At 38.1% G+C, this 207,657-nt stretch overlaps 1 protein-coding gene across 1 annotated transcript; it reads left to right on the top strand.

The window, feature by feature from the left end:
- The first annotated feature begins 11,270 nt into the window (after positions 1–11,270).
- LOC105498683 (RAR related orphan receptor B) lies at positions 11,271–205,337 on the top strand. Its single transcript, XM_011770940.3, has 10 exons — positions 11,271–11,962; positions 145,335–145,420; positions 149,667–149,808; positions 157,557–157,958; positions 176,185–176,306; positions 177,707–177,839; positions 180,663–180,770; positions 182,766–182,876; positions 186,786–186,898; positions 200,495–205,337. Exons 1-10 carry the CDS (start codon positions 11,956–11,958, stop codon positions 200,648–200,650), a joined length of 1,380 nt encoding a protein of 459 aa, XP_011769242.1. The 5' UTR covers positions 11,271–11,955; the 3' UTR covers positions 200,651–205,337.
- The last annotated feature ends 2,320 nt before the right edge of the window (positions 205,338–207,657 follow it).

Below are 207,657 nucleotides of genomic sequence, written 5' to 3'. Positions count from 1 at the left end.
TGCATGTTGGACATAAACTAAACCCGAGCAGAAAAGCCCATCACTCCCTTTTCCCAGAGTAGACCATGGTTGATAAAGATAGGGATTGGTAGTTTACAGAGGCCATTAGAGAAGACCCTTGAGACCTAATTGCAAAAATTTCAAACAAACAACAAAAACGCCAGAACTACTCCTCAGAAAAACAGACAATCAATTCGGTCCTAAGTGATCAACTCCCCTTCACATAAGCCAATAAACAAAGTAAAAGTTGCCCCTGTCCTTTGTCCTCTTCTCTTTTTCCTTTGTAACCCTCTTCTTCCTTTTCTGCTCACCATCCTTAGGCATCACCCCTGCTCTTTCTCATTTATTATAGTCAGTCTATAATATGTCATTCTATAATATAGTCATTCTATAATATAAAATTATAGCCATTCTATAATTCTAATATACGAAATATACAGTGCACTTTAGCTACCATTCTGTTAAAGACATATGTATGCCCTCCCTGTCTCTCTCAAGGCCTTTTTAATCCCTTAATTCTCATTCCTTTCCTTATTCTTTATTCCTACCATTCATCTAATGCTCATTTTTTGTTTGTTTGTTTGCTTTTTTGTTTTGTTTTGTTTTTTGTTGTTGTTTTTTTCTCTCTCCTTCTTCTAAGTCCTGGCTGTCGAGTTAACAGAATTTGCATTCAAATAAAACATTTTTTCCACATTTTGATATAAACTGACTGAGGTTGTAGCCATCCCACTAGGGAGTTCAGGTAGACTTGCTTAGAATTTTTTTTAAAAAAGCATGCTGATTTCATTCCTTTACTCCCAGTGTCCCTTCAAATAGGAAAAGGGACTACTCTAAAATTGGTTTACATTGATAAAGTATTTTGCTCTCATTTAAAGAGCTCATCTTCCCTCAACCTCTCTTCTCATTTACTAAACAGATTCTGCAGCTCTCCTCATCTGAGAAAATTGGCCTCCCTTATCTGCTTTGATCCAGAAAATTATGCTTTTATTAACACGAACATTTCCTGATCTCTGCCAATGCATTTAAAATTTTTCAAATTATGTATGTGCATCATTTATCAAAATGCCATCAGGTCCCAGGAATGCCAAGCATTCAAACTGAGCAACCTATGGCCTGTATGTGGATGCATTCTAAGGGAGGGACATGGTAATTATAATCTTAGTCCCTAAGGTAGCTGCAGTTAGCTGCACAGTTTTTATTTCAAGGAAAGAAATGTGGCAATAAACTCCAAGGATGAGCTTTCACCAAATTGTAGAATCTCAAGGGAAAACACAGATTCCCATTCACTCCTTTAAGCAATAGAGAAGATAAAAACATTTTGCACTTAAGAAATGATCTGATTTTGGTGAGTGTGTTGAAAAGACCACAGTAATTTTAGTGATATTATAAACATGCAGCTATATACCAGTAACAATTTTGATGCTTGCAAAGAGGAAACACATAGTAAGTTCTTTAATCTTCATGGAAAATACCCTGAGTCAAGTTTGGCCTATGTACATGCTTTTCAGCAAAATTTTTTTCAAATTCAAATCTTCAAAATTGTCTTGACTTGTGTTTTCTCTGTTCATTCCAATCTTCTCTGGAACAGAGAAAGAAAGCAGTACCATAAAAAGCAGCATTTTGATCACCCAGAGATTCTTTAATTTTTATAAACTATGCCCAGAATTTCAATTTAAAAATTCTAGAGAATAAATTAACAATATATCAAATGAACAGACGACCTAGATATTGGAATTATCTGACATGGGCTTTAAAGTAACTGTGTATTCACATGTTCAAGAAAATAAAGGACAAGATGGAGGATTTTATCAGATAACTGAAATCTATAAACAAGAACAAAATGGAAATATAAGACTGAAAACAGTAACTGAAATAAATGCCTCAGTAGATAGGTCTGACAACAGACCTGAAGATGGGACATAGCTGAGGAAAGGATTAATAAACTAGAAATCAGGTAAGTATAAAATATACTGATGGAAATCTAAAGAACACAAAAGACGGAAACTACGTATAAAACTGAAAGGGACGTGTGGGACATGGTGACACGGTGAAAGGTTCTAGCATGCATGCAACACCATCTCCCTCCAGAAGGGAAAACAGTGAGAACGAGGTGAGAACTACATTTATGAGTAAATATCAAGACCATTCCAAATGCTAAAAGATACCCAGCCACAGATCCAAGAATTGCTTCAAAATCTAGAGAGAGCAATTAAAAAGAAAACCCACACCTAAGCACATTGCAATAAAACAGCTGAAAACCAAAGACAAAGACATTGCAAAAGGATCCAAAAAATAAGACACTTGATTTTCAAAGGAGCAACCATAAGACTGATAGCTGACTCTTCAGCAGAGAAGATGTAAGACAGAAGACAATGGAATTACATGAATAAGGGCCATCCATTTAAAAGTCCCACTAAACTGCTAAAGATAGTTAAGTAAAATAATCTCAAAGGGAAACACAAAAAATTCAAGAAAACTAGATAGGCTGAGTATGGGGGAAAACTGAAGAAATTCTGACCAGACAAAATAATAACAATAATAGCAATAGCAATTAATATTATCTTAAGGAATAATATTATCTTAAGAAGGTTAAAATATATGTAGAGTTAACATTGCATGACAACAGTAACACAGCATTCAGGAGGTGAGGAAAGATTATTGGAGTTAAATGTTGAAGGTCTCAGCATTGACTGGAATCTAGTAAGAGTACTAGTTTATATTAATTATAATAACCCAAAGACACATGTTAATCTCTAGACAAATTACTAGTAGAATAGTGAAAGAATGTATAGCCAGCATGCAAACAGAAGGAAAGTAAGTGAAGTAACCCAAAACTGATCAATCTAAAATATAATAAGGAAGGAAAAAAAGGGCAGTCATAAATCAGTTGGGAAAAATCAAATTGAAAATACCTGATAATAGGGTAAATATTAAATTAGTTTATACTCTGTACATTTTTTGAGCACTTAACAGTAGCTGTACAGTATGATGAACAAGCAAAGTCTAACTGACCTGAACTGAAAATTTTGCTATTACCAATACATGAAACAGATTTTCCCAATAAAACAATAAAATTTTTCAATAGTTAATGATTTTTGTTTGATTGTGATGTTCTGAGCATTATACTAGTACATCTCATTTCATCCTTTTAAGTGTATTAGCCTTATTTTACATATATATATGCACAGTACATACATGTAAAAAACTGTGTGTGTATTCTATGTGTGTGTGTGTATATATGCACACACAAAAAAAACTACATATATATATATGTAGGTGACTGCCTCCTGCAGCTAATAATAATTATATATATATATGTACATATATATATATGTACACTGAGTTTCAGGCAGTGCCTTAGTCAACTTAGGCTGCTATAACAAAATACCATAGACTGGGTGGCTTAAACAACACTTATTTCTCACAGTTCTGGAGGCTGAGAAGTTCAAAATCAAGGTGCTGCCAGATTTGGTGTCTGGTGAGAGGCCTCTTCAGAGCTTGCAGACAGCTCACTTTCTTGCTGTACTCTCACATAGCAGAGAGAGAGGAAATTCTGGTGTTTCTTCCTCTCCTTATAAGGGCACTAATCCCATCATAGAGGGGGCTCCATCCTCACTGCCCATCTAAACCTATTTACCTCCCAAAGGCCCTACCTCTTTAGACCATCCAATGGGGGTTGGGTTGGAGCTTCAACATATGAATTTAGAGAGGACACAAACATGCAGTCCATAACCAGTAGGTTCACAACCAGCTAGAAGTTACATTGCAAATAGCAGATCTGGGGACAAAATCAGTTTTTGTTTGTTTTTGTTATCCTGTTTTATTTACTCACAAACCAATACATTTAATCATCACTATATGTCAGTTGCTTTGAAAGGAAAAACAATATTGCATGCATTTTTTTAAATGTGGCCACAATGAGATCTGGAGACATCTTAGCAAATATGTGAACAAAGTTTTCAAAAAGAAAAGGAATTATTACTTATATCATTTTATTTGTGGCAATTAGTCAAAGTTATCGATTCACTGAACAAACTTACTAAGCATGTACTAACTGTCAGGCATCATACCAGGCACTGATAATACAATACAAAATACAAGAAATGGTGACTGCCTCCTGCAGCTAATAATAATATTAATTGTAAATTAATTGAATTCTTTCATTAGATAATAAAAGAAACAATCATAAATTCTGATATATATGATAAAGAAAACAGATTTTTTATAAAGAACTATAAACGAGTTCTCTCTTAGGTGGTTTTATGAGGGACGATTTCTCTGAGACTGTCATATTTAAGCCAGCAGAGCTTTATTATCATCAGGATAATTCTATTATGCATTGCCCAAACAGGAACACATTCAAAAACGAAAGGGGCACTTTTAATAATTATGCAGAGTTAAAGGGCAAACTATAATATATATGCACCCTACTTCTAAGCCACGGGAAGGAGTATGGGTTATTTTCTAAATGCAATAGGAAGACACTAATGTGTTTTAGCAGGGGAATGTTTATTATCTGATTTTAAAAGTTCTAACTGCCAGTTGGGAAATTAATGGGGTGAGAGGCAAGAATGGAGACAGAGAAAATATTTTAAGAATATTATACCCATCTAGGCAGGAGAGGAACTTAGAATGGTAAGAAATGATCTGATTTTGGTGAGTGTTTGATAAAGCAATGAAGGTACAGAAATGTAGCCAATTCAAGATAAATTTTAAAGACTATCAGTAAGAACAGTGAAGTTATACAAAATATTATTTTTGCATTTTAACTCATATTTTCAATAAATATACTAGAAATTATCCTAAAGCCCTGTCAGTTGATCTGGAAAGGAACTTCTCAACCTTATTCACAGAGCCGTAAACATGAAGAAGAAACTATTCACCTGTATCAACAACCATAAAGTAAAAAAAAAAAAAAAAAAGACATTATCTTCCCTTTCTTCTCTACCCACCTCAGCTTTAGGGTTTTTTTAAACCTAATGTTTATCAATTTGGAAGTTTGCATACATTCGTTATGAAGGCTACTAATCTTTCATCTGTCACATCGGCAGTAAATATTTTCTCCAGCCTATTGATTTTGTTTTGGGGTCTTTGCCATTTAAAATATTTACTTTGTGTATAGGAAAACATATCTAACCTTATGGTGTCTGGGTTTCCTGATGTAGACAAGTTTGACCCTATTTAAAATATCATATAAATATACACAAAAATGTAATTCTAGGCTGGGCGTGGTGGCTCACGCCTGTAATCCCAGCACTTTGGGAGGCCGAGGCGGGTGGATCACGAGGTCAGGAGATGGAGACCATCCTGGCTAACAAGGTGAAACCCCGTCTCTACTAAAAATAAAAAAAAAAAAAAAATTAGCCGGGCGTGGTGGCAGGCGCCTGTGGTCCCAGCTACTCTGGAGGCTGGGGCAGGAGAATGGCGGGACGCTGAGCTTGCAGTGAGCGGAGATCGCGCCACTGCACTCCAGCCTGGGCGACAGAGCGAGACTCTGTCTCAAAAAAAAAATGTAATTCTATTATTTTCTATTATTTTATGTACTTATTTGTTCACATTTAAATCTAATATTGTCTCTATTCTCCTTGGTGTTTCTAAATGTCATAAATTTTTTGAGATGGAGTGTCCCTCGGTCACCTGGAGTCCAGTGGTGCAATCTCGGCTCACTGCAACCTCCACCTCAGCCTCCCAAGTAGTGGGGATTACAGATGCCCACCACCACACCTGGCTAATTTTTGTATTTTTGGTAGAGACGGGATTTCACCACACTGGCCAGGCTGGTCTCGAACTCCTGACCTCAAGTGATCTGCCCGCCTCAGCCTCCCAATGTGCCGCATTACAGGCGACAGCCAATACTCCTGGCCTGAATGTCATAAATCTTTACTTTCATCTCTAACCAATTCCCAAATCTCCAGTTCTGTCTATAGCCAACTATCTGCTGTACATTGTCACTGATATGCACAATTGAAAATTAATGTCAATATTTCCCCCTATTTAAACAAGAATCTGCTCTTCCTTCCTTATATATTGATTAGATTAGTGGGATATTCGTTCCAGAAGCCTCCTACTGGTGAAGCTTTGGTTTGACTTCTCTCTCCCTTTACCCAACACTCTGCCCGTGAGCACCACTGGTCTAATCATGCCTTAGATATCATAGCTTCTGCCTGCAAAATGTGTCATGCATCCAACCTTTTCCTTTTCCCCCTTTTTCCTGGTGCCCATTTAATTCAGGCTTACATTATTTACAACCTGAAATATTTATTGCAGAAGTATTTTCCTAAACTCCATGATGGACCAAATCAGGCCATCATTGTTCCATAAATTTTTCAGAGTGACCTTTTATTTTTAAAGTCAAAATTCACTGTTCTTTATTTAATGTCATTTAGTGATGAGAATGTACATATGCACTACTGTGTAGTGGACGAGGATTCAAATGTCTGTTTATTTATTCACAAGTGTATTTTAAACATCTACTATTTATCAGGCAAGAGACTCTAGATTCTGTGGATTCAACATTGAAAAAATAACATAAAATGAAGACAGTTCCTGCACTCATGAAACACATTTTAGTGGCTACTTCTGGGTTTGAATCTTGGATCCAGCATTTTAAGATTTGTGATCTCAGATAAGTTAACTTTTTTAAGCTTCCGGTTTTTTAGCCATAAAATAATTTTTAAAAGGTGGGGAGGAGGAAGAAATATAATGTATAACATGTAGACTCTTGTAAGAAATAGAAATTAGATAGATCGAGAGATCATGTGATTCATCCAATACATGTTAGCTCTTGTTTTCCTGACCTGTATGTTTTGTCCTTGTCCGAAAGCTAGACTTACCTCTCCCACATACTGGGGTTAATTCATGCTTTGGCCCTTATCACCTTTTCCAATTTATTACAAAAGTGCATGCTCTATTTTAATATTTGCTTTTCCTATTATTTTGAAAACTTGTTGAACTTGCATCTATACTTTAAAATGAAGCAGAACTTAAATAACTTAAAGATTATGAAGAAGACTCAGTACCTGGGAATAAAATTGCGAATAGGGATGGGCACAGTTGCTCACGTCTGTCATCTCAGCACTGTGGGAGGCTGAGGCAGGAGGATCAATTGAGTAAGGAGTTTGAGACCAGTGTGGCCACCATGGTGAAACCACGTCTCACTAAAATACAAAAATTAGCTGAGCATGGTGGCGGACACCTGTAATCCCAGCTACTCAGGAGGCTGAGGCAGGAGAATCACTTGAACCCAAGAGGTAGAGGCTGCAGTGAGCTGAGACTGCGCCACTGCACTCCAGCCTCCAATGAGACTCCTTCTCAAAAAATTAATTAATTGAATTAGGAATAGTAATAAATATGAAAATAACTAAATTTTAGCTTTCTTTTATAACTACATAACCAATCTCAACCACTATTTTTTGCTTCCCCAAATTAGGAGAGTTTAAAATGCAGATTTTCCCCACCCTCATCTTTCCATTCAACAGAAACTAAGAAAGAAGGATCTTATTCAGGTCTTCACTCCATTTGTGGTTCACATCCAGTGTCTGAAAGATTAGAAAGCATTCATTCCACCAATAATTATCAAGCACCTATAAAGTACCAGGACCTCTTACAAACTCTAGGGAAATCCTGGCTCCTGCTGTCATGAATTTTGCATTCTCAGGTAGGAAATATGGCTCTGATGCCTGCTGGGGCAGTGGTAGAAACCTTTACTCCATGTGAATACAGGCATCCCTTGGTATGCGTGGGGGATTGGTTCCAGGACCTGCCACCAGTACCAAAACCCACAGATATTCAAGTTTCTGATATAAAATGATGTGTAGTATTTGCATATAACCTATGCACATCTTCCTATATACTTTGCATCATCTCTAGATTACTTACAATGCCAATGTAAACGCTATATAAATAATTATTGTATTGTATTGTTTAGGGAATGGTGACAAGAAAAACATCTGTACATGTTCAATACAGACACAATTTATTTTTACTCTGCTCTTGGTTGAATCCACAGATGCAGAACCCATGGACACAGAAGCCAACTGTACACTTAGAGCTACAGAGGATCTTGGAAGTAATCTAGACAATTTCCAACCTAGAATAGAAATCTGTATACTAGAGCATCTCTACCAGAACCTTTCATTCAACCCTTTTTTGGATGCCTTCAGCAACAGGGAGCTCAGTACTTCACCCTTCCCACTTGTAAAATGTTTGAATGTTAAAAGTTCTTACATTTTTCTGGCTTTTCCAATATTTAATAGCAGCTTTATATCTCTTTCCCAATTTTCACAACCACACAGCTCCCTAAATAGAGTTAAACATAACCAATCTTTCAGTCATTCCTAAATGTAACATTGTGATCAGTCATTCCTAAATGTAACATTGTTATCAGTATTGCTAATGTCCCTTCAAGATTCTTAATTATTTAAAATATTCCCTGCCCAGGGAATATTCTGACTTACCAGCTCAGAATATCATGAACTATGACTTCCTGTTTAAGCATTTTAGGATTGAAATAATCCAAAATACCACGGTCACCCTACCTGGCTGGCTTACATTAAAACTTTGCCTCTTTCAGGATATTTGTTGTCATTAATATTCCGTGGTACAGCTCAACATGAGGGGTGCTAATGTGTCAGAAAAACAAGTAAGCAGGCAAGCCTAACTGGAATCTTATGTCAATTCTTGAGATTGAGGACAGTGCTATGTGACTGATTGTCATTTAAATTAATCAAAATGTAACTATCAACTTAGAAAATCCTTCAGGCCCACAGCAAAAAGCAGTTTCAAGCTTATAGGAAACCAAACATAATCATTCAAATAAAATTACTGATACTGTACTTCATATGAGCAAGGACATTATAGTAACATATTATTATGCCACTTGAAATATGATTATTTGCTGGCAGATAGGTTACAAAACCATCAGATTATATATATGTGTTTTGTGAGTTCTTAGAAAATATTTCTTTCATTCAAAGTCTTAATATTTATTTTACATAAATGGGCTCCATTCATTTGAAATAAATGTGAAAATTATTAGAAACACTTAACAAACCAGTTTTTAAATTTTTAGAAAGATCCAAAATGTCCCAGGCCTCCACAGTTTAACCAATGATCAGCGTTTAAAGAGAAAATACATACTTTTGCATCACCATATATATAGATTATATACATAGTTTTGAAAAATGAAATAGCATAGAGTCTTCTAATTAATAATTTCTTCAAAAATACTCAGAAGCAATTAAGAAATATGTTCTAAGAAAATTATGCCTTGTTGAAACTACAAAACAAAGATAATATAAAAATGTATGGAGGGGTAAATACTTTTTATACATCTGTTGACTACCTTTTTCAAGGATTACAGATATTGCAGAATTAAAAAAAAATTCAGAATTCAATAAATGTTTGGAAAGTTAAAATTACTGAAGTGTTTAAATTTTTGAATTTTGAAATTCCTGTTTACCCTAAAGAGAAATAGAAATCTAAAATGATAACAACAACAATAATAATTACACAATGTTTACAAAGCCTTTGGAATTTTCAATATTCCTGTGTCTCTGCATGAAGCAGCAAAATTAAAATGATATAGTCACAATTTGTTTCTTGACTATTTTATATTCAGTAATTTTTAATGAAGCGACTAAATTAGGCATAACTTTGTACAGCTTTAACGGGGTTATGATGAATATATTTTACTTGATTAAAAATGATAAAACCAGGGAGCCTTAAATATTATCTTAAAAGATTAACTACTGTGTCAATTACAATTCTAGGAGAAAGGTATTTATAAAGGAATAACTATTCTGAACAGTAACTTCCTTTTGTTCATTTCATTTAATTAATGACTCAATCAACTTTCACTCTTAATACTAAAATTTTCCTAAATCACACATTGGTTTGCAAATGGGATGGCATATAGCAGGGCTACGTCAATTTACACACTGGTGAAAATTCAGCAGATAATTCATTTTTTATTTAATCAGGAAGGAAAAAACTACTCAGCAGTGTAGAGTGACCTAATTAACTAAATAACTGCCAATTCTACATTGTACTTTGTGTTATATGACATATCATGAATAAATACCAGGGAAAAATCAAATTATTTGGATACTTAAGTAATGATGAGGCCTGCTGTGCCAACAGGTATGCTAATGAGTAGACATCTCCCAGCCTCAAGACCGAGTGAATGAGGCAAAAGTTTTCACCTCCCAATCTTTTAGGGTGTTCAATTAACACAAGTATTTAAGAAGTTCCCTACTATTGGGAAGGAAGTAGATGTAATCATTTATATGCTTATTTTGTCAACTAAGGAGGAAAAACTTGCAAAGGAAGTTTTGATATATGTATTAGATTTTTATCAGAATACAAATAAATGGTCATAGATGACAATTTTCACCTAAAGAATACAAATAAGTTGATCTATGTTCAGTTACCAATCTAACTAGGGTAAATGTCTTCTGATAGCAACTAAAGTTAACAATGTCTTCCTTTTAAAACCTTTCTAAGAGCGCCCTGCAATCACACCTTCTAGCAACAGCCATTTCTCTTGAATTAGTAAGGTGGCTACACCGCCAGTTTGAGCTATTTTCCTTCAGTCCTGTAGTCCATCTCTCCATGGGATTCTCCAAATGCTAATAAAAATCAATTTCCCTGACAAAAGAACACATACACGAATTTTTTTTTTTTTTTTTTTTTTTTTTTTTTTAAGAAGAGGGTCAGGGAGCATCTGACAGACGTTTTTAAAGGAAGGAGATAGCTACTTGCATGGGACTGCATTTTAGTTATGCTAAAAGTGATGGAAGTTGGTTTGTATTATTCTACCACCAACACCCAAACCACCTGCCCACGGAAACCCCTGCCGGAGACCGAAGTTTACCCAAACAGCGCTCGGCAAAGCTCTGCCATAAATTCAAAACTAACTCTGCTGGGCCCGTGGGGGTTGCGAGAGAGGGACCGAACGTGAAACCCGGGGAGCCCCGCGTCTCTTGCCTCCGAAGGTTTTCCGTGATCAGTGTCCCCTTCTCTGCTGCAATCGGAAGTGCCTGTCACCTGCGGATCTGCCCGACTTTCCCAGTCGGCCCTTCTCCTCTGCCCAGTTCGGACAGTCTCCAATTCCCCGTCGCAGCCCCGGCCGCCTCGGAATCCCTCATCCCCAGCCCCCGCCCCACCCCCCGCCTCCACCGCATCCCCTCCCCGCGGTCCCAGCCTCTCCAGGCGCTGCTGGGCGCTGATTGGCGGCTGCGCTGACAGCAGGCGGGGCCTGGAAGTCGCGGCCAAGCCCGCCCTCGCGTATAAGCCCCTCTCAGCGCTCTCTCTCCATCTCTCCCCTCTCTTTCTCTCTCGCTGCTCCCTTCCTCCCTGTAACTGAACAGTGAAAATTCACATTGTGGATCCGCTAACAGGCACAGATGTCATGTGAAAACGCACATGCTCTGCCATCCACACCGCCTTTCTTTCTTTTCTTTCTGTTTCCTTTTTTCCCCCTTGCTCCTTCTCCCTCTTCTTTGTAACTAACAAAACCACCACCAACTCCTCCTCCTGCTGCTGCCCTTCCTCCTCCTCCTCAGTCCAAGTGATCACAAAAGAAATCTTCTGAGCCGGAGGCGGTGGCATTTTTAAAAAGCAAGCACATTGGAGAGAAAGAAAAAGAAAAACAAAACCAAAACAAAACCCAGGCACCAGACAGCCAGAACATTTTTTTTCACCCTTCCTGAAAACAAACAAACAAACAAACAATCATCAAAACAGTCACCACCAACATCAAAACTGTTAACATAGCGGCGGCGACGGCAAACGTCACCCTGCGGCCACGGCGTCCGCCTAAAGGGATGGTTTTCTCGGCAGCGCAGCTCTTCGCCGACCACCTTCTTCACTCGTGCTGAGCGGGATTTTTGGGCTCTCCAGGGTTCGGGCTGGGAGCAGCTTCATGACTACGCGGAGCGGGAGAGCGGCCACACCATGCGAGGTAAGCGAGTCTGCAGGCACCGAGGCTCCCCGAGTCCGGCCAACTCCAGCCAGACGGGGAGATGGGGGAGGGGAGGGCACCCAGTCTAAGGGGAAAGAGGTTGTCCAGGCGCAGCTTCCCGAATTCGCTTTCGCAGGTGGGGCTGCAAATGGCCTGGGCGTAGAAAGTTGTGGGAAGGTGTTGATGCCTTTCGGGAGTTCTGGAGGGACGCGGGAGGGCGCTTTTTTGGAGAGGGGAGACAGGCTACTTGGTTCCTACCAGTCCTTGAGTTGCACTGCATCATTTTTGCTTGTCGCTCTCGGGTGCGGAAGCGGACGCGGGATGGAGAAAGCCGAGAGAGGGATGCCTCTGGACAGGAGCAGTTTGGAAGTGCCCCGCGCGCAGTGGTCGCCGGCCGGGGTTGGGCGCGCGGGGCGCACCGGCCGGGGGCAGGGTGGACACGCGCGGGCACACACTCGCCAGATTACGAGGCCCACTAGCGTCCTGGCCAGCAGGCATGTCCCTTCGCAGGAATAGCAAGCAGAAGAGCAGTGCTGCGAGGCTGGATGCGGCTGAGGGAACAGTTCTCTGGCGCGCGCCTTCGTGCCTGCGCTGCGCCCTGGCCAGGTCCTCGTGCCCGAGCCCGCGCGGCCCAGGGAGTAGTGCGACCCTGGAAAAGTTGTAATGAGAAAGTTCTGGAGGCTTGGAAAGGCCACACTACTCACGGCCAGAGAGCCATGGGCTCCGGCTCTTTTGTCAGATAAAGGGCCAGTAGTGGAAGGAGGTGCTGGTGCACCCTCGGGCCAGGACCCTCGCAGTCGCAGGCGTTGGCGGCGGCGGGACCCCCGGGCGAGCTGGGGTCTGTGGGGATGCGCGCCAGGGACTGTAGCGTTCCACCTGCTCCGGCTGAACTCTGGGCCTCTCGAAGGGCTGGCGGGTGGGTTTCGGGGAGTCACTTGGTCTCCTCTCCTGCCTTGCTGGAGACCTCAGGTTTCCTTCGCGCTGTGCTCGGCCTTTCTTCACTCTTTTACTGAAGAGCCAGGCAGGTGTCCGCCTGACATGGGGATCTGTGCAAGCTCTGGGCACCCACCCCCACCCCCAGTCTCTCTTCCTGGCCACACCGCTGTTCATCGGGGGTTCTTCTCTATCCTTCTCAAGTACCCCTGGGTCTTGACAACAGAAAGTTAGTAACGGCCAGCTCCAGACCTTCCTGCATCCCAGACTCGGAGAGAGGTGGTCTAGGCAGGGAGCACTTGGGAGAGTTGGGATACAATCACTGGTCTCCTCCTTCCACTGACTGTGATCCTTTCCCACCCACTCCCCCTGTTCCCCTCGAGGAGCACCCCAGGAGGCAGCGGGTCTCACTCCCACTCCCTCCTGCACGCGGTAAGCCCCGAGCCTGAACTCAAGGGTTTGCTGACTGGACGCTGAGATGTGTCAGGAAAGGGAAGGAGAAGAAGGAACGGAGAGAGATTGTCCATGGGGGAGGGGGTTGACTGTAGATAAGAAACAAGGACGTCCTGATGGGATGGTCTTGATTGGCCGGCTCGCTGGGAGTGGGGCACCCGTGTGTGTGCGCGCTGGCTCCAGCTGATTGTACCGGTTGGGGGTTGGTTACATGCTCCACTGTCTAAATTCTTTCAAGAAACTATACTTGGGCAATTGGCGAGCCGAGAACCTTGGCTTAGTAAGAGACGCCCAGTCTTTTGTTTTTCTTTTCTAGCCCATCTCACCATCCCATCCATTCTTTCGGTTTCACCCGTCCCAGTCTGGAGCTGCCAGTTCGTACCTCCACTTCTTCCCTTCTAACTTTCCCCCTGTGGCTGGGTTCATACTTTCTTGGAAACCATGCTCCATCTCAATTCGGACCCGGCACTAGGACCTAGGGCATAAAAGCCGCTCACTCCTTACATGGTAGAATGGAGTGCGGCGCGGGGTGGGGGTGGGTTGTAGCTTGATCTAGCCTCTCCTGAAGGAGCAGTTTGCAGATGATTGTCCCAGTTCGCCACGGCGGTCTCTTTGAGGACTCCAGAAGCTGGAAGGATTGAAAGCCAGGCGCTGGTCCTCATGCTTACCTTGAGAAAACCAGTTTAAGCCCACAGACCTATCCCAGAGAGCGCCAGCCTAGCCAGGCGTCCGAGGACCCCTTACAACTTCTAATTTGAGGCAGCTCTCAGGCGGCCTTAGGGGAACGCGCTGGAGAAAATGTAAGCTTAAAAGATGGCCAGGTCGCTCTATCGCCCTTCCTGGTTGCCCTTTCCTGACCCCTAGTGTCTTTCTTTACTACCTCTTCATATTATCTCCGGACAGTGCCCTTCCGCAGTATGAGAGGCTGTTCCATAAGAATGGGATTCAGAAAAGATCCAGGCTACTCTGACGTCTTGTGGAGTTGGGGGTTGAACTTGAGAGTGAACTTGAGAAGTGAAAGCGGGAAAAGAATCAGCTTTCGCTCGTGCGGGGCTCCTAAGCACCCTCTGTCGGGAGAGGGACGGTTTTAGACCTGGGCTTTACCGTGGGCCCACTCCATTTCCCTCATCCACACGCGCGCGCTTTCCATTCCCAGGTGGTCCTAGTTAGCGCCTGGGCTCCACAGTTTGCAGCTGACAACTGTCCTGAATCAGGGCGCTTTGCGCGATGGAAAGGTGATCTGGGATTCAGTGGTCTCCTTCGGGGCCAATCCAGCAAACCTATTCCCACCCCCATACTCCTCCCCCGCCTAGGGCATTTAAGAGACTTTATCCCCAGGGAAGCTACGGGGAAAGAAAGGGGTTAAGAGTCCCTGATCTTTGACGTCCTTGTCCTGCCCCACGGCTGAACTGAGTCCCGGACACAGCGCGGTGGCTTACTCTGGCCTGGGGCGGAGGAGGTTGTATTTGGTGGCGCACAAAGCCTTTCATCCTTTGTCTGTGAGAGGGTACCACAGAAGTTCAGACAGGCTTCTCCGTAGATTTCACTACTGAAAGGAATAACTTCTGAAGGCAGAAGGGAGGACCTTTAATTGGGCCCATCACTAGGTGAGAAAGAAGTGAGCTGAGGTGTGGGTTTCAAGGGTCCTTCTTGAAAGATCTGTGGGCTGTTTATTACACAGGGGCGCGGAAATGGAGTTTTCAGTCCTGCCTCCACGGAAAACCCCGCTTCCAAAAACAGGGGCACAGATGTCGTCGCAATCAATAGGTGATTGTCGCTAGGGCGGATTAGAAATCTGGTTTTATGCTTGCTATAAACAAGGATTGGGTCTGGCTTTTTGAAAGTCTAGTATTCCTCTCTTATTTGCAGGTAGTTAATTTTTACTAAGTGCTAAACTTTAGAAAAGAGGCGGCTTGCTTTTAGAGGTATGGCAGCCCTTCAGAAGTATGGAGCTCTGAATGTCCTGCTGGCAGAGCCTTTAGATTTCCTAAACAAGTTGTCTCTCTTAATTTCCTCCACAAGTTCCAATTAAATATTTCTAACCAACATTCCACCTCCCGCAATTAAAAAAACATTGCTGGAAGGACATCTCTGTTAGTAGTCCATTAATAATTGCTCATTAAGTAATCATCAGTACTCTGTCTTCATTCCAAGAAACGTAATTATTCAAACAGTTTAAAAGGAAATTCTGAAGCTGTATTTCAAGTATTGATGAAATAATATATAGCCATAAAAATAAAATATTTTCTTAAATGGTACCTTCTAGTGACTCTGTCCTCCTTCCTCCCCCAGCATCATGGGTGAGTTTGTAACAAGTATTATGACACAGGAGTGCTTGACATACTGGACTTCTGGGATAGGTATTGTTACCACCAAGGCTTTTACTTTTCAATATTTTCTAACAATCAGAAATTGGGAAACCAGGAGGAAAATGTAGATGAAGAAATTGAGCAGCAAACTTTATAAACCTGAGGGACACACGATTAAAACTCCTTTGTTGACATTTACTTAAAACTTACTAATCTTTGGATTTTCTGTCAACCACAATATAGCATTTGCTCATTAGAGAATCCCTAAAAGATGAGTTTTTGCATCATTATTAAAGTGGTTTATGTGATCATTTAACATACATAAAAACATTATTTTATACTCTTAACCAAATATGAATGTTAACATTTACTTATTCTGGCAGCAATTTGATAACACCGAACTATGATCAGCCATAAAAACAACTATTCAGGAGTGTATTTGCATAGATTATATTTTAAACGAAGTGTTTCCAAGCCATGAAACCTAATTTTACAGGAACAAAAATTTTATTACACCAAAAATTTACAAAGTTTTTGGGTTGGTCTTCATGAAAATGACATTTAAATCTCATAATACCTACTTTTTCCCCCAAAAGTAGTGTATACACAATTGTCAATAGGGATTTAATATGATTTGATACACAAAGCTTTTCTACATAAAAAGATAAGTAAATTGCTTTTTCAGCTATGACATCACCTTTTATAAAACTGTATTCACCTTTTAGAAATACAAGACGGCCTATATGGTTTTTAGACCTCTCATTACAGTAGTTCTAAGATATAAAAGTATAAATCACAGCACATTACTAGATTATTCCATTGCAATTAATAATATACCTCTAATTGAAAGTACATATTATAGCATTCAATTAATAGTTTAACATTATAACTTTAAAAATCATTAGTTAAAAAATTATATATGTATGGGTCTGCTGGGATTCTGCAAATCTGTATATAAAGTGAGGCTTAAAATTGTGAACAATAATATCAGTGCCACTGTGCATTGGTGAAATTTAAGCCTTACAAGTAAACATATTAGGAAATAAGAATTAATTCCAAAGTGAAGACTGTCAAATTCTGGCCAAATTGAAACACGTCAAAGGTTCATGAGCACATACGTTGTGAGTGCAAAAGTTATTAGTGATTGAGGTGACATTGTAATAATATGAGAGGATAATTTCTTTAGACTAAACTATTTCTGTGTTTATTCTACAAAGATAAAAAAAAGTAAAGGCTTCATTTATATTGGCATTAGTTTAATTAACATTAACAAAACATTTATTGTGATGTTAAAATATATAGAAAAGTAAATATTAGAAATGGAAATTGTGCTTAATAGTTAATGTATGTTTTTTATTCTAGATGTAGTTCTGTTATTCTATCTATTCTTATCTAAAGGATAGAAATCAAGCCGACTAATGAAATAAATCTTTTGTGATATAATGAATGATGACCTTTGATGAAATAAGCACTCTAAACAAAAAGTATTATTCCTGTAATTTTTTAATCATCTTCCAATTACAGCTTTTTGCAAATATTTATCTTACTTTGAATAGAATCTCTGACTTAACAGAATCCCCAGCAGATAATAGCAGTCTTTGGAGGCGTCTGTTGATACACACTGATACGCAATATGTATATGTATGTGCCTATAACCACCCACTCAGACAAGAAGAATGAATATTTGAGAGAGAAAATCATTCTTATCTTTGCTTTCACAATCCAGACTTCCAAACTCAAACATATTTAGAGAAACAGAAGCAACTTTCCAGAGCATTCAAAGGGAAGATATGAATACACGTGGTACTAGAGTCTCATAAAAAAAGAAACTGTTAATAACATCTATTTATAAATAATCTACACAAAACTCCATTATACTACCTAATGATAATTAGAGGGAAAGGGAATCAAAGAATTCAGGACTGCCAAGTAAATAAAATATTCCCTCTCAAATTAAGCAACAAATTCATAGATAACAAGGTTTATGCCATGAATTTGAAGGATGTTTCCTTTGTAGCACAAGACAAAGGAAGCATAGAGGAATAAATATTGATTGAACTAATCATCTGATGAATAGAAATGAGATTTACCAGTGCACCAATATAATAGGCTGTGTTAACTAGTTCTTTCATAGCGCATATGCTGCCCTTTCAACCCCTGACCCCATGCATTCAATTCTTAATGAGGGAAACCACAGGTGTTATAACGGCATTTATAGTGAATCAAGCTACATATAATAACCATGTGGTTAACTAATGGCACTGGGGGTAGATTCTTATGAAAGGAAATATTATGATCATAATGTGACAAAATTATTGTATATTTCAAACCACCTAGATTTTTGGCTTGCTCAGGTAACCTCTAAAATATATCTATGTGGTCATTAATATCTCAAGTCCCAGATTTGGTGGCTCTGTAATAAGTGCAAATTTATTAGTGCATATCTGAGGAGCGAGAATTATTCAATAATATTCTGCCCACGTTGTTGTACACCTTGCATAGTAAGCATTTAAAACATTAAAAAATAACACTTAGAAGGTACAGTATTTTATACTCAATATGTCATGCATGCTGCTTGGTTAGTAGTTATTTTATAAATTTTGTAAATAGATTACAACTTTATAGTAATAATTAAATGATACATTTTGTGTTAAATTTACATTAGGATATTCTTGATACAGGCAAGTTTTTACAAAACCCAAACCGAACATCTTGCCTCTGCCAAAATATGAGGCTAAAATCTTACTCAAAAATATGCTCTTATAAAAGAACAAAAGTAATTTGCTTTGACTTAAGCATGTTCACCTCTGCGTAGTAAATATTTTATTAACTGGCTGGGTATGCTGTCATTAAAATTACTAGAATGGGTATTTATTAATGTCATTTTTTGTGTGATTAGTTATGATATCATGTGGTCCTGGCTTATATTTCTCCAATTTAGGAAAATCACGGACATCAGTAAAGAAAGATCAAATTAATCTGGTTGTTTACTAAATTATGCTTTTCTTACTACCCTACTTATTACTTTGTGCTCATATGAACCAAATATCTTGGCACTGTAGAGTATATGAAAAACTTGGGACACTTAAAGAAAACTCTTACATAGTTTACCTCATAGTAAAGCTTTTTTCAATAAATATTGCAATAAATTAATTTTAAATTGTGTATTTAAAAAATTCTCACTCAATTGCTCAATATAGAATTCTTCTTTTAAAGACTGCTACACCATTAACTGAATTTCACTAGATTATGTTGTAATCATGTGACAACCAGAGATATACAATATTTTAGGACTGAATTAGATGTACAAATGGTATTCTGAATTTAAGCACAAAATTATCCTTAAAAAAGAAACAGCAAGAGCTTTTTAAAAAGGCCTTGGCATTTATAACCAGAACTTGGCATGAAATAAATGAGTATTATTAGCTGCAAAAAATGTAGATTTATTTAATTTTAATTTTCTGACCAGCTTTATTTTGTTTTGTTTTGTTTTAATATTTTCAAATACAAATGTCTCTCCTTATCTGAAACCAACTAAGCTTGATTCTCATCTGTTCTGAAAACTTTGTCAAACTCATTGATCAACTCATTTTTAGGAGCCCAAATTAAGTTATACTCTCAAGTACAAGAATGATACCATCTTCCCCAAAATATTTCAGTTTTAATTTTAAAAGGAATAAGCTCAAAGATGATGTCATCTTTTACAGTCATATATATAAAAAGAAATGTATGTGACTCACATATTTATTTACTAAAGACTTATTGGATACATCCACCCAAAGTAAGGTACAGGCCTGAACCCCAGGGATGCTCAGGTTGATAAAGCACAGTCATCTGTATAGTCGAAGCTAGGATCAAAGAGAAAGCACAATGGAACATGGCAAGGACGCTACCAGAAAGTCGGACTAGCTCTCAAAGGGGAAGTGATGTTTGAGATAGGCCTCTAAAGATAAGTAAAGTAGAACTCCCTCTTTGGGTTAATTTGTTCATCGTAAATGAGGTCTATTAAATTACTGTTAGTTGTACTCCCCAGTTGCCTTATATAGTTGGTGTTATGTGAAATTGAGTTTATAGTAGAACTATCCCAAAAAGAACATAATCTGATGTAGCACAAATAATAGTACTCCTCTCAAAACTTTTAGTAGTAAAATTATTCTCAAGTGACAATTGAAAAAAAAAGTCCTTTAAGGTAATTTTTTAAATTACAAAAAGAAAATATATTGAAGGTGAGATGAATATCAGTGTAAGGAAGAGGGTATAGTTTGTTTTTTTAAAAGTATCACCAAGAAAAAGAAAACGTAAAAATACTTTATAATATCCATATACATTTGTTTTTATAAGGAAATTTCTTATTTATTTTTTAAAAAGGGAAATGGCGGATATATATTGAGTTTCATTTTCTTTAATGTTCAAGCTATGATCTGAAAGTAGTGGTATCTGCTCTGGAGAGTATCTTAGATTACTAGATACCAAGTAGAATAAAATCCACTGAAGTAATAGAGCACGTAGGCCATATCTGAGGGCCACAGTGATGTTCTTTAAACTCTCCCATTCCACATACTTGGATATAACACTGTACCCTGAAAATTAAGTTATAAAGTCAACACATAGTGTTCTTGCTGACTTTTGAGCTATTCTCTTTCTTCAGCATATTTAAAGAAGGAAAATTCTGGAGACTCTTAGTAATAAAAACCTGAGTGTGAGAGGCAAATATTAGCCGGTTCCACCCCAGCACTGTGAGTGAGTTGCTGATCAGGCTGGGAAAAGTGTCCACTACAGTCCTCAGTTAAAGCTCTGTCATTTCGAAAGGATAGTTTGTCATTCTGGTCTTAGACATTGGCTCTTGTGAACTGAGTTAACATGGGTCCTCATACTAATGTCTGATCTACTGTGAAACGCTGGTAAAATCAAATGTCTGAGACCACAAGCTGAAAAAGAGGCTCTGAGCTGGGATAAACTCACATAAGCAAATGCCTCCATTTGAAACTTGCAAGCAGCCAAATTGTCACTCTTGGCCATAACCCCCTGCATTAGCATGAATCTCATCTTCAAATTTCCACATAGTGGGCAAGACCACACAGTCATACCTTTTAAGTCTTGAAACATAAATAATTGTTTTAAATGCTGAGTATTCATAGAATATATTAGACGAAGGAATTGTGCCCTTCTGTTGTAACGATATCCATATAACATAGTGGCTGTGGTACTTCCAGTTTTTTTCTTGCAAATAGAAGAATTCAAGAACTGCATGAATGATTCCATTTCCTGAGGTTTTTCCAAAAAGGCTTGGAAGGCCCCTGTAACTTTTACTAGCCTCGATTACACAGCTATTTAATAAGACAACCAGTTTTCTGGACACTCATTCCCCCACCCCTTACTGCAATTTGTCTCTGGTGTTCCTAGGTTGTGTGACAATGGACACATACAACCACTTCATGTTATGCCTGGGCCAGTGTACTATTCTGGTTGGTGAATGGAGGCTAAACCCTTGGAGAATAGTCGTTTTACTTAAAGTGTTACATATAACGTGAGTCTAGTGTTTTTACTCTAGCTTTTATGTAAATATGCGTCATACTTAGTAAACAGTAAACCACTATTTTGGTTTTTCCATTAAAAAGCAATTTAAAGACAATCTTATTAAATAGGATCTAAATGTGCTGTTGCCGGTAATTAGCTCTGAGAACATGAAACGCAGACATACTATTTTTATTTGCCTAGTGTAATGAAAATAAGTAAAACCAGTTGTATTTGACAGGCTACATTTAAAAAGTGTCATTTTACCTGTCCAAGGAAAGGACCACATAGGGCTTCATGTGGGTTTGTAATTTGCATTAGTATGAAAACTCATATTCTAAGTGTCCAAAGTAAAAATTTTATCATATAGCTTGAATCAGAATAAACACTCAAATCATATTTAACCATCCAGCAGCTGCTGAATTCCAGAGTCCAGAACTAAACAATAACACACAAGTTTCAAGAACTTAGACATACTGAATTCCTAATGAATAACTGGCTTTCATTATCATTGTCAGGACAAATAATAAAATTATTACACAGAACATTTCCTGTTAACTTGTATATAAATTGTGCCTGGCACATGCAAAGGAATTAAAGACTTTTAAAGAAAGGAGAAGAAACCTTGTTCCAAATTTCCACAGTTGTTGAGTATGAGCAAATGCCACACAGTCTGGTAGAATAGAGGAACATTTGTTCAGGAAAAACACATCATATCGTTAAGGTACATGCTTCTTGGCAATAGTTTGTTTTTGACAAAAATAAAATATTTTAAATAAATTATTTAGAATTTTTTAAGATCCCAACTTATTAATCTGTTTGCTCTAAAATTAAATTTAAAACAAACAGTTCAATATGCTGACTTTTTTTCCCACTTAAATGCTGACTACTTTTTAATAAGCTTAATTCTAAGCACTTTTATCCTTGCATATATACTTTCATTTTTGTGATTAAAAAAAAAGTTAAGAACCAAAGGAAAAGAGCTTTTGGAGTAAATTATCCCAAGGACAACTCAGAAATATCCCAGTCAGAGAGCATTAATACCCTTCCAGTTGTGTTTTTACTTTGTTTACTAATATTACCAAAGATAAGTTCTGGCTGTCGCTCATGTCAGAATAAATTAAAATTTATGTGATTGGTTTTAGAAAGTGTTCTTTTGTAATAAAATAAATTGATTTGGAATTTTTTCCACCAAAATTGTACTGTATCCTTATGTTCATTAATGATTTTTGAAAGATTATCTAACATGGTTGATTTGTGTACTGATTAAGAGTAAAAAACATACTTTTAAAAAATAAAATAATGCTTTAAAAGTAAAGGGAAATATCTGACAGAGTTGTAGGTGACCCCTTCTATAGTGAAGAAGGTTTAAATGCAACTCAGCGAATCTTAACTATTGAACACTTATGATGTCTAAGAAGCAATACCCTCCAAGGCAACAGTCTCAAGCACAACAAAACTACATTTCTTATAAAAGTCTTAAGGAATTCCTTAGATAACATTTGTTTCATTTGAATTTCTCAAATGTTCAATATTAATTATGTCCCGTTTTCTTAAATGAGAAAAATCGATGACATTTGTTGAAAGAGTCTAATACCAAAATTTGACTGGAAACAAGGGTTCCTGCCTCCAAATCCAGTTCTATTTTTATTAATCTATGCTCTCTCTCTCTCTTGCCATACTATTTTTTGCCACCCCTGTATTGATAGTAGATATCCCTAATCAATCATGGCATTAATACTTGCTAAGTCCAAATGCAACCTCTGCTACCATTTGGCCAGCACTGGCCCTTAAGATAAAACTTGTTACCACAACTCTCACCAGTGTTTTGACCACATAAAGAATAGAGAATAATACAGTAAAACTATTATTTAATCACAAGATCCCCTTGGGTAAACCATAGCACTCCACAGCTTTCACTCCCAAAATAATGATAATGGCGTTTACCAATCTGAGGAGAAACTAAAATAAAATAAGTATTATGGAAACATCTATAGATTCTAAACTGGATCTGTCTAGTCAAAATAATAACAAATTCAATGTATAAGTGGTAAATTTTTTATCTTTCCGTAATTATTCCCTTGAAAGTTCCAAATATTTAATTTTATAAACAAACAGATCTTCTTTTATATGGATTTCAAAATTTTGAAAAAATTGGATATTTATAGATTTTTTTCCTCACTAAGAATCTGTATCCACTTTAAGGCAGCAATTTTGTCAGAAATAGCTATGAAGACAATAAAAAAATTTATCTTCCTTCAATAGCCAACATACACTTTTAGTTTGTGATGTGAATGCACTCATTTGACCCTCAGCTTGTCAATTCTTTCCTCTAGTTTTTACGCCTGTTAAGAGGAAGGTTCTCTATCTTCAGCTATAAGCATTTCAATGAAAAAACTATGTTAATAGCCTAGTATACCACCATTTATCCACCTGAGTTTAATTAATTTTGTCTGATTGACTGAGACTGGAACTCTCATCAACACACTATTTATATCAAAGGCCTATTATCATCCTTCTATGTCATGTACAAGCATAAGATGTTTTCTTAAGGAAAGAACCTTGACAACATTAAGAAGGTGCCATGTCTAATTGCGCCCAGCATTATAAAGAAAAAAAAATTAAATTTGACATTAATTCTAAAGAAATGCAGAGTTCTGCTCCTCCTTAACAATATTGCAATTTAATTTGTTTTGCATTTTGGCTGAAACATAATATTCCTTACATCAAGCTATCATTTATGTGGTTAATTTTTATGCTTTCAAATGAAGTTTATTTGCAACTCTTTAAAGCACAGTTATTAGTCTACTGTTAGTGATTTTTCAGGCCTCTTTAATGTAAACTGTACTATAAAAAACATAGCTTGAAATACCAACCCTACCCTGTCATTTATTCTGCAGGACTCCAACTGATCGTATTATAGAATGGTCCTGACACCCACAACTTGACTCAATTTGACCACAGATGCTATTAGAAAGAAAATGAGCCACATTGGCTTTTCTTCATCTTATACTTAGTATCTACTGTGTTTAACAATATCAGGTTGAAAAGACTTCACACTTATCTCAGGTGATCCTCTTTGTTTCACGGCATGTAAAATATCTTCTTTGCTTGCTCTGTTTTAGATATAGTGGTATGTTTCTTCATATTCACTAATTCTGTCAGTCTGTGTTCTGCAGCTGCTCTTGAGGAAAATTCTGAAAACATTTAAGAGAGGAACTATGTAAACCTGAGAGGAGCCGACAGACGCAGTCTCATCTCTACAAATGTAATAGCAGTTAAAATTTATAATAATCTCTTGCCTGTGTTTCGTACTTCATAGTTCTCAATAAGCTTATGTAGCCACTGTCTAAATGACACACACAGCAATCTTTTGAGATACTCAGGACAGGTATGAATAGGAATGTGCCCAGAGTAGCCAGACTAAAGAAAACTCTAAAATATAAAAGAGCGCTTTTTAAACAGTTTTAAAATGCAGTTTCCACACTTCAAAAAATTGTACCAAATCAAAAATATAAATATTTGATTTATAAAAGGAGGAAATATAAGTGGTTAATAAACATTTGAAAAAAAGAGCTCAACTTCACTTATTAAAGAATGCAAACAGAATGAGTAGCATCTTCACCTGTCAAACAATAGCAGTTGTGATGACACCCTCATATTCTGTAGCAGGAATTTATAGTGATACAGTCTTGTAACTTAAACCCTTAAAAATAGCATACTCTTTAGCCCAGTAATTCACCTTCTGGGATCTTTCCAAAGAACTAAACTAAAGCACAGAAAAGACTTTATAACTAAAGACCTGTTCCTAAAAACGTATTGCAGCCTCACCATGATGTTTTCAATATACAGGAAAACCTTAGTTGTAATATTCTTTACCACATACTTTCATGTAAGGTGTATTCACTGTGTATACTATTATATACTCGTGATGTATTCAATGTACTTCACTAGCATTAAATATCTACATGTACTTAATCATTTATTTTAGGTACTGAGGATAAAATGGTGGGCAAAAAGGACATTATCCTGACCACTAAGCATAAAGACTAACAAAAAATAAGTAAAATGCAAAATTGTTTGTACTATATGACTTAAATTATATAAAAATCCATAAAAGAGCAATTGAAGAAAACATAAAACTGTTAAAAATCAACCCTTGATATTAACATTTTAGAAACTATTTTCTTCTTCTTCTTCTTTTTTCTATCCTTTCAAATTTTCCCACAGAGTCTCTGTAGATCAGTTGTAAGTGTCAAAGTGTGGGAGGCACAGTGGCCCAGGCCTGTGGTTCTGGTGCGTAAGAAGTCTAGGCCAGGAGTTCAAGACCAGCCTCATCTATATAGCAAAAGAAAATTTTTTTTAAAAGTGTCAAAGTGAATGAATGCTCAATTACTCTGGCATAGTAATAAGGCTATGCTTTATCTTTCACTCATTGTGTTTTAGCTCTTCCGTTTGCCTGAGGTCATCTAGTATGATGATAAGGTTAAAGTTGAAAGTTTGATGGCAATTAACTGATTTGATATTGGCACAACTACTCTTTCCTTCATCATCCAACATTCATCAAGGATCTATTATGCACCAGACACTATCTTAAGTTTTGAAGATACACAGGTGAATAGAATTCCATGCCATACTCTCAAGGCCTTAGAGTCTGGTCTTTTTGAGAATCATATATTACAATTCACAATAGGTACTAGAAATAGCAATAATACAAGTGATAATAATAATAAGAAGAAGATGAATTTAAAAAAACATTTTCCATCATTGAGAAAAGAAGAATTCTGCCTTGTTAAATTCTTTAACAGTGGGTTAATATTGCTCTTTTTGTCTCTAAAGGCTCATAATTGGGGAAATTTATTTTAAATGTTAGAGGAAAGATCAGGATACTCATACAGAAAAATTAGTCCACTTGCCTTCAATTTGTGTCTATTAAACTAGCTTGTATCTATCCCCTGACAAAGCTGCAAGACTGCAATTCCTAAGGATGTTAAAGAATACAAACACATACATACCAGTTCACAAAATATAAGATGAATGATGAATGGATTCCCACTGGCAGAGTTGTGGGAATGCTTTAAATATTCCTACACTCTGTGGTAAATGAAGAATCTCAATTTGCTCATAAGACTGTTACAAACTCATTGCTATTTAATAGGGCAGAATTCATTATGATGTTCACTGCTAAAGTAGTCTTCATACATTAGTACTAACACCCCTAATGCAGTTATTCAAAACAGGCAGTGATTTTGCCCTGCAGGAGATACATGACAATATCTAGAAAAATGTGGAGTTGTCACAACTAAGAAGATGCGACTAACGTCCCATAGGTAGAGGTCAGGAATGCTGTTAAACATCCTGCAATATACAGGACAGCCCACAAAGCAAAGAACCATCCTGTCCAAAATGCCCGTAATGTTGAGATTGAGAAATGTTGCCCGAGGACTATATGAACGTTTTCTGAATAGAATCATTTTAGGATCCTTAGTTTTTTGTGTGTATTCTCTGAGAAAGCTGCTTCCTCTTTTCTGCCTCCCCCTTTACAATAATCTCACTTCCACTCCACGAAAGAAAGATTGAACTCTCTCACTCATTTCAAATCTTATTATGTACATGGTTCCCAACATGGAAAACTTCCACTGCAGTAAAAAACAGACAATTTGAAATATTGATTTTGACGTTGAGAAAATGAGTGATTTTAATGAATGGGCAAAATCGTCTTTTGCAAGTCAGGTAGTTTACTTTCAATGAAATTGAAGGAAGATGTATTCAAATTCTCAGTTATTGGTCATTAAAAATAGTTTTTGATAATAGAATGCTATGTGAATGCTATGTGATTTGACGCATATATCTCAGAATGAGTTTAAAGAAGTGAGTTCAATTGCTATGGCAAAATTAGTTCCACTTTGCATATTTATGTGAATAAGTTTTTCAACACTTGCATTCCTAAAAACAAAACATAAATAGAATCGATGTGAAACCCCATTACATTCTAGTAGTAAATAATAGTCAAGCAAAAGTAGCAGAATTAAGTGAAAGAAAAAAACCTTGCTCTGGTCCATTAAAAGGTAAATTTTATTTTAATATTTACTATTATATTTAGTATTAGGTTGATGCAAAAGTTATTGCAGTTGTTGCCATTACTTCAGCAAAAACTACCATAACTTTTGCACTGACCTAATAAATATAAAATTTGTAATATATGTATGTGATTTTTATCAATTGTGTTCTAGTGATAATGACAATAATTCAATCTAGAAGGAATTTTAACTCAGAACTTGTGTTCACAGAAGAAAAAAATGGTTAAATCTATAATATATACTTTTCTTGGAGAGAGGTATAACCTAGTAACTAATAAAAGATTTTCAAACATGAGAATTCAGACATTAGAATAAAATCATGTGCAGGAAGTGAAAGCATGAATTCAAGGAGAAAAGTAGATATTGTACAATCCCTGTAGAAAAGTTTGTTTATGCATTTTCTTTACAAATGTATGATATGGCTATTAAAACATTTTGAGATTTAGATTCTATGGGTATATTTAAATAGAAACTCATTAGTTCTATTTTAATATATAAAATCTAAAATGCTTCAAAAATTACATTCTTTGCAGTGGTATTGTATATACTATGTAATCTGCTTTTACAATAGTTCTGAAATAAAAAAGAATGCCGTGGGTCCCACGATTCCTGTTCCACAGTGTTCAGCCATGGTTTTTCTGGTCCATATTAACACGGTATTCTTATTACTTAGAAACTGCATTAGTCAAGTACTTGGGCAATGACTATTTCAAACTCTTTAAAGAACCCAGAATGATAATTCATTCTTCATTAACTTTTCTTAGATGACCTGGCACAATCATATCTGAGAAGCTTTGGACAACAGCTACTGCTTATTTCACTCAAGTTTTTTAAAGTGCCAGTTTTCTGCAGAAATTGTGAATAACTACCAACCTCAGAATTAGCAACCCTGAAATCAAAACAGTATCCTCCTCAAAGAGACGCTTCAGTACATTCCGCTAGACCACATATCTGCAAACCTTTATGTAAAACCCCAAATAGTAAATATTCTAGACTTTGTGGCCCATGTGGTCTCTTTTCTCTGACTTTGTAGCATAAAATGTCAGAGTAGCACAAACATAGCCACAGTCAATGTGTAAATGAACAATCATGGCAATGTTCCAATAAAACTTTATTTACAAAAACAGGTGGCAGGCTTAATTGGAGTGGGCAGTAGTTTGCTGACCCCAACACTTGACTATCAAGTCCCTAAAGACAGGTTATATGTCTTATTGAACTTAGTATTCCCATCACCTAGCACAAAACCTGAAACTCAATAAATGTTGAATAAATGAGTAGAAGCATTTAAGCCTTAAGAGGATAACAGTATATTTAAAATATGCTAAATGATATTTATGTAATATATATTTAATAATATATATAATTATATATATGTAAAATGAATGATAGAGGAGAATAAGACAATTGTAAACCTCATTGAGCTTAGATATTGGCCAAGGAGCTCTATTTCTAGAAGTACTAGGCAGCTTGACCACAGTTACTAGAATGAAGCTATAGTATTCAATTATTTCAATATAATTTTGTATATAATTCAATACAGTTATTTCAATATAATATTGACTAATAATTATTAAACATAATATTGAATAATTAATTAACCCTGAAGTATAACTTCTCATATATTTGTATTTTATATTTTTGAACCCCTTGAGGTCAGACAGCCTTGAATCCTCAACTCCAACTCTATATCTTCTCCATAATAGGTCATTGAAAATTCAAATTCATTATGCATGAGGAAAGGTAAATAAAAACCTGGCCAATTAATAAATCAACAAACATCTGTTGTACCTAGTATGCTGTAAGCATTACATAGTTGTTGAAAAAGATCCAATGAAGAAAATTTATTTATTCAACAAACTAACACCATTAAAGCACTTACGTGTCATGTTTGCATCTAACTTCTAATAAATATTAACTCAGTTAATCCTCACAGCAAATTTGTGATTAAACAGTGTTTATTATTAGGCCCATTTGATAGACAAAGAGGCTAAGGTACAGGAAGGTTAAGTAATTTGTCCAAAGTCACACATCTAGTAAATGGCAAAACTGGAATTCAGACCCAGGCACTCTATCTCCTGAGTCTGTGTTCTCACCATTCCAAAATGCCATCACTTTTCTTGCAAAGTGAACCTATAATGTTGCAAAATGACAGATGCAAATTGTTAAGTAAGAGTACAACATACTATGGCATTGCCAAATGACACCTGTAACTGGTAAAAGCTAGATGACTTAAAAAGAAGATCAATATCCCAGTGATTAGGCAGAACTCTATGAGAAGTCACTTGAGCCAAGCCTTCAAATTGTGTAGAATTTCATTGGCAAAGAATCACAGAGAAACTTTTCAGGTGGAAGGACAGAGGGAACAAAATCTTGGCAGCAGAAATCATGTGTGTGCACCACCCCAAATGAAACAAAGCATAAGCTAGAGAAGTAACACTGACTCTACCCTATGTGTCAGATACTGTGTTTGGTCCTTGACCTCCTAGAGGGGCTAGTTACAATCTCAGGCATGGAAGTAAAGCAGTCCAGGTGCCAGTGCCACCTCTACTGCTTACCATGCTACTTAATTTCTCTAAGCCTCATTTTTTTTGTAAAGTGAAGATAAATAATACCTTCATCATAGGCTCATTGTAAGAATTAAATCAAATTAGATAACATCACAACATGCTTAGCATTGCACCTGATATTTAGCCCTCACTAAGTGGCTTAACATTGTTCTTGAATTTTTATTGTCACACACAAAAAAAGTGAAGTATTGTTATCTCTACATTGCAAATGAGAAAGCTGAGGCTCAGACAGTCTTAGACTAACATCTATAATATATGTATAATTACCCCAGTACAATAGGCCTCCAAGGGAGTTCTCACTGGGAAGTAGAGATCTGGTTATTAGAAGAAAGAATTGAGAGATGCTGAAATGTCAAAATAGGAGTTTTGTTGTACTGTGATAAATTAAAAATGTTGGGGGCCTAGCTTTTGAACTTTTGAAAAAAGGAAATCTGTGACTGTTCCTGTGTTTAAAACTTGCCTCTTAATGATTTAGGGGTCACTGAATAAAAAGAGGAGTCAAGCATGAAGCAGAGAGGCGGTCTGGGGACTTGGTTTGGCATTCAGTGACAGCAATGTCAGCTTAACTGACATATCAGTTACCTCCCTAAAACCTGTCTCATAGTAAGTGTCCTCCCTCCCACCTAACAGTTCCCAACATACCTGGTACACTTGATTTGAGTCTGGTGTTTTTTCCTTATATTTATTTACATTTGTTTAGCACAATCTGGTTGAAAAAATTTATAGACACAACATTTACCAAATATAAATTGCAATGTTTCCTCACATACCATCTCACTGAATATTATTATACCCATTGTGGTTTTTACATAGCTGTGGAAGGGGATTTGTTCTTTCAGGGGAGTATTTTATGAAGGAGTTCACCCCTTTTTCAATGGGAGCTAATTATTATTTTTTTTCTCATATTTTACACATAACTTTTGAAGATTCTTCCAAGAATCTGAAATAGCTGAGCCTTTCCTCTCCCTCCCACTAAAAAATGTGCTTTCCATTAGAAAAACTCAAAATTTCATCTGAGTCTACTTTCAAATACACACCTGCAAAATGCACGTGTCATCTTTTAAAAAAACTGAAATTCTCTCATTTTTTTCTTCAAATGAATCAATGTTTTTCTTCATCATTTCATTTTGAAGATTCCCTTTATTCCCATGATTCCGATGGTGTTTCTGCTGTAACGAAAGGTACTGACATCAGGAGATCTAAATTGTGAAACTTATGTAACTTGCACTATACTCGGTCCAACATCTTGTGGTCTAATTAAATACAAGCCAAGTCAGTTGGCAGAAAGGTACGGCGTGGTGGTGTGGATATTAGCACCTTGTTAGCAGTCAAAAACCTGCTTTCTCAGGCAGAACCTATTTCCGAATACAAAGTTTTATATAGATTAATGCTGTAATGTTTAAAAGGCATTTGATAAACAAACTTATATTTGAATCCAGAAACAGAAATATTATCTTACCAGACATTTTAATCTAATTGTATTTTTTTAAAAAGGCTAGCCCCATACTCTAGTGGGCATTGCCCTAAAACCGTTGTTTTACCTTTTAGTGTTTAATTTCCAGAAAAAGAAAAAACTATATTTAAAATGTCACTATGAGAGAAATGATCTTGGAAAAAATATTACAAATGTGTAATATAAATAAAAATAAGTTATAAGGTTCACATTCCCTGGCATTAGTCTAAATCTTCTTCATCATCCTAGGTAATTCTTGTTGAACACTCACTATGTGAAAGGTACTGTGGTGAATTACCTCAGTTAATCATCAAAATAAACCCTTGAGATTAGCAGTAGTTTTATGCCTATGTCACAGGTGAAGAAAATGAAGCACAGAGAGGTTAAGTCATCTGTCCAGTTACCCAGATAGTATTTGAAGGAACTGGGATTCTAATTCAGATTTTTAACAGCTCTGCCCTCCCCATTACTGACGTATGGCTGCAAGATGCTTCCAGCTGACCTGCTCCTCTGGGTCTGTCTCATTTGTCTCAGAGGTCCTTTCTAGGGTACACCTCCCTTACTCTAGTCAAGCCAAAGCTAAGTGAGTGGTCTAGGGAAATGCACTCATTTATCTTCTTCTTTAAGTCATCCATAAGATGAAAGCTTCCCTCCGTGGCACCGTAAATTGAACGTGTGAAATGAGAGGATGATCGTTGAAAAACATCGGAAAGCATGTCTTTCTACCGAATGGGCATTTAAAAAATTGCCATCAATGACCACACACTGCAACTGACCCTAAGACAACCTGAACTAATTTGAGAACATGTGGCTCACACCCAAGTGCAAGGAGTATCCATCATAGTGGTACTTTGCTATCTCACCAAAGACAGACTGTCTTCTGGGGGTTCCGTGGAAAGACTTCTAGAATTTAAATCAAGAGGCGTGTTGTTACCCTTAACTGTGGAGCCTGTGCAAGTCACCTCTTGGCCCCCCGATCCTCCTCATTTCTGAATGAGAATGTGGGCTGTGGTTGTCTCCAGAGTACTTTCCAGCTTTCAAAGTCTGTAAGTTCATGCCCTCCAGTATCAAATTTTTCTTACATTGTTACAAGGATTGGTTTTCAGTTATTTTAGTTTTTGAGGGAGCAGGGGCTGTTATAGACTAGGTAACCCGTCCAAAATCAAACAGATATAAGATGTGCCATTGGGATTCTACCTCAGAACCATGTAATTGCAAAATCCTGAACTACAGTGTCCTTTGTGATCTTAAAGTCTCGTAGACCTGTCCCCTAAAATATGCTTTTTCCCCAACTTGTTAGAATTACAGTTAATTTTTACATAATCTCATTATCTTACAATACACCAAGAATACAATATTCATTAGAACTGTAGTAAGGTAAGGGTCACATATATCAAAAAAAGAGTATGGCTGTTCTTGAATGCTATGATAAAGTATATTTTATAGAGAAATTCAGCCTAGATTTTATTTATACTCCAGTAAATGAGTTTACCGAATCCTTTCCTAAGAACATATTTTCATAGGGATATGAGGAAAAAGCTCAAAGGCCTGAAAACTTGAAAGATAGTTCCATCCCCTCTTGACAAAGTCGAGATGGGGCCAGAAAGGTTGTGCTGATTTCAGATAAATATCCTACCTACTGCACAATTTTGCTGAGGGCTAGTTGGAGTGTGTAGACGCATGCACGCGGGAAGTATTTAGAGAAGTCAGGGTGGATAGGTTGTGTGGGAGACAGGAGAATTCAATGAAGGGAGATTCTTTAGCCTTCCCTTCAAGTACATCTTTCTCCTGAGTACATTTACTTCCATCACAATGGACTAGAAGAGATCCTTGCTTAGTGGTGCAGAACCCTTGAGACCTAATTTAGCTTTTATAGGAAATTCAAAAAGAGAGAGACGGCACAAGAGCAAGAGAATAGAACAAAGATATGAGTTTGTACAGAGAATATTGATACTTGTGGACTGCTTCTGTAACTCTTTTAAAAGAAATTTTCTAAGTAAATGCTGACGTAGACTTTTCTGTTAGTGGAAGGCTGGGCTCCTCCCGCCAAACAATGCACTGCCCAAATCATCTTTACAATTCCCGACAGTCTGTCGTCTCTGAAGCTCGGGTTCACTGGGCTTTTATTCTGTGAAGGTCAGGAAACGTTTTGGAAAAATAAATTTTCCTTTTTAATTTCTTAAATTAAATGTGTCTTCCCAAGGATGCCCAGAAATAGGAAAGTTACATAAATGCTAATTAAAAACATGCCTGACAAGCTGTGCCCACTAGTCCCGTTGATCATTTTTTAATTCACATTTCACAGCAATTTCTAAGAACATCACCACGTCCTTCATTAACTACATATCAATTAAAATACCTCTGAGAGGCAGGTACGATAATGCACTATATATTACCCTTGAAAACCGAAAAGCCCGCTTTGCTAACAGCACATAGAGACTTAGAGAGAGAAGTAAAAAAAAAATAAAGTCTGCCCTTAAGGATTTCGCAGACGATGAAGAAAGACATTTTTTCCAAAGCTGTACAAAAAGAAAAGAAAGGAAAAAAAAATCAGCGGCTTAACCAGACAATCAGTGGGAGGGATAAGACCAGACCTAGACATTCTTATTCTTTCTCATCTAATGCAGCCACAAAATCTAAACAGTCATTCATAAGCAATTTTGCCACACAAATATAACGTTGTTAATGTAAAGAGCCCATATTATATTTGTGGATGGCTGTAGCAGTGTAGTAGTAAAAGGCAGACTGACTGAAAGCAAAAAACAACTTTGAAAACCTTGAATTCTGAAAATAAGTGTCTTTCTGTCCTACTTATGTTCGGCGTCGGCTAGGATCGTTTACCCACTCCTCTTCATCTGTTTCCTCACCTGTCCAATATGATACCAATGACAGCTACATCACTGAATAGGTGTAAGAATTAAATAAGGCAATAAATACCAAATCTACCAGGTTCTTTTTAAAAATCATTTTTTGTTTATCAAATTCAGATGATAGTGAGATAAATTGCCAGATTCTTAACTGGTTGTGTTATTATTTGATAGATAGCAATAATATACAATAGTTCAACTTTTAAAAGTTGGCTTCAAACAGCTACCAAGAATTTAATATACCTTTTATATTTCTGGGCCTGGCATTTTTTTCTGCACATTGTGAACCTGCCTGTGGTTCTGTTGATCTTGCATCTTGCCTGATAACAACCTAACCATTATGACTAACCCTAGAGTCTTATGTATTCTATAGTCTATTTCCTATCTATAGCTCCACACTATTGCAGGTCTGTTAGACATGAAAATAAATGGTAACATTCTGTGATTTGACAGATTAATTAACCAGGTCAAGGTGTTAAATTGAGTCAATCGTCTTCATGTGGCTAACCCTGTATTTAGTTTATTAGGCAACCAGAAGCCAATCGGCATTCCCTACCAGCTAGAAAAATACATGAACGTAGCGTCTTCCTGGTCTCTAAATCCTGCTATTAACTAAAACTTCATTGTACCACTGCATTAATCACCAAGCTTGAGCTGAAACTCTTGTTTTCCCTCTGGAAAGATAATTTATTCCAAATAATGTTTCACTTGAGGGTCTAATCATAAGCCCAGGATGATTCAGATGGTGAAGTCCAGCTGTAACAACAACAGTATCATCCAGAAAAATAACCACATGTATATTGAATCCCTTGAAAGTTTTCCATAACAGATCTGGGGGTGATAAATCATGCAAACTCATTCTATAATTAACTAAAGTGTTTCTTTTCCTTCACCATAATCCAAAAGGATTAGCCCACGACCTTTTAGTTGGATAAATCAGGGGGCCATAATTTACTCCGCTGTACAAAATTAAATTCAGATTTCAAAATCTAGAAACAAAAAAGTCAAACACACACCAAAGTGAACCTTTTCCGAAACTTTAAAAGAAGTCTTCACAGTAAATAAAAGTTTGAACAATGAACAATATCTCTATAGTAAATAGCACAGCTTTCAATAATATATTTCAGAACTTTTCCATAGGATTCTCCTGCAATGTCGTGATTATGTCATCTGGAAAAGTTACTGAGCAAGTGACATGGATAAACTAAGAGAGCCAGGCTTCTACAGTTTACTCCTGATCTTGGATTGTCACAGGCTAATTTTTCATCGTTTTATCCCTATTGCTGAATACAGTACCTGTCACGAGTGTCTGTTACATGAAAACACCAAGAAAATTGAACCATACCTTGTTTCCTAATCTGTAATAGTATGAAAGTACGGTTAGCCTCTTTAGATGGTTTACTATAAAATTATAAGGACTAGTGAAGCAACATTGCTGCAGACCTTTGACATTTTATAAATATGCTCCTCGTGTATTTTATCCTATACTAATTCCTGCTCTTGTCTGCAACAGGCCTTGGTTCTGTTCTGATTTGGCTTTTGTTTTCTGTTGTCACACCATTGATACATTCAATGAAAATGTATTGAGCAGTCACTTAAGCCTTTTTTGCAACAAAGTAGAAGATGGATAGATTAATAGAAAGATAACTTTCTCTAGAAAACATTTATAATTACTGAATGTTAGCAGTAAACTTAGTAAAATTACTGCATTTTAGCATTCCTTCAATTTGTTTTACATTTTCAGCCCTCTAAAATATTGACTGTCTTTGGAGAATTGCATTGTGTTGAACTTATTGATTTCCACTGAGCATGCTGAAAATCCATTATTTAATGCATCATTAATATAATAATAGAAATCAAGCAGTTTTAGATCCAAAGTAACTGACATCAAAATCTTACAAGCATTAGAAAAATAGAAAGTGGAATTCACCTTCTCTCCAGGAACAACTAAGCAAAATTATTCTATACAGTGATTTTTATTGCATTATTGTCTGAGTTACCTGTATGTAGGTCAAATAAAGGCTGAGAAATTGAGTTCACATTATTAACCCAATAACTGATCACAAACTGGTAATACAGCAGTGGATGGGTGTTTGCCTCAATAAGGGTAAATCCTAATTCTTTGATTTTGCTAAAATAAATTATTTACAATGTAGTACATTGTCTGTCACTTGCTTCCCTAGAGGATAGCGTTGATATTCAGTTTTTTAAAAGTGGTTACCAAAAAGAGGACAACATAAATCAGAATCCGTGTAGGTTATTCTTCACAAGGAACAACCTGTAAGCCAAAGTCATTGTTTTGGTGCTCCACTGTACCCAGATAATCAACTAAAGAATGGAAGGAAGTGCTTTGATGAATAGGGGCGTCACTGCAAATCACTACTGGCCTAAAAAAAGAAGCAGAATGTAAAATGCACGTGAGCTCCTCTTTTCTTACTTCTAGCTCTACCTAATTCTTATTAACCTAGCACATCACACTGATTTATAGGGTAGGGATGGTGCCACTTGAGTTTAAGTGCGTAACAAGCAATAAACATTGGGTAGATATTTCTTGAGGTTTGACTCTGATTGTTATCTGTTGATTCTCTCAAATTCCTCCTCTTTTAATTTAAAAATTAAAATTTAAATGTGGTCTTTTACTTTGCTATAGTCTTATGTTTTTCCCTTACCTTTTTTTACAAGTCTATTTTTTTGTGTCATTTCTCAGTTTTTCCATTATCTCATAGTTCTCTCCCTTAAGACTGATTCATTTTCTCTCTTCTTTTGTTATCCTTTCATCTTTTCTTCTTTTTTCCCTCTTTTTCATTGATTTTATCTCAGTAGTCTTCTAATTTTTTTCCAATTTATTTTCAAAGCATTTGTTTGGCCTGCATCTTCCTCTTCCTGTCTTGCAACTGCCCATTTTCATGCTTTCCTTTAAAGAGCTCCACCTTTAGCAAAACTTTATCACAACTGCCATTGGATTCAGGAAAAAAAGATTGCAAAATCTTGTTCTTGTATCTTCGTTAACTGGGAGAGATGCAAAATATAAATCTGTGTTTACAGGCCATGGATCTGATTTAAAAGTATGATTGTCCCATATCTGTGTTATTGTACATATATAAACAATTCACAACTAAAGGACTCAAGCCAGAGCTTTCAAAATAAAATTCTTGGCCTGATTGTCAGTGCCCTATAATCAGAACATTAAAAGGAAAAAAATCACCTGTTATGCTTTTTCCAAACTAGCTTTAACTAAACTCTTTGTCTAGAAGATGGTTAATCCAAACACTTTTTAAACTTGATTCTTTTAATAAGGATAAGTAATCTTTTGTTTCCTGTTGAATCTTCCTTCTTGAATCAATATTAAGTGTGGCCTGACTTTTGATGAACTGATACATGCACCTGAGGCTGTTTGGGTTCATAGTCAGTCTTTAATTCCTGAGCTGTGAAATGCTCTTGAGAATGAGTCAATGGCACACACACCAGAGTTTGAAATTTGCGACATGAAAATTATTGCCATGACTTTATTCACTGAATCAACAACACATTTTTTTTTTTTTAACCAAATAGTATGTACCAAAACCTGTGCTAATATGAAGGGAGTAAAGAGGAACCAGGTAAATATCTCACCATCTACAGAAAGCCGGAGACATAACCAACCAGTAATTCCAGTACAGTGGGATATACCACGGTGGGGTTTTACGTGAGGTGCTAGGAAGTCACAGGAGAGGAGACTTCGTTTGTCATGGATGGCAAGTGAAGAGAAGACTGTGGAAAGGCTTGAAGAAAAGTGGGGTTCCAGAGGAAGGAACAGTTAAGGTCAGTCAGAGCAAGAGCAATATCCAGAAAGTGATTCACTTTTACTAGATGTTATGGATAATGAAATTGGGAAAAAACTTGCCTTGAATGATTGATACTACAGCAGAGTCATTATAATCTCTTACATGCTAAGTCTTAAGAGATCTTGAAGGAAATCCAAAGGTCTTGACTTCTGCTGAAAAGCTAATTACCTTTATTTTTTGCTGACCTTTTCGTTTCCTCTCTACAAGATGAGCTGTTGATTTAAATGCATGCATAAAATGTTCCACTAATTTATAGCAGAATGTAATGTTTAAATACCTATCCTATTGTTTGTTCAAAATATGCCTGTGGTGTCTTCTCTATTTGCATAATGTAAATACTTTTTTTCAACCACTATTGATTCTTCCCTTGTCTGGTAATCAAAGCTTAGATCAACCATTATAATTCAAATATGAAAAACCACATTCAAAAAACTATATTTGTCTTTTTTTATGTTCAACAATGAAAGAGAAAAATAGAAGTATTATATAGCCTGCAAAGATCACATCTGGAAACCTGATTTTTCTTTAAATTTGTTAAAAAATTTCTTGAAAAATATGTCTTTGATTCTAATTTCCTAATACCTAACATTTCAAAATTCTAATAATCTAATAAGGAAAATCTTTAGAAAGGGAAATTATTATTTTCACCTGGAATCTGCCATAGCAGAGAGCTAAGAATATACAAAGTACCCAATAATTACTCATCAAATTATATTTAATCTTACTTAAAACTAAGTCCACTTAGTGACTTACATTCTTAATGCTGGTAAATAAACACAAAAGATTAACTCAAAGCTATATAATCTTTAGATCAAGAATGACAATATGGACTCTTGATTTTCAAAAAACGAGCAATACTTCATTTTGTCAACTGAATGGAGAAAGAAGTGTGTTTTATGTGCCGTAATCACTACTGTGACTTAATAATTCCTTTGTAAGAAAAATGGAGAAGTTATAAAGAGTTGGAGGTTATATTGATTTTTCATTACTAGCTAAAGGCTTTCATGCCATATAAAATGCATTCTAAAGTCAAGGTGGGAGAAGTCATGTTCCCAAGATCCTTTTTTAGAAACCAATGGGAAACCAAACAGCTATATAGTCTAGTTAATAAAGTTAGGCAGTAGGGTGGTAAAACTGTATTGTTACTCTTTCACAGAGAAAGCTAGAGGTTTATCTTTATACATAATTGATCAAATGATCTTCCATTTCCCATCTTACATTTCGCATTTTATTAAACCAGCCAGATTTTCTTCCTGGTCCCTCTTAAAAGGACAAGAGGATGTCATGCCCACACAGAATTTTCACTCTATGAACAGCAAGTAGGCAGGTATGTGGGAAACCGGATTTAAGTTCAGATGTTCCCATGGGAAGATGAATAAATTAAAGAGCATACATTTTCAGTTTTTGTAATAAGTATAGAATTCTACTGTTTTTTGCTTTCCATCGCCATTCTAACAGAACCTCGATGAAATTCAGGAACCCTTTGCGTCCTGAAATTCCCAACCAAATGAATCTGTTTTAAAGATTCCGGTGATTTTCACATAGAGCCAAGGCTGAGAGACATTGAGAAAGCAAATGCAAATGTACTAGAGTTAATTACTAAATTTTTTAAAGTATAGGGGGGAAAATTGCAAAATGACTAGTTAGAAAATACAAGGATGGAATACAGTCACTTTAAGAAAAAGTTGTTTGTGTCGATGAATCTAATTTACAGCTTCTTCACACACGGTCTCTTTCACAATAAGAAACCAAAATGGACTATCAAAAACTCTTCTAATTTGGAATCACTCAAGCTGTAGTAGGCACTCCTGGCTTGCATCAGACTCACAAGGGAATTTATTTGAAATGCAGATTACTGAATCAAAATTTGTAACAGGGACCCAATAATGCAACAAACACTCACTTTCACTTTAACAAAACTCCCCAACATAATTCTGAAGCTAAAGCTTGAGATTCATTACTCCAGTTAACTCTCACACACTTTCCCCTTAGAAAATAAAAGGTTTACATTTAACCTGGCGGCTTGAGCAGCCAATGAGAAAACCCTAAAAGACTTATCCAGCCCCAACAGGGCAGTCAGCAACAGTGATCCCAGCATGGAGCTCGCCTTTCTTCCCCTGCTCAGTGCCTCCTCCATCACACTTTCTCCTTTCTCATCTTCGAAGCTGCTCTGCCACAATAGAATAGGTCTATTTTCATCAAATGCCTACTTCTCAGAATTTTCCATGACTTCTTCTAGCTAATGAGGATGCATCTGTAAGACATCCAACACAAACTTCCTGTCAACTACCAAAAACTCACATTTGTGCCAGAAACTTGAGGAAGGTGTATTTTCTTAGATGCCCAATATACTGTGATCTGTGGTATTGCTGCAGTGGTATCTGGTTTTTAAAATTGTGTAGTTATAACCAATTTCAGAATGCATCACATCTGCAATAAAAGAGACACTTAGGGCAAAGATGGGAGATGCTCATGGCTGATCAGAAGAAAAAAGGGGGCCAATATACCTTTTAGAAATTGATGTTTTAAGAAACAAAAAGCAAGCAAAGGCCACAAAGAGAGTTGCATCAGGCTCTATCACTGGACTTATGATTAGAGAGAGCTTGGAGGGGTTGCATTTCAGGGAGGTTTACAAACATAAGCCTCCCTGAATGGAACGTTGGGATTAAAGAGCTAAATTCCATCAAATGCTAATATTATATGTTGATAGATTTACAGCTACTCTCAAAAGACAACTTGTGAAAGACATCCTTATTAATTAAAGCTAGCCAAAAGACTCATGAGAATTTAGAAACCATAAGCATGAGTAATCGACCATTATCTGTTACTGTAATAGTAATACATTTTTCAGCGTGAAAGGACGTTGTTATTCAGATTTCGCATTAGAAATTTATTCTCAAGCATTTTTTAGATAGGATGTGAGGAGTAGGTTTAGTTACCATACTCTACCGTGGAAAACAAGATGCTAAATTATGAACAGTTATGAATCATTCATTCTGAAGTATTTACTGAACACCTATTATGTGCCAGTCGCTGTTCCAAAATCTGGGAATCAAGCTGTGACAAAAGAGACCAAAACCCCCTACCCTAATGAAACCTACTTTCCAGAAGGGAAGGACAGACAATAATTTTAAAACAAGTGAAACTGAAAGTATTTGTGATGATAGTAAGTTCTACAAAGAATAATAAAGCAAGGAAGAGGTTTAGAGACTGTCAGAAGGATGCATTGCAGGGAATTATTTTTTATATGACAAAATTTAAACAACATACATTATTACCAAAAATGATTTCAGATTTTACAGACTCGGTATCATTTAGCTCAACCCCCTGTTTTTACAGAAGAGAGAACACAACCGTCCGCGATTCATGTTTCGTCGAAGATTTCCAAGTCTGATCACATGAAGGCCAGTGCTCTTTGCACCGTTTCCTGTGCCTGTCTTGGGAGTTTAGGAGCTGTCCCTTCAAATCCATTTTGTCACTACAAACGAGCCCAGGCTTTGACTAAGAATGTTTTCACTCTTCCAAAATATTTCTCTCTGTGTATCTCACCAGCAGCGTGTTTATAGGGTAGCAGGTTGACTTCATGCACTTGAAGATAGATGGCTGCTAACACCATGCTGTGAGTGGTGACGTAATTTCACATGATTCCAAATGGGGTTTCGGAGCTACTCTTCCAAGACAGAGATCTATATAGACGATCAACAGATGACCATAAATATAGTTTGCTATAATTTATTTTTAAACTATCTATGTGTTTTTAAAAGAAACTCCAAATCTGTCACTTTCTTTTCCCTAAACCTCAGTGGCATAAAACCAGAGATCTTTTTTTTTTTTTTTTACCAGGGCAAGGACCAGAGAGACCTCAAAGGAAGAGGAGAAAGAAATTACCCAACTTGAGTGAAACTGTAATCTACATAAAGGGACTGAGGGGTTCTTAGAGTCCAAGTGTTGAAACACTTTTAAAGTGCAGTTATTACTAGAAGTAACTGTGAAAATACTACTCTCCTAGCGCAGCTGCTCCCTGCATATTTGCTTTACTGAAAAAAGAAAAATGTTTATTCTGGTTAGTACTGCAAGCCTCAGGCATCAATGTCTCAAGTGTCTCCTAATCTCTCCTCGCACAGCCGTCCGTCTGGCGATGGGAAAAGCAGCAGCTCTGGATGTTTGAATCCAGGATTGAGTATGCCAGGCCAAAGTCTTGTTACCCTTTCCACTTGTAAACTGTGAACAAATGAGAGAAAGACAGAGACAGACTGTGGATATACCTAAAGTAGTTTTTACACTCTAGCTGTGAGCATAATTGGGTTTTCAATACCGTTTAGGATAACCTGAAAATTATTTCTTCTGGATCTAACATCTTCTTTTGTAATATTACTGAAATTATTTTCTTCTTCTTTTGTAATGTTGTGCTAGCATTTATTGAAGAGCTACTAGGTGCTATTCTATGTCCTATGCTTTAGGTTCTGTTGCACGGGCCAGAAGAGTGACCAACATTTGTTTTGTGCTTACTCTGTCCCAGGCACTGGATAGGCAATGCCATGAAGTGGATATTACTATTAATGCCATATTTTCCATGAGGAAATGAGATTAAGGTAGGTTAAATAACATTCCTAAGCTTACATACTCACTCAGTGAGTGTTGGAGCTAAGATTTCAGACCAGCAAGATTCAAATTTTTGAAGCTTCTTTCAAAAAATGGTTTACTGAACTCTCTTTATTTGACAGCCATTTTAAGGAGAAGTGCCCTATTCATTATCTAGGAAGATAGTTAAAGAGTAGGGAAAATATTATTGCAAGCACCAAATATTTCATAATAAAGAAGAATTCCTCCTGCTATTACAGAATTTCCAAGCATGGACTTTTAGATGATAAGTAACATTTATTTTTCTTGATACAGGGGAGAGATATTAAAACCCAAGGACTTCTAAAGGTTGATTTGTTGTAGAAAAATTAAGAAAGAAAGAAGGATAGTTTGTCATGGAAACAGGACTGAACAGAAGAATGAAGAAGATAAATAAGAAATTTATAATCTAAGAATAGTTAATGCAAAGCTAGAAAAAAAAGTAACACTGATATCAGATTTAATAATTTAGTTCTTAACCATAAAAAATGTCTCCAGGCCAGGTGCGGTGGCTCACGCCTGTAATCCCAGCACTTTGGGAGGCCGAGGCGGGTGGATCACGAGGTCAGGAGATCGAGACCATCCTGGCTAACATGGTGAAACCCCATCTCTACTAAAAATACAAAAAAACATTAGCTGGGCGTGGTGGCGGGCACCTGTAGTCCCAGCTACTCGGGAGGCTGAGACAGGAGAATGGCGTGAACCCGGCAGTGAGATGGCGCCACTGCACTCCAGCCCGGGCGACAGAGCGAGACTCCACCTCAAAAAAAAAAAAAAAAAAATGTCTCCATAGTTTCTGCTCCTTGTAGGATCACTGCATATTTCTCCAATATTTAAATCTTTGAAAATTGAGGTTTTCTTTGTCTCAACTTCTCATCTTTAAAATGGGCATAACAGTAGTACTTGGCTCAATGACTTTTCAGAATTAAAATAGTAAAATTTACTAATAATAACTAGTAAATTTGTGTTTATTTTAAAATATAAACAGTATGTTTAAAAGAGCTAATATAAAGTACCTTAAAAGTGCTTTAAACAGTGGCTAGTACATAACAGCAGGCAATAGATGTTGGATACTGTCATTTTTATTATTACGTATCTTTGTATAAAAGCATGATACCTAGGGAAATGAAAACTAGCTCCCTGGTTTCTTTCCTAAATTATAGATTTTTAAAGTTAAATTGGTATATTAGGGTGATGGGTGCACCAAAATCTCAGAAATCACCGCTGAAGGACTTATTCATGTAACCTAACACCACACGTTCCCTAAAAACCTATTAAAATAAATTAATTAAAAATAATAAATTTGCATATTAATTTAGCAACACTTCACAGCTATGTCAAAAAAAAAAAAAGTGCATCAGACTGATGGTGTGCCCACTCAAGATTCTGTAGTATAAATATCCTGTCTCTCATCCCAAATGTATAAACACTTCATGTTTCTTCTGAAAATTGATCCTCCCTTTCTGTTTCTACAAATCTCTGAGATAAATCCAAATTCCACTCCAAGTAGGATGAAAGGTCACATTAGCAAAATATTTTCCAAGTAGAAGTAAAATTGTATTCCCTATTAGATTTTGGTGGTTGAGGAAGAAAACATAATTCTATTCATTTCTTTTGGGTGTTGACTGAAAATTCTCCACCTTTTCTTTAGGTTTAGCAAAGTCAAATCTATCATAGTTGGTATACCCTGAATTTGAAGCCAAATACAGCCCCAAGATTAAAGTGAAGCCAGTATCTGTAAAGGTGACACTGGTCGTGTTATGGATGCTGCTGTGAAAACTTCGCATTGCTTTCTGCAAGTAGAATTGGCCATATGGCCACCTAGAGAGGAAATTTGGTCTTTCTTGTCATGTAGATCGAGGGACGATGGACCAAGTAGAAGAAAAATTGTCACTCTGACATTTATGCTGATAACCAAAAGGAACTGGTCTGTAAATCAGACCAACACCTATGGCTTGTGGTTTGAAATTACTCATTTTCCTTTGTGTCCTTCCTGGTAGGTATGAATTAAGAACATCGATACTTCCACGCTGGCCTCAAGGTGGCGTTGTTTCTAATGTAGGCTAATTGTTTATTTCCCAATGACTGAGATATGTAAATTTTTTTTTCTTTTTTATCATCTTCTTTGTTAAACGTTATTCTTATCCCAGAAGTGAATTTATTTATAACTCTTTATTTTTCCTTGTTTCGTAAGGCACTAGGCTATAATATCGTTAATGATACTATCCTGCAATATAGTACTCCCCTAATGATGCTATTTGTATCATGAAAAAAACCTTCAGTACCTGAGAAAATTTTGTTAAGGAGGCAGTTTACTTTGAAATAGTTATCAGTCAGTATGAGTGAGCTCACATCTTTGTAAAGATGTAAACTGATGGCCTAAACACTGGGATTTCACTGATTATTGTATCAAAGTGACAATGATTGATCAAAGTCAATTTTTCTGCTTTTTAAAATGCATCCATTACCCAAAAGCTGCCTACCCACAATGGGTGCAAGATGCCACCTTCAGACTAGGTCCATATGCACAACCAAATCAAAAGTGGCCCCAAAGCTTCCAGTTTTCTATGTATTATCTCCAAGATAAACTGAAGATCTGGAAATACTGAGAAGCTGAATTTCCCCTCCTGAATGAATGGCATTCCCACTTCAGAAATACCAAGCTTGGGGTTTTATACCATTTTATCCCTCTGTGAAATGCAATTCTATTACGAGATCCGTTTAGAGACTCAGACATCTTAGGTTCAGACATCTGAGCTTAGGATATGTATAACCACTGCATAATTGCCTTCTTTAAATAGAATGACAATCAAGTTTTATTGTTATTTGGCTCCTTTAATATACAAGAGAAAAAAATAAGCCCTACATTTTTTAATGATATCTTCTTTTGAAAGAAACATAAGTACAAATGAACTCAGAATAGCTTTTCTCTATCCACCCTCCCCTGGTAAATTTTGAGTGTAAACATACTAAACTTTACATGAGAAATTTTGTATAAAGACTGCTGTCTTCTTGCAGATGGGGTGCAGTTTATCTGGAGGGGTGATGAATTCCTAGTCTTGAAATTCACAGTGTCAAAATCATTGCCATTTAAAGTCATATCTTGAAAATTTTTCATCAGAATTAATGCTATGTGATGTCTGAAGCCCGTGAAAAACCTCCAGTGTTTCTTTTTATCTAAGCTGACACACTGTCACTGTGAATAAAAATAAAAGAACATATAATGCTGTGGAATCATTTGCAATCAGAAATTTTGTTTCAAGTTTACCTATCCTTGATCAGCTATCTATGATCTCTAGAGTCAATATTAGTTTCTAAGAAGTAAACGACTAATATTTATATAATTATTTCCTATGCTATTCTATACATAAGGGAAGTGGCTAAATGTAAATGTAATCCTATTTCAACAACAATCCTGTTTCAACAGTCTCATCACATAGATGTGTATATCTTTGAAGATCATTCAAATCTAACAGATTCTCCAGCTCTCCCCACTTTTGCTTAGTGATCAGTTCTGATACCCAGCTCCAAAGTACCACTCTAAGTTTAGTTTCTATTTTTCCCTTCCCACTCTCCTTCACTTTTCCTGATCTTTATTCCTCAAAAGCCTATTTTAGTCTTATTACTGCTGCTAATCAGAGTGAAGAATCCAGCACCATACTGTACATTGTTACTTTCCTTATTGGTTCAGCTATACATCATACTCTTTAGGAGTAAAATTCTTGTCTTCAACATAGCCAACAAATCTTTCAGATCATAAGTAGTGATCTTTATGTTCGGGAGACCCTTAGTAAATGTGGATAGTGTGGTAGCATGTTCCAAGAGCTAAAAATGGCAGCTGGTGTGATGAATTCCATATATGTGTGTGTATACATATATAAAATACATATATGTATAACATATATATTATACATATATGTTTATATACATATGCATGTTTTTTCTATACACACACACAAATATATATATATATGTATTTGTTATTTTTGGGGGGGCTCATTTTGAATAAGTGACCTTCATTTTAAAATCAGGAAATTTGCAAAAATTCAGATTTCCAGTTTCTCTTTTAAAAAGTTAGGAGATTTGGGCCCCCACTCCCATAAGGCAGCATATCTGGAGCTCAGAAGAGGCTTCCATGTTGAAACGGGCATCACTTTCTCTGTATTTCCATCGCCCACTGAACTTGCTTTACTCATTACACTACCTGCCTGGATTCTCTAGGCATTTGTGTTTGCTACCTCTGCTCCACACAAATGTTGTTCAAAGACTTTCTAATCCATTTTATGGAATTTTCTCACAAATGTAACTTCCCCATGAGGAAAATGATAGATGCCTCCCCACGAGAGGATCCGGTCAGTGTCAAAATGTTTTTCCTGGGGCTTTCCTCATATTTATGCAAAATTTTGCAGGACTTCATAGTTCCACAGGAGCCCTCATTCAGCTGCTCCCATTCTGGGAATTGATGAGATCTACACTTTTGAAATGTTCTGTAAAATGTCCTGAAAAATGACTCACAGTGGCAGTGACAGCAACATCCCCAACCTGGAGAAGTACGAATGATGATAAAATAGAAGCGGAGTCCCTTCGACATGTATGTTTTTCATCACAACGTGGTTCTCCAAGAGCTAACCAGCTCTAACGCATATTATTTTATTGTCTTTTAAAAATCTACCCCCCAACACACACTCTTTTGAGAAATTAGTTTAATCTGGTTGGACCTGGTCAAGCTTATTTAAATTTATTGCAGGGCTGAGCATCAGTCCAGAGAGGCAACGGTGTCAGTTCTCATGTGTTTGGCTTTGTTATTATACCCATCAGCTATAGTAGTTATGATTCCTTAATTAGGAGGAACCTAGAGAAATGTCTAATTCCTTTTTACTAAATATATTCATGCTGAAATTTCAGACTTTTAAGAATATTGAACTTGTTCTCTTACTGAAAAGTTAAAAAGTTAATGACATTCTTGAAGAAAACTTGTGCATTAGGGGTTGGTAAAGGGGTCATTAAAGAAGGACACTGTACTATTGACTTGTTTCTTTAATCTTGAATTGGGGAGAAAATCTCTCCAAATAGTGGATGGCTACTGTGGTGTCAGGATAGCTGTTCTGTTGACTAAATTATTTATATCTCTACTCGGTGTTCTTCAGGACTGAGCCCACGTTTGGGTTTTCTGAAGCCGTTCCTTCTACTATTTCATAATTATCTTTTCCTTCCCTGTTTGATACTTTCTTCCTATGGTTAAAATGGCAAGGTTCATATAGGGATAAAAATAAACTAAATGCCTTTTAGCACTCCCTTAAGGAGCTAAGAGGGTTCTGAGAGAGAAGTTTCTCTCAGATATGGAATCGTGAATGGAGGTTGGTAGTTAAAGGGCACTGGTTAAATATGATTGATAATGGCCTGATATTATTTCTTTGATCTTATTTCTTCTCCCCTCTTTAATCCACATGAATAGTAATGAACACAGCTGAGTGAATGAACACAAAAGCAGATAAGCCACTGTGTGCATTTTATACCCTCCAATCTAATGAGTGCATTGTCTTCAGCATCATTAATGAGTTTTGCAAAATCTGTAATATTTTCATAGAACACCATTGCAGCTTGTTTAAGGGTCATTTGACCCTATTTTGCCCCTGGCACCAGAGTGATAGCTTCATTTTTAATGACAGATGCTAATTCTAATTAGCAGTCTGGAAAAAGTCAGACTGAGTTCTGGGTGAGCCTGCCTGTCTACCCATGTACACACTGGATGCTAACTTGAACCCCAGTGCCACCATATATAAATTCCCTCTGCAATGCCCGAGAAAAGATGCTGACGTTGCTGCTGCACCCCCTACGGTGGATACAGAGGAAGGGAATATTTTGACATAATGATCACGATAATATTTTCATTCTGCAGCTAGTGTACCCCAAAGTGGCTATGTCAGGACATTACTTCGTCTTTTTCTGTTTTCTCAACCACAAAACCAGGCTCACAATTGGATTTGGCAGCTGCCAAGCTACCCTAATATAGCAGCAGACGAATCCAGGCAAAGAACAGATCTATCAGTGTATCTGACTGATCTTTCTGCTTATGCACAGTGACAAATTCTCACCTCTCCATATAGATCAGCGGGCTCTGTAACCAGTCAGTCACGCATAAGTTGTGACAGCGCATCACAAGATTGGCAATTTGAAGCCCTGGAGAACAAGGTGAAACATGCAGTTATTTTACACGAAAACTGCAGTCTTTCCCAGGGCAACATAGGGTTGTGTGTGTGTGTGTTGTGTGTGTGTATGTGTGTGTCTGTGTGTACAACATTTCACAAAAAGAAACAGATTGTTCTATTCACTATATTAAAATACACAGAAAAAGGAGATGAAAAAACAAATCTTTGTGTTACAGGAGAGGGATTTACATTGCCCATTGAATAAAGACCAGGCAGATCTTTGTCCCACCTGCTTCTAGGTTACTCAGAATGGCTAAATCAAGGGAACGCCCAGCTAATGAGAATATGTGTGTGTGTGTCTCTGGGATTCCAGGGCTGTGCCTAGGATGGCAGAATGGAAAAAAATCCTGGAATACATTTTCCAATCTTCCTCTCCCTAGTTCTAGTAAAACACAACCACGGGAGGCTTCTGTTTACCCTAGTAAAATCAGCGCCCCCGCAGACAATTTTATCTCTCAATTTAAGAACTCCGAGAAATGATTTTGATATTTGATATTTGCAAGGATTTTAGAGAAACTTCCTTTGCCATTTTATGGTAAGCATATTAACAAAAGAAGATGTCTGGCTGCTTCAGAAATGTTTCAGGGTATGAGGTGACAATAATTCCCATGAGCTATCCAAATTCAGAAAAAACTTCGGGGACTTGCTAAAAAAATCCAGCAATAATGCATGCGTGTTGGAATTTATAGGTTAGTAGTATACACATTAAATATAGTTTAACATTACTCATTTTTAAGAAGCCAAGTGTAAGAACAAATGACTGGAAAATAAAATGACATAGGATCCTAAGTGGTTGCTGTTGTTGATTATCTATAAATTATGGCTATAAGGGATAGTAGGTTCTGGTCTTAGGACATTCTTAGGTCATTGATTCAACAGATACCGCCAAATGGAAACAATAGAGTCATATCTAAAAAGTAAATTTATTACAAAGTCTCATATATAATGCATTTCTTTGCTTACAAGAAGTATTCTTCTGTTCAGTTACTTCCACCAAGAAAAGACAAGACTTTAGTCAGTTTATGGTTTATCATGATTTAGATAATTAAAATAACATCTTGTTTTTAAAAGGTTTAAAAAACAGAGGAGTCAGTTGCTATACTTACTGTGCTAAAAAAAAAAAAGCGGGGGGCTAAAATACTGCATTAAAACTGAGTAGGATTCTGATGATGCTGAAGAGGAGGAAGAGGGGATGGAAGAGGAGAAGGAGAACGAGGAAGAAAAGAGGTAGTAGAAGAGGAAGAGGAAATTAGCAAATTTATATTAACTCTGATGTATTTCTATAGGATAATAGAGAGGATCCTTGCTATGTTAACTAGTTCTTCAAGTTCATCTAAGTCTTTGGAAGTACATTAACTAAAATCCTTCACCTCTTTTTGGGGCATGACAGAGCCATTAGTTCAAATATTTGTTAAATTAATTATAAACAACTCTAAACTTCCCTTCTCTCACTTTCTAGGGCAAACTCAATTGACTATATTATTCCAAACCAATTGTTCACTCTGACTTTCCCGTCGCAATAAGATCAAGTCAGTAACTTCAAGGTTCCAGAAATGGACTGTGTATCTGGAGTCATTTGTTAAGTTGTTTCCATAGCAAGAAAAAAAACATTCTGAAAATGTAAGAACTCCAAAAAGAAAACATCAGCTTACTAGCCCACAGTCACCTGGTGAGACAGCAATAAAGACAGTAGTTTAATCTGTGCCATTCAAAAAGCTTTTAACTTGCAGAGAGAGAGAAAGAAAGAGAGAGACTTTCAAAACTTTTCTATAATGTTTTAACTATTCTCATGACCCACACAAGGGAGAATTCTCTCTTATATTAATGCTGCACTTTCATCCTTTGCTCATGCAGTTTACTTATTTCAATTTGAACTGATTCCTGCAACCACTTGGTCATATATATAAGGCAGTGATAAGACCCATTTTACAAATAAGGAAACTGAGCCCACGAGGTTAAGTGACTTATTCCAAGTTATGGAGCCAGTTAAGAGCCAAGCTGAAAATAGAATGCAGCTCTTTATTATCTGAATTTAATGTAGTTTTCTAGAATGTCATGGTGCCTCCTTCATCATTCATCATTGTCTCTTCCCCATGGTTCCTGGCACGAAAATCTGTTTTTGCTTGGGAACTTGAAGAATAAAGACGGTGTATCCTCTTATGTAGTAAGCAGAGGTGAATGAAGTAATAATGTATTAAGCATCTGAAAGCAAAGACTTTTTCTGGCTTTCTAGTTCTTAAAGTTTTTATTTTTTTTCTCTTACTCACTTTTGTTTATTCAAAAGAAAGTCCCCACAGCATCTCCTGAAACTTAAAAAGGCTAATTTGTTTCCCCCACGTGAAACCCTCAACTCTAGTTTTTTTTTAACAAGAGTTGAAAAAAATCATCAAACAGGTGTTTGTTTTCTTAAAAACACGAATAACATTTAATTTGATTCATTCTGCTTTAAAAATAAGCATTTTATTCATTAATCCAAAATTAAACATTTTCAAAGAGCTTTGTTGCGGACTAGTTGCATGCCATTTGAAGTTTTTTTGGTTTTTGTTTTTGTTTTTGTTTTTGTTTTTTTTTGAGACGGAGTCTCGCTCTGCCGCCCAGGCTGGAGTGCAGTGGCCGGATCTCAGCTCACTTGCAAGCTCCGCCTCCCGGGTTCACGCCATCCTCCTGCCTCAGCCTCCCGAGTAGCTGGGACTACAGGCGCCCGCCACCTCGCCCGGCTAGTTTTTGTATTTTTTAGTAGAGACGGGGTTTCACCGTGTTAGCCAGGATGGTCTCGATCTCCTGACCTCGTGATTCACCCGTCTCGGCCTCCCAAAGTGCTGGGATTACAGGCTTGAGCCACCGCGCCCGGCCTGCCATTTGAAGTTTTCAATGTCATTTGATGAGTTTTAGCAGTACAGACATAGAAATAACAAAAAGATGTATGTTAACTAATGAAATACATAATACAGTCATGTGCCACATAGCAACATTTTGGTCTGATGAGGGTACCATCAGACTTTTATTTGAATGAAAAATGGAGCTGAAAAATACCTATCTCCTAGTTATGTCATAGCAGTTGTAACATTGTAGCACAATTACTTTAAAATATGTATCTAGTGTAGCCTAAGTGTAAAGTGTTTAGGAAGTCTACGGTAGTGTACAGTAATGTCCTAGGCCTTCATTCACTCAGCTCTCACTCACTGACTCATCCAGAGCAACTTCCAGTCCTGCAAGCTCCACTCATGGTAAGTTTCCTACATAGGGATACCACTTTTATCTTTTATACTCTGTTTATGCTATACCTTTTCTATGTTTAGATATGTTCAGATGCACAACTGTTTACCATTATGTTACAACTGCCTACAGTATTTAGTTCAATCACATGCTATGCATGTTTGTAACCTAGGAGCAATAGTTAAACCATATAGCCTAGCTATATAGTAAGCTGTACGGTTTAGACTTGTGTAAGTACACTCTGTGGTGTTTACACAACAATGAAATCACCTAACATGCACGTCTCTGAACTTATCCCCCAAGTTAAGTGATGCACGATTGTATTCTTGTTCTCAAGAAGCACTCTTGGATAATTTTAAAATAGTAAAAGAAATGTTAACAATAAAGAAATTTATTTGGTTTTGTCCACTGTTCACCCCCTCAGTTAAAAAACTAAAGATAAATGAAAGAAATAACACTTTAGGATTTGAAAAGCAGGGAAAAATTTTCAAGAGATTATCTGTTTTGCATAATTTATTGTGAAAGTGCTTCCTCTGTTGGTATTTTGCTTCAGCAATACTATTATAAATGCTGTGTACCTCAATTATTATTATTTATTTGCAATTATTAATTAATCAACTAATATACAAATAAAATCAAAAAAATTTGGGAGACATTTATTTATATATGTATATGTATGTACAGATTATACCTGATCTACTTCACAAAGTAATTTTTAGTAGCTTACAGCAAAAGACAAAGATGCAAAAAAATAAATAAATAAACAGAATTAAAACGAAGGGTTAATTAGTAAAAGGGAAATAGTCCAGTCATAATTAAGAGCATAGTCTTTAGAGTCAGATAAAGCTGGCAGTTTGGCATTTCTAATCCAAGATTGTCTGGCTGTGTGGCCTTGGCCAATTCACTCAACTTCCCTGATCCCCAGCTCCTTAATTAGTCAAACACACATCGTAATGCCCACCTCAAAGAAGATGATGGTGGCGGCTGTTGTTTTCATTCCTGAAATGCTTTTGCTAATGAACTCTACACTAATTAAATACAAAAACAAAATTCTGACCTACACTCCCTGCCCCACTTATGATTATATAGAAATATATATTTAAAAAACTAAACTAAAGTTCATGTTCTACGAAGGTTAGAAACACCAAGTTAAATTTTACAACGCTGTAGAATGGTATTCAGGAGTACACCTCACACGTGGAGGAATACCTTATAGAAGTAAGCAATCAATTAAGAACCACAGCAGAAAATTGTAAGCAAACATTAGAGATAATGACATATATTTAGTTTTAAATTTATAGGCATGTTTTGCACTAAGATTTCATTTAGACGTTGCTGGTTTCTCTTTATAACACCCCTTGAAATGCAGTCTCTTTAGAGAGACTACTTCTATCATGCTGTAAAAATGAGTGCACAGCTTTCCAAGATTGGCTGTTGTTCGCATGAGAACAAACAAAAGAAACAAAATGTCATGTACAAAATTGCTCATTTCGAATATAAACTGGAACTTTCTATTCATAACTTTCATACATATTTACGGAAAGCAGGCCACATTTGAGACACTGTTTTAAAGTACTAGGCTACAGCATTAAGAAGCCGGACAAGGCTCTTGCCCTCACAGAGTGTTTTGTTCATTTGTGGTGAAGAAGATCATGAACACGACAAGAAAAAAAATGATACAAATGGCATCTATACATAAATGCCATGAAGAAAAATAAAGCTGGATAAGGGAATAAAGAAGAGCAGGGAAGCCAGGGGACAGTGAGATGGGGCTAGCTTTTACCATGAATTCCATGTGTAAGTAGAAGGAAATTATTTCAAGCCCAATCCAGAAAACCTTAAGTTTTGTGGTTAAAGTACCAAATCACCTACCCACCTTAATCTCTCCAAAAAAAATTTTTTTTTTCAAAGAAACAGAGTAATTTTGCTCCTTGCCTCAGCCCTAAGTCATCTCCCAGACAAAAAAGCAATCATCATTTTCAAATCTAAAAGGGAAAAGGAAAGACTTTCATTTGAATGAAAAGGTTTTTTTCAGTGTGATAGAGAGGGAAGACTGAAATAAACAAGATTTACAATCAACTTTCGCACCTTTGCACCTTCCTCTACTAGCAATATGGCAAACTAAATAACTTGCACTGAAAACAACTAAAAAGGCTGTATACTTTTTAAAATATATATATATATATTGTTTATGTCATTGATCCACGCAGTTTGAAGAAAAAATATAACAGGGAATATATTGAGGGCTTTTGCTCCCACCCCTGCCCGATCGGCTCGCTCTGTGCCCCGACCTGCTGCCTCTATCTTATCATTTGTGTTACTTTCTTTCGCATCCTTCCACATCACAGCTGGGTAACCTCAGTCATGTTACTTAACCCCTCTGTGCTTCAATTTCTGCATCTGCAAAAATTAAGAAAACAGTATCCACATCGAAGGGTCTCAATGAGTATTAAGTGGTTTAATATTCAGAAAACACATCGAAGAATGTGCAAGCTATCTGTTCATTAAGTAAATCAACGCACACAGCAAATAAGAAAATCTATTGGTAACTTCCTCCTCAGTTGTACAAAAGGTAGAATATAATACCCTCTAATTTGTGATTTACATTTTTTACTTAAAATATCTCATTATTGGTACAGAGATCTTTCTCATTCTTTTTTTTTTTAAGGTGCATCTTATTACACTGAATAGATGTACTGTATTTAATTTAAATGCTTCTCTGTTGATATTGGGGATGCTTCCAGTCTTTTGCTTTTAGAAACAAAGCTTCAGTGGAAAACCACATAAATATATCATCTTGTAGGTATGCAGGTAAATCTGTCAGACAAATTTTCAAAAGTGAGATTGCAGAGTCGAAGAGTTAAATACATCTGTTATTCTATATACATTTCCAAACTGCTCACTGTAGTGTTTGTATCATGTCGTCCCCCACCGGCATCTATGAAGGTGCCTGAGAAAACATCTTTTAAAAATACATTGTTGAGCCGAGCACAGTGCTGCATGCCTATAATTCCAGCACTTTAGGAAGCCAAGGCAGGTGGATCCCCAGACGTAAGGAGTTCGAGACTAGCCTGGCCAACATAGTGAAACCCTGTCTCTACTAAAAATATAAAAGTAGCTGGGTGTCGTGGTGCATGCCTGTAATCTCAGCTACTCAGGAGGCTGAGGCACGAAAATCACTTGAACCTTGGAAGTGGGGGTTGCAGTGAACAAAGATCGCGCCACTGCTCTCTATCCTGGGCAACAAAAAGAGACTCCATCTCAAAAAAAAAAAAAAAAAAAAAAAAAAGTAAAGGGTTTTGAGAAGCACCCAACCAAACAAACAAACAAAAAAACACATGACAAAGCTAGAATCAAGAGAAGTGGGCTCCATATTAAACAATTATATTTTAAAAGACAGATTTAAATGATAAAATAATTCTTGCCACAAAAACTTAGAGTGATGTGCATAGTGCAAAAGAACAGCCCTCCCCTGTAAACAGCCATCTTATCCTCCAGCCTCCCTTCATTTTCTTAAACTGACTCTATTTAACCTGTGATTGATTCTTTTCCTAAACTATGTTTTGAAGTTTTAGAGATGATGTAGTTCTGGGAACAGGGCTATTTATAAATTGACGTGTGTTTAAACTGTAAGAGATTTGCAAAGTTTCAACACAAAGATTTGGGTAGAAAAATAAGCTTCCCTTTAATAAACTTCCAAACATACCTAATCCAGAAAGGAGAAGGAGGGCATTTAGGTTTTTATTTCTGAGCTATCTACCAACCCTCATGAGCTTTCATGTCAATAGCTGCGGGGAGTACAAGAGACAGAATAGTAATCTTAGGAACTTCTCCTAATGGAGATTCTAATAGGAGACCTCCATGACGTTTGATCATTTTTGAGATTTAATGGCTACAAAAACATTCCTAAGAATTAATACTACAAAGTTGTCCTCCTGTGGATTTTCAGCCCAAATTAATACTACCTATGTGGGTGAGAGGGAGCCCAATCCAATATAAAAATTTACCTTAAATAAATGACAGTACCCTTCGATACCTACCTAGAAGCAAATGCAATCCTCTTAAAAAAAAAAAAAATGAAACTTCAATCCAGACTTCAAAGAATTCACACAAAGTTCTACACAATATAAATTAACAGTCAAAAATGACAAAAACACTAAAGTAAACAAAATACCCTAACTGAAACACAGACAGAAAATCTAGATTCCTTAAAACTCCAGATACCAGAATTACAGGATCCAAATATGAAATTAGTATGCTTCCTATGATTTAAGAAATAAAAAGTGATACATATTATGTAAGTAATAAGCAGGAGACAATGAATAACACCAAACATATTTGCAAAAAAGCAAAAACATTTACAGAAATGAAAAATATATTGATTGAAATCAAATTTCAGTGGACATTAAATTGCAAAGTAGGCACAACCGAAGAGGGACTTAGTGAAGACATTATCCTCAATGCAGCACAGAAAGGCAAGAAGCTAGAAAATATAAAAAACAAAGGAAGAGAAATAGAGATGAAGGTCTAATATAAAAGTAACTAGAATCACAGAAAGATAGGGAGAGAAAATGAGAGGCAATATTTAAGAAGATACTCTGCAGTTTTTCACAACTGATGAAAGATATTACTTCTCTCTTTCCTGCTTCTTATTCAGTATCTTTTTCCAAAAATTATGGCTAACTCTACTCAAGATGCTCATAATTCCAATATTAATTATCTAAGAATTCTTCCAAGGATCTCCCAAGAACATATTTCTCAATCTTGTTTCTCAGGGCCCACTTAAAAGGTAGTGGGGTATTGTGGAAAGCCTCTGGGAGTACAAGAATCTGGATCAAGGTCTGGTCTTTGCACAGCCTATCTTTGTAGTGCCAGGCAAGGTACTTAAGCCTTCTGAGCTTCAGCATTCTCATGCTGAAAATGGGAATAATGGAATCTACCTTAAAAGACAGGTTATGAAAATTAAATACTGTAGCATATATAAAATGCCCAGTATACTGCCTGGCATATTTTAGGTACTTAGCACATGTTCATTCCATTTGCACATCATTAATTCTCACAGTCCCTGATTGTGAGAGCCTTCAGACAGACGGGCCCATCAAAGCCCTTCTGTCAGGTACACTCATACCACTCAATCATTCACTGATTTTGATATTAATCACACCAATGAGCTTGGTAGGCACCAGCATGCTTCTTTCCACCATATATGGCAACCCATCCTCAAGTGAGAATATTTGTTTTCACCCCTAGCAGTATCTACAGGCTTCAGGTACAGGCAGATATATGAGCAACAGGACGGTGTGAAACACCCCTTTGAGGAAGAGCTGCATCACATGCCACTCATTCAACTCATGCATTGTGGGAAAACAACAGAGGCCCATTTGCTCTTTTAATTTCAAAGAATCCTCTTTGTTCATTCTTTATTATTTCATTCAACAAAGATTTGTTGAGCCCATTTTTGGTGTGTGCCAGACACTATTCTAGCCCTGACTTCAGGACCACATCAATCCCAGAAATCATGAGGCTGTTTTTAACAGACCACTCTAGGTAAATCCAGAAGTTCAACGAATTTGAGTTTAATTTTTTTTTTTAATCTTCAATTGATGGAGGAGGAAGCAAAGGAGTTGGAACTATTTTGAAATAATGCACGTATGTCCAAATGAAAGCAAATTGAGTCAGTAAATAATATCTCCCTAATCACTTCTATCAAAAACTAATATAATCCCCTTATCAATGATCTTTAAAAGAGAGTTGGGAGATATTTTTCTTTATAGTAATGCAAAGGAAATTAATATCACTTCATCAGAGCCTGGGAGGAAATTACTGTGAAACACAGTCTCAGCTAAATGCATATAATATGAAACGTAGTTTCATATATAGGTGTAAACTAGGCTGTGATGTGGATTTGCAATTAAATAGAACACCTTGAAGCTAGACTCAAGCTGCTAGAGGGTTTTGTTTCCAATCCCTTGACCTAGGGTTTAAATTGGATGAAATCTTTCAGGATATTGTACCAGTGACTCTCTTTGGTGGAGGAGAGCCAGTGAAATGTACTGTCAGCAGACACAATACCTTTTCAGTTTCTTATTTTGTCTTCATTACTCGGCCTCTGTTCCCGCCTCCTCCAAACACTCTCAGGCTTGCCGCTTGCCTCGGTGCCTCTGTTTGCTCCATTCTCTATCATTATCCTTCTGATTTGAGGACACAGCTATTGATGTTGATTGCTATCTGGTCACATGACGGAGGCTGAAAAGGCCCACACCGGTACAGCAAGCCCTCATTTCCTCACTCACACACACGCAAAGACTGTTCTTCAGGTTCCGGAGACCACAGGATGTCTCCGCGCAATTCAGTACCGTACACTGTTAAAGCCAAAGGTAGGGGGAAGGGATGTGCTCCAGTGATGGCTTATAATTTTCTCATTTGCATACAGTGGGGCTAAATTAATAAATAAACGTGCTCTGAGGCTGCAGGCCTGATACAGAGGCCTAGTTCTGTGCTAAATTGACATTCATCTTCAGAGCCTGAATGTCTTCACCTGCCTCCCCTCTTGCTTATTCTTCTCCCTCCAAACACAGCCTTACTGGGCTGTCATGCAATGCTGTAGCTCGTGGAAGTCCCTGACTAGGAAACTGCATCACGACCAGCCCTCCTCTATGCTTTTACCACACGTGTCCTGGCAGAAACAAGTGCACAGATACTTGTCTCCTCTGTGTGCACAGGATTCCTGAGGGGAAAACCTTTCCTCTATCTAGCCAGCTCAATCAGCTGAGTCCACCCCCACCTGCAGAAGGAAACAGATGTCACAGTCAGGTCCCCATCACATCTAGAGGAATAAACATAAACTTTGAAAGCAGATCTTTAGAATTTGCATTCAGCATGGCCACTGAGTGGTCGGGCACAAATGGAGAGGCCATTTAACTCCTTGGAGGCTCATTCGTCTCATCCTAAAATCGAGATTAGCAATATGGGATATTTCAGCACTTGAAAGTGGGAATGTATTGACAGTCCTATGGAAATTGCTATGTACTACAGAACTGCAAATTTGCTCTTCCCTTCTATTTCCACTGAGAGCAGGATTTTTTTTGCAGTGCTTATTGGGGTTGAGGGTTCTTCCTTCTGTTTTTGCAAAGTGATTGCTATCTAGTTAACTAGTATTAAGTTGCATGGAGTTCATGGCTTAATTTACTCACAGGCCCTCCCTTCCAATTTTGTGCCTCAAAAGAGATCTTCTGGTACAGTGTTTAACCCAAGGTTACTGCAGGCATGGGGATTCGGAGCACATTGGTAGTTCTAGTTGGAGTAAGATTGTGCTGCCTTTTATTAGGCATCAAATCATTCCATTATTTTACACAAACAACTAGCCCACAGGATTTTTTTTTTGAGATAACCCAAGTCATTTATAGTAAATATATCTAACATTATCATAGCTAACTCATTCTCTGTTTCAGAAATGAATGAATCCAATTTCCCAGTATAGGTAATCAGGAGAAGTGTTCGTAAAATAGGTAATGTCTGAGAAAAGCCTTTGAAAATCAGAGAAAGAAGCAGAGTACCCTCAAGAAGAAAAACAAGCAAGGGTGAAGACAGAGAGATGAGAAGGTTGGAGAGAGGTTGTAGAAAACTAATCTGATTAGGCTGGGGAAATTTCTCAGGAGAGAAAGAAGTTCCCAGGTCAATTACATTTAGAAACACTTCAGACACTCTTTTTGGAGACTTGCAGTGCTCCTTAGAATATTAACCTGCAATATGGAAATTATAATTGAGTAACTCTTATTTTACCTGAAAGTTTTTTTTTTTTTCCAGAGGACGTATACCTATTATCGTTGGCATAAGCCAATAATTGATGGACCTTTGGTAGAGTCTTTAAATCAGGGCAATGACACAGTCAACATTTTATTTCAAACATAGTCATCTAACAAAATGCAAAGGCATAAAAATAAAAGGAAACTAACTGGCAATAGAGAAATAAGTACAGGTTGTTGTATTAGTCCAGAAGAGTGATACTCATGAAAATTTTTATAGTTATAGACAAAAGGATAAATATAAAGACATGGAAGAAGGAAAATATGTGAGCTTTGGCATCTTATCAATGGGGATGATCTGGATAAAGCAATCTAAAAATGACGAAGATTTCAAACTGTCAGGATGGGAAGCAAAAATTGATTTGATTTTAGATAGAGGAGCTTGGAGGTTCCTGGGGGAAAATGGTGGAAATCTGGGTTTACCACTTGAAAGGAGAGATGTGCCAGGGTTTAGGGAATCATCTTCAGAAAAGTCATCATTGAAATTGCTGAAGCAGCTGTATCTCTCATAAATGATATAGTAAGAGAAGCGATCAGGGTTGACATGAGACCTTGGAGGACTGTCTGGCTTTAGGGGGCAGAAAGAGGAAGAGGTACTAACAAAGAATGCAGCAAAAAAAAAAAAAAAAAAAAAAGAAGAGTTAGTGTAGAACACTGCCACAGAAGCAAGTGAAAAAGGTTTTAGAAGATTTAGAAGAAGGACATAATCAATGGCATCATAAACTGATGAGAGTTTCGGGAAGAAGAAAACTAAGAAAAAGCCATTGGCTTTGATGCATAGAAGTTTAATCACAGACAGCTCAGAGGGAAAAGTTCTCAGAGAGAAGTGGCAGATAGACTGCTAAGAACTGAGACTGTGGTGCTAGGTAGGTCTAGACCCTGTTGTGCATTTGAATCACCTGTGGATTTGATTGCTGTTGTTGTTTGATGCATGTAATCAAAGCCCACCTAGAGATTCTGATGTAGTAGGTTTAGGATGGAGCCTGATTATCTCTTGTGAGTGAGTTTAGAGGTGATGCAAATAAAGGACTATGTTTTGATAATACTGACAATGGGAGTGAAGACAGAAGAATATTGGGATCAAAATTTAGGAGTTTGAGACCAGCCTGGCCAACGTGATGAAACCCTGTCTCTACTAAAAATACAAAAAATTAGCCAGGCTTGGTGGCACATGCCTGTAGTCCCAGCTACTCAGGAGGCTGAGGCAGGAGAATCTCTTGAACCCAGGAGGCAGAGGCTGCAGTGAGCCAAGGTCACGCCACTGCACTGCAGCCTAGGTGACAGAGAGAGACTCCATCTCAAAAAAAAAAAAAAAGTTGTTAGATTGTTTTGGTTCATTTTGTTTTCAGAGGAGAGACCCAAGTATGTGTGTAGGTTGGTGGAGAGAATTAAAACTAAAAGAAAATATGCATGAGAGAGATCATTGATGAAGCATGGCACAGAGCAAGAAAGGAAGAGATGGGATCTGAGGTATTAGGAACCTGGCTTTAAATAAGGAGGTGGTTTGAACTTGGAGGGAAGCAGGATGAAAAGAAGAAGGATGGTAAAGCCTACTAAGATTTAGAGCTGGCCGGGCGCGGTGGCTCAAGCCTGTAATCCCAGCACTTTGGGAGGCCGAGGCGGGCGGATCACAAGGTCAGGAGATCGAGACCACAGTGAAACCCCGTCTCTACTAAAAATACAAAAAATTAGCCGGGCGCGGTGGCGGGCGCCTGTAGTCCCAGCTACTCAGGAGGCTGAGGCAGGAGAATGGCGGGAACCCGGGAGGCGGAGCTTGCAGTGAGCCGAGATCGCGCCACTGCACTCCAGCCTGGGCAAGAGCTAGAGAGGAGGGAAAATAGGTGATGATTAAAAATCTGTCAGTTAACCAAGGACCAAAGACCTTCTGTCAATATTGAAGGAGATAGAGTTATGATTGGGGAACCAAGATGGGAGGTTTATCACAGACGATTTGGGAAATTCTAATAGTAAACCCAAGAGGCTTGCAATTTTAAATAGAGTTGTCAGGGAGGCCTCACCAAAATGATGATATTTGTACCCAGATCTGAAGTTGGTAAGGGAGTAAGGGATGTGGATATCTGCTCAGTAGCACCCCAAGCAGAAGGAATAGCCCATGCAAAGGCCCTGAGATGGGAGGGCACCTGATATGTTAAAAGAACAGCAGTGTGTGAGAAGATGAGGTCACACAATTAATGAGGGGAGGAGAGGTAGTGACTCCTTTGACCCATGGTTACATAAGACCTTGTACAACATTGTAAATAATTTATTTTTATGTTAAGTAAAATAGGAATGCATTCAAGGGTGGAATGGAGAGTGATATTATCTGACATGTTTTTTAAAAATCCTCCTGGCTGCAGAAAATAGGCTGAAAGGAGGCAAGTAAGAAACCGGAAAGACCAACTACCAGGCTACTGTAATAATCCAGGCTAGAAATAAGAGGGACTTAGACCAGAAATGTAGCTCTGAAAATGGTTTAAATTTTTTTTAATGTTGAGTTTTCAATATAGTTTTTGAAGAAAGAACAAATAGGTTGCTGATGGATTAAATATGGAGTATGAGAGAGCACTCAAAGATGACTCCCCATGTTTTTTAGCAAGAGCAGCCAGGTCATAATGTTACCCATAACGGCATGACCGTGTGGGGAGAGGGTAAGGACGGGGCAGATCAAGAGCTAATGAGTGTGAGCTAGCTGTTATTATTGCAGCTTGTCTTATGATCTCTTATCCTGGAAATTATCTTTTTTTCATTGAATAGTATTGCCTTCATTGAGATTATAAATTAGGTAATTTTTATATTTGGAAAGATTTTCACAACTTCAGCTTCTCTGAAGCAGCAGTTTCTGCTGGCTGAGAAGTATAAGAAAACTGTAACTTCAAAATAATGCATGGACAAACCCTACACTGGAAATGAGCTTTCTGGTTAGAAAATATTTTCTTTATCCCATGGAATTCACTACTTCTTGTCCAGATTAATTCTTTTTAGTGTTTCTTATTTTGCAATTTACTTTTTCAGAATAAGTGGATTTACAGCATAATCTGGGTTTGCTGCACAAACAGTACACTGCACAACTTCATTTATGTTGCGGCTTTCGCTCCCTGGAGTGGCTCAACGCAGCTACCCTGAGAGCAGCGTGAGCTTCAAAAGTAATAACTGGGCATTGCAGAGAATGTGGAAAATGCAGAAACATAAAGAAAAAATAAACATGTTAAAATATGTCAGTGAATTCTCTTCCAACCTTATTTTCTAAACATAATACCGTAAACAAATTTAGTATTCTACTCTTTTCATTTAAAATATTATAAGGAATTTTTTTATGGTTTTTGTTATTTTTCATGAACTTTCATGGTGATCCATAATATGGATAATGAATACCTCATATGTGTTTAATAGCTGCATCATTATTGGATGTTTGTGTTCTTTTAAATAAAATATATTAAAAATAATGCTCTTTCAATCTTTTATTTAAATTTTCAATCCTTTATTTAAATCTTTGACCACATGAAAATGCAATATTGCATCAAATGGTATCAGTATTTAAAGACTTTTGAAATATGCGTACTGCTCAGTTGCTTTCTGTGAAAAGGTGTACCTGTTTATATTCTCATCCACATTGCTTAAGACTGCTTGTCGACCAGCCGCAGTGGTTCACGCCTGTAATCCCAGCACTTTGGGAGGCTGAGGCGGGTGGATCACCTGAGGTCAGGAGTTCGAGACCAGCCTAGCTAACACGATGAAACCCTGTCTCTACTAAAAATACAAAAATTAGCTGGGCATGGGAGCAGGCGCCTGTAGTCCCAGCTACTCAGGAGGCTGAGGCAGGAGAATCACTTGAACCCGGGAGGCGGAGGTTACAGTGAGCCGAGATCGCATCACCACCACCGCGCTCCAGCCTGGGCGACAGAGCAAAATTCCGTCTCACAAAAAAAAAAAAAGAAAGAAAGAAAGGAAAGAAGAAAAGACTGCTTGTAGGATTATGCGTATTTTTTGACTGTTGCAGGATTATGTGTCTGTGTTTTTGAGACAGAATTTTTCTCTGTCACCCAGGCCGGAGTGCGGTGGCGCAATCTCGGCTCACTGCAACCCTCCGCCTCCTGGGTTCAAGCGATTCTCCTGCCTCAGCCTCCGGAGAAGTTGGGATTACAGGTGCGTGCCACTACGCCCGGCTAATCTTTTGCATTTTTAGTAGAGACGGGGTTTCACCATATTGGCCAGGCTGGTCGCAAACTCCTGACCTCAGGTGATCTGCCTGCCTCAGCCTCCCGAAGTAGGATTACAGGTGTGAGCCACTGCGCCCGGCCGACTATGTGTATTTCTAATTCCCTTTCTTCTGGCCACACTAAGCAATTGCATCAATTTAAAAACATGAATTCAAAATGTTCTTATCAATATTTTCTTAAGTATTGTAAAATATTTTATGTTGTCCCACTGTTAATTAATTTGATATTTTTAAAGTGGGATGTGTTTTTAATCTCTGGCATTTTTTCACTTAAAGAAGAAAAAACCAATCTATGTATGAAAATATAGATTGTTTAGTCACTTGCAAATACCCATCTAGATGACTTTAGAGAGCAGAACTCACTCTTTTGGGAAAGACACACTTTTTCAGCCCTAAATGACTATAATAAGTGGTTCTTAACTTTGGCCACAGATCAGGATAACCTGAACTCTATCTCCAGAAATTCTCATTTAGCAGACCAGGGTGGGGCTTGGGTAACAGTAAGCTTTGAAAGCTCTACAAGTGGTCCTATTGCCTAGCTAGGGTTGAGAAGTACTTTTCCATTAGTTTCCAATGTTAGAGAAGTAGTTTTTATTTTGAACTCTGTGCAAGTTTCTCTTAATTGGCCAGTACCAACTTTGGTCCCTTCCACCTTTCAATTACCACTTGACAGTACATTTGACAGAAAAGGATGTCACTTAAAACCGTTTGCTCTTTCCTTATACAGCTACTCTGGAAGAAAGCAATTGTCAGGTTGATGCTATATACTGGTAATCATAAATAGCAAACTCTAAAGGGCAGCCCGAAGAATAAATATCTGCCAGGCATTATCTCTTCTATGAGCATTTATAGCTGCATTGTCCAATATGGCACCACTAGCTGTTGGGCAGTTGAAATGTGGCCAGTCCAAATGGACATGTTCTATAAGTATAAAATGTACCATTGATCCTAAAGACTACCAAAAAACATTAACTATGTTATTAATAATTTTTATATTGCTTGCATGTAAAAACAATTTTTAGATATATTGGATTAACCAAAATACATTTTAAAATTTTATCTATTTCTTTTTACTTTTTTAAATGCAGCTACTAAAAAGTTTTAAATTGCATGTAACATTTGCATTCTATTCCATGGAACAGTGCCGATCTAGAGATAATGTATGCGCACTGACATAAATTAAATTTGTTGTTTTCATATTATGGTATTCCTCATTTATCTGAGGGGGGATATATTCTAAGAACATCAGTGGATTCCTGAAACTTTGGATAGTAGTGAACCCTATATACAGTATGATTTTTCCTTATTGTAAGTCAAACCTTTTACACTTTTCGCTTAAAGAAAGCGCTTTATGGCTTCTTTTGGCATATGTAAATCGCCAGCAAATGCACTGGGGCCATTTTTAAATGAAAGAAGGGTGACTTGAACACAAGCACTGTGATATCACAATAGTTGATATGATCACCAGGTCAGCTACTAAGTGACTAAGGGGCGGAGGGCATCAACAGCATGGATACAGTGGACAAAGAGATGGTTCATGTCCCAGACGAGACAGAGCGGGATGGCGAGAGATTTCAACACACTACTTAAACCTTATGAATTGTTCATTTATGGAATTTTTTATTTAATATTTTTGGACCAAGGTTGACCACCAGTAACTAAAACCACAGAAGGCACAGATTGGGGCAGACTACTATGCTGGAAATTAATTCAGGAATCCCAACTTATACAATATAATTAGAGACTTAACAGTAGGTAGTTTCGTTTAACTTAATCTTAGGTTTTTTCACAGTGTATATGGAAATCTCTCAGAGTAAACTGGAATGTAAAAGTTCATCCTGGGAAAAAAATTATAGTGGTCGCCATTCGTTTGATTTTCAAAAGTTTATTATAAAGTACTTTTTCACCCTTTTTTGTTGACTGGATCATACCAAAAATATGGTATCCAATGCGGGGACCAAATTTTTAAAGGATATACACTAGATGGAGCATGTTCAGGAAAGAGCAGCCAGTATAGTAAGAGAGCTAAGGTATCACTACACAAGAGGCCATTGAAAGAACAAGGGATGGTCAGTGGAGAAGGAAAGATTCAAGGAGGCAATGCTGAGTGGCTTGCAACTGCTGGGGGGCAGGTGGAAGAAAGGTTACAGTTGTTCTATAAGCCTCAAGGAGTGAAGCTGCACCTAAAGGGTGGCGGTAGCACTGGGAGAAATTTGGGGTCAGAAAAGGGAGAATTTCTCATCAGAGCTTTCACTGTAAGAAATGGGCTAATTCTGCCGGGCACGGTGGTTCACGCCTGTAATCCCAGCACTTTGGGAGGCCGAGGCGGGTGGATCACGAGGTCAGGAGATCGAGACCATCCTGGCTAACAAGGTGAAACCCCTTCTCTACTAAAAATACAAAAAACTAGCCAGGCGCAGTGGCGGGCACCTGTAGTCCCAGCTACTCAGGAGGCTGAGGCAGGAGAATGGCGTAAACCCGGGAGGCGGAGTTTGCAGTGAGCCGAGATTGCGCCACTGCACTCCAGCCTGGGCAACAGAGCGAGACTCTGTCTCAAAAAAAAAAAAAAAAGAAAGAAATGGGCTGATTCTAAGGTAATGAGAATCTCATCAGCAGAAGTGATCCAGTGTTATTGGGTAATCGTTTGGCAAGGATATGTTTTGTGGGGAGGATTTTCAGAATTTCATCTTATCATCTATAACATAATGATTAAGAGCACAGTCTCTGAAAACAGACAACCTAAGTTTGAATCTTGGCCATGTACTTCCTGGCTTTCTGACTTTGAGCAAGTCAAGTAACTTCTCTCCGCTTCCATTTCCTCCTTTGTAAAATGTGGAATATGATAATGGGACTACATCCTTAAGTATGTTATGAGAGTTAAATATTAATATATTAATAAACAGAGAACTTTAAAAATGCCTAGCATGTAATATGCACAGTATAAGTGTTTAGCTATTAATCGTTCGATGTAGGGTCATGTTTCTATACTGAGCAAAAGGGCTTCTTCCATATCATGTTTATAATATCACTTATTCATTCACTCATTCTTTCCATAAACTAATATATTGAGCACATATCCTGCACGGTGCACCCTTCTAGGCTCTCAGTATAAGGTGGTCAATGCAGAGAAGATTTCTGCCCTCACAGAGAGACAGGCAATAAAGATATAAAGACATAAAATAATAATAATGGTAAGTGCTATGCCGTTAAAACAGAGCAATGTAATGGAGAAAGATTGGCAGTCACGGAAGAACTGTCTGAAGATCTGAATCAAAGGGCAGACCTAAGCAAGAGAGCATTTCAGACAGGTGTTTTTGGTGGAAAGAACCATGAGGAGGAAATAAACTTGGAGTGTTCAAGGATCAGAAAGAAGGCCACCGTGGAGTTTAGGAAGCCACGGGAAGCTGACTTAGGATGGATGAGTTTGGAGAGGGGAAGGAGCCTTGATATAGAGTTTGGGTTTTATTCTGAGAGCAGGGAGAAGCTGTTGGAGGATTTTACACAGAGGGGTATGGAGCAGAAGTGGAAGCAGGAAGACCAATTTTGGGTAGTCCTGGTGAGAGCAGATGGGTTTTAACAATTATTTTTCTTCCTGAATCTGGAGCCACCAGATGAGACTTACGTAGTTTGCCTCTTTTTTCATTTGCATTTTGGTTCTGTTTCAGGAACCAAACATTTCATCTACTTACATATTTGAAAATTCAGAATCATAAATAAATATTAAGAATTCCGGGTAAGAATGCTCTTTTTATCCATAAGAATTTTGAGACCCGGAGTAGTAAAATTACTTCTCAAAGGCTATATTTTGTCAGTAACAGAACTATAACCAGAACTGGCATCACATACCTTACCAGTGACTAACAGGTTACCACTTATGTATCAGGCACTGAGGGTAGTATTCAACAGTGAGGTGAAGTTTATGTCAAAAATGTGATTTTTAAACGCAAGGAGCAAATGGATTCAAAGAGAAAGCACAAGTTCTATAAGCATGAACTTAAATGAATCACCAAACCTATCTTTGCAGGCCAATTTGTACAGCCACTAATTGATAGATCATTTACCTGTTTGAAAAAATTACTTTGCACTTTCAATTATTTTACACCCTCTGTTTTAAATATCAAGCAAATGACTTCAAAGAAAATTGGGATCTTATGATTTCCTACTAAAACCAGAGTAGGCTGAGCTGTGGGGCCAGTCTTTAGTTTTTTCGACCCAGGCGTAAACAATATGCAACCATCTAGAACTGACATGAAATGATCTGTAGCACTTTAGAACTTGAAGATCTCTTGGAAATCATCTAATTCAACAGTTCTCAATGAGTGACTCCCTGACCCACAGTGTCAGCATCACGTGGGAAATTGTTAATTTCCAATTAACAGTTGGAGCTCATGAATTCTCGGGCCCCACCTGCTGAATCAGACCTTAGAGATGGAGTCCAACAATTGGTGCTTTAACAAGCCCTTTTGTTAGGATCTCTCAATCCACACTTAAGTTTGATGACCTCTGATTTACTCCAAACTCTTGATTGCACAGGTAAGACAACTGAGAACCAGAAAAGTAAAGTAATTTGCTTGGGGTGATCCAGCTTAGCATCAAAATCAGGACCAGAACCTGGGCCTCCTGACTCCTAGTGCCATGTATTTGCATTTTGAACTGGACTCCCTTCCTTTCTCTGCCATTGCAACCTGAGAAGCCCAGGTTAGGTCCAATCATCATTGCTTTTTGTCTGTGCCCTCCTATCCTACATCAGGGAAAGTTATGCTTCACCGAAGCACCTGGGCTTTTCATTTCTTTTTGGACAGTTGCAGGAGTTTGTTATTTAAAAGCTGCATAAATAACAAGCAGACACAGCCAGCCCTGTTTAGCCACAGCTAAACCTTAGAAGGGAGTGTAGAACAACCGAAAGTCCAGCCTCCTCCAGATGTAATTTGAATAACTTAAAAAAAAAAACAGAATAGAAGTCCACTATCTATCTTCACAAGCATTTATCTGATCATAGCTTCAATACAAGCTTTCTGTTTGTTTGTTTATTGAGGACTGAATTAATACAAAGGTCTCAGTAAAAGTGGAAAGATAGTTGAAATACTAGCCTGAAAATTCAGATGACCAATGAATATTTGGTAGCACCAGGCCACAGCAGTGTGCCCCCTGCTTTCTCTGCTAGTAAGATGGCATTAAGAATTCAGTCCCCACTAAAAAGATATCTTGTCATCCTAGAACGTTGCCCAGCATCTCCTTTCTATAGTTGTGAATATAGCCAAATACGATACAGTTACCCAAATGGTTGGGTGGTGTTTCTCTCAATCAGAATGTGTCTGTGTACAGAAGAGGAGAGAAGGGGAAAAAAAAAAAAAAAAAAAAAAAAAGACCTAGAGAGAAACGTGGGCACAGAAGCAAAATCAACACTGGGAATTGGCTATCTGAGGAAATCAGTCATTAAAAGTAGGCACATGCTAATTGCATGGCCTGGCCCCCATTTTTCTCCCTCACAGCCCCCCTCTCAATTCAGTTTATTCTCCTAAGCACTGAGGCTACAGCCTGGCTGGCCTCTTATGTAAGTCTGAAATCAGATCTGGCATGCGGTTTGTTTTAGCCTGTCACAGACGCAGGGCACTGTGTTGCCCTCGACAAGGCTGTTCAGCATAGCATATGACTGTAAATCTTCTTTTTCATGCACCACAGTGGGGACCTTTGTCCTAGCAGTGATTTAGCAGCTTTTATTAGCCTGAGAAGCAGCCAGTAATCAGGAGACATTTAAAGTGGGAGCTTGCTCTTTTCGATGGAGAAGAATCCAGAAACCAACGGCTCTTTGAAAATTACTTTTGATGGGAGAGAAATAAAACCTTAATACATATAAGTATATGGTACGTTTCCATTTTAAATTTATTATTGCTCAAACAAATCTATACATAATTCAGCAAAGACTTGAAGTCACATATCTTTAAAACTCTGCATTCATCAAGTCATGAAGTTCAAGGGTTTATTTAACTTTGAGTTTTCAGAAGTATGCATTTTGAAAGAACGTGGGTCTTGGATGGCAGCTCCCTGTACGTTATTCAGATCCTGGAGTGTCCACTGCTTTTAAATTCACTGTAATTCCAATTAGAGCTTGGGCTCAGGGGTTGGCAGCAGCTGCAAATAAGAACTAATAATGTTTCATTCCACTGCTTATGTATTCTGCAAATGCGTTCTTGACATGGTAGTTTGCATATGATGTCAGCGTGGGAAAATAAGAAGGTATTAGCATCTGTAAGCCCAGCAGAAATTTCTCAGAGAAGTCACTTCTCAAGTTCATACAGCTGATTCCACAATTTAGGCAGTGTTCACATTTTTAAAATATATTTTGGTGATTTTTTAAAATTAATTGAGTCATAAAATATCAATGGTTCCTTTTTTGCATGTATTTGCAAAGTTTAAATTCACTTTTTCTGAGATCGAGTTTTCTATTGCAAATTGTTGACGTTGTTACTTTCTGCCTTTGTAATTTTGATGCTGATATAATATAATTATTGCTAGAAATTTAAACATTTATGTATAGCCATCAACGTGAAGGCTAGTGGTTGAAATAACTTCTGTAAGTCCCTGGAACTATTTGTGGGAAGACAGAGCATTATATGAATCCAGTTCGTTTATATACTTATTATTATACTTATTACTGAGATATGTTATTGTAGAAACATAAGGGCCTCTGCTGTAGGTCGTAGGACCCTCTGGGATGGTGAAAGAGTGTCATATGACACTAAAAGAGTAAAATGAGCCTTTCAAAAGGAACTCTTGCTTTTAAAATGTGGCATAAATGATCTTATCTCTACAGCAAGGAGTTTGATCCTGATTCACAAAGAACTGGAGTTATGCAGCCAAAGAAAAGTGGAGCCCTGTCCATTTATCTGAGGATTTGGGGACCATCCACAGCGACCAGGCAGATTGTTCAGGAAACAAAGCCCACCCTTCCCTGCATTATCTGATGGCATAGATGGTCTTATATTTCCCAGATAATTGCACCACACACTGTTTTACTTTGCTGGGTCATAGCAACTGGCTGATCTGCCATAAGATAAATGGCAACAACAAAAAAAATTCACCAGGAAAGTCATTCCTTTAAAAGTATTTACCTATATGCTGTAGTGGGTGCTTTGTGTGCTGGGGAGCAGGCAGCCAGGATGGGGGCGGTAGGAAATGAGTAATGATCTGATAATGGAGCTGAATGGGGCCATAGAAATATTTTCACACCATCCTGCTATTGCTACAATAGCTGAAACCCAGAAATTTTGTGGCTTTCTTCACAGTCAAATGATGTGTTAATGTCAATAGATTCTGGTTGTCTTGACTCATTTCTTGATAATTTTTTTTTTACTCTGACTATACTATCGTGTAGTAGATATGTCCTTGCCTATTTAGTGTTCATTTCTCCCTTTTTTCTACCCACTAGTGCCTCCCCTCCCAGCTGTTCTTCCAGGAGCAAACTCCCCATGTAGCTCATAAGATGCAGGTGAAGTTGATCCTATTCTCATCCCCATTATCAGATTGAATCAGTCTAAATGAATCAAGGTAACCTCTTCTCCTTTGCCTGGGATTGCTCTGGGAAACAGGCTTAAGCCAGTCATCACATGGCATTCTCTAACATCATTGTTGGCTCAAATAAATAGATGAGAAAACTACCCTTCTATACTTGAGACAGAGCTACTCCTGCCCCTCCACAGACATGAATGAGGAAGCAGGTAACCCCTGTTGCTGCTGGCAAACATCTGGAACCATGCAGAAAGCCAGCTTGAGGAACAAGCCTTACACACAGAGGAGAATAGTGCCAAGAGAACAATCTGAACCTTAATTGCACCTTGAGCTTTTCCTGTCTCTGGATATTTTAAGGGAATTAATACATTTTTTAATTGTTTCAGCCAATTTGAGTCAGGAGTTCTGTGACCTCTGGTTGAAACATCCAACCTCATGCGCACTAATGTATTCAGGTATGCAAATATACCAATACTTATGATTTGGACTAAGGAAATGATTTTGCTTTTACAGAAGATCCCACTATCATTGTTAACATGGTTTTCCACAACTTTGGCCTTAATTATGTAATGGCTGAGGATTCTTTATAATATCCCTCACAACTCAAGTAACCAGGACAAACTTATTAGGGCTTCAGCACAAAATTGCAACAAGCAGAAGCATAGAGACTAAAATTCTGTCTTGTTCCTTTTTTTGGTTTTGCTTTTGACTTCCTAACAAGGAGGAAACATCATGTTTGATTTCTTTCTGGTTGCTCATATGAGGCACATGTATTGGTTCATGGTGTATTTTTCTATAAGTTTTAAGTTTATACAACTTAAGATATGATAATCAATTACTGTGTAAAATTTAGAAAATATTTAAACAAGAAAATAAAAATGACCTGTCATAGTCTTATCCTCCAGAACAAACAATTATTAGCAGATATTTATATAGGCTTCATTGTGTACACATTTTCATTAATATTTACTTTATGTAAATATTGCTATTTTTAAAACTACTGTATTTTTCCCATACTGTGAACATCTTGATTAATGTTATATTCCATTTGAATTCTCACAACCCTCAGAGCTACCCTTCCTTTTGCGGCTGTTCCTCAAATAGCTACATCCAGCCTGTGTGCCTACGGATTGAAAGGATATTCAGTTGAGCTTGAGCAGGACGGGTGACTGTCAGAGCTGGGGACTGTTATTATTCATCATTCAGAATCTGTTGTCCTTGTGTGGGCACTTCTTTGAGATAGGCCTATTACTTCTGCCAGTTTTCCCTCTTTCACTACCTTTTTAACTTAGTTTGCCTTCCCATTTTAAGCCTATATTAAACAGATACATATGTTGACTTTAGAACTCAAATGAATGGAAGATTCACTTGTTATCAGAAACTGCATCCATTCATTCGCCTGTTCATCCAGCTCATATTTATTGAACACCCTTGTAGGGAGTGAGTGGATTATGGTACCTGACCTTCAGAATTTCCAGTGTATTTGGAGAGACAGAACTTTAAAAATATCACAGTAATGCAACGTAAGAAGAATAAGGACAAAGTGCTGCGAAGAGATAGAGGGAGAAACAATGAGAATCTGCAAGCCCTGCTTGTCTTCAGGAGCTTTGCAATCTGTATGATGTCATTTTACATAAGCCTTAAGCCTGGTTATTTGCCAGTTATCCTGGGACTTTTAGCTGTAGAAAGGATATAAGTACTTGAGTGCTATATTAAATATCCCTCTTGAAGAGAGTCTATTAAAATCAGACACATGTAAGTGGTCATTGCTAGCAACAAATATGAAAAGAAAATTCTAGGGAGAGTGTAACTGATCCATTTAATTAAGACTTCAGTCTCTTGGACTGGAGCATGGTTGTCCACTTTAAAATGTGGTATTTGGTAGCCATATTTTCCAAACTCTGTGCATATGATTTGATAACCACCATGGGCCCAGGGCAGGGGGCAAAATATATGAAACTACTACTGTTTCGAAAAATCCAAGGCACCAGATCTCTATAAACAATATTGCCCAATATTTCCTTGTATATTTGTGTCTTTTTAACAAATCATTTTCTTTACCGTATATACCAGAATGCCAGGCTTCTGACACCCTGGAAGAGGTGGAGTGAGTCATTAAACATTGCCTCCCAAGCTCCAAGGTACAGAAATTAACGGAAGGCAGACACGTTAGACCTAGCTGCTCCTGCCAGAATCTGAAAACGAGACTGGTATTGCGTGGAGTTACTGGATGACAACTCCCTCGACCCAGACCCATGAAACCCATTTCATATAACCTTAGCTGCCATGATTCCTTGCATGTTTTTAAACCTTGGTGAGTTGTTTTTCTTTTTAATATAGCTACGGTTTCACCTTTGACTTTGCACATTATTGACAGAGCTAAAAACCTGATGAAATTTAACAACAAATCCAGATATTTCAGACTGGATTTTTATACACAAAGACAGGACCTTTGGACTTTAAAGATCACTCAGGCTAGACAGGATAATAATAGTAATATTCTGGCTTTCTATGACATTTTCCTACCAAAGAGATGAATGCACCTTGATAGCAATATTGAAATATTCATAACCTTCTCATACAGTAGATGTAATACTGTTATCCTCCCTTGTTTATGAAAAAAACAAGGCCTGCTTTTTTTTAAAGGCATTGTTCAAGGTCATATAGAAAGTATTTAAGTTAGGACTCTCAGGATCTTTCCAGCAAGGACAGTAAGGAAACATCTAAGGATTCCACATAAATGTCATATGACCACATTGCAAATCATTTGCAAAATGTCATTTGAATGTATTAATATTGAATAGTCATATGGAATAAATCCTGCTTGAAATTCACATCTCAAAAAACTAAAGCAAAGGTATTCAGAAAATGCCAAGAGAATTGGAGCATTTGTTTCCTCTACAATTTACCCACTTCTATTCACTATTCTTCAGTGACATGTGAGAACCTCAAGGTTGTCATACAATATGTCGTTTAGGAGTAAGAAACCATCTCTAGAAGCATCGTTTGGGTGTTTACCTTACAGCTTAGTCTACAAAGTTCAAATTGCAAGTCACGACTTGAAGTGCAAAATGTTTTTAATTTGTTGTGTGCTTGTCAGTGTGGCTTAATGAAAGTACTCAGAATTCGAAGTAGGGTGGAGGGCTCAATGTGCCACATCCCTTAAATTCTCTAGCAATGTAAGAACGTCATCCACACCAAGTGTGTTAAAGAGCACTGTGTCTCCATCTGTGAACAATCACTTCTAACTCTAAACCAGGTTATTGAACTGAAAACATCAGGGAAAATGGCATGAGTAGGGTTGCTTTTTCATAGATCTAAGAAAATACATATATTCTCAGAAGTTTTTAGATTTGGTAGAAACATTTGATACCTTTCCAAAGAGAGACCAAAAGTGGTTGAGTTAAATTTTAAGGCAGATTCCAAAGATCTTAGTCATTCTTTTGAAATTTTTCTAATAAAGTTGTCTAATAATAATTTATATAATAAAATAATACATTTATATAATAATAAACCTAAACGTATTTCAGTATAGATAAATGGTATGTGCTTATCACAGTTTATTTGTAATTTCATAATTACTTGCCCTCACTAAAAATCAAAAGTAAAACACATAAATGGTTCTTTCATACGACAACATGGGTTTCTGTTTCTGTTCCACAGTCCAGTTAGAGCCATGGGAATATACACTGTTTGCCTTCATTCTATCTGAAAACACATTGGTTATCAGGATTAAACCCTGAAATCCAGCATGAGACTGTAGTCTTTGCTTTCATTCTATAGTGTGGGTAAGAAGCAGTTATTCCTCCCAGCTTCTGAGTCAAATGAAAGATGATGTTGCTGCCAATAGATTCAACTTCCCTTCTTCTGTAAGAAAGTAAGCCACACTCTTCTACATACTCCCAGAGAATTGAATGAGAAGAGGAAATATTAGAATCAAATTGTAGGAGTAGAAATCTCCAACTTCCTGAGAGGCCTTCACTGAGTCTCTCCCTGAGATGGGAGGAATGGACTATTTCAGCTCATTAAATAGTCATCGCTGCATTCTATGTTTCTCTCGTTCTTGTTCTAAATGTCAATCAAAAAGAGGAGTGAAATATCAGGAGAAATAGTTAATAAAGAAATACACTCCCTTGAAAGGTACTAAAGTAAATATCTTTTTTTTTTTTTATAAATAACATAAGCCTATACAATCATGTTTTGACATCTGTCTCTAAGTACCAACTACATGAAATAAACAATAGAAATAAAGCAAATCTTTTATTTCTAGTATAAAATAACATTTTAGGATTTAATGTGCCATGTTCATCCACAAAATTGGAAACATTCAAACTAGAATTGTGATAGTTTTATTAGGAAGAATGAGTCCTTAGTCATATTTTATTTTTTATTTTGAAATATCATAATTTTAGACTTACAGGAAAGTGCAAAAATAGTACGAGAGTTCACACACAGCCTTTACTCAACTTTCCCGGTTGTTAACAATTTATATAACCAGAATACTGTGATCAAAACCAGGAAATTAACATTGGTAAAATAATACTAATTAAATCACAAACATTTTTCAAATTTCACCAGTTTTTGCTCTAATGTCATTTTTCTCTTCCAGGATCCAATCCAGAATTCCGTGTGCATTTAGTTGATGATGTGTTTCTCTAATCTATGAGAATCTCTCGGTCTTTCTTGTCTCTCATGACCTTAGCACTTTTGATGAGTACTGGCCAGGTATTATGTAGAATGTCACTCCACTCAATGTGGGTTTGTCTGATATTTTCATGAGTAGATTGCTTATATGCATTTTTAGCCAGAATATCATAAAACATTGTATGCCTTTCAGTGTGCTATATCAGAGGGTGGTGCATGTTGTCAGTATGTCATATTGCTGATGGTGTTTACTTAGACCATTTTCTTAAGGTGGGGTCTTGCAAATCACTAGTAATCTTGACTCTGTTATCCTTGAACCCTTGAAAACTTCTATACCCAAATGCACTATATATTTCAGTCTACTGTCTTATTGTACACACAATTATGTGTCAGGTGTGACTCCATATCTTTCCTATAAGGATATGCTCAAATATTATTTTTGGTATCTCAAAGTTAGATCCAATGAAGTAGGAATTCAAGTAAAATACTTTATAATGTACTGTGATTCCTGTAATCTTCTCTGTGTGTATGTATGAATAAATTGTTGTATCTCTAATATATAATATTACTGCAATGCATTTTTATACCAAGGATATCAAGAAATTTATACATTTTCATTTGTTTGGGAATCCCATCTGAGACCAGAGGTGGAGCTCTGAATGCTTTGGAAGCACTCCAATCACTGTCTTGCTAGTTTGCCTCTTCTTAGACCGGATGTACTAGGAAGCTCTCTTATTTTTTTCTCCCTACTCTTTCACCATGACCCAGTGTTGGCTCATGTATCTCTGAAGCAATAAAGGAGTTGAATGGTGGGATCATTATTTCTTAACAAACATCAGTCAACATGGACATTGGAATCCATGTCAGTGAGGAACTTAGTAAGAATGAGACAGCACACAACTAGGATTTTTGAAAACTCTTTTTAAATGGTTTTTTATTTTGAAGTGCTGTCAAACTTACAGAAAAGTTGCAAGAATAGCAAAAATACTCCCATGTTCACCTCACCCAGATTTCCCAATTATTAACACTTTATCACTGTTGCTTTCTCATTCTTGCTCCCTTTCTCCCTCACCCCCATTTAAAAATCATTTTAAGGCAGGTGGAGACACATTCTTTTACTTCGCTAAATACTTCAATGTGCACTTCTTAAAATAAAAACATTATCTCATTTAATTACAGTACACTAATCAAAATCAAGAAATTAACAATGATATGTTGCCACTACCTAATGAACAGACCTTATTTATATTTCACCTACTTTCCCAATAATGTTGTTTTTAGCAAAAACTAAAAATCTTAAGTGGAGTCCAATCCAGGATCATGCGTGCCTTCAGTTGTCATGTCTCTTCAGTCTTTTTTTTTTTTTTTTTTTTTTTTTTTTTTGAGACAGAGTCTCGCTCTGTCACCAGGCTGGAGTGCAGTGGCACAATCTCGGCTCACTGCAACCTCCAACTCCCAGGTTCAAGCGATTCTTCTGCCTCAGCCTCCCGAGTAGCTGGGACTACAGGCACCCACTACCACGCCCGACTAATTTTTGTATTTTTAGTAGAGATAGGGTTTCACCATATTGGCCAGGCTAGTCTTGAACTCCTGACCTCATGATCCACCTGCCTCAACCACCCAAAGTGCTGGGATTACAGGCGTGAGCCACCACACCCAGACCTCAGTATCCTTTAATCAGAACTATTTCCTCAGTTCGTTTTCTTCTTTTATGACATTAACATTTTTTAAAGTGTAAAGGCCAGTTATTTCATTGATGTTTCCTCCGTATGGATGTGTTCAGTGTTCCTTTGTGATTAGATTGAAGTTGTGCATTTTTGACAGTCATGTGTCTTGAAGAGACTTGTAATGAAGGGACTACCTACACAGGTATGGGCAGGGCTAAGGGATGCTGAGGCACACAGAACTAACAACAGAGGAAGTGGCTACAACTCTAGGGGAGCCTGTTTCCAGGTAGAATCTTGGAGTGAGTGGGTTAGAGACTGAGGAAAGCAAGTCTTAGAGGGATGCAGACACTGCCACAGCTGTGCCAAAGACAGGAGCGGAAATAGATGCCCTCCAATGGTGACTATAACGCGAAGCCAGAAGGCAGGAAAGACTAGTGATGTCCGTCATAAGCACCAGCCTTCTGAGGCCCAAAGCAAGACAAACAATGGCAAGGGAATGCAGCTGTAGGTAAATGGAGAATAGCCACTGCAAAATTTAATATGCCTGTTTCTCATTTCTCTTTTTCGACACATATCATCAAGCTGTCATGTGCAATGTCCTACACAAGAAAATATATAAAGAATTCTAATCTATGAATTAGAAAACCTGGTCTTAGTTGCTGGTATCACCTGCTTTGGGCCATGTTACCTTAAAGGAGACACTTAGCCCCTCTGAGTCTCCGTAAAGATGGTATTCTAACATCTGTCCATCTCCCCCATGATGTAGCTGCAAAGATCATTATCATTGCTATATAATAGGCATAGAACTAGGAAGTTAATCACAATTCATTAACTTACAGAAAAAGCAAATGAAGCATAAGGATTTGTGTTTATGCCTCATGTTCAAAGTAATAATGCCTATGCCTCTGTATTTGAATTGTTTTCCAAGAAAACCATTTTCCAGTGTAGTTTTCCTTTCCTGCATCTACTTCCTTGTGAGTTATGTAACTGCAAATTACTGTAACTTGCAAGCCCACCATTTTCTCCCATTTGGGTAGATTGCTGAAAAGAATTGTACTTTTTTGGCTGCTGTATCTCTTGGTTGCTCTGTTTTCCTTCCCCCTTTGCTTTTCTGCAGTCATTACTTTGTATAGCCAACTCTGGTTCTTTGAGTAGTCAGTAAATATGCAGCTGGTGAAAGGTAGGTAGAGTTAATGTAAACATGGTTTTTATTTAAGTCTCCTTTTTAAAAAATACAGCATTCACTAGGATTCAAAAAAACTTAGAAATGAAAAAAGAAGATTTTAAAAAAGAAATAGACTAGGAGAAAGCACTGACAGGTTGAGATTTAATGGGATCTCAATTTCTCAGTTTTCGTTTTTTTTTTTTTTTTTTTTTTTTTTTTTTTTAAAGGTGTAAAGAGGCCAGAAGCTTAGGCTTGGGTTGGTGGCATTGAGAAAGTGTGGCTTTCTGATTGGCAGCAAACATTCAGAACATCTTTCTGCTTACAAGTTCTCAGCATGGGTTGAGTAAATATTGGTTCATTGGCATTTTTGAGCAGTGGCGACTATCACAAAGAAGGTCTCTTTACTGTAATGGGCACTTGTCAGACACAGAAAAAGAAAACAAGCATCTCTTTAAATTTCCTATTGTGTTGTTACATCTCTGTCAGTGGTGGTTCCTATTATGTGTTACTTGAATCTGGTATTCAGTAACTAATGACATGAATACCAGATATCAGGATAACTCTGAGCTACAAACACCCACTCTTTGCAAAGGCACACTCTTTGCAATATACTCACTCAGCAGAAAGGGCCCTGTGCAAAAATCCATTTGTTCACAAATGTATACAAATAAAATTACTATTTGAGAATTGCTAGGCAGAACCAACAGGTGGATTTCTGACTGTTTCTTCTTTGGTTGAACATCTAGTGACTTTGAGCAGAAGAACAATGAATTTTGAGACATAGTAACATCAAAATCAATATGTTGAGTAACGTCACATATATGATGTGTTTCGTCACTGTTCACTGCCAGCTCTCATTTTTGCTGGCAAATATCAGCATCAAACTTTTTTCGTAAGAGTTCTGTACCTTAGAGATCAAAGTGGTTTTGTTTATTTTTAGTTTGATAGGCAGACGCATGACCCCTCAGTAGTTAAATTTTTCAATTGTGAAGATGAAAATTATTTATCTTTACATTTATTCAAAAAGTGAAATGTAAAAACGTGTCTTAATATCTTAGACCATGCCTTTCCCTAAAAAGCATCTTTTTTTTCATATATTTTAATTTAAACTTTTCTGCTTGTGTGTTGGCAAAATAAATCTTTTTCAGGTTTTATGTGATTGTCCTATGGATACGCTGTTGAGTGAGATCTCCTAGTTTCATCGTCTGTACTTAGACTTAGGTCAGAGTCCCCTTCATGTCTCTTACATGAATATCAGAATTGCCGAATTCGAATAAAACTTCCCTGATTAATGACAAGTGCTCTTTGAAGATGTTCTGATGATCTCCAATCCTAAAATTCCTCGTTCAAAGGGTTGTGTAAAAATACTTCATACTTTCCAATGTTGCTCTTAGGCACTGACAAAGGGTTAATATAGGTGAAAAAGACCATAGTCATCAATGTATGTGCTACCTATTGAGGGCAATGGTAAATCTGCTTCCTTCCTCTGCTGTCCTTTACCAACCCCTGTCACCTCAAACGATGAAAGGAAGAGTGAGGAAATGATAAAATCCAAGACCCGGGAAATTCATTAGCCCAAATATGCTCTCCATTAATGCCTTTCATCAAAAGCTTTTACAGCAATTCATTTTTTTTCTGGCTCTGTGAAATCTAAACTTTTTAGGTTAGAATCTCAAAATCATTCTGCTTCATAGAGTTGTTGGGAAGATACTAGATAATGCATGTACATTTCTTCTCATGTCTTGAGAACACATTATTTATGTTATTTTCTATTATTTTGTTAGTTGTATTTGTTGTATTATTCTGTCTCTACTACTATCAACAGTATTGTGTTTCCACAGTGGTTCTTTATATCTTCTTCTCCAAATCTTCATCTTTTATAAAATAAGCCCTTCTGGCTGGGCACAGTGGCTCACACCTGTAATCCCAAGACTTTGGGAGGCCAAGGCGGGTGGATCACCTGTGGTCAGGGGTTCGAGACTAGCCTGGCCAACATGGTGAAACGTCGTCTCTACTGAAAACACAACAATTAGCTTGGCATGGTGGCCTGTAGGCTCAGGTACTTGCAAGACTGAGGCAAGAGAATCGCTTGAATCCAGGAAATAGAGATTGCAGTGAGCCGAGATGGTGCCACTGTACTCCAACCTGGAAACAGAGTGAGATTCCATCTCAAAAAAACAAATAAATAAAATAAAGAAGCAGGGTAAGATGCAAGGCTGATAGCCCCAAATAAATCAGAGATGTCATAAGTTTATCAGTTATTCAGCCATATTGACATTGTCATTTGTTTATGTGAGTGTTCTTTCTATGTAGGAACCTAAAGTAACCCAGAAGTTTCTGTAGGTCTTGGTTTTCCAAAAGCTGTTGTTTGCCTACCTCATTCGGGGCAACAAGTGCCCCCTGCCAACCCTTTTTTTTTCCTCTGAGACAGAGGCTCGATCTGTCGCCCAGGCTGGAGTACAATGGCATGATCTCGGCTCACTACAACCTCCGTCTCCTGGGTTCAAGGGGTTGCCGTGTCTCAACCTCCTGAGTACCTGGAAATACACGCACATGCCACCACACCCAGCTAACGTTTTGTATTTTTAGTAGAGATGAGGTTTCACCATGTTGCCCAGGCTGGTCTTGAACTCCTGTTCTCAAGTGATCCACCCACCTCGGCCTCACAAAGTGCTGGAATTATGAGTGTGAGCCACCGCGCCTGGCCGGAATGCCCTCTACTTAAGAGGACACTCTCTAGTGCTAGGAAAGCTGGATGGATTCCAAAGGAAGGAAACAGAGATTGACACAAGACAACATTGAATTGGACCTTCACATCTTCTTCTTGGTTACTGAGCTCACATAACCAAGATCGGGAAAGGGGTAGGAATTCAGAGTAGGTAATGGCGAGGACAGCGAAGTTGAGTTCTTCACAGCTCTCAGGAACAAGAACATGATAAATGTGGTGGGAAATGATGGTTTCCACAGAAAGCATAGTTTTAATAGATCCTGTGGTTTAATAGAAACCATAGTTTTAACAGGATCTGTTAAGTTGAATTGAATTCAGCACCACAGTCTCCCCTCATTCTGAGACTTCGTTCCCAGTCATAAGGAAAATGGTACCACTTACGACAGACAAAGATGGCAGCTCCATTTTCAAAACTCTGAAGTGTTCCTCTCTCTGAGCCAATGGTTCCTTTCATTCGAAGACATTGCATGTATGTGTGCTTTCTTTGGAATGGAAGTGCCATGAAAGAAAACACATTTTGACGAATTCCAGAGCAAGCGTCAAGAACTGCCAGGTGACTTGTCATAGAGCTTTTAAGCCTACTGTCATTTTACTTTTACAACCCAGGGTTTTAGCAACTCAGGAGGCTTTTATATGTGGTGTTCATTAACCACAAATCTGTAATTTAAATGGACAAATTATCCTGGTTAATAAGCTAACATATCATCCCCAATTCTTCCTGCTGTCAATATTCCAAACAGAATTCAATATTCCAAATGTTTATAACACCTTTCACATGTTAAGTGTGTGCAGTTTTGACACACAAAACAAAATAAAATAAAATTCAGTACTGGACAACACTCCCAAAAGTTGCTTGATTCAGGTGAAAAGTATTTTGCTTCCATATCAGCCTAGAGCATCTATTTATGTATTTTTTTTTTTGAAAATAGAAATTCAACAAAATTATCATGGTATGTTTTAGGTCATTTTATAAGGGATTGAGAGAGGTCACCTAAAATGATGAAAATTAGCACAGTAAATATGACTATGAGAGGAGCAATCAATTCTTTCCTTAAGAAAATTAAACTGGAGCCGGGCACGGTGGCTGACGTCTATAATCCCAGCACTTTGGGAGGCTGAGGTGGGTGGATAATGAGGTCAGCAGTTCAAGACCAGCCTGGTCAAGATGGTGAAACATTGTCTGTACTAAAAATACAAAAATTATCTGGGTGTGGTGGTGGGCGCCTATAATCCCAGCTACTCGGGAGACTAAGCCAGGGAATGGCTTGAGCCCGGGAGGCAGAGTTTGCAGTGAGCCAAGGTCGTGCCACTGCACTCCAGCCTGGGCAACAGAGAAAGACTCTGTCTCAGAAAAAAAAAAAAAAGAAAGAAAATTAACTGGAAGTTTGTCTTTAAAAATGTTACAATGGTTTGTACTAGCATTATCACTTAGAGTGAAATGAACATTTAAAATCTAAACCTAAAATCATAAGTATAAATATATATTAAAATATTTGCAGTTTCCTCAAGATATAGTGTCACAGTTACAAAGTTATGAAAATCTTTCATCTTTTATCAAATATTGACAATCATACACTCGAAAAAGCCCTTATTAGAAGAACTCTTCTAAGAAAACATAATGTGTTTAGCTAGACACATTAGTGTGAATGTACCAATGTTAAGGTTTTTGTTAGCTGAGCAGGTTGTTGCTAGGATAAATATAAACCATTGATATGTTATTGTGTAAATAACCATATATGAATCCACTTCAGTCACCAGATACAAGTGGAAAAATTCTTAATAGATCATTATAAAATGGAATAATTATTACTGTTATGCAAGTCCAAATTGGGAGGTCATTAATTAATACAACGGTATATCTGTCATTATTTCAAGCTTTATTTTATAAAGCTCGTGTTTATTTTTCTTAGTTTTTATGAATACATGAGATGCTTTTTTAACTTTGTTGTTAAAAAGACGGTACTCAAAGACATTAGGAATGTATATGTATATTAAAGTATATAGTGTATAGTGTAGCCATAGGCAGGTTTATTTATAAATGTCAATGGTATTTTTTTGTGAAAGTTCATTATGATGACAGTTTTAAAAGTAAGGTCAATTCAGGAGTGTTTATTACATACCAAAAAAAGTAAAAAATATTTACCTTGTATTTTTTGATGTCTGGGGATAAGATTAATTTGTAAATCTGACGTGTTGCATTGAAATAGCAAAAGTAAAAACCAATCACAAATCCTAGCCTTAAAGGTAAAATGTGTGCTGTTTTTATAAGCCCCTGCTCATCACTGAGACCAGGTGACTTTAAAAATAATCCACAAAATTAAAAAATTTGAAGTTTGGTTTATGATTTTAAAATACCTCAGGAAAATAATAAAAAGAAAATTACATACTCCATTTTTCACAGATCTATCTATCTGACAACTCTAATACAAATATACATTTCTCTTTCTTTGATTGTATATAAATAAGGCCAAATATCTAGCTTATTAAATTGAAGATTCACCTGCATGTTTTCTCCACTAAATATTTAGAAACCCTTGAAATTTTTATTCTGTTTTTTTAGATCTCATTAAAGTTTTTGATTAAGATCTTTTTTATTTTCTGCTCCCCTCCTATGTTACTTTAAAAATAACAGTATATCCATTTTAACAATATAAAACTTCAGTTGATATTTTTTAGAGCTAGTAAAACTGTCAATCTTGTAACACTAAAATTCTTCCTTCTTCAGAAATCTTCTTTGGAATGACATAGAGAATAATCCACACAATAAATTTAATTCCTTAGAAGTTTGTTGTTTTTAATGGAAGGATGTTTTCCATAAGCATTCTTCAAATAGCTTTGTTCCATACCTTCTCACTTTTTAATATTTGTATCATTACATGTATCAATTTATTTGTAAATTAATTGAATTCTGCATACAGGCATATATGTGCTGAATGTGTAAATGAATATGTATTTGTCATCTTTAATGTATTTGAATTTGGCTGATGCATCCATAAAAAAAGCCTCCAGCATATTTGCATAATTAAGCATAATATTATGATAAACCATTTCAAGGGAAAAAGTTGGTCTTACAATCACAATATGTTTTTTTTTTTAACCTTGCAAATTCAGAATACATTTGTAGGAAGAATTGGAGATAGAAAAGATTGTCTTTACCTTCATGGAAAGAGGTCAAATGTTACTTTAATTAATATTGTGCTGTGCCAAAAAGAATAATTATAGAACACAAAAATATTATGTGGTACAGTTTCAGGGCGGCAAGAGTCTTCTATTCTTTCTAGCTTTCACATAAGAAAAGAATTCTAGAAGAATTCTTGATTAGGACTCAAGTGTACTACAGCTTATGAATTTGTGTGTGCACACGTGTGTGTGTGTGTGTGTGTATGAATGTGTCTCACCACAGAGCCTGAAAAATAGTGTTCAATACATGCCCTTTGATTAATTCTTATTATACTTCTGAGTTATATCATCAGAACATATGTGAAGGTGACTAAGCAAATGGATCTTTTAAAAGGATATTACTTTTACATTTTATTATTAATATTTTTAAAAGTAAACCTCAAAAATTGTAAATTCTGGGAATCGCACTAGTGGTGTAAATTAATAATAAATAATATAAGTAATATTAAATGCTTGTTAGTTTTATAGATGGAAAAGTCATGAACAAAATAGAAAATAATTTAACCTATGGAGAAATGTGTGCATTAGTTTCTTCCCAAGGCTGTCGGTACTGCAGTTATTGGTGACATCGTGTGGTTGATGTTGGTATCGACAGCAAAGTCAGAGCGTTTCCTAAAAAATGGTTAAATTACTATAAGCAGAATTAAAGTCTTAAAATGCATGTTGTCTCGATTAAATTTGAAACAAAGAATGTCACCTAAACCATGAGTAAATCATTCATCCCTCAAATTCTAGACTTCGAATTTGGACGTTAGAGTTTAGAAGGCCTTCCCCAGGTAGAGAAAGAAAGTTCCCCAGCGGTCTCTGCATTATGCAATATCATGTTACGCAGAAACCAGGTAAGAGCCTCAGGAGGGCGGAGGGAGGTGCATTAATTAATATTAAATGCTTGTTAGTTTTATAGATAGAAAAGTCATAAACAAAATAGAAAATAATTTAACCTATGGAGAAATGTGTGCATTAAAGTTTCGTGGTATGCACGAAATATTGTGGTATGCAGACACATGAAAATTGATGCATTACAGTACTACACAGCACAGAGTACTCTGGAGCAGTATTTTTCACGACAGCATGTGCTACTTTCCTTTAAAAAAAACAGATAGTTTTAATTACTAGAGTTGGGGAACAGTTGTTCTCTCCAAACAAAAAAAGGATAGAATTCTCTATTCACTATCTCACATTTTTACTTGAAAAAGGTTACCGTTGTTAAAAGAATTTTAAAAACTAAATTTGTATCCTGTTTTTACTTAAATTACCTCTGATATTTTAACCAAATAATACCACTGCCGGAGAGCATCTAATATTACTCAACATTATTTTTTCATAATAGTAAAAGGTGAACTAATTTCTTTTAAATTTGAGGTTAATTTTTTAAATGAGAGTTCTGGTTTTTAATATGGTAACTTTGACCTCCACAATGTCATGCTCCTATAGTTTGATAAAATGAGAGGTTGCAGATGTTAAATATAGCCCTGTTCTCGTAAAGGAAAGGCAAGGCTGCAAGGCAGGATTTCCAGCACAGGTTGTAGTAAATGCTTTCTGAGCCATCTTCCTCACACAAAGCAGCAGTGATAATTCCTTCCGTGGACATTCCCAGTCGGTGCGCATCTCTGCACCTCCCTCCGCCCTCCTGAGGCTCTTACCTGGTTTCTACATAACATGATATTGCATAGTGCAGAGATCTCTGGGGAACTTTCTTTCTCTACCTGGGGAAGGCCTTCTAAACTCTAACATAATATCACCTGAGATATTAATTTTCGACTCTTGCTAGCTAATTCCCTAGAGTAACTATTATTGTACCATGCGATACTACATGAAAAGTTCCATCATTCTGTCTCTTTTTAAAATTCAGACTGCTAAATTCAACAGGATAGGGAAGCACAGATAACATTTATTAATATAGACACTTTTCACTGGTTTTAAAGGAAGATGGTTATGATAGGTACCGATAGGAAAAAAAAGTATTATGGTCAGTTATGTCTCAAGACCAGTCACAGGAAATATAATCCTTATTTGACTATGAACATGTCCCAAAGAAAGCACAGGTGTGAAGTCTTTTTCCTGAGCTTAGATGACTGAGGAAATCTGGGGTTACCTGGCACTGCATGCAGGCTGTTTTTGGAGAGAGCCAAGATCTGCTTCTCGTCAAGAAAGATGCCCCACCTTGATAGCTGGTTATTGAACTGGTAGCATTGACAATTGATGAGGTGATGGTATCACCCTTGAAGTGCGGGTCACAGGAGGGAAAAAGGGTGCTCTCGAGGGTAACAAGATACAAAACCAGCAGAATCACACTCCCATTGCCCAGAGCTAAATTAAAACTGGTAAGGAAAACCCCTTGGAATATTTTTTCTTTCTACACTTGATTCAGCCGCAATCCCTGTTTTCCTTAGTAGGTTGCACTTAATTACTTTATATGTTTCCTCATCCAGGTGTAACATGACAATATAAGTTAAAACAATTCCCGGTGCCACCTTGTGAAAGATACTCCCAATTTTCCCTTCACGTGTGGCACAAGGGGTAAGAATGTGAGGAAACTGCTTATCAAACAACTGTTTCAAAATTAGCAAATTGTAGCTGAATTTGAGAGGGTAATTTTTCACCCTTCAGAACCTTTTAATTGTAGATCACAAAAGTCGTATCTTCTTTGTATTAAACTATTTCGGTAATTTAGTCAGGTGCCCATTTTCCCAACCTATCAAGTATGTAACTTGAGGTAAAAGTAACAAAAGTTTTACACGTACCTCAATTACTGAAGACTAGAGAGTTTTTCAACGTGTTTTTTTTTTCTACATCTTAACTCCATGGACCTCACTTTTTTGAACAAAGTATGTGGTGCCATTTTGGACATTTCATTAACTGGTACATGTTGTAAAGAATTCAAGCATGATCTGTAACTGTTTTGAGGGGGTTGCACATCAGATATCAGTGAGGGACCACTCAGCCACTTGTGCATGTCCCTTGTACAAGTGTGTTTTCGCATTCAATTTTGGCTCCACTCTAAATGACAACGTCAGTGCTTGCATTTTTTCCATGGAAGGCCAGGAAGCACTGCATTCCCTGAGCTTGATGTGACAACCTTCAACCAAAGGCCGAGCTTTTGTTATTTAAAAAAAAAAAAAAACAAAACAAAAAACAACTGGACCTAATGATTGCAGCAAACAGCGTTGGGATTTTATTGATGCACTCTATGTGACTGTGACAGTGTTGACATGAAATCAAATTCAATTAGCAGGGGCTTGCTAATGACTTACACTGCTTCAAAAACTCACAAGGACAAAGCACTTGGCCAAAAATCTCCCGGTTACTTTCTGGTTTCCAACTCCTTTTGGTTGCTTTTCAGAGCAATAACCAACTGCCAGATTGTCTCCATAGATTAATGTTAAAGAACTTCACTAATGAAACTCTTGACAACATCTGTGTGTGATGAGAGGGAAAGGGTAGGGAAGGCAGAGGGAATTTCTGTCCTCAGGTGCTCTTGAAGCAGTTTCTAAAACCACTGTGGAGCACATCGAAAGAAACAGCAGCTGTGTCTCTGGAGGATAACTTGGCTGGACAGGGTATCAAAGCTGCAAGGGGAAATAAGGTCTGTGGTCAGGATAGGGTTTCAGTAAGGCTAGAGGCACCCTCTCGGAATGCGTGGGAGGCCAGGCCATTATCTGAGCAGTATTTTAAAGGAACAGAGGCGCCATTATGATGCCCGCATCAATCCAGCAAGATGAAGACGATGTCCATTCTAGATTTCCACAGCTTTTATTGACGGCCTCCTCATTGTGTCTTTCCCAATCATCTGGCAGTCTCATTATCATACCCACTCCTTCCCCTGAAAAGGAGCAGGAACAGCTTTGATTCACACATACAACCCCCACTACCCGATTAGCAAACAGACCCAGCCCTGAGTCGGTTGCAGGGGTCCTCCGTAAATACAATATCAAATAAATAAAGTGTGATCTTAATTAACAGAAAGTTTACGAGGGGAAATAAGCCAGTATTCTGCTGTGTTGTTATATCACTTTGATACTTCAAGAGGGTTTACTTCAATGTTTGTCCTCAAATTATCTTCTCCATTTTACCTCATAGATATTTTCCCTTAATATTTCTTTCTTTATCAATTTAAATATGTTGCTAACAACAATTGCATAAATAGTAGTGTTAAAGAGCTCTAAGAAATAAATAAGTAAAGCATGGAATCTGGTAGAAACATGACTGTTTGTGTGTCCTTAGGCCTTCACCACCAACCACATTATAATGCAACCAGATTGTTGTAAAACAACAAAACCTTGCAGTCAGAATTGGGCACAAACTCCAACCTTTTAGGATCTCCCGTAACTCATAGGTAAATTTACCGTGTAAACCTGCAACTTGAAAACGTCATTAAAAAGCCATAAACTAGCCATACGATTGAGAATCCAAGCCACTAGTGATATGATTTTCACAAGCAAGAAGAAATCTTAAAATTCTAGTGACTTCTGAGATTATAAAGAGGAAAAGACAGAAAGCAATGCCTCAGGAAGGAGTTTTAACACAAATGAGAGCCCCTTCCTACCATCAGTCCCAATCACACTGCTCAGTGCTGAGTGAAGCTTCTGTGAGACTGAAACTTAGCACTGATGGGAGCCAAAAGAGTATTGCATAGGAGGAATATGGAAGTAAATAACTATAAGAAATTGAAATTACTTCAAGTGTGTCCTAAACCCTTGAAAAATGGCTTGTGCCATGTTGACAATGAGTATGGACACCTTGAATACCTGGACTGATACAACAAAGGTAGACCGTGCTTCTCTCAATAACAACAACTGCAAGACTATAGTTTTTTGCCCAGACGTGTAACAAATCACATTGTTTACCCTTTAAAATGACCCTGGTAATTTTACATTACCAGATATTACTCTTCTCATTTTACAAACAAGGAAACTGAGTCTCAGCCTCCGTGATGGCTCCAGAATTGCTCAGGAAAATGTCCATTCGTTGGAGACAGTCCCAGGACAAAGGGAAGATGGAAGACCTGCAGGGCTTTGCATTCGCTTCGCAGTTACCTTCTTTTCACCCAAGTCGATTGTTCATTTGACACGGCTTAACACTGCCATTCTCTCCACCTGAGCGCTTGAGAAACTTTTCTGAAGCCCCCAGAGCAGTACAGGAAGTGGTAGAGCCAGAATGATTTGTATTCACCTGCCTGACAGGAAAGCCTGTGTTTTTATGGATTGCCTGCAAAATTTTCTAACTTTCATTTACCATTATTATCTTCCAGGACAAATGTATATGCCTGGACACTCACCAAGGAATAGGCTCATTATTTCAAAAGGCCCAATTGTTAAAAAATCTGACTACTAGAGCTCACAAGGCAGCTGACACAGAAAAATGTTGTGCAGTTTGCTGTATAAGTTAGAGATCTGCCTCCTAAAATCTTGCATAGATTAAAAGTCAAAAGAGGGAGGGATAAAAAGCAGTCTCCTTATAGAGGGGCACAGGGAATATTAGACTCCACAGAGTAGGAAGGACAAATCAGACACAATGTTATGAAGATCAAATGACATGATGCATGTAAAAGCACTTTGTAAATGAAAAAGCGCTGTGAAATGTGAGCTGGTGTTATTATTAACAGTGTCACGCAGGATTTCTTTGCCTCCTTCTTAATAAAATAATGGTCTTCTTCAAGGTCTCTCGAAGCCAAACCAAAGGAGCGTGTTTCCAGAGAAATGAAATGTAAAGGTAATTGTGGGTGTTCAATAAATATTAAACAGCCTCGCTATTTGTGGGAAGCTTCAAGTACATGATTAAGTTGCAGGTGATAGTAAAGGAAACCAGCATGATCTTTAATTATAAAATACTTGTTAGGTTTGATTCCAGTAAAATGCAATTACCTTGAGACTTCTGGTAATATCTCACAAGAGGCTATGTTCTCGAGATGAAAGCTTTTGTGGATGCATGTTAGACTCCATTGTTTGGGACCATGTACACCCATCCTGGCTCCTGTCTGTAACAGCTAATCACTATTAACTCGACGAGCCTTGCAGGAATTCCCAGTTGTATGCCAGCCATTCTGTGGCCTGCCTTGAAGTATGGAAACATCACAGAAGTGGGGATAAGGGCAACAGTGGCAGACCACAGCACTAGCTAGGCTTAGGGAGAAAGAGACTTGAAGGGAATTCAAGATTTCATAGGGGACAAAAGAGGGCTCAGTAGGAGGGAGAAAATGGAATTGTCCTTGTACATGTCACGATGATTATAATGCAAACAATTTTTTTAAGACTAGCGGGGAAACCTCTGGATTTCCTTTTGGAAAATTATCCATCAATCTTTATAGCTTCGTTTTAAAATGAAATTTTTAATCAGTGTATATTTTTTGAACCTGCCCGGGAAAGCAATTGGTGGGCTTAGACAATGTTATTTTGAAAGCCTTTTTTAGTTTCATGCTGGTAGGGTTCCAAAAGCCTTTTTTAAAGAACATTCTTATATAATAATAATAGCTAACACTTCACTAGTGGGTCCTACGTGCCATGTACCGGCAAGTGCTTTATATATGTTAACTCTGTCAATACTCATAATGAACCCATGGGGAAACCGTGGCAGTAATGCTCATTCATTTGTCTACAGTCGCACAGCCTATAAGAGGAGAATCCAGTTTTCATGTCCAGGCAGTCTGGATGCAGAAATAATGCTCTACCCCGCCAACACTGCCTCCAAGGCCAGTGCTCTAGAGGTTTCAAGTATATGCAGGTTGCAAGAAAGACTGCTTGTGTGTGTCTATGTATTCTGCTTAAGTGAGATGCTTAAGATGAAAATGTTTACCCATTAAAAACTATGTTTCTTATCTTCTTACACACTGAAGCAATTGAATTTTGCTGGGTTTTCTTTTTTCTCTCTATGTTCATCAGTTTCTTCTTGTACAATCAGTTCTATGAATTGGATTTAGTTTCTTCTGTAATGTCAAAATGGTTGTGTAAAAGAGTCCCATCCTCCTTTTAAGAATGATCTTAGTGTCTTTCCTTTGTCTTCCAAATTATTACTACCTCCAATTGTACTCAAGGGCTTTAATGCAAGTCAGTCTACTTTTAGGAATCTACTTAGTTTCCTTTGTGCTTCCTCACCCTAAATTTGCTCTAGGGAGCACTATCGGGCATCACAGTACATGACTCTTCAAATGGAAAATACCTGTCTATAGGCAAAGTAATGTGTATCTTTCTATTTGGAAGAAACTGTGAGCTATGGGCATGCAATTGCAAGGTGAATGATAGATGGCCTCCAAAAACAAGAGCAAAACACTTCCCGAGAGAAAGTTAGCAGAAGGCGACACCCATTACGGATGCAAAGTGAAATGGGGCAGAGACACCAAAACCAAATAAGCGGGTTTGCCCCAGCTCTTTTACTTCCCAGTTATTTAGCCTCACTGATCCCCAGATTCCCACCCTATAAAATGGAGGCAAAAACATTGGCTTTGTTGGTTTGTTATGAGAACTAAATGAAAACCTGTATAAAATGCCTGACACACTGACAGATTAGTTATGGTGCCAAGCAGTGATTGCTTTTGTTCAGTTTGGTTTCTTAACTAAAAGGAACCTTGGGACCCTCCTTGAGACTGTCTCCACAGCTCTCGGGTACCAACTCAAAGAATCCTAAGTAGCAGAACTGAAAGAAATCTGAAAATATTATGCAGCCTAACTGGATAAAGTATTAATCCCCACCCACCCTCCCATTTTACAGATCAGGAGACTGAGGACCTGAGAAGCTAAGTGGCTTGCTCAAGGTCATACAGGAGCAAATGAGGAAGATAAAATTGGGACTAAACACTCTGCCTCCTTATCAGGCATTTTTCACTAGGCTTGCTGTTTTTCTTTGTACTAAAAGTCTTAGGACAGTAGGGGTCATCCAAGAGCAATCCTCTCTAAATTTTTAGTGTTTCCAGTCACCAAGATCATATGATAAAAACAGCGGTCTAGGAAGGGGACAAGATAGTGATTATATTAGGTCGTTAATGGCTCATGTGAGAAAGAAAGCAATAAATGTTTATAGAGAGCATTAGGAAGATCCAAACTGAACATATTCCTAGAGATGGTCCTATTGCCACATTATTTGGTTGAGTGAAGTTTGTTTAGGTTTAGGGAATGAAAGACTTTGGGAAGACAGAGACAACCACATAAAAACACCGATGACACACAGTTTACCCATGTAACCAACCTGCACGTGTATCTTCTGAACCTAAAATAAAAGATGGAAGAAAAAAATTTTAATGAAATAAAAAAAGACAACCAAGTGATACAGTTGCCTTATCAAATGAATTCTTTAAATTGTGACATAAAATGCTGTAAAAGATATTTTATTTTGAATTTTAAGGTTTATTTGGAGTAGAAGATTCTTTTAAGCATAGCTTTTTAATACCATATACCACCAGTGTAGTTAAAATGGTACAAGACTTTGGTCTTTGGCACTGTTTCTATATGAAGTATATTCTGGTTAAATTGCTACTGGGGTTCTATCTTTCCACCCAAGTCATTTGCACGAGTTCTGATTACCAATCAGGTACTCTGCTGGTTGATGTGTTTCAGCATGTCCTCATCCCTCATCCTCTGCCTGCCCTGCTGTACTCCAGCTTGCCAATCAGCAATTATCTGCAAGTGAAAAGAGAGCACTCACCGACCTTGATTTTATGTATATGAATAGATGAATGTCTCTTCCCGACGAACCAGTGTTTATACTGTATTTTTTTTTTTTTTTTTTTTTTTTTTTTTTTTGAGACGGAGTCTCGCTCTGTCGCCCAGGCTGGAGTACAGTGGCCGGATCTCAGCTCACTGCAAGCTCCGCCTCCCGGGTTTAGCCATTCTCCTGCCTCAGCCTCCCTAGTAGCTGGGACTACAGGCGCCCGCCACTTCGCCCGGCTAGTTTTTTGTATTTTTTAGTAGAGACGGGGTTTCACCGTGTTAGCCAGGATGGTCTCGATCTCCCGACCTCGTGATTCACCCGTCTCGGCCTCCCAAAGTGCTGGGATTACAGGCTTGAGCCACCGCGCCCGGCGTTTATACCGTATTAATCCTATGTATGAAGATTTTTAGTTGATCATTATATTATATTTTTGAGATTTTCTAATGTTTACTCCATTGTTTCCTCATCTAGACTAATAAGCAACAATTTACATTTAGTAAGTAATACTTAGTCTTATAAGAAGCATCCCATTTCATAGGACTTTCAGCAAGTCAAGCAAATGAACATAGAACTTTAAACTAAATAGATATTAAGTGCTGGACAGTAGCAAAACTGCTGTTTTATTATTTATTAAACACATTAATTAATTAATTAAACACATTAATTAATGATTTACACATTGCAAAGTGTACTTTCACAGTTTTATATTTCTTTCTTTTTTTTCAGTTTGCCTGTTTTAAGTTGCTGGCAGCATCTTTGAGCATTTTAAACAGGCTGAACTTCCAAAGGCTTTCTTCCAGGACAACAGAATTAAATGAATTCTGAGGGGTGGGTCACTTTTTTTTTCTCCTGGTTTTGTTAAAAGCTACAATGTTGCAATACACAAAACTTGGATTGACACAAGATGAAAATATTGATGGTTAACAAAGCTTCTGGATAACCAGCTTATTTGCCTAAGAATGTAAATTGCAAACCTGAACTTGAGAAGCCCTTTCATTGACTTTTCCTATGGTATCACACTCACCACAACGGAACGGAGTAACATAGAAAGCCCCAGCAATACGAAATGGAAAATACCAGATTTTTATTTCAATTTGTACCACTCAGCCTTGGCTCTCATCTGTCAGTGGACAGAGTTTCTTTTGGGGAAGCCTTATCTGACCACAGAACATTGGGAGTGCAGGGGTGGCATTTTCAGAGAAGCCTTAAAGGGTTTTACAGTAGTGCCCTCTTATCCACGGTTTCGCCTTCAGCAGTTTCAATTATACGCAGTTAACTATCATCTGAATATATTAAGATATTTTGAGAGAGAGATAAACCACATTCATATGACCTTTTACAGTATGTTGTTATAATTGTTCTATTTTATTATTGTTGTTGTTAATATCTTATTGTGCCTAATTTGTAAATTAAACTACCATAGGTATGTATGTATAGGAAAAAACATGGTATTTAGAAGGTTTGGTGCTGTCTGTGGTTTCAGGCATCCGCTAGGGGTTTAAGAACATAACTGTTTGAATAAGTGGTGACAACCATATTTAGCAGGAGTAAAACCTGGAAATGGCACAGATATAATATACCTCAACAAGAGTGTAACTGGAAGGATGACGAAGTCATCAGCCAGTGTAAAATAAACTTCCCTGTGACACAAAGAATCTCCAAAATATGTATAAAATACAGTTGAATGTTTTTCTGCGGTAATTTGCTAACCCAGTGTTACCTTTTGCCAAGATTTGCATGGATACTTAAGAAAGTGAAATTATTCTAATATATCTTGTTCCTTGATTGGGATCCCGAATCATCTTTCTGCGAGATACTGCCTAGCAAACAGTGTAAGACCAAGAGTAAAGTATTGCTAGTACACTGATTGATGGTGGCTAATGGGAAGACTAGAGAGAGATTATCACTTCTTGTGTGTCACTGCAGTGCTCCAAAAATAATTCTATAATGATTTTTGAGGAATATACTATTTTTTCTGAAAAGAATTAAGGCCATCAAAATATGTCCATCAGGGATAGTAAATCAGTTAGTTGCATTTTCCTTAAACTGCTGATCCCAACCAATTCACAGAAATCAGCCCACACAGGTGACAAGAAAACTCAGCTAGCCAATGTTTTATAATGATGTCATCTTACCTTGGGGAAGAAACCGAAATAAACTGTGCCTCTGTTGCTTTTACTGCATGATGGGAACGTTTATAACAGCAAAAGTAGTAACAGGAAAATTTCTCTAGAAAGTCCACAAGTAAATAAGGGGAAGTCATAGCTCGCTCAGAATCCAATACTCCATTGAATCTCCAGATGTGAATGAAGCTTTGCCCCATCCCGCTGTGGGGAGGAGCCAGAAGTTCAGATGGGGATGCAGTCTAATTTCTTCCCTCTCAGGCTTATTCCTGAGTAGTCCCTGAACTTGGTTGCACAGAATCACAGACATCTTACATAATTTCTCTGTGTCCCTAAGTTGAAATAAGAATGTATTTCCCAAAACCACAGTGAGATACCATCTCACACCAGTTAGAATGGCAATCATTAAAAAATCAGGAAACAGCAGGTGCTGGAGAGGATGTGGAGAAATAGGATCACTTTTACACTGTTGGTGGGACTGTAAACTAGTTCAACCATTGTGGAAAACAGTATGGCGATTCCTCAAGGATCTAGAGCTAGAAATATCATTTGACCCAGCCATCCCATTACTGGGGATATACCCAAAGGATTATAAATCATGCTGCTATAACGACACATGCACACATATGTTTATTGCGGCACTATTCACAATAGCAAAGACTTGGAATCAACCCAAATGTCCATCAGTGACAGACTGGATTAAGAAAATGTGGCACATATACACCATGGAATACCATGCAGCCATAAAAAGGATGAGTTTGTGTCCTTTGTAGGGACATAGATGCAGCTGGAAACCATCATTCTCAGCAAACTATCGCAAGAACAGAAAATCAAACACCGCATGTTCTCACTCATAGGTGGGCATTGAACAATGAGATCACTTGGACACAGGAAGAGGATCATCACACACTGGGTCCTATTGTGGGGAGGGTGGGGAGGGATAGCATTAGGAGATATACCTAATGTCAATGGCGAGTTAATGGGTGCAGCACACCAACATGGCACATGTATACATATGTAACAAACCTGCATATTGTGCACATGTACCCTAGAACTTAAAGTATAATAATAATAATAATAAAGAGTGTTTTTCCTAGCTTCCTTCTTCCCTCATGAATATTCACCAGCCCCTTAAGAACCTCAACCCTTGAAACCTTCTTAAAGATCCTAAGCCCCAGAGAAAAGGCTCCATGCAATCTCAGAGACCAGAAAATGCACCCATGACATATACAACAGATAGTGGGAAAAGGTTAGGAAAAGGTCTACTCTTTCTTGAGCTGTAAACAAACATTCTCCATGTGCTCTGCTGCTACATCAGCTGACTGATAAACTAAGACTAGTTTCAGGGGGAAAACGGGGAAAAGATCATTTACTAAGGAAACCAGGTTTGTTTTGTTTTTCATCTCTTATCCCAGGAACTTAAGACCAAAGGAAGGCTTCTATTAACAAGTGAGGGTTGCCAGAAATGAATTGGTTGCCTTCACAACCTCACCACACATTTGGAAAGTGTCTCCACCTGCTTGAGCAGGAAGTCTGCAGACCTCAGACCAATATGCAAAGGAGCAAGAGACATTAACCATAAAATGTGACCCTAAATCTTCCTCTTTTAATCTTCTACTCTCCCTACAAAAGTCGGGAGATCTGCATCCATCTATTCAGAGGCTCTGGTCTGCAATGAAATTCTCTCTTAATAAACTGATTACCCCCTGAGAACCGAGCATCATTTGTTATTGAATTCATGAGTGCAAGTAGGCATGAGAACACAGGGCGTTCCTCTGATGGATTATTACATTATATATTTTATGCCACAGTTTCTATAGGGCTTCAGAAACTCAAAGGTGCCTGCTATGTACTTTATACATGTGTAGATTATTATTTTACGTTCTAAAAAATAGCATTGTTATTTTAGCTCTTAAAGTCTATACTCATGAAGTGAAATGAAGAATTTTCATCTGTATCAGTCAGTTCAAAGAAAAATCAGATTCCTTGGGTTTGTGGTGACAGTATAAATATTCTATCATCTATTCAATGTCTATTTATATCTCTTCTTGAAGTTACCAGCATGGATGAAATAGTGCATTCTGTCAGGAGAAATAACACTCAAAATAGCATTGTGCTTTAAGTGGAGTGGGAAAATTATAAGACTAAAAAGTTTATAACCATATTTAGTTGTTTAGGCCATGATATTAATCAGACCAAGATTTAGGGTTGAATTTATGAGCCAGTTAACCATTCTAGGGTAATTGACTTCCTACCTTTCTCGATTATGAATTTCCAGCTGGCTTTTCCTATGTGTACAATAAAGAACTAGTCAAGATGGCAAATGGGCCACTGGAAGATTTCCCCCATATTAGAAAAATGGCTCAGAGCTCATGCCCCATGAATGGCAGATAAGGAATGCCATTGTTACTCAAAAATGTGAGCAAATTATTAAATTGAAGAGAACCTTACAGAGGTTACAAACTGGCAGATTGCATGCCAAATACCCTTCACAGTGTTGTTTTTTTTTTTTTGTTTTTTTGTTTTTTTGTTTTTTTTTGACCCTTACAGTGTCCTTAAAACACTAGGATTAGTTACCAACAGTACAAGATTGGAAGATGTCTGAGTCTGCATACTTGCTTAGCAACAATCAGCTGGATCTGAGCAGCCACTGCTCCTTTGGACAGAGCAGGTACTTACTAGTTCACCTCAGCCCACACACCCTGTAGTCTTGTGCCCATCTCCCTTCAACTGTGTCTCAGAAGGCACTTTAGCTTGCAAATTCCTAAAGATCCTGTATGCATGAGACAAGCAGTAGTAGGATCTGAGCAGTGTATCTTGTAAAAAAGAAAAAAGATTCACTTTTTGGTAGGCGTCAAAATTTTCTTTGTAGGAGGGATAGAAAAGTGAGAGCTACTAAATGTTCAAGAGATGACCCATGAGCTTGGACCTGCTCAGGTGTCTGTATGGGATCATATGTCCTACTCATGAATAAGGCAGCAATGTGGCACATGGACCGGCCCCCATGTACACAAGGGGAAGGTTGGGGAATGCATACGTTGCTCCCTGTACCCACCCTCTTTCCCCCCAAAAGTCTGCAAGGCATACCACTTCAAGGACTGACGCAAACCTACTTTTTAATGTAGCGGTCATGTAAGTGTTTCTTTTTACCAACTTACTATTGCCTCAGTAGATGCTTATAAAGCGGCTGATAGACTAAAGAGGAACTGCCATGTACCCATGCAGACAACTCTCAAAGCTGCACATGCCCCCAAGCACCTTCCCCGAACACCCAAACAGTTCCTCCAGAAACAATGGATCCATTTTCTGTACACAGTCATGGTAATTCTGCAAAACAGATACTGCTTTACCTCTTTTTTCAGGATTGTTTCTATTTCCGAATATTTATGATATCCTTAATTTGGGTTACTAATTCTACAGGCAGTTATTTGTTTGCCAAATGATTGTTTTGTCCAGGGAGCATTTTCAGTCAAACAGATTTCCAAAAGTTACCCCCAGGTTGATGTTCTGTCAGTTGTAGAAGATGAACGGTTCGGACCAGAAACCAGCTCTATCCATCCTTAGAACTCAGGCTGGAGTGAGGATATTGGCATATGGCTGAAGTATAACATCTAAGGAGTAAATATTATTTAGCACTAACCCTCTCAACTTTTTTGAGATTCTCAAAGCTGAATCCAAATATGCTCAGTGTTAGTTCTGGTGGGCCGTCTACTAGTAAAAGATTTCTCTTCCCTCTATAAGGCAGAATTCAGCATTTGCCAGCCAGAAAATAAGCTCACTACGAGACAGACTGAGTACTTTGATGGTGTTGCTCAAGCTTATGCAAATGTTGTCTTTGTGTAGAACTGGTACAAAAATGCAACTTTTTCTGTGAGATAATGTTTCAGAGGACTTAGCTTGCGCTGTCTCTCTGTGTGCCAGTCTTGACAGCCACAAACACTTTCTCTAACCTCAAGACTTTGGCTGGAGAAGCTGAGAATTTAAAAATGTTAATATCATGAAATAGGCTGATACTGGTAGACTCAGTGCAGCAAATCGTACAGAATGTTATTGCTATTCCCTGTGCAGTCTTACCAATTATGTGGGTTTTGTTGTAGTTTTTTTAAAAATACTGCTGTGTCATTACTGCAGCATGTATAGATAGGATGATGGAGTGGTAGAGAGTTTCTCGGGAGCCAGTCTGTCTGGAGTTGTACCGGCTGCATGATCTTGGGCAAAACATTTATCCTCTCTATGCCTCTCAGTTTTCTTATGCAAAATGGGTATTATGATAATATAATTACTTATAGGGTTGTTGTGAAGATTAAATGAGATAATAGATAAAACAGGACTCACTACAATGTTCAGCTTATAGTCAGTACTCATTTAAATGTGAGTTTCTTATTATTTCTGCAGGAAGTGTGGTATGCTTTGTTCTAAAGAGCAGGCTGGGACTTTCACCATGCCATTCATTGCATCAGAAAGGTTATCTGTTGGTTCTCAGAGCCCAGAGTCTACTGTTCTTCATTTCAGCCCAGTATCACAGAGGACAGAAAGCCATTAATGGAACACACCCAGGAAGACTTTAGTTTATTCTATTTAAAGTCATTGTTCGTTGGTATTGGAGATGCATCATTGGTAATGGAGACAGTAGCTACTGTCAAGACCCTCAGACTCATGGAGCTATAGGAAAAAGGGAGGCAGGAGCCACAGAATGAGTCTGGGAGCTGCCTTCAGAGTGGATAGCCAGTTATGCTAACCAAAGCTTCCAGCACTAGCACTGGCTCTCAATGGATGGGAAGTTGGGTTGTTGGAGACAAAACAGCCACACAAAAACAAATGCTATGGAATGTGTTGAAAGTGATGATACACCCAGGGCTCTGGTGGACTGGGTCCCCATCCCCCTTTCAATCTCAGCCCTAACGCAGTGGCCCAGCCAGAGATCTTCAGGGTAATGGCAGAGCCACCCAACCTATACCCACACCAAGTATTGCCTGCAGACTAAATAACTATCATCTCAAATAGATAAGTATAGTCATTTTTCAAATGTAGATGTCTTACTGAGGGCATTGATAGCATTTTATAATTGTTAATCCTCCCCATCGACAGCTTCCAAAAGTACGACTCAGGATGGGTCTGAAAACGTACCTACTCCAAAGCAGGCCTTTTTATTCCAAATTTTGGAAACTACTCTCCCTAGCCTAATTTCAAAATATATTAAGGACTGAAAGAGTAAAAATATATGAAAATACAAAAGGAAATGGAGTTCTCCAAAGGTTGAGTAACATATTCTATATGAAACTCCACACTTTTATTTTCTTTTAATGTAAGCAGGTGTCTGCTATCAAATTTTTTAACCGGTTCATAAATTATTCTGAAGTTGTCAAACTGAAAATGTAGTGCCTTTTGGTAATCTTCGTAAAGTCCTCTCCTCTTTCTGAATTCTGTGTTAGAAAGAAGGCAGCTGATAGCTATAGTCCACCTTTTGCCTTGCCCTGACCATTAGATTATGAAGAGCAGCCTCATTGGTATATACCGTCAGCTGGTCTCTTTTTTCTCCACTATAAAAAGCTATTCACTTGGTTTGTGCATATTGCCACTCAACTCTAACCCTATATAAGCTCATGAGCATTCAGATATTTTAAAAATCTACACAGCCCTTTTTTCACAGGGGATATTTAAAGAGCATAAGGTACTTATAAATTTACCAAAGTGTTAATGACCCGCAGATGTTAATGGCATAGAAAATCTAGAGCTAACAGATATATTGTAGAGAATTGTATTTTGGGCCAGGTGTGGTGGCTCATGCCTGTAAACCCAGCACTTTGGGAGGCCAAGGCAGGTGGATCACTTGAGTTCAGGAGTTCGAGACCAGCCTGGACAACATGGCAAAACCCCGTCTCTACAAAATATACAAACATTAGACAGGCATGGTGGCACATCCCTGTAGTACCAACAACTTGGGAGGCTAAGGCAGGAGAATCATTTGAGCCTGGGACGTGCAGGTTGCAGTAAGCCAACATCGTAGCACTGCACTCCAACCTGGGTGACAGAGTGAGACCCTACCTGAAAAGAAAAAAAAAAAAAAAAACAAGAGAAGCGTGTTTTATTTATTTGTATTTGTACTGTTGTTTTGAAAACAATGAAATTGTATGCAAATGAGTATGTATGTAATGTCTGTGTGTGTGCGTGTGTGTGTATTTTCAGAGTATTTTATTTGGGAATCATTGTTCCTACTTTTTATGCTACTCCACATGGACAAAGTTGGAATGTTTTCTCTAAATCTGGCAAATGTTTTTGTTTGTGTTTTGCCCTGTATTTGAATTTAGAGTAGAACAGGGATTACCAGAGCACGTGCTAGTATCACTCAGGAGGACAATGAGACTGAACAAAATTTGTTTAACTTTGGTTTAATCATGTGATTAACACTGTAGCCTTCTCCTGTCCATGTCAATGTAGATGCATTGTTCAGTTTTTTTTTAACCTCATGCTCCATACTAAATGTCATATCTGATACCCAGTGAGCTCCTAACCAATCTGTCCATTCTCTTGGTACAGATGTTAGCTGGTACTGCCTTGCAGATCAGATTGTTTAACTTTGAATTTTAACTTTCTCCATCAACAAATTAAGCAACTTCATCTAAACTGAAAGTAATACTATGAATGAGATAAATACTTCTGAATTAATAATGATCAAATAATTAAAGAGGTCCAACCTAGTCAATCCACGGTGTTCTGAATCGATAGTTTCAGGATTTGAGCTTTCATTGGTTAGAGCTTTATTGCTCCCATCAGATACGATTCATAGCATGTCTTTTCCTAACCATCTTCCAGTGGAATATGTGAAATTCTTTATCGGAAGTTACTGTTATATGCAAACTTCTGTCACCTCTAAAGATAAGAGGCATTGGATAGTTTTTATTTTTGGAAGAATTGCCAGACTGCATGGATTAACCTGGAATCGCCCTCTTGCCTATTTTATATATTGTTCTCTATGTTTTTCAGTCATAGCCTTACTGTCCCCCAAACTACCCCAAAACTTAAGAACCTGTAAAACAAACACGTATTATTAATTGTGAGTCTGTGGGTCAGCTGGGTGGTTTTTCTTGTCTGAGTCAGTTTAGCTGATCTCTGAGGTGAGCTGAGGACTCAGATAGGGATGGATGATCCAGGATGGCCTCACACATGTGTTTGGGGTTGGGAGGATGGTTGGTCAAGGGAAGGGGGCCTCAGCTGGCATGACTTATCCTCCAGTAGGCTAGCCTGGGCTTTTTCACATGTGATGTTAGCATTCCAAAGAGCAACAAGTGATGGCAAGGCACAATGTGTGCTCACATGTCAATCTCTGCTACTCTTAGGATTGCTATTGTTCCATTAGCCAAAGCAAATCACATGGCCAATTTTAAAGGCAGAGTGGGAGGCACTACCAGAAAGTGTGGATATAGGGAAATGTGCAACATTGGGAGCCATTACTGCAATAATCTACCAGATTAAACTGGCATGAATTTAGTCTAAAAAATCCTTCCAATATAAATGTGCATAATTTGTCACTAGATTTTGATTCTTGTTCCCCTTTCACACATGGCTCTTAGGTTATAGAATTCTATATTGCTCATAAGAGTTTTTTAAACAGTAAGTTTTCTCTGTGTTTAGAAGACAGTTTTCAAAATATTTAATGAAGGCGGGGGAAATGGTGGCGAGAAGAGTAGACTAAATTTAAACAGGCATGCTTTTCCACCAGCGTGCTAGTGGGGCAAGCGTAATAATTAGGGCAAGTCTCTCACTCTCAGTGAGACTCAATTTCCTCGTCTGGAAATTGAAGGATTTGAGCTAAGCTTCCTTCTGACTCTAATATTCTTTAACTATAAGACATCTGGAATATGTAGAACAGTACAAAAAGGGATTCTGTGGTTCAGTAAACATATGGATATACTGTCTTATGAGGAAAATATTGACTTTTGCAAAGTCAGGTCAATGAATTTTGATGTTTGCCTTAAAAGAAATCAATACCTATGTTTTTAATCTACATATAAAATAATGCTTTTAAGAGCCAAAGTTATTGATGGAAATAAGTCTACCTCTCATCCTAATACATGCCATTATATATGGTGTAATATTATTATAGATCATCATTCATTATGGTTGAGCATTCTTTGATTTAGAACAAGGTATTATACTCTTAATTCATCACCCAGTTAACTTTTCTTCTGAAAGTAAGATAAAAAACATTTCTCATTCTTTTCGGGCCATTAGTACATGAAATAGTATATTCATTACATAAGAACCGGAGCTTTTAAGCTATCAATGGAATCTTGTTTAGTCAGCTAAAGTACATGTATTACCTTGTTGCATGGGTACAAAGTGATTCAAAGCAAGATATCTTTTAATCCGCTGAGGAAAACAGTTGTATATTTTTCTCTGGCCTGCTTTCCCTGTTAATGTTTCTTATTTCTTTTTGCTCTCCTCTGGATTTGGCTATGACTATTAAATGATGATTTTTTAAAAAAACAAAGGACACAAAAAGAAGTGAAGGCTTCATGTTCATGCTTAGGAAAATCATTATTGTAATCATAACTTTCCTTTAAAATGAAACATGACGTTAACATTCACAGCATAGTACAGGGAGGACTTATTAGACGTCCAATTACAGAGCGTCTCAGAAACATCACTTGAAAATAATTGTCCATGTTTTAGGTCAGAATATTCCTTGGAATCATTTGTCCACAGTTAGAGTCAATCTAAGGATTTAGTAATTTTGCAAACAGACAGGAAAGACAGAAAGTGGAATGAAGGAAGTAGAGAGTTTCAATGTTTAAATAAAAGAATTTGTGGCCCTAAAAGAACAAAAAACTTTAAGTGCATTCCTGTGTCTTTCTATTTCTTCCATTCCTGAAATATGACTACACAGGTTCCCACCTCCCTCCCCCAACACACAAACCATGGCCCCAAATTTTCTCCTCAAATAGGGTCCCCACGGGTCAGTGATAAGAGCCCAGACCAGAACTGGATGCAAATCCTAGCTTCAACCTATGAGACAGTGGGCAAGTCACTTTGTAAACCTCATTCTTAAAATGATACCAAGACTTATCTCATAGGACAGTTATGATAATTTAAAATAATTTATTGTACAGCTGTGGCTAACAAAGTGCCTAAAACTCAACAAATAATATTAGTTTTCTTTTCCACTCTTAGATGTTTCGTCTCCACATTCATGTAAACAAAATTTAAAAAGAAAAGGAAAAAAAGCACAGGATGAGTGTCACTGGAGGCTCCTCATGTGCCCTCACATGAACCCCACGGTCTCCTCCCCCAGGGGCTTGCTGGCCTTGCGTGTTCTGCGTTCCACCCAAACCACAAGCATCAGGTCTTCCTCAGGGAAGTCCTTTCTAACCACAGACACCAGGTTGCGTCTCCAGTTATACATGCCCTATTCTTTGCCGCAATTTGCACACTTGCTATTAATTAATTTATTATAGTTAGTGGCTTTCTGTAGTGGATAAGAACATAGACTTTGGTGTCAGACTACTTAAATTCACATTCCACCCCCTCCATTCACTACCTGTGTGACCTTGGGCAAGTTACTTAATATTTACCTGCACTTCAGTTTTCTCATCTGTAACATGTGGATAACAGCATTACCTACCTCAATGAGGCAATGTATAGGAAGTATTTAAAATCCTGCTGAGCACATAGTAAGCTCTCAGTAGTGAAAATAATTGTAGTAGTAGTAGTAATAGTAGTAGTAGCAATAATAGTAGTAGCAGCAGCAGTGCTGGGAGTACTAAGACCTCTAGGAGTGGCAGTACTGTCTACTGGACTGAAATGCAGTGTCTTTTGTTTACCACTCTAAGTGCCTAGGTTTGTGCCTGGTGCACAGTAACCTCTCAGATACATTTGATGACAGACTGATTGCTTTCAGAGCAATTATGAGTCTTTGTAAATTATAATAGAAATACTTTATTACTTATATAATCATCTGGGTTATAGTCTAAGAGTTGTAGTAGTTAAAATGCTGTACCATGGTCTCAGTGTAAGTCCTGTTTCTGCCATATACATATTGTGTGGCTTGAAGAAATTTACTAAGCCTCTCTAATCTTCTGTTTCCTCACCTGTACATGAAAATCATCATGAGGATTGAATAAAATAATCCATATAAGATGCCAAGCAGGTTGATTTGCACACAGCGAGCTCTTTCCACAATATGCTTTCATATCAAGTGAGACCTCTGGTCCAGCCGAATAGTGGTTCTGTATGGACCTCACAAGGCCCCAAGGGGGATTTTAGATTTTGCAGACATACATCGTTGCCCTTTAGGAGATATTTGTATTTTCACTTCAAAAATCTTCCTAATCTATTTTTTTGTTTTGTTTTTGAGACAGTGTCTCGCTCTGTCACCCTGGTTGGAGTGCAGTGCAGTGGTGCAATCTTGGCTCACCGCAACCTCCGCCTCCCAGATTCAAGTGATTCTTCTCCCTCAGCCTCCCGAGCAGCTGGGACTACAGGCGTGTGCTATCACACCCGGCTAACTTTTGCATTTTTAGTACAGATGGGGTTTCACCATGTTAACCAGGATAGTCTCGATCTCCTGACCTCATGATCTACCCGCCTCAGCCTCCCAAAGTGCTGAGATTACAGGCATCAGCCATCGTGCCAGGCCAATTTGGTTATTTTAAAAGAAGCTTCAGAGCAGAGCCAGCTGAATAGAGTGAAAAGGGGTAACGATGAAGATCCCTTCTTCCAAGCATTAGAAAGCACTGAAATTTCTAGTTGAGTTTTTGTAAAAAGGACCTTAGTGTAGACTGAAACTTCTAAAATTCAACTAGCTTTATATTGCCTTTTAACAACGGCCCCAGTCTAGATTTGGGACTGTGATATCCTATGCATGTGAATGAACCGCTTTCCACTGTGTGAATCGGTGTCTATTCAGCAGGTAAACCATCACGGTCTCCTCATTAACTCCTTTTTCAAGATGGAGTCCCTTCGCTTTGAAAACATTTTAGAACACAAAAGTTACACACACTGTAGTTACAAAGAAAAGAAAACTCCAGATTTATAGCAAATAATCTAGATAAAACAAAGCCATAAACACTCTAATTTAATGTGGATAGCTGATACTACGTGGACGTAGATCATAAAATCCTGGAGACTAGTCTGATTATTTATTTTACTGCCCTAGTGTGATATGATTGAAATAATAAGTAGATGCTTTCATGGAATTTGGAATTGTTTTTCACATAAAACATGTTTTTCTTAAAGCTGGATTTACCTAAATTCACTGACAGCTGGAAGCCAAATGTATTCACACTAAATTGTTTATATCACAAGGATTCCAGTAGATAGATTAAATATGTTTTATTTATTAATGTACAACAGGTAGAAGAGACCCTGGCTTTCATATTTTACCAAACATTTTTCTCATTATTTCTAAAGTTTAGAACGCTACTGAAAGCTCGTATGGGGTGTGTGTGCGTGTGAGAGTGAGAGAGAGATTGAGAGAGAGAGAGAGAGAGAAAGAGAGGATAATTGCTTGTTTTGACAGTGTGCCATTTTTATGGAGCGTTTTCTCTTTTTGGTTTTGCAAAATAGGAAGTAGATGACTGTTTACAATGGCTCAAATTTTGATAGTTCAGAAACTGACCATAGCCATCCATACTCACTTGGATCTTCTTGGAACCCTCAATCTCCTGCTTCAGGATTCTCACATCCCTAGAAAAATAAACAGTGGGAATGCAGAACTTCAGGAATGATAAGACAAGAATTTGCTTTCTTGCTACAGAAAGTGTAGTACCTAGAGTGGAAGGATTTATTAAAAATTCGAGTTCTCAGGCCCCATCTCATACCTACTGAACCAGAATCTGTTTTATAAAAGTGATTTTTATATACATTAAGTTTGGGAAGCACTGCCCTGGGAGATTTCCTACATGGCTGGCCACCAGGTACTTTGGAATATCCCCAAGACATTGCTATAGAACTGGATAATAAGAAACAGCCAAGGGCATACAGAAACCCTTCTTTTACCACCCATTGCCTTAGAATAGATGACTTACATGCTGATGAAAAGAAGAGTACTTCAGAGAGAAAAACAAGTACTACCTGTACATGATCTGAAGAGCCAGACCCAAATGGCTAGTAATGGTCAGCAACACGTCTCAAAACCTGTGGTGGGTGATAAGGAGGCACTGGGAGTCTATCAAGAACATTCCAAACACCATGATTCAGGGATGAGGAGAGCTAGGGGAAGCCGTCAGGAGGCCTGCGAGGAGCTTTCTGATCCTTAGGAAAGTCTTCCTCGTATCTATTGACTGTTTCTTGGGCTGATGAGAATCACAGCAGCTTTCTACTCAAGGTATCTTCAGGTACAGCCCTTTGTCCATCCATTACTGAAACATCTAGTGATGTTTTCCCAAGATACATACCGTAAGTTTTGCTTAATTCAACTCAACAAATTGTTATTGATTGTAAGTCAGGCACCATAACCATGACTTGATTAAAACAGAAGAGGAAGAGGCCGGGTACGGTGGCTCACACCTATAATCCCAGCATAGGGATTATATGGGATTATATATAATCCCATATATAAGGGATTGGGAGTCCAATCGGGTGGATCACGTGAGGTCAGGAGTTCGGGACCAGCCTGACCAACATGGTGAAACCCCATCTCTACTAAAAATACAAAATTAGCTGGGCACAGTGGTGCACGCCTATAATCCCAGCTACTTGGGAGGCTGAGGCATGAGAATCACTTGAACCTGGGAGGGGGAGGTCGCAGTGAGCCAAGATTACACCGTTGCACTCCAGCCTGGGTAACAAGAGCCAAACTCCATCTCAAAAAACAAACAAACAAACAAAACAAAACAAAAAAACAGAAGAGGAAGAAGAACTTCTAAATAACCAAAATAGATGGCAAAGTTCATTCCTAAAGCTCATCACTCTTCTGGGATGTAAAATCAGGCTGGGCCTATGCTGAGTCTATTTTTATTTTTCCATTTTATTCTATATTACACATAATTCCAGCAAGCTTGGATATCTGATTCCAAGTCCTCCATAAGAAGGGGTGAATTGGAGTCAATGGAAAGGAAGGGACAGGACAGTGGATAATGTTGCTGCAGGAAAATGCACTAATCCAGCCAGAAGAGCAATAGATTCTCAGCAAATAGAGGAACAGAGACCTACAAATAGAAGACACAAGAGCTTATAAAGCATGACCATCTGGTGCCATTTTTGTGTAAACACCAACATTTCTACATACCTCAAAAGACCTGGGTCTTGATATATTACATCAGTGCAATGGGTTCTGAAAAGGGAAATGAGTCTTCACAAAAAGTTAACTCATATTCAGAATACTATAATCAGAAAAAATAAAAATTATGTAATATATTTTAGAAAGCACTCCATGCAAAGAGCCTCCAGTAGAAAAATAATGGTGCTTGAAATAGCAACCACAGTATTTTTGGGGAATTTGCAAAGGCTCCATCTATAAAATTCTGGATGGCTGAAACTTCAGTATGTTTTTATAAGAATAAAACTTACTTAGCATAATGTCAATTGACTGAAATAAGGAACATTCACCCTGATGGACCCTGAGTTATCCATATGCCTTTTGCGTGAGTGAGACCTTTGCATTACCTGCACCAGCTGTGCAGGTATAAACACTGCATAGCACTGCCCATGATGCATCCAAGCACTCACAGCTGTCAGCACACCCCTCTCATACTTCAACCCAAATTTCCAGGTCCTTGATAGTTATTTCAATCAAACCTCATGGAAGCTCCAAACAAAAGAACCACAGTCCTTATTTGCCTACTCCTTAAGGTATATTCAAAACTGGGGCTATCTGCATCCAAAATATGAAAATCATATACACAATCTATATGTAGTATATATGTTGATATAGTATACTTAATACAATTTTTTATATCATCACACTCATATATATGAGACACAGAGACAGAGAATAAAACAGAAAGTTGGGAATATGCATAGGGAAAGTTCATAAAAATATATTCTAAACTCTTAACAGTGATTTTTTCTGGGAAATAGTATTACTTGCAGTTTTGCTTTCTTCTTTACATCTCTGGCTGCAGCCTATAAAGCTTTTGTAAAGAGTACACACATGCACACAAACACATGCATATAAAATTCCACTATTTTCATTTGAGAGGAAAAGAAGAAAGAAAAGGAGAAAAAGGAGGGAAGGAGGGAGGGAGGGAAGCTGCTTCATTGATATCCCAATTTTCATCTATCCTATAGGTTCCAATTCATCTTTCTCGACACCAGGATATCCTTCCCTTTTTACGTGTATGTCCCTGTCCATGCCATTGATTATTCTATACATCCAGTCCCTGAGGGTGTCCCTTTTTGGTGGATGATAAAACCCAGGCCCTAAGGATGAAGAACATCCTGAAGCCATAAATCTAGCCTTGGACATAGCCAAAAACGGGGGAGCCTTCACCAATTGAGTCACTCTCCCAGAACCATAAGGTATGCTGTGACCCTCTGCTTCGGTTCCATAATGCAGTCAGGTTATCTTCCTATTCAGAAACATACCTACGAACTGAGACCAATCCTTGGCTCAGAATGACGATCATCCTGTCAAAGGTTAGTACACATGAGGACAGGCAGTAGAAAGTGACAACTTGGGAGACAGGCTCCCTGAAGCTCATGGCTCACCAAAAGTAAGCAGAGCTTAAGTAACCTAACAAAGCAGTCTTACTTTATTCACTCCTGACCATGCCCTTTCTTTGTATGCTGTTTAAGACTAAACTGTATAAAACAAGATTGACATTATGTAATTACTTGCCTTTTACACTGTGCTAACTTAATTTGCTTTTCATTCTCAAGTATTTAAGAAACCATTACTTTCCCATCAGACTTTACTGTCTGCCAATTAAAGCATTAGATCGATGAGGTAGAGAGAGCACAGCGTTTGGCAAGATTTCAGGTGGAGCAATTGAAAACAACAGCTTGATATCCCTTTCCTTTTGTCAAAGAAAGAATTGTTTTGCCAGTTTACCAGTTTATGTGACACCCTCTGTTCATCATATGTTGTTTTTTTGGTTCCACTTGCAAGTAAGGATGGTCTAGCCATCATCTAAGATTTACAACTAAATACAAACTAAATTTCCTCTCTATAGGAAGAGTAGGTGGGTGAGGATCAGGTTGAGGAGCTGGAGTTTTTTTGGGGTCATATTTACTCTTTTAGGGGCACCTAATTTACCAAGCATGTGGCAATGGGCTCCTCAGAGGTCCCACAGAACTGTGTGATCCCTCTGTCTTAGTTAGTAAATTTCCACAGGAGCTACATCCCAGCTCCACAGAGCCCACTTCAATCTCATGATCAAATACGATTTGTGTCCAGGGAAACTCAGAGTTTGAGTTGGTTTAAGTAAGGCATGATGACCTGAACAAAAAATGTAAGACACTTTTCTTCTAATTCACTCTTATTTTGAGTAATAAGAGCTGTAGCACTGAGGGCTTTCTGTCTCATCCTCATCCCTTGAAATCCAGTCATTTTCTTTTTCTCTATGTCATTATGGAAAACACCTGTACTTTAGAAGCACAGGAAATCATAGTAATTGCCCCCAAGAACAGCAGAGGGATGAAGAGTCCAGGGCAAAGGTAGAGAGATTCGTCAGCTCCAGAAAGCACTTTTCAGAAAAGAGAATTAACAAATAAAAAGGGTCACCATCAGCACAGCCAGATAGCCTGTGTCATTAAAAAATTAATAGACTTCCAGTTCTGATAACTCAGGGACCAGAGGATGAGAACAGCTTGTCCAATCACTAAATACAAAATATGATTATTGTGTATCGTGGCCTCCTTGTGAGATTTCATGGTTCTTCTGCTGACCTAGAAAATGTAAGTCCACAGGTCTCAATCAAACAATGGGCTACGGGTTATTTTGATTACCCTAATCCTGGATTTGGAACACACACTGATTCAGTGAATCCATTTTTTTCTCCATTCTCAGAGAGTATCCCTGGAGAAGACAGGGCTGTTGCCTCAAAGATTCTGCCTCAGACTTAACCCTGAGCTCACTCCAAGTTTGGATTGATGATTCCTCACTACAATTACTGAACCCATGCTTTCCCCGCTTGTTGGTAAAAGAGGTTAATTAGATAGCCACTAACCACATGCAGCTCCCTAAATTTATATTTAAGCTAATTAAAATGAAAGCGAATTTACAACTTAGTTCTTGATTTGCATTAGCCACATTTCAAATGGTCAATGGTCATGTGACTAGTGGCTACCATATTAGACAGTGCAGATATAAAACATTTCCACTATCACAGAAAATTCTATCAGACAGCACTGCAGAATGAGAAGCTCTTGCTCTCTCGGCATCCCTTCATTCCCAGGGAAAGCCCTAGGGAAAATAAGACTTGTTTAGAACTACAGCAGTAGTTCTCACAGATCACTGGGGCCAACCCCAAGAGTTTCTAGCTCAGTCGGTCTGAAATTAGGTCCCAAGGATTTGCATTTCCTACAAGCTCCCAGGTGATGCAGATGCTTCCACAGGAGACAACGCTTTGAGAACCACTGCTCTATAGGAAGTAGGAGCAACACCAGATCATTGGTAACTGGTACATCTGAAAAATGAATTCGAATACCCAAGTTTTAGTCTCAAGTCAGTCAAAACTCATTTGTTGAGTTTCTCCTGTAAGCCAAGCACCAGACTGCAAATATCAAGTCTTCACTCTATAACTGAAAAGGAATATTATGTAGAGAGGCACCAGCAAATACAGCAGCCACAGGGCCACATGGGGCGAATGAGCACTTGAAACATGCACAGAATAAATGAAATTTTTACATTATTAAATTTACATATCAAAGCGATTTAAAATATTTTCCATTAAGCATAACTATATCATTTTGGCAGAACTATGTCTCACTTCAATCTTTGAAAATTTAACGTTAAAAGAAATTGAGAAAATTCAAATGAAAACAAGTTGAGATGTGGTCCAAATGCAAAACACATAGTGGAAATACAGTATGAAAAAAGAAGGTAAAAAGTCTCAATAATTTTATATTGGTAGCTGGGCGTGGTGGCTCACGCCTGTAATCCCAGCACTTTGGGAGGCCAAGGTGGGTGGATCATCTGAGGCTGGGAGTTCAAGATCAGCCTGACCAACATGGAGAAACCCTGTCTCTGCTAAAAATATAAAATTAGCTGGGCATGGCCCCAGGCACCTGTAATCTCAGCTACTCCGGAGGCTGAGGCAGGACAATCACTTGAACCTGGGAGGCGGAGGTTGTGGTGAGCCGAGATAGTGCCATTGCACTCCAGCCTGAGCAACAAGGGGGAAACTCTGTCTCAAAAAAAAAAAAAAAAAAAAAAAAAAAAATTATATTAGTTACATGCTGAAATGATAATAGTTGATATATAAGATTAAATAAATTACATTAATGAAATTATTTTCAGCTGTTTGTGCTACATTTTTAACGCGGCTACTAGAAAAAAATTGAATTCCATGTATATTTTGCATTATGTTTGTATTGGACTCTGCTCATCTGCAGCTTGAACTCACTCTCTTGGCGTGGAGTGTCAATTGCCCATCAATCGATTGGGGCCCTGGGTGTTGGAGGTGAAGAGCAGTAGATTAATGACCTCTAAGGCCACTTTATCTCAAAGTCTGTGATTCCTAGACAACCTACTAGGAGATCATCTTTTTTAGGTTCTGTTTTTCCTCCAAACACTGGGCAAAATCTACCATTCCTTCCCCTCTGAAGATCGTGACAGCGCACTCTCGATCTGCAGTTCAGAGAAAAAGAGCAATCATAACCGAATCTCCTTCAGCCACGGAGTGGGTCAGCATGTTGGACCCACACACATTTTTCCAACTGGGCTGTACTTTTTTTAAATTTTTTTTTTAATTATGTATTGACAAAGTATGGTTTATAGTTGTATATATTTGTGGGTACAAAGTTGTGTTATGATTTCCAAATACAACGTGGAATATTATACTAATTCACAGTTTTGTGTTGAGAACATTAAGAAATATCCTCTTAGCAATATTGAAGTATACAGTACTCATTTGTTAACCGCATTCAGCATGCTGTGCAATTGATATAATAATAATCAGACTCATTCCTCCTAATTGAGTGTCCTGTTTAGTGTCACTACAACAGAATACCTGAGGCTGGGTAGTTTATAAAGAAAAGAGGTTTATTTATTTCATGCCTCTGCAGGCTAGGAAAGTCCAAAGGTATGTCCCTGGCTTCCGGTGAGAGCTTTAATGATGTATCATAACAGCAAAGAAAGTCAAAGGAGGAGCAGACACACGCAAAGAGAGGACCAAACCAGAAGAGGAACCTCACTTTACAACAATCCCCTCTCTCATGAATAGTCTATTCCCTCAATAACTTGTTAAATCTCTCTCACGACCATGAGAACAGCACCAAGATATGCATGAGGGATCCACCTGCATGACCCAAACACCTCCCACTAGACCGCACCTCCTGACACTGCCACAATGGAGATAAAATTTCAGCAAGAGTTTTGGTGGGGACAAACTCAAACCATAGCACAGAGGCTTTGTACCTTTTGACTAATATTTCCCCATTCTCCCCACACTCCACCCTTTGGACCATACTTCTTAAACACATACCTATGTAATTAAGTAAAAATAGGCTTGTTGTCTTGTGTATAGCAAGACATTGGACTCCCAACTCCAGTCTTTCCACCAGAAAAAAATGCCACAAATTGAAATGCTAATTATTATTCAACGGCCTCTAAGGTCAAAAATATGGAAATTACTTCAATCAGAATGAATAATATAGACACATTTAAAAAAATTAAAACAAGCCCACAGATTTTGTAACATTTTGAATGCTATCTACTATCTCCTTTCCTCTGCTGTCCCCAAAGAGCACTCAATCCCAGAGAATCCTTACTAATAGTAGTAATACTAACAATAACATTCATTCTAGAGTTGTGTTGTATTTAGCATGGTCTTTTAAAAGGCCTTGTAAATGCTAAAATGTTTACAAAACTTTTAAAAATACAATATTTCAATTTATACCACCAACCACATTGTAACCATGTAGCAATACATAATTAGCTACATTGAGGAGTAAGGTTCAATGATGTGCCCAAGGTCATAAGGCTGAGTCGTGGCAGGGCCAGAACTGTGTCTCCATGCCCTGGCTCTTTTACCTGCCCCGTAGCTGACCTTCCTCTGGGGTGCTAATGACTGCCCAGGAATAGTGATTGAGCCAGACCATGGGATGAACTTTAAACATTCCAGAAATTCTAGTTATTTTACAAACTACTAGCTGTGGAGCCGCTAAGAACCAGGTAAGAAACTTGAGGACTAGCACTAGACAAATTATGAAGTTGAGATTTTTCTCTAGTGAATTTCTACCTTCCCTTTTTATGCTGCCATCTCCTGCCCAGACTTATGTCTGCCTCTCAGATAGCCAACAATTTTGCAGTCTTATAAGGACTAGTTTCCAATAATGACACTTAGGGCAGCTCTGGACATGTCCCTCTCCCCAGCTACATTAAAACTTACCCATCCTGTGTCTTAGCAATAAGCTCCAGACTCGTAAAAGACTAATTCACATTCAAGATTGCAGTATTTCTCCTAGAGGTGGTTTTATTCTTGGAAGTAATTCCTGGGCAAAGACAATGTCTTAAAGGAATAAATGATCAAAAAATCTTGGACACTAGACAGACCAAAAGTATTTACAGACTTGATGGTGTCTTTAATCACATTATGGAAACATTTTTTATAGGTGAAGGTCATATTCAAAGTGAATTAAATTAAACCTCTCTGTTCATCACTGAGGTGCTTTGGCCATCTTGCTGAAAGTTAATGAAGATATAGAAAAGTTCATGAAGTTCTTCTGAGGCGATTGGTGTTTCTGGGATCACTGATGGACTGCACAGTCCATCATCCCCAACGGTCATTTCAGATCATCCTCTGAGTCACAGCTGGTCCCAACATAAACTACGGAACTGAGTTTATGGTCTCCTGCTAGATTTGGTATAGTTTTCTTACTGAGATAGACTCAGATACCAAGATATTAAAATATTTCAAAGGCTTTAGAGTTAACAACATTAATATACAAAACTTTTATTGAAGTATAAGTCCTATTTTATCAGTACATCTTCTACATTGATAATTAGCTCTATTCTTTACCCAGCAATATCTAAAATAATGCATAGTTTACCAAAATTATGGGCAATCTACAGACGACTTCTATCTAGGGTTGAGCAGATTTCCCTTTAAAATTATAATTCTATTAGACTAATGCTTGATACAAAACATATAAAAGCCAAAAATTCATGTTAAATGGCAGGTAGAAGGCAATCCGGAGTAAAATATGTTATTGTATTATAACATGAAGTTTTCAAGAGGCCATTGTTCACCTATTACATTAGCAATTACTATTTTTTAAAAATAATAATATTCAATGTTAGTAAGAGGCATGAGATAGGCATGCTCATGCAATGTGCAATGTTTCAAAGAACTTTCAAAATAATTATGCTCCTTTTCTTAGCTATTCCTCTTCTAGGAATAAGAGAAGTAAACAGACATGTGCAATCTATAGTAGAGAAAAGAAGCTTAGAAACAACTTAAATATTCACTTATGAAAAAATTTGAATAAATTAAGGCACATTACATGAAGAAATATTACATATCCACTAAAAGTAATCTTTTAACAATTGTGGTTTTTTATTTTGAATTTTAATTTAATTTAATTTTGCATAGAGAATATTTGAATTATATATATATATAAAATATTTTAGTAGTAGAGAAGGTTTTCAATTATATCTTCCCCTCACATGCCTAACCATCTCCCCAAGGCAATCAATTTTACCAGTTCCTTGTTTATCATATCAGAAATACTTTATGCATAAACAACTTCTAACATGTGTGAATAAAAGTTCTCCTCAAGGGCACCACATTAAATTTGGAACTTTAAAAAAGATTACTACTCAATTCTCTATGATTTCTCACTACAAAGCTTCCTGTGAGATTTCCAAATTTTTCCATATAGAAGGACTTCCTACCGTGGGACATTGCTAGAAATCCTATTTGCCCACCTGTCTATAGAGACCTTCTGATTAAGAGCAAAAGAAATAAGGAGTTGTAGTCATGCGGGCACTTGCCCTCCAAATTCCTAGTCGCTGGTTGTATTTTAGGGGGTGAATGGAAGTGAATGAGTTTTCCTTTTTCTCAGCCTAGATGAGATTCACTCACCCACTAGAAGAGATGAGTTGAACAAGCAAAGCAACTTCTTAATTTTGACACTGGCTACAGTGACAAGGAAACACCTTAAAAGCAAAAGTAGACCTTGAACTTAGCTTCTCACACGGTCGGCAGAACGGTGTGCTGGCCAGTCCCACACCGACACTTCCTGCCCTCCATCGTGCTGAGCCAGGGGCCCCACTATGTCATCATGGCACATTTAACTTCCATCCAGGTCCTCCACCAACACCACTGCCCTCATTGTGCTTAGAGGAAACATCACAAACCTTGGGAGACAACCCTCACGCACTGTCTCCCCAGGCTGAATAAAATGTCTTCCACAATGACCTTTTTGCCAAAACTTTGTGCTTTTCCCTCAGATCAAAATCCCAAGATGTAAAACTTGTTATAGAAACTGTTTAATGAGTTTCTGGACCGGAAGCATCACAAGCACTTAATAATTTTCCAAGCAATGACTAAATGAAGGAATCCTGTCTTGTTGTTTTAAAGAATAAATGTTAAAGATGCATGCATGATACCTTTTGGCACTGTGTATGGTGCTAAATGAAAACAGCAGAGGTGGACATTCTGATAGTGAGAAAAGGACTTCTGGATTTGTATTTGAGAAATGCTTAATGCAGTGTTCGGTTCCAAAGCCCTAATGATAACAGGATACACATGATGACAAGTGACTATCTGTCCTTGGCAGCTGACCTTACTAATGGACTGTTATGTCCCTAAGCTATTTTGTTTGAACTGAGCCATACCCACAGAGAAGAAGAAAATTAACAATTCTTGAGTAATATAGCACCTTTCTTCCCCAAAAGAAATCCTGTACTTAGTTGGCAATGTCTTTCCCTATATCTGGCTATTGAATGCCTTTCTTTCTGCTCTGTAGAGAAATTCTTCACTGTATAAATTGGTTTCATTTATAAATGGTGAAAAATTTTTAATTAAAAATGTACAGTGCCATTTAAATATAAAGTATTATTATTTATGGTAACAATTATTGCTGTTATAATTAGTATAAGAATGATAATGTTTATAATGTTCTCCCAAAATAACAAGCAACTTGTTAGCTGGATAACTAGCTAGTGTAAATGAGTATAAGCCCAGGCATTTAGTATGCATTTGGTAAGAATTTATTGCTGAATTAATCAGTAGGTGTGATTTTCCCTGTCTTGGAATTGTAGGGAATAAGAACTAGCTTCTAGGGGAAGGAATGCATGGTCTGTCGGGACAGCTCTATTTGGTACATGATCTGCCAAGTCAGAAGAGTTTCAGGTACTCAACCCCAAAACATGCACAAGCCCAGTAGTGGCTCTCGGAAAGGATGCCCAGCCTCCAGTGATGAAGAAAACACAGGCACTCATCATGTCTGGGCTTTTGCAGCTCTTTTTGATGCAGTGGCAGTGAGCTCAGCTATAGGATGAGGCTCAGTAGTAACCACCATCTATCTGCTCACCGCTTTCTATTTGCCAAACATGAGGAAGGAATCATGGCACCAGTTTGATAAATGGGGAAAGTGGGACACAGAGAGGTTGATTCTGTTGACTAAGGATGCATCTCTTAAGTGGACTAGTCATAACATGAGTACAAGTCCAAAGCTCATGCCACAAACTGGTGTTTCCCGAAGATTCAGTCTCAGTCCACTGGGAGGATCATGAATTCCTCCAGGCAAGATTCTAATTAGCTATCACAAGTCCTTATAGCAGGTCTTATAATACACAAATAATTATTCTGCTGAGTTTCATTTTTATATAAGAATAAGGACCAATTCACTAGTAACTTACTTAGTTGATTACTAGGAGTTATTAAAATGTTGGTATTCACAAACCAAAATGAACATGTTATTATATAGTTTATAGATGCTCTAATAAATCACTCTACCAAGGGTTCAGGCTAACATAACACATTGTAAAGTTGCTATTTCGCCTGTGTGACACACAGAGAGCTAGAAATCCACTAGACAGTGATAATTGGTGGGGTAGGCGGACTGTGAGGTCTTTGCCTTGCTTAAGTGTGGTGTAATAATTTTTTTAAAAGGTTGAGTGTCATCATCCTAACCATTATGCTAAAAGGAAAGAGGAGAGAGAAGTTTATTCCACTCCATGTGAACAGAGCAGTGCAAGCTGGTACTGTTCTTGTATATGGAAATGTAGCTTAAGCACTAAATATTATTTTATTTTTCTCATATCCCTATAATTTACATAGAACACAATTCTTTTAAAAATGTTCTATTATTTTCTAAACTAATGATCTAGAATCTCAAATAGGGCAGGATATATCCAATGCTGATGAGGTCTTAATTCACAGATTGATTCATTTTTTGAGTAAATATTATTTGAATCCTTACCTGTTTTGAGGTATGCTAAGGAAGCTGTCTTTTTCATACTCTAAGCAATATAAACTCCTTGGCAAGGCCATTTAATCTCTTTTCAGAAAATCAGAATAAGCACTTTTCTAAAACATACCTAAGGCAGCTGTGCATTCAACACATCACCCATCAACTGCCTTTAGCAAGCAGAAGATCATTTTTACATTCCCAGCATTAACTATTCTTGGACCCATTAGTTGCAAGGGCATGGGCAAATTGGGTTATTCATTCTATGAGTGTTTTTATCACAGAGTTGAAAATATATATTGTTCTTTAGTAAAATGTTCCCACTCATCTGAAAAATTCTTTAGCCATTGGGATACAGCCCTTAATTTTCAACCATAAGACAATAATTCAACATTTATTTATCTAGATCACCCAATTATTATTTGTTAGTAAGTGTAGTGGTGTTAAATAGCAATTATTTCTACTTGGCAATTTTTATCTCAGCCCAGGAAAAAATAAATTGTTTAAATAAGGTAGAAGAAGAAGTCTTTTAAGTCTTTGATATGACATTTATCACTGAAGATTCCCCAGGCTTTGTTGACCTCCAAAGCAGCTATATTTTAATAATGCTTTTCAAGCAGTTTGAAAATAATTTTCATTTACCAGTTAAGGGTACTTAGGACAGCAACTTGAACAACTGGTAAGTATTAGGTATACGAAACAAAAAGTAAATAAAATGGAAATGCAAACGCTACTACATTCGGTAAATTGTATTCACATTCAGTACTTTTTCATTTGTTCTGATAAAATAGGGTAAGCCCCCAAGTTTTATGTAGTAACCCTCCATACTAGAAAGAAAAGGAGAGAGATCATTGTGCATATGTATTTCTCTTCGTACTTTTTTCTTTCTTCAGGGAAACCAGAGTTTAATATGTTTTCATTCAGTCCCGAAATAACATTCAACATTAAGTATAGCATAGGTATTAATGATAATAAGTAAAAATGGTAATGATGAAAATGCCAACCCAGCCTAATGTCTGTGATTAAAAGGTAGAAAGAAAAAACAAGTGACAATTCTCATTCAGAAACACGGATTTACGGCAGGCAGTCAAATTTCATGAGGGTTAGGAGGATTGTAGATAGATTTTCAAACCAAAAACTCATGGTATTTTTGGTCAGTAGCCTCCTATGGACCAGCAGTATCCCAACAGAGGCCTTTTTGGGGAATTTAAACTTCAACAACAGTGACATACTGTATTTTCCACAGTATAGGCGGTGTGTCTACCATGGTAGCCACCAAATTTCTCCTAGCAAGGGGGTGACCCAGTGTCCGTCTGCTCCTTAGATTAAAGAGGAAAAGGCTTGTGTAATATGTAGTTTGTCTTTGTTGGCAAAGATCACCTAGCCCTACTGAAAATATGGGGGTTGGAAGCACAATTCTTTAAGACTTCCTCAAATAGAAGAAATATCAATATTTAATACTTAAACATTAAAAAGTATGTCTTTCTTGAAATGCTCTAAATTCACTCACCTTTGTAAACGAGTCTATATATAGTGTACATGATTTAGAGAACGGGCTTCAATGCTCAAACAGACATGGATCCACCTTATTAATTATGTAATATAAGCCATTCTTCACAGATGTTAGCAAGCATTAGAATCAGGCTGGAGATGTTTTAAGACACAGATTGCTATAATTTTCGTTCCTAGGGTTCCTGGACCACATCTCAGTAGGTTTGAGGTGGGTCAGGGAATTGGCATCTCTAACAAATACACAGGAGCAGGAAGTGGTACTGATGCTACTCATTGGAGGAACACATGTGGAGAATCACCAATCTAAAGTTCCATTCCTTAGCCCTGCTGTGCCTCAGTTTCTTCACCAGTTACTTGAGAGTATTAACATCTACCACCCAGAGTTGTTGTGATTAAATAAATGAGATAATGCATTTAAATATCTTAACACAATGCCCGGCACCTACTGTAATATGTTCTCAACCCATGCTAGCTATTACTACTGTTTAATTCTATGGACCCTGGAGAGATCAGAAAATGAAGACAATGAATGGCATGATATACTTGCCTTTGGTTGCCTCTCTGAATTTTCTGCTTTTACCTTTAAGTAAACGAAACTCCTGTTTTCACTTTTGAGTTAGAAAGATGTAGTTCTTCAATGACGCTAAGTCCGCATTTAGTTTGGCAATGTGAATTGTTCATATGGCTTCACATCCCTCATTTGTTTCTCACTCTGTTCAGTAAAATATTCATGATTTTGGTTGGCTGTGAGATGTCCCAGGATGAGAGAGGGAAAAGAACTGTACGCAGTTCTACCTTGTAAGATACTTCAGGGACAAATTTCTTTCAACGAATGCAAATTTGGGCTACCCACAGAGATAATGCTACCGTTCTTGGACTTTTCTACATTTTTTAAGTAAATTTACTGTAGTTGGTTGTTAAGCTGTCTCCCGGTGAATATGTTCCTTAGAAGATATAAGATGAGAAACTCAACTCTCTTGCTGGTTTTGGGACAGAGCTGAGGTGGTTTAACCTTAATGACTATACTTGTATTCTTTCTGACAGGATTGTTGTGTTCTTATGTAAATGAGTACATGTTGTTGGTGCCTTTGCACAGAAAGAAAAAAAACAGAATGGGATCTAAAGAATAGCAATAAATGAACCAAACCTACACATTTAGGGTTAAAAAGTACGAATGTTTATAAAGAAGCAGCTATTCTATTTGTTGTTGTTCTTGTTGCTGTGATAACCACAATGGAAGACCAGACTCATGAGAGATAGGAATGGTTTTGGTAGAAAATTCTAAGCTAAATATAGGTCCCGGGTGCAGCAGCTTATAGCCATGTATCCTGGATTAAAACAATCAAAGCTCATCCTGTGATGCTGCATATTCAGCACCATGCAAAATTACTACCTTCACCCATGACACCAAATAACAGAAGTCTTCATCATATATGGGCTTCTGAAGGGACTTATCTGAAGTCAACTTCCAAGTTAAGATCCCTTGGGAAATATTCTTATGTTATCAATTTCTTTGTCTATTTTTTTGAATGGTTTCTCCTCCTCTCAGGGAAATGACTTCAGATTGCAAGGAGGTAGAACAAACATCATTAAGGCAGGACTGAAGCTCACCACTGAGTTGAGGGTTGTAACGGTGAGGCTTGCCACTTTACTTAAGCATAAGTGTCCAGATGAAAGGTATATTGGGGGACTACAGATGTGTTTCTTCTTTGATGGCAATCTTTGTGATTCCTGGATAAATGAAAACGTTTCAGAAGTTAGAAATAATTGAAATGTCCTACATTCAAAAGCAGACAAAGATGCGTTTCACATAGATACATGCTTATACTGTATATATATTTATTTGTATAATACATACACACACAAGTGTATACATATGTACATAAGTATATCTATATACATATATACATGTATTCATATAGACACACATGCACTGCAGACACTATAGACACTCTACACCATGGCTGTAGGACGAATTACTGACTAGAGCCTTACGACTTGGGAAGTAAAGTGGTATCATTGGTAGTCATCTTGGGTGTACCAGATATTACGTAATGACAAACTCATCTCATAGCATTTCTGATAGATCAACGAAGCAACACAGAAATTGTGTTTTTATTTTAGCAAGGTTTATGGGCATACTACCTACATATGGGCTGGAGGGAATCGTAATTGGTTGCAGGAGGATGCAACAGGGGAACTTGTTTTGCAACGTGCTGACCTCCCCATTGTTGAATAGATGCTGAATGAGAACCAGGAAAGTCTATTTCTCTTCCTGCACAATAAGCTTATGGGCTGAAAGCTCCATGAAGTGAGGTACTTAACTCGGGTACTAGAATATCCACTCAACAAAGAGGTATTTGGTAAATGAACAAATGTCAAAATCTAAGAAGTGATTGTTACAGTCTTTTTCTAATGTCCGGATCTCTATTCCTAAATAGCTTCGATTTCTACTGAGTTAGGGGATGTTTGCTTAATATAAAAATGTTTAGCACTTTTTATGCAAACAAAAATTATTCCCCAAAACCTACCTTACATATTTTATCTATCTAATAACTTATACAATATAATGGAACAGAAAGACTCTATTTTACATGATATTGTGAAGTCATTCTTGTTTTCTTATGATTTAAAGTAAAAAATATTGGAAAGAAGCTGGGAAACATATTAGTAAATGAGCAATCAGGGCGCAAGATTTCTGCTGTTTGAATTTTGGGTTCTACTCCTAATGTCATCCAATAAGAAAATCGCTAGTTTTTTTGTTTTCCACTCTATTATCTGTGTAACTTTCCCTTTGATGAAAAGTAAATAGAAGTACTGTTGGGAAAATACTTGAAACTGTGAATGGTTTTTTATAACATGGATTTGAATCAAAGTTAAGATATTTGCAAACCCAGTCACCAGAATAATTTTACTACTAATTAAAGCAATAATCCCTATTCTACATTGCACAAAAATTAAACTGCTCAAGTTTCTTAGTGAATTGTTAAAAAATAATTAGTGCTCAATAGCACAAATGATGCATTTGCCAAACTGTAAACAGATTAACCCATTCTTTTAGCCTTCTAAAGAATTGACTACATTAATAATACTGAATTTTAGTAAGTACCCTTCAGATACATTTTGCCAATGCAGATTTGACAGAACAAAATGCTGTCATGATTGAAAAAATATTTTTCACTGCTTACTCATCAATTCAGATGAAATGATGTCATACGAAGTTCAGAAAGACACAGATACACCCACATTATTCCCACACTGTTTCCTTCTATGCTCTCATCTATAATTTTAATGGAATTAAATGTTTAATGAGTGCCTACTATATACCAGGATATTGGCTTAAGTGCATTCACATATATTATCTGATTCAATTCTCATAACAAATACACAAAATAGTAATTATTTTTCCTAATTTACAAATGAGGAAACAGTGGTTCTGAGGAGCTGTAACTTCCCAGCATTGCATAGCTAGAGAAGTGTAGAAACAGAACCCTTTTCTAATTCTGACACATCCTTTCACCCTTGCTTTTTTCTTTGTCACCTACCAACTGTTGACCCTAGGAGGTAATGAGTAGTTGGTATTCTGATTCTCAACTCAAAGGATGAATTAATGAATGGACACACAGCTTCTTTTTTTTTTTTTTAAATGACCCATACTGCCTCCAGAAGGATATATGGCTTCAATGTAAAGACTTCAGGAGAAGATTTTTTTCAGTGAATGGAATCAAAATAAGACTATCAATAAACATATAATTGATAGCTGATATTTACTGAATATTTACCATGTTCCAGACACTGTCACCTGTGCTTCATATGCATTTTCTCTTTTATTTCTCAAACAGCAAAACTGAACTTTATCAGTTGGGTATGATTTTCATCTCTATTTCACAGAAGAAATTGAGGCACAGAGGGATTAAGTAACTTGCACTAATCATACTGTTACATAGTAAAGCCTGGATTTGGGTCGAGGCACTGAAACTCTAGAACAGTGGTTGTCAACTGGGGCCTATTTTGTCCCCAGTGGGTATTTGGCAATATTTGGAAACCTGTTTGGTTGTCATAAGTGAGGGACGACACTGGCATCTAGTGGATAGAGGCCAAGGATGTTTAAAATACACAGAGCAGCTCCCCAGAAAAAAAATTATCCAGTCCAAAATATCAATGACAAGCATAAGAAACCCTGCTCTAGAACCTGACTTTCGGCATTTCTCTGGACTTCTGTACTACTGAATTTGGGCAAAATCATGGAAATAATGAATACAACATCTCACATTATTGATGATTAATTCTCAGCTGCTTTTAATCTCATGACACTTTCTCATGACAATATTAATTATAATACATTGCAACAGCAGATTTTACTGTATCTCATAATGATCTTGGTATCTTCTGTAAAATAAAAATGCCTGGTTTCAATTCCCAAAAATTCTTGCTAAATTAGTCTGATGTAAATCTCTTAGGAATCAGATATTTTTTTAAAAAGCTCCCCAAGTGATTTTAATGTGCAGCCAAGTTTTGAGAAACGTGTAGAGAAAAATAACAGAGATTTTTAAAGTATGGAACACTTTCTATTCTCCACTAAAATAGTATTCTAGTAATGGCTCAAAGTTATTGAATGTTTATTATGTGCCCAGGGCTGGACTGACTGCTTTGCAGGAATTATCTCACTTTAAATTCTTCAACACTTCTATCAGGTAGGTGTTCTTACCACCTGTCTTAGTTTGTTTGGGCTGTTATAACAAAGTACCATAGACTGTGTGGCGTATAAGTGACAGAAATTTATTTCTTACCGTTCTAGAGGCTGGTTAGTCGAAGATCAAGGTGCCAGTAGAGTCAGTGCCTAGGTCTTGCTTTCTGGTTCACAGTCTTCTCCCCGGTCCTCACATGATGGAAGGGACAGGGCAGCTCCCTTGAGCCTCTTGTACAATGACGCTAACCCAATTCATGAGGGCTCTGCCTTCATTCTCTAATCACCTCTCAAAGACCCCACTTCCTAATACCATCATCTTGAGGGTAAGAATTTCAACACATTAATTTGGGGAGGATGCACACATTCAGACCATAGCATCACCATTTTACAGATGATGAAACGGAAACACCTGAAAATTAACTTATCCAGACTACACAGCTAGTGAATAACAGAGCTGTTTATTAAATCTAGCTCCTTCTGACTAGAAAACCCATGGTGCAAACCAGCAGTTCTGAAACATGACCATGCCTCAGAACCATGCAGAGAGCTAGTGAACACATAGATTGTTGAGCTCAGTCCCAGAGTCTCTGATTCAGTAGGTCTGGAGTGGTATCTAAGCATCTACATATTTAACAAGTTCCCAGTGATGCGGCTGACTTTGCTGGTCTGGGGACTACACTTTTCAAGAACCACCGTGGGATGGGTTCTATAAAATCAAGCTATTTTTTATGACATTTCTTCTATTTAAGGGGATTCATCCCTCATTTCCCCCTGAATCTTGGCAGCGGTGGGTGGTTGGAGTTTCTGTCCCCCTAGCGTAATGTCTTCTGACACTAGGGACGGCTGTAAGCACCATGTTAGTGTGAAAAGTGCGTAATAGCTGCTGCCTACTCTGAGATGGGGTCAAGGGAGAGCTACCCAGGGGAGAAATCAACTCCCTCTTGCCTCTAAAGTTAAGATCCCTAACGAGACTAAATGAAATCTACCAACAAGACAGAAACAGACCTAAACCATTGGGACCAACAGTTCAAAGTGACAATTAAATGCCAGATCAAGGGGATGAAGGGACAGGTTGTATATTAAGGGAAAACAGGAAATCAAGAGAAGTTTTTTTTTGTTTCAACTTCCTTGTTCCTACACTTAGAACCACCTATGATTAAATTAACAATAAAAAGAGGCAAGTGCTTTTCTTTTTAAACTATCTCTCATCCCCACTAAACATCGGCAAGCAAGCAAACAAACATATCCCAATCTCCACCTCCCAGGTTCAAGCGATTCTTCTGCCTCAGCCCCCTGAGTAGCTGGGATTATAGACACCCACCACCATGCCCAGCTAACTTTTTTGTATTTTTAGTAGAGACGGGGTTTCACCATGTTGGCCAGGCTGTTCTTGAACTCCCGACTTCAGGTGATCTGCCTGCCTCAGCCTCCCAAAGTGCTGGGATTACAGGCGTGAGCCACCATGCCCAGCCAACTCCATTCATTTTATCAAATCCCTTTGTTAGACACTGGGAGACACATAAAGAGAGGGTTTTATCCCTAAGGAGCTTATAGTCAAGGTGAAAGAGAAGCATATAAACAGGATTATTGAAGAGTACCAGGACCAAATGAGTGGTGGGGACATAGGATCCCAGGGTAAGCAGAAATTACTGTGGGTGAATGGTCAGGGGACACTTTGCAAACGTGGTGGGAGTTGAGCTGGGTCTTCAAACTTAGGTTAGGTGCAGGTAATTGGAGCAGAGTGGAGAGAGGCTGTCAGGAAGTTCAAGAAGGAGATAGAGGTGGCATGAAAAGGCAGAGATGTGAGGCATTTGGGATGGCTCAGGTGAATGGATGGCTTTGATCTAGGATCAGAGGTGAGTGCCTGAAGACAGAGCTGGCCCAGGTTGTAGAAAGGTAGGCCAAGGAGGAGCTTAGGTTTGTTTTGTGGAACCTAGAGGGCTGAAAAGTTTTTGATAAGGAAGGTGATGTGATAAGACTGAAACTTTAGAGAGATACCAGCCATCCTCCTTTTTTCCTGAACACAGGCTAGATCCACCCCTCCTATCTGAGCTCCTATCTCCAACTCTGCCCTTTGTTTCTAGGCAACGAGCATACTCTGCATCAAGATGCTATTAATTCTCCTTTGATGCTCTTTTGTACCCACTTCCTGGTTGCAAGAGCAGGAGTTGGATTTTTATCAAGGCTCAGGAGACATAAAGATGTATAAGTTTCTATGCCTAATATTTGGCTTTCAGCACCCTGTGAAGGGTGCCTACTAATTTCATTTACTCAAGTTAATATTTAATAACCTTTAAATAGTTCACAGGGAACAAGTCTGTCTGCACATTTGAACTATAACACATCAAATATTTGATATCCCCCAAATCGATTTTCTTTCCGACAAAAAAAAAGAAGTTCTTAAATGGTTTTCTTACTTATCCTCATTACCTACAGATCTTCTAAGTTAGAATGTTATTTCTTGTATAATACAGAAAACTAACAATTACAATGAAAACAATCAAATAGGATTAAATCCATAGGATTTAAATACACACTGGACTGTGAGCGTTCTCATATTTATTTCCAAGTACAAATAGTGGGAGTTACTTATGAATTAATTAATAAATATTGAATGAATGAATGATAACCAAAGTCAACAGCCAAAATGCATATCGCCACAATGAGCAAAGGCATAAAGATTCATATTGAACTACGTTTACTGATTCCCAAGTGTTTCAGACATAATATTAAGCACTTTCACATTTACTCCTTTTATGATTTGATGAGTAAGTGTTACAATCCTATTTCAGACATGAGTAGCCTGAGGTACAAAAAGTTAAGTAATTTACCCAAGAAGTGACAACCAGATGTGTTAACTCAAAGCCCAAGATTCTTTGCTAAAGTTTTTACCAAATGTATCTAATCATAACGAATACCTAAGTGCTTATGAATATAGATCCCCATACCCCTCCTCAGATTCTGACTCAGTAGTTGCTGGGGTCAGCAATCTATGCCATAGGTCTCCGTTGATTCTGAGGACCATTCCAAGGGTCTTCAGTCCCTGCTGCCCATTAGAATTACTTTAGAAGTGTTTAAAGTTCCAGATGCCTTGGCCCAGCTCCCCCCCACCCACCCACCAAACAAATCAATGAGAGTAAGAAGGAAATCCCTGGACATCAATATTTTTAAGGTCTCTGGGTTATCCCAGTGGGCATCCACAGCTGAGAACCACTAAGTTCAGCTCTACCATGCCGAAAATAATCTTGAATGGATTTCCCAGCCTCCTGTCCACCCCTTGCCTTTCTCCCCATCAAAAAGCAGTTCTACTACAATGTAAGCCAGGAAAAAGTGGAGACGTTTAAGAGAAGACAGGAACAAAAGGAGGGTTCATAAACCATTTGTTTTCTGTTCCTGTGTTAATTTACTTCGGATAATGGCCTCCAGCTGCATCTACGTTGCCATAAAGGACATGATTTTATTATTTTTTATGGCTGTGTAGTATTCCATGGTGTATATGTACCATATTTTCTTTATCCAAGCCACCATTGATGGGCATCTGGGCTGATTGCATGTTTTTGCTATTCTGAATAAAGCTGTGATGAACACATGGGTGCATGTGTCTTTGGTAGAATGATTTGTTTTCCTTTGGGTATATACCTAATAATGGGATTGCTGGGTTCAATGGTAGTATTGTTTGAAGTTGAGCAATATCCACCTGCTTTCCACAGTGGCTGAACTAATTTACACTCCCACCAACACACATGGTTGCATATGCATAGACTTGCTCTGAAAAAAAAGCAAGGAAACATCAGTCGGTAACTCATTGGGGTAGTACTGAGGGCTGAGGGTGGGGCTCAAGCAAAGAGATTAAAATTTTCCCTTTATACCTTTTTGTATGTTATGATTTGTTTCATATCAAATACCACTTTTTTTAAATTAAAGACAATCTCTTTTTAAAAAAAAAAAAAAAAAGAAGCTATTTGTCATAATAGTGTATTGTATTTTCTACTAAATGAGTAGTAGACTAAATGCTCTTGTCACAAGGAGGGAATGGGTAATTATGCGAGATGATGGATATGTTAACTTGTTCCACTACAGTAGCCATTTTACTACATACAATACATGTGTCCTGTAACATCATGTTGTATATTTTAAATATACATAATAAAATTTATTTTTAAAAACTTAAGAAGAAAAATGTTTGTGATAAGTGATTAGTGGAAAGAAATCAAGAGCTGTCAAAGGGGGTAGGGGATGAGAAGAGCAAAGAGAAAGATCTGAGATTCATCATGCAAGCAATTGAGCAACCCTAAGTAAAGTTAAATAAAGCTAATACATATGTAGGCATTTTGCTTTCATATAAAGAACATATTTTGTTCCCATGGAAGTTAACGCAATTTTTACCTATTCATATATTTAGCCTTCCTAGCGAGGATCAGAAATTTCTGTCTTCGTTTCTTCATCATTCTTGCAAGTGGGAGCACCAGGGCACACTGGGGAAATGAAGTTACTTTAGACTTCAGGTGTGGGGCCGGGTGAGGTCACCTGGTGGTGTCTCTACACTGGTGTTCACGCTTTCTTGCTGCTGCTACTCCTGTTAGGTATGCGTATTTTCTTAGACTCTAAAATGCTCCTCTGCTGTATTAACTACTTCATAGACAACTGTGATCCAATATCTGACAGGATAGGAACATGGTAATACCTTGATGCAATCCTTCATCCAAAATAATTTGAGACAAACTAATTCTGAAGAAAATTTATGTTGTACTTTTATAGTCACAGGGATAACTTTTGTTACATGCCATATGCATATCAAATCTGTTTCCAACAGGATGAAAACAAAGGGGAATTTAAGTGCAGAAATTATATGTATCTGTATAATTTGGGGGTGGGAACATCTTGAAGCTGCTGATTGCTATTAAGCAAATGCTGCATTCTTTAGCGAATAAGTAGCATCAAAAAGAAAAACCGATATTCTCCCTCCCACCTTCAGCGCCTGAGCAGCCTTTCACCCTTACTTAATGAAATGGAGCCGTTGATGCCTTTAACTCCTCTTTCATTTAATCTCATTAATGCAGTCTGTTAGGACTGTAGTTGTGGGTTAACGCAGGGGCAGTCTTCAGACCTCCCCAGTGAAAAGTGTCATATTTTTCAGTTAGACTTTTTTAATTGCTACGTCAAAATGTGTGAGAACCAGCTCAAAACTAAAGCTGACGCCACTGGTGAGTTTTACATTTTCTTCTCTCTTCTGACATTTAACTGTATGGACCATCCCCCAGGCAAGGAAGTAAGCATTTATAAGCTCTCAGCAAAATAAATTGATAGCTAGGTGTGGGAACAATACAATATTTTCTGACTCAGGAATGTATATAGTGAAACAAGTCACTCAGGCTTAATTTTACACTGGAGAAGATATTTATATATAAATACTGTCATATCCTGGAGTGAACTACCAAATGCATAAATTTTGAGATTAAATTCAAGTAGTTATCCACCACATTATACTAACATTAGGTTAATCATATGAATATCTTTCTCACAGTTTTGTAGCTTTGATTTTGGTCATCGGCATTGCTATCATAGTCATTTTACTCTTTTAAGTTTTAAAAAAATCCATTTGATTTATATATATGATACCAGATGCTTTATCATACTTAAGAAACATATTTTCAAACATAATAGCTATTTGGTTGAATGATTATTAACAATGAGATGAATTACATTTCAGTTTTTCTCCAAAATTTTTTACAAGTTAGTGCATAATTCCCTAGACACACATTATCTCATAACATAGGCAAATTTGGAGCACTGGTTTTAAGAATATTTCAGTGTAAAATGATTTATTGTCATTTCCTTGCTAGTACTAGATAGCAATGCACCACAGTTGGAAAAATTAAAATGTAAATTGATAAAATTGTTTCAAATAATATAGACACTGCATTGTTCAAAAAAGATACTTATCAAACTAGAACTCCTTTAATATATAAACTCAGAATCACATCTTTTCACAATGCTTATAGCTTCCTGGTGCTTGTATTTGCAGGGAAAAAAGTAAATACTGTTTCTATGCAATTACCAATTTCAAAATATATGCATTTAAAGATTTTATTGGTGAAATAAGCTATAACCAGCAGATTGCATTTCTGACATCAATGGAGTCTTTAAGTATTTATCCTTGCTACTGACAGATTTACTCAGGATTGTTGCTGCTATTGTTTAGAAATTAATAACACTAGACATACTAACGTCTATGTACTTAATCTTCTTTGGGTCTGAATTACAATAAGCAGGGGCTCAAAGGTGAACAGAAATGTTTCTTTCTCCTCTGATTTTGCGTTTAAAAAAACATGAAGTTATCTTCTACTGTAAAATTATATAAAACATAGTGGTCGATTTTTGGGGTTTATGTACACATACACACACACACACAAAATTCACTTTTTAAATGAACTATATGAGCAAATGTGTTTTCGCTTTTTGCAAAGAGAACCAGATATTTCTCTTTCTCCACTTAAATTTTAGTAGAATTAAAATGAGTATCCCAAATGAAAGCTGTAGTTTAAAAAAAAAAATTCCTACAGTAGAATACCTGGTGTTATGCTTAGTAATTCCTAGTTTTCGGTAATGTTTTCTCGTCTAATATTGCCCTCCAAAAAAACTCTGCCTCTTTAGAAGTAATTCAAATGTCTAAAAAATGGAAAAGAAATGTTTTGTACCAATCCAATTTACATGGTAGCATCAACATGCCTTTGCTACAAATTAATGTATAAGAAACACAGCTAACAAATGGAACAACCATAAGTATCTCCATTCAAATGTTAGTATAGATCACCAAAAGATCATTAGATTGTTCTACTTGTATAAAAAGCAATTTGAAAGACGGAAATTTGGTAAAGTGAAATTTGAAAATTATAATATCGTTTCTCACTACTTTTTGTGGCAATTATACACAGTGATGTTGTGTCTGGGAATAAGGGACAGTCGACATGTTCATACAACTTCACCAGCTTACATAAACACTGAATAAAGCTGTTAGGGATTAGGTGCAGCATGCTGGATCTGATGCGCTCAAATATAAGATATCTCGGGTCCCATAATATTTAGGATTATGCTGGTAATCTCTTTAGAGAAAGTGTGCAGTATCAGCAGAACAGACGCGTCAGTCTTTGAGGGAGTTATTCACTAATTCTACATTTGCTGGGTGACTAAACCTCCACCTCAGTCCCACACTGACACCAGGCCTTTGTGACATTTCACATAGGGTGAAATTATAAGAGGGAGCTTCTAGAGTAACATTCTAAATTATCATTTTGCTCCTGAAGCAATTTCTGGTATGGCGTGCAAATGAGAATACTTTCCTTTAAATTCTGTATGTCTCCTTTTCAAAAAGACCCCATGGGTAAGGATAAACTAAACTCAAACTTGCCTTTCTCTGACCTCTAAAGTCATTCTTATCTCTAGAGATGAAATAAGAACTAAAATTATCTCTTTAATTCTATAATTTCCTTTTATATCAAGATTCAATTCCGAAGCAATGGAGGCTAAATTGCAAATTTGCTGGAACATAAATTATGTAACAACGTCATTTTCAGTGCAGAAATTGACAATATAGTCGTAGCGTCATCTATGTTCAAAAAAAGTCAAAGCTCTTTTAGATAATCCAAACAATCTCTCACACACACACACACACACACACGTGCGCATGCCAGTAAATATCTCACCTATGTTCTACAGTTTGTGTATATAAGTATTTTGGGCATCAGTGGCTAAAGGCACATTAAAAATCAAAAGTGTCTGTAAACGTGAAAAAGGGACAAAAAACACTACAGGCAAATTGGTAAGATGTTATGAACCAGTTAAATAAAGTTACTATTAGATTAGGAAGAGAAATGTTAATAGAGTCCTAACATCCTAATCTTACATGGACATTATCTCAGTGTGGGGTGATAATCCACTCACACACCTCATGAGAAGATATGATGTCACTTTTATTTTACAACGTTTCTTTTTTCTAAAACAAAGGCATTGAAATTGGTTCTGATCACTATATTTTAGAACATAGCCTCCTTCTTTTCTCTGCCGTCCTGTCTCATCTCTTTTTTTAACACACTCAAGAGATTTAGTCTTTCTTTGCCACCGACCAGAAAAAGACATGTTTTGCTTTGCTTATTTTCAAACTCTCTGAACAAGTGCTGAGAACTTCAGGAATGGTCTCTACTGTGTCTATCAATGAATACAATGAGAAACAGCATGTATGCTTTCTACATCAAACTTTAGTTACTTGACTTTTGCTCGTGTGTGTGTGTGTGTGTGTGTGTGTGTGTATTGTGGGGGTGGAGGGCCAAAGGTTATTGTCCCAATCTTTGAATTGTCTGACTCCAAGTATCTAATTTAATGGCTTTATGTTTATAGTTAGCAAGCATGCATTAAATCCTTGGTCTTTTCAAGTATTCTGGAAAACAATGCAGTATAGGAATTACATGTCAGAATACAGTGAATACTTGGTCGAACTATATGAAATTGGCAATATTAACCATTTTTTGCACAAAAAGGTGGCAATTTCATATGATTCAACTTGATATATGGTTAGTGACTACAGATTAAGGCATGATTGATAATTCTGGAAGCATTCTGCTATTGGTTACTTTTCATTTAACCCCATTAACTAAGTCTCCAAAATAAACATGTCATCTGGAATTTTGTTCTTGTTATTAGATTTTCCTTTTTCACTTTTTAACCACCAACTTTAAGATTGCCCTTTCCCATCAGTATTTACTACTTGAAACTTGCTCAATTTCCAAGACCTGGCTCAAAAGCCACCTCAGCACCAAAGCTTCCCAGCTTCCCCCAGTTCATATTAACATCGTCTTCTTCCAGGTTTATTTAGCAGTCATCTGTCTGCCCTGCATTCTGGTGACATAAACGTGTGTGGCTGTAGAATTATAGTATTAATTGTGAAGATAGAAACTTGGTTTTGCACATAACTGTGGTCTAAAATAAACAGATGTTGGCTGAGTTGTTTTTGTTCTCTTGGGGTTTTTTTGTTTGTTTTTGTTTTTGAGACGGAGTCTCACTCTGTCGCCCAGGCTGGAGTGCTGTGGCGTGATCTCAGCTCACTGCAACCTCTGGCTCCCAGGTTCAAGTGATTCTCCTGCCTCAGCCTCCTGAGTAGCTGGGATTATAGGCACACACCACCATGCCAGGCTAATTTTTGTATTTTTAGTAGAGACGGGGTTTCACCATGTTGGTCAGACTGGTTTCAAACTCCTGACCTCGTTATCTGCCCGCCTCAGCCTCCCAAAGTGCTGGGATTACAGGAGTTGATTATTATTAGCATGAAGGGCTGTTGAATTTTGTCAAAGACCTTTTCTGCATCTATTGAGATAATCATGTGGTTTTTGTCTTTGGTTCTGTTTATATGCTGGATTATGTTTATTGATTTGCGTATGTTGAACGAGCCTTGCATCCCAGGGATGAAACCCACTTGATCATGGTGGATAAGCTTTTTGATGTGCTGCTGGATTTGGTTTGCCAGTATTTTATTGAGGATTTTTGCATCGATGTTCATCGGGATATTGGTCTAAAATTCTCTTTTTTTGTTGTTGTGTCTCTGCTTTGGTATCAGGATGATGGTATCTAGATGATCAGGCTTTGGTATCAGGATGAAGTTGGCCTCATAAAATGAGTTAGGGAGAATTCCCTCTTTTTCTATTGATTGGAATAGTTTCAGAAGGAATGGTACCGGCTCCTCTTTGTACCTCTGGTAGAATTCAGCTGTGAATCCGTTTGGTCCTCGACTTTTTTTGGTTAGTAGGCTATTAATTATGGCCTCAATTTCAGAGCCTGCTATTGGTCTATTCAGGGATTCAACTTCTTCCTGGTTTAGTCTTGGGAGGGTGTATGTGTCCAGGAATTTATCCATTTCTTCTAGATTTTTTACTTTATTTGTGTAGAACTGTTTATAGTATTCTCTGATGGTAGTTTGTATTTCTGTGGAATCAGTGGTGATATCCTCTTTATCATTTTTTATTGCATCTATTTTATTCTTCTCTCTTTTCTTCTTTATTAGTCTTGCTAGCAGTCTATCAATTTTGTCGATCTTTTCAAAAAACCAGCTCCTGGATTCATTGATTTTTTGAAGGGTATTTTTGTGTCTCTATCTCCTTCAGTTCTGCTCTGATCTTAGTTATTTCTTGCCTTCTGCTAGCTTTTGAATGTGTTTGCTCTTGCTTCTCTAGTTCTTTTAATTGTGATGTTAGGGTGTCAATTTTAGATCTTTCCTGCTTTCTCTTGTGGGCATTTAGTGCTATAAATTTCCCTCTACACACTGCTTTAAAAGTGTCCCAGAGATTCTGGTATGTTGTGTCTTTGTTCTCATTGGTTTCAAAGAACATCTTTATTTCTGCCTTCATTTTGTTATGTACCCAGTAGTCATTCAGGAGCAGGTTGTTCAGTTTCTATGTAGTTGAGCGGTAAGAGTTGATTGTTCTTAACGTACTCCTTACTTGTCTTTGCTGGACCATCTCAGATGCTCCTCACTACCTCCAGCAAAAGAAGCACCTCTGTGCAATTCACTTTTTTGAAAAATTAATAGACATTTTTAGCACCACTTTAGATTTACAAAATAATTGAGCAGATAGTACATAGAGTTCTATGCACTCACTAACCCCCAGACACAATTTCCTCTATTGTTATTTTGCATAAATATGGTATACTTGTTACAATTATAAACCAATACTGATACATTATTATTAACCATTTATTCTTCATGTTGTACTGTTCTATAGGCTCTGACAAATCTGTAATGACATGTACCTGTCATTACGGTACTGTACAGAATAGTTTCACTTCCCTAACAATTCCCTGCCCTTTGCCTTCATCCTCTTCCCCCACTCCAAACCCATGGCAAACAGTGATTTTTTAAATTATCTTTGTAGTTTTGCCGCTTGAAAAATATTATGTAGTTGGAATCAAACTGTCTTCTTTCACTCAGTGATATCCATTTAAGTTTCCAACATATATTTTTCTTGGCTTAATAGCTCTTTTTATATTGCCGAATAATGTTACAATGCACAAATGTACCACAGTTGGTTTGTCTGTTCACCTGGTGAAGGACATCTTAGTTGTTTCCAGTTTGGGGTAATTATGAAGGAAGTTGCCATAAGTATTTGTGTGCAGGTTGTCATGTGGACGTAAGTTTTCAGTTCAGTGGTAAATACCTAGGCACACAATTGCTGGGTGATTTGGTAAGACTATGTGTAGCTTTGTAAGAAACTGTCAAACTGCATTCCAAAGTGGGTGTACCATTTTGCATTCCTATCAGCAACAAGCAAGCATCCCATTTGCCCTGCGTCCTCTCCAGCATTTGGTATTATCGGTTTTTTAATAGGTTTATAGTGGCACCTCATTGCTTTTAATTTGCAATTCCTTAATGACTTATGATATTCAGCATCTTTTCATATGCTTATTTTCCATTCATAAATCTTCTTTTGTGAGGTGTCTATTCAGATATTTTACCCACTTTTTGAATTTTAAGAGCGCTTTGTATATTTTGGATTCAAGTACTTTATTACATACATGTTTCACAATATTTTTTCTCAGTCCTGACGTCTCTCCATTCTCTTAATGCAATTTGATTTTCAACATAGAAAAGCTGTATTTTTTTTTTCATTTTCTGAAGCGACATTTTTTGCTCTTTTTGAATTATTCTCCAAGGAATAAACTCTGCCTGATCATTCTAAATTATCTCTGAGACCTGGTTTTGTGGTATGCCATATCCCTGTCCTTCAGTGAAGGTGATGCTGTGTAATCACAAGCTTCCTGTTGAAGGTTTTAACTAAAAGTAGTCTAGAGAAAGGGGTTTAGAAAAAAAAATAAGGAACTAAAGAGAGACGAATTTTATTTACTGAAGCAAATAATTCTGTTTCTTCTTTTCATAACTGGATAAAATGAGCTATCAAGTAGAGTACATGTCTTCATATAGAAAGCAAGAGATAGATAAAGTTCTCTTCACAGAGAGGAGAGGTTTGGGAACAGAGATCCTGAGGGGTAAATTATAGAATGTATTGCTTTCCTCTTTTTTAGAACCTCTCAAATGTTATCATGTATATGAATCACAGAGATGCTGTTACAACCCAGATTCCTTTTTGTTTTTTCTTTGAGACAGAGTCTTGGTCTGTCACCCAGGCCAGAGTGCAGTGGCATGATCTCAGCTCACTGCAACCTCCACCTCCCAGGTTCGAGTGATTCTCCTGCCTCAGCCTCCCGAGTAACTGGGACTACAGGCGCACACCACCACACCCAGCTAATTTTTGTATTTTAGTAGAGACACAGTTTCACCATGTCGGCCAGGATGGTCTCCATCTCTTGACCCGGTAATCCACCCACCTGAGCCTCCCAATGTGCTGGGATTACAGGCATGAGCCACTGCGCCCAGCCACAACCCAGATTCTTATAGGCCCAGGGTAGGAGCAAAACGCTGCGTTTCTATCAGGCACCCAGGGAAGGCCAATGCTACTGGTCAGGGACCACACTTTGAGTCAGCAAGTCTCAGGACAGCACACGACAGATGAGAGGAATGCCATGAATATCCATCATGACCACTGAACTCCGTGTTAACTAATCTGCCTCAATGAGACAGGACAACTTTTCAAATGTTGCATTTCCAGAACTACCGTGAATCGCTAAAATGAGTTCATTGCTTGGTTTCAAAAAACTGCTTGATCTCCCTTACCTTTATCAAAAGAAGTAGACTTTGTACCATTCAATTTTCAAAATAGAAAGACTGTATGTTTTTTAACTTTCTCAAGAGAGCCTTTGTCAGTACCGAGTATCCAAGGAGCGAGCTAGTTGCCACAACCACAAGAGTGAGTGTACAGAAGAGGGAGGTGTCATTACCAAGCATTGCTAGAATGTGGAGAAAATGTGGGTGCAGGTAACAGTCATTAAATCTGCAAAGGAAGCCTGGTACACTGGGTGTTAATTACAGTAACGCAAGATATTTCAGGAGTATGCTGTGTTCTCTTCTCTTTTTTCTGCCTCGTCAATTAGTGACCAGAGTTTTCTCTTTTCTTTTTTTTATTTTATTCTAACCTTTCACTTATCCTACTGCCTTTATAATCCAAAGGAAATGCCTAAAAGGCAAAAGCAGAAACCACTTTTCCAGAATCTAGGAAAATTTAAAATGCCATCAGTTCTTACATTTGCTAAAACTGTGGCTACCTGGACATCACAGAACAGTGCTTCTCAAACTCGAATGCTAGCCTCGGGATCTCATTCTAAAGCAAATTCTGATTCAGCTGGTCTTGAGTGAGTCATGGTAGTCTGCAATTTTACCATGATCCCTGGCAATGCCAATGCCACAAGTCTGTGGACCACACCTTGAGTGATCATGGAAGATATTCACTCAACCTGAATAACATCAGGTTCCACGCACAAGTTATCCCAGTATAATTAAAATATTGACAGGACAAGAGGAATTTAATGGGAATTAATTCCTAAAGTATGAGTTTAAAGCCACTGCAACTTATAAAGTGATTTACTTTGTTTACAAGGGGAATATTTAACTTATCAGTATTTTCTCTTAATGATTATACTAATTGTTGTCATTATTTGTTGGTCTCGTGTTCTATTGTTTCAGTCCTCTGGGGAGTGAGCGAACAACCTTTCAGGGGTAAATGTTCACGTGTAAAAGATAAATCAGCCTCGATTGTGATAATCCTACACATGATGCCTTTGAAAATGATCTTCTTTTGTCATTATCATACGGTAGTAATTTTTTTCTTAATCTAGCTTTCAATGATAAATGGTATAGGGAATTAAAGTAATATAAAGCTAATATAAAACCAAATATATCTTTAAGTTATTTAGGAGCTATCAGCCATTGGAACAGAAAATTCACACAGCCCACCACCCAGAGTATTACAGAGAAGACCCCAGGTGCTAATAGACGTGAGAGTGTTATAGTAGAAATTAGAGTGCACTGAATTTCATGCACTGTATTGCATATTTAGGCAGGAAGCTGATGTTGAGATGCACTCTGCACTGATGAGATACACGTGGGCACAATCCAACGACAGGAATCTTTTAGAATCACCACCTTCTAGCATGGTATACGGGCCGAAGTTCAAGACTTTTATATTTGTCCTCTGAGGATCTTATTTTTCCAAGTTCCTATCGCATCCCAACCTTGGGGCTACTGTCTGATGAATCACAGTTACAGTGGAACTGGTTCCTAGGGATACCTGCTGCATCACAGACCTTTGGGTTTGTTATTAGGTGACATCAGAATATTTTGTACCTAATAGAGATACTTATCAGTCTGCCAGTGAGAGAGGGAAAGAGTACAAACAGAGATTTTAACTTGGATTTGTCGCAGATGGTAGATGAGATACAATTTGGGTAGATGAGATACAACTTGGGCTACTGAGACCATCTGCAAAAGGATTTTTAACCAAAATAGTCATCTTTATTGGAAATTTCTACATGTGTAAATTGTGCTTTACTCAGACATTAAGAGATTTAATTGCACTGCCCACTTTTAGCATAACTGTAAAAGTATGGGAAACAGAAGCTGACAGGTGAATCCAATGTTCAGGAATGTAGTCTGTGTCGAGGAATACAGTGTCCGGTGTCCAGGAATCATAGCTGGGTCAGATGTCCTTAAGGCAAAAAAAAACAAAAAAAGAGAGGGAGAGCGAGAGCAGAAAACAAAGATGCTACAAGTATAGCCCCAAACCAAAAGTGAGAAAACATAGAGAGAAATACTATTGACTCTTTAAAATGTTCAGATCTGGCCTGTCCCTGAGTTTTTCCACCTTCACAGGTGATTTATATGGTAGAGAAAATTTCTAGCTAATAACTTAACTCATTTAATTCCCAATGGGAGCCTTCTCATGTACAAGAATCACTTGGGGGCCTTTTCCAAAATATATATCTCCCACAATCTCTGGTTCATTCTCTTTACCCCAAATATGAAAAATCAGATCCAGCATGGTGGCTCATGCCTGTAAGTTCAGCCCTTTGGGAGGTCAAGGCAAGTGGATCACTTGGGGCCAGAAGTTAGAGACCAGCCTGGACAACATAGCAAGAGTCTATCCTTACGAAAAAATGTAAAAATTAGCCAGGCATGGTGGTGCACACCTCTAGTCCCAGATACTCAGGAGGCTAAGATGGGAGGATCCCCTGAGTCTGGGGATTTGAGGCTGCAGTGAGCTACAATCACACTGCACTCCAGCCTAGATGACAAGGTGAGACCCTGACTCAAAAAAAATTAATATTGCCTCTTGCCTCTTTTATAAGAAGGAGTATATCAAATCTTGTGGTTATACTGAAATAAATAAAACATTTAGAACTACTTTAAGGAGTTATAAAAATTCTCCTTTAGACACAGTAGAAAGCAAAGTATGATCTTGTCTCTGTCTTCAATTGATTTAAAATGCCCGGAATATAGGAATGGGCAAGTTGAATTGTAAGAGTTGGAATGGTGAGAATTGGGAGCCATAAGAACAAACACAGTAAAAATGTTTCCTCCAAGCAGAAAGTACGTGAAAAGTCTATTATTATTACCATTCTTAATGGATGCTTTTAAGAGTTAAGGTATTTTGTTTCATCAAAGTGATACATATTCTAGTTAACTAATTAGCTGGATTAGTTTATATAATCAACACCTGCTGTTACTAGCAGAGGTTCTGAGGGGGCAGAACTAAAAATATGTGTGTTTTGATACGCAGAAAGAAGTGAAAACATGGTAGATTTGTGCGAAGTTGTGGCAAGGAACTCTAAACAAAGAAGGAGTTTTCAGGGGGAACTCGGGGGAGAGAAGTGCCATCTTCAGAGGGGGAAAGAAATTTGGTTTATTCCATAGTTGTTGAATAGGCTCTGCCTGCCAGATCGCTAGATAGTAAACTAATTGTACTCCATCAATTGTTCTAATATAAAATAAAGCAGCAAATTATTTTAAATTTTTCATGACACTCTTTGACACTGTCAGAATATTGTTTCAAAAAAGATAAAACTATATAGCATTGATTTTATAAACAAAAATATTAGTTAATACATAACATTTTAACCATAGCCTCCACAAAGGATTACCAATAGAAAAATGTAAGTGAAATGAATATGTAAGAAATTGAAAAATATGAAAAATGAATAAACTTCACTAGAGCCATGTCTCAGGGCATTTCATTTCCTCTAAGTTTGTCTCTTGGGGAATACTATTGTTGAATAAATCCATGAGTCAAGCAAAAGTACAAAAGTCAAACTCTTTCCTCAGTTTCCTTCCATTACCTTCATTGTAACAGCTGGTGAAGTCCAAACAACCGAATCCTCCCAAGATATTCAGTTGGAAACCACAGTCAATAGCATGTCACTAGGTCTGTATTAACCGCAAGACAATTCCACCAGAGGCTATGCCTGTTATAATGACAAGATATTTAGAAATGGCAGGCATTGAAGCACTAATGGGATTGGTTGTTCTAATCAGTTTGTGAAATGCTGTCTGGAAGATGTGCTTTATAAAATACATAGTATAGGCCAGGTGTAGTGACTCACACCTGTAACCCCAGCACTTTGGGAAGCTGAGGCAGGCAGATCACAAGGTCAGGAGAGCGAGACCATCCTGGCCAACATGGTGAAACCCCATCTCTACAAAAAATACAAAAATTAGTTGGGGGTGGTGGCGCACACCCGTAGTCCCAGCTACTGGGGAGGCTGAGGCAGGAGAATCTCTTGAACCAGGGAGGTGGAGGTTGCAGTGAGCTGAGATTGCGCCACTCCACTCCAGCCTGGCAACAGAGCAAGACTCTGTCTCAAAAAAAAAAACAAACAAATAGTATAAACTATAAAACTGTAGCTCAGAAGCACTTTATTTCCTTACAAGAGAGAAAAGAATTAGTACTTTAAATGACTTTAATCTACCTTTACCTACCATAAACCTCAGATGATTTATTCTATTGCAATAAGTTAAAATGGTCACAGATTTCCAAACCGATAACCCCTTTCCACATACAGCTGTACACATATGCCATTTTGAGTGACTTACTTCTCTTTAAAAATGCTGTTAAGATGTTTATAGTTCTTCAGGATTACATGTTGAGCCAGGATTATAAATATGTATAAATATGCAGATGCTCTATCGAATGTTCCTTATCTCATTTGTATTTCCAAAGTTGTGTAAGATAACCTCTGTGGCTTTCAAAAACATCTTGTCACACCCCAGGGGGCAAATTATCTCTATTTTCATTTCCTTTAAAGTTAGATCATTTTATAATTAAAAACTTATTGAAGCAGATTCTCCCCACGTGTAAGCTACTCCCTGGGGAGTAATTTATGCAAAGAGAACCTTTGACTTAATATTATATAAGCCAAAAACCATACGATGGATACCTGAGGTTTTCAGTCAATTTTATAATCGCTATAAACAATCCAACATTTGAAAAGTTATTGCTAAAAAAAAAACCTGTAGTACAAATGACTTGCAGTGTCATTCATTAGATTATTTTTAAATGAAAAGATCTTTGATAAAGGAATAATAATGTGGCTTGTCATATTTTGTGTCCAAAAGTTTTAGAAAACCAGTTAACAAGGATGATTGATGTGATGATGATGATGATAATGAAGACTAACATTTCCTAGCTCCTTAACCATTTTACAAGGTGCTTCACGTAAAATATCTATCTGATCCTCCCAAATCTATGAAGTTTGTCAGTTATGCTTTACAAACCAGAAAACATAAGATCAGATATTTTATCTTGGCCGTGGCTCCAATCATTAGCAGACTAAGGACTGGAGTCTGGAAGGACAGAACAGAATAACATCAAATCTCATAGTTTTCTCCTATCACAAAATCTTGAAAACAAATACTAGCTCACGTAATCTAAAAGCTAAAATAAAAAGAAATGAAAAGAAACGTATACTTAGTCTCATAAGTATTTTAGGTGACTTTGTCTCTTCTGATGCTGTTTGTCTTTAGCTCTTTAGCTGGAGCTATTGGAGAAATACAGGAATTTAAAACTGTAATCTTATTTTGTCTGTGTGGAAGTCAGAGAATGGTTACTGAATGAAGTATCAGGATATTTAGCTGATTTCTGGTTGTCAATTCCCAGTTCAACTCAAAAGCAGACTATAACCTGGATCCTCAATTTTTTCACATGAAAAATAGGCACATAACACTGAGGTATTTTTGCTTACAAAGATGATTTGAAATTTCTGTGAAATATTTACTTTTTAAAAAATGTAATATACTACCCTAAAGCTAAGTATTGTCTTTTTTTAAAAATGTAAAATAATAAGAAAAAGAGGGCAATGTCTTGCATTTATTTGTTTTGTATATTCAAGAGTGAGAAACTGTAGAAAAGCATCCAAGTGGCAGATTGATATACAAAGCATTTTGAAGTATATTTTGCATAATTATTTTAAATTGGAAGAGGAAATAGCAGATCTTCTAGTGTGTGTAATTTTAACAACTCTTAGAATACTATCAGACATAGGAATCACTACATTCTAAATAAATTTTATCTCATGGATTCATCCATAACCTGTGTGCTGATTATTTAAAATCATCTTACCAAGAGGTTCTATATACAGGACATTACACCAAATTGCACACATAGAAAATAGAAATCCCATGCCCCACCGTATTCCGCCAAAGTAATTGCCTTACGAACAACCCCATTTCTGTCAAACCTACTACTTTATCTCAGCCTCTTGGCTAGGAAGCTAGGAGTCACCTTTGACTCTCCATGTCCACGTCTGTTCCCTTTTTTAATCATATAATCTAGCTTTTGCCTTTGAACCATCTTTCTATTTATGTCTTCCTCTCCATTTATCCTGCCACTGATGTAATAAGCCATGTTTTTATCTCCTAACACACAAGTTAGAAGTAATTTTTAGTTGGTCTTCCGCTTGTTTATGGGTAGCCTGCCAAACTCACCTTTCTAAGGTGAGTTACTTTCATCATTTCTTTACCCTGTTCACTTCGTTGATTCCTTATGGCCAGTGAGATCAGGTGAAAATCCCGCTGCCTAACCCCAGGAACTCCATAATCTGGCATCATCCCTCTAGCCAATCATCTGACCTAAATTTGCATTATAGCCAAGTTATTGTCTCAATGATCACAATCCACAATCATCCCAGGCCTCCAATCTTTTTAATTTCCCTTCTGCCTACAGAAATGCCCTTTGCCTTTCCCTTCAGCCTAACTAAATCCTTCAGAATCAACAAAAATCTTCAGAATCAACAAAAATGCCTTCATCTCCAATGAAACGATTTCAGTTTGTATTGAATTCATATTTAGTACCCTCATAATTCATCCTGATTTCTCCTTGTATTAATTTTATTTTATTAATTAGATTATTTGTATAATTAGCATATCTTATCCTCCATCAACAGCCTTTATTATCTTAGAGAACATATACAGCATGCTCAATAAATATTGGACTGATTTATTATTGGCATTTTTGTAAGTAAATATCCAGCCACACAATGTATAAAGCTACCATGCACTTCCCCATCCCATAGTTTTGCTTTATTTATGTATTTATTTTAAATATCACTGAGATAAGGCTATGTGAAAGCTCTCAGTAACTTAATGATTCAAGTGCAAAATAAGAAAAGAAAAGCCGTGGGTTCAAAGGCTTTTTGAGTCCCACTATTTTTAAGGCCAAGTTCACAAAGGAGAAAACAGTGAATGCAAGACTTCGGAAAACTGGTTCTGGTTATATTTTTTTAGTTTGAGAAAAACAAAGCAAACAATGGCGGAGAAATGTGCTTTGACTAAGAAGAAGTTTAGGACAGCCATGCAAATACTAGTGGATGACTCCCATACCACCGCCCACACCCAGTATTTTCAAATACAAACATCAAGGCAGAGATAGATGGGGAGATAGGAAGAGTGAAAGGAGAAAGAAAACTTTTGTATGCTCAAAATGTGTATTTTCTCCTTTCAGCACAAATTGAAGTGATACCATGCAAAATTTGTGGCGATAAGTCCTCTGGGATCCACTACGGAGTCATCACATGTGAAGGCTGCAAGGTATGGGACTTTCAGACCGCACGGTTCTGTATTTGCCTCAGGCATCTGTGTACCTCACAAGACGAGGTGACACCTTTTTCAGGAAGGCTTGCTAAAGGATCCTTCTGCCTGCTGCTGACATTCAGGAATTCTCGTGTGGTGGGTGGGAGGGTTGATTTTCTGTTCTTTCGCCTTTTACCTTTTTGTTATTGTCTAACTGGTCAGCAGCTCTTTAAAAATGGATTCGTATTTAAAACCTGGAATTATTCACATTTACAGAGATATAAATACTGACTCTTGCTGTTTTAGCAGTATTGTCTCCAGTAAATTCCAAGGCACTTATTACTATATGAAAAAACTAAAGGTTAAAATAAAGATTATAAACTAATAAGTACATATTTATCTGCTTGAGAAAGAGGAAGTGAAGGTAACAGCTACAATATGCATATGGCCATCCTTTATTCTCACATTACAGGAAAAAAAAAAAGAAAGAAAGAAAGAAAAGAAAACTGGAAACATGGTATGTTAGAAGCCAGCAAGATTATCTCTAAATCAACTAAAATTCACCTACCCACACCCACCCCTTCATTTTCCAATGAGGTCCTGAGGTATAAACAAGATTATGTCATCTGATCAACATCATTGATTCAGGCAGTGAAGAACAGCATGGCCAAAAACACAGGGTTTTTCAGTCTCAATCCAGCGTTCCACTTCCAGACAGATTCCACCCACCCTTCCCGTGGCAAACTAATTCCTGTAAGCAAGTTGCTCTCTTAAATAAAGAGCTGGAGGAATAGCAGTAAACGTAGACTGAATCTGAAATAAAAGAACTTTGAAATTTAACAGTAAGTTTTAATAATGAATCCCTTAGAAGGAAAGAAAGTGAGTGTGAGAGACATAATAGCCAGGGAAAATCTAAACAGTTCTATAGCTATAGTTAAAGGACCATGTGTAAACAGAACAAATAAAATGCAGCCACGGTCTGGGAGGGAAAGGTAATATGCTGGTAAAGTTATTGGCAAGAGCAATTGTGTTTTTGATCAAAGATGCAAGCAAAGTGAATTATTCTTTTAAGATCAGTAAACTGAAGGAGGGGTAGTACAGTCATAGAGTCTAAGATCTAATCTTAATCTTAAACAGGCTTTCAAATGTACACAAGGCAAAACATACTGTAACTGTCAAATACTGGTACCGTGTGATAAATTGACAGTGTCTTCATAATAGTCTCAAAAAGGCGTGAGTCCTGGAATTAAAACTGGAGTGAAGAAAAGGAAATAAATAAGAATAAAGTGGGAGAGGGAAGAAGAGGGAGCATATTAACATACTAACCTGTCAACACACTGCTGTACTTTAAAGATGATTAGTGATAATCTATTTGTGAATATCATGAGCTGTTCTTTGCATTCTGTTCCTCTGCAGCCCTATAATTAAGAATTGCATGTTATCCACTTTAATGCAATTTTTCAACTCATCAAGAATAAACAAGAAAGCAAAATTATGTCAGCAATTGTTTACCCTCCTTGAATAAGTTATTACATCCTCTAGGCAGAGAGACAGATAGTTTTCTTCATAAACAATAATAACTTAGGAGTCAGAATCTTCTCCATTGAAAGTATTTCTACCATTATATTGGCTTGTTATGCAATCTTGAGAGCTCTGGTTTACATAATAGCTACTAAAACTGATTTTTAGATCAATGTCAAAATGGAGATGTTTGGCATTTGATTGTGTAAGCTCTATTTGAAAAATGTGTGATTTCAAAAGATGGGGATATGTTCAGTTTAAAAAGCAAAATATTTTAAACAGTAATTTCCAAAAGATTTAACTAATGTGCAAATATAACCCAACAGGCCAATAGCCAAGAACAAGTGTCATCTTTTCTATGTAAAGGAAGAAACCACAATTAAAGAAATTATGTTGTTATTATGAAACATACTCTGAGGTTTTAGTTAAAATGGCACTATACACCACACTATTTTTTTAATTCATGGAAAAACTCACATTTGTATATATGCTACAATTTTCTGCAAATAGAAAACTTCAAAATTCTCTTCAGAATTTGATGTCAATGTCAGCACATTCAGTATCAACCTCTGAGTTTTCATAATGCTGTTTTCAAGTCAACATAAACAACCCATTCTGAATAACATCAATTCAGCTTGTGCACTTATTCAAATTTCTATTCATTCAATAAAATTTGGAACACAATCTCTTTCATGCCAAAAACCTCATTTGCAATAATGAGCAACAGATAAGCAAGAAACGTGTCGTAATTAATGTCAAATTGGTCTTAAATTAGGGCTGTAGCTGTGACTTCAGAAAAGTCTTTTCTGTCCTGTCAACTCTTTTGCTAAGTAGCACTAGAGTATCCAAAGATAAAAACCACACAATTCTGTCTTAAAATGTAAATTTCAAGTCATCTTTAATCAAGACTGATGGGCTGAGGTTATGCTTTCTGACAGTTTTCCCAGTATATAAAGTACATCATTTCAATCCCTGGGGGCTTACGTTTGATCTCTATTCTAAGATGCTCCATGAATTCAGTCAAACTGGACAGTCAGGTGTCTCATTCTGCCATCACTGGTTTATTAAATAAGGAACGCACGTGGATGTATGGGGATGAAACTAGTCCTTGTTGTTGAATGGCGAAGCCAGTTGGGACTCTCTCTCTGAGGAGATCCTCGACCACACCTCCATGTTTGAGATTCCTCACAGACTAACTAAGCTCTCTTCACCAGTGCCATGCTGAGCCATATTGGAGCTCAAGACAAAAGGAAAATCAGTAACACAGATCCTTTCTTTAAGTTATTGGGTATTTTTGCATTAATGTTGATTTTTTAACACATTATGTTAAAATATTGTATTTTCTAATTACAAAAATTTTAGGTGACCTTTAAATGTTGTGGGCAAAGTGTCTGCCTCACTAGGCTCACCTAGCCCTGGCTCTGCTTCTTCCTGTAGATAGTTGAGGAAACAAAGAAGCTGTTTGAGGGAAGTCAGAGGATCTATTCTAGGCTTCTCTGCAAGATAGGCATTGAATCTACCATTCCTGAACTTTTCTAGACTTCCTCCTTCCAAAAGATGATGCTGTGGGATATCTTTTCCCAAAATTTGTCTTAGAAAGCGTAATGTAGACCATCATTTTGCTCATGATACATTGCACTTTTCCTTTTTTCTCTAGACAATTCAAGAGCAAAGAGTGATTAAGGAAATCGATTACATGAGTCAATGAATGGATGAATGATAACTTAATCTATCTCTGGAGAAAATGCTTATTTTCCCCAATAGAGTTTTCTATAAGACAACTAAGGAAAAATTTTTTTTTAAATCAACTCAGCTGTGGATTTATTTAGAGAAGCAGTGTGTGGCCACTGGCAGTTCATTTTGTACCTGATGAACCCAAATGTACTTGCATGAAGACATCTTACACCGAATAACCTGAGGCCAAGTAGAGACCATTCATTCAGTTTTTACTTAATACTTTTTGTTGTTGAACAGCTTATATATAATATTTTCTTTTTTCAAAAGTATGGTTGATTATTAAAAACAACTTTCAAGACCCAGCCACGGTGCACACACACACCTGTAGTCCCAGCTATAGGTTGAGGCAGGAGGATCACTTGAGTCTAGGAGTTTGAGGCCACAGTACACTATGATCCTGCCTGCAAATAGTCACTGCACTCTAGTGTGAACAACATAGCAAGACACCTCAAAAAGGTAGAAAAATAAAACACTTTTCAGCTGCATTCTAGCCCAATTCGGAAAGTTTATGGTGGGGGAAAACACATCTTAGAAACTAAGAAAACAGTAGCACATACTCCTCAGTGTTGCTTTTTCTTACCAATACCTCAAGTTCCTCACCACCACAGCACTTGATACAAGCCTATGTGATTGTCCCCACCAAGTTCTGTCATGTTTGGTTTAGTACTCTCCTTTGCTACTCCTTCCCCGCTGCTCTTTGCGGGACAGAAACTTCTGTTTATTTCTGCATAGAACAGCACAGCTGCAAATGTCTTTAGCAAACATTTATTCAAGGAATGAATGAATGAGTGAATGGGTAAATGAATGATACCCTCATATCTCTGCAGATAGCATCTATTTTCCCCAGCAGAAATATCTGCAAGCCATACGAGAAGAGGTATCCAAAGAGCTTTAAAAATTAAACTCAGTTATGTTCACTGCAGAAAATGTAGCAAATGTATATGTTAATGTTCTCTGTTTCCCTTCTTATAAATCTGTTTCTCTCCCCTTCTCTTTTTCCCTCAAGGGATTCTTTAGGAGGAGCCAGCAGAACAATGCCTCTTATTCCTGCCCAAGGCAGAGAAACTGTTTAATTGACAGAACCAACAGAAACCGTTGCCAACACTGCCGACTGCAGAAGTGTCTTGCCCTGGGAATGTCAAGAGATGGTAAGGCATTACATTTCTGTTTCTTACTTAAGCCCTTTCAAATGGATGCTTTGCTGGAGTCTATTTAAGCTGCTGGAAGAATTCTAGACGAGGGAATTGGGGATAAGAAGAAAAGAAAACCATCGTGCTGGTAGTGCATTAAAAGGAAAAGTAAGAATATACAAAAAGAGAGCATTGCCTACGAAATAAGAAGAAAGCAAAGACTTTACTGTGGCTCATGGAGCAACTTGTGCTAACTAGGTTTAGCGGAAGCCACATAGGCCTAGGTTGAAGGTGACCATCTGTCTAGGTTTGCCTGCAAATGAGGGATTTCCTGGGACATGAGACTTTCAGAGATAATGCCCAAAAGTCCTAAGCAAACCAGGACCACATCCGAGTATGTTCTCTGGGTAGGTCTGACTGGGCTTGCTTACTGTGTGGAGACACTAAGGAATGGCATATGCTTCTGTGGGAAGCCTGGAAGTCCTGCTGGCTGGTCATAGCTACCCAGAGGAGGAACTGGACTATCTGAGCCCATAATGAAGTTTCCAAAGACTAGAGCGAAGTCCAAGTCTTGGAAGGGCTGTGTAGGTGATGTCCTCCTCAGAATATGATACCATCTGCACTCCAACTTCACACCTACCCACACTGAATTGCTTGGTTTCCTGAGGGAACATCTTAGAGTAATGAAAGAGGACAAATGAACTCAAACAAGATGAACTAAGAATTTCACCTAGCTTTGTTTCCATTTTCAGTCATTCATCCAAAGTAATTCTTTCCCTGTTGACATTGGACACATCACCCCATGTCATACAGTGAGTGGTCCTGAGTCCTGGGGCCATTTCTGTCTTGTTCCCACTAAAACATCAGGCTCTGCTTAAAAACACACACCTAAATGTTTATTGAATGAACAATGGAAATCCCTTCTACCTAGAGCCTAAGACATAGACAATGCCCCGACACCTTCTGTTTTTATGTCAATCACCATGGATTCTGCGCATCTGGTCGCACTCCCTCCGGTGAAATTCAAGGCTGTATAAATGCACACAAAACAAGAAACTTCCAAGTTTTAAAAAGATGTGAATAATTGGCATGCATTTAGTATAAAGGGATTTCATGAGTGATTAGATTCTTTACCTTTTCTCTAATTCCCAATCCATCTAAATTTGTTCTGCACAAAAGTACACCTATAAAATAAATTTGACCAAAAAAAAAAAAAAAGAATCTGACCTGAAACCCTTCGGTTTATAGGTAGCTTCTAAAGCTACAGAGACGAGGTTTCCAAAATTTTTCTATTAACTGACTTTTTTGTTTTATTTGTTTTACTTGACTCACTAACCACATGTATTTACTCCTAAGATAAATGTATAGCAATGGATACTTCTGTATAATCAAGGCAAATAAATTAAGAGAGAGGATTGAGTAGTTTCGGATACTTATTTGGTATAATTATATGGAAATCTCAGTTGATGATTTTGTACTTCATTTCTACCATATGGCAGTAGGTAACACATTAATTCACAGTGTCCTAAAAGCCCCATTAATAATTGTGCAAAGAGATAAGCCATAGGGTATTTGTTTTTGTTACTTCTTCCTACACTAAAAGGAAGTATCTTTCTGGAAGGGCAAGTCTGTGTCTGTGCTGGTGAACAGAATTATGGGCAAGAGATGAATATATGACCCAAGGCAGATTCAGCAGATTTAGTGACATCAGCCCACAAAATCTAGACGGTCTGAATCCCATAACATAAAAGAAATGTGTCAGGAGGATGGGAGGGTCATTTGACAGAGCCACAATTTATGCTCAATGAGGAAGGAATTCATTGCAGCACATAAACCTCTATGCAAATAAAAGCAATATAGTGTCTAAGGACACTGAGGATTAAGAATGATTCATTTCAACTTTAGGTCCAGAGACAATCCTGAGGCTGTCTGGGACATCTTCAAAAATGCCTCCTAAGCACATCTTATGTGAAATTTATCATGAGGAGAAATGGTCAGGGGTGTGGGTGGGGTGGGGAATCTGGAGAAGAAGGGGCTCAAGCAGATGGGTGCGGTGGGGAATCTGGAGAAGAAGGGGCTCAAGCAGATGGGTGCGGTGGGGAATCTGGAGAAGAAGGGGCTCAAGCAGAAGAGAAAACAAATGATTCTCTATAAGAGAAAAAGCTGCCTCTTCACTATATCACACAGAGAAAGTTTGGTCTGAACCTTAATTAGAACGGGTGCCTCATGCCAAGTAAATTATGCTAATACCAGGGAAGCCGAATAGGTTTTCTCTCCTATTGATAAGTATTGCCTAGTATGTAGTACTGAACGATTCAAAAGCCCTGAAATTATGGTTGATTACCTATGTCTAGTAAGGGGTCAAGAATGAAAGGCAGGGTTATTTCTGAATCAGAAGAATCCCTACCTTCTTCTGATTCAGCAAGTATTTTTAAAGTACTTTAGAAATTGTACCAATAGCCAAAGTGAGCTGCCCTCATACCTAACTGCTTTCTACAGCCCCCTGCTTCCCTCAGAGATAAAATGGCATCTTCATTTTGGTATATGCATTTGCTCTCTGTCGATTAGGCTCCAAGAATGTTTATTTCACCATACCTGGCTGTTTACTGTGGCCACTAGGAGACAGCTTAAAATAACTGTTGAAAACACTGGATTTTCATTCTCTCCTGAAATTTCACTGCTATACTGGTGTATTAGCTATCGAAAATATATCAGTAGTCATCAAATGTATCAATAACGAATTTGTTCAAATTTAGCTTAAGCGAAGAATCAAACATCAAATCCACTTGGAATACACATACATGTGTCTTTATGTGTATAGAAAGGTGAAGGCATGTGTGCATGGGTGTGTGTGTCTGTGTGTGTGTGAACTGGTAGCATGCATAAGCCCACTGAATCTTCTCTGTCATTTTATTTTTTTCTTTTTCCTACACCCTTTACAAAGGAATCTTCAGGATAACTGTTTCCAATTGTGCTACTACAAATTGATACTCACTAGAATATGTCCTCCCGAGTGGCATGTCTCTACAAAAAGACAGAAATTGCCCTAAAAGGACAGGTTTCACAGATTAAGCTTCTTCTATCCAGAACTGCATTGCCCAATCCACATGTCACTATATAAATAATTTAAATGTAAATGAATTTAAATTAAATAAAATTTAAAATTCAGTTCTTCAGTCACACTAGCTATATTTCAAGTGTTCATTAGGAGCATGCAGCTTGCAGCTACCATATTGGAAAGCACAGAGAACATTTCAACATCACAGGGAGTTCTGTTGGAGAAAAAGAAGAAGGAGAAGAGAGGGATTTTAAAATAATGAATAGGTTTAGCTAGATTGAATCAGACTTCTAATACAAAGCCTACAGCACTAAAAAAAGGGTGGCAGAAGAGGCACATCTCTGAAGCTGAAAAGAGTTAAATTAAGACCAGTTTCATTGGTAAGCAGCAAAACGTAAATATAGAGAACTTTACAACCAAAGGTAGTAGATAAAATGATTTTAGAAATTTATAGAAAGTCATAGATGACAGTCAGTTGGGCTCTCTTGAAACCAAAAACACATGTTCATGTGTTATGTAAATAGAAATCTTTGAAGGAGCTATGACTTTATTTTTCAAATATCAAAAACTTCCATTCCATTTAGAATACCACAATTCAAATAAATATAAAACGATTTCCAATACTTTCACATAAAATTGTTCTTTGCTATTATGGGATCAAAAGGAGGGTTAAGAGCATATCATGAGCAAATACCATCATCGTTGAATATTTATAAAGCACTTGCAATGTATACAGAATTGTGCTGGTTTCTTTAAGAGGTAGCAGTTTAACAAGAGGCTGTCTTTACAGTCAAGTGAATGTCATTAACAGAATAATTCAAGTTTGAGAGGGGCAAAGAGTTAAAATATATGCCAGTCTGATTAATATGTAGTGATAAGAAGAATGCTAATATTTGAAATATTAACATGGCCTTTGTTAAAATAGTTCTATGCATTCAACAAATGTATTTACAAATAGTGAAAATGAATTATGTTAAGAAAGTCAGTGGGTTTATTTTGGCCATGTACTGTAATTTTTTCCCAAATTTGTCACCACTGTTATTGCAAGAAGGGGCATAAAACTGAAACACTGACTCATCAATGTTTCTGAAATAAGTGAAAAATTAATCATAGAATAGCATTGTAGTCATTGTCAGTGAAGTCTTTGATTTAGGATTACACCTGAAATAACTCTAAAATGTAGTGGTTTTAAGTTGCTTCTTTGAAAGTATTTCAGTTGCTCACCTGATAAGTCAATTTTGTAAAAAATGTAGAGCTTTTCTTTGTTGAGTTTTTAGATGTTAACCATGGCAGAGGTCTTCACAACATACTCTTTTGACATTGTTAGCTTGTGATTATGATGTCTGTAGTTAACAGCAGATTTCTGCGTACATCAGCGGCAGGTCAGTTCTATGGCTCTGCTGATTGTAGATGGCATTGCCTGGTATGACCAAGGAGGTTTGACTCTGCTTCACATATCCCCGAGTAAGTTTATCCTCCAACAAGATAGCTCAGGCATGTCCTTGTCATGGTGAGGTCCACAATCACACAAGCCTTTTTCAAGTCTCTGCTGTGTCACATTTGTCAATATTCCATTGGTCCACAGTAGGTCACATGACCCTGGGCAGGATGCCTGCAAAGAATGAAAGAGCACTGCAAATTGACTTGTGGAAGGGCATGGAAAGAAACAGATAAGAGGAATCAGGGTCATTAATGCAATCAGTCCTCCACAAAGTATATTTCACTTAAATATAGAGTAAACAGAAATCTAAAGCAAGGATTAAATGGAAAAAGGGTTTTTTTTTTAAAAAAAAAAAAACACATTTCTGTATTTATGTTAGAAGAGTTTCTTATTCTCAGTCTTTAATTCCTATAAATTTCAAACCAATAAAATGCAAAATTACTATACTAAAATAAATCAGAAGGTAGATCTACCCCAGCTAAAACAAAAAATCCTGATCTATAGCAGTGGATACAAACCTTGTATTCACTTCCACAACTCTACAACAAAGAGCTATTCTGAACCTACCCAAACGCAGAGGGCAGAGGGGCAGCAAATACAGAGCCCTCCTTTCCTGGGGGAAAAGGGGAAGTTCTTTCTTAATCAATATTTATAGTTGTTTATTTTTTCCTATACAAAAGGCATTTTTCCCCTAGAGAATAATATGTAACAAATTGCTTAGAAAGATGTAACATAAAGATACAGAGGAAGCTTGCCTTACAAGTTACTGTAGAATTCGGTACATAGACAAACTGGAAATGTCACCTCAATTAGTAAGCAAATAAATTTATCTCTGAGAATCAGAATCTAATAAAGGTAGTGTCTCTACAAACAAAGTTAAATACAATGATCTAAATAATTCAAGACCATATAAAACCAACCACTAAGATGGAAAGGGAGTTTAGTCTGAATGAGTCAGATTGTTTGTCTTCACACAGAAAAAATTACTAGATAATTATCACTTTGTTTTCCTACTTAGGCAGCATCAGAAAGCCAGAATGTACGGTTTTTTGTTTGTTTGTGTGTTGTGTTTTGTTTTGTTTTGTTTTGTTTTTTGAGACGGAGTCTCCCTCTGTCACCCAGGCTGAAGTGCAGTGGCTCAGTCTTGGCTCACTGCAACTTCCGCCTGCCGGATTCAAGGGATTCTTCTGCCTCAGCCTCCCGAGTAGCTGGGACTACAAGCACATACCACCATGCCCACAAGCACATGCCACCATGCCCGGCTAATTGTGTGTGTGTGTGTGCGTGTGTGTGTGTGTGTATTTTTAGCAGAGACGGGGTTTCACCATGTTAGCCAGGATGAGCTCGATCTCCTGACCACATGATCTGCCCGCCTTGGCCTCCCAAAGTGCTGGGGTTACAAGTGTGAGCCACCGCGCCTGGCCCCAGAATGTAGGTTTTTAAGAAGGATTAAGAAGATACAGAAAGAGTTTGGCTTCTTCAAGCCCAGCCCTCACATCCACAATCCAGCAGGCAAGAAGGAGGAAAACATGCCCCAATACCCACAAGTGAATGTGACACTTCCATTTACTTCCCGTGAATCAGAACTTAATCACCTACACACCCGCCAGCGAGGGGGATGGGGAAGTACAGTCTCCACTCTGATCAGCCTATGCTCAGATAAATATGGTAGCTCTGTACCCAGTGGAAAAAGAAAATGAATTTTGGAAGAATATTGGAGGAGAAGGGTGAATGGCAGCTCTTTAAGACTGTGGGAATCTCTTCTGTGTTCCCTTTGTGCTAGAGAGTCCTTAAGCACTTCACCATTTAGATATTCTCAGAAGAGCATCAACCCTCGTGATTGAATCCAGGAACCGAGCCTTTTTCTAAACTCCATTTCCTTCTTTCTCCATTCTCTGAGCTCCTAGCACCAAGAGGTGGTGGGCATACCATCACAAAAGAACAGAAAACAGAAACTCAGACAGGAGCCTCCAAGTTTGCCATAGCCCCCACTATTAACATGAGCTGAACAATGCTTGATAATTCAAAGAAGGTAGGCCTGTGACTCAGGATGTTCACATCCTAAAAAGGCAGTTGACAACCTGTGAGGAGAAATGTCAATATTCACAACAGTTCAGGAGGTTAAGTATCTGAAGAAACAACACATTGAAATGAAAGCACCTTGATATTACTCTGTGACTACTTGCAGCACTTCTTCCTTCTTTTTCCTCAGACTGTCTGAGAATATTGCCAGAAGAGATAGGAAAAATAAAACTTGGGAGTGGTAGAATGAGAAAAGATAGTTACTGTTTTGATCACTTGCTGGGCATCGGATGCCCCAAATTGCTATTTTCCAAAGATTCTTATCATTTGATCCCAAAAGCCAACTGAAGGCAAATGAGGCCGTCACTTAAAATTATGTTTATCACCCAGCCCCATGCTTTTGGTCTTACCCAACACACTATTTAGAAAATCGACCTGGCCGGGTGCAGTGGCTCACATCTGTAATCCCAGCACTTTGGAAGGCCGAAACAGGAGGCTTGCTTGAGGCCAGGAGTTCAAGACCAGCCTGGGCAATGTAGCAAGGCCCCATCTCTACACAAATTAAAAAAAAAAAAAAAAATAGCTGGACCTGGTGGCAAGCACCTGTAGTCCTAGCTACTCAGGAGGCTGAGGCAGGAGGATTGCTTGAGCCCAGGAGCCCGAGGTTTCAGTGAGCTATGATCATGCCATTGCACTCCAGCCTGGGCAACAGAGCAAGACCCTGTCTCTAAAAGAAAATTATTGTAAAAAGTAAAGAGAAATTTAAGAAAGAAAACAGAAAATAGATTTGAAAGTGAAATACTAGGGTCCAATCTAGCGATCTAGTAATCCTAATGAATAAAAGTTAGTTGGTTAACATTTTAATAGTGGGTACTATTGCTAGTTTGGTATTTGGTTTTTTTGGTATTTGGTATTTTGGTTTTTTGCGATTTTTGTCCACAGGTAAGAAAAAAAGAGGAAAACATGCTTTCTATCTTCATGGCAATGAGAAATACATACATACGTTTTTATATTTCTTCCTGGCTTAGATTTATTTCTCACTGTGGGCATCAACCAGGACAGGAACCCTCTGAATATAACCTTTTCCCAGATGTGGAGTGCAAACGAATGGGTTCTTAAGTGATGGTGCTAGACGTGTGTGCATCTGATGTTGAAGGGACAACCATCCCGTGACCCGTTGTACCTGAGGTGGTTAACGCGAATGATAACCACAAGTGCTGTTTTCTGCTTTTCTCTCAAACCCAGCTGTGAAGTTTGGGAGGATGTCCAAGAAGCAAAGGGACAGCCTGTATGCTGAGGTGCAGAAGCACCAGCAGCGGCTGCAGGAACAGCGGCAGCAGCAGAGTGGGGAGGCAGAAGCCCTTGCCAGGGTGTACAGCAGCAGCATTAGCAACGGCCTGAGCAACCTGAACAACGAGACCAGCGGCACTTACGCCAACGGGCACGTCATTGACCTGCCCAAGTCTGAGGGTTATTACAACGTCGATTCCGGTCAGCCGTCCCCTGATCAGTCAGGACTTGACATGACTGGAATCAAACAGATAAAGCAAGAACCTATCTACGACCTCACATCCGTACCCAACTTGTTTACCTATAGCTCTTTCAACAATGGGCAGTTAGCACCAGGGATAACCATGACTGAAATCGGTAAGTGGAAGTCTCCTCCCAGTGGCTTTTTTTTGAGATTCTGCTTTGAATTTACCTTGGTCCTATTTAATATGGTCATTTTCTTAGATTTAAATTGAATGACTTGGATTCACAGCTTCTACTGAGAAAACAAATTTATTTTAAAATATATTCTAATAAATGTCATTTTTCCCCGCCCCATAAAAGTTTATTTCAAGCAAAGGAAGAAAGAAGAAATTATAAATAGAAAGATGCTATCTGTAAAGAACAGATGCTATCTGTTGAATTTGGGTTCTCACTGAAGGGAAAATGTTATTGGTATAAACAGGGAAATTTCGGCATGTATTCAAAGTTGATGCTATTCAAAGTGAAATTGCTGAAGGATATAGAAAAAGTGGGAATAACCAAACGAACAGGGGCCCAACTCTTCCTCTAAGATAAATGGGGACAAACTTTAAGCAAACAGTATCTCAGCTTCCTTCTTGGTGAAGTCAGGGCGATAGACCAGAAGACCGCCAAGGCTCTTGTAAATCTGAATTCAAGAATTCCATATGGGATTCTGAATTACAGCAATGAAAAGAGTGGAGTCTGGAATGTTACAGAACACGAGAGTAACAAATAAGCTAGTCACAGGCATGATTGCATCAGAAAGCTGATCCTCTTTCCTTCGATTCCTAAGGAGCGATCTTCAAGAGTGCCCTGTCTTAGGCAAGCTCTCTTCTGACCCGCTGTAACTTTGTTTTACTCCGTCAAACTCAGGAGTCTATTAAATGTTTAACCAGTTAATCTCATCAACTAACTGCCATAAAAATATCAAAGTAGGTTTAACACATTACTCTCCTGGGTAACAGGGTTGCATGTTATCAGTAGCCCAGAAGAGCTAAGCAAACAGTGGCTATGTGATCCCAGGCTTCACTGCAATATTTAGTGTACTGGAGAAAGCAGGTTAGAGCTCAGGAACCTTCGAGGGCTCTTGACACGTTACCCAAAGAGGTGGCGGAGCAGAGCGACTAAGAATTGTGCTGCCTGAGGTTAAATCCTGGCTCTTTGGCTTATTATTTAAGCTCGAGCAAGTTTCTCAATCCCAGTTCCTTCATCTTTACAAGGGGGAAAGCATGAGTTTGTAGCTCACAGGGGCATTGTAAAGCTTAAGTGAGTTAATACATATAAAACATAGCAATGTTTGGCACTCAGGAAGTGCTCGATAACTCTTAGCTATTACTGTTTTGTGCTGAATGCTCAGTCACCTTCTCTGTCTAACCTGCAAATAGGAGCCTAAAGCCTACAAGTGTTTTGAATTAAGCTGCTGTGACCACATCATGAAATACATGGCCGTGTTCTTGCCTCCTTGTACCATCTGGTTGAGGAAGAAGCGATGGTACACAGTTATAAACCTGAAGTGTTCTTTCTCCCTTTTAGCGATTCAGCAGGTGACAGTGAGTAACATTGTTGACAAAGCACCTGTAATGACTTTCACAGCTGAGAGACATAAAATAAAACATCAACTATAATAACAAAAATAGTCAATTATTACTGTCATCCTTAACCTTGTTTCTACTATATCATGGGCCCTTCACACATTTACTTTTCATGAACATCTTAAAAGATAAATCAAAAGAGTATTTCTGTTATACAGATGCTGAAACCAAGGCTTAGAGATGTCTCATAATTTCCCAGAGTCCTATAGTTACTAAATGACAGAGCCAGGGTTCACCTCAGACAGTCTGATTCCAGAGTCCCTCCACTCCTCTGTTAACCTGCTACCTGCCGTGGGTCTCAATTCATAAACTGCACTGTCAACTAATAGGGATGGTCATTTAAAACAGTCATTCGATCTTTTCAAGAGGGAAAAGGCACCTTCCTTTGCATTTATACTACTTAATATCTAAGTTCCTGAGTCTACTATTAATTCGGGAGACATGTTTGAATCCTTATAAAACAAAAACTCGCAACAGTGGAGCGATCTTCTGCCCTATATTCAAAAGGGGAGTCTTCTAAGAATTCAGAAATCACAACTTTTTTGTGATTTAGCAACCATAGGAAATATTATGGAAAGAGAACTACAGCCAAACCATCAGGTCTGGGTTACCCTGAACAAGTCATTTTTCCCCTCTGACCCTGAGTCTATTCTGTGAACTGATAGAAGACTAGAGAATCTCAAAATTTATCCAGATAGTCTGCACAGACATTGACATGCAAAATAAACTCACATATATTTTTCTCAATTGTTTCAACCTCTAGTCTTCAGATATCTTTAAATATGTTTCAAATATTGGAGGATTTTTTCATCAGACATTTAGGGATCCAAATGTACCGTCCTGCCAGTGCTCTCAAATTTAGCAGACCCCTAAGCCTAAATACTGGCTTGGTTCACATTTCGTTAAAACAGCAATGCCACCTAGTGGACACAAACACATTCTGTGAGTGTTGAATCTAGGTACCTATGAAGAGTCACAATAGTATAATATACTATCTTTCCTGCACCGTCCAAAACATTGACATTCATTTCACTAAAATATTAAATCCTTGACAGTATCACTGGGCAGGAAGGCATCTGTGGTATAGTGTGGTGGCTAAGAACTCTGCTTCTGGAGTCAAAGTGCCTTTGTTCAAAACCCAATTGTGCCTTTCCCTTAAACAATTTACTTAACTTCTCTGAGTCTCAGTTGTCAACCCAGGGCAGTAACAGTCTTTATCTGTGTGTGTGGATTAAATGAGTTAATATTTATGAGTTCTTAGTACAATACCTATCATGTGTAAGCACCATTATTATTAATAATATAACTGATATTTTATTGGACTATTACTTAATATCACTGGCTATTGCAGATAATATAATTACCTTTGATCGAGCACCTACACTGTGATGAGCAATGTCCTATTTTAATCCTCATAACAATCCCATTATGCCTGTTATGTAAGTATTTGTGTATTTATTTTACTGATGGAAAAATCGAGGCTTAGAAGTTATATAACTTGTAAAAAACAAAGAACACATATGAGCCCATATCTAAGTAACATCAAAACCCATTCTTTTAACCATTATACTATATTTCCTCCCACCAATGGCAGCTCCTCACAAGCTGACTGCCATTCTCACAGCAAAACAGGTTTGGTGTTTGCTGCCTACCTGACCTCCTTCTAGGCGCTGCAAACCGGAGCTTTCAGAGTACGCACACTGTCCTTTTGACTTGATTTGATTAATGGGCATCTAAACCAATCTGGTTGGTGGCAACTTGCCATAGAAAAAAACCCTATGCATAGAAAACTGAAAATCGGATTTTGCCACATCCCGACTGGGTGAATTTGAGATCATGTCACACCAAAAAAAAATTGAACATCACCCTTGGCTACCAGAAGTCCTGATCTGCTTCCTCTGGATTCTAAGAGAATAATGAAATGTGTGCAACTAGGTCACTATCCTTCTGATATTGGGTCATCTTAAAAGCAGATCGATTTTAAAAACCAGTTTTTAGATCAGTCCATATAGAATAGATATCAAGAGTTTAAAATGTTTGATAAAAACACACATGTAAGAACCATAACACAACTGTATAAGCAACTGCATGCAGATCCCAAAACGTCAGTTTTTGAATATTAGCAGAGTCAGGAATATTCTCCCAAAAACCAAACTTGTCTTGCTGAAAGTTCACCAACGAAACTACAAAATTCCTAGGTTAAGGCCCCTCATGATAATGTTTGATATATGGAGAAAAATGTAGAAAATCCTTTCACGCATTTTAGTGATTTTGAGGCTCATGCCAATTCCTTCAGGTGAGCAGTGAAGAAACCATTTCATTGTACAGATGAAGAAATTGAGAGTCTGAAACAGTGAGTGATGTTCCTAGGATACAGAGTTAGTTAAGCGATAAAACTTAAATTCTAAGGTTAATGTTAAGTCACTGTCCTAGACTGCCAGGCATTTCTTCAAATACCTATTTTTGAAATGTGCCGTACCCTCAGGGAGAGCAGAACAAGGTTACTGCCCTCACCATCTAGGAGATACCATGAAAATGAACAGTCATGGCAATTCACCACATCCCATAGAATGCGTTCTGGGCAGGATGCTACCACATTCTTCTGGAGGTGAGGGAGATGGCAGGTATTGATCAACCTGAGCCACATCTCTTATCAGGAATGTTTTATTCCCCTACTTTTGAGGGGAATAAAATGTGGGTAAGCAAACAGAAAACCATGAAACATTTCAGGAGTTACATTCTTGGGTTTTTCTAAAACTGTAGGAAAAATAAGCCATGAAATAAAAGAATGGCAACAAGTAAGCTGAAAATTAATATTTAGACAGCAGTATTAACTGGGTTTAGCTGGAATTTTACTTCAAGCTGGCGTGATGGATGTGTTACATCTTTAGGGATGAAATTTTACAGCGGTTGGTGGCAAGGAGAGGAAGCTAGCTAAAAGATGCTCCGTAAACATGCAGAAAAGGAAAGTAGAACATCTTGTCTTTGCTCCACCACTAACGAGCTCAGATGAGTTGGGGAATTCTGCAGGACTAATACTCTTAATGAAAGTTCATTTAAGCTGGAAGTGATTGACAATGTATCTACAAGATCCCAGATAACAAGACAATTCAAACAGCCAAACAACACGCTTTTTTATATTTAAAAAATCCATCAAATTAGCTACAATGCTAAGGGTATACATTGCCTTTTACAAACATTACCTTGGTTTGCTCTTCTATTCAGTAATTTTCTCTCCAGATAAAGACAGTGAAATGTGAATTAATTGATCTCTTCTTGTATAGTCTTTAACATAGACTTATTTTCATATTGCTTTTGTGTTCTATTTATAGAACCTGGAATGTTAAGCATCATAAATAAATAGAAATCTCTTTTTAAAAAATTCACCTATTACAGAAACTGAGTATTAATAGTTAAAGGAGATTACAAAGAGGTATTGGCCTAAAAGCAATGTAGTTCCTGTAATGTACTACTTCATTCTATTAAGGCTACATAAAAATACAGAAGATTTTACTAGTAGTGTTTTATTTTGCAGAATTCTATTAAAAGTGGTGGTGTTTCAATTGTGGCTTATTAAGAACCCCAAGAAGACGCTTTGGTCTTAAAGCAGCACCTTTAATGGCATATGCTTTTAAGGATAAATATCTTATACTGTTTAAATCTATTATGCACATCTAACTACCCATGCAGAAATGGTGCAGAGAATAGAAATTAACTCTTGCTATATATTTCCTGTGTCCTGTGATAGAACCTGTATCAAATACAGGTAGGCATTCCATTTAGAAGTAACTGTCCAATACACCATTAAAACAGATAGAAGTAGACCAAACTAGCAAGAAAAATTATTTGAACAATATGGGGACAGGAAAATTCAGTGTTTAGCTCTTTCTTCCTTGCCTTGAGAGGAGACATCTTGTGAACTTTCATTGTCATCTAACCCCTCTCTCACCCCCACCCCAACCACACACCCTTTGCAAGCAATTTAGGGAAAGTACATTGAGACTGGAGGTCCTAACTCTGGATACTAGCCACGTGAACGTATTCAAAATTAGTCCAGCTGTCTGAGATTCTGTCTCACCATCTGAAAAATAAGACAATTGGACCAAATGACTTTTAAAGACTACGGTTCTCTCACCTTCCAGAGAGCTTTGGTCATGTGCATTAATATTCCCCCCTTGTTATAGCCACGGACACAGACAAGAATAGGGTAGAAGAGAGGAGAGGACTGGGAAGCAACTAAGCAATTCTGAATGATGCTGAATAACTTGTCTATGGCAGTAGCCAGCACACCTCCCTCCTGGAGAGCAGGACGATGCTCGGGGCTTTCACTGAGTGAAACGACAAACTTGCAGTTAACAACCCACTGCCAAGTCAGAACTGTGCACCAGCCTCTTCTCTCCATCCACCCTCCTGAAAAAAAAAAAAAAAAGAAATCAGATTAAAATGAATGTCAAAGACAACCAGGAGCAGCTCAAGGAAAGGCTTGTAGCCAATCCCAAACCACTCCAAGTTCACGTACAATCCAATTAAAGAGTGAGCTGCTGCACAGATGCAGCTTTCGGGCAAACATACCTGTCCCCCCTAGTTCACTACAACCTGATCACTTCCAAGCTCCTCTTGAAGAAAAAGCAAATATGTTCATAAAATGAAGATAGGGTCTCTTTTTTTTTTTTTTTTTTTTGAGACGGAGTCTCGCTCTGTCGCCCAGGCTGGAGTGCAGTGGCGCGATCTCAGTTCACTGCAAGCTCCGCCTCCCAGGTTTACACCATTCTCCTTCTTCAGCCTCCCGAGTAGCTGGGACTACAGGCACCCGCCACCTCACCCGGCTAGTTTTTTGTAACGGGGTTTCACCGTGTTAGCCAGGATGGTCTCGATCTCCTGACCTTGTGATCCGCCCGTCTTGGCCTCCCAAAGTGCTGGGATTACAGATTTGAGCCACTGCGCCCGGCCCTCTTTTTTTTTTTTTAAACCGAGTCTGCCTGTCACCCAGGCTGGAGTGCAGTGGTGCAATCTCAGCTCACTGCAACCTCCGCCTCCCAGGTTCAAGCGATTCTCCTGCCTCAGCATCTCGAGTAGCTGGGATTACAGGCCTGGCTAATTTTTGTATTTTTAGTAGACACAGGGTTTCACCATGTTAACCAGGCTGGTCTCGAACTCCTGACCTCAGGTGATCCACCCACCTCAGCCTCCAAAAAGTGCTGATATTACAGCCGTGAGCTACCACGCCTGGCAGAAGATATGTTCTTGACTACTAAGGAACCCACCTACCTGGGTCACCTGGGTCACTGGAGGGGGGCTTACTTGACTCTTCTGAAATTTTAACACCACCTTGTTCTGTGCCAACCCCAGAATATCTCCCAAAGCCTGCTTAATTTCAAAATTCTGCTTTCTATCTCAAAAAGGAATTCTTCCAGTTTGGGGCCAGTTTGTCATATTCCTAGGACCCCTATCATGGTTACACCTATAGTGTTAACCAGTCTATGGCCATGAATTATTGTAGACGATACCTGGAACCATGGACTCTACAGTTAATCCCTAGGGTTATTTGAATGCATATCTTTCTAGATATCCTCTCATAACCCTGCAATGATGGTCTACAATCACCTAATAACATGTGCAGTGCTTCCCCACAACTGCAATAAATGATAGAATGTATACAAAGCACTTTGTAACCAGCCAGTTTCCAAACAAATATAAATATGATTTACGTCACAAATAACACACAGATATATGCTCAATTCAAGTACTCATGGACATGCATATCTACTTACAGTACATGTGTGCATATCAGTCACTACATGCTTGTGCCTCTGTTAATACAGTTTTCCCGACGTGCTTGCAATTCACTAGATTACGTTAATCTTCCAAAGCACCTTTTTTATTTTGAGCTGAAATTGTGCAAAATTTATCTTCCTCAGTGTATCTCTCCTGGAGATAACTAGTTTGGGATCACATTTTGTCTTAGAATTCAGAACCTCGAAAGAAGATTCTGGAATCTACCAACAACAACAACAAGAACAAAATGTTATTGAGAAGCTACTGGAAAGCCAACTCCATTTTATACATTCAATTTCAAAACCATAGTAATTATAAAATCTTCTACAGTAAGCAAAAGGAAAGGAGATTTCAGGAGGTTCTGCCTGTGACTTGGAGGAGTAGGAAATGTTTCTATTTATGAAGTGACCTCAGAATCAGTCCCTAATGACAGTTTCCACATTGAATCGTATTTCAAGATGTTATACTGCAGAGAAGCCATACTTTTAAGGCATTGCAGGGTTTGACATTGGCTCTCACAGCTCTGAATTACTTTTCCAGTGGTGGGGGTGAATGTATTAGCCACATTTTCAAGCACCCATTTTTGGAAGAGCTGGTAAGGGTTAAAATACCACATGGGCTATGGAACACAGAAATGCCAATGGATCACAACGTTGATGGAGATTAGTATACTCTGGTGTGATTACCATGGTATGCAACCAATTTAACGGGTGCTCTCTGCTAACCAATACAGGATTTATTTCTGTGATGTTTGCAAATGTGGGGAAACCTGTTGGAAATTGTCCCAACTGGAAAAAAAAATTTTGTTTGTTTTATTTTGTTTTTTGTTTAGGTAAGCTTTCTCTTGACAACATCATCTTAATGCTGAGGAGAGTGAATTTGCTGTTTATATTTGAGGCGTGTTTATGAGGCCTATTGGGGAACTGCTATGTGGTTTTCAGCGAGGTTTGTTCTGGAACAATTTGACACAATAAGGAACCATAAAAACCCACTATTTTTAAGCATTAGTCAATTAAATGCATTATTTAAATTACCAATGTACTTTTTAAAATTTAGGGTGTTTGAAAATGTAAAAATGGCCTCCAAAGATTACCTCTAAATTAGTTCTTCGAAAGGTCAGAAATGAATTGACTAAACCTCCAAAAGGGTGGCGAGGTGGGGGAGAGATTGCATCTGTTTAAATTAACAATCAATCCATATGTCAACAAAATTCAAATGGTGAAAATCAATCCTAGTGATGGCCCTGAGCAATTTTCATAATGAGGTTTCATCATCTGTGACCCATTTGTTGTCCTTTGGTTGCGTGTGGAGGTGTAGTTTTTAAGGAGACTAAAAGAAGATTTTCATGGCCTCTGGATTGTGCTGTTTTGGTTTGTCCTAAGACTCTTCAAGTGCTTTTAAGCCTGTAAACTGTACTCTCACCCTCTATAACTCTGCAAGGCTTCTCCCTCATGCGTCAAAACAAGGAAAATTCTCATGTCGGCCGGGCACCGCAGCTCATGCCTATTAATCCCAGCACTTTGGGAGGCCGAGGCGGGTGGATCACATGAGGTCAGGAGTTTGAGACCGGCCTGGCCAACATGGAGAAACCCTGTCTCCACTAAAAATACAAAAATCATCCAGGTGTGGTGGCATGTGCCTGTAATCCCAGCTTCTTGGGAGGCTGAGGCAGGAGAATGGCTTGAACCTGAGAGGTGGAGGTTGCAGTGAGCCAAGATGGCGCCACTGCACTTCAGCCTGGGTGACAGAGCGGGACTTCACCTCAAAATAATTGGAAGGAAATTCTCATGTAGCCTCTTCAGCCTCAATTTGTCAAGCTTCACACAGCGCTTAGAAAATATCGCCGATGCCAAATCCTCTTGCAGATGGAGGATCAAACCCCAAAAAACGGAGTTACATAGGTTAAGCGACTTCCCCAAATGCACAAACTAAAAGGCTGAAAGGGGCCATGTTGGCTTCCTTGGTCTTACTATATAACTCCCTTAAAACTCATCAACTGCAGGACATTTAAGTAAATTCATCTTTCTGATTGTTCTGTGAAGGAGATCTTTTACTGTAAAAGTTCACTTTTAAATGTAATCTTTTTATAATAGATTCTTTCTCAATTTCGTCACCCAATTTCAAGAAAGGAAACTCTAATTTCCCAAAAATTAGACACACACTTGCAATACAGCAAAATGCTTGTGATCCAAAACAGCTTTCTGTTGTTAAATAAAGAAAGCACCCTCTTAGATAGTTAACTTGTTTTTGCTGCTTGTGCTTTTTTTCCCCGCTTTGGATATACTCTGTTTAAACACAAATGCTATGTAGATTCTTTCAGCTTTACTTCCTGCTTTCTTACCTTCTATTAGAAAATGTTGTCTTACTTGAAGCCAGGCACGGTGGCTCACTTTGGGAGGCTGAGGCAGGCAAATCACCTGAGGCCAGGAGTTCGAGACCAGACTGGCCAACATGGTGAAACCTCCTCTATACTAAAAGATACAAAAATTAGCCAGGTGTGGTGGCTGGTGCCTGTAGTCCCAGCTAGTTGCAAGACTGAGAAAGGAGAATCCCTTAAGCCAGGTAGACAGAGGTTGCAGTGAACCAATGTGGCACCACTGCACTCCAGCCAGGCGACAGAGCATGACTCCAACTCAAAAGAAAAAAAAAATGCTATCTTACTTCAGCTTCCTAAAATTTGAGAAAATGTTAATTACTTTATTAATCTATTCATTCGGTTTTTGCCCAGCTATTACTATTACTTGCATTAATCTGATTTTTAAATTTTTTTCCATTTCATAGTTTATTGAACTGTATTTTATTATATTTTTATCATTTTTAAAAGTTAACAGCATAATCTTACATTTTGTCAACATATTTTTTTCTGAAGAACTCTAGGAGCAAATTGGTCTTAGAATATTCAGGTCTGCATGAAGTAAAAATCAGCTATGCCATTCTCTGATATGTGAGTTGGCAATAGAATTTGCCTGTAAAGGAGACTGAAAGCTATCCCGATTAATTGAGGAGGAAGTAATGAGTGGTTGGACCATGAACTGAGCCAACAAATAAGTTATAAATTATTGATGTCCCCAATTTCTGCTTAAAAAAACTTGAGGAAAAGAAATTCTAAATCTACTACTCTTCCTTTCAATCTAGAGATCACTAATAGATTGCTGTTTTAAGCTTAAATATATTGATGGTTTTATTCTGACAGCAGAATTCTATTTATGCTAAAAATAAAGATCTCTAGGGATTAGAAAAATCAGAAAGGTCTTTAAATGACATTGTCTTTTCTGACATTGCCGTCAGTGACAAACCACTAGACTTGTTCTATCTAATGACAGAAAACAAAACTGGCAGTCTGTTTTGAAAAAGGAAAAAATGTGTGTGCATTTGGTTAAATGTTTCACCTTTCAACCAACTGTTTTTATATGTTTTAGTTACTGCCTAAGAGCACAGATTCTAAGAAATCTTGATATTATGGAAACCTAATGTAGGCACTTAAAACATGCCTTGAGCAAGTCCATAGAGATACCCTGCCACTAATTCAAAGTGAATCCCCTAAGAATTCCATTTTCACACTAGTAGTATAAACTAAACAGAGAATTCAGTGGTACTCTAGATCCTTAAGGCAAGTGACAAATTAAAAATTCATTAATCACTTCGATTGAGGCTGAGATACGGTACTTTAGGAAGAATACTTAAAACTTTAAAAAAAAAAAAAAAAAAGGCCAGGCGCGGTGGCTCAAGCCTGTAATCCCAGCACTTTGGGAGGCCGAGACGGGCGGATCACGAGGTCAGGAGATCGAGACCATCCTGGCTGACACAGTGAAATCCCGTCTCTACTAAAAAATACAAAAAAACTAGCCGGGCAAGGTGGCGGGCGCCTGTAGTCCCAGCTACTCGGGAGGCTGAGGCAGGAGAATGGCGTGAACCCGGGAGGCGGAGCTTGCAGTGAGCCAAGATCACGCCACTGCACTCCAGCCTGGGCGGCAGAGCGAGACTCTGTCTCAAAAAAAAAAAAAAAAAAAAAAAAAAAAAAAAAAAAGTCCCTCGTGGAGAAAAATGACTAGAGGGTATAGTTCACCAAGAAGAAACCATTCTTTCTCATGAGGAAAAAAAAATGGAGGGAGGAAGTGGGGGTAGAGAATTAGGAATTTTAGGAGCAGCACCCTCTAGCGCTATATATAGCTCTGAGTCTCAGCTTTCTCGCCTTGCTGCAGTTGGGCCTCGGGTGCTCTTGGCAATAACACTGAAAGCAGCAGTTTTTAAAGATATACTCAACTTTCCCCACTCCCAGGATGTGGGATTCTAATGAAACTACCCGTGCAATCCGTGTCTGAGACACCGTAGCCTTTGGAGAGCGCCATTTGCTGAAATGTCTAGTGAAGCTAAAATAAGCCGCTTTGGTGGAAAAAACCCGCTGAGTGGTTGAAATCAGAGCTACAGAAGGTCACTTGCTATTTTAGTAGCTGCAAGCTGGTCCTCATTTTATAACATCACAGTTATAAACAAGACATTGTCACCTTGCTTGTCAGTTTACTTCTTTCTCACCAAAATAAGCAGATGTAGCCCTTTTTCTTTCTACATAGAATTAGGTAATTTGGATGACTTGTTTCCAAACTTTGCTTAACTATGTGGATCAATATGTAAGAGAAGTTATTTTTCATGTATTTCTTTAAACATTGCTTCAAAATATTATTCTTACACCTTTTTACATCGTCTGATATAACTGACCTTTTAAAACTCTATTTACCTGCCTGTATAAACCTTATCACGCACATTTCAATCATGCTGTAAATCCTTACATTGGACTTTCTTCTTTGATTTATTAATAGATCACAATGAAGAGTATTGAGGATGGGATAGGATATGTAGAAGTCCTTTACAGTCTCAGGGAAAGACAGAGAGAGAGAGAGAGAGAGAGAGAGAGAGAGAGAGAGAGAGAGAAAGGAGAGTCAACTAATTTCTAGGATTATTTAGATACAGTCCATTTGCAAATGGAGGAAGGAGGTTAGTTCCAGCCCCAGGGTTCTATAATTACTGCACACCCTATTGAGAATTGCCATCAATTTTATTCTAGTTTTCCCTTCAAAAATTTAATTTCTCTCTTCTTATTGCCCACATCAAAAGTAAAGATTACCCTTAAGACTTCTAGGGAGGTGTGACAATTTTAACAATATTTTAAAATATTTTTTTCATCAAAGTGATACAGAAGTATATTTACCTATATCAATTATTTTAACACTTTCTAAGACTTTTTTTTATTTGAATCACACATTGCCATTTCTATCCCATAAAGTTGCTTAATATATAAAGTTACAAATTCTGTTAATTGAATATAAATCTTGGATTCAAATAAGCCTTCCACAAAGAGTAGTATCAGGGCCAAAGTTGAAAACAAAACAGCAGTTTTGCAGAGGGGGAAGTTTTACGTGTTTATACATATGAGAATATAGAAGGGAAAGGAAGAGAAAGAGAGAAAGTGATAGCGAGTGATTGTTCATGAAATTAACAAATAGAAAATGAGGAATGTGGACTTAATATTAACCTGTAATACACACCCAATTTTTCCTTGCCTGCATCAATGTTCACTTTTTCCTTATCATGGTTAAAAGGAATGACTGGACAGACTGAGCATATACAATTGTTTTTCTCTTTCTTCTGCATGATTATATTAACTATCAAAGCAGCCCACATACTCTTAGTAAACTGAACAAACCTCTGTCTCACTGAACACATGTAGGAAATCTTAACTACTGAGAAGATGTAGCTGCATTTTCATTACAAGTTTTCTTTCACACCCACTTAAGAATTCTCCAGCCTCATCTCTGGTCTCAGGAATCACAGAGCGTAGGGTTTGTGTGCATCTCCTTTGGAGGTGGTGGAATTTCCCATGAGTTAGTTATCTGGGCAATATTCCTGTTGGACTTACTGTTCCAGCACAGAGCATGCTGACTACTTCTTCGACATGTACCATCTGCAGCCCAAGCCAGTCAAAGAATCCAACAAAAACTGAGCTGAAAACAGCTGCAATCCAAGTTAGGGTGACGGATGAAGGATGTGAGATTGCCCAGAAAGATTCCATATCCTCTGCTCTTTTACCTCAGTCTCTTTTGTCTGGACTTTCTCATGTGGCTGGTCCCTAGAGAGGACTACATTTACTTTTACATTTTCTACTTTTCCAAGCAAGGACTCTTGAAAGTTCCTTTGGCTCCCAACAGGAACTTTGCATACTGTATTCATTGTCTCTCCTTTGGCCTTTCTTTTTAAATCCTTCTCTTTTCACAACTGCAGACTCTCAGTCTAAGCAAACCATCTCCTTGGACATTCAAGCATCTTTCTAATTGACAGAATGAGCCCTCCAGCCTTGCTCCCATGAGACTAAGTCTAGCTGTACCGTGTCTTGTATCAACCTGAGATTTGAGAGGGTCAAGTTGGCTTTTGCACGTGGCTCACCTCTGCACTGCAGAACAGTGAGAGAAAGTGGGGGAGGAATGTGTCTGCAATTGCTGCTACTGTGCTTTTGCCTTCATTGCCATTCATAATAAGTCTTGTGCTCAAAAGAGATTTGACTTGTATTTCCCACCACAAGGATATGGAAAATAATTTTGCATGCTTACCATTTGACTTCAAAGCCATCTGAGTGCTTAGGCTTTAAGATCATCAAACAAAGGATCAATCTTAACTCTTACAAGTCCTTTGCAAAATAAAGCAGACAATTGAAGGAAGGAAGAAGGGATGGACGGATCATCTTCAGCATTATCTCCCCTAACTCAACATTGGTTGAGCACCTACTATATTTAATATTTTCTTTCAGTGCCACATCTGCTGGTCCCATGTATTCTCCTTCAAAATTGTCTTGAATCTAGCTCCTCCACTCCACCTCTGTCATTATGACCTAGTCCAGACCTTCCTCAGAGCTTGCCTGAATTTTCGCAACAGCCTGATTAATTTCATGTACTCACTAATGCCATCCCATCTTTACCATGACCAAGGTCACCTTTCTAAAACAAAAACCAAAGCCAGGCGTGGTGGCTCACGCCAGCAATCCCAACACTTTGGGAAGCCAAGGCGGGCAGATCACCTGAAGTCAGGAGTTCGAGAACAGCCTGGCCAACATGAAGAAACCCTGTCTCTACTGAAAATACAAAAATTAGCCAGGTATGGTGGTGTGCACCTGTAGTCCCAGCTACTCGGGAGGCTGAGGCAGGAGAATCACTTCAACCCCAGAAGTGGAAGTTGCAATGAGCCACGATCATGCCACCGCACTCCAGCCTGGGTGACAGAATGAGACTCTGTCTCAAAAATAAATAAATAAGCCAAAAAACAGATAATATTTTACAACTTTGGTTGGTTACCAGTTATCTCTGAATTGGTAAAATTCAAGCCAGGAAACACAGACTCGGTTTCAAAACATTGCTTACTAGCTCCATAGAAACTGGTCTAGACTCATTTGGTCTTTTTTTTTTTTTTTTTTTTGACAGAGTCACGCTCTGTCACCAGGCTGGAGTGCAGTGACCTGATCTTGGCTCACTGCAGCCTCCGACTTCCTGGTTCAAGGGATTTTCCTGTCTCAGCCTCCCGAGTAGCTGGGATTACAGGCACCTGCCACCATGCCCAGCTAATTTTTTTTTTTTTTTTTTTTTGTATTTTTAATAGAGATGGGGTTTCACCATGTTGGCCAGGATGGTCTCGATCTCCTGACCTCGTGATCTGCCTGCCTTGGCCTCCCAAAGTGCTGGGATTACAGGTGTGAACCACCGCACCCGGCCCTCACTTGCTCTTTCTACACCTCACTTCTATCCTCAGTAAAGGGGAGGCTGGTTGTGAAGAAGTAAAGGTTGTAAATATATAAGATGTAATGTCAGAAATTACCTAGCCTACAGATAGCTTTCTATCTATCATTCCCTCTACCTGGGAGGCATCTTTCTCTTCTCCATGTGGCAAACTGTGCTCATCCTTCAAGACCCAGGCATCTCCTCTATGGTTATTTTCCTGCCCCTACCCCCAGACTAAGTGAGCCACTTTCTTCTTTGGGCTCCCACAATAACTGTGGGCATTTATTGCATCATGATATGAAATTATATTGTTGTAAAATACTTTAAAACAAAGGCAAGAGTAGGGGATGGTGGCTCACACCTGTAATCGAAGCACTTTTAAGAAGCTGAAGCAGGTGGATCACTTAAGGTCAGGAGTTCGAGACCAGCCTGACCAAGATGAGAAAACTTTGTCTCTACTAAAAATACAAAAATTAGTCAGTCATGATGGTGGGCACCTGTAATCACAGCTACTCGGGAGGCTGAGGCACGAGAATAGCTTGAACCTGGGAGGTAGAGGTTGCAGTGAGCCAAGGTTGTGCCACTGCTCTCCAGCCAGGGCAACAGAGTAAGACTTGATCTCAAAAAAAAAAAAAAAAAAAAAAAGATAAAGAAAGAAAAGAAAGGAAAAGAATAGAAAAGCCAAAATCTTTGTTTCTTAATCTATACCTTGACCTGATATAGAGTACTTTCTCAAAAATATTTGGTGAATGAATATATGAAGGCATTATACTGGGATCTGCTATCCAGTTCTTGAAGAGCTCATAATCTTGAAGGGTGTGGGACAAACATAGGGATTCAAATAACCACAGTAGGAGTCTCACTGGAACAAGGGCTCAATTAAGGCAGAATCAAAGTGTGATGGCAGCCAGCCCTTCTTCCTGAGGACATGGTTGGCAGGGAAACTTTCACCAGGCATGGCCATCCGGGTTGAGTCCTGAAGCATGCATGTGGATTTAATTTCCTATTTCCTTAACCTTCCCACATATTTATTGTACCTACCCTTCCTCGTAAACCATAGACTCCTATATTTTGATATCAGAAGGCCAGAGAATTCTTAAGCTTCGGCCAACAGTTCCAGGCAGATATCATAAAGGAACAGATAGAGTTTTTCATAATACAATTGTAAGTGGCAATGATCATCTTGTTTAAAAACCTTGAAGCCTGTAAATTACCAACACATCAGCATGTCTTTGAAGATGAAAACAAGCTACACCAAGAAGATAATAGTTTGAAAACTATAAAGCTATAAAATCTTTTGTTATCATTATATACCTACTGGAGAGCAAATATGTTTTCTAGATTCTAAGTAATTAGACTGCCCCAGTGAAATTGAAAAATGATGAGCCATGACATACCAATCTATTTTAATATGATGGATAGAGGAATTTTTATCCCTTTTATACTATAGGAGAATGTTCAATAAAACTTCGAATACAGGATTTTCTAAAGAAAGGATTTCGTAATATCATAAGCAATGCAAGTCTTGAAATGCTCAATGCTGAACCCAATAGAGTAGAACTATCATCAGAAGTTAGCATTTGGTAGCATCTTCTACATGCATTATTTTATTTTGATTGAAAAACTCTAATAAATATTGAAATATCTTCCTTCAGTAGGATGGATTGCAGAATTAAATATATCCCCTGAATTTTATCTCCATTGGAGTCATCATATTGCTCCCCTGAGGACAAACTCTGTAGACTGTCCTAATAAGGATAACGGTGGCTACCATTTATTCAGTGTTTCCAATGTGCCGGGTGATGGTCTATAGGAGATTTGTATTTAGAAAATTTATTAGAAGCTTAAATTTACAAATGTTTGTTTTTTACCTCACTAAAATGCAATTTACTTCGTACCCTGTATACCAGAAGCTGAGTGAGATAGAAAGGAGACACCCAAATGCTGCTTTGAGGGCTGTCCTGGAGAGATGGGGTTGGCCATTTAGAAAGAACAGAACTTACGTTTGAAATGACACACCCTGAAATACAAGAAAATTTTATTTTCAAATAGCAGGTAGGATGACAAGGGACCGCCTCCTAGCTCCAGCCGCTTTCAGGGGACTCACAGCAGGCTGGTTTTGTTTTGTTTTGCTTTGTTTTTGAGACGGAGTCTCGCTCTGTCACCCAGACTGGAGTGCAGTGGTGCGACCTCCACCTCCCAGGTTCAAGCAATTCTCCTGCCTCAGCCTCCTGAGTAGCTGGGATTACAGGAGTGTGCCATCACGCCTGGCTAATTTTTTGTGGGTTTTCTTAGTCGAGATGGGGTTTCACCATGCTGACCAGGAGGTCTTGATCTCCCATAGCAGGCTTTTTTTAAGGACAGCTCTTTTATCTGGTTCTATTGCTCAACTTTCATGTCTCAAAACCCAAAATGATTGGTATTTAAGATACAATGTGAAGTACAATTTGATTGAGATAAACTGCCCAAAACTGTGCTTGCTACTAATTTTTGTGAATATAATCATTTAATCATTTTTAAACTTTTTTTTAAAAAAGGTTATTATATAAAAAATTAAAAAAGAGAATATAGTGGTCCCTATGACCTAATTCCAATCATTATCAACTCATAAGCCAATATTGTATTGTGTATACCACCTCTCCTATTATGTCAGATGTTTACATTGCCCCAAAGTCAAATCTACAAAAATATTATCAGAAAATTTAATTTCTTTCCTTGTCCCTGCATTCTATTCCCTATTTCCTCTGTACATAGCCTTTCTTTTAGTTTATTCTTTAATGCTTCCTTTTAAAAAATATATAGGCAAATAAATTTATATTTTAATGCCCCCTTTCTGAGATAAACAATAGGGTTCTAGTGATTTTCAAAACATTTTAAAGTGTTTTGGAGTACAAATGTTAAGACTGTTAGTTGACTTTCAAGCCAAAAAGCAAGAAATATGATAATTTTATGTCTTTTTAAAAAATAAATACCTTTGAATGGTTTACAACTTGTAAAACCCCTAAGCTGTGATCAAAAGATCTGGGGGAAAGCAGTAAATTTTGATTAAAATACTGAAAGTTGAAAAAAGGCAGTAAAGAGTTTGTCTGAAGATTGTAAGATAGATAGCAATGTTAAAGACACTTTAATACAGTTGGAGTATCTCCAAAAGGCATTCTTATAGTAAACACATTAAAAGCTAATGAGCAGAGTGATTTTATTCACAAAACTTTGACTTGATATCTTTTCTCACAGATCGAATTGCACAGAACATCATTAAGTCCCATTTGGAGACATGTCAATACACCATGGAAGAGCTGCACCAGCTGGCGTGGCAGACCCACACCTATGAAGAAATTAAAGCTTATCAAAGCAAGGTACTCTGGGCAACCATGAGAAAGTTTTTCTGTGATTACCCTATTGCTGTCTTGCTCAAACTCAGCACTATTGGCACGTTGCGCTGGGCAATTCTTTTCTGTAAGGGCATCCTGCAAATTGATACTTACCAGCATCCCTGGCTCTACCCACTAGATGTGGCATCGCCCTCACACACACTTGTGACAACCAGAAATGTCTCCAGATACTGCCACCTGTTTCTAAGGAGGCAAAACTACCCTGATTGAAAACCACTGCCCTATTTGAGTGACTACAGAGACTGTTTCTTCATCAAATGACTTTAGGACATCTCTTGATGACTTCTTGGGTCAAGGCAAGGAGCAGGAGCAATGTAATAATCACAGCAGTTGTAACTGTCACAAACTTACACAACAAATATATAGAACAAAGCTTTCTAAATTTTCTTCTTGCCCTATATGTTAAAAAGAGTCCAAAAAAAAGGAACAACTCATCCCGTATTTTTATTATTACACTATGTTATTTCTTTGGGTTTATTGAAGAAGTTTTTAAGAGGAATTTATTGTTGTTTTTCAGCATTTACATTATATTACTTTGGGATAGAGATCCCCAATTACAAAATCTACCCGTAGATGGAACTTTAATAACTTTAATAAAATATATAAGTATGTGTATATCTAAATAAATGTTTACAATATGCTGATTTTTCTCCACCAGAACAACTAAATCTTAGTATTTTTATATAAAGAGGGAAACAAAGGTATTGGGTCGCTATGGTCAATACAAATTAGAATTAACACATTTCAAAAAATAACCCGAGGACTAAAATATATCTGGGGGATTCTATTGAACTTAGGAGAATGATTTGATTTAATATAATGCCTTTTTCCTCGGAATTCTTTTTATGTCAAAAAACAATCTCTGTAGGTCTGGAAAAAAGACACAACATAAAAATGTTACAAATTTAGTGTCCATCAGGTACCCATGAAAATGACCTCATGGAAGCCTGTGAATGAAACCGCTATCCCTCAGTGCAAAGCTTTGCTTTTTATATTAATAGTATATAAAGATAGATCTGTTATTTTCTTTACAAACTCAGGCTTCGTTTAGGTGAGAAGGAGGAAAAGGAGGAAAAAATAGTAAAGAAAATAACAAAGCTATCCTTACATACTATAAACAATGTTGCTGTTATTTTAGCCTCAGTACTTTGATCATTTTGGCCTACTGAGGTCCAAACAGGTCAAAATGTTATCTTAGGGAAAAAATAAAATAAAAGTAGTGCCGTCTTCTTTTAAAGGAATCCTATAAATTCCCTCCTTGGGCCCCAACTGACAGGTGAACACCAGGAAGGCAAATCTGAGTGTTCTGTGGACTCTCCATAAGTCGTTTGCCCTCTTTACATTGCGTGTCTTCTCTCCTGAAGTCCAGGGAAGCACTGTGGCAACAATGTGCCATCCAGATCACTCACGCCATCCAATACGTGGTGGAGTTTGCAAAGCGGATAACAGGCTTCATGGAGCTCTGTCAAAATGATCAAATTCTACTTCTGAAGTCAGGTAAGCAAGAAGATTCATGAGAGGCCTATTTCAGATAAGGATGTGGTCAGCCCTTAGCACTGTGTTGGTTCTAGAAAATCCTCCTTCCGATATGCAGCTTGTTTCTGCCACCCACATTGTCAGCCAACTCCCCGAGGAAACGCTCAGTAATAAAAATGCCCTGATACTCATTCAGTTCCCCTTTGAAGTCAAACACAATTTTGCTTATTGAAAGTGGAGCTATTAATTGCGGAGGTTGAGATACGCAGCTTGACAGGCAGTGCAAGTAATTAGCGTGTCAAGGTGGCTGAATTGCTGAGCCGGCGCTAAAACGTACTCCTTGCCTTCTGTGAAAGGAAAAAAAAAAAATGCAGGCTAGCTGAGTTCTGCCTCTGTGGTCATTTCCAATCATTTTAATGAGGATAGCCTGCAGCCAGTATACACCAGGAGAAACTCCACGGTACTCTAATCTTTCCCTACCTTTCCCTCACACACTCTCTGACACACACAATTTTAACGGAAATAGCTCAAGAAACTCTGCATATGATTGACTTTGCAGATGTTATTACCAAACAGGAAAAAGAAATTATTTGTCTTTCTTGGGCCCCTTTGAAAATAGAAAATAAGAACCACAATGGTGTTTATGTGAATTTTCATAGTCCTAGGCCATGATAATAATAATAACATATTCATATGTAAAATAACACACATATATGTTTATGTTTCCCTATGACATCTCAAGTAATCTTGTGAGATCTATATTATTATTTCCATCTTACAGAAGAGGAGGAAAAGATTCAGAGAAGTGAAGATCTATGTTCAATATTACAAAACCAGTACATGGCAAAGTTGGCATTTGAACTTGGGCCAAATATAACTGCTATTCTAAGATATTGCTGCTTCTTTACCCAATGACGCAACTTGATGAAAACCTAGACTTAAGTGCCAACTTGATGTACCAATCATCTAAACCACTGCAAAATTTAACTAAAACAACAGGAATTATTTATTCTGCTCTCAAAGCTACAATTTGGGCAGGGCTCAGCAGGGGTGACCTTATCTCTGCTCCATGTGGTATTCACTGAGTCAGTTCAGCTGAGGGCAGAGGAATCCACTTTCAAATTGGCTCATTCACATGACTGATGAGTTGTGCTGGTTGACAGCCTGGAACTGGGCTGGGGGCCCCATTTCCTCTCCATGTGAGACCCTCCATAGACTGCTTGGACTTGCTCACAACATAATCACTATGCTCCAAAAGCTAGCACCCCAAGAGAACAAGGCAGAAATGCATAGACTTTTCTAACTTAACTTCAGAAAACAAAATATTGTTATTTCCATTATATACCATCAGTCATGAAGGCCCACCCAGATTTAAGGACAGGAGACATGGATTCTACTACTTGACAGGGGAGTGGTAAGGTCCTAGAAAACATATGGGATGGAAGATATTTTTTCTGACCCTCTTTGAAAAGTGAAATCTGCCACACTTGATATGTGACCTTGAGCTAAACTCTCTAGATAGCAGTTTCTTCATTTGTAAAATAAAGAGATGGACTAGAAACAATGAATTTCAAACTCGGAATTGCATCAACAACATCAAAGGAGACTATTGACAGTTCAGAGACATGGACACCGTGAGTCCCATGGAATCCAGATCTCCTGGAGGGGAACCCAGTTCACTGTATCTCTAACTAAGACTCAGATATAGCCAATCCATGGGCTGACATTTGGGAACCACTGAACCATAAAATCTTTAACATCTCTACCTGGCGTAAAAATGTTGACTCTAGTCAAAAAAGTAGGCCTTACGTAACTCCTCCATAAAATAGGGCTAATAAACTCATCTGAAATAGTTACTGTAAGGAGCAAAGATAAAAAGGGCCAAACAAAGTTCCTTCCATTGTGTAGATACTCAATAAATGGTACCCATCTACTGTTTGTGTCAGAAAAGCATTCCTTCAATTAATACTTGCAAATCCTCCCCATGTATAAGCCTCTATGCTAGGTGACATACCAAAGACAAGCAGAGAGAAATCAGCAAACATATTTACAGCAAAGGAAATAAAACAGAGACACAAAGATAAAGTGGTGGACTAAGACAGGTACCAAAGTTGTAGGCTAATCAGCAGTATGATGCTCTCATACAAATCTGTGGCTGCTGAGTCTGGCTGTTGACTTCAACTACACTGTGGGGCAAAAGTCCATTTCTCCAAAATATGGAGAAGCTATGCAGCAGTATTTCCTCAGGATGTTAATAGTGCTCAAAGGGAAAAACAATGGTAGTAAACAAATTCATTCAATAAATATTTACTTAGCAACTACTATGTGCCAGAAACTTTTCTTGGTCCTGGAGATGCAAGAGTGAATACAATAATCATGGCTGCCTATCACTGCAGACAAAATTCCTGCCCTCATTTCATCAATTGCGAATTCAAGAATCGAACTAGCTTTAATATTAGTCAAAAAATAGAGAGAAATTTATTTTCAACAAGTAATGTCACTGCCCTCCAGCTTAGCCACCTGTAAAATATATTTTCTCCTTAATTCTTCATGTAAGTATCAAGAAAACTTTATTTCTAACATATTAAGTTGGTGCAAATATATTAGGTTTTTGCCATTACTTTCAATGGCAAAAACTGCAATTATTTTTGCACCAACCTAATAGTTATTTTAGGGGAAGGAACTTAAGGGATTTCTGCAGGTGTGTGCCTGTGTGTCTGTATGTGTCTCTCTGTGTGTTTTAAAGTTCTTGAAAGTCTCTTAGCTATATGCAGTAATAACTTCTTATTATTGGATATATATGTATATTTTTACTTTATTTTTATTTTTATTTTTTACTCATAGGTTGCTTGGAAGTGGTTTTAGTGAGAATGTGCCGTGCCTTCAACCCATTAAACAACACTGTTCTGTTTGAAGGAAAATATGGAGGAATGCAAATGTTCAAAGCCTTAGGTAAGTTTCCCTTTGATGAGGACACAATTTTATTAGCTACCATCAGTTTCTCCACTTAGATTGAAATTGGCAAATGAAATGCCTTGATTCTTTGATGTGAACCAGTATCTCATTATTCGATAAGGGATGGACCAGGTGAGCTTCTAATTCAGGCGAGCCTCTCCTGATCTTGTAACTGTGGCCTCCAATACAAAAGAAAGAGAGAACTGAAGACCCTCCTGAAAACAACCCTATTGAGACATGGGCATGGTGGCTCATGCCTGTAATCCCAACTACTCGGGAGGCTGAGGCAAGAGAATCGCTTGAACACAGGAGGCGGAGGTTGCTGTGAGCCGAGATCATGCCACTGCACTCCAGCTTGTGTGACAGAGCAAGACTCCATCTCACATAAATAAAATAAGTAAATAAAATTAGCCAGGCATGTGATACATGCCTGTAGTCCCAGCTAGTTGGGAGGCCGAGGCAGGAAGAGTGCTTGATCCTGGGAGATCGAGGCTACAGTGAGTCATCTTCACACCACTGCACTACAGCCTGGGTGACAAAGCGAAACCCTATAAAAAAAAAGAAAGAAAGAAGGAAGGAAAGAAGGAAGGAAGGAAGGAAGGAAGGAAGGAAGGAAGGAAGGAAGGAAGGAAGGAAGGAAGGAAGGAAGGAAGGAAGGAAAGAAAGAAAGAAAAGAAAGAAAGAAAGAAAAAGAAAGAACCAGAGACTGATGCTAAAAGAGCTGGGCTGAATTACAGATCATTCTTTGTGAGATCAGCTTTTTTTTTTTCAACTTTATTGTATATTGCGTAGACCCCTGGTCATCCATGGGGGTGACCTCTTAAGTTTCTTATGTCAATTTATCATCATGAGTTAAGATAGTTAATTCAAAGAGGAGCTCCTCTACTTGTTTCTCACCCACAGAAGTTAATTCACAAAGTTCTGGGAGCACAGAGAGTTCATGCCAACCTGTCCACAATGATCCCAGACCATTCCTGCGGGAATGCACTAACAGAGTCAGTCTTTGTTTGGAAGTGTTGTATATCATCACATCCAGTCATCAGTGCATGGCATGGATAGGAAGAACATTAGCAAAGATGGGCTGATGCCAGGAAACGTTTTAACGATTGATAGTGCCATTTGTTCCATATCCTGCCCATGGACACCAAAGAAGGCCACTGCCCTTTCACCTCTTGTGCTGTTAGTTGATATGGCAGCCAACAAGAAGTCCATCGGGGCTGGCAATGTTTCCCTTCTACAGTTGATACACATCCATGTCATCTCCAAGGCTAGATTTTCAAGAAAGGAGGAAAAGCCTTGGCAAGCAACCTCAGTATATTTCCAGCTTCATCAAATAAACATTTACCAGGGATCAGTGTAGAGATGCAACATTATTTTCCAAAATTCACAACAGCTAAGTAACTGACCTGTGAGTCATTCATTAGAAGGTAATAAGAAATGAACTCTAGCTCCTTAATCAAATTTCCAAGGAAACTGCAAAACTGAAGTGTATCTCATCTCTGTTCCATAAGATATTTCTAACGTCTCAGTTTAAAAGACCAGAATACCTTACATTGCTAGCTTCAAGTGCTACGAAGACTGACAATTCTCAGCCCCTATATGTAATGTTTTAGGTTTTCTATGAATACTATCTCTATTGTAAAGGATCCCCAAATCACTTATTTTATATTCTTTAATGCGAAAGCGTTTCAAATTTATAAGGATATAATCATAGTATGGACTCCCAGGCAGATGTGACACTGCTCACGCACCAAGTCTACTTGCTTGTCGTTGGTAAGTAATGTTAACTTCGATTGCCTGGCCAAGAGGTTGCCCAATTTTCTCATTCTTTGATTAGTGTCAATCACTTTTTACAATTAGAAACTTAAAAAATATCTTTTCTAGAAGTCTAGTATGCACCTCCTTGGATAGCTTATTGATTATGAGATTTTTCTTACTCTTGCCCCATTTCAAGTTCAAGTATTTTTATTCCATTTTTCTTCTCCTTTATAGGTTCTGATGACCTAGTGAATGAAGCATTTGACTTTGCAAAGAATTTGTGTTCCTTGCAGCTGACCGAGGAGGAGATCGCTTTGTTCTCATCTGCTGTTCTGATATCTCCAGGTAGGGCAGTCTCAGTTCTCTTACCTTTTTAAAAAACTTGTTTTACTATTTTTAACATTGATGACACCTGCCTAAGCCAAAGTGTTCAGGAGAAACTTTAACAGAACTGCATTTTGGTAAAGACCAAGCTTCTGATATTTTTGGACAGTGAAAAGCGAAGTAGCCTCAAGTTTATTAAAATGACCAATTTTGGCCCAAAAGCAAGAGTAGAGCATGGGGTAGGGGTTATTCCAGATTCAGATAAGCAGAATCATTCCTTAACAAATAAAGGAAGACAAATAGTGGCCTGAGTTACAGCCAAGTTCTATTTTGACTTTAAGAATAAAGTACCTAGAAAATAAATGCCCAGTTGGATGAGACACAGTAGAAATGTACCTAAATGAAAGCTCCAGAATGGGGACCTACATAAGTAAAAGGAACACTTACTACTCTTTAAATACCTCTTGTGTTGGCATCTTTGCCCAAATTCATGTTGATGTTCTCACTTCAGACAAATGCTAGTGCCTATTTTCTTAGCAATACATTGGACCTTGAACAATGCAGGGGTCAGAGCATCAACCCCCTGCATGCAGTCAAAAATCTGCATGTAACCTCTGACTCCAAAAAGTTTCACTACCAATAGCCTACTGTCAACCAGAAACCTCGCTGATCACATAAACAGTTGATTGACACATACTTTGCATGTTAAATGTATTGTATACTGTATTCTTACAGTAAAGTAAGCTAAAGAAAAGAAAATGGTACTCAGAAAATTATAAGCAAGAGGAAACAGATTTCCTTTTCATTAAGTGGAAGTGGATTATCATAAAGGTCTTCATCCTGGTCATCTTTATACTGAGTAGGTTGAGGAGAAGGAGGAGGAGGAGGGTTTGGTCTCGCAGTCCCGGGGTGGCAGAAACAGAAGGAAAATCTAACTGGACCTACACAGTTCAAACCCACATTGTAGAAGGGTCACTTGTATCAGAAGTTTTAAAAGGAGGTGAGGACAGCAGAGGGGAAAATTACTCATACTGAAGACTGCCCAGTAGAAGAGGAAAAACTTCAGACATGGAGGTGGACATTCTGGTACCAGCTCTGTCACCATGTATCTGTGTGATATTAGACATTTGACCCCTCAGAGCCCTAGTTTCCTCGTCTATAAAGTAAAAAGGATGGACTCCATAATAACTAAGACCTCTGCTGGCTCTAAAATGCACAGAAATGCCAAGTTTTCAAAGAATTCAAGGTATGACAATATTTATGGATCGACTAGAACTGTAGTGAGTGAAATACTTTTTAAAAGTATATGCTACACCTGGCGTGGTGGCTCATGCCTGTAATCCCAACACTTTGGGAGGCTGAGGCCAGCGGATCACCTGAGGTCAGGAGTTCAAGACCAGCCTGGCTAACATGGTGAAAAACCGTCTCTACCAAAAATACAAAAACTAAGTGGGTATGGTGGTGAGTGCCTGTAATTTCAGTTTCTTGGGAAGCTGAGGCAGGAGAATCACTTGAACCCAGGAGGTGGAGGTTGCAGTAAGCTGAAATTGTGCCATTGCACTCCAGCCTGGGAAACAAGACTGGAGTCTCAAAAAACAAACTCTGTCTCAAAAAAACAAAACAAAGCAAAACAAAGTATATGCCAGCTTAAAATATAATAATAAATAATATATCATAATAATATAACGACAATAATATAGTAATAAATACATGGCTCTTTAGCCAGAATGAGAATTCAGTTACTTACGCAGCTGTTGTTTTGTTACATTTTGAGTTAAGGGATAACAGAATCACTGACAGGTCTCTACAGAAAGAAAAACAAATTCCTGCCTAATTTTTAAGGCAAGAGACTCATTTCTTCTGTTAACCATTTATCTGTAGAGACCAGAACGCTTTTCTTATATATGCGCTATTATATTTTTCAGTGAAACTGAAAGAAATTAATCTTACCTGTGATGTAAGATTACACATTATAATTTTAACATGCCATTGTAGCTATATTTTCCAGTAACACCAATGTCTACAGTTTTTATCTGTTAGGCTTTATTATTCCTAATACAATTCTTGATGGTCTTATCAGGATATTTTTAATTTGCTACTGTTTTTTATTTAACCACTTTATCAAAAATGGAAATTAGTTATCACATAGAGTGTTTTTACTAACAGTTTCTTTTATGGCTCTGTCTAAAATCAAGCTGTTCCTCTAGGCCTTTTTTTTTTTTTTTAAACCCTAGAAAGTTTCCCAGGCTTGGAAGCACAAAGATAGATGGAAGAAGTGACAAGAATACTTTCCTCTGTTAGCAGCCACATGCCAAATAATTTTCCTTCCACCATTTTCTCATTGCATTTGATTATTTCCATTGAGAATAGTTCAATAGAAAACGAAATCTAAGCCAGTGGATCTATAGATGAGGGAGATGGTTTTCCTCTAGTTCTTGTTTGCTCAAAGGAAGCGTTAGAGTCACTCTTCTCTTTAGGTATATTTGTAGCAAGTCAGTAAATTTTAAGCAGCAAATATTTAAGACATGAAATATTAAATATATTAAATATGAACGATCTGTGAAAATGATCACTCCAGAAGAAAAGCTAGCCTCTTCCTTCTGAATTAGAAATCAGCTGAGCTGTTTGGCCTTTTTCTAGAAAAAAGACATGCTATCATCATTAAATTCTGAGAAGTTTGGAAGCATGCAATTTGGTTTACTCTACCTAGTGGGGACTCTTCCAGTGCTGCTAGCAGACCCACACTGAGAGGCTTTACGAACTCCAAATACCTCATTTGCCACCCTGGCTTAGTGCCATATTCAAAAAGATTTCCAGCCTATGTAGGCTCCATCTCCTGCCAGACAGCCCCCTATTCTTTCTCCAGGGTCCTGACATAAAAGCCACTGTTTATTCAGCTCCAAACAGCTTAGGGAAGGGAGAGGGAGGGGAACTTAATGTATTCTGATTGACAATTGTCACTGAAAGCTTTTGTACTCACTTACGTAAGGGTTTGCTTAACTGTTGGCTAGACTTGTCTTCATCCTGTCTAGGGTTACAGAATTGAGTTTCTTACCTGACCTGAACTGTGTTCAGGAAGATCATGTTCGAGTTCTTTTCCATGAGTATTTGTTCGGCATTTGAAGATTTGGAGTGTCTCTTCCATAAAGGTCCAAACTAAGGCACTGGGCTGAATTTTGTCACCACGGTGTATAAATCTTCTAGGAAGGAAGGAAGGAGAGAGTGAAGGAGAGGGGGAGGAGGGAAGGAAAGAAGTGTGGGAGGGAGGGAGGAAGGGAGGGAGAAAAAAAGAGAGGAAGAAAGGAGGGAAGGAAGAAGGAAGGAAAGAAGGGAGAGAGGGTCTGAGGGCAGGGAGAAACAGATAAAGAGAGGGAGGAAGGAAAGAAGGGATTATCCTATTCACCATTTAAGAATTCAATATAGGAAAATAGAACTTAGAAGTGAATTTTTGAAACTGATTTATGTTTATGCTGTATAAATTCTAACATAGCTTCAGCTTTATATCTGATGAGAAAATAAGCTGAGAAAAGGAAAAGGGATCCTGAACACCAAAAATATTCCTGTGATTTTCTTCACTTCTATAATTCTTCACAAATCGCTAACTTCTACTTTGAAAGAAAACCTAAGCATATGTCCAAAGCAAAGAGTGAGAGATGTAAATTGTCACAGACAATAAGAAACAAAGAAGCAGATCATCTGAACCATTGTGTCCTTTTCTGCAAAGTGATTTCCTGTGTCATAATATTGTGCATTCCTGGCATCATGGTATTGCCTATGAAATACTTATGCTTTATGTAAATAATGACATGTCTTCAGAAGCAACTTAGAACTAAATAATATGAAATGGGTCTGAAGTTTGGCACTTATATATGTGGGTGAAGCAAAATAAAGTTGATGTTCCCTCCACTTATCTACTCTTTCTTTCATCAGACCGAGCCTGGCTTATAGAACCAAGGAAGGTCCAGAAGCTTCAGGAAAAAATTTATTTTGCACTTCAACATGTGATTCAGAAGAATCACCTGGATGATGAGACCTTGGCAAAGGTAGGTCCCCAGATCACAGAGCCACCACAACCAAAAGAGAGCACAGTGAGCAAAAAGGCCTGCTTATAAATCAAGGGAAATTTCTCAGCAGCAGCAATTTCTGAAAGTTACCAAAGACTGCATAAATTTTGAGGTATGCAATTTAAAAGAGAGACTAGTGAATTGTAATAGATTGCAAAAAGCGCTTTCTTGTAGAGGGATGATATTGACAGATCTGAACCCAAGGTGCAGGAAGACAAATCAATGAAACCAAGGGTGTTTTATCAGAAGAACAAACACTCGAAGCAAGGAAACAAGTCTTCAAAATTCATATGTGAAGAAAGAGAGGGCTTTGTGCTGGTTCAGGAGCCAGGTCTTGGACAAAGTTAAAAGTAGGTAGATTTTTATTCAAAATAAGAACCATCAAATGATAAGAATGGTTGCACGGGGAGGGGGGGGGGTGGACTACTGTGTAAAGCAGTGAGCTCCGTGTCATAGGTCATGTTCTAATAGGTACTACCTAGTCACTTCTCAGGTATGTTATAAACGACATTCCTACCCAGAGTGCAAGATCAGACTGATGACTTGTAAATTTCCCTGCAACGCTGATCTCTCATGCTGAGAGGTTCTTTCAAAATGAGCAAGTTTCCCTGGAACAAAATTCATGCCACATGCCATCAATTTCTTGATTCAGCTTAATTAAGAATGATCTTTAATTAGAGTACTGAAAAAAAGTGTTTACCAAAGTAAAATAATCCCAAAGGAAAAGGTAATTCTCAATGATTGGTATTCAGCATTATTTTATATCTTAAAGTACCTTTGATTTCTCAAGAACTGAAATTTTTGGGCAGCCAGAATTATCTTAGATTTTAAAGTATCTTTGATTTCTTAAGAACCAGAATATTTTAGAGGGTAAGAAATTAAGACATTGAGCTTATTCTTCGTTAAAGATCATAGGAATCCTACTCTTTATATTTTTATCATTAAAACCTTCCCACTCTGCCCTTGAAGTTCTTTGTTTTAAAAAGGGGGATGGTAAAGACTCTATTTGGAAACACCATCAGATTTTACTTTGCACATACAGAGTACTGCTATAAAAAACCTCCATGAGTTAAATATGCTGCTTCATTATGGCAACATTTTGTTAAAATTAACGCATCACTAGCAAGAACATTTCCACATTATAGAGCAATAGTTCTCTTTGACGTAACTTTTCATTTATTAGGTGGTCAAGGACAAATCACCTACTCTCTGCACCTGTATTCTCCCAGTCAATAGCAGAACTTCAACATGCTTTCCTTCAGATTCACTGGGCAGAAAAGACAATAATGTAAATATATGCGTGTGTCTCTATAGTTGCTTGGTAGCGTATCTGCATAAATACATCTTGTTAATTAATGTGGAGGGACGTTTTCTGCATTTGGGATCTCCTGAAGACTTTTGTCCCCATATTTACCATCCTAAAATTAAAGTCTTGAAAAAACACAAAGTTAGATGAAAATTCTTGCTATTCTGCTTGCTTGGGAGGATTGTGTGCTTGTATGAAAACCATGGTCTCATCATCTAGAAAATGAAGATTACCATTTCTTCTCCTGTACAGATGTGCTGTGATGTTCAAATGAGATTCTAGCACGTTGTGAAATGGTGATTATTACTCCCCTAGGAGGGTAAAATGTTTGTGCTTCACCACTTTCTACCTCCCACTGTCCTGGTTATGATTTGAGGTATGTGAGGTAGGAAAAAGACAGAAATTGAAGAACAAAAGATATTTGAAGGCAAGAAAGAAAATTATGTCAGCTGTAGATCAGATTAACTTCCCTTTCTCCATCTTTATTTGGAAAAGTACACAATTCGGTTCTTTTCTTATAGACAGGTAATGTTGCAAAGTTGAAAAAGCATTGGAAGAGGATTATTTCTTGGATAAAATTGGCTAGAACCAGGTGACAAAGCATTGCTTCTGTAGGCCACATGCAGATATTGGGTCTTTGTGTGGCTCCTTTCTTGCAACAGTTATCATTTCAACAGGGTGTTATCTGAACGAATGCGGACTGACCGTGAAATTGAATGAGAACTGAATTTTCATTTATCGCAGGTCTGATCTTTGTGGCTTCCGATAAGTCACTGCATTTGTCTAAGTCTCAAATATCCATTATCAAATGCTGGAGGGTTAGGAATAGGGAGTGAGCCCTGTTAGCTCCTGGCTGCTTTAACACTCTGGATAAATGTACCATCACTGTCTAGGATGACCTCTCAACAAATTCCCAAAAAGGAATATTTTATTTAAATGAGAGAGAAACTGTTTCATCCCACCACAGATTCTTCTTATCTTTTCAGAAAGGCTCCTTATGCCATCGTAGTCATGGAGCTCTTCCGCCTTCCACAATACCTCTAAAACAGGGCCATTCTTAATATTTGTTATTCATAGATCCCTTGGGGACTCCAGTGAATGTTGTGAAACCTGTCCCTAAAAAAATGCACATGTGCCCAAAATGTTGAAATCCAGGGGCTCCAGTGAAATCTCCAGTAGGTAGAGGGTACATCTGCCTTCTGTGACGTGTGCACAGATTATTTCTACCACTGACGTATTCAACCCTGAATAGGTGTTAACAGACACCAGGTTAGAGGTACAGGGCTCATCCACAATCACTGAACTGCATCCTGCAAGAGCACACTCTCCAACACACTTTCCACATGCCTTCTTCCTGAAATTAAAGTTCAGGTAGCAGTGCCTTCTACTGTGGGCCAAACTTTAACCTTAGAAGGTTTGAAAACGTGCGGATTATGTATCCTAATATTAACTAGAAGATTTCAATCCCCATGTGTTAACCTGTATTTTGGTTTGGGGAAAAGAGAGAGTTGATTAGGGGGAAAAAAACCCTATTAAAGAATCTAGTTTCTCCTCCTTATCAGCATAATTATGGTACATAGCATATTTATAATAAACCATCAAAGCCACTTGCTAGCTGAGTGTCCCTGGACATGTGACTAAAGATATACCCAATATATGGCTATTTTGAGAACTAGATGAGATAAAATGTAAGCAAGCTGCCCAGTCCATAATGGGTCATATGTAAGTGCTGTTGCTGTGTGGTAGCTGTTGTTGTTGACAGAAAAAAGTATTATTTCACAGAGAAATTTTTATCTAAGAGATGGCATATTTGAGCTAATCACTGATAGATGAAAATTATTGCAAAAGATGGAAGTTGGGAGGTTGGAGAAGTGCAGGATGACATTCCAAGTGATGGGGGCAATGGCATGGAGGTAGGAAAGCATAAGGTATATTCAGTCTATAAATAATAGATTTGGCTGGATCTTGGATTTGAGAAGCCAGGAAATGAGATAACACTGGTCACTTTCACTAAAGCTCATGGAAAAAAAAAAAACATATATATATATATATAAAAAATAAATATACATATATATTTTTAATCCCCATATGACTAGAGGAGGCAGCCCATCTGTTCTCTGGGCTTCACTTTTCTTGTCTGGGAAATGAGTAGGTTGGGCTGCACGGTCTTTAAGGTCTCTTCAATATTATCTTCTTTGACTCCCCAAAGAGACAAACAAAGGTTCTTCCTGACATCTTGTGCTGCCTTCCAACGTCCAGTCCAGTGGGATTGTTTTAAGGACTCTTTTGATATTTTCCTGTTATAATAAGTGAAGAAAAAGACTGATTTTGCCAAGTCTTATGGATCCAAATTAGTACTCAGTGCACTATGGTCATTTAGTTGAGAGCAATACTCCAGCCTCAAAGCTGCAAAGCGTCCAGTGTGTGCAAAGTCCAGGTCCAGAGGTCAGCATGCCCGTGAGGCTTCCAGGAAGAGCTCCGTGACTTGTGCTTTGGATGTCGCCATGACTCACTTTCGGAGGTTTACTTCCTCAGTGAAGACAGCTGTGGGGATTAGGAACCTGTGATGCTCTTTCCCCACTCAGTTTAGCACAGCAGGACCACTGCCAGTGGTGGAGACAGGGTGAGAGAGAGGGCAGTAAATGTTTGAACTGTAAAGACTGTTGATGCTTCCATTCTAGGGCTTTCTCTATTAAAGTCACTGAGTCTGCCATTCTTGTTGCCCTGACGGGAGGTGCAGAGGGTGGAGGATAAGGAAGGCCAGTCCAGCTGGGACCAAGCTGTGGCAGTGTGCTCACAGCCAAGGCCAAAGCTTGGCTCTGTGGTGTCATGCTCACATCTTGTCCTCAGATGCATGTGTCCAGCCCTTTCCCAAATGCAGCCTCCAGGTCAGGCCCATAGCTGGAGCTTTGCTTAATGTTGGCCTTCCCCAGTCTAGCCCCTCCTTTTGTGCCTCCTGGTTAATTAGAGTCATGAAATATTGTTAGATAGCATATTTATTTTTCCCAGCACTCCTGAAAATAGATACAACACTCCTGGAGGTGTGTTCTTGCCCAAAGCTGTATTGAGAAGTTTGAAAATAGCTAACTTTATAACAACACATATATCCAACAGGAAGGCATAGAGAACTGCTGATATCCCTCAGAGGCAAAGCCCACTCAGCTCACCATATGCAGGCTTAAAGAGAATGTTGCTTTTTATTTTCTCACAACTAACATTCAGCGAGTACCATGCCTTGAATTCACTTCTGAAAACATGTTCAAGTGCCTGTGCCTCACCATGTGCTTTACATGCAAGCTTTCCAGGAATCATGGGCCACACCACACCTCTGGGTGGTTTTAGGCCCATAGCTCTATGCTGATAAATCCTTTCTAATTCTCCTAGGATGTAGAGGAGTCTATAGTTACTTTGCTGAAGTTCACAATCACCCTCTCTCTCTTCCTGTTTCTGGCTGGTCAGAAAGTTATATCCTGTCCCCCGCAGGGCTCTCTCTTTTCCCATTATTCTTTCTAAGCTCCTGCTAACCATGTAGATGTCCTAACCACACACCTGCATCCACAGGGAATTAGTGTAGTCTAAGGTTATGTCATGTTAATGAAAATGCAGTGGGAATCTAAGGGTAGCCATGGAAAGAGAATGACTTAGAAGAATGACTGAAGCCTGTGCTAACTTTGAACTTTGAAGTTCATCTCCTCAAATAGTTTGCTTGATTCGCTGCCATTGCCACGTGGGCCACAGAGCAGGCAGATCCTCCCTCACACAGCTGAGCCCCAGAGTAAACACTAGGCCTTTCTCTGGGTCCCCCACAGACTGCTAAGAAGCCAGACTTCTCAAAAAGACGTAATCCATACAGGCTACGACATAGAGATAGGAGATTGGTCTAACTCCGGATAATCAAGTGTACAAAGTCCACCTTTCCCCATCACGCACCCATCCCATTCCAACAAGGTGCAGAAAGACGAGAAAGGGAGGCATTCCCTTGATTTCCTGACTTCTGACCTACTATGCCGTGGCCAGCACTACCTTGGGCATCTACGGTACAAGATTCTCCTTCCTAGGCCTTTAGACTTATATATACTAATTTCAAGAGTTCAGATTTAAAACAGAATGGAAAATATCTCATTCATACTTTTTATGATTCTATGTTGAAATAATAATGTTTTAGGTACTTCAAGTTATATAAAATAGATTATAAAATTAATTTCCACCTGTTCTTTCTTTTAACTTTGTATAATGTGGCTGCTGCAAAGTTTTAGGTTACATCTGTAGTCCACATTTTATTTTTATTGGACATGGCTGATCTAGAATCTCTGAGGTTCAGACAAGAGGGAGATTCACCTGCCTACTCCAGACACATTCTCTTGCTTCCATCATTCTGTCTGAGCAAAATCCTCTTATCCAGGTGAGGAACCTGAGCATTACCTTCAGCTTTCAGGTGAGACACTATCTAGAGTATGCAGCCTTCACTTTGCAGGATATAATGATAGTGTGATATATTAATACAACATCAGAACCACGGCTTTCATATTGCAAAAGAAACATTCACGTGGAAATAGGGCAAAGTAGGAAGTGTTTCTAAAATTCATTTTTATCATTTTTGTTCACTCAATAAATATTTACTGCAGGTCAAATATGCAAGATAAATAGACATAGATGAGATACAAGTTCACATGCTGTGGAGGAAAAAACTAAGTGCCTCACTGACTACAGTGAAAAGAAATACACGATCAGAATCACATGACTGATAAAAAGAATGGCAAAAGTTGAAAGGAATTGAGCATTTACTTTGGGCCAGACACTGTGCTGATAGATTATAAATAGATTAACATTTAATTCTCAAAACAATACTCTCATTAGTTGAAACTTCAGGTGATTACACATCTTGCCTAAGGTTAAGCAGCTTCTAAGTGGGAGAGCCAGAATTTGAACCCAGTTAAGCCGCTTCCAGCACCTGAACTCTTAATGTTTTGGCAGCTACTCCTAAATGTTTGAGAGGCCCAGAAATAGTCTCTTTCCAGCTCAGACCTCTGCACGTTCCCAGGGAGAATTGCAGTGAGCTGAGCTGGGAAAGGTACATGCCAACAGATTCACTAACTTCTTAACTCCTATGTTTGTTTCTAGCATAAAGATAACAAGACTATATCATCAATATGAGAGAGAAGCTTGTCTTCCTATTATAACAATGATGAATTACTAAAAAAAAAAAAAAAAAAAGCTTAAAAGATGGAAGGCTTAAACAATCCTATTTTGCATGTTAATAATTGAAATTGTACTTGAAAGAAATCATTTCTGGTCACATTGGTAGTGCATTATCATTCAGATTTAGGGAAAACAATCATGTTGATTTGTAGATGGAGTCTATGGACCAGTGATTGAGAGATCAATGAAAACTGCAAAAGATCATTTATAGTGATTTTTATCACTTTCTCACTGAGATCAAAATAGACTTCACTATGATTAATAATGGGATGGCCCAGGCACCATTGCTCATGCCTGTAATCCCAGCATTTGGGAGGCCGAGGTGGGCGGATCACCTAAGGTCAGTTCAAGACCAGCCCTGGTCAACACGGTGAAACCACGTTTATCAAAAATATAAAAAATTAGCCTGGCATGGTGGCAGGCGCCTGTAATCCCAGCTACTCAAGAGGCTAAGGCAGGAGAATCGCTTGAACCCACGAAGCAGAGGTGGCAGGGAGCCGAGATCGCGCCACTACACTCCAGCCTGAGAGACAGAACAAGACTCCGTCCCAAAAAACAAAACAAAAAACAAAACAAAACAAAAAACCTGGGTGTTATATTAGAATTCCTAGCAGGTGTGACTAGAGATTTGGGTTCACTTTCATCTTGAACAGCATAGTCTGTCTAATCAGCACTCGAGGAGCCCTTACCCAGACAATGTGACTCGTGGTCTTAGTCTCCCCATTCGCATTTCTATTTGGTCAGGACTTTGTTTTATATTTCGAAATGTTTTTTAAAGTATAACACACATAGGGAAAAGTTCCCAAGTCGTAAGTACATACCTTAGTGAATTATCACAAAGTTAGCATACCTGTGTGACCACTGCCGAGGTATAAAACTGGCATCCCCAAAGCCTCCCTCACGCTTCCTCCCAACAGTAAATATACTTTAAACGAATGCAAGAATAGGCAAAATTATAGAAAACAGTTCAACAGATCCCCCAAGTTTTTAAATTTCAAATCTAGACTGAAGAAAGCCAGCTCTCTCCTGGGATAGTTTTCTGTTTGAACCTGCATTTATTATGAATAGGTACTACGTGCCAGGTGCAAGGAGACAGTGGTGAATAACACATGGCAGGTTTCCTTGAGGAACTCCACTGATAAGCCAGATTATTTCAATGTATTTTAACTGTTTATGGTTTGCTGGCATATACTAATGGTACAACATCCAGAAATTCCAAGGGTTGTCCATCAGATTAATGGCCCGTAAATGAGAAGAAAGCTTTTGATATTACTCCTCATTCATCAAATTGCAAGTTGATGTATTCATTAAGACTCTTTGGCCTGTAAGCCCAGCACTTTGGGAGGCTGAGGTGGGTGGATCACAAGGTCAAGAGATAGAGACCATCCTGGCCAACATGGTGAAACCCCATCTCTACGAAAAATACAAAAAGTAGCCGGGCGTGGTGGTATGCACCTGTAGTCCCAGCTACTCGGGAAGCTGAGGCAGGAGAATTGCTTGAACCCGGGAGGTAGAAGTTGCAGTGAGTCGAGATCACACCACTGTATTCCAGCCTGTCAACAGAGCAAGACTCTGTCAAAAAAAAAAAAAAAAAAAAAAAAGACTCTGGTTACAACTCCAACTAGGTTAAGCAAAAGTATAAAAAATAAAAATAAAATAAATAATGAAGCAATATCTCACAGAACCCAAGGTTTAAAATGCAGCCATCAATCAGGAAAGTACTGGAATGATGAATTGGGAAGCCTTCCAAATTATTCATCTTACACACTTATCTCTCCATAGGTATCTACTTCATTCTTCTCCCTCTCTGAGTACCAGTTTTCTGTGCCTCCCTGGTTCACGTGATGAAATATGGCTAGTTCTTTGCTCCTTAGGTTACGGGTAGTTTCTGCTACAATTAGACAGCAGCTTGCTGACTCTCAGTCTGATTTCCTATTCCAGCCCCAGCTGAGTCAAGTGTCCACTTCCACTTTGGTCAGCCATGCCCAGGGTAGAAAGTACAGGCACTGCCACACAGATGCTAAGGATGGAGCCAGGATGGTGGGGGCAGGGCTTAGGACCTGGAAAGATATCTCAAGTTTAATGTTATAATTCGAATCCAACTAGATTTGGCTCAACAAAAACCAAAAACAAAAAAGAAAAAAAAAGAAAAAGAAACAAAAGAAAATCAAATGGACATGTGAAATTGCTGTGTTCAGCTTCACTTTATGTGTCCTGTTTTCATTAGTGCTCCTGAGGCTTCTTCCAATTTGATCAAACCATTGCTGGCTTCCTGGTTTAGGTTGGAGGGCACTTGGTGGCCTGGAAGCCCGCATGAACAAGATCACTAGTTTTACCCTCTGCATGTTCCATTTTTCTAACATCAAACGTACCAGTTACAAAATTGTGAATTTTCTCATAAAACCGCCCTCTGGAGAGAAGCATAGGATTATGATCTCTTCTCAAACAGCTGCTTTTTCTTCTTGGAGACCCCTGTAGGTCGAAGCTAAAGCTCCCTTCTCATAAGAAATGCTTGTCATAAGAAAGAGATGGGTGTGAAAATGCCTTTTGATAGACCCTCTGTCTACTTCTGCTATGGGGATTATTTAAACATGAAGGAATTTCACGATGATTTCAAATTGACTACCCCCTCCATCTCCAAGTGCTTCTGGATCACTTCCCCAGCTGTTTAAAAAGTTGTTGAGCTATTAACTGCTGTGGAGGCTGCTCTGAGCTCCCTTTGAAATGGGGGTCCCCTGGCTGCCGTGCATAATATTAATGAGCAGTAAGTGACTGCCTGCTGCTCTCTACACCAGGCTCTTCTGGGCTCTGACAAGTGCTGCTGCCGCCTCCGCATGGCCTCCTGGCCCACCATGCCTCAGAGTGATGGATGCCCCTGTCGGCACTTCTGTTTCCACGGCCGACTGGCTGCCTTGCAGTCAGCCTATTCCGAGAGCACGGACGCTGGGAGAGCTCTTTGCCTTCTCGGTGCTGTTTGCTGAAGCGGTCTGGGTGCTCTTTAACAGAAAGCAATTCCCACCATCCGGCCCATTCTACAGATGAGCAACAGGAACTAGATCCAAATTGCATAAAAGAAGGCAGAACTGGGTCCTGAACCAGACTCTTAAATCCCAGTTTTCTTCCAGGAAAGGAGGAAGAGTCCATATTAACATCCCAAAACCAGACACGTAATTAAATATTTCCAGGGCAAATGAGCAACTATAAAAGAGTTTCAGTCATCCTCTTATACATTTCATGTCCCACACCACCCTGTCACTAAAGGAGCCAAAAAATGCTTCAAGAATTGTTATACATAGGATTCTACATTGTGAGTCACAGTTAGTAAAATAAGCAACTTACTTGAATTGCTATAAGAGAATGAAAAATCAATATGATTTTGCTTTTTCATTTCAATAAACGTCAATGGCTGACTTTGCCATGCATTAACTTTTGGTTAATGACTCCACTTTTGGAGTTTGGTTCAGAGCTAAGCTGGCTTCCTGCCCTCCATGTCCTTTGACTGAAAAGCATGGCCTTGACTCTTCCTCTCCTGAAAGGAAGAGAGAGATCTCAGACTGTGGGAGTGGAAGCATGACAGCTACCACACAGATCACCACTGTGTGTCAGGAACCACTATAAAAAAATTTTTGTTGACTCACTTAATCCTCACAACCTCCCTCTGAGGCAGGGACTGTTATAATCGCCATCTGATGGATAAGAAAGCCGAGAGGTTAAGTGACTTGCCAGAGATCACATAGCTGTAAAGGACAGAAATAGGATTCAAACCCAGGCAGCCCAACTCCAAAGCCCATGTTCTTTATCAACAGACTAATCCTCTCTATGTAGTATTTGTGTATCACAGGGAACTCAGAAATTGCATTACTTGACCCCCACCAAACTAATAGCTCTAAGCATATGGAACCTTCCCTCTCTACATGTGAGAACTTCCATGTCTGCCTCCTGGAAAACCAGCTAATTCTACACATAGTTCATAGGACTGTTTCAAATTCAATGTATAATTAACTTTTTAAAAATTTTTTAAGGTACAAAGTCTTGCTATGTTGGCCAGGTTGGTCTCGAACTCCTGGCTTCAAGCTATCTTCTTGCTCCTGCCTCCTGAGTAGTTGGGATTACAGAACTGGGCCACTGTGCCTGGCTCAACTTTTCAATTTTGAAAACCAGTTGTAAATTTATAAAATTTGAACCCCGGAAGCCGTGTTTTTCAAAGTCGATCCCATGAACCCACTGCATCGGTGTCTGCAGGGAATGTTTGTTCCAAACATGGAGTCTGAGCTTCACCCAAACTCACTGCAACTGAATCCTCCAGGAGTAGGTCCCAGTAATCTGCATTTTTAAGAACTCCTCAGTCACTCTTATTGACAAGATTGACAATAATTATAGAGTTGCGTCTGGAAGTTTCAGGAGCTCTGCACATCATCAATTCAACTGCAGATGATTGTAGAAAGCGTTCAAAGCCACTCTGCATTCAACAGCTATTTCAGGGAGAATTACAATGTACAAGAACTGTTCCTAAATTCTTGTAGTCTCCTTCTGTGTGAGCCAGCTGGTTAAGAGAGTTTGAATAATTTCCCAAGCGACTCTAGTTAAGTGGACACTTGAACACTGTGTACCTATGAAAATATAGAAAAGACACAGTTTTCCACCCTGGACCCAAAGTGAGCCTTTCAGAATGGGACTCTGAATCATCTTTCTTTTTTGCTTAAAACCCTCTCAGAGAACATAACGTGAACTATGAGGGCTTACATAATCTGGCCATGCACACCTCTCTGGCATTACCTCACCCACTGCTCCAGCGACCCTGAACTGCCTTCGGTTCTTCCAGAGTGCCAAGTGCTACAGCATCTTTGCGCGTGATCCTAGGGCATGTTATGTATGTACCCTCTGCCCCAGTTCCTAATTAGCTCTCTCACTCTTCCATCAGAAGCTCATGACAGCTTCAATGTCACTTTCTCAGAGCAGCCTTCCCGGGCCTGCCACAAGTCAGAGCACCTTCTTCCATCCCACTTTTCCTCCCGCTATTCTTCCTTGGCACTCACCGCAGTTTTTCAGTCTGCTTTTGACTGTGTGGTAAACTTATTTCATCAGTCTCATCAAGTAGACTGGAAACAAGAGTCATAGTGTTTTGTGCATTCTAGTGTTTAACCAAGGTGCCTGCTACCTATTAGGCATGCACTTCCTTGTGGTGTATCAAGAATGAAAAAAAAATTCATAATGTTGGAGATAAAGTTTTGATTCTCAGTCTAAAATTTAGCATCCATTCTATTGACAAAGAGTCCTCATTTTTCATGTCTATCCCCGTCTTTAAATAGCAGTGGAGATGGTCAAGATTGGAAAGTCTGAACTCTAAACTTCTTTACATGTTCTAGATCCCTTTACTGAATGAGCCAACAGCCCTCATCCTGATGCTGTTTTTAAATTGCTCCTAGTATGGTTATATAGTCATTAATTGTTAAAAGGAAAGTTAATGAAAGAGTGGAAGTTACTGATTTTTAAAAACCACAAGGCAACTAATTATCTATTTCCTCTTTTATTTCAAAGGCTAAAATGGATTCTTGTCATTGAACAGGGTAGGGAATATGATGATGAGCCTAACTGGTGACGAGAATAGGTTTTGTTTAATTGTATTTTTCATCACTTTCGAGTGTGTCTTTAGTCAGCTATATGAGCTATCATGCTTACCTTTTATAAGAGTGTTCTCTACACAAGAACATTTCTCTCACAATAATTTAATCACAGTGACTTTTGTTTAAGCTAATTTTGACACAAAAATGATGGATTCGAAGTGTTCCTAAACTATAAGTGTGTTAAAAGCTGGAATTGTTCATCTCCTACGACCCACACAGCATTTAAATTATTATTAAACACTGTCTTCTGGGTATCTTAACCCCAAAAAATTACATCTTACATGATACGTATATCAAAACCTAACAAGTATAAGTGGATATCCTTCCACTCATTTTTAGAACACCTTCCTAAGGAAGCTGAGTGCCAGTGACCTCCCAAATTCTCCATGTGTTTCATATTATGCATTACAGTGGAAATGGATTAGAGAGCCACTATACAAGTGGGCTAGTGAGCTTGATAGCCAAGCAGTCCAGATTATTATAGATTACACCTCATACAGTTTGGTTGTATATCCCTAAATATTATCATCTTCCAAAGCTACAAATTCATGTCGCGAAAATCTATGGGAAATTACGGGTGATAATAGTGTTCACTAACAATTACACTTCACATCTCCAGTGTTCTTAACACTTTTATAGGAATTACCTCCCTCAGTCCACACAACAACCCAATGAAGTAGGTACTGTTAGTAAGCCCATTTTATGAATGAGAACACTGAGACACAGACAAAGTGACAGCTACGCCATTACTAAGCTCTTTTGGAACTCAGGTAGCCTGCCTACAGAGCACCCACTTGTAACTATTAAACTGGAAAACTATTAAACTAGAAAACCTCTCATAAATACTCATTTAAGAGCAATGAGGCCGGGCGCGGTGGCTCAAGCCTGTAATCCCAGCACTTTGGGAGGCCGAGACGGGTGGATCACGAGGTCAGGAGATCGAGACCATCCTGGCTAACACACTGAAACCCCGTCTCTACTAAAAAAAAAAATACAAAAAACTAGCCGGGCGAGGTGGCGGGCGCCTGTAGTCCCAGCTACTTAGGAGGCTGAGGCAGGAGAATGGCGTAAACCCGGGAGGCGGAGCTTGCAGTGAGCCGAGATCGCGCCACTGCACTCCAGCCTGGGCGACAGAGCAAGACTCCGTCTCAAAAAAAAAAAAAAAAAAAAAAAAAAAAAAAAAAAAAAAGCAATGAATCAGGGATCTTGGTCCTGTTTTCTTGCTTGCTTCCTTACTCTTTATTTTTCCATTAGGAGATGGAGTGGCGAGGGGCAGGGAGTACATTTTATTTTGTTTTGTTCTAAGAGAAAAAGCTGAAAGTGAGCCTTCTTTCTTTCTGAACATCTTTTTCCAAAGCCGTTTACCTTCATCTCGGGCCAGAAAGGACACTGATTCCACTAATGAGCTTCCCTCTCTATCTCCCTCTCTGTCTCTCCGTTCTGCAGTTAATAGCCAAGATACCAACCATCACGGCAGTTTGCAACTTGCACGGGGAGAAGCTGCAGGTATTTAAGCAATCTCATCCAGAGATAGTGAATACACTGTTTCCTCCGTTATACAAGGAGCTCTTTAATCCTGACTGTGCCACCGGCTGCAAATGAAGGGGACAAGAGAACTGTCTCATAGTCATGGAATGCATCACCATTAAGACAAAAGCAATGTGTTCATGAAGACTTAAGAAAAATGTCACTACTGCAACATTAGGAATGTCCTGCACTTAATAGAATTATTTTTCACCGCTACAGTTTGAAGAATGTAAATATGCACCTGAGTGGGGCTCTTTTATTTGTTTGTTTGTTTTTGAAATGACCATAAATATACAAATATAGGACACTGGGTGTTATCCTTTTTTTAATTTTATTCGGGTATGTTTTGGGAGACAACTGTTTATAGAATTTTATTGTAGATATATACAAGAAAAGAGCGGTACTTTACATGATTACTTTTCCTGTTGATTGTTCAAATATAATTTAAGAAAATTCCACTAAATAGGCTTACCTATTTCTATGTTTTTAGGTAGTTGATGCATGTGTAAATTTGTAGCTGTCTTGGAAAGTACTGTGCATGTATGTAATAAGTATATAATATGTGAGAATATTATATATGACTATTACTTATACATGCACATGCACTGTGGCTTAAATACCATACCTACTAGCAATGGAGGTTCAGTCAGGCTCTCTTCTACGATTTACCTTCTGTGTTATATGTTACCTTTATGTTAGACAATCAGGATTTTGTTTTCCCAGCCAGAGTTTTCATCTATAGTCAATGGCAGGATGGTACGAACTCAGAAATAAGTCTACAAAGGAATCAACATAATGTGTGGCCTCTGTATACAAACTCTATTTCTGTCAGTGACATCAAAGCCTTGTCAAGATGGTACATATTGGGAAGGGGGCAGTATATGGAGCCATTTTCCTGTTTCAAGAATTAGGCCACAGATAATATTGCAAGGTCCAAGACTTTTTTGACCAAACAGTAGGTATTTTCTATTTTTCACCAGAACACACTTTTTTTGTTTGGATTTCCAGTTGTGAAGGAAGCTTGATTTCAGTGCTTATTGTGTCTTCAACTGAAAACTACAATCCGTGGATTATGACTACCAGCAATTTTTTCTAGAAACATTAAAAGAATAAATCAGAACCCAGGGCAACAATGCCATTTCATGTAAACATTTTCTCTCTCACCATGTTTTGGCAAGAAAAGATAGAAAGAGAAGACCTAAAGTAAAGAAGTAATCTTTATATTCCTTCTCTTTAATACCTTTATTAGGAAAAGTGGCAATAAAGGAGGAGGCGTATTATAAAATGCTATAATATAAAAATGTAGCAAAAACTCGACAGATTAGAAAAAAAAGATCTGTGTTATTCTGGAGATCTAATGTACCCCAAAGGCAAAACTAATTCCTATGCAGTTTACAATTATATCATCCATTTACCCTAGAATTTTTTTTTTAGCAATTTTTAGAAGTAAAGAATACAAGGATGACATTGGGATCGGAGATTTTAGACTTCCTTGTACAAATTCTCACTTCTCCAACTGTTCACCAATGAAATTAATCATAAGAAAAGCATATATTCTAAGAAATTTGTTCTGCCTGTGTCCTGGAGACCTATACCTTTGGTATTTTCTGATTCAAAATAAAACTTAAAAAAAAAAAAAAAAAAAAAAACTAGGAGAGAAGTTTGTGTATAAGACAATGACAATTATGGTCTCCTGTAAGCATATCCCAGCCACCAACTCCTAAAGAACTGCCCTTTTCTCCTTGCTAAACACACACACACACCTGCTTTGTAAAGTTTCCATCAGTGGAAACTTTGATTATTATTTTTTTTAATCTCTGTGCTCTCCTGAAGTTCATGGTTGAGCAGCATCTCCAAGATACTACAGAACTCTTGATTGATGATCAAAACAGTAGTGTCGCCTTTTCCTTTTAGAAAACGGAACATTTTCTCACCTCATGATTGATGAATTCTAAACCAATGGGGAAAAACAAAAAGGCTTTAAAATAATGAATCTGTTTCTCAACTACTGTTATATTCAATTAATTTAACTACATTGAACCAAATTACCTTTGGTTCTAAGAAGACAGCTGTAGACTGCTTATTATGCTGCTACAGGGACTCAATTCTTTTTGGTGTAAATGTCACTCCTGCTAGCTCTTTGTATAAAGAATTAATTCCCAGAGTCATATTTCCTTCTAATGGAAAGATTACTCTACTGATTGCTAGGAAAACAGGGTAATGGAAGGCACTCAATTAAACCAAGCCATTTCCAAATGCAATGTATGTTTTATGATTGGCTTGTGATAGGCGATGCTTCATGTGTCTACTTGGTGTTTCCCTTTGAGCTTTGAACTTATGTCAAACTTTGTTTTCATTGTTCTGTTGGCCTGGTGTTTTCCATTGTCAGCCTGTAATTCCTGCTCAGTTGCAGAGGGAATTATTTATTTCCTCCAATTTACCTTAGAGGATTTAAATTGGCTCAATTGATGAAGTGGCTCAGAATTTTTTCCTCCCTTTTCCCATGGGTGATATAGGAAAAAGATTGTTCCCCACATTTACCTTGGGAGGTACTGCTTTTGAATTTGTGTTGTTTCCACTAGTGTAAGCATTTCATTGGGACAGCATGGACCTTTTGAAGCTGGGAGGAAGGAAACAGAGCTAGCATCTGAACCAGAACAAAACAATGGCAACCAGGACGTACTCAGCCCACTTAGTTGAGAGAAGAGATCTCTAGTTTGGGTTACAGTTGCCCAACCTTCCCTTAAAAGAGAATCCAGTCATGTTTTCAATGGTAAAAAGCCTTAAAAAGCTGCCCTTCGAAGATCTCCTATGACTGTATGTCAAGGTATTTTGTACCTACAATCCCAGAACTTTGTTCCTTCCCCATGAGGACTAACAAATGTTCACAATACTCATGATCAAGTGTGCACTGGAAGAAAAAAATCCACAATCTGGGCTTCTCACTTCGTGCTTCATAAATGACAATCACTGCTCGATGCAGATGTTGCACTGTGTCCACTCAGGGATGTTTCATTTAAAAAAAAAAATACATCAAGAAGGAGGAAAAAATTAAAAACGGGAAAATGACAACAAAACGTGAATGGCATACATTAACTATGCCGCTGAGAGCACCTCTCTGACAAGGCTTTCAGGCCAACAAGCAGTAACTTCATGTCATAAACTGGACTGAATTATTTGGACTTGCTGAAAAGTTGCATCCAAGTAAGGACAACTTGGTCTCATTTTTTAAACTCCGCTAAGAGCCAAATAATCTAGCTGTCCCATTCTGAGGAATTTTTATCTCCCTGCAAATCCAAACTTTTCTATACAAATCCTGAACAAGGAAATTACAGAAATCTAACTGGCATTAGATAAAATGGACAAGGGAGGTGAAACTAGGTGAATTCAAACTTCAGTGTATTTGTGGTCCATAAAAAAAAAGGGAAATTTTGGAGGGAAAATATAACAGGAAAGGATTCCAAATCTGGGTTGACACCCACATATACCTGTACTGTCCATGACTCAGCTAATCTTTGTGCCCCTTGTTCTGTGGCTCCTTTTCTGTTTTGAGACAGATCTTGTTCAACATGTTGCTCAGGCTGCAGTGCAGTGGCATGAGATCTCGGCTCACTGCAACCTCTGCCTCCTGGGTTCAAGTGATTCTCCTGCCTCAGCCTCCCGAATAACTGGGATTACAGGCACATGCCCCTACACCCGGCTAATTTTTGTATTTTTAGTAGAGATGGGGTTTCACCATGTTGGCCAGGCTGATCTTGAACTCCTGACCTCAAGTGATCCACCCACCTTGGCCTCCCAAAGTGCTAGGATTACAGGCATGAGCCACCCCGCCCTGCCTTCGGTGGCTCTTTTATCCCCCAAAGACTGAAAGCTGAAGGTGGAGATGTTCTCCACAAACATACCCTGTCTGAATTTCCCTTGTTTTAGCACTGCGTTCAGGGCTCTGGACTAAAGTACCTCGGAGTAGGTAAAATCAGAGACTATAACGATCTCCTGAGTGATTAGATTTCTTTGGTAGATTCTAAGAGATCTTAAATCATCATAAACTCTGCATATTAACAAGAGGTCCCAGGGAGGTGTCAGTACATTTCCTATCGTAGCTGCCTTGTTCAAAGCGTAACTTCACAGCAGTCAAGTTAAACTGTTTGTAGAAAACCACAGAGATCAACTCATGCTCACTCTCTACAATGCAATGTGTCCCAGGCTTGAAGGCAAAAAACAAGTCTTGGGTCCCAAGGACAACCTAACACTTACCAGCTTTTTTTCAAAAACAGCAATCAGATGCAAATAATGGCAGTGTTGTTCTATGTTCTTTGTTTCCGTTCATTATAGAAGCAAGGAAAAAGTCTACTTCTATTGGAAATTAGAAGAAATAATTTCTTCCTGACTCTTTTTTTTTTTTTCTATAAACTTTTATTTCCAAGGAAGCTGCTACAATTGACAGTCAATTCAGGCCATGGATGTCTGTGCCCTGACAGAAGCACCGTCCAACAGAACAGCAATAATTTTAAAGTGTGCTTCTGTAGTGAAACTCTGCACAAAGTCCCCTGCATAAAGAAGAGGGGAAAGCCTACCATCTGCTTTAGACGAAGTGCTATTTCATGTTCTGTTTCCAACTGCCAGTATAAGCAGCAACTAGAGTAAAGACCTGATGTGGGAAACTATGAGGGTCTTTCAAAAAAAAAAAAAAAGCTGACACTCTATTCATTTTTGGCTCTCAGGACCAGAGGGTACAGGGTAGAGGGTAGTTTACCATTTAAAGCAGGGGCTGAAAATTCGAAAGCCTAAAAGGGCCGGGGGGCTTAATGCAAATGGGTGAAGCAGCCCAGTGACAAGCTGGCCAGGAAATGCCCTGTGGAAAAAGGGACATCCACGATTTAGCTGAAGCTGAATGCTGCTAGAGCTTCCGAATTTTATAAAGTCTCTGAAATTATACATAATGGCAGTTGATTCAGAGCTTAGTGCAGACCAAACAAATACATCACTGAGCAGAAGAGGGCCCGTAAATGGTCAGCTTGCAGCCTCTGGTTTAAAGCAACATCGCATCTGGGACCAGCTCAACAGCAGCAAGTCCGGCCAGATTCAACCCTGGGCGATATTAGAACGATATTAGTTTTGGAAGGAGGGGATGGAGATCTTCCCCTTCTGATACCTATTTTGTTTTCATATGTGATTGTCACAACTAGAGGATATAACAGGAGGTCAGTTTACAAAATAGCCAACAGTCTAAAAATGAAAACAATTCAATTTAGTGATGGCTTCTAAAAGGCACTTCAACTTGTCTTGCCCACACTCCCTTCTTCATAGAGCCAGGGGGCTAGATTTCTTGCCACTTTTTTCTGAAAGGCAAATACGTGACTTTGATTCTTTTGGGTCTCGACGTGTTTCTTTAACTGTGTGATTTCAATATCTGTGACAAGTGTTTCTTTTCCCTTCGTCGTATGTGAAGAATCTATTCTATAGTCGTGATCATGTAGTCCTCCATTGTTTGGAAGTGCAGACCGTGGACCTATGCAGCAGATGGGGGTTTTCTATTTGTGCACTTTTTTCCTAAGCTGCTGAAATTCCTCCGATGTGAATGGGCCATAGCAATCTTTGCCTCCTGCGTGACCATAAGCATGGCCTCCAGTGGATCAGAGAAAGCAGCTCAGTGATTGTTCTCATGGCCAAAAATAAAGCACAAGGGTTACCGGAATTGAATGAGCCCCGCTCAGGGCCGCACGGGGCATCTGCACCCCAGCTGGGCAGCACGATCCTTGTATTCAACTATACTCTTCTGGCGGTGGTTGGTGGCAAGCATTTCGCGTGCCTCTGTCACAACCATACCGTAGACACACATTAGGTATGTCTGGAAAGCTACAAATCCCACATCCAAGCACAGTGCCGTCTGCTTCATCTGATTAACACACACACAAGAAAGAAAAATTACACCCACAGAAAACTGAGTATGTATTGTAGAAATGTAGAGGAAAAATAAAAATATTTTTTCAAATGTAATTACTTTTAATATATGCTTGTGGAAGGTCTAATACAATGTATGCTGTCTCTGTAATTTTTGCTGTAAATAACTGGAGACAGTGAGTACACTGATTTTTCTATGTCTCTGTTTAAGCATAAGACTTTGTAACAATTTTTTTAGAGGGGGAAATCAACAAAGAGCAAATATGTACTTGCTTCCTTTCTGCGTGTTATGTACTTCTCAATTTTTTAATGGAAACTGGTTGTAACAGTTTAAGCATCTTGACGGGTCATTGGTGTTAAGTGTATGCTTCTTTTTGTAATATGACTGAGAAAGGGACAGGGCTGTCAATTAAATCTGCTCCAAAGAGTTTGTATTGAAGATTGGCCTAAGACCTGCAAACTCCATCTCTAACTAGACAATATGAAAAAGGAAAATTTAAAAAAAAGAAAAAGTTGCCTGAGTTAAGTCATCTTTCCTTGTAGCAAATGGCTTTGTCCAAATCCTTTCTGCATGGAATAGCCTAAAGAAAACAAACTCCGCTTTCTGATGAACAAAATATTTTTGTACACATTTATTTCTTATTAATAACCTGAGGTCAGACCACACATTTGCTGAAGCCATAACTGACCTTCACCAAATAAATGTTGTAAAGAACCTGGGGGAGGGTTGGGGAGAGACTGAGAGGGAGGAAAATTCAAGGTGTCATGAGCTATAGCAACACAGGCAGGAGCAAGTTGTTGAAACTGATGCTTTTCCTGCATCCCAAATATGACTTTAAAAGGCTAGTATTTTATGATGATCGATTTATAATAATAAAAAGATATTTAGATTTAAATGAGACATTCCAATATTTTTGAAATCCCTGACAATGCTTCCTTGCTTTTAGGATTGAGAGAAATGATTTTCATATACTTCCAACGTTCAGAGATTTAATGTTTTCACCTCAGCTCCAGCCTACACTTGTAAAGTCAAGAGCGACTCTAAGTCCTGTGAAACCTTGGGCTGCCTGGGGCTTGGCTGTGCCCATTAACCTACTGCGCCTGGGGGGCAGCATGGGAGGGGTACAGTTTGCATCTCATTAGCATGCACACCACTGTTGGCAATGCATAAAAGTTGTGTT

Source organism: Macaca nemestrina, chromosome 14, assembly GCF_043159975.1.
Source record: "Macaca nemestrina isolate mMacNem1 chromosome 14, mMacNem.hap1, whole genome shotgun sequence".
NCBI lineage: Eukaryota > Metazoa > Chordata > Mammalia > Primates > Cercopithecidae > Macaca > Macaca nemestrina.
Note: the sequence above shows the minus strand (reverse complement) of the source record. Positions and strands in the feature narration are given on the sequence as shown.

What these genes read in the sequence shown, in the direction of transcription:
- LOC105498683 (XM_011770940.3), top strand. An exon ending in TCACATGTGAAGGCTGCAAG is followed by an intron (nt 145,421 to 149,666) that starts GTATGGGACTTT and finishes TTTTCCCTCAAG; the next exon opens with GGATTCTTTAGGAGGAGCCA. An exon ending in CCTGGGAATGTCAAGAGATG is followed by an intron (nt 149,809 to 157,556) that starts GTAAGGCATTAC and finishes TCTCAAACCCAG; the next exon opens with CTGTGAAGTTTGGGAGGATG.